Below are 287,164 nucleotides of genomic sequence, written 5' to 3'. Positions count from 1 at the left end.
GTCCTCAGAACTTTAGGAATTCACTGAGTTTCATATTCATGGCATCGTTTAGAACCTAACCCCACGAATTTTCGAGGGTCAACTGTAATATGTGTGTGAATTATAATACGTACCTGTATGTATTATATAATAATAATAATAATAATAATAATTAACGGTTTATTGAAAGAGCTTGGCAGCCAGAAGGCTGAAAATATACAGTTACATATTTGGGGAATGGGTTACGAATTACAAATAATATACAAGTAACATAAGTGACACAAATAAGACATATAATAACTTAGATGGGGAAAGCTCAAACTACAGTTCATTTCAACATAGTGACAGTGTAAGGAGCAGTGTTTACTGGGAGTGAATACACTGATTTATTACATGTTATTGATAATTTTTACAATGGTTGGGACTGGGCTGTTCTTATAGCGATCAGTTCGTGCACGTATGGGCTGGATGCGGTTGTGGTGTCGAACAGCAATTCTCGGACAAGGGATCTCAGGTGGTAGTAGGCGCCGGTGTCGGGGATGGTGTAGAAGCTTCTTACCAAATTTGCAGATGAGGTCGTGGTGATGGTCAGTGAGAGTCGAAAGGGTCAGTGTGTTGAGCGCTTCTTGATATGTGGAGTAGGAAGGGGAGAGAATAATCTTGCATGCCCTCTTTTGCACTTTTTCTAGGTGTTAACGTTGTGTGGCATTTAGGGAGGAAGACCAGGTGGGGGAGGCATAGGTGAGCTTGGGAAGTATGAATGTTGTGTAAACACTGAGGAGCTCGGGTGCAGGAACTCCGAGGGACTTGAGTCGGCGGAGCAGGTGGAGACGGAAACTGGAGGATTTGACAACTTCACTGGACGTGTGGTTTCCAATTTAGTTTGTTGTCTATGGTGACTTGAGGAGCCGTGGAATCTACAACCTGGAGTGTGTTCGGACCTAGGGTAATGGAAGGAGGTGGGACAATGTCGGAGGAGAGGTTGATGTGCATAACCATGGTCTTGGTATGGTTGATGGTGACATGGTTGTTGGTGGCCCAGTTTTGGAGACTGTTCAATAAATCCTGAAGGGCGGTGTAGTTGGGAGCAGAATTGTTGACGCTGATCCCAATGGTGGAGTCGTCGACATATTTCCAGCGAGCAGGGGTTTCTCTTAGGGCATCATGTAAATGTAGATGAATGCACGCGTACTATGCCCTACACATTTTTCATGATATTGGAAAATCCATCCAAAATGCACGAGACATGAATTATTGTACATCAACTGGCAATTACCATACAACCAATATCCCAGATTAGGGCTTTAACCCAGGACTACAAGAAGCAGCTGACTTTTGACTGGTTGGTTGCAGAATGTATCTCCTAAGGCTTGCATTTCACAGGGATGAGCTCAAATCCCAATAGGGGATAGTAGATCCAACAATATAAGTGAACAGTACATATTCTTTGCCAATTGCCATATAAATTTTTCATGCACAAAAGAAAATATTTGAGTGTATTAATATTAATACACTAGTCATATTCCTTCTTAAAAATGTATTTTACTAAAATGTTAACAAGTAACTCTTTAAGAATAAAGAATTTTTTTTAGAAATCAGGTCTTCTGTCATTCATGATGTAATTATTTAATGAATTTTTTGCCAATCATCAGTAATCTGTTAGTCACCAGATAATACATTAAGTAACAGAAGTCTTTTAATCACTGGATGATACTGAGTGTCACCAAATATTGAACAGAATTGTAAGTTTTGAGAGAACCTTAGGCATTAGTTAAATCATCGTGTACCACAACCAAACTGGAAATTGGATGAATAAAACTGTGATGTAATGGTAAATCAGTGTATAAATAAGGTCTACATTTTGTGTTTTATTGTAAATTTTACCAATCAAATTTTAACTTGGAAGATCTATGAACTGGAATAAAGAATTAATTCCTTATGCTTTCTTGACTTACACTAGTTTTCAGAGGAACAACTGATACAGGAAAAAAAAGAACTACATGCTATATAGTACATACATACAAATGTCGCAACAGCAGAATTGACATCACATGATTGGTTAGTTGGAGGCAAGTACAGGTCAGAAACAGACCAATCAACCAATAACCCAATCATCTGATCCAGTGTATTTGTATGATAACCTGCATTTTCTTTCTTGTTTATGTTATTCCTCTGAAGAAGACTAACCTAAGCCAGAACACGTAAAGAATAAATTCTCTATTTCAGCTCATTGTTTCCTTTGCCACCACCACCACCAATATTTGTTATGTGTCAAAGGGGTAAGGCTCGTAACAAACAAAAAGTGAAAGTAATTAAAGAGAATTACAATATATCGTTTACAATATGTATTGAGAAGAACTCCAACTACGGTGTAATGTACGGATTGAATGTAGCCCCTTTTATTAACTGAATACTTGATGATTGGAGTAAAGAAATTTAAATAAAATGTATAACTATATTTACAAATGCTTCCCACTAAGAACAATGAAATAAAGCTAATCACATGAACATACTAGGTTACTCTAAGGTTGCCAATATCACTGACAACCAAATCAATACACGATTCTAGAACATAAATACATAAAACTCCAACACAGCCAGCCAGCCTCAACAATGAATACCATGAGTACATCACCCGATCGAAGACAGAAATCAACTGACAACGCAGGATAGTGATTAAAATTTAAACAATCCTCCTAATCTGGGCATATACAGTACTGCTTTTCAAGTAGTATATTAATCAGTTTTACTTCATAATTTTGGCCTGAAATTGTATGAGTGAAGTTTGCCATTAGTCTACTGAATCGTATGGACATAATAAAACAGAGAATAAGACACGTTACAATCTCTTTCTGCTGCTTTGTATTTCTCTAATTGCCATTGCCTCCTCCTCCTGAACTCATTGGTTGCTTATCAGTGACCTGTTGCTCGAGGGGCCTTCCTTGTTGAGTGTCAGAAATTGAACAGTGAATGCATAAAAGCATCAAGATGATGTACATGTGTACTTCGATTTAGCAATTTTATTGTTATTCGAGATTGTATATCAGAATACTTGTTCTACTTGTCTGGAGATAGACTGTGTAGGTACTGGATTTCAGTTACAAGAGAGATGAGTGATAGATGAGGAACAGAAGTGAGTAATGAAGGAGATAATGATGGTGACTCCATGTGATAAGACCTCGTTATCACAGAGTCACGTATGCTCATCCTGGTGGAACTGTAGTGATATACAGTACTTGCATACACTGTGTTGAAAATGTTCAAAGGAGTGCCACCAGACTGGTGCCTGTGCTTCGGCACCTCAACTAACCTGAGAGATTGGAGCGCCTGAACTTGACTAGCTTATACTACAGACGGGAAAGGGGTGACCTAACTGAGGTGTATAAGCATCTCAAGGGGCACTAATCAGTTGAGTGTCCTTCCGATTTTGGAAGGATCCAGATAAGTGAGTCGTAAAGCTACTTCTGTTAATGTTGACTGTCCATTAGTTTCTGTTGAGCTGTTTCATTATTTAATGCAGTATTGGTGGTACAGCGGTAACGAACATAACTCTCACCAATATGTCAAGGGTTCGAGCTTCGGCCCAGACACACGTGAGAAGGGTGTTATCCAGTGTAACCAGTCTTTAACTTTCACTTTCATTCATGTACTTTCATTGTACAGTAAATGAAGAGCGTTCCATTGAATATGTATAGTACTATATGAGAATGCATGTTCTTGTAAATATGGTTATTCATGAATTTGTAACAATAAAATTTGTATAATATACATACAGTTGTGGGGAGGGAGGGTGATTATGTATGGAAGGGTAGGGGAAGGTGAAGACTTGCCACCGTCGCATAGTGGAGATTAAAAACTTGCGATCTTCTTATCACACCAATTTTTTTTTTTTAGTTTCATTATAAGGCAGACGCAGCTTATACTCTTCCTGTCGAGTTCTTTTTGTTCACAACTGTTTATCCATATATACACAACATATATTAATGTATATATGCCAACAAAACAATTTATTAGATGTAACAGTCAGATTTATTTTTTATAAATAAAGTAAAGATTCAAGAAAGTATAAAATCACATGACTTGTTTGGGTGGACCGGACAGGTTTGATTCCTGTACATTCTGTCGACATGTCTAGGCTCCAGGTTTCGCTTTTTCAAAATCAATTATCGTGGACAGTATTGATTTTACTTAAGAGTAAAGTTTGTCAGTACTGTATTAATAAATTTTATGTATACTGTACTCGTATATTCCTAATCCTAAAAGTAGTGTAATGGCTTAAATTTTTACTTTATAACAAGAAATGGCACCTACGCCAGTGCATACGTCATCAGTACATGCACACCTGCCAGCCGGGCTGGCGCTAGATGTTTCCCATTGGAGGGTCTTCGCTGAGTGCATGTAGCTGTGTTGTTTGACTACTCAACCGTATTGCACCTTTTAACCCAACATTTATAAGTAAGTAGTCATCGTCAGATGATTGATAAAAGTTACAAGAACCTCATAATTGTTAAAATATCTAATACTATATGGAGAGTAGAGACGCGTGAAAACGAGCTTAGTATGCCCTTAGCAAAGTTGTTTAACATATCCTTAAAAACGGGTGTAGTACTAGAATCCTGGAGGATAGCGAATGTAATACCGTCCAATCAGTCTAACATCAATTGTAGGCAAATTACTGGAAGCAATCATTTCAAACTCTATTCGAAATCACCTGGAGAAGCACAAGTTGAATAATGATTCCCAACATGGCTTCACAAGCGGGCGTTCATATCAAACTAATCTATTAACATTCTTTTCATCTGTTTTCGAATCAGTGGATATGAGGCACAATTATGACGTGGTATATCTCGACTTTAACAAAGCCTTTGACAGAGTCCCCCACAAAAGACTAATAAGAAAAGTGGAGGCTCATGGCATTAAAGGAGATATTCTAAAATGGATTAGGGCGTGGTTACAGGATAGGAAATAGCGAGTGAGCATTAACGGCACTAAATCCGACTGGAGCAACGTCACTAGTGGAGTTACCCAAGGCTCAGTACTTAGACCATTATTATTTATTATGTACATAAACGACAGATATCGGCATAGACAGCAACATAAGTAAATTTGCTGATGACACTAAAATAGGGCATGTATTTAAATCTGACAAGGACTCCACAAAACGACAGGAAGATCTAAACAAATTTTTTGAATGGTCTGAGAAATGGCAGATGAAATTCAATGTGGACAAATATAAAGTACTCAGTATAGGAGAATGACAAGACTAATCCCGGGCATTAGGAACCTTGAGTACAGAGACAGGTTAAAGCATCTTAATTTGCTCTCCCTCGAGAGACGTAAAGTGAGGGACGATATGAGAGAGGTGTATAAATGGAAGTCAGGGGTGAACAAAGGGGACATTACAAAGGTACTCAAACTATCCAACCAGAAGCAAACTCTTAACAATGGTTTTAAATTAGACCAATTTAGATTTAGGCGCAAAATAGGTAAACATTGGTTTGGAAATACAGTATAGTCGACGAGTGGAACAAGTTCTCAGCTAGCTAGCAGCAGGACAAGAGTCTTGAGTTACAGTTACCCTAGTTTCCTGTTGTGATACTTTGGTATAATTTTTAATGAATATTGTATCTGAAAATCCAAGCTTGTTAGTTCATCACTATTAAATTACTTGTTCAAAATCTACTCCCTTTTCTCCAGCACCACAACCACTGTCAACCATTCTACTGATAGTACTCATTTCTAACACAATCGTCCAAGTCTCCAGATTCCCCTTTATTATCATGTCCAGCAGTTCTTTTGTAACCTGTTAGTAAGTAGTAATGAAATATAGTTATTTAGTATCTTTGATTATATTTATTACATAAATACAGTAATCATACAATACAGAACTACAATAACTTGATATATTAAAACAATCAAACCAGATGCTTACTCCTTTCACTGAGTAGCTTTTGAACTTGTTGTCTGGCTTTGGTGACCACTTTTACTTGATCTTTCTCTTGGTCTCCATAAAAGTCGAGAACCTCACGAAGACGTTCCTTTAAGTGATTTATAGATGCTCTATTTTCTCGCGCTGAACATGGAATAATGTCATCAAATGTCACTAACTGTTCAGGGTGGAACTCTTCAGGGAAATTTGTGCAAACTTCTGAAAAAAAAAATTTAAAATAAATACTGTTGTAATAGTTCATAGAAGAATAAAAATAACAACCAATTATTTATGTGACAACAATGGATAAGATGAAAATTGTAACACTTGTACATCAACATGATCCTTTATTACTCAGGAATTTAGTCTCCAGCTGCATTCTGTATTAAACATGAAGTGTCGAGTAATGGAGCAAATTTGATCCAATTATTTGATTAACTGCATCATACATACATACGTTCAACATACAGCTTATAGTGAGTCAGTCTTCAAAAAGTGTTGCAAATTGGGATGACACATATTGAATTTAAGAAAGATACAGACCTCTGTAGTGAAGAATACCCATTTAAAAGTGACCATTCACTTGTGTGTAGAAATAGAATGTCACACAGTTCTCTCTTTTTTTTTAACTAGTTTTTGTGAACCAATCAAGTTTGAGCACTTCAAACATTCACTTTTGCAATGAGGGTTCATTGATTCATCAGTGAAAACACTTGCCTCTAAGTTGATTTAGATCCTTCAGCAGCTTTTCCAGTTTATTTTCGGCATTTGGACAATCCATTTTGTTTATCACCAGTAAGGCAGGTTTCTCAAGAAGATTTGAAGAGTATATCTCCAACTCCTGAAAAGAAAATACATAATGTTAATTTATCTCCATGAAATCAATATATCAGTAGAGTAATAATGTGTATCTAGCAACGAACATTTTATTGGAAAGGTCCTACAACATGAACAATGAAACCATGGGGGAATGACTTGTGTTTAGTGAACACAGAGGTTAAGGCCATAAGCCTAACAAGTTTTTCATTCCTCAATTTACTATATAAGTCATACCACAAGTGTCTCAGTCACAAAACAGGCTCACATCATCACACTCCCTCTGGTTAATGTATGGATTTTCAGGATCAAACTTTTATTTATAACCAAGTGCTTCTTCTAAATGATTTATGAATCAAATTCAAACTAAAGAATGGGAGGAGGTGGAAAGAAGCCCAAGCTGTTACAGGACACAGTGCAACAGGGGGTTTGCTCTATGCATAAAATGTTTGAATCACAGTAACTGGCCTTATAAACTCTGTAATACATTATTAAGAAAATTAATAATTAATACTGTAGTATTTGTTTTTAATTAATTTTTCCAAAGGCAGATCAGGAAGTAGGATATTTACCCCAAAACTGTATAGCCTGTGTCTGAAAATTCAGGCACAATACATATATTTTTTTGTTTGCTGATAGATGTGCACACTACTGGTGATACTTAAATGCTGGACCAGTATGAATAGGACACATGAATATATAAAAGGTCAGCCACCAAGTTTGGTCAGTGGCTATTTTGTGGTAACCGTCTCATAATGTCACCCCAAAATGTACAGTACTGTATTACCAATACGAGTGACATCTGCCAAAAGGAAATGTGTGAATTAGCACTACAATACAACGTCTCTGTCACGCATTGTTGGCAAGTACTAGTCATGTACTGGCTCTCTGTTATGTACTGTTGGCAGGTACTGGGCATGCACCAGCTCCTGAATCTGCTCCAGTGTTGGTGAAGTCTGGTCTTTAAAGAACTCACACTCTGTGCCGTCACAACACTTTCTGGCAGATTATTCCAAGAGTTCACAACTCTCACTCTGAAAAAGTTTGCCCTCACAGTTTTCTGAACTTGCGGCTTCTTCAATGTTGAGCGTGACCCCTTGTGGGGCGAGTGTCCGCTAGCTCCAAGTAAGGACACTCGACTGAGTAATGCCCCATGAGATGCTTATACACCTCAATTAGGTCGCCCCTTGCCCGTCTGTAATATAAGCTAGGCAAGTTCAGGAGCTCCAATCTGTCAGGGTAGTTGAGGTGCCAAAATGCAGGCACCAGTCTGGTGGCCCTCCTTTGAACATTTTCAACCAACTGACAGTCCCTAGCATATCTCAGGGACCAGACGGGGTGACAGTACTCCAGATGGGGAAGCACTTCACTCTTGAAGATGGTTAGGAGGGACGGACCATCTAGATATCTGAAGGACCTTCTTATAAGACCCAATAATTTATTTGGCTGATTTACCTTCTTCTCGCGATGGCCCGAGAACTTCAGCTCATTGTCAACATACACACCTAGGTCCTTCTCACATTCAGTCTCAAATAGTGCAGTTTCTCCATCCCGTTGGGACATATGATACGCCTCCTTACCGTTGGTACGCCCCAGGTGCATCCTCTTACACTTCGTGACATTGAATCTCTGCAGCCACTTCTTTGACCATTCTTGGAGCTCACAGAGATCCTTCTGCAGCTCTTCACAGTCCTCTTGGTTCTTGATTTCACGAAATAACTTGACACCATCGGCAAACATTTGTATGGAGGAGTGTACAACGTCAGGCATGTTTATGATGGTGGTGGTGTGTGGATAAGTGGATGTCATGTGTTTGACCTACCCTCATGTTTTGTAAGGTCACCCTGTGTACATAAGCCTCTCTCAGTATCAGTCCTTGGAATTCAGTTGCCTGTGAAGATGTCTTGAATAAAGACAAAAGCTAAGGGGCTCCATTGTTCCTGTGTGATTTTATCAAGATGTTATAGCACAGTACAGTATTTAATATTTTATATTTTCAATGATAAAACATACACCATCAAGTGCAGATGGCCTCAAAATGCCTATGATATTGGTCAGATAAAAAAAAAACACCGAACACCCTCAGCTGGGTGGGCTCGTTGTGTTTGCCATGTTCCCCCACCCACAACTTCTTGGACCCCCCCCCCCTTTTTTTTTTATTCCTGGATCCACCCCTGACCCAGTACAGTATATACTAGAAGAACTGCATGGTGAAGGATTAAACAGTAAATAAGTACAGTTGTTGACTTCCAGTGCATTATCTTACCTTATTCAGAAGTATAATGTTTTCTGTTGGAGTCCGATGAGGGTGTTGGGGTCCCAGTTGGAAACCATTTATGTCAACAACAAATAGAAGTAACTTTGTTCTCTCAACATGTCTGAGGAATTTGTGTCCCATGCCAACATTGGCCCATGCACCTTCTATTAGCCCAGGAAGGTCTGCAATGCTGATTTGACGCCCATCATGAAATTCTGCCATTCCAATGTTTGGTTGCAATGTTGTGACTAAAAAGAAAAAGAAGGAAATATGGAATTCCCTTTTATGAAAGAGAAGAGACAAGTGGCTTTTGAGATTACCCAAGTCTCTTTCAGCAGGAATGTTCACAGTGCATGAAGAAAGGTTAGCAGTACTGTACTTTAGAGCCCCTTGTAGCATGAGTGTTATTGGTTGATTTATCTTGTAGCAGAAACACACAGTACAGTACAGGACTGCCAACTGCAGATGTTTGCAGCAGCTTCGTCATTTCACAAGTTGTGTTTGTAATCTTTGAAGTCTTGTGGAAGGAATCTTACCTAAAGCATATGTTTTTTATTGCAATATATTATTTACAAATGTCCACATATTTGTCACATATGATAGACATATTTGTCAATATCTCCATATCATCCTTTTTACACCTCCTCTTTCAACACAGTAAAGCTAAAAGAAAAGTGGACAATAAAGTATCACTTACATGGATAACTGGCAATCTTTGGCTTGGCTCTGGAGATACTTCCTAAAAGCGTTGATTTTCCAGCATTTGGAAAACCTACAAGGCCAACGTCTGCTAACAATTTCAGCTCAAGTTGTATGTTATGTGCCTGTGGGGAAAATTGAATCCTTCATTTTAATATTATAAAATACTCACTGTACTTTATAACCACAAAGGTGAAGAAGTGGAGAAAAAAGGTGTATGAAAGTCCATGTATAGAATGCTATAAGAAAGCAGTATGAATAAGAACAAGTATTTTTTAATTTAAATACATAGCCCCCCAAAAAAAAAATCTGCTCCATCCAGAGTACATGTTTCACAGCCATAAATTAAGGTGGGAAGTACAGTATTGTAATATCTATGAGTTCAATCTCTACTTCCAAACTTGTATTTCTTCCCTTGGTGATACTTCATGGAGGTAGGAAAGGAAGGAGGAGGAGGGGGATCTTCAGGGTCATTAACACTCCTCCACAATGCTACACAACCATGGATAGTTCTTGAGTTTGCCCATATGTAATGCTATGTATAAAATCTATTTTCAATGGGCCTCAAATATCAAAATATTGCTCCAACATTTTATCATTATTGAAATTTAATCTGCCAAACATAAGCGCACAAATCTTCTGTAAGTAGTGTTCCATTTATGTGTGATGGTGTTCCAATTTTAGAAGAGCATGGAGATGCAGTAAATGGGGTACGTACAGTCCCTCAAAAAAGTATCAGTAGATTTTCCGTCACTACAATTTGAAATGCTAGACAAAATGCTTTAATTTGATACCTAGTGCATTACTGTAAGTTGGTATGCCTGCTCACCATATCAGCAACAGGGGGAGGGGTCATCCTTGTATGGCATACTAGTTACAGGCAGTTACCAACTTATGACAGGGATACATTCCTGGACCCTGTTCATAAATCAATCTGTTCGTAAGTCAGAACAGCGTTAATTCCATAATTTAGGTTATGTTAAAGCACAACCCTACCCATACAAAACAAAAATAATATCCCATATACAGTATAGCGATGGGCGTTTGAGGCAAGGAGTGAAAGCTAATCGGATTCAAAGCCTTCAAAATCAACTGCAGACACTTGTAAAGCGACTTCAGCTTCATCACCAATCTCCAAAGCAGCAGTGTCATCGTCACTGGTGATGAGAGCTTGGCGGTGGCGTTTAAACTCCTGGTAACGTTGCCTGTAGGGTTCCACCAAACTGTCTAACTGTGTTGCAGCCTGGACTCAGCACTCATTAAAGCATCCTTGAGTTCTTCAATGTTGCTGAGAACGTGCATCACCTGCCACGAAGTCATGCAACCCTCTGTCTGTTCTGGTACTGCCACACCACCGACACTGATTTAGCTTGTTGTTTTATTTTTAAGTCAAGCTATATACTGTACTCTGTATTGTATTTCGTTCTACTATTTAATACTGTATGTTATATTATTTACAATGAAAATACATCATAATAGACTTATCATATGTGAATATAATAATGAATAAATAAATACAAACTGGTGATTGAAGCAACAGCCAGTTCCACCCACCGCTCCAGCACATTAAGACATAATGCCAACAGGGACTGCCTGTACTGTACTTCAATATAACAAGAAATCCATTAAGCTATATTAATGTATGTATCATTCGAAAATGCACACACTAATTCATGCTCAAAGGTTGCAGATGTAGAGCTACCAACCATTCAGAAACAGGTCAAGCAACGTTGCTCGGAGAACCTTGAATCACATCAACCCCATGGCTAACCCTACTCTTTGGTGAGACTGTACTTAGTTGTAGACAATGTATGCAAACCAGCTATGAATCTGGATACAGGACCATCTGATGAAGATATATTCTAACACAGAAAATGGTACAAACCTGCCCCTTCTGTCCATTGTATTGGTTCATGGGAGAGCCACCTGTACCTCCTTTGGTCACAAGCACCTTGTCTCCAACACTGTTAACTTCACCTGAAATAAAAATATAGAGGACTTCATTATTTTATAGAATTGCATTGGGTGCCCATTACATCACCACTACTTAGTGCTGTGGAATAACAATCACTGATTCAACTGCTCTTAAAGCTCACACATATACTGCAAATCTTCACCATAGCAACCCAGCCCAGATGGAACTTCCTTCAGCAACACTCCCCTTCCTGCTGGCACACAAAGAAATGTTTCATCATTTTATGTTTTTTACCTAATGATGATGATTTTTTGGTTCACTCTGCATGTAGGATTGTGTGTGCATGTAACTGAATAAAAAAATATATGAAGAAAATTATAACTTTAATCTTCTCACCATTCTTCTTGGTGGTACGGAAAAAACATGACTGACAGAAGTGATGGATTGGCCTGGCTTTAGTCACTGAAGAATGTCTAATTTACTCTCTAGGGTAAATATGGTCCTAATCTTCTTTGCTGGAGTGTTCCTAAGCAGAGGGACACTTAGAGAACATTTAGGTAGAATCATGGTGACAAAAACAGGAAAAATAACTGTAGTTAAACCAAGCAAATTTTTTGGTTGTGGCCAAACCAAGCACTAGCTAAACTCTGAGCCCACGTGGTGTGTGGACTGCTGACCCGCTCCATGGACTGTAATGGACTCGCCTGCTGAACTGCTGGGGACACTACCTGTGAGCTGCGCAAAACGCTTTCTACACAACTGCATTTAGCAGAATTTTCCTGTATTAGCCCAGCTCAACCCGTTCGAGTGAATCCACGTTGAACAATCCCACATTAAGCAAGGGGTCAGTGTATGTGCATATATACAGAGTGTGGCAGTCAAGTGGATACAGTGCTCACATCCTGTTTTAGGGGTAGATGGTTCAATCCTCAGGCATTCCCAGTTCACCCTGATGTAAATGGGTACCTAAGTTAACAACTTGGGGAAGTGAATGCGGTGGAGTGCAGTACTGGCCATGCTGCCAAAGGATTATTATACATTGTGCTGTATCCACCCTGTTCCTAATGGGCAGTCAAACCTATGAGACCCACAGTCACTTTTTCACATACCCATACTGTATGTACACTCACTACAGAAAGTACCTGCAAGGTGGGGTCCGATGGATGGCAAAATGAACACTGCATCTCCTGTTGTCTTGGTAGGGTTGTCAAAATCTTTTATCCATTGTGTAATATTATCTAGCAAAAAATTTTGCTGATACTTTTTGTAGCAAGTGTACATTAAGATGTTAAAATACAGGATAGGATTAGTGTAGACTTATGTAACTTTGAACAATAATATCCATTCCCCCAGCCACAGTATTTGGATTATATTATGACCATCAGATCTCATGAGTTGGAAATCTAACTAAAATATGAATTTAAAATTCAGTTTATTATTTACGTACAGTAGACCCTTCCCATTTGTGGATTTGTGATTCGCAATTTCGACGATTCGCGGTAAGCAGATAGTGGTTATGGTGGCTAGCTTGCAAGCTTTTTCTAGCAGCACAATGAGTCACGCCACACAGCATCTCGTGTTGTACTCTCAAAACTTTAGTGTTTCTGTGTGAAATGGCCCCTAAGAGACTGCCTAGTGTCAGTGCTAGTGGAGTGAAATGTAAAAGGCAGAAGTCAGTGATGACCCTGACAAAGAAAGTTTTATTATTAGACAAGTTAAAAAAGGGGATGAGTGCTGCCGCGGCTGGTCGGTTGTTTGGTATAGGTATACAGTAGTGCACTAAGGTAGTATAAGTTGATATTCGAGGTTTTGCCTATTCGTGCCATTCCTTAGAATCTGTCCCTCATGAATAAAAAGGGTTTACTGTATATAATAAAAGCATCAAGTGTAAATAGTGTAAATTAAAATTAAAAATAGCTGGCAACAAGATTGTGCCTTGTTGAGAGTACAGGAAGGAAGATGAACAGTCTTTCACTTGATTTGCTCATTAAATTGAACATAAGTTAATGAATTAAATATTCAAGCCTTAAAACAGCTGATAAGCTGTACAGGATACAAGAAATATACTGACCTAGTATTTTGACTCCATCTAATCTGACTGTAGTACCAACTGGAACTGGTATACTGAGGCTCTCCGCTGGTTCCCCAATGATGCGAAACTTGTGACTGTTCCCTCCATCAGCTGCACTCCACCGCTTTCGTGGTTCAGCATTTAATGTCTTCTTTAAAGTAAAATCTGTCAAAGGGAGAAATCTTTTTAGTTAGGGTTCACTAAGAATTCTATAAAGTTTTATAAACACAATGTGGGTGTTGTACTTTCAGTTTCTAATTAGTAAATACAATTATGGATATCAGTTTTGTACTGTACAATGTAAGAGACTTTTCTCAAGCATCACTTAAAATTACCACTTTTTAATACTTGCAAAATAAAAAACTAAATATGGGTAACTTAGGAGGAAACTCTATTAGTAAAACAAACATTTCACAGATAGACGGGCAACAACAAAAACTGAAATCCTTCATGCAGTCCTTCCTTTCAAATTTCACTTTTATGCAAACAGGTGTTAAAGACAGACCTCAGATATTTACTCATTCACCACATCCAATTCTTAACAATTCAAACTCACATTACAGTTTGATTGCCTCACTCTTTCAAACACTAAAGTTTTGCTCAGATAAGCATTTACTCTTATATTCCTCTAGCAATTATTGTAAGGAGAACGCGCAGGTGTGCCGTGGGTGTCAACAAAGGCTGTAAGAGAGCTGGAGGATCCATCCTTCGCTCTCCCACTCCTCCCTCTCCAATATCCTCAACAGAATTTGGTACCTCCTCTGGAGCCCTGTCTATCCCCACCGACTCTTCATCTCACACCGGAGGCCGTTCTCTCCTCTTCTTACAATGGAACATCCAGGGACTTAAACCTCGCCCAGTTTGTGCTCTCCCATCAAGTAGATGTTGCTCTACTTCAGGAAACCATCACAGACGATGTTACTCCACTCCGCCTTTCTGGCTACACTGTTTACACCCTGCCTCGGTACCGTGGGCAGGCTAGTGGCCTCCTCACGCTTGTGCGTAACATCATTCCATCTGTTCGTCTCCCTTCACCTGAGTCACTTGGACCCCCGTCTGAATTACTTTCTGTCTCCCTTACTCTTGGTGACCGGACCCTTCGTGTAGTCAATATTCATTTCAAGAGTGATTCTCTGGACCCCCAGGTTCTTCACGACCTCCATGATGGGGTTCCCACTATTGTTCTTGGCGACTTTAATGCCAGCCATCCCACTCTTACTCCGGATCATCCCACGCCATGTACCCTTAACGGATCACATCTCTCACAGTTTCTTAATGGGGATGATGATGTTTGCTTTCTTTGTCCTGACGATCCTACTCGGCTCCCCCATAGTTTCCTTGATGTTGGCTTACTATTGAACGGTCATAGCTCCTTTCATCCTACCGTCTGCACCGAGCCTGCTCTGTATCGTGACCATCCTGCCGTTACTACCCAACTCAGGGTCCGACATCGGCTCCTTATCGATCTCCTCGCCTTCGTCTCACACAAGATGCTGTTCCTTCCTTTACCCAATACCTTTCTACCTGGGCGGATTCCTATGTTGTCCCCCAGTCACTTGACTCTTACAGTGCTGATTTTGTTGATGACTCTGTCAATCGCGCTGCCCCTCCACGCCCTCCCCGTCACCCCAGAAGTGCCGCCAACTACTGGTATCGTATCCCTGCCGTGAGACATCTCCGGCAGGTAACCCGTGATCTCCACTTTGCCATACGGAAGTCTCTCTCTCCAGAGGACTGGGAAAACTTCAAAAACTGGTGCTCCTTTGCAGCACTAGGATCCCGCTTTCTCTATCAAGGAATAAATATTGAAATTGAATTGAATTACCGTAACACCGAAACAACACAATACCATTTGCATGTTTCAATTTTGTACCACCATGATTTTACTAGACCCCATATTCATCTATTAACACTTAATGTTGCCCCACTCATAAATATCTAGGACTCCACGTATCAAGATATAAAAAAGAAAAGAAAATGTTCCTGTTGTCTTTTCTAAAATTTGCTTTATGTCAGTCTACAGCGATTATAATGAGAGCAATGACTTTATTGGCAATAAACTGTTTTTCAAACTGATGTCTGTAATGTTCACATAGAGTACAGGTACAGCAAACATCATTCTACGTGGTTATAAGAATGTGCAGTAGTCATAAAGCCTTCTGACTGACTGAGTAACTCAAGCTCTAGAAACATTATTTGTTGTACTACTTGTCAATAAAAACCATCTTTCTCAGAGTCCACAGCCAGGTCGCTCGCATTACAGGGAGACTTACTAGAGGGTCCTTGACATATTTGGCTACACCCATTGTGCTTCAAGGGTTGATTTGCTTACTACTTCCAAACAAATCACCATCCTTCACTCCCCTACACAGCCAGCCATACTTAATAGGGCATGTGTAGTGGATGACATAGAAGGAATAGGGGTGAGAAGACTGGAGACTGCCTAATTAATCAGTTACCAGCCAGCACAAACACACTAATAATAATTCTCTTCTCATTTCACTTTGATATACTGTACTCTACTGTAAAACCTTTTTTTATGATGGAATGGGGAGGGGCATACCTGAACAAATATACTGTACAGTCGTGAACAGAAGTCCTGTCGCCCCTTCTGCTGCTCCACGAACCCTGAGATTCAGACTCATGAATCTGAAGCATTTATGGGCAGAATAATGCACCAGTGTCTACTGCTTCGGGTTCATGAGTCTGAATCTCTTGGTTCGCGGAACAGCACAAGGGGCGACAGGACTTCTGTTCACGACTGTACATGACAAAATCCCTACAGGGATGCCACTTTTAATGTTTTATTTGGCTGACGCTAAAAAGATTATTTAGCAAAGAGGGGATCCCGTACACAAGGGGTTAGCATTTAAGATACAACCATACTGCTTATCATTATCTGCTTCCTGACTTAAATTTTCCCATCAATACATAGAACTGAAACAGTCCTAGAAACAGCCGAAAAATGTGTTGGCCCATAAGTATTACCTGGAGAACTTTATAATGCTGTATCCGATTACTTTACCTTCTTTGGCTTCCACATAAATATCTCCACCTTTGCCTCCAATACCCCCAAATCGGGGAAGTCCCATGCCCCCATGGCCACTTTTCACGTGAAGTCGAAGGGTATCTATGAATCTTCTATGGAGACGTTTCATATTCTCTTTATCCTCACATAATCTGTAAACATTAAATTTTTATCCTTCAAAGTATCCTAATCTTGCAGGTACAGTAATTAAACCAAGTTATATAAAAAATAATAATTTGCTAAAGGAAGAAAAACTAGAGAAGTTATATGTGACTCGCAAATTTCAAGTGAAAGGACTTTAGGAGGTCACTAAATATTTGTATAGTATAGTACAATACTGTACAGTACATCCATTAAGTGATTAAAAAAATTTAAAAGATAGTTATACATAATACTGCATACTACTTACAAATGTCTTTGGGAAAAAACTAGGTATCAAGGGAGATGTTAGAACTCTCAAAAAAATTTACTGGCAACAGGCTGCATGTTATCTCCAGCATTGTACAGTACAATTAGTTTTCAAAATTTTAAATGAGGTAAGAAGTAATAAATAAATACCGGTATTACTGCCACAAGATTCTCAGATCAATGGCATTTCTGGAGCAAATTATGTTTAAGCATGATGTTTAACATTTTATTATGTACGTTCATTTGTGGTGGTACACACCCAGAACATTGAACGACCGTGGAGCCCCCTGGTTAGGTTAGGTTAGGTTAGATTTAAAACTGGGTTAACGTGTAGATTAACGCTGCCAACGATTCTAGCAAGAATACACTGCTTTTCCCAATGATTTTTGTTGTTAATTGCTAGTGACAGTGTTCTCTTTTGGGAAGTGTTTCTTTTTTATTACTAATACTGTACTATAATACCTCATTTAGTCGTCGGCGAGCCATAGGAGGGGGAGTGTGTGGGTCTTCTGAATCTCATTACCATGCTATATAATACATGACCAAACTCTTGAGAAAACAACATTTCCCCAATAGAGGAATACATTACATTAGGTTAAATAAGGATGTGTTAAATACTGACAACATTATATAACCACTCAGGGAGGGTCGAGGGGGAGGGTATAAGTCAGCAAGCACAGAGTACTATTGGGAATTCAGAACACGCAATCGAGAGAACTATTAATGAGGGGAGGAATAAATCACAAACAAGTGATTTCGGACAAAAAGTGAAGGTCAGATTTGAACTAATCGCACCAAAACCCATCAGAAAACCACTTTTTTTCTTCAAATTCGATGGGTGCTGTAATATGCACAATGCACATTTACCCAAAAATACACTGAAAAATCATATTGGTCAACCCCCATGCATTGTTGTTTCCATTTTTTGGTATATTATCATATTAGTGTGTAGAAAAAAAATTCAACCAATTTGGACGGTCCGACTAATTACCCAAATATAGCCGCAATGAAGTCAAATAATGGTCCTACATGAATAAATCGGACTGCCAATCACTTCTCGATTATTATTTGGTGTCATAAAGTCACAAAAAATTGGTAAACTTAATTTAATCTGAGTTGTGTTGTGTTAGGTTAGGTTAGGTTCGTTACATGCACTCGATCTATTAACTCAGATTAAATTACATTTTCCATTTTTTTTTACTTTGTGACACCAAATACTAGTCGAGAAGTGATTAGTAACCCGATTTATTCATGTAGGACCATTATTTGACTTCATTGCGGCTATATTTGGGTAATTAGTGGGACCCCAATATGGACACTTCCTTCTGGTGGTAGCCGTTCCTTATATACTAATGTACCCAGATTTTGCCTCAGTAAGGAGTTCATGGCCCAAACAGTTCATAAACCTTTACCGGCGTGTTTAACTTTATATCCAAATATCTGGCAATAAAAATGTCGTCCCTACAATTTAGCTCTACGTATATAACACCCAAGAACACTGTCAGCCCACAACACGTGTTCACCTGTTCACATGTTCACCAAGACAGTCAAGGGTTGTTACGGTATTATCCTTCTTCACCACTGATCAGCTCACTAAGGGTTGTTATGGTATTATCCTTCTTCACCACTCATCAGCTCACTAATGGTTGTTACGGTATTATCCTTCTTCACCACTGATCAAGCTCACTAATGGTTGTTACGGTATTATCCTTCTTCACCACTCATCAGCTCACTAATGGTTGTTATGGTATTATCCTTCTTCACCACTCATCAGCTCACTAATGGTTGTTACGGTATTATCCTTCTTCACCACTCATCAGCTCACTAATGGTTGTTACGGTATTATCCTTCTTCACCACTCATCAGCTCACTAATGGTTGTTACGGTATTATCCTTCTTCACCACTCATCAGCTCACTAATGGTTGTTACGGTATTATCCTTCTTCACCACTCATCAGCTCACTAATGGTTGTTACGGTATTATCCTTCTTCACCACTCATCAGCTCACTAATGGTTGTTACGGTATTATCCTTCTTCACCACTCATCAGCTCACTAATGGTTGTTACGGTATTATCCTTCTTCACCACTCATCAGCTCACTAATGGTTGTTACGGTATTATCCTTCTTCACCACTCATCAGCTCACTAATGGTTGTTACGGTATTATCCTTCTTCACCACTGATCAGCTCACTAATGGTTGTTACGGTATTATCCTTCTTCACCACTGATCAGCTCGTTAGCCGCTTGTTGCTAATGGTAGTTACGTTTCACTAATAAAACAGTTGAATTAGTTTAAAGTAGATAAATAAATACTGTAAACCTAACTTCTTAACTTAACGAGTCTATAGCAGTTGTGTTTATATTGGTTTTCTACATTAAAATGATTATATTGTGAAGAGTAATAAGGTAAAATATTAAATTGGAACCCTACATTAGACAGTAGTGGAGAGGAGAGATCAAACTTTCCTTTATTTATTAACTCTATGACACCTTTTAAAGTTAGATTATTTTTTTGTCTTTAAATGTGTAAGTTTCGTTATATTCTTTAATGTAGAGCCTGAAGTGATAAACGAGCTATGTTGACCAAGAAGATTAAAGTAAAGAGTTAGTTGATTCATCTTCTTTTCTTCTCACAATAATCCCATAAATGATTTTAATGAGTAATTATTATTATTAGTAGTAGTTGTAGTAGTATTTTATTTTTTTATTTTTTTTATTATTATTATTCGCATCTTGTCAGCTTAATACTATGAATATGTTTTCATTATTTCCCATGTAATTATGACTCATTTTTACGTCCATCAGGCTTTAGGATAATAAACTATAAACCATGACGATGATGGCCAAGATGTACTGTTATGATGTAATGATGGCCAAGATGTACTGTTTGTTGTGATGTGGTCAACAGCTGGCAGGTGGCAGGTGGCTAATGTTAAAAATTAACACAAAAATAATTTTGTTTGTGAAAGCAGACCACTAAAATCTAATCTAATGTATCGTAATATGAATATTTTTTGATATGTGTTTTAGATGAAGGTAAATTTGGTTGGTTTGTATTACATGAAAAATAAATGGTTTCGAAGTCTTGTTAGTGGAGTGTTTTTAACATTGTGTGTGTTGCCTGGCGGGTGATGTGTTGTGAGTACTGTATATTACTTACCTTAATGTCTTTAAAAATTCTTATTATTTATTACTCTACGAAATGTATGAGTAAATATATGGAGGTTGTCGTCCACGGGAAATACTGTGGAAAATAGGTTTTAATAGTGTATTTCGTCGTGTTTCATACGAATTTGACCTTCATTACCGTCGAGAATGAGACATGACCCTCCCTCCCCCGCCCCCAGGACCAACACACTGGGCAGGGTTTTGAAATAGAGGGAAATTGTGGGGTAAACATGCAAAAAATTGACAAGACGATACTAACAACCAGAGAAACCAGGGTGAAGTTATTGTCGGACTATACGGGAATCTAGGAATTTATCTTAATCAATTGTTTAAACAATATGATGACACTTTTCTTAAGTATTGGTGGAGGAGACGGTTAGCACCAGGACTTTATGGAATTGCACCAAATTTTCAGATGTTGTTTGGATAATACTGAGTAAGAAAATCGAAATAATAATGCACAAAACCTATTAGAACATGACCTCATCTTACTTAACCTACCTAACTTTACCAAACCTACCTAACCTAACCTAACCTAACCTACCTAACCTTACCTTACCAAACCTACCTAACCTAACCTAACTTGTGCATTGTCATTTCTGTATTTACTGTAACTATCATCCAAGCAACATCTGTAGAAAATGAACGAATTCAATCCAATATAAATAGTAATAAACACGCCCAATGAGATCATCATTTATTTTTTTTTTACATGTAAACAAAGACCGCAGATGCTCCTGTATAACAGGCGATGTGAACCAAAACATAATTTGCCATGGGAGGTCTGACAGTGCCATAATGTGACAATAAATAATTTCTTTCTTCACCTACAAAGCACGTAGAGATGTGAAATTAGTAAAATTACTTATTATTATCCAAACAACATCTGAAAATTGGGTGCAATTCCATGAAGTCCTTCTGTTGCTAACCATCTCCTCCACCATTTCACTGAATGAATATTATTATTATTAATGCTGTTATTCAAACTTGGTATAATGGAGCCTGATATTTAAACTTTTTCTACTGTAGCATCCTAATCTTAAACCTCCACGTTATAATTTTCTATACTGTAATACATTGGTAGCTGTGTAGTTTTGAAGCTGTAGCACTGAACTTTAAAACAAGAAAAGGTTGGTCATCAATTAACTAGCAAGCACAATATAAGATGTAAAATAGTATACTGCCAACTCTGTTACCAACTTTTAAATACCATGATAGTCTTTATATCACGACTAAAATCGCATCCTGTTCCAAAAAACTATAAAATTAGTGGGTCAGAGGTGTATTGTTGAATTATTATTACCTGACTTTGGCCGGTCAGGCAAAACGGATAATCCGGCAAGGCCTTGGAACCAGGGTACTGGAAAATCTGTGGTGTACCTGTATTGGGAAATCTTGTGATCACTGAAAACTCCGCTTGCACAACAACATATCAAGTGTGATGTTTGTTGAACTTATGGTCCTTGAGGAAGAAAACTGTGGAAACACCAAAATACATAGACTACACTGCAGTATTAGGATGGACATGGTGTAACCCTGAGGTAAACAAGAACTTTCATTCAATACTGTACTTTTTTTTTTTTTTTTTTTACATGGGGATCAGCCCAACCGGGCACAGGTCACTGACTCACATCGGGGCCTGGGGGGCGAAAATGTAATAATAGCAATAAAAATAATAATAATAATAAAGAATATAAATAAAAATAATAAAATAATAACAATTGGACAGGTGAGCAGGTTTATTTATATCTCCAAAAGTTTGTAAGTAGAGGAGTACAGTACAGTACCTGTATATTGTACTATTTTAAAAATAGTGTAGGTGCAAACTTAATAAAACCTCAGGTGAGAAGGTCCACAGGTACAGTACAGGCAGTCCCCGGGTTACAAACGGGTTCCGTTCCTGAGGACATTCTTAAATCAGATTTGTATGTTAGTCGGAACACATGCTATGTGCATACTGTACTGACAGAAAATTTTTAAAATCCCACTATATCATAGCTTAAGTCCTTATTTACCTCTAAAATCACTTAATTTAAGACTAAAGAAGAAATAGAATGACAAAATACAGTAAATGAAAGTAAAAAATAAGTCATCGGGTAAATAAAATACTGTAAATTTAAAGTTTAACCCCGTTCGTATCGGTGGGCGTTCATAAGTCGGGGACCCCCATATGTTATATGTCATTAATAACTACATACTCTGCAACATGAACTGACCTAACCAAACAGAATGGTCTTTGCATATTCTTTGGTTAGGTTAGCTTAGATTTGTTTTGCAGTGTGAAGAACTGTATACTGTAATAGAATCTGCATAAAGGCCTTTTGGTCCAAGTGAAGTAGCTCATATTTTCACCCAAATGTCACCCATAAAATATTTCCATCCAATATATAAAACTTCTCAACCTAATTACATTAATGTTATTACAGTACTGTACTGTATTACATAACCTATTCCATCCATCTACAACTCTGTTTCATAATAAGTGCTTATTTTTTTCCTTATCTAATTTTTCTAATTTATATTCTTTTCAAGCATGAGCAGGATGCATTTGCAAATACAGTATGCTGAATAGTGGAGATGCTGGAGGTGAGGAACAGAGTACAGTACAAAATAGTAAGTCAGATAGTGGGTAGAAATAAGGACGTGCAATAGTGAGAAGTTCATGAGAAAGGCCTATACAGAAGTCAATTGGTTTTTGGTGATAAGAAAATTAAAGGTGCTTGGAGAAAATACTATTACTTTGTTTGTCTGCTGAATGAGGAATTTGAATGGGACAGGGGCAGCTTAGGAGCAGCAGTGCCAGAAAGAGATCATGACCAAGGATTTGAAGAAAATTAGTGGAGAAAGTGATGATTGACAAATTGAAGAATGGAAAGGCTTCTGGTAGCTCTAGATTGATTTCAGAAGCACTGAAAGCATCAAAAAAGGCAAATAGTATGGAATATATTGTTCCAGATGACTAGCTTAAGGAAGTGATTGTGCACACAGTTAACCCTTAATCTTGGCAGGGAGCATGTTCTTGAAAAACCTTGCAAACTTAGAAACCTTAGGTCACTGGAAAATAAGGGGTTAAGTTCCTGGTGTGACTGAACATAAGGGAAATAGTAAATGTTTCAGGACAATGACTATAATAAACACTGTACTACTAATAATAATCTCTTTCATTACAGTGATGGATCTGTAATGTGACATTTTAATGATAGGAAACCCTGTTCACAGCTAAGAGGGAGGTTGGGTATTGAGAGAGTTGGTGAGGTTTTGCATAGAAGGTGGGATGAGATGGTTTGAACATGGAGAGAATAGAGTAGACCACATGACCAACTCACATGACCCTATGTTGTGTACCTGAATGATGATGGTACTGTACACACCCCATCCCCAGCACAGGTGTTACACAAAATTTATTCCCACAGGTGTGCTTCACATTTGTGGCTTGCCACCTGGTTCTTTCACCCACAGGATGGTTAGTCGTAGTCTAGCAGAAGTGCACAGTAAATATTTTTATCAGTGCTGTGTTATAGTTCAGTCTTCTGTGCTTTAGATAATTTTATTATACACTACTGTTATCAGAGAAGTAATAAATGTTGCCAAATTAAAAATAAATCCTATATTAGGCATCAGATAGCTTAACCTAATGGGAAAATTTATGTTTTTGAAGTAACATAAGTTGTAATTGTGACGTGATAGATAAATTAAAGCAAGAATAGGTCGAGAAAAAACAATATTAATAGGTTTAATTTAAGAAAGGGGCTGCTGAAATGCAACTTATGGTTAGTATTATTTAATGGGCCAGAAATTTTGACATTTTCAGCAGACACCAGAAGGAGGCTAGAGACCTTTGAAATGTGGTGCTACAGGTAAATGTTTAGATAAATTATGTCAAAAGAAAAGCAAATAAAAAAATGCTAAAATTGGCCAGAACAAACCGACAAATATTTGAAATTTATAGAAAAAGAAAGTGTGATGCTTTGGCCATATGGGTGAACTGGGGTGGGGGTTACTGTGGACACATGAGCAACCCTTAGGGCAGGAGGCAAGCACCAATGAGCCCCATTAAATAAAGTAATGTGTTGTAAATATATTTTGTCTGCTATTGACAAGTGGTGTTAGGTAAAGATATGATACCTAGAGATATACAGTAAATTTATGATGTGACGTAATAGCCTCTGGAGCCCAGTTAAGGTATTGTATGGTGTCTAGTGATGCAATATTTAGTGAAGTTTTGATCTAGTGTACAGTCGTACAATATACATTACAGTATATATATATATTGTACTATACACTAATTATATATAAACAAAAGTAGTAGTAATAGAAATAGTTTCAGTTAATTTGGTTCATTCATCATATTTTACATAATGGGGCAGAGGGAGTGAATCATGAGAGTAATGCTGTACCTTATACATTTGTGCCTGCAGGCATGCCCCTGCCAATGTACTTGTCTTTGTTGATGTGGATGTTATAATACTTAACTGACCCTCTATGAGCTCGTTTAAAGCCGCTAGTATTATTTTTCCTGTCATTAACTTTTAAACATGTTATAAACGATGACTCCAATGATTTATACTTTCTGCATTTCATGAAAGAATTACAAATACATTTGCAATAACAGGTATGTCTGTGGGAGCCGGCGTGTTTGTCACTTCCTCAAATCCATCGCGGCCAACTTTGGCCACTCGAAGCCGATTACCAAGTATGACCAGTGTAAAAGTAAGCTCCATAGTTTTCTGTCTGTATGATCTCTAGTAGTAAATGTTATAAAGAAATTTTACTTTATAGTGTCAAAATTTTATTGTATAGTACAGTACTGTATTCTTACATTATCACTAGTACAGTACACTGTAGTATGTGAAGTAGTGGAATTAGCATTCATAGCTCTGTAGCTTGTGGAGGTCGAATAGACAAAAGTGGTCACTAGCCAAATTTTTTTATTGTTGGTTCCAATAATAACACTGACCACTTATAAGTTGCAAAAGAGCAGAAGTCTTTCAAAAGATTATTGTGCCCATAAATTGACTTGTTAGAAATTAAATCATTACAGTAACTAGATTAAACTGTGAAAATTATTACAGTTCAATAGGGTTATGTTCTATCAGATCCCATATGCAGTACAGTATACAGCTCCTCCTGGACTTATGACCTACTCGACTTACGACCTCCCGGACATACGACCGCCTCGGTCGTACCAAAATTTTGTCAAATTACATATTTTTGAGTCCCTAGCGTCAGTGATTGCGCTGTGTACGCTTGTACTGACAAAATTCTTGTTTGTAATTCACTTTAAAATGGCTGGCAAGCTTAAAAGTGAGAGTTCTGTGGTGCTGATAAGAAAAAGAGACACCCATTTTAGATTTTAAGCCCTAGAGCCGATTACTGTATTGGCGGACTAATATTCCAGCTGGTGAGCAAGCGAAAACATGTTGACATGATTTCGTAAAAATTTCGTTAACCGAATTGAAGATTCTTATGGAAGGTAATTCGTTAACCAAGGCGTTCGTTAACCGAGGGACCACTGTAGTGCTTTGTAAATTTTTGTGTTCTATTCATAAGTTAAAACAGGTTTAATCTTTCATGATACTGTATGTATTTCTTCCTTTACAGACCAGCTTCTCAGAAGATGATGAAGCACTCACATCCCAATATGGTGGATCATCATCCAAAGATCCCTTGGAAAGGAATAAAAAAATTAAGAACTTAGGGTTGCAGCATCCCCGAGCCATCTTCTTCCTTGTGCTGTGGTACATCTTTAGTGGTGTTACCCTCTTCCTCAACAAGTATATTCTCACATACCAAAATGCTGACCCTCATGTGCTTTGTACGTAGTTTTGTGTATTGTACAATACAGTCTTTTGACGTGCTTTAGTTGTTTTTATTTTTTGGTAACTTGCCCCAAAGTGCTGACCCTTATGTGATTTGTATGTACACTACTGTAGTTCTTTGTACAGTTTTTTAATCATTTTTGGGTCATCAAGTTTATTTGTTCAATAACTTACCAAAATACATTGACTCGTGTGTTGTGTAAGTAGTTCTCTGTTCATTCTCTGCATTGATGTAGAATAACTAAGTTTTTGTCCATAGTATTGTACCTCATACAGCAATTTTAACATAATTTTAGTGCAGTACAGGTACTGTAATTCACTGAACAGTTTTAGGATGATTAGGTTTGTATATTTTATAATGCACCTAAGGTCGCAGACTCTTGTGTGCATTTTATGTTTGCAGTTCTCTTCACTCATGTATGGTAGGGAGGCTCAGATTTTGGTTACAGTATTTTTCATCATCATCATCTTTTCCTGCTCAATCACTCATCTCATCACAGCAAATTCATCCTTAATTCTTCTTCTTGTGTGTATGTATACCTTATAATTTGTATGAATCTTTACAGCATCTTTCAGAACACTTGTGTCTAAGTAACTTAAAAATAATCCTGCAAGTGGTTTATGAGGTTGTACATGCTGCTAATAGGTGATGCTAGATTTTGTGAATCTACAGTGGTAAAACCATACAGATATTTATGGCCTTGTTGTGGAAGGGAAGTACCATAGCAGAACACATCTGTTACAGCAGTAAGATGAATGAATGACATCATTATGAAGGAAGAAAGGGAGACTGTGTGTGCTCATAACTCGGGCCACCCTGCATCATAGTGGTCAAACATGTTCCTGAGTTAAAGGTGGTAATTGGAACAGAAATTAAGATGTAAATGGCAAGAGCAGTAATCACAGTAATTAGAGGGTGGACTACAGTGATTCCCTCATAATCCATGAGGTTAGGACATGATTTGACAACCAAACAGGTGTGACTACAAAGTGACCAGGCATGGCAGCCTGTGGGCACCACACTCACTTCCAGCACGTGCTCCAACATTACACATTTTTGTCTAGCCATATAATACAGCATTAACTGTAATGTACTGTGTACTGTTATTTATTGATGAAAGATGAGGTCCCTCACCATGAGACCACCAAACAGTCAACCAACTTATGGGATGCACCATACACATACACCACAGGCTAATCAGTGACCAGATCACCTCTCCACCTACTTGGCTCCCATTATACTCATCATTTCTCAGTTGGCTGTACAGCAACTGGTATTCTGATGTCATGGCTGCCTTTCTACTACAGTTTTTGGCCTGGATATTGAGTTTATGTAGATAGATCCTTTAGGTAAAGGTTTATTTTTGTTTGTGGTGTTAATTAAAATCAGGTTGTGTCGTTTAATGGAGGTTTACTATTAAAATGGCTTCCAAGGGCCATATACAACCTTATAATGATGTCACACCTTGCAAGAAAAGCATAAAAGTTACACTCAGAAGCTAAGAAATTCACCCACATCACCACAGCCTACCGTTTCAGCCACTACTATTTACAAACTGAATTCACTTCTTGGTGTAAATTTGTGTATCTACTGTAAATCTAATATGAATTTAATATGAATGTTTACCAACCTTTAAAGATATACAGTATATTTTTATTGTGGGTAGGATTATACATGTTTTGTGGAGCCCCAACCTAACTTCCTTTGTTATTGTATGATTTTGCCCTTTAATTTTACAACTCTCTCATGATATTTTTCTAATGTTGTCTGTCTTATCTCTAGTGAATGTTTCATTATTTTTGTGTTTATTGATTCTAAAGTGTGAAGAAGGTTACTTACTGAAATGTTTTAGTAAGCTTGATAACTAGTCTTTATATGTGCAGTGAATTTATAAGTGTAGGTGCTAAAGATTCCTCTTATATATTTATTTACAACTTAAGGATATGAAGAATTGTGTGGGATGTTTCCATTTGCTATATCATCCCTTTGCTGCCAGATTGTACATTTTTCTTGCAATTGTTTTACTGACCGTTTCCTACCCTTTTGAGGTTTTTGTTTCCCTCGATCAGTTTCATGTAAAACACCAGACAGTACACATGGAAGTTAACTATTTTATATTGCAACAAATATTTCAGGTGGTATGCAGATGTTAATTACAATGTTGTGCGGATTTATCCAGTTGCGGTATCCCCTGGGTACCTACAGACCAATAAAGGGACAGCAGAAACCTGACAACTTTCAGAAACGCATGCTCACCCTCGGCCTGCTACAGTAAGTCATCTTTTTTCCTTGGGCAATAAACTTTTTCTGTTAGGTGTGGTCCTCAAGCAGCCACTATAAATTACCCTGCCATTATACAGTACAGTAGGTGGTTTTTATGATGCCACCGTGCCAGCTGTCTGGGATATTTTTTACTGCAACTCTCACGTTCATAAACAGATATAGTGTTCCTTTTTTTTTACATTCATGATAATTTCTTACTACAGTATATAATTCCACAAACTAGAATATATTTTTATTATCTTATTCTTTACCTCATAGAGTATCAAGTTTTTTATGTTAGCAGTTATAATGGAAGTACAATTAGAGACCCATTTGAGATACTGTAATTACTGTATTTAATTCAAACTTACGTACTGTACGGTACTCCAATTACAGTATAGTACTGTACTTGCTTAATGACATTATGAAATGCTTAGAATAGTACAGTACAGTGGTCCCTCGATTAACGAACACAATTGGTTCCACAGAGTCTTTCTTTAACCGAAAATTTCGTTAACTGAATCTATTATTTCAAAGGGATATTGGGTAATTGGTTCCAACTCACAGAAAAAGCATATACAAAGTACTGTATACCAGTAATAGAATTAACAAAACATTAAATATAAACTAAATACAGTACTGTACTGTACAGTATAATAATGAATAAAAACAATAAAATACTGTATTTTAACTTACTTTGAGGTGCATATGACGTATTCCCGACAGCTTTGTTTACATATCAAACAGCTGATTGTAGAGGTGATGACATGCCATATTCTTTACAGAGTGCATGGGTTCTAATGCCTTCTTCATGTTTCATAATAATTTCTGCACTGTATATTATGAATATGTGAACTAAATTTCAGAATGACCAATAATTTTAATGTAAAAATGAAAAAAATATTCAAGAGCACAACTTTCTTGATATATACTCCATTGGAAACGAATGTAAACATAGAACCAATAATTTTAGTGGCGGACTAGCCGATCAGCTGATGCTCACAACAAAGCGTGTTTCTCGTAAGGCTGTCGTTAATCAAGTTTTGTTCGTTAATGGAATTGAAAATTCTTATGGGAGCTAATTCGTTAACCGAAATTTCGTTAATTGGACCGTTCGTTAATCGTGGGACCAATGTATTATCATATGGTGTACAGTATATTACAAAATTGTAACTGTTGCTAAAAATAAACAGTAACATTTCTAAATAATCTCTAGATTGAAAGAAAGTTTTGCGAGAAATTATGAAGTGAAAAAGTTATATGAGTTACTTAAAAAAAATGTTTATTCCATCCCAAATTATGTGTCTCGTTTCTGCACTTTATAGTAATTTATAATTACCGGTAGTTATATGCTCCTCATCTTATTGTGCAAATATTTACGGTTAAATAGCTATAAACAGTTTGTATGTACAGGTTCTGAGGGGGGCACAGAACATTTTTTTAACCGTGGCTATGGGCCCCCTGCTACTGTATCCTGAAAGAGGAGGCAAGGTTGGATTTATATCTAGTTTCAGATATATTTTGTAATTTCCATTGTAAAGGAGAGATGAATGTGAGTCTAGAAGTGTCTTGGTTTGTTGAAAGATTCTACACAACTCCTATAAATATATCTTGTTAAATCATGAGTGACTAATAGTACAATGCTAAGTAGAATGCAGAGAGAGAGAGAGAGCACTAACAGGTAAACCGATTATTAATTATATAGGAAATGTTTTATGGTCTAATAGATGGAATAATTTGGCAGTGTAAATGTGAGGACACAATTGATTTGAAAGTATGACCAAAGGATCTTAATTTAGGGAAGTAAGTGGTACTGTAATTAGAAAAAAAGAAAACCAAATATAAGATGTTTAAAAAAGCCAATCATTGAATTAAATGCATTTAACTGAAAAGGCCAATCTCATCTTCTGCATGTTTATTGTAGTTGTAGTCCTGTCAGGTTCTTCTGTAACTGGCAAGCTTGTCTCCATTATTTTTCTATGAGGAATATCACAATTATTCTGTTTGCAGACACACGATTGTACCTAGACACGACTCGGGTTGTACCCTTAGATGGCTGTATGAAGCGTGGATGTACTTTTGAGTGTCGTAGTGCAGATTTTTTTTCCCATGGCTAGTTACTCTGTTGGAATTCTTCACTGTTAATTAAAAAAAATTTCTGAGTAGGAAGCTGACACTTTTATCAAATCATTCTTTGTAGGTTGTCCTCAATCAAAAGTCTACTTATTTCATTCCCTATGAGTTAGAAATCTTTTGTACATCATTTTGATGATTTCTGTAGCTTGATCCCTTTAAATTATGGTGTAGGAACATAATGATCTTATATCACAAAGCTTTAGACCTTATAATTATGTTTTATTCCAGACTGGGAACAATAATGTTTGGCTTGATTGCCATATATTATGTGGCTGTCAGCTTTGCTGAAACTGTGAAGAGTTCTGCACCATTGTTTACAGTTTTAATTGCATATTTTGTTTTAGGTGAGTACAGTAATATATTTTAGTCCAGTCTGCGAGTAAAGTGTAATGATTATTAAAATCTCTTAGTGATTTTAAGTGTTTACTTACCTTTTCTGAAAACTGTGAGCATCGATTTGTATTTGTTGATGCAAGTATTATTAAAATCAAGATCATTTCAGATAGGTTACTGTATAGTTCAAAAGCAATATATTACACTGAACTGAATATATTAGTGATAAGCTACTTGTTCAATACAGGGTACCCTTGTTATTCATATATGTATACTGTACTTCAATTGTACTTATAACAGGGGAGAAGGGATGCCCATTCATGCAGGTAGTCTGCTAAATTCGGATGTTTACTACGCTGTTTACACACAATATTATATAATGACTACCCGGTATATCAGATAGCACCTTACATATTGAGCACTGTTAAAGAGTACAGTAATCCCTGATTATTTGTGTATTTTGTGTTCATGTATTCAACAATTTGCAGAAAGCAATAAAGTATTAAATATCAATAAAGTGAAGTCTCAGTTATTTCCAGGTTACATACCATAAGACATCGCGAATTATTGTAGTGTAATTGATTTAAATGGAAATAATTGCCACAATTAGATTCCAGAGACCAAAATATACACATAAAATTCTATAACGTAATATAGAAATAATGAAAATAAACTATAAAATAAGAAAATTAAGATTGGGAAGTCAATTGTTTAGGGGGTGGGACGTAGAGAGGGTTGGTGTCTGGACAACTCCACCCTCAATCCCGTTAACACGACACTATGCAATTTCACCATACTTCTCATATAATTTTTGTTCATTTGGTGTCAGGTTAATAGAATAGTATCGTAAAATATAAAATTTTCCTATTGCGTGTTTACAAGGCAGACGAGCTGACCATTATCGGCGGCCTCCCTCCAAGTAGTGTTGCCATTGCTCTACTTCTCTCATGCATTTCTGCTGTCAGTGCTCAAGATGGATGGTTCTTACCTTAACATCTGGATTTAACACTTAGTAGTAAATAACATTCTACTGTAGTGTATTTATACATTGATCAGTTGTCTAAGTGTATATGTAGCCAAATCAAGCCATCATGTATCACTCTAAGGTAACAAATAATGTTATTATGAGTGTATTTCCATAAATACTATACAATACATTATGTTATATTAACCCCATTGTAAGCTGATTTGATGAGATTTCAAGGAGTATTATTGTACATGTTGGAATGCACATACAGGTACCCCTAATTACCATATTTTATGGCTTATAAGATACATGGGTATATAAGACGCACTCATATTTCAGCAGTGAATATCAAGGAAAATTTTTTTGAGTGTACAGTATTTTTTTCCTGTAGCCAAAGTTTTCTTAAAATGAGGGTAAAATCTAATTTGCATTGTTAGTACAGTACTGTACTCAATAGCTGTTACAGTATTGATATGATTGTTACTCATTGTATTGAGATGACCACACTAAACACTCCAAAAACATGAAATGGCAAATGAATACAAGTCTTTACCACATGCCATAGATGATGTTATCTGCTAGTGAGACACTACAAAAGTGCTGTGATGGCTATCGGTGTTGTTCACCATTATCATCATTATTTTAAGTTTATTTTGAAAGCTAAAAGATGTTTCTTAATAAAAATAATAAGTAAAATGTTGCAGGAATGACATTCACAGATAGCAATGCTTGTAAAAGTTCAGTAATGGTTACTGCTTAACTCTGAAGAGTTGAGTGCTGTACGGATGCAAATTGTCTCGGGATATTATCATCAGTAGTTATAAGTCTAGCTTTTATATTTACAATAATTCCTTTTAATTATTGAAAGGTACCCTGTAATAATACAGTACAGTAATGTGTTTAAGTAAAGAAGAACATGTTTTTAATTCTGAAGTTGAACAGGGTAGATTTTAGTCTACTGGAGACAGCAACAGGGGGATTCATAAGCCTATGGGAGACTGCAACTTCACATATAGGATGCAAAGTGATTTAGCTATTTTTCGAAAAAAGTGCATCTTATGTGTCACAAAATATGGCACATTAATTCTTAGGAGGAAGAATTTCTCATAAAACATTTCATTATGAGTCGCTTTTCTCTGGAGCACATCCACGACGTATATGACATACAGTACTGTATAATGAGTACCCCTAGACCAGCGGATGCCCACACACCACATGTCAGTGCATGCACAAACACTCCCAAATAAAAAATTACTCTACATATTTAATATGATTTTAATCTGTTTTATTTATTGCTGTACAGTATTTATATGAGTAATACGTACTTGTTTCTGTACTTTTTATTTCAAATTAACTAACAAATACCTGTACAACCTAACATGACTAGCTAGTAACTGAACCCCCTCTAATTATATTGATTTATGTGGGAAAATTTGCTCCATTATTCGTATAATTGTCGTACGTTTGGACTTTTTAGGAACGGAACCTATATGAATATCAAGGACCCACTGTATTTGCCATTAGATTTTGTCTTAGTGGTATGAATACCCTTTACCTGTATTTAATTTTTTATTTTTTTTTCTTCCAAGTTTTGATATTTTTTATTTTGTGGTTAAACAATATATAAAGAAATTACATTTTGCTTCTCTTCATGTACTTAATGCATAACTGTGAGCATAAGATATAGATAAATGGATAAACAGTTAAGTGAATTTTGATGTGTTTGTAATACACCTGCATTCATGAACTATTTTGATTTCTTATAAGTACACTAAATGTCTTACTGATTAAAGAATATTTTAATGATCAAAGGCTTATGTTTTCTTCAGGTGAGCGGACTGGTGCTTGCGTATTCTTCTCACTGATCCCCGTCATGCTTGGGTTAGCTCTCTGCTCAAGCAATGAGCTTTCGTTCAGCATGATTGGTTTCTTGTGTGCCTTGACAACTAACCTGTGTGAGTGTGTACAGAGTGTGGTGTCCAAGTCACTACTCTCCAACAAAGCCTATATATACAAGTAAGTTTGTCAGGCCGCCTCCATGCATGTAACCATACTGTATTGTTACAAACATTAAATATATGTATTCCGTTATTAATTCCTTCTCTGTATATTAGCCATTCAAATGTTCTCTCACTTCTTGGCCATTCACCTTTTGGATCACATTGTCAGCAGGTAATGGACCTTAACAGGCTTTACATGTGTCTGAACATGCACCAAGTTTAATGTAGCCTGGACAGAAGAGTTTTAATTTTTATCATCTTAACCCATTCATTGCATAAATTAATGTGTAAATTATTTCTCCAGCAAAAACTGAATTTACTATCATGACTGTTCTTTGTTATTTTGTTATGACCTACAATGTCCAGTGCTAGTACAAGAGGTAACTGGAGTACCCAGATGAAACCTGTGATGTTGGGTAGGGTCACACAGAATACCGTAACACTGTTCTCACATCTGTTCTGGGTCAGGGATTGAACCCAGGATACCCTGGTGAGAGATAAGAGTGTTGCTGCTGTTTTGAATATTGAAGATTACTCTTTAGTAAAACCTCACAATTTTAAACTAATTTGGGGAAAACAGTAAACACCCAATATACTCGTAACATGAACACTGTAAGCCCTCTGCATTTGTGAGAATTATGTTTCTGGAAAACCAAACCCTGTAAACCAATACGTAACACAAATTTAACTGAAAAGCCCAAAGCAAAACATTTGAAGAAATGATTTATGAATGCAGTCGACCCTCGTTAATTCGGACTAATAGGGGGGGAAGGGTGTCCGTTTTAGCCGATTGTCCGAATTAACCGATTTAGGGGTTAAAATTGCATAATATTGCATTATATTTCAAAGAAAATGCAGTGAGTTTGTCCTTAGCCTTGCATATGTCCGAAACTGTTTGCTTTTTAACACCATACTCGTCACAAACTCTAGACACCGAAGCACCAGCCTCTAACTTCCTTATAAATTCCAGTTTCTGGTTCACAGAAAGGGTCACATACTTCCTCTTCGGCGTATTAGAGGTACTCCCCCTTGAAGACATGATATAAAATACAAGGCTGAAAGATGCCTAATCACTGAAATATCAACGAAAATTGCAGGGCAACACAACACTGATACTCGAACATGGCGCTAAGTCAACAATGACTGGCGGTCTGGCGCGCGCACGCCATCTATCGGACAATCCCAGAACCAGAAATTTGATACGGACAGTCCCACGCTTAGTTCAGATTTTGTCCGAATTATCCGAAATCCGGGTTAAAGGGTTCCGAATTAACGAGGGTCGACTGTATATTCAATGTTGGCATGGAAGGCTACTGCAATTCTCTGTTCAATCACGAGGGTTATGTTCCAGGAGAATTGAACATGCATAGGAAGTAGTAAATGTTTACGAACAATAACTGTATTTATATATATATATATATATATATACGTATATATATATATATACTGTATATATATATATATATATATATGCTGATAACCACAAGGAAAGAAGAAAACACGAAGTTCCCAAGTGCTTTCGTGTAATTCACATCTTCAGCGATGAGTTACACGAAAGCGCTTGGGAACTTCGTGTCTTCTTCTTTCCTTGTGGTTATCAGCATATACCTAGATCACGTGCACCTACAGTGATTTACTTGTATATCTACAGTATATATATCAATAATTTTTCTTCAACATTTACTACATCCTACGCATGTTCAATTTTCCAGGAACATAACCCTCATAACCCTCGTGTGTGTGTGTGTGTGTGTGAAAATGCTCACTTTCATGATCGCAAGTCGAGAATATCATTGCTAACATTTATCAGTAATTATTATTTTGTGCAGAGGAAGTGTTATTTATTACTCTTTAATTATGATACACCATGTATGATGGCAAACTTTCTCTCTAATGTTTAAGAATCTTTAATTTTTTCCTAAAATTTTTTAAATAAACTTTGATTTTGCAGACCTAAAATCTACAAGCTTATTAAAGTTTACTGTCTATGAAGTACAGTATAAAGAATCACACCATCCTTTGCTGGCCCCCACCTCTCCCTCCTCATTCCAAAGGAGTTGCCAGATTGTCCACCTCACCACTTTCGTCTCTTGCCTGCATACATATAGCCATGAATATTGTAGAATACTGCATATATATATATATATATATATACATATACAGGTCACAGGGTTTCTAGGAATATAGACCTGTTTGTTAGGTGGTATTTATGTTACTTCTCCAGTGGCAGTAATTTAATGGGCATCTGATGCTTAGTATTGTTGCCTGATGCTTGAAGATTATTGTAGTTTGATTGTAGTGTATGTTTTACTGTTTGAGTCAGCTGCTGTTCACTTTGGCAGTAAACCTCAGGGAGATGTTTAGTGTGAGGGTATTACTGTATTCTATAATGTAATAATGAGCTCATGTATCTGTTGAAAGATACTTAGCTGAAGGTTCAACATGTTTTTTTTTTCTCAATTGATAGGCTTATTCAGGGCTAACATATTCACATTTATTGTTTTGGTTTTTGTACCTGGTTAATATGGGGAATGGGTGTTGTGATAGCATTACCATTGATATTAAATATTGTTAAAATGAAGATATAAACTACTGAATTGGAATGAATACAGTAAACCCTTGTTATTCGTGGGTTTACCATTCACTGTTTCAATTATTTGAGTCAAGGAGATGGTGGCTAGCTCACAAGCCTCTGCAGGAGCGCTGCAAGTCACCCCCACTCGCCCACAGAGTATCCCCTTCCTTGTTTGTGCTCAACCATTGTCCACCACAGCATATCTTGTGTTGATCTGAAAACTTCAGTGTTTTTTGTGTGAAATGGCCCCTAAAATATTTCCTAGTGCTAGCGATGCTAGTGCAGTGAAACATAAAAGGCAAAAGTCAGTGATGACTCTTACCGAGAAAGTTAAATTATTAGATAAGTTAAAGGAAGGAATGAGCGCCACCACGGTTGGGGTTGGCCGGTTGTTTGGTGTAAATAAATCCATGGTGTGGTACATTAAGGAAGAAGAGGCTGATGTGTGAATGCTGCAGTGAGTGCTCCTACAAGTGCTAAAGTGGCACAGACTGTTCGTGATAAGAACATAGTACAAACAGAAAAAGCATAGAACATTTGGATTGAGGACCAGCACTACAAAAATGTGCCAATCGATAATATAACGTCATCCATAAGAAGGATAAGAGTCTCTATGCCCATTTGTATGGATCACTAGGTGGTGAAGGGGCTAATGCAGCTACTGAACAACTTACAGTTCATTGTAGTGCCAATAAAAAGCAGCTCGAGGATTTTAATAATCACAAGGGTTTGCTGTATTTAAAGATAAAGGATAAGTAACAGATTAACAGAGAATTAAGAGATTTTTTATAACAGTAAGACACTGAATGCAAAGTATTTCAAATTCGATATTACCTCAGTTGGTTCATAAGATGAGGTTCACAATACCTGTAGTTTATTGCATAGGGCTTAATGTTTACCACTTTTTCCACAGTCCAGCAGAACTGCAGTTCTACCCAAACTTAGCAGCTGTCATCTTGCAGTTTCCCACATGGTACTTCCTAGTAGATTTTGGTAAACTCTACAGTCAAATGGATCACAGCCTACTATCTGCCATTATTCTTGATGGTATATCTTTCCATGGCCAGACAATCACAGCCTATGTGCTTATGTCCTACGTTAACCCAGTTACATACAGGTCAGTGGAAGTTAACACCTCTAGCTATCATTTTTTTGAGGCTCGACTATATTATACTATATGCATTATAGAGTAAAGTTAACAAGAGTACTGTACAGTACTGTAATTGTTTTAAAAATTAATTAATTCAATATTCAAACTTTTTGCAGTGTTGCCAATACAACCAAGAGAGCTTGCTTGATCTGGTTGTCAGTGTTACTGTTTGGTAACCCTGTCACCTTGTGGAGTGGTGTAGGAACAGCAGTGGTGATCGTTGGAGTCCTCTTGTACAGTAATGCTCGGGAAATTGACGCCCGCAGAAGAGAACAGTTCTCCATTACAGAGGAAAAGATGAATGCCATTAGATAATGGTGTAGTTTTAGTAAATACTATTTTTTAGTCTTATGCATTACTTTTGGATATCCATGGTGTATTGTACTTAATATTTATGAAACTGCAAATATTAATCGGAAATTCATCTTCATCATCTGAAGAAAAATTACTTACTGATATTTAATATAAGCATATTACACAAACTATCAGGTACAAAGTAGTTGTCGTATGCATGTTGTTATTTGCAAGACCTCCGAGTACACATTTAAAATAAATTAGTGTATGAGATAATGATTGAAGTATTCTATGTGCACATTGAAATCTTTGGAGATTGAACACCATAAGTATATAGTTCAAATATCATTAATAAAGCTTAATACTGAAAGTTTGGTTCAAGCACAATGAATTATTTCAGACATTATGGAATGGGTTTAGTTACACAGTACAGTACAGTAGTATATCCTTTCTCAGTAATGCCAGATTCTAACCCCTCCACCCTTTGCAATTTATAACTTTTTTTTCAGCAGGTATTGTAATCCTAAATTTATATTTAGTTTTTAAACACTACAGTATTGTAGATTCAGAGATAGATATTTTATATTTTATTTTTCAGTGTAAATGGTCATCACAAAGTTTTAGCTTAATTTACTGGAACATTTTAGTACTGCATGTGATTTGTTTTATTTCCAATACAGTACAGTTAGGATTTTTGCTCAAAATACTGTTTTAGTTCCCATTATGAAAGTGAAAAAGAATAATCACTTCTTCATATTTTAAGTAAAATATTCATTGGTACAGTATTTACTTTCGGTGTTTTGTAAATCTGCATCTGTATTGAAAAGGAAAGAATGAATAAAATTGTTTTTACATACAGTAAACTTCAAACTTTAATGTAGTTTTTTATTTCAATGTGGAAAATACCATTGTCTCATAAGCTCTATGGTCACCAAGCACTGTATTAATATATCTTCCTATTATCTGTACAGTACTCTCTCACTGTTGTGGTGAATCAAGAGTACAGAAAACAAATAAATAGAAAGAAAGAAGGAAAGTGATGCAAGACAGATGTAGAGAGTGAGAGTAAAGTGCTAGATTGGCAATAAAAAATATCCACACATAGTTGGTCATGCCTCCAGCTTGCATAGCACCTAGTAATAATCAGTGTATATCATGACATGATACATACCGATAGGTTATATATAAAAAGTAGAACTCGTTAATCCGTACAGTCATATTTTGGGTACTGTATTACCCTTAATCCAGGTGACTCTTAGAATACAGTGCAACTTATAAAGGGGTCCTTTTGTCCTTCAACAGAATCCCCCCACTGCCACCCAGGGTTAGTCTGTTAATCCATCTGGATATGCCAACCACTTTCCCTTTCCTTCATGTACTGCCAGCCTAAAAAGAGGGGAACTGGTACAACAGATACCCCCTTCCCTGTACCCACCTAATTCATGTTTACTCTCCAGTCAGCACTTGTGGTATATCAGATAAGCACGTTTTAGGACTTTTGAATGCTCAAGCAGATGCACTGTATAGGATAGGGATAAGGTGTAGCACGTTGAATGGATGCCAATTGACATGAACTGCACCACTCTTTGAATCTTTCTTCAAAGATTAAACTTTAGTTGGTGTGGTTGACTTTAGCAACAACACAAATACCAATCTGTATATATATTTTAAGAAGATGTACAGGGTATTTAAAAACTTGTGATGATCTGGTGGATGCACTCCTTGGCTGAAATAATGCATGCAAGCTTTTTTTTAAACAATGGCCTGCTATGTGTGGTACCCTGAAGTAGATCCAACTCCACGGACTTAAACAGTCATCTATTAATGCTCACCTTCTGTCTTAAGGGCAGCTCATTTGTACTTCAGACACTTTCAGTTGACCCAGCTGTGAATGGGTGTAGTATATCTTAAGAAGTGCTTAACTTCAGAGATGAGGGAGTATATGGCAGTTGAAATAGCCAATTTTTTTCTTATTTCTAGGTGGATAGATATTTGATTGTGTTCTATGCAGATTAATCAATCCTATGAGTAATGGCCTGCCAGACACATGGGATCTGATTTGGCCTAATATAGATTCCTTGTCAGATTGTACTGAAAGTTAGTAAAAGACAACTTTCTACCTTTCTCCTAAGTTTAATTTCATGATGGGATTTGATTGGATAACATTGTTTCTTTAGTCTTTCCAGTGTTTTAGGTTAATGTTTAGTTCAGTGATTGAGTCATTGGTGATTGGTAATTGGATTCTTCATAGGTTTCTTTCATCTTTATTTACCCATAGGAATTCCTACTTTTATATCTGCCTTATGCAGAATGCACACAATTCACTTGTCACTCACAATTTCAACACATCATCTCTGGCAGAATGTATATGTCCATATTAAAGGCTCTGGACCTTTGGAGGTTATCATTCCTGGGTGAGTCCAGGATAACACCTGATCTGTTTGGTAAGAATTTTAGTTTGCCAACCCAGAATATACAATGGTTCAACTCTTGGAGGTCCATTCCTCGAGCTTTTATAGCACTTCCTCATCCCTTTGGTTTCAGCTGGCATTGTATTATAAGAGGCACCTGGTTTTAGGGCAATAGCCAGTAATAGAGGATTGATCTTAAAATCCCTTTTTCTGGCAGAGCCTGAAGCCAAGCAGCTCAGAAACCCTCTCTCGTCCCTTGGGCCTGTAATCAGTCAGCTAAAACTGAGAGTACAGCCAGTTGACTTAATCTGGATTCATGCAGATTCATAGAGGGGAAGGCCATTACAGTACTTGAACATGTTAAAAGGTGACATGTTTCTATTTATTCATCATTTTAAAACTTTATGATTATTAAATCATTATTCAGGGTCTTCTTTGACTAGCCAGCTGCCACCACTTGTAAACAAACTTCATGATGCACCAATTGTCTTTTCTCTAGCTTTTGCAGACATCTCACTTGTTTCAGCAATTGAAAAACTTCTGGGTATAGCACAATCCTGCAAGGCCTCATCTAGATGCTTTGTTGTTTTTTTCGTTTCGTTGGGCAAACACACCAACAAAACATCCCATTGTGATGCAAAAGCCTTTTGTTTTGTTGGCTGGACCATGTTTGCCCAATATGTTGGGAGGAAAAGTGCCCAGTGTGCTGCCGGCTTTACCTGTTTTTTCAATCCTGTAGACTTATGGGGAAATTTGTGAATGGTCTGGTTCTGGCAACTAAAATTGAAATTCAGGATTAATTCCTTATTTATTCATTCTTTCTTGACTGGTTATGTGCACTTACTCACAATTTAAGTGGAAATATAGCTCAGTTAAAGTTGATATTGTTCAGGGTTCACTGCTGTTGCAGATAAATACAATTACTGTACAGTTTATTTGCAGTTTGTAGGAAAACAAATAGATTTGAATAACAAAAGATAATTCATGATTCATAATGACTTCTTTCATAAGTTCTGTTATACTTAGGAAACTTTCTCTTTGCTTAATTGTTGAAAAGAAAGTTTTGTTCAGAAAATGTGTGAATAAGCTAGTTGTAGAGTAGATTGTGTTTAATCTAATTAACAAGAGATGATTGTGTACCTCCAGTATTGACTCATATTTTACTTAGAGTTGACCTGTGCTCAAACTTTAGATAGAATACTGTTATGTCTTCCCGATGTTTTCTGATTCTAGGACCATTTATGATTATTAGGAAATACAGTATGTCCAACCTTTATATTGGTGAAGATGCCAATGACCAATTTGTACTGTAACTATATTGTAATAAGAAACATTCCAGCTTTACAGGAGCATTTTCTAATACACTTATAGTCTTTTAAATTACCATTACTGTATTAGTTCCTATCTGGCAAAACCAGAAGGGTTCTTTAGGATTACTCTCAGTCTGTCTGTCTGCTTGCCTGCCTGCCTGTCTCTGTCTGTCTGTTTTTCTTTGAATGTTAAAATGGGTCCCATAGACCTGATAGCCTGTTAGAGGCAGTCCAGATACAGTAAATTGTAGACTAAGGTAGCCCTCATTTATATGCAATAAAGTACACCCACTATAAAATTATTCGGCACCCGTGTATTATTGTATCACGCCGTATTTAAGGGTGCTGAATAATTTTTTATAGGGCATACAGTAATGTTTGGTGTACAACATTACTGTACATAATACTTCAACATTAATGTACACCCAATAAAAAATTATTCAGCACCCTTACGACATGTTACAATATGAAACTGTTGCCGAATAATTTTTTAGTGGGTGTACACTAGTGTGACAAGCACTGTACATGACCATTCATTTTCCCCAATTGTAAAGTTAGGGACCCATTCACAGTTGGATGACGTGGAGGATGCCCCAGGTGCAAGCCAGGACAGGAGGCAAATATAGTACAGTATTCACATATCCACCACACTCGTTAAAGAGAAATCAGTAACACAAGAAATTCATCAAACTTGGCTGTATTAGATCAAAATAAATAAGTAACTGGCAGATACCAGTACAGTGTATTTATTGTTGTGCAGTGGTTTGTTATTTTACATATCATCTAATTTTTAGCTCATGAATAATAATGAGATAATATACTGTACTGTATACAGTACAGTATAAAACTGTAGTCAACCCTCACTTTATGCGGTCCCACATTCCGCGTTTCCACATTTACACGGTGCCCTGCCAGAACCCAGGATGCTCACATTCCGCGGTGGGTGTACCCCTTTACGCGGGTGAAGTATAATTTTTTTATTTAGCTCATAAAATTCATACAAATTATCCGGCCAGAATATAATTTACATTGTTGGAATTCTTACAATTTGATGATCATTTTGAATATAAACATCATAGATTTTGCATTAGACATACAAATTTTAGATATAATGTTTACTCTGAGTAAATATGTTATCTTTTGTACAAAATATATGACATTTATATTCAAAATATTCCTGGTCTTACAAGGAATCCAGCAATGTCAATTATATTATCCTAACTTTAGTTTGAGGTATTATTTATTACTATACCTGGTTTTCCCCCCAAAATTTCTGAGAGGGAAGAGCCAGCGAGTGTAGTGTGAGAAGAGGGGGAGGGAGTTGAGTCCATTATTTGAATGGACATTAACTTGGCGACTATATTTCTCTATTTCTCTTAAGTATTAATTGTGTGCATGTACCATCATAAAATTAAGATGTTATTTTTACTAGAACATAGGTATTGTGTTGGAAAAAGTGGAGTTTGGGGGTCAGCTGGTCTCTATTTCATTTAATGCCATATGTTATGTTATTCACTTTACGCGTTTCTCACTTTCCGCGGTACCCTGTGGGTTACATTAACCGCGTAAAGTGAGGGTTGACTGTACTTTTTCTGAACTTGTAATGACTTTGTGAAGGCTAGTTGTATATTTTACTGGTGAATTTCCTTTTACAGGTAGAATAAGAATATTTTATGAACTGCCACAAATGGTATTGATGAAAGATATACAATACAGTCCTCAAATGTTACTAATGGCCCTCAAGGCAGTCACTGAGAAACATTTTAGAACTGAGATATTTATTAACAGTTGATAAATGAGGAATAAAGAATAACAACAATGTACAGTATGTCTGAATATCTCAATTCAGCTCAAATTTCAGGCTGCACTGCATGTTTTCTGCCCTTGTTTTGTGATGGAGATTGCACAATGCGGGAGCCGTATCCACATTACCGGACATCATTATCTGGTAGAGGAATGTCAGGGGCTATTGATTGACATAGAAAATGGAAAATTGAGAAACCTGGTGATACGCCCTTGCTATTGTAAATGCCTCAGATATTTGTTTTGTATTCTGTACCGATATAATTTTACTGCTTGTTTAATAATTGAGAGTTCCTATTTTCATAACACCAGGAACTGAGGTTTTACTGTATACTGTAGATGATTAACATTATTTATTATATAAATATTATTTAAAATGTAAATATTTCATCTTCTTTTACCTGCCTCATTAAATATCTAATTATATTACTAGATATAGCACAAGGGCAACATTGAGAGTTAAGCATTATTAATGCTTGACATCGATTGAAACTAACATGGGAAATTACTTATAGAAATACTGTAGTGTAGTGCAATTGACCCTTAGGAGTCTGTGAGGTAACGGACTGAACAAAACCACAAATGTGCAAAATTACTATTATAGGTAAGAATAAACAAATTAGTTAGTGCTTGTGAAGGAACCCCCCAAAACAGATGTGGTTCAGTGATTGGGTGTAATTATTAAGGCAGGAGGGGAGAGATGATACAGGTGAAGGATATGATGAGATCATATCAGCCAGTGGCAGTTGTGGTGGTGGTAGAGGAACACTGCCACCACCATTACTTTACCCACAACAGCTGTTACACTAATCTCTCTTTCCTGCCACAATAGAGTAATCTCTTCATATTTGTTGTTTGATGTAATTTTATTTATTATTTGTTAAGTATGGGGATGCTTAATCATTCAATCATTTCCTTGTGTTTTGGGGTTCCACCAATAGTTGATTTGCAGCCTTCTGCCTTAATAATGTGTTTATACATATTATCAATACCCATTTATTTGTTCTTTATCAAGAAGTCACCAGATGAATATCTTAAATTTTCTAATAACATTAGATCCACAATGGATAAAGTCACAAGTGTTGAGCTTTGTTCTAAGATTCTTTGAGCATCGCTCATAATTCAGACAGCAAGAAAACTAATTGCAGTGACCAAAGCATTACAGCACATACAGTGTACTGTTGCTCCTCCTCCCCGCACAGTCACCAATTTCTTTAGTCATCTCTTGAGATAGTTCTTTCTTTAACCTTGCAAATTTTTTAAATTATCATGGATTGACTGTTACAATTTAAGTACTGTATATATTTTGACTATCCTTAATCTTGATAACATAAAGAGATAAAGCAAATTGAAGGAAGTTGAAGTTGATCAATGGGATTCTTTTTTATGTTCCTTGGATGCATTCATTATGACACTTAATAGTTTTGTCTTTATATTTATTTTCAGAATTTAGTTATACTGTAATGATAAATATAAACCATATTTTGAATAACAGAGAAACAATTTTGTTTATCATTAGTTTTTGCAAAACTCTGCCAACATTTTTTTTTTTTTTTTTTTTTAATAATTGGTTTCAGTAGAAACGGTAGCAGTTATCCAGCCGCTTGGGTGATTGACCACGTCTCTGTTACGCACTGTTGGCAAGTACTGGGCATGTACTGGCTCCTCAATGTACCTGAACCTGCTCCAGTGTTGGTCAAGCCTGGTCTCAAAAGAGCTCACACTTGGTACCGTCACAACACTCTTTGGCAGATTGTTCCAAGAGTTCACAACTCTCACTCCGAAAAAGTTACCCCTCACAGTCTTCTGGGCCTGCTGCTTGTTCAACCTTGAGCTGTGACCCCTTGTGGGGCGAGCGTCCGCCAGCTCCAGGTAAGGACAAGATTGAGTAGTGCCCCTTGAGATGCTTATACACCTCAACTAGGTCACCTCTTGCCCGTCTGTAGTATAAGCTAGGCAAGTTTAGGCGCTCCAATCTCTCCGGGTAGCTGAGGTGCCGAAGTGTAGACACCAGTCTGTGGCCCTTAGTCAATAAAAGAGATGAATTATAATTTAAGTGCTATATCAACACATTGTAACAGCTACTAAAAATTAGTTATCCAAGCTCAAGGTTCAATGGCCCAGGCCCTAGCAATATGCATCCCTGAATGTAAAGAAGAGTTGTGTATGGACCTCTCAGAATCTTACAAATCTTGTTCTGCAGAAATATGGATGAACAAAACATACCTAATGATTAGAAATTTACATATATGAGATCTATAAAGTGCTGTAGTATTTTATGTATTCAAAAATAATTACAGGTTGGTAAGTTTGATCTGCATCGTGTGTAAAGTGCAGTACTATTATAGTGTGTTATACCCAGAGCCATGATTGAGCAACATTGTGAAGGAATGCCAGCACAGGTTTATGCCCGGAAAAATCTGACACAATGGAAAGATCCTGCACTGGCCAGTACTTGCCAACAGTGCGTAAGAGACGTGATCGATCACCCAAGCAGCTAACGAGCCGATCAATGGTGCATAGGATAAAAGTAAAAGTAAAAAAAGGCTTAGCTTGTAGTGGATACTCTCCCCTACAACTGCTTGCTGTCCGCTTACCAGCCAACCAGCGGCGAGTTCCACAAATCAGCCCTTGCTTCAAACTGCGCAGTGATTGGTCAGTTGCCGCCTTCATTTTAGCCATTCAGCAGCATTTCTCATCTTTGCATTTCGATTCTTGATCCGGTAGAATGATATAAATACCCCCCCTGTCTCGCCGTGAGAGCCAGAGAACACCAAGCTCTTAAGACCTCCTCTAAAGAAGCCCCTCCACAGCAACTTCCCAGCACCTGGCTGCTCTGTATATATATATATATATATATATATATATATATATATATATATATATATATATATATATATATATATATATATATATATATATATATATATATATATATATATATATATATATATATATATATATATATATACAGTACATACATACATACATATATATAAAGAAAATGCCATTGTGAACATAAGAACATAAGAAAATAAGGAGTCTGCAATAGGCCGGTTGGCCTGTGCATGGCAGCTCCTGTTGAGAGTTACTACCACTCTCTATCATCCATGAATCTATCCAGCCTCCCTTTGAAACTTTCCAGCGTTCCAGCACTTACTACAAAGTTGGTAAGCTTGTTCCACTCGTTCACCACCCTTTTTGTGAACCAGTTTCTTCCTATCTCCCTCCTAAACCTAAACTTATCCAACTTGAATCCGTTGCTCCGAGTCCTATCCTGCTCGGATATTATAAGAACTTTATCTATATCACCTTTATTGATTCCTTTCACCCACTTAAATACTTCTGTCATATCTCCCCGCACTCTTCGTCTTTCTAGGGAATGCAAGTTTAGTTTCTTTAACCTATCCTGATATGGAAGGTTTCTAAATCCCAGAATCATTTACGTCATTCTTCGCTGCACCGACTCTAGTGAATTGATATCCATTCTATAATAAGGGCACCAGAACTGAACCGCATAATCGAGGTGCGGCCTGACTAGCGCAAGATATAGTTGCAATAGACCTCTGCACTCTTATTACTTACACTTCTAGATATAAAACCCAATACTCTGTTAACGCACTGTTTTCTAGGCCGTAGGTCCGGGCTTACAAGTACCCCTAGGTCTCTTTCACAAGTCGACTTCTCTAGGTTGATGTTGTTAAGGCTGTATACATTGACAGTATTTGTTCTTCCAATATTAAGTATGCTGCACTTGCTGGTGTTGAATTTCATTTGCCATTTTTCAGACCACCCCTGCAGTTTATTTAGATCCTCCTGTAGTGCATTTGCATCCTGCCCTGAATTAATCTGCCGCTCTATTTTGGTGTCATCCGCAAACTTGCTTATGTTACTGCTGATCCTCCCTCTCAATCCCATCCCTCTCAATCCCTCCCTCTAACCACCTCCCTTATTTTCACCCTTCCTTCTCTCGTTAATCATCCCCTACTATACCTTCTTCCCTCCGTCGTTAATTAACTCCCTACCTCCCTCGTTCAATAACTCCCTACTATATCTTTCTTCCTCCCTCTCTCGTTAACCACCCCTACACCTTCCTCCCTCTCTCGTTAACCACCCCTACACCTTCCTCCCTCTCTCGTTAACCACCCCTACACCTTTCTCCCTCTCTCGTTAACCACCCCTACACCTTTCTCCCTCTCTCGTTAACCACCCCTACAACTACACCTTTCTCCCTCTCGTTAACCCTACACCTTTCTCCCTAACCTCTCTCGTTAACCACCCCTACACCTTCCTCCCTCTCTCGTTAACCACCCCTACACCTTCCTCCCTCTCTCGTTAACCACCCCTACACCTTTCTCCCTCTCTCGTTAACCACACACCTGCCCATGACCTAACCCAATACCTTACACCCTAACTCATTAACCAACACATTTGTATCCTGTCTCCGTCCCTTGTTAAAACTACCCCTCTCTCTCTCTCTCTCTCTCTGCCACGCCCTTATTTCCTCCCTTTCCTCTCCCACACCTCCCTAACTATCTTCCTCCTCTCCTCCCCTCCCCTCACACTCTCCCAACTAGCTTTCCTCCTTTCCTCCCCTCTCCCCATGCTCTCCATCCTTTCTCACCTCCATCCTTAGTACGAGGTCTCTTACATGTACGTATGTGTGTGAGCCTAACAAAGAGAAAATAGACAAACACAAAGAGAAATTAGACTACTGGCCACATACACTATGCTACAAGCTCCTTCCCTCGGCATGGCCACCTGTAGTTAGATCATGGATGGCCATTAGGTTGTGGGGTATGAGATTTTTGTGTTCACACTCAGGATGGGATGGAGAAAGGAAACTCACAATGTGCTCTCTGTATACATGTTGTATTGGATGTACAATGCAGCTTGGTGCTGGGAAGTGGCAGCATGGTTACAAGCGTGATGTAGAGAGAGCTGGTTGGTGAGGGTGCTCGGAGGAGGACAGCTTGTGGGTCGCCATGCTCGCCGGCGGGAGCGAGGACCGCCAGGCAGCGGAGGAGGAGGAGGTGGTGCTGGCTGGTTGGTGTAGGTAGAAAGAGAGAGATCACCACGAGGTCAGGTCTTAAATAGCGGGGGTTGGCGTGGTTTAGTAGTTGACCCGCTGGTTGACCTAGACCACGAGGCATACACTGGGGAATTCGTGGGGTCGGCTACGCAGCGACAAACAGCGTTTGTAGGAGAGAAATCCACCACTAGGTAAATTGGATATATTGGATAACACCCTTCTTACATCTGACCCAGTGATCGAAACCAGGACGCTTTAAATGCATTTATGTACAGTACAGTACATTAATTTAATGTACTTTACATTAAATGTATTAGGTAAACAATCGTATTTTACTAATATTTTTTAAGTTTTCCTCTTGGTATGCTGTTGCTGGAGATGTTGGTCAGACATATATTTATAGGTATTGTGCTTTGGAACCTACAATGAATATCAAACATTTTAAAGTACCGGTGTAAAGGTGCAGCTGTTATAATTATGATAACCTTAGGTGGTGACATGCTTTACAGATTAGATAACATCAAATTTGTTCTGAGTAAAATTAAATGCACCCCTATCATTAATAAGAGAAAAAAACAGGAATGTACATAAGTTTGAGAACCCTTCCCCTGGTCTGATAAAATTGCACCATTGTTTGTGACAGTACTAGAACAATACTTTATTGGAATGACTACAACTGGTGACCCCGAGGCAGTAATTTAAGGAATGTGATACAATGATGTCGCAATGTCAAACTTGTATTCTTTATATCGGTATTATTATCAATATTATTGTTTGAATAGAAAAAAAATCTGTGGAGTAGTATAGTAATAAATAAACCTGTACTAGAAAATTCCTTAGAGTGTTGCCCGAACTATTCATGTGTAGTTCCTGATTTTCGAGAAACGAGATAAATGGATGGTTTCTTCATGGTAGATGGGTTTAATTTAACATTTCATTATAGCTTAAATATAGCATTTTAATCAGTGTTAATGTTATTTGTAAACTCTTAACCGATGAAGCAGATTAACCCACAACATGCGATTGTTAGGACAAACTACGTGATAGTTAGTCATCATGACTTGCTGTTTGATATATCATTAACTTTTTCGTTAGCTAACTACTATTTGAACTCCCAAAAGTTATTATAGATGATTAAAGCGAGATAGTTGGAAATATCGTGTCGTCTGCGGGGTATTTGGCGCGCTTTCTCCAGCAGTGACGCAAGGCATTGTGGGTGAGGCCAGACCGTCAACATGTCCGACGTAGAATGGGGTGAGTCTCACATGCTGCCACCTAAACTTTCTCTTAAACTTCTTCTGTAATGATCCCACATGCTCTATATGTTGGATGTGAGTTATATTCATTGATTCTGAATTACAGACGCGGATGACTTCGTGCCGCCGACGGCCGCTGCGGCGAGACCCACTGACAAATGGGATGGTGAGGATGAGGACGATATCAAGGTGGGTGTTAAGGCTGTTGGCTCACATGTGTGGACTTGAATATATTTCTGTATCAACTATTGAGATCGCAGATGCCCAGTAATTTACACAGTTCAGATAACCATCTATTTTGGAATATTCATGAATGTAGGTGACCTGAGCAGGTTCACATCTATTGTGAAAGTTTGGTGAGTGTGACATGCTGACAGTGGAAGTAATTTGCATTGATAATTAATAGAGTAGATACACCCTGGAATCACTCAATCATAACCAGTTATCACGAAGTCTCCAGAAAACTTGGTGGTCTTGTACGGGAGCTGATGATATAACTCAAGTTGTTATTGATTGTTGACATTCTGTGATTTTTGTTGATTTTAATTATAGTAGATACTCCTCAATAATAGATTTTCTACCCTCAAAATTGTGTTCTTGTGGCAAAGTGGCCACTGTTTCTGAGGGCTTGTTCTCTATATGGCAAATTAGAAGATACCAACTGAAGTAATTTCTTATTTATTATTTCACCATTTATTAACTTACTGGCCATTCAGTGGTTGGACTGTTCTGTATAACTTAGTTTACGACCTTCATTATCCAATGTTAGTTCAGGAGGAAAGCAAATTACCCGAAGAACCCAGCAATGCTTGTTAGGGTCACACTGGAGAACACCCTACCCACATCTGACCCCAACCAGGAATTGAACACAGGACACTTGGTGAGAGGCATGCACATTACCGTTGATATTCGCAGAAATGAACCAAACTTTGATCACTTCTTGCTAAAGTCAATTAGCTCGGTGATGGTTTGTTTGAATTTTCTGGTGCTCACAAAATTTTTATTTTACAGTTCTCACTTGGATCCCAAAAATAGAAATACAGGGTATAATATATGGTAAAATTATCATTTCGGTCATCTAGTGAGTTTTAGGATTTTAAGTTTTGGTATCAGTAGTTTAGACCAGTGATTCTCAAATTGGGGACCGCAAAAGGTTTTGAGAAATAGTGCGTTTAACGTTTGAGAGATTTGGCGATTCCAATTGGCAGGATATTTTGGATTTGTGTTGAAATGAACAAATCCTTTGGACTATGATTTATTCTTTGATTATTGACAATATTTGTATTCATCATGGTATATGAGTGTTCCTTGGTTGAAAAAAGTTTGAGAACCCCTTGTTTAGACAATATAAAAAAAAAATTCTTCTATGGCATTTTTCCCGCTCGTGATTTCTTTCAGGGAAAATAGCCCCCCAAAAAGGGGGGGGAGGGGTTTGGGTGGGGAAAATTACAAAAAGGTATTAATTAAAATAGAAATAGAGGTCAAAATAATCCAAAACCTAACCTAACCCACTCTAACCATAAACCTTACCTTAATCAGACTTGGAAGACTCCGAGTTGGGGTCTTGAGATCAGCCTCCTTGTCATCCACAGGTCGCATTGCCTGACTGCTTTCTCCGAATGAGGGGTGGGGGGGGGTTGGCAGGGGGGCCTATACCTAGCTGTGATTGGTCGATCCAAAATTATACCCACCAATCAATGTCCAGAGAACAACTGTGCATGTGTCAGACTCCAGCACATGCGTAATGAGCATAGAAACCAATAAACGAACACACACGAGCTGTCTCAGATGGTGGTAACAATAACAAGGACTTAGAAAAAATACGAAGATTTTCCAATAATTTATTGCAATTTTCTCTGAAAGCAATAATGAGCTGGAAAAATGCCAAAGAAGAAAAGTGTCTTGAGAATTATCTAAACTACTGATACCAAAACTTAAAATCCTAAAAATTGCTGGATGACCTAAACGATAATATTACCCAATACTTAGTTTAAGGGTAATGTCTTAAGAACAGTACTACCACCAGAATGAGCTGTTCGATTTTGTAAATTTTTTCCACATGTTTTTATCAATACAGTATACTGAGTGTTTTTAAAGGGATGACATTTACTAGAATTTGACATACCAACCAAAGAACCAGAGAAACCTACCTATCCTTACCTAACTTCCTAGCAGGGGATCTCTGTCTCCTGACCCCCCCGCCCCCACCATATTAAACAGAAAATACTTACGTTGATATCTGGTACAAATGAGAGCAACTTTGTTGAAACATCATGGTGTAATTTTACATTTTTTTGTATGTTAGAGTGTGCTGACTCAGCAGATTTATTGGAGAAGTATATACAGTAAAAATATGAAGATATTGGCAGCATAATGTGTTGTCTAATGGTAGATCCTGCTGCCATGTGGCATCATGAAAATTGTGACCAAGTCCCAGGTTGCTGATCTGACTTTCTGCCTCATTTACACACAATTGGAGGGTTTCAATTGTTTCTCTTACTATTGACAACACAACATGCTGCATATCATTTCTGACTCATGATTTAATTTTTCGTTTGTGTATTTATTTGTGGTTATTATTTGTATTTATATTTTTTTTGGTTATAATTTTTATCTATTTATATTCATCATTATTAATTATTATTATAATTATAATTTTAATATTTTTGCCCCCTAGGCCATGATGTGGGTCAGTGACCTGTGCTTGGGTGGGCTAATCCCCGTAAAAAAAAAAAAAAATGAGTGAATCTTCATATTCTAAAATGGATCAGGGTGTGATTACAGGGCAGGAAACAGCGAGTGAGCATTAACGGCACTAAATCTGATTGGAGCAACCTCACTAGTGGAGTTCCCCAAGGCTCAGTACTTGGACCATTATTATTTATTATATACATAAACGACATAGATATCGGCGTATAGGGCGTGTAGTTAATTCTGATGAGGACTCCGCAAAACTACAGGAAGATCTAAACAATTTTTTCAAAAGGTCTGAAAAATGGCAGATGAAATTCAATGTTGACAAATGTAAGGTACTCAGTATAGGAGATGTAAACAGGAAAACGAGATACCAAATGAACAACGGTGTTATTGAGAAATCCGACTGCGAGAAAGATTTAGGCGTAATGATAAGTAGGAATCTTAAGCCAAGTAAACAATATGTATTTGCTCAAAACAAGGCTAATAAAGTACTTGGGTTTATACAAAGGAGTGTTAGTTACAAGACTAGCGAGGTCATCCTAAAACTATATCTTGCGCTTGTGAGACCTCACTTGGATTACGCAGTTCAATTCTGGACACAGTATTACAGAATGGATATAGAATCCTTGGAAAGAATTCAGAGAAGAATGACAAGACTAATTCTGGGCATTAGGAACCTTGAGTACAGAGACAGGTTAAAGCATCTTAATTTGCACTCCCTCGAGAGACGTAGAGTGAGGGACGATATGATAGAGATGTATAAGTGGAAGTCAGGGCTAAACAAAGGCGACATTACAAAGGTACTCAAACTATCTAACCAGGAGCGAACTCGTAACAATGGTTTTAAATTCGACAAATTTAGATTTAGGCGCGAAATAGGTAAACATTGGTTTGGAAATAGAGTAATGGACGAGTGGAACAAGTTACCAAATATCATCATTAACTCGAATACGATGGATAGCTTCAAACATAGGTTGGATGGATATGTGAGCAATAGGGGTTGGGTGTAAATGGGACTGCCCAGTATGGGCCAATACGCTGCTGCAGTTTCCTCCATTCACATGATCAGTTTTTCACGGATTCACCCTGCAATTTTGCTCATCCTTCATACCCTGCCTACTACAGGTAATTTATGATCTTACAAATAAAAATGGAAAAAAAAGTAGGATAAAAAGTTGTTGCCTCTTTTAGAAAAAAATACTTACTATAATGATAGAACGTACAGTGTGTGGGAAAAATGAATGAAATCGAACAACTCCTTCTGGTGGTACAGTAGTACTGTTCTCAGAAGTTACCTATTTAAGTACTATGTATAGGTTTTTCTGTACCAACAAAAGCCACGCATTTATTTTGTGGTTTTGCAGTGTTGATGTTATGGACTCGACCAAGATGAGTGTCATTTGCCCTGTTAGCATATCTGAGATGTATCTATTGTGTGTTGTCAGCTGGCTGTGATTGCTTAAGATTGATTTGTCTTAATTCTAAAGCTGCCAACCTAACCTACTTCAGAAACTTAAGTTTGGTTTGTTTTGTGTACTTTTTAAACATTGTCTTGCACCTAAGCTGTCAAAACATGACTGAAGGGTTCTCACTGGCCATACATGTAAATCTAGAAGACGTTGATGTGTTCCTTGACAATCATCCACGTACAAAGTTCCATCATACTGTATGTGTAGTAATGTATACGAGGTCTGAAAAATTAAGTTCGCGAACTTAATTGTCTGACTGTATGTATACAGTGTTATCCAAAACATCTTAAAATGCTGAAAAATATTGTAATGAAAATTTTTGGTGCAGACGATGATTAAAAACCAGTAATAAACATTTTATTTAGTTAACGTCTGATGATTTTATTCAGCTCGGAGGGGACTCCGTACATGGGGTTGACAGCTCTACACCTTTATTTTGTGTTATTAGCTTATCAAATTTAAATTTACATAATAATTTTAATTTATTTAATTTTCCATATATACTGTATGTGAATGAGGAGAAAGTGGACAATGAGACAAATGGCTGAGTGATAGATGCTAGTCTTTTTGTCTTCAGTGAGTTTGAGAAGTAAGTCAAATGGTGATTGTAGGAGAGTGATGACAAAATGAAACTTCTTTGCAGACTTGATAATGTTGTAGGTGTTACAGAATAATTATAATTAATTGTTAGTGAAATAAATCGGGAAACTGCTAGTAAAAAGATGCATTGATTTAGCGTACTGTACTGTCTTTTCATTTACAGGGGGGGGGGGGCGATTTAAAATAACAACAACAAAAAAGTAACCAGTCATTTTCGTATATAAAAAAAAAAGTTTTCAACTTACTTTATTTTATTTATTAAAAGAAGCTTCATAAATTGGGTACCTACAATAACTTTGTTTGGGAAATGAAGGGAGTTGAGCCCAGTGCTGGCCACACTGCTTAATTTTGTTGTATCCATACAGCCCCTAAGAGCTCATTAGATCTGCTTTTCCTTTAGATTTGAGTAGAAAGAAGAAATGTGAACTTCAGAAAATATTTCCTATGTGAAACATTGGTCTTATTTCAAACATTTCACATGTGGTGCCTTCGGTGCTAAATCATTGGTGATGGCAGATGACAATTAAATCAGCCTATTACTCATGGGTTGGGTATGGGTTGTATTTAATTGGTTTATGTCATCTGCCATTTTACAGTAATGATTTAGCATTGCAACCTCCTTGAGCACAAATTATCGACAAAGGTTTAACGACATATGGAGACTACCGTAGTATTTTAAGTTCACATATGCTTCCTTCCCTTGATTTGTATTCTATGCATTAACATGTGCAACATTAAGATATAAGAAAAATGAAAGTGGTGTCCATTTCCTTAACCTTTACCAGTATTTATTTTGGGTTGTATATTGCATGTTAAAATATGTCCTTTGTCAATTTCTGTTGTGGACTTTTGTAGATGATGGGCAATTTTTATATTCATGTCGGAGTAGAAAATTATGGTATTTTTAAATGACAATATTTCTTGTTTCTCCAGTGAGAACATTATATGTACTGTAGATAAATTTTGTAAATTTGCTAAGTATTGTGTCCTGGGCTTAATCCCCAGCTCAGGTCAAATGAGGGAAAGGTTTTATCCAGTGTGACCGTACCAAACATTGCAGGTTTTCTCCAGGTACTCTGTACTTACAGTGGACAATGAAGGTCTTAACAAAGAACGGACTAACCATCTGTCGTCTGTCAAAATGGCTAATTATGAATTAAAACTTTTAAAAAGGGAAAATAAATTACTCTCCATCAAGTAAAACATTTTTATCTCCATTACACACAAGCTGCTGCTGCCTTTTTATTATTATTATTATTATTATTATTATTATTATTATTATTGTAGTAGTCTTGAGTTGACTTACTAATGTTTACAGGACAACTGGGATGATGAGGAGGAGGATAAAGAAAAAACAGCGACTGACTCAACTGCAGCGCCTGTTAAAAAGAAAAAGAAAAAACTAACAGATATTATTGCTGAAAAAGAGGTCAGTTGTTTAGTACAACTTAATAACACTTTACTTTCAAGTTGCAGACATTATTTGGGATTGCAATTGCAACAACAATTTTGTAGTCTATGTCATTTGGGGTGGTGGTAGAGATTGTTGGATTATGATTATATAGTAAACATTTTGGTATATGACAGGAGACAAGTAAACATAATATGGTTTTTGGTGGAGACTAATAAACAGTATAGTTTTTGGTGTGGGTGGGACCACAATCTTTGTATTTTTTATTACAGTATCTTATTATGCTTATGTTTTTCATTATTTGCACCTCAGTTTTTCCAATTTGTTTGTTATTGATAAGAATTGTGTAAAAATTTTGGGAACCTGGGTGATTGCCTTGCTTAGGGTCTAGTCATGCATGTGTCAAATGTACCCAAAGGAACCTACAATATTTGACTAGCTCTTGATAGCCACATCATGATGCTTGTACAATATTTTTTCTTCAGCAGACTACTTAAGAGGTTTTGTGGATATTAGTCTCTAACTCACATACACAAAATTAATTTATACTGTTTTTCACTCATGGAAGCCTATTATTCCAACTGATGCTGGCCAGAATCAAGAGTATCACACTGTTTCTTCATTTGCTGTCATTCATTCTTTGTGGTGGTCATATCAAATGTATTCCCACAAATGGGAGTATTTGTCAGTGAGTGGAGGTAGTTTTTATTGCTCATTACTCCAACTACTGTACATGAACCAGTAGAAGGAAAGGGCCTGTGGAAGTAAGAAAAAACCATATACTGTATTGGTAAAATAATAATGGAATTAAGTTATATCCACCATACAAAACACTTGCTTTACCTGTGTGTTTCATCCTCTCCTTCTCCCACAGTCCAGCAAAGAAAATGTAGGAACATTTGTCAACAACATAGAAGTGAGTAGGCTAGTGACTAGCGAGGGTTTCTTTTCAGTACTTGTAGGCCAGTTAAATAAACTTAGGTCACTGTCAGATGTTAATGGTTCATTGAAGCTCAATGGTTGACTACCAGTGAAAAGTTCTTATTTTATGGCTTCTTCTCAATCTAGGTAGAATACTCCCACCCGTTGATTAAGTACAGTATAAGTTGAACTGGTAATGTGCTCTTTCTTATCTGGTGTATGGTCACTGTTAGTTGTGGAACAGGAATTGTCACTTTGCTGGTGTCACAATAGGGTGGTGCTATGTTTTGAGCCAATTACTTGGCAAAGAGAAATGCCATTTTTTGTAATATTAATTTTGTTACGGTTATACAACCTAAAGTTAGAACAAATGCAGACTGCATTTCAGGTGATTGATTTATTTTTTTGATAAATACTGTATTTGCCGGCATATTAGACGCATTTTTTATTTTATTTTAATGTATCACAAATTACCGTGTGTCTAATGCGCCCGTATTACGGATGGGAGGCCGAGTTCCGTAGGGGGAGGTGCCTCGCTAGGGAGTTTGGGATGAGCATTTTTTTTTTTACAGGATTAGCCCACCCGGACACAGGTCACTGACCCACACTGGGGCCTGGGGGGCGAAAATGTAATTGTAATAATGATAATAATAATAATAAAAAAGAAATACAAAAATGAGAAACAATATATGTATGTTGTGTTGTCAGTAGTAAGAGAAACAATTGAGACCCTGCAATTGTGTGTAATGGGGCAGAAAGTCAGATCAGCAACCTGGAACTTGGTCACAATTTTTGTGATGCCACATGGAAGTAGAGTATCATTAGACAACACATTATGCTTCCAATATCTTCCCAGGCGGTAGTACGTCCCTGTTTGATAGCTGCCTACTACCTACCGCACAAAAATTTTGTTTCTAATAATATTACTAATAATACAAAACTGAAAAGCAATCCAAATTATCACACTTATGCAAATTTGCCGAAGACGTAAATAATGGCTTACATTGGCTTAATGGCAGAGAGAAGCTCACATCTCCTCACTGTACCTCCTTCCCCAGCTTACGTAACCCACACCAGATACATGTCTTACATTATTTAACGACTGTATTACCTTTAAGAAACATTTGTTTATTATTTAAATGAAAAATTTCCCTAGAAAGATTAAAGAAATGTTAACAAAGTTCAGCTGCCAGTCTGCCATTTGCAATGAGTCAATGATGCCAAAACAATAGCGATGGTGCTTCACCCTGGTGGTAGATCGTGGCAATGCAAAACATCACGGCCAAAAATACGAGTTTCACATCCTGTCGGTAATTCTCTTGACCAAAATGTAAACAAGCCACACAGCTGCTCTTTTCAGAGGTAGAGTTGGATTAGTATAATGTTACTATATATGATTTCCTACTTGACTCCAGTATATATTGTATTTACATGCACAAAATCATATGTTTTCCCCTAAAAAAAAAAAACTTTAAAATCACTTTCAATAATTTTATAATGAAACGTACTAAAAAAATATTCCACAAAATATCCTTGTAAAATAGGGGTGCATCTTATGCGGCGGTGTGTCTTATGTGCCGGCGAATACGGCACATCTAAAGATAATTATATTTTAATGTTTGTAGAGTAAAGAATAAAATTTATATGTCTTCGGGGAGGATAGTACCAGTGTTTTTTTTTTTTTTTTTAATAAATAATCCCAAGACCTTAAGATGGAAAATATGCCAATAATTTTAAACTAAAAGTTAGTGTGCATGCTTGACAGGAAATAACGGGGATTTTGAAATGTGAAGCTTTTGGCGGCGGGGGGGGAATGGATATCTTGGTCTGTATTATGGAATGGGACTATCAAAACAGAATGTGTTCATTATATTACAAGAGTTAAAATGATTGAATGAGTGACTGTCAGTGAGAGTTTGTGCTGCTCTTGATTATGGCCAAACAGTGCCTTAAGCTGTGGTATTTTATTTATTAAATTGAAGAAAAATTGGAGATAATGAAATATAATGACCATCAAAAATGCAAAGTTTAATGACCATCGAAGGTACAAAGTATAATGACCATCAAAGGTACAAAGTATAATGACCATCAAAGGTACAAAGTATACAGTAATGACCATCAGAGGTACACTTACTACCAACATCATGATTTTCCACACTTGCTTGGGTTAACTGTAATTCCTCTCCAGGCTGCAGGGTCTCTTACAGCCTGGCTTGTCATTTCACTCAACCTCTCTCAATTTATCACATTACACATCCATCTCACCATTCCTATTTCAGCTCACTTAAGTCTGAGTATGTCATCTTCTGTAACTACCCATGTTTCCAGGATTTTTATATACTATATATATATATATATATATATATATATATATATATATATATATATATATATATATTTAATCATATTTTTTTTATTTAAATCAGGTATATTTAAAAAATTGTCCATATTCAATATACTGTACACTGAAACAAGTAGAAAACAATCCTTTCCATTACTTTAAGTTCCTGTAGCACTAATAGCATGAAATAATTTAAACAAACTATTGTATTAGCTATTTAAACAGACATCATCAAAATTGGATAAGAAATGTCTAGTACCTGTACTGTAAAACTGCAAATCCGGCTATGAAAACCTATATCATTGCTCTTGTGTGCTTCATTTATTGACTGTGTATTGATTGTTTCTCTTTATACTTACAAGAAAACATATTTTTAGGCATGTTTATTTATCCACATAAGTACAGTATATACATACAGTATACGTACCATATTTTGACAAATATTGGCAGCACCTTCCCCCCCCCCCCCTAAAGAAAATGGCAGAAGTGGGGGTGCAATTTATTATCAGATACTGTACAAAGTTTGCAAGAAAAGCTTGTTTGCTTGAGTGTGGTGCCTGTGGTAGGTCCCTTGCCCATTGTTGCCAAGGTTTGACTTTGGATGGTAGTCACTTGTAAGCCCTGGGCATCCACTAGTACAGTAAAAGGAATGTTGCACTACAGTAGTCTGTTATGGATATATTAAATTCCTAATGTATAACTGATCATACTTGACAGTTCTGGTAAATCATAATTTGGTATTATTACTGGTCCTGTACACTGTACAGTATTTGTATTGTGCCATTTAGAGTCCTGGCCACGCTAACATTTCATCATGATGGACACCATTGCTTACAGATAACTAACATGTACTAAATATAGCTATAGATACAAATTGATCCTTTTCTTCATTATAAAATTTTCCATGCAAGAAAGAAAACAAAATGATACTGCAAAAGTTTATCCAGAAGTTTACTCTCCAGTATTTATTTATTTTATCTTCCATTACAGTTATTCAATTTATGTATTATTTTAAGTGTTTTTTTAGATTTATTAATAACTGATGAAGTATATTAAGTGATTACCCATACAGTATTAGGTGACCACATAATATTTCCAAGAAACAAGAGCAGCTGAAACACAGGGAATTAGCTAGGGTTTTGACCATGTTATTTTTTTCATCACATTTTAACTGCATTTCCTTTCAACTGAGTACCAGTAAAAATTGTTGGAAAATAAAGCAAATTGGGATTGGATGAATGAAGAATCAGTACAGGTAATAAAAATATCTGTACACTATCTGAATCGATGAATTTTTATTAGTACTGTACAGTATACAGTATGTAAATCAAAGATGGAAGTGATACCATGAGTAGGTTATTTTTATTTCGGCATTTTGATTGTCGTTTTCTGTTCATTACCATTTTAAAGTATTGAATGGTGTTTGAATCTCTGACAGGGTTGACATGTTAATATGGAAGATGAAGGGAATGTAGGAATGGTTCAGGTTGTTTAGAAATGATAGGAAAGTCAAACAAATAATGGAGTTTATATGGCAGTAGATAAGGGAAGTGTCTCATTATGAATTATTTTCCAATTTATTCATATATTTATTTATTTGGGAAACATTGCAGTTACAGTAATTTCTGTAAGATAGCAAAATCCTGTATCTTAACATGTGCCTCAGTCTTTGATTTTGGCTGAGGTCTATTGCCAATTTGATAAAATGCCTTCACTTTATGTACTGGTGTGTTTTGCAACTTTATCCTCTTTTGCATCTTTACTGTAATTTGTTGATTTGTGGCTAGCTTTTTCTTCATTTGTTATTGTTGATATGTTACCCCTTAGTTTACTATGTTGCTCATTACTGATAATTTTCAGTATTCCTTAACAGGCAAGACAGTTAGAAGAGCTTGAAAAACGGAAGAAAGAAGCAGAGGAAAAGGCAAAATTACAGACTGCAGAAGGAAAATTGGCAGAAAAAATGAGACTTCAAAAGATACAGGAAGACTCTGACTTACAACTTGCCAATGAGCTCCTTGGAAGTACCAGTAGCATTACAGAAGAAGGTGCGGTAATGATATCTGACATAGTTTTTCTCGCACTTTTACTCAAAATTATTGCCATATCTATAAAATTTTATGTCTGTATGTGTAAAAGGGATATACTTATCCATTTGTCAGTGCATAGTAGAGAATATTATATACCAAAGTGGATAAATGAATTAAAATATGATTTTTTTCTAAACAGCTTAGGTTTAGTACACTACCAGGTACCTTTTTTACCTCATTAATTGAGAACTGTGAATGAAGTTGGCAGTTGATAGAAAATTGCTATAGACCTGAATTTGACTATCATATAATTTTGCTAGAGAGCCTAACTTGTGTACATAATGATTGGCCAACACACTCACAAAGCCAAATTGTTTATGGTGTGCATGCAATGTAAACTGCAGTTTGCAACATCCAGACCTGAATTAAGATTGTTAGGTTTGTTTAAGTTAGGTTTGGCTAGATTGTATCTTCTGGCTTAAAGGGTTCTTTTGTACTTGGGCAATTCAAACTAGACTCAAGCAAAAATTGAAACCAAGATCAATTGCAGCAGTCAAGTGAATCAGGGTGCTAGATAGAAATTTTGAGATTGGACCACAGTATTTCATCCATATAAAAAAGTTACCATGGTAGTGTTTTGCCTTGATTATATATACAGAAAGGATGTGGCAGAGAAGGCAGTCCTATGGAGTGCTGGCCACAATGCCTCCTTGCTTTACAAATGCTTTGTGTACTATTTGCTGTATGCACACCATTCCTAATAGACAGTCATGCCAATGTGACCCACTTTTGTTTTCACATATACAGTACATGGCACAATAATATTTTAATAATTTTACCTAGGTGAAATGCATAGCTCTTTTGGAAAAATATTTTAGTGATACTTTATTCTGTACAGTCTGTACTCACCCCTGAAGATGTGAATTACACGAAAGGGCTTGGGAACTTCGTGTTTTCTTCTTTCCTTGTGGTTATCAGCATATATCTGGATCACGTGCAATTACAGTGATTTACTTGCATATATATATATATATTACTGCGTGTTGATATACTGTACAATGCATTGTGAGGCTATTTTTTACTTTTTCTATTACAGATAATAAGATGTTGGACGACATAGATCTATCAACTAGCAGTGGCTTGGAGTCCTTTAGAAAAGCACTGACATCCAAGATAAGAATAAGTGAACGATTAGAAAAGCGGCCATTCTTTGTTACGTTTGTGGAAGATATTTGTAGGGACCTTTGTCAGAACCGTAAGTGTAGAGGATATTGTTCTCATTATTTTCTGAAGTATCAGCAATTATAATGCCCATCAGAGGAATTATAAGCTTTAAGTAGTAACAACATCAACTAATTAAAAAAAAAAAAAAAACATGAAAAGGGTGAATTTGTTGAAGCCCCCCCCCCCCTGGGGCATGATTAGGTTAGGTTTGGTTCGGACATAAGACTGCTTTTCTGGAATGTTTCAAGATAACCAGTTCTGGGTATAATGCTATAACCCTATTATAACGTCAATAACATAAAGGATGAATGATTCTTTATGTGCGAAAGATAGCACACTGAGTAGTGGAAAGGAATGTGGGAGCTGTGTTGCTAAGGGGTCAGCAGGGGCAGCTTCCTGGTGGTTGTGTTAATCTTTCATTTAGCTTTTCTTTAGTGGTTTTTAGGTGCATATTTTCACCTACATAGTATTTATTAATGTTTTAGGGGGTATAATATTTGGGTTTTCTTGTTGTTGGGGAATCATACCCTTATTTCTCCCATTTTTCTTATTATTCAAGATGAAAATTCACCTAACAAATGGTTTTCCAGGAGCCTAACCCATATGTTAAGCGAGGGATACTGTCAGTATTGTTTGCACCTTTTGTTTTTCTTTTTTCCAGTTGAGGTGGAAGAGGTGAAGAGAGTATCAACAGTCATTAACTCCATCTACAATGAGAAAGTTAAAGCAGGCAAACCCAAGAGTAAGAAGAAGGCAGGAGGAAAGGCCAAGCTCAACGTTGGGCAGGGCGCCATTGCTGTAAGTTACTTTCATTCATTAAAGCTTTTATGACTGCCTGTCCAGAGCAACATGAGTATTATTCCATCAAGTCTATGGGGTTAAAACCTAGGGCCCCCCCTCGACACATTAGTGGCTGGCTTGTTATTGCATATCTTTCTGATGAAACAAACATATAAAAAAGAAACTTGGAAATTGGAGTTACTGTACCACTGAAGGCAGAAAGCTAATGAGTCATTGTGTCACATCACCTGTGAGCACCTTGCTTGTCAGCACTTGTCATCCATAATTTTCTTTTTCACATTAACCATGACAACTAATGCTACTTCCCAAGTACACAAAATTTTCCACTCATGTAAGTTCCTTGTCATCATCATTGCTTTTGTTGTCATCTACAATTATTTTTAATTTAGGATTTATTTTAAAATATGACTATTACTTCTGACCTAATGCTAAAATTCTAAGCCTATATTCTCATCTTGTTCCCTACTAGTCAGTTTTTATAATGCCTCTACAGAATATGCAATGAGAGCAGTTATCTGCATACTAAATACGGATATAATTTACCTTTAACTTTTATTCCTTCATCACTATTTACAACTGCTCTCATGAAATTTTTGTTGATATACGATGTTGGTGACAGCGAGTAGCTTTATCCAGTTCTTTGTTTAATCTAAACCAACTACAGTACTTGGTTCTTGATCTAAAATAGAGCATTTTACTGCCTGTAAAGGATTTCCTAAAACTTTATTATTGATAATGCTTTTCAAAACCATCTTAAGTTTCTTGTGTTTTATCCTATAAGAGCTGTGTCAAAAAGATCGTTTTAATACCTTTGTAGCTTTCTAACTAATTGAGCAGGATATCATAAATGTAGCAGAAGAGAATGACAGCGTTGAATCAAACACACAGCTCTGGTTAGCCCGTTTCACAATTGATGAAACAGTGGCGTGATCTAAGAAAATAATATCTCGTGTAAGATTCGCATGATTATGAGTGATGGTACACACAATTCAACTGGTCTCTACTGTATATTGTATTTTGATTTACAGCTGCTGTAGCCAATATAAATGTAGATGTTTTAGTAGTAGTGTATACATGACACTTGGGTGAAATTTAATATTGATGTCTTTCTTTTTCTCTTTTCAGGACGATTTAGGCAACGATTTTGGTGGTTACAATGAATACGATGATTTCATATAGTGTATTATAATTTTAGACACCAATTACAATTATTTGGCTTCCTATGAGCTTTTACTTGTACATACACAGTCCCAGTGCTTTATGAATTGATAAAGTGAAAACCCTAAATGGGAAATTTGGAAAATCAGGAATACAAAATGATCCATATGACTTTCTATGTATTTTACACATTTTTATTAGTCCTTTAATGCTGTAAATGCAAGTGATAGTTGGTGATGCCAGTCTGCATCTTATGTCCAAAGACTTCACTTGGAATGGAGATTTATTCACCTCCTTTAAGTCCGCTGTTTACCAGATGCCCCAGTTAAAGTGTACCATTATATTAAAAAAATGGAAAACAAAATCATCATATGACAAAACAGTCCTTGGTGATGTTGCATTTCTTTGAAAATATCACAACTTGCTGACTTCTAAAATAAATTTTTATTTTGCCAATTTTTTTTTGCTGCCTGGGTGGTTATTGTATTGATCAGGATATCCTAGTACGAACCTTGTGATCACTGCTCTTGCTGAATAGACTGCCAAACTATTTGAAATCAAAATTTAGAGCTTTTATTATTTGCTGTTACAACTTGTGGCCTTAAATTTCTCCTGTGATTGGCTGTTGTTGACTATTATATTTAGCTCGGCTCTTCACGACTTAACCATTCCTCCTCACTTATATAAGCAGCTTCTAAATTGGCCCTCTTCAGGATTGTTCTCCTAGTTGTTCTCATTTGCTTTGAAAAGAATGGCAGGTTTCTGTTTAGAAAATTATTTACTACTAATAAAAATGTTTGTTATTCTGTTTTTTTAATTTTTTTTATCCTGATTCATGCTTCAGTATACTGTAGTATTTTTGATTGGAAAGGATTTCAAGAAGTGGTTTTGGGGATGGACCTGCTACTGATGTATGAGGTGGATGTGGTGCAATTACCAGCATGGATAAACCAATTGGATATCATGGTGCTTTGTTTTAGACCAGACACCACAGCAGAAGACTCCGGGTAAGGCAGCTACAGTACAGCCAATGAGTCATTGTTGCTGTTGATTGTAGCCACCTTGTACTATATAGTGAGAAAGGTTTTATAAGAGCAGAATATACAAGTACAGTATTTGTATGTTACAGGTAATCTGTAATGAGGGATTTCACATAATCCCTAAAATATAATCAGTGTGACTGTTATTTCATGAAATCCCTTAAATATTTACGGTAAATTGTACAGTACTAGAAATTTCTTCACTGTATATTAGTGAATGTTTGTATAGTATAATATTGGTCAAAGAGCATTATTAGTTTAGATTTGGAAATTGCTAAGGGTCACTAATTATTTGAAAATTTTAGGGGTAACTTGAAACCCCAGTTACGTATATGGATTCCCTGTAATAAACACACACACTCACTCGCTCACTCACACTGGAATTTCTCTGTTTCTCTATTTATAGAAAGGATACATTCACATAAAGTAGTCGGTTAATCACAATTTTTACACGAATTACATGTATACCTCACTAAACGTTCGACATGTGTTCTTGAAGTTGCAACATGGTGATACAATGTACTGTATACGTAGTCAATACAGTACAAGTTTCTCATAGAGCTAATAATAGTAATAGAGGTTATTTTCCTGGGGGACATTTCTAGTCAAAATATGAATTAAATAGTTTATATTGGAAGCATAATGTGTTGTCTAATGGTAGACCCTGCTGCCATATGGCATCACGAAAATTGTGACCGAGTCCCAGGTTGCTGATTTGACTTTCTGCCTCATTTACCGTATTTTACAGCGTAGAAGACACACTTTATTACAAAAATATACCTTGTAAATTACCATGCGTCTTCCACGACCCTAGTTGATGGGTTGTAGCAGAGGTTTTCTTAGGGTCAACAAAGACTGTTACCTCATTACTTTGCAATTACAAGTATTCTCTATACTATAAAACAATTGATTTAACTAATATTGTTGATATACTGCAAAAAATACGATTATTTACTCAGTAGGTAAAAAATTAAAAATAAACGGCTGCAGCTACACAACCCTTGCTGTGCGGTTTGTTTACTAATGGCAGTGGTGCGGCAGCGCCATCTATTGAGGAATTGCGTCAAGAGAAAAAATGTAAACACTACAGCCCACTAGACGCGGAGGTGACCAGGTGTATAAAATGAGTGCCGTATTAAAGATTTCACCTTATACAGATTTTTTATAAAAAATTAATGAAAATGACGACTGATAAGCAGTTCTAAGTGATGATATTCAAAGAGGTGCCAAAAGGGCTGTATACCAAGCAATGGTTTCACTGGTGTCGGTTAGTAAGTATAAGAAGAATTTCCTTGAATTACATTTCCAAAATCAGGGTGCGTCTTCCACGATGCAGCGTCTTCTACGCCGCAAAATACGGTACACACAATTGCAGGGTCTCAATTGTTTCTCTTACCATTGACAACACAGCATGCATATATTGTTTCTCACTTGACCTTTTTTCATTTTTTTATTTCTTTATGGTTCTTTATTATTATTATTATTATTATTATTATTATTATTTATTATTATTATTATTTATTATTAATTATTATTATTATTATTATTATTATTATTATTATTATTATTATTATTATTATTTTTATTATTCGCCCCCCAGGCCCCGATGTGGATCAGCGACCTGTGCCCGGGTGGGCTAATCCCTGTAAAAAAAAAAAAAAAACTAAAGTAGATTATTAAAAGTTAAGTAAATATTTAGGTGTAAGATATATGTCGATAAGATAATGTTAACCTGAGTTAGTTTAGGAAACTAACTTGGTACAGGCTGCGTGGGTTGGGGAGTGGTACGGTTATTGAGATGAAGCTCCAGGATTGCTTGTCCCTTTATCTAAGGACGAACATTTAAAATACTGTATAGTATTAGTCCAAAGACAGCTGGATAGCATTCTTGTTTATACAGAACCATGTACTGTGGTAGTTAATATCAATAGTTATTCACTTAACTGTAGAACTTTGTTCTGTATTTGGATCACACCTACTGAAGATGGTGGGGTAGGCCAAGCACTGGTGATGTCAACAGAGGTTAAACATGTAGTTTAACTACCACATATGTCGGCTTACAAGGCCACGGGGTGTATAAGACGACCCTCAAAATTTCCATTTCAAATGAAGGTTTTGAGCTATACTCGCTGTATAAGACTGCCGCAAATTTGACACTTGCCACTGGGAGCTTCCTGTCCCAGTAGTCCTTTACCAACCATCTCACTGACCAGTGGAGTGATGCTGTTAAGCACACTGCTAAGCAATACAGCCTTGGTTATTTAAAATAAGTCCAATTCACTTCAAGAAATGGCATCAAACGGACGTCACTTAGACGTCGTCTGGAACTAATGTCGGTGTCGAGTAAAATTTTACCATTTACTAGAAATGGAGTTACCGATTTATTTGTTTATTTATTTATTTCTAATTAACTGTAATATATTAGAAATGTAGGCATAAAATACACTGCAGGTATTTTCTTTAATTTATAAACTTGCTTCGCGAGATGATCGGTAGGACTGGCTGTTTGTTTACTTTGTGTGGCAGTTGCAAATGGCGGGTAGTGCGTGATGATACCTGCGCTTATTATGTTGGTATTTTACGGTATGTTTGACAGGTTTATAATATATTTTTATTATTTGAATATACCGGTAATCTTATTTTTACTGTAGCTTCCCAAACATAAATTTCATTAGAAAATAATTATTGGTAGGACCGTGGGATTAAGGCAAGTGTTTTACGATGTTCTCCATCACTACTGGTGACACACTAAACCACAGGATGTAGAGGTTCGGATTTTATACCCGGCATTTAAGACGACCCCTAATTTTGGGCTGATATTTTTTAAGGTTCAAATTCCGTCTTATATGCTGACATATACGGTAAACATGTAGTTTAACCTCTAGAGTGGTTCCCAACCTTTTCTGGCTGCAACCATAAATTTCCCAACAATATGGTGTTGTGATGCTCAATGCATTTTATATATTATATAGCTTGAATGTTAAGCAAAAATTTGTTTGACTATGATAAGTACTATATTTTTAAAATTGTCTGAGGGCCCCTCACAACCCTACTGAGGACACCCCACGACCCTGATTTGGGTTGCAACATGAGGTTGGGAACTGCTGCTCTAGATTAATACTTTTCATTACCGTAGTTTATTTTTACTAGACAAAGAAATATCACTCAGTGGGCACTTTCCATTAATTTTATAGGGTGTTGTTAAGGTTTTACTGACTGTAAACAGATAAGAATCAAGCATAAGTGGTAGCAATGTGTGCAAATTGATGCTGAGGAGAGGTTGCAGTGGATGAATTTAGTGATTCTAAAGCTCTACCCAAGCTTTCTAAAGTAATCCACAGCTGTTGCATTTCTTTTCTCAACATGATGTAGGGATCTTCTTTTGTAGTACTGTACTAATGGTAGAGGTAGGGAGCCATGTCTCAAAACTTCCGAATAATTTTGTCAAATTTTCGGGGATGAAGGCCATTGGTGCCTGAAGTATGTGCATGAAGGAATTAATGGTTTGTACTACTCTTGGGGTCTTGGCAAATTTGAAAACTTTTCTTTGGTATGTTTGCTATCTTGATGATATTCCAAGGTGGATCTGCTGTGGTAGTTATGGTCCTTGTTAAATAAGCTATAGCTGTTGGATTATGTGGTCTTTACAATTATTTAAGGATTGGGAAAAAGAGATTTATCAATTTTTTTTATTATAAATAGCTTGTTAGTCTTTACAAAATAAATAAATTAACAAATTATATACAGTACATCAAGACGGATACAACCATTTCGTAGTTTATCCTAATACTCCATGAAAGCATCAAGTTGGTCTTCTGAAGCATCAGGGGAGTTAAGGTAAGTGTTGATCCTTTCATAATCTTAGATAACATATGAATGTGATGGAAGGGAAGAAAACATGACGAAGAGTTTGAGCTTTATTCCTCATGTTTCGTCAAGACTTTTTCAAAGGAATGAACACACAATACGGGTTTACTGCTATTTATACATCAATTTAGACCACGGCGATGGGCGGAGCTATGTCACACAAGGAGAGCTGGATCTCAGGGTGAAACATAATGGGTACTAGTTCAACATGGCTCAGGTACGTTAGGAATAAAGCTCCTTCCCTGTCATTTTTCCTTTATTATTATCTGTCCACTATGAACAGTTTTCAAATGAATATGATTCATACACTGAAAATCTGGTTGGTAATTAGCACCTAAAGTTCTAAACTTAATGAAACTCTGATCTCATCATTTTCATGAGTCCCTTTTTTCTGAACAACAAACCTATCGGAGAAGAAATAAGAGGGGCTAGGCATTGTTTAAGTCCACCACACCATTGTTTGAATCACATATGCACACTGATACCAAATATAAGTATGACTTTGACTCTTTTATAATGAGTGATAGTTAAATAAGTATACTGCACTAGTCATACTAAAATTTCAACACATGAACAACAGTGGAAAGTATAGAACAGTGAGTTAAAAAACTGTATTTACTTAAGACGCTGAAACAAGGTAAACCTTGGAGCGAGCCAATAATGTAGACCTACTTCGTGGGTCAGCACCCCAATGACATGCACTGTACCTAATAAGATAACTTATCTCCGCCCACAGGGGAACCTTTTTACGTGACTAGTTGACCTAGCAACCACACCCGCCACGTAGTGTTACTGTACGGACTTTGTAGGTAGCCTTGGCCTCCAGAAGTCAAATAAATGTCATCCCCCACAAGCAGACGGAAGCAGTTTCATCTTCCAGTCTGGGGAAGCATAAGTTGTCTTGGAGTCCAGTCATAGACACAAGGGGAGGATGTCACACATCGCAGAACTATTGGTGGTTAACACTCGAGTAGATGATTGTTGTTAAGGTAAAAGTAGTCTAAGGTTCTGTAGTTGGCAGTGCCCCTGTTGATATTCTATACTCACGTATCACCTCTCATGTGCCCTAGTGGTAATATATGATCGTTGTGAATTTTCCCCAATTCAAATGTTAATTGTGATGAGTTCATTTATCGTAATACAGTACAGTACTGCAAATAACATGTAACTTGGTGTTTGTTAAATATCAAAGAAATCTTTTCTCTAACCATCACAGATACATGGTGATTACTTATTTGACAACCAGTCATGCTACTATTTCTTAGCTTTCAGTCCCTCCCAAGATACTCTCATACCTTCCCCATTACACTCTTGTATTTTTTAAATACTTTCCTCCACATACAAGACAAAATCTTATGCATCTGTGGGTAATCCATGAGTTTGACCAAGCAGGTGATTAACAGCAGATAGCAAATAGTTTTTGCACTCGGATAAAAATGTGCATTTAACCAGGCATGAAATATACTTAGATAAAACCTGCAGGTACTGGGCAATAAAATGAACGTTTCCTTTTGGGAAAGAAAACTGAAAAAAAAAAAAAGTTGTCCTATGTTTCGATTTACATAAAAAAAAATCGAAGTTACAAATTTGGTTTTCGCTTTCATAATTTCTTTACAGGAGCGGAAGGTTGCTGATGCAAACATTTCCAGGCTTTCCAAAGTGGACCTGGTCAGTTTTTAAAGACATTAATGTATACTAAAACAATATACAGAACTCTGCTGTATTAAGAGTGGTTAACTAAATTTAAAATAAAATATATGTAAAGTTTTAGATATGACTCACGGGATTGTTATGTGAAGGAGTGACTAGATGCTGACTCAAAATACTTCAGTTGTGGCAATGCTGATGTGTTTAGTGTCCCAGAGTTTGATATGATGTTGATTGAAAAAAATTTAAATGGATAAGTATAAAATTTCTTCAAACAAAACCTCATCAAAAATCAAATCCAGTGAAAGCAAAAATCTCAAAATGTATATAGGAACTGTATGCCAAATAAAATCTGTAACTCTTGGCTGGGCCTCACAGTCTTGCACTACATCACAACCAGTGGCAGAGTTTCTCAGTATCAGCACATTTCGCGCACAACAATCTGACATCACAGACGATGGATATTGCAAAATGCAATATATCACTTGCTGGCAACATTTCTTGTTTTATCCATAGTAAGTACAATATTGTTATTGTGTGCACATTCAGAAGAAAATAGATTAATCTTGCGAACAATGTGTAGCAAGGTTCACGTTGCTCTTATGGTATAATCATTGTGCACACCAAAATTTTTTTTTAAAAACACGTTTTGTAGCATTTTCAGATGATCGGGGGGATTTCCGTTGGAACACATCTTAGTTGATATACTGTACTGTAATGAGGGTCTGGGAAAATAGGATCCAATTTATAAAATATTTTTCAGGAATGGAACCCTTTCATAAATTGGGTCACCTTGAGAAAGGTTTATCTATCCATGAAGTAAAGAATCATTTGCCCATAAAGGGGAAATGATAAGATAGATTGAATCATCACAAGTCAAAAAAGTATATTAAAGGTGACATATCTTCTGCCAGGCTGATAAAGGTCACAGAAATGGATCATGATGGTGTGTGACTATGGTACTATGGTGCTGATAAAATACAATAAACACAAACAAGATTAGAGATTTGAAAATAGTCAAATGCTTAAATGGTAATTGGTACATGAAACGCCCATTTTATGTACATAAGATGATAATTCATTGCTGTATTGATGAAACTATACTGCACTGCAAATTCACATTTATATGGTGGCAACAGAAATTTTGAAAGGTTTTACGTGGGGTGAAAAGCAATGCAACATTTGTCATGCTTAGTGAATGGGTTGTCACAGCTGTTTGTACTGCCTGTAAGGCCTAGAGCAGCTTTGGCTTGTACTCACCAAGGTGGTGACAGCTAACAGGTGTTATGTGTTAGTTTGCCATGGGATTGGCTGCAAGGACTGGGGCACAATGCCTGGCAAAGCCACCTCAGCCGGCTCCTTGATAATTCTTTTATAAAAGAGAGCTTATGCTTTAATTTTTTCAAAATCATGCAATTTGTACATTAATGTGCCTAAACACTGCTTAAAATGTCCAATTAACTTTGCAAATATTTCTCCTTTTTTATGAATAGAAGTGAGTAGTTTAAAAGTTTAAATACCCAATCAGGTTACTTATCCTACTTGCCTAGAAATGTGCAGTACAGTACGTTCATCCATGAGTCACGACACTATTTTCTATAACTGAATATAAAAATTATATGCATAAATCTGTAATAACACTTACAGTATCAGTGATGCCTGTAATACACTAAAATTGTGAGTGTTTAGTGAATTTCCACCAACCATTAAATTAAAGGATTGAGAGTGGGTGAAGTGGGTGACTGGTGTGTTCAGTGGTTCCCCCACTCCCAAAGTTAGTGTATTATCATAATAGTACTGAAATCAAGATGGTTTTCACTCCTCACAATTATAGAATGCTTAATCTAAAGTTACATCCATTAACAAGGTTCTACTCAGTGTAATGGAAATAAGTATGAATGCCACTTTAGTTTTTGTAACTGTAACAGGAACATCATCTATTTCCCATTGACCAGTTATGTCATCATGTCACAATAATTTTTCTCATATATTCATGTCATGTCTCCTGAAAAATTAATCTGGGCACTTTAGCCACAAAGTCATTGAACACGTTACTACTTGCTGATCCTGGCTACCAATATTACTTAACACAATTAAGTCATAGGGGTATATGCAAATACAGTACTGGTATACAGTATAGTACATTATGGGTAAAATTTCAAGTTTACACATTTTTTTTTAAGTATAGTACTGTAATGTTTTACTGTATGATAAATGGACTTAATTTGGAGTCCAGTCCTGTATCTTGAGTTATCTTCCTTAAGTACTACAGGAATCCTCTTTTCTCTTTCTTAAACAAGAGTCATTTCTAGGCTATTTCATAACTTAAGCTTTTGTTACCTTTTTATTGATTTTGATATATTAAGAAATCTTTTTCCAGATGGAACGTCTGCCTCTGCCCATTTCTAATGGATAATCTTACTTTGCTTTTGCCTTCTCAAACTTCATACTTATAGTGTTCCATTCAAGTATTACATTCTCCTTACCTCCAAAATGGTGGTTCACTTGTTTCACAAATTTATCAATGAACTCTGAAAGTGTGGGGTGGATCCATTATTAGATCAGATTTGTGTGTTACATATACTGCATTTACATTGATCCGTGTCGTCTTTCAGTAGAAAACCTGGTCGTTGATAACTGAAACTGCATTGATGGTGATACTGTACTATTACATAAATGATTACTCAACAAAATTGTATAATGATAGTCATGTGTTTAATGAACAGTCCGGTAATATGTACACCAGTCCAGTTATATGTATGATGACATTTCAGTTACATTATGATCACAGTCCAGTTAAGTTACAGGTATTATGGCAGTCTTTTATATGTATGAAAATGATATGTATGTTGATGATATGTATGACCATAATTATACAGTACAGTATGTATGAGGACCAATTGTCTGTACAGTATTATGACAGTGCAGTTACATTTACTAGTATGGTTCAGCATAATGAATATTAGGTAATGATTCTCAATATAAAGACATTTAAAACAATTCCAAAGTCATAGATATCAAAATACATGAACCATTTAGGCAAGATTTTTCCCTTAGACCTACAATCACAGCTGTAACCCATTGTCCATACCTCCATAATGAAGCTACAGTATTTAGGTAAGATCAGACTTAGACCTATAGCCATACCTGTGCCCTAAAACAAGTAATAATTCCCCTTCAACCATACCTTTGACCTGTGCCCTAAAACAAGTAATAATTCCCCTTCAACCATACCTTTGACCTGTGCCCTAAAACAAGTAATAATTCCCATATACAGTTCATAGTGTGTATGAATCTGTCCCTTATACCCTACATGTACTTATAACATAGTCTTTGGACACACCCCCAATTTCCTGTCACCATATCTTGATCTTTAGTCTTCTCAACCAAATATAGGATCTGCTTTGTTGTAAGTGACATGTGTGATATTTGTTGTTTCAAAATAATCTTAGAATATTCATTTGGGTAAAACGAAATTCAAAGTTTGACTTATTGTGCAACTTCTCTGAACTTTTCATGTGTGTTTGGTGCTTTGATATATTCTTAATGTGATCAGAGAAACCATTTTCTATTAACAGACATTCTGTAATATCTTAATATTGTTCTTCCCACTCGGAAACAGATATTATGATAAGACAGATTATTATTATTATTTTGTACATCAATTTAACTCGTGTGAAATGTCACCGGCCGTCAGGCACAGAAGACTGCCTTGGATATTATTCATATTTCTGCAAGTAAGATCTTGGTTGTAATGGGCAGAGCAGTATTCCTTGAGTGAAAATGCTCACACACACACATATATATATATATATATATATATATATATATATATATATATATATATATATATATATATATATATATATATATATATATATATATATATATATATATATATATATATATATATATATATATATATATATATATATATATATATATATATATATATATATATATATATATATATATATACATACAGAGTATGTATGTGAAGCACAATAACCAGTTCAATCAGCAGCAGTAATTTGCAGTTAATTATGTCATTTTGTCTGTCATCATGTCCATAGAAATGCCATCATAATGCCATTTTCTAGTTTCAATCATAGTCACTGTCGTCACTTCAAATATACAGTATGTTACCTTATACACATATCAAGTTCTGTCACCTTCCTCATGTCTTTAAAGTTTCACAAAAACAGCATATGTATAAACAGTTACATATTAAATAAGCCTTTGGCAAGTTTTAGCCTTCATTAATACATAATTGTCCTATCACAGTTACTTGGATTGAGCGAATTTCAGATCTTAGGATACACAGTTGTCCTTCATTGTTCCTCCTGAAATCTAGTTTATTTGAGCTGATCATCAAAGCTAATTTTATTCACCTCAAAAAACTATCATCAGTTTTCATATTTGTACGGTTGTCTTAAATTTTTTTTTTTTTTGGTTCTTGACTTCAAAATCAATTGTCTGTTGTCAACCATAAACTGTGACTGCATGTATGTCATGCCCAAAGTTGTGATAGTATTTCCTAACATTTAATTAAGAGTCAAAATTAGTCACTAGTCTCTTGTTGTGAATCAGTCATGAGGCTCGGTCACAGATTGCTGTTTGATTTGCACTTGTTGATTCTATAATATTAAGAATTTATTTGATGCAGAAACTTGAAGCAGTATGGAAGTAAATCCTATGCTTGTAATTTCTGACACAATGTTATTTGGCTGTTTGTGGATCAAGTCATATCAAAATTGCTCCGGAGGAACTTTTAACAATTGATCGAAATGAGATTGACACCTCACTTTAGTAGCTTCATATGGAACCAAATTGTTCAAATTGATAATCAGCTAAGAGCAAGAGCATATGGCTGAATTGGTGTCAATTATGCAAGCACAGGTGCCTTGACCCAGTAGCTACGGACAATGCCTGGCGTCTGCACATTTAGCTTGGAGGAAAACTGTACCATCTGGTCATCTTGCACCTCACCCATTCTGTCACTGATTACACCTGTAACCACCTCTTCCTCCATATCCGTAGCTGGTGCCTTAATAATTATTTCAGGAATATTTTCCTTTACATATGACACTACAGGATTGAGGGCAGCACCTGGACCTTCTGCAGGTGTGGGTGGCACGCCAACTACTTTCCAACCACTATATGAGGCAGACTCGATAACTGGTGCCTTAAAGGTTTTACGGTCTCCATGTGTACTTGGAACACGTGCATAGTGTGTGCTATATTCGGTGATGAGTAAAGGAGTAATTGCCTCTGTGGCTGTGGGTAATGTGGTTGGCTGGGTTGTGGAAGGTGGACTTGGTCGGGTGGCACTCACAGGTAGTGGGGTAGTGATGGTGGTGGTTGTGTGCTTATATACAGGTCTTAACTCTGTAGGTTTTGGGTTTCTAGTAGAAAGCAGAAGTGAACGTTGTGTCGCAGGCAGACCTGAGGATGGTGCAGGGGCTGGAGGTAGAGCAGAGGATGGGGATGGAGTTGTCGCTGGTGTTTCAGGTGGGGTTGATGATAAATGTGGATGTGAGACATGGACTGGTTGTGGTCTGTTGGCTTCAGGTAGCCGAGTTAATCTGGGTGGTAGAGCATGTGGTGGAGGTGGTAGCAGGCTATTAAGAGGTCTGTCAACTCTAGTAGGGTTTGGCCAATGAGAATGATGCCTGATGGTCTTTGTAGGTGTATATTGAGCTCCTTGATTTGCCACTCGGACATGTCTATCAGCAGCTGCAGATGTAGGTTTGGATTCACCAAAGCCAAGGAAGGACCAAAAAGAGTTGGTGGCTGACTGAGGTGATGGTACACGTCGGGAGGCATAGTGTTGTTGGGGCAAGATTGGCACTGGAATGGGAATGATTCCAGGTGGAAAAAGTCCATTTGTATCTTGACCTGATCTCTCTACACCAGACATGGAAGGAAACCTAATCTTGCCTGCAATAATTGCTTCTTTGTGCTCATCACTGACCTCTTCCACAGTATTTGTGTTGTTGGTGATGGAGAAGTCCTTTGAAGACACAGTAGAAACATCCAAAGGCACTCTACTGGTTGTGCTACCTGTCATCTCTCCACTAACGTTAAATGATGAGCTGACATCAGTAAGAATTCTATGTGTCTGCGTGCCATAAACTATGGGATCTACAGGACGTCCATATACAACAACTGGTACTTTCTTCTTATCTTTCTTCGTATTACTGTCTACTGGTGAAGTTCGTAATGGTTTTGACGATTTCATTACTAGAGGCTGAGGAGTAGGAAGTGATGGAGGGGCAATGCGGTTAACTCCCTCTACTGAATATGTCCGTCTAGAGATTGAAGGTTGAGATTTTACTTCCACAAGAGGCATGGTGACAAGAGTCTTCTGGCTAGGGGGGGCTTCCTGAATTTTAAGTGGTGGGGGTGAAATTCTGCGACTTGGTATAGGTGGGGGAGGAGGAGGAGGCAGAAGGGATGGATCCTTAAAAGTGATAGGGGGTGGAAGGTCTCTGTCAGGCAAGTTAATGACTGGTGCACCAGGTGGTGGTTGTTTGAATGGTCCAATTACCATAACCTTCTGTGCATGTTTGGGGATGGGCCCATGTCTCAATTGGTACCGAACAGCACCATTATCTTCAGTCAATCTGTTGGGCAACTTGTTTCCGGCACTATTTGTCTCCAGCAAAGGACCTGTCTCACCACGCCGACGGTTTACGGGAGGGCGACCAAAAAAATTAAAATTTTCAAGGAAAGATGGACGTTTACTTAGCACTGGTCGTCTGTCAGGATGTAATGGCCTTGGCCGAGTCGTGAATACTCTTGCTGGATGGTCCTGGAAACCAAAGGTTTCCCGCTGGGGAGGTGCATTGGGGCGGAACTGAGGGAGTACATTTGGACCAGTATCATCCAGCTGGGGTCGGATTAGATTTTCATCTTGGGAAGGACGTCCTGGCAAATTCTCGGCTTCTGCTGGTAAAGTAAAGCCTGGCTCAGGCTGATCATCTAAGTCCTGAGGGTGGGGTGGGTGAGTGCCAGCAGCAGGGACTATCTGGAATGGTGGGTATAGCTGAGGGGCTTCTGGATTAATCTTGAAGCCATGATGAGGACGGGACTGTGGAGGACCGAAAGGCACCGAAGACAGGACAGAATGTTGAGCCCCAGGTCTTGAGAAAGGTGCAGGAGGCCTGAGAACAAACTGGGGTTTCTGAGGTCGTGAACTTTCCTGAGTAGGTCGTTGGCGGTGGGATGGCCCAGAAGATTGTTCTTGGAATCCAGGCAGGGGTGGCAGAAAGGGTGAAGAAGAAAGTGGCCTGGGTGGTGGTGGTGGCAAAGATGGGCGACCAGAGAGAATAGATGGAGGTGGTGGTCGACGAGGTTGAAATGGACGCTTGGGTGGCTGTGGAGGGGGTGGCAAAGAGGACAGCAATGGTGCAGGAGGGCGAGTTGCTTCAATATTGAGGGTGGGCACTGGTTGTGGCTGTCTAGTGGGAAGGTCATATGCATTTACAACTGGTGGCAAAGGTTGTGGAACACTTGGGGGGGAAACGTTCAGGTTGATCTTTATCAATCAAAGGATGGTAGCTGGTAGGCTTCTGTCTTGGTGGGAGGAAGGGATCAACCTTGGATGGACGGAAAGTTTGATCCTCTCTTTGTCTATCAACAAGAGAGGGTTTTGGAACAGTACTGGAAAGTGGATTTGGCTTCTCAATTGATGAAGGCACAGCCTGCTCAACTGGTTTTGGATGTAACTGAGGATTTCTTGAAGGAATTCGTGTTCCATAGGGATGGACAGGCTTTTTAGGGGTTGATCTTGGTGTTACTTCAACTGTCTCAAGCCAAAAGTCTGGCTGAGTTGTGGTTTGTTGTGTAACAGGAAGAGGTGTGGTGGTAGGCTGCAGTGTGGTAGGTCTATGTGTAGAAGAATGAGGTGAGGTAGACGGAGGAGAGTGAGGTGTAGTCCAGGGACCTGCAGTTGGTCGACGTGTATACCTCAGTGGTGGGATGTTAGAGGGAGGGGAAAGCCAAGTGTATGTTTCTGAGTGAATTGGCTGAGGATGAGCAGATGTGTAAGTAGGATCTGGTCGAGTAAGAGGATGCTGGGGCACACTGGTGGACGGAGGGCGGAAAGGTAAATGTGCTGGATGTGAGCGGTAAGGTGGGGATGTAGGTCGAATGTGAGCATCCTGTGTTGTGGGTTGTAGTCGGGTATTATATGGTGTAGGTCGAGGTCGAATACTCTGTGTTGTCGGTGGGGTAAGAGAAATATGAGTTATAGGTGGCTGAGTAGGAAGGGTCTGAGTAGTGGAAGGAGGCCGAGTAGTGGGAGGAGGCCGAGTAGTGGGAGGAGGCCGAGTAGTGGGAGGAGGTTGAGTCGTGGAAGGAGGTCGAGCAGTGGGTGGAGGTTGAGTCGTGGAAGGAGGCCAAGTAGTGGGTGGGTCAGTGGGGCGGTAGGGAGAATAAGATGATTTAGTAGTAATGGATGTGGTTGTGATCTGAGAATTATCTACAGGCTTCCTTGTAGCTTCAGTGAACTCATGCATTGGTTTGTAAACAACCTGTGGGGTGTCCTGGTTAACTCCTGTTCGCACCTTGTTGTTGCCCTGGATCTTGGTACTGGCATAGCCCTTGGAGATAAGTGGGCCAACTGGATGGTAGCGATGGTGAGGGCTGTAGGATGTTCCATTAGAGTAGGTATGCAGGGGGATCTCCAGCAGTTCATAGAACTGTGGTGGAAAAAGTGAGAAGGGATTAATCTCATTGTCTTCCGGAAGGACGAAGGTAGAGCCTGTCTCACTGGCAGAGTTGGACTGATTAGAACCAGGAGGTACCGTCGTCACCAGAGGATACCTGAAAATATACGTGTTGTTAATTCATGTAAGGTAATTAAGGGTCATATACAATCCATACTATTGACTTAATGTTAGTACAGGGTAGTTATTACTGTACCAGTAATTGGAATAAGAACAAATTCCCCAACTCCTGGGTGAACACTGTTATGTTCAACGTAACTCCTGGGTGGTAGACAACACAACTAAGTTTTAGAGATAATGCTTCAACATTTATGAAAACTACTGTATTCTTATTTCTATTGAAAGAGAGATTCTTTACAAGATAATAAAGCTCAGCCCATTCTCAGAGGAGGAAATATAGATTAAGTAATACTGGATGCACTTCTAGATCACCAATTTTAAGTTTACTGAACCACTCGAGTGAAATCCTTAATAAACAATGCAACGGCACTCAATTAGGTATAGCCACCTCCTAGTAATAAGGGACTTCACTTCTGATAATATCAACTGTAACAATGCAAGTACTACTGTACATTGCTTGACCTTAATAACTCTACAACTATTTTTGTAGACAATCTGAGAGGCAATTTCCTATTACGATATGGTAAAATCCAACTCCTTTGGGGTAAATAAACACCAAAACCACTGGACCTCAGCAAAACTAACAAGGAGGGTATGATGGCCAGATTTAAGCATTTATACAATACTGGTACTAGCCATCACAGGATGTTGTCTTTCAGATTTAATTTTTACTTGGTACGTGGCGAGAGCATGCCAAGGCTCAAATACTACAATGGTGATTACAACAGAATCAAGAAGCATTCACTGATCTGACTTTTTAAAACAATAAAGACATGGTCACATAGCATATTCTGTTGATCAAAATCGCTGAAACCATTTCATTGACAGGCAGTAAATTGGTGATTTTGTCAACCCAGTGATCACACACACACACACAAAAGATCTACCATACAGGCTGCCGACTTTCAGCAACCAAAACAAGCAATGGCATCTACGTACTGTAAGTGACTGCAGTGGCTATCATTGCCTTAATAACATACGCAGTTCAATTATAGAATGTTAAACACAAGAATAAAAAGTGTGGTTAAGTTCCTCATTGGCAAGAAGAGACCGCAAAAGTGTTTACTATAATTATCTATTACAAGAAGTTGGTTTGGATACCTCAAATAATTCTATGATTTTCATGGCATAAGCAAGGTCAAGTTTCAGGAATTATTACGCCTAATGATACCACTCGTAGCTAAGAAAACATATTTACTTGGAGAATGTAGAGTTGAAGATCAGATACCCGCGTCGCTGTTTCATTGTGTTAAATGATTTCTATTTTAGCAATACTTTCATAATTTTAGCTTTTATTTCATACACGTAATAATGAAAAGATGTTTCAAACTATGACAAATTTTAGCCACTACCACTTTTCCTAGCTATTGTCAAACCTTTTTATCACCTATCAAACTTGTAGCCAGGTGTTCCAAACACAGTACCTAATTACTGTACAAGTATCCTCTGACTATTTATCAACCTACCGTCCAGCCATTGCCAATCTTTTAACTACCTGTTAACATCAACCTTCAAGTCTCTGTCTACTTTCCAGCCATCTGCCAAGTTTCCAATCTGACCCACCTGAAGTTGGCCTGGTCTGCCTGCTTCATCACAGCGGAGAGGAGTGTCGGGTCAGCGTATGAGGGAGCCGAGAAGGAATCAGGCAGGTTGTAGCCCTGTGTGAAGGTATGACCATAAATTACACTACAAAGGTTACAAGGATAAGACTATAACTTGCAGGGATGACAAGGATACGACTGAATTACAGGGTTCACAAGGTTAAGACTATAAATTACTCCAAAGGATAAAATCATACTGTATATTTCTCCACAGGATAAAATCGTAAATTACTCTACAGGGACCTCAAAGATAAGACCATAAATCGCTCTACAAGGCAAAGACTGACGCAGGTTCAGATACATTCTGGAACCTGCCAGTGCATGCCCAGTACGTACTTGCCCCCAAAAATGTAACCAACTGCCCAAGCAGCTAACAGGCAGTTCAGTGGTGAAGAGGATAAAGTAAAACCATAAATAAATCTACAAGGATAAAATCGTAACTTAGTCTACAGGGGTCATTACAATAATATCTCGACTATTCCCTGAATTAACTTTCAAATTGATCATATTCATTATTCTAGGTTTCTCTGGACACTATGGTAGTCTCAAGAGTAAACCTATGATGTAAACACGTACTCAGGGTGATGTGACTGAGTAATCCGAAAACGTCAGCTGTCAGCAATCAGAGTAACATCAGAAATAAAACAATGTCAGCAGTGGGACTCACCGTAACAGCATCACCGGAGGGGGTGTCGTTAGCATCAGCATCGGAAACGTAGTTGGGTAGTTCGTCAGCTTCTCCAAGTGACAGGACACGACGGTTGTTGTGTGGTAGAGAGTCATACAGCGGGTGTCGTGGGAATAAATTGTGGACCTGATCCTCTCTGGAATAACTGTCTATGCTGTCGTCCGCAGCAGAGATCCTCACTGTAAGCAGGGCTAGGGTGAGTAGCCCCACTGTCAGCGTCTCCCTCATCTGTGACAGAAGAGAGGAAATTAGCACAAAACCTATCACAGATGTTGTGTTGTGTCCTTGCTGGTGTTGAGTAATCCTGATTTGTCTGTGTTTGTAACTACTGCAAATCTATAATATCGACCTCTCTCTCTCTCTCTCTCTCTCTCTCTCTCTCTCTCTCTCTCTCTCTCGTCTCGCCTTTTCATTTGCAACCGCTGTTGCACAAAATGCACTGTATGTTAAGGTATTATGGTGATCACATTCTATCACTACACGGGACTTAGTATATTTGTTCCGGCTATCTTAATTTCTACTCAGCCAGGTACTCAAATTTTCAGGAGGGTGGAGTGAGATCCCCCCTCCCCCCAACCCCCCCTCTTACTTCATTAGAACAATACTTTCACGAGAACTACCGCATCGAAAGTAAAATTGAGGTTAGGATCCTTACAGTGTGACAGATCCGTTGAGTAAGCTCCATTCTTTTCTTCACGAGTCCGCGTGTATGATGTTACTGTACTGAGTTTGTTTATTGCTACAGTATTTTATTTTAAAGGATCATCCTGAATGAAAAGAAAAAAAATATAATGATAGAGTTTTATGACAGGCGGTGAATCATTGTTAATACTATATGCTAATTCCGGGCCTTCGTTAATCCTTTATGAAAACAGGAGAGGAAATAAGCATCGGGACGTAGCATTTTACCCCAGGAACACGAAAAAAACAAAACGTAATTTTATGAGGTAAAGCACTACGGTTTATGAAGCTCCTGTCGTGTAATGGTTCTGTTGCCAGTTTGTGTATATTAATATCAATAATGGCCCCTTGAGAGGAAGTGACGTGGAACTGTGTTGGTGATTCTGTTATTGGTGATTATGCAAGGTACTGTTACTCTACTCTGCATATTTACGTCTCGATTCCTTCCTATAGTATGTTTTTTATTTTTATTTTTCGCTTTTAATATTACTGCATATCCTCTGCGTCTATGTAAGTTATGTTGCAATTATAGAAGTTATTTGTGTTCTGTCATTCCCTCTCCCCCCTGAACAGTGACCAGTGACCGGGCGGGAGTATAAGCGTCACCCAGGAGGATTGTGGGTCAGGGAGGGACTACAGACGCTACGCTACTTCTACTGTACTTCAGCACTCCCCGCTTCCCACATCCACCCCTACCACCCACAACGTATACTCCTTCAATAATAATATTAATAATAAGAATAGTAGTGGTGGTTTTAACAATCCCTCCTCAACTTCTACTATTACTACTACCGATCAGAGGGACGGGTGGGGGTGGAGGAAGTCCAGGGGCTGTGTGTAGGAGGGAGGGGGCGGGATATTTCCTGGGGGTGGTGGGGGGGGGGAGGCGAAAGTGGAGAGGGGGAGAAGAGGAGTCAGACACTTTATGGATGGATATGAGTTCCAAATACATCGACCCTGGCCCAAATACATCGACCAGGACCCAAATCCCACAGCCACACTCCTCCTCACAAGACCATGGTCATGTACCTGGATGACTCCAAGGTGATTCGGCTGCGCCCGGCTGAGAAAACCTGCCCGAAAAAACTCAACTTCCTAGTTTTTTAACTCTGAAGGGATCAAGGGGGTGACAAAAGTAGAACGCCTGAAGCTGTACGGAGACCTAAAGATCACTTTCGCCGACTACGGCCAACCCGCACAACTGTCCTCCCACGCCGAAATTGAACACCTGAACCGAGACGATATTGACAAACCACCCCTGGATCAGCTCTGGTCGGACACCACGAAACTCTGCCCCAGGAAGTCCAACTGGCCAGGGAAACCGTCCAGTCACTTCCTAGTGCCGACCCAAGTGTTGCTTCAAATGCCAGAATTCCGAACACACCGTCAACAAGTGCAAGGCGCAGGAGGATGTATGCTCCCTCTGTGGTATCTCCGGGCACCGCTACACCACCTGTCCCAACGCCGAGAAAAAGTGCGCTGCCTGCGGCGGCCCACGCTCCTCTGCCGAGTCTTACCGACCGGACCTGCCCCAAATGGGAGGAGGAATGCAGGATAGCCAAGGTTCGATTCAACAAGAAACTAAGTTACAAGGAGGCCCTCCTTGCAGTACACGCCCAAGACAAGAAAAAACAAGAAACCAAGAAACAAGAAGAAAAGAAGACCCAAGAAAAGACACGCGTTACCAAGAGACAAGAAGACCGCGAGACCCCAGGGGCAGGACACCTCATCACGATCACCTCCTCCGACTTCCTCCACGTCTACGAGCAACCAGGACACGAAGAAGAACAGGACCTAGACACTAGCGAATGGACGGACCAAGAGAGCAAAAAGAGGAGGAAAAGAAGATCGTCAACTTCAAGCTAACAAGGCCCCCATAACAAGCAAACAACACCAAGAAAACATCACACCCAATCAAACCGACCAAGAACCGAGAAACCATTGTCCAACCTGAAAGCGCACCTGACGTTCACCTGACTCATGGTCCTGCCCCCTCCCCGCCGCGTCCAGGCAAGTTGCCGCTGCCTCAAACCTACAACCCCACACCACGCAAGCTGTGTTAAGCCACGGCACCTGTCCCCTCCCACTAAAATTCCCTTCCATCCTCTCTCGAAGCTTCCACTGAACCTCCTTCCCCCCGTCGCTAGCCTTTATCCTATCCATCCTTTATCAATCGTGACAGTAGACTTAATGACGGGCTACTTACTGATGGTGACCGACCTAAGGTATTATACGTCTTGTCACACACTGTTACAGCTGTTGTGTTCAGTGTTACAGGGAATGTAATACCTGAAGCTATCATTTCTTAATAGCCTTTTGAAACGTAGCATGACCTGATCTGACCTGACTTATCTACAGAGACGATGTTCTTTAGACAGGAATTGTTATACTATAGACGTAATGTTCTCCTGTAGACACATAGATCTGCAGATGTACAGTACAGTGTTGTACAGATTGACCGTGTCCTACAGCAGACCGTGTCCTCCTACAGCAGACCGTGTCCTCCTACAGCAGACCGTGTCCTCCTACAGCAGAAGGCCGGCAGTCAATCGTTCTGCCCCAGTTAGTGTGTTGTTATTATAGAGTGGCGGCGGTCAACACTGCGTCCCGATCCCTGCTTCATGGCTTACACACACACACACCACTGATGTACTGTACTTACAATCTCCTTAACCACAGGATATTGTGCCTACTATTGCCTCTGATGACCTCCCTAATTACCCTTATTTCAGTGTGCTTACTTCCTCTCAAACCAAAAGAATGTGTACACTATATCGATAATTTTAATTACGAATGTTCCATTACTGTGATTGGACAAAACCGTTATGTATGTGGACAAAATATCAAAAGGCGAACATTTTTAAAACCCTGATGTCTTCTGTGTTATCCCGTGGTACATATTACTGACTGATTATGTTACTGTAATATAATTAATTGGACTGCGTCGTTATGCATATAGACAAAGTACAATCTCAATACTGTACTCGTCATGTGATGTAATCGTGTATCAAGAACCGGGAAGTGGGGGAAGAGTTGTCAAATAAGCGTCGTTAGTCAGCCGTGGAGGGCGGAAAGTCCACCAATCATAAATTATGGAATGAAGCACGACCATAATAAGCTTCTGTACACTGTAACCCGGAAACTAGTACGAGTGTTAATAGGTTGTGTTACTGTTTGTATTTATGAGTCATTTGTATTCAATAGGTGTCAGTGTGTCATCACAAAATCAACTCGTCCAAACAGTTTTCAGCGGAATTACACGTTGTCAGGTGTTTTGTGGAAAGGTGTGTGTGTGTGTGTGTGTATGTGTGTGTGTTGTCTCATAGTTCATCTTTACCTTACTTATAGGGCCATGTGCGTCACTGAACATCATTTGTTAAGTCGGTCTTTCGGTCTTACCAAAATGACCTTCAAACTAAGGGCCGGACCGAAGTCGCCAACCACACCTATACATTATGTTGATCATTATCTTACATATTGTACCACTTGTTAAAAGCCTCAGTGTGTGTGTGTGTGTGTGTGTGTGTGTGTGTGAAGATACAATCAGACCCGTTAGTCCAACACACCCAAGGTTCATTATTTACCTCGTGTGATACAGAGTGGGAACTGGGTCGTGGGCAGGGACACTGAATATTAATCGAGATGCGAACTTGTACTGTTTCTGGTCAACTCTATATGATAGTGAAGATAAGCTACGTGTAATATTGTTGCTATTATTGGTGTGGCATTCTTACCCAACCCATCCCAACGCAACCTAACCTACACACACACACACACACACACACACACACAAAATGGGTCGACGATCTTGTCCTGTAAACCCGTGAGGCAGAGCTCGGAGGGACTATGTAACAGTATGTACTCTTGTCATGAAACGAGGGGTTAACTTTCACCTGCCGACGCGAGACAACCTGGGTCATGTAATTCACGATAACTTTACCCCTCTGTGTCCTCCAGTCAACCATTCAACCATTTTTTTATCCAGTCTAAAAAAAAACTGTCATGTGCCAGAGTGCCATTACCCTCTAAATCTATGCCAGGTATATGGGGAACAAGCGGGAGGATGGTTTCTGTTTAATGACCTTTGATGGACAGATTTAAGGACAGACAAAATATTATCCAGACGGCAGAGAAATCCTAGAGTTCCGTGTTGTTGTTGTCGTTGTTATTGTTGTCGTTACTGTTGTTGTTGTTCTTGTTATTGGTGTTGTTCTTGTTATTGTTGTTGTTATTATTGTAGTTGTTGTTTTTACTTAGATACAAAAAATATACCACAAGGCTATACCGGTCCCCACACTTATCATACTTACTGTGTCTGTAACCTTGCAATCAGATCCCAACGTAGCCTAACCTAACCACGTGTACCCTGGGCTGGGCAGATATACTGTATGTTAATTGTCACCCTCTAATAATTACTTCCTCTAATGCTTTTTCTTTTGTGTTTCATACCCGTTTTCTGCGGAATATGACCGTGTGTCGTTCATTCGTTCTACCTGACCTCCCGTGGACCGTGACTGGCAACACTGCTAACTATCCTTGTCTGCTCTAATAAGTAGTATTAACACTGGTTGAAACGTTCGTTTCTAACGTAATGTATCACTAATTAATAAATTATTTAAATTAATAACAGTAATAATAATAATTAAGTTGTCGGTAAAATAAAATATATAATAATACTGATATTAATAGTAGCTGTTGATGATAATAGTAACTTGTGACAAGAACAGTAATAATAATAATAATAGTAATAATAATAATAATAATAATAATAATAATAAAGTAGATACTGGTTGTAGAGCGTAGTATGTACTGTAGTGTCCAGCAGTATTACCACATCCTGGGTCAGCACAACGTTATGTTCCCATACTTAGCCACAACGGCAGGGGACAGGAAGCCTCTTCTCTCCCACCTGACTCACTGTTCACCATAAGCAGTTATATTAATGCTAGTTGTAATTATTAATGTTGTAATTAGAATGTTAATTATGATATACTCGCAATACAAGGGGCTTAGTAAAGTTATTTTGAGATATAAATAGATGATAAGCGTTAAGTCCGTGTAGGATGTGAAAGAAAACGTGAATACCAGCTGCAGAGGGGCAGGCGGACCGTCATGTCGGAGTAAGGGAAGGTAAAGGCGACATATATGTAAAATATCTTGTACTGTACAGTATCTGTTTATTAAGAATAAAAATGATCAGATTTATAATTTTATATGAAACACGTTTTATTTATAATATAAAATATGAAAAAGTTCGTTACCAAATATATATTTTGGAAGAAAATGCTGTTACATAAATTATGCTCAAGATCCCTGTGTTAAGTTGGGTCAACACAGACATGAGGCTGGGAGACTTGGACGATTGTCACTTCAATGTTTAAATAACAAGCCTCTGGACGTCACTTACATCATGTAGGTAAGATTTTGATGTTTATTTCTTGTAAGACATAACCTGTTATAATTATAAGACATAGGCGCCACTCCATTTTTCAAAATTTTATCTTGCTCTACAGAGGAGACAGCAGTCATCAAAATTATTATAAATTACTATATTCTCAATTGGCTGAAGGTAATAAACATACCTAACCAAGGACCAGGGTCTTATGTTGGATGAGCCTCGTACACTGTAAGGTTGACTGCAGTTTCATTTTAATCTGATGGATCATTCAGAAAGCCCTGAAACTTTGGGAGCTCCAGTGAAGTCTTTGGCGTGACTAGGATTTTGTTTTATTTGGTGGGGAGCTTAAGGAACACTACAAAAGAGAGAAGTACTTAGTGACTACCCCAAAAAGCCCTGTTTACTGTATCAGTTGTGTTGATGAGTGTGTGTGTGAGTGAGTGAGTGAGTGTGTGTGTGTGTGTGTGTGTGTGTGGGTGTGTGGGGTGTGTGTGTGTGTGTGTGTGGTGTGTGTGTGTGTGTGTGTGTGTGTGTGTGTGTGTGTGAGTGTGTTTGTATGTTTTACGACCTATCCTTACTAAGATACATTTTAAGGGGCGTTTGTATGAACCGTTTTATTAAGTGGGTAAGTGGAAAGGGAGAAGGGTGGGTGTAGAAAGTTTTGTATGATAAAGCGAATACTCATTACTGGTGAAAACAACTTTCTCTAGTACCCACAGGAGAAGAGAGAGAGAGAGAGAACTGAGGTAACTTTTTCTGTGCTGCGGTACTCACCATATAAATCTTCTCTCATGCTTTTGCCCTGAGTGATATAGAGATAGACACACAGACAGACATATAGATAGATAGATAGATAGATAGATAGATAGATAAATAGATAGATAGATAGATAACCTGATCTAATTAAAACAAACCTAGCTGAAGCCCTAACCTAACCTAACCAACAGACACAATAACACGAAATAATGAAACTGAGTCAATTGTCTGTCTGTCTGTCTGTCTGTCTCTTGTCTTTAATAATAATCCTTGTATGCGTTTTTTTTAGGTATTTAAACTGTGTGATGTGTTTGTTTTTCAGGGCTGCATGATCAATGACCTCGTATGATCGTTTAGGGTGATCAGTGACCTTTCAGGGCTGATCATTGACCTCTTATGGCCTATTTCGGCTAATCAGTGACCTTATATGATGTTTTTAGGGCTCATCAATGACCATGGCTTCTCTGTGGGTGATCAGCGACCGTGAGCTTGTTCGTTGGTAAATTGGATAGTCAGATTTTGTTCTCTGGGAAATTGTTTGTGGGAATTGTAGTGCGTGGAGTGGTGCAGTGGGAAGCAGAACAGGTTGGTTGATCCACATAGCCAATGGCCGGGTTACATTCACAACAAACTGGCTGGCTGGACTTTAGGGGGTCGGGGGCATCTTGGTCTGGTTGTTGGAGACAGAGAGACAGGGGGAGAGAATGATATGTAGAAACAGATATCGCAAGAGGATGATAGAAGAGAGTGAGAGAGAGAGAGAGAGAGGGAAGAGATTGAGAGAGAACGGGATGATAGAGAGATATAAACAGAAAGGTTGAAAGATAGATTGAGAGAACCATTGAGAGAACCATTGAGAGAACCATTGAGAGAACCATTATGTTTTTAAAAGGTCTCGATTCGGATCTAAATCATTCATAACGAGGAGATGAAAGTCGTGATAATAAACAAGACTTTTTACTTTTTAACTTTTTATCCGTGACTGATGTATTGCCCATCCCTACAGCGCTCTTGCCACCCCGTAACTTTCCATTGGTGAACGAAGTCGTCTCTCTCTGTATAGTGTATAAAGCACAGAGGGTGACGTAAATATGGTGTGTGTGTGTGTGTTGATGAAGGCAGAAGGTAATTTATCGTCACTATCAATACACACCACTATCACCACCATCATCTACAGTTCTACAATCATCATCACCATTATAACCACACCATTCACACCATCATCACCACTAATAACCACACCATTCATATCATCTTCCAGTGACCAAGATCTCCCACACCTTACCTCCACCACCACCACCAACACGTTTTCGCCACCATCTCCAACACGTTTTCGCCACCATCTCCAACACGCCCATTCTTCAAGCCATCATTGATCCACTCCATGCAGCCAATCAGAACAGGTTTTCTTTGGCACAGGGTCAAGACTAACGGTGTGTTGGGTGTACACAAGATTGGCCAACAAGGGTAGGTCTCGTTCAAAGGGTGTCGTAGGTCTCGTTCAAAGGGTGTCGTAGGTCTCGTTCAAAGGGTGTCGTAGGTCTCGTTCAAAGGGTGTCGTAGGTCTCGTTCAAAGGGTGTCGTAGAAAGTTTTTGTGTGCGGATTTGACCAACATGAACACACTAACAGGTGACAGATGAGGAAGAGAGAGAAAGAGAAAGGTAAGAGAAATGCGACATAGAGATGGAGAGAGAAAGGGAGAGACAGTCAAAAGGAAAATAAAATTAAGGAAAAGAGAGAGAGAGAGAGAGAGAGAGAGAGAGAGAGAGAGAGAGAGAGAGAGAGAGAGAGAGGTGAACACACACACACACACACACAGGAGATGAACACCTCCCCCCTTGAGGTCCGAGTGTGCTTGATCTTGGTGATGTGTGATTTATACCAGTGATCTAGATGAGGTGGAGTATGATGGACAACTATTACACAAACACAAACTAAATATATCAACACACACACACACAGACACAGACACACACACACACACACACACACAGACACACACACACACACACATGTATATTTTCAGCCTTCTGGCTGCCAAGCTCTTTCAATAAACCGTTAATTATTATTATTATTATTACACACACACACACACACACAGGAGGCCAGGCTGGTCATAGTGCGGTACATGAATAAGACCTGAGTGTATCCTTAAGAAATACATGACGTCATAATAGGTGATGAACTGTTTACTGCAGCTGAGATAGATCAATTAAATACTGTTTAGGGATCACCTGAAGATTAGACACCCTAGCATATTTCACCCTAATTAATCATCTCTAATTGTTGCTTTTACCTAACGCTAACCTAACCTAACCTAATTCTAACCTAACCTAATTCTAACCTAACCTAACCTAATCCCAAGCTAGTATTAGGAGTGGTTAATGTTCTGGTGAAATGAAGCTGGGGTGAGTGGGCTATGTTGAGTGCCGGTGCCTGAGTCTGTGGCACTGTTACTGGCACCCCGGAGGCAAATACTCAGTAGCTAACACGACCGCACAACCTTTCGACCATGAGGTGGGGGGCGGGGGTGGGAGGGGAGAGGTGGTCACTGGCACACAAGGAGCAGCAGCATCTCATGTACCGTTATGCGCTCTCTCTCTCTCTCTCTCTCTCTCTCTCTCTCTCTCTCTCTCTCTCTCTCTCTGGTGAATGCTAGTTGTGATGGTGATGATTGTGATTGTGTTAACGATGACTTGATGGTGAAGGTAAAATTCATAATGACAGCAACGGAGATGATGATGATGATGATGATGATGATGATGAGGTCCCAGATTGTCTTTGGGACGTAAGTTATAATTTAACCTTCTAGCTAGAGGTGAAATAACGTCTGCATTTGGTACTTTTGAGCTACGACACAAGATGGCGTCAAAATTACTCAGAGACTATTATAACTATGCTCTCTTTTTTCTGTTTCTCTTTCGTTATTAATGTTTCTTTCCCCCAGATTAAACGAATCACCAATCCACGAGTAGCTTCTCCTTACGTGACGTCACCAAGATTTATCACCAATCCACATATAGTATCCTCATCCCCGGCGTTACGTCACCAACACGTATCAACTAATCACCTAACAGTTCTTTGTCCAGCTGATGTAAAGAAAGGTAAGCAACCCAAGAATGTCCCGAGACGGTGTGGGAGGTGACCTTGATGACATCACTAGGTGGATGACCCTTTGGAAGGTGGCCAAGTGTGTCAGGTGAGCCGAAATGGACACACCATTTGTATGCTGAGGGAGGGGAGCCTGGCCCTGGCCCTGGCCCCACCAACAAGTCATAAGATGGTCATAGCTGTTTCGTCTTGTAATATTTGACAGCGATATATAATTTGTTTAGCATCAAGGAGTCTATTTTCTATTATTAAAACAATATTAAAACTAAATAATACATATATTTTAGAGGAAGTAAACTTTATTCAGTAACATGACTGTAGATATTCGCTTTAATAGTGTTTACGATAACCTAGATGAGTTGTTGTTTTAATGTTAAGACGCCTTGACTCTCCTCGATGTCAACAAACAAATACCTCCGGCCGACACATGAACAAGGAACTGACCAACATTTAAGTTTGAATTATAAGTATTAATCTAGATGTTCATTTGTTTCTATGTATAATCGTCTTAATTAACCCCACTTTTACGTAAACAAAGGAGAGCATTTAATGGGTGAAAAGCAAAAGTTTACGTCACTGATGCAGAAATAACAAGTCATCGTTCCCCCTTCTTCTCTTCCTCCTCTTCTTCTCTTCCTCCTCTTCTCCTTCTTCCACCTCCTCTTCTCCTTCTTCCACCTCCTCTTCTCCTTCTTCCTCCTCCTCTATCTCCTCCTCCTCCACGAAAATAATACCTGACCTGATAAGTCATCCACCGTGACGTCACGAACTTGGCGCACTCTGATTGGATGATTTCGAGGGTCACTGACTATCTGGTCCACATAGACGGATAAGAAGAGAAGGAAGACGAAGAAGAGGAGGAAGACGGAGAAGAGGAGGAAGACGGAGAAGAGGAGGAAGACGGAGAAGAGGAGGAAGATGAAGAAGAGGAGGAAGATGAAGAAGAGGAGGAAGATGAAGAAGAGGAGGAAGACGAAGAAGATGAAGAAGAAGAAAAGGGGGAAGACTACAAAGCTAAGGCAAATGCGAAAAACAGAAAGAAGAATTGGAGGAAGAAAAAGGAGATGATGAAGAAGAGGAAGAATACACACACACACACACATACACACACACACACACACACACACACAAGATCTTTCCCAGGTAAGGTTATCACACTCCCGACAGTTATCTATAGTCGACGGCGGTGTTATCATGGTGGGAATCACGTGTGTTGAACCCTTAATTTCCCAGGATTATCTACTTAGGTACAGCTCGTTTATCCCTTCCGTCCTGGTAAAAAAAAAGAAGAGGTTTGTTGACTTTCGTTTGTGCGTTCGTGTCATTTTCATTTCTCCAGATAAGGTGAGAAAAAAAAGAATTTACGAACGTTTGAGAATCCATCTTTGTATATTATCGTAAAATAACCAATGAGATTCGTTCACAAATTCTGGTTAAGGTAAAAAAAAAATAATTACGAACGTTTGAGATGCCATTTTTTTTTATGGCGTAATTTGATTGAGCCGATTAGATACGTACTCACATCTCCGCTTGAGAGAGAGAGAGAGAGAGAGAGAGAGAGAGAGAGAGAGAGATATTGACCGTATAAGTCATTGAGAATCCGGTAACGTTGATACACTCTTAAGTTTACCGTAACCTGCCCGCAAACTGCATCGTAAAGCGTCACCTGACCGACCGCAAGGAGAGTCCGCAGTTGGGCCACCGCAAGGAGAGTCCGCAGTTGGGCCACCGCAAGGAAAGTCCGCAGGTGGGCCTATAGACGCGGGGATAAGGTGTGTGACGGCTGGTGACGGGCGTAACACTGGAAGGAAGAGTGTGACGGGGTAGTGAGTGTTGTGGGGTGTTACGTGTTTCTCTCTTTCTCTTTTTTTACATGTCTCCCCTTCTCTCCTTCCTCCTCCTTCACTCACCCCTCTGCCTCCTACACCTCCTCCTCCACTTCCTTCACCTTTCATTCTTTCCTCTTATTCTCTCTCTCCCTTTCCTCCTACTCCTACCCCCCTCACTTTTTTCCTCTTCCTCTCACCCTCCTCCTCCTACCCTCTCCCTCCACCTCCCCCTCTCCTCTTCCTCTCACCCTCCTACTCTGCACCCCCCTCCCTTCCTCCTCCTCCTCGGGTCATCACCACAGGTTAACGAGACTCACTACATTGTACCTGCAGACAGTGGTGAAGAAAGTGACACCTTGACGGATATTACTAATTATGGTCACGGAAGATACCTGATGATGATGGGAGGAGGAGGAGGAGGAGGAAGAAGAAGAGGAGGAGGAGCAGGAGGAGGAAGAAGAGGAAGAGTTACATGAAGGAGGAGGAGGAACCAAAGGAAAAGGAATTAAGATAGTCCAAAAATATTAACCCTACCAAGTCGTGTCTAAGTCTCAAGTTAAATGTGTCAGCTCTAATTAAAATCCCTCATCATAAAATTTAACAACAATACACTTTAAATTCCATCCGATGTTATTAATATAAATTTAACTTGACGGTACGTTTATTAATATAACTAGAGTGAAAAATTAGTTCTTATTGTCTTTATTGTGTGAGACGAGAGGTGTGTCATTAGTAAGGGTGAAATTGGCTGTTGGTGCTGTTACTAGTTGTGTTGATACCAGAGCGTCACACTGTAAGACCTTTGTTATTATTGTAATCACTGTTATTCTCTCCTCCCTCCCTCCCACTCCCTAGGGCATGACGTGATTGGGCTCTTGTATATATGCTTCTATATTCCTTCTCTCTCTTTCTTTCTCTCACACACACACGCATTCCTCCTTCACCTCCATCGTTCATAATAATAATAATAAATAGGACTTCTGTTTATCATTGGTCAAATCGCCTCACTGTTTACTAATGTTTATATAACCTGCACTCTATCGATCTATTTATCTGTGATGTCTTTCTGACCACCGGAAGTAGGTCATAGTGTTGGCAGTGGAGCGATATATGAGCCTTACACTTGCTGCTCTGGAGGCTTAGTGGAGATTGTGTAGTTGTGTGAAGGCTTAATGGAGACTCCTTGCAGATGTGTGGTCGTGGTGGGAGGCTCAGTGAGTCTGCCGCGTGGTGTGGTGGCCGGGTGTGGCTCTGGAGGCGGGTGAGAGCGGAGGCCGGGGCTGGGGGTACAAGAGGGAGCCAGGCTAGGACGAGACGAGACGCCAACATAACGGTATTGCTGACCATAGGCGCCCACCATCCTCCCCGCCTCCCTCACACACACACAGAATACCGCTTTTTTCCTTCTACTCTTCCTTCTCTTCTACGCTTCCTTCTCCTCTTCACTATTGGTTTTACTTCACCCATTTTCTTCGTTTTAAATATGTTTAAGTCTGCGCGTTCATCCATCAGTCTCTTCGATCATCCGAGATCGCTTTCAGACTTCGCGCCATAACACTAGAGAATTTTGGTATTTTCGAAAAACATATGTTATATAAATTATGTTCATAGAAAGACAAATTACTATTCCTTGCATGTCTTTTTTCCCAACAGCCAGCAGGAGACATACGGGTGTCGCTTGGCCTTCGTATTAAATAACTCATAATCGTTATTCTTTTCTTGTGTTCGTTTTCCCTATAAGCGATGGTGTTTTGTTTGATTTATTTACCTTATAAATGCTTCTATTTTGTTTTATATTCTATCAGGGGTTAAATCACCTGATCTTCCCACTCAAACCCCGTCATAAGGGATATTGATGAACGTCATCCATACCTAGCCTAATTTAGATAAAGTTATGTTAAGATAGACCTTTATAAGTTATAATGACAACAAAAATAATAAGAAGTGACTGGTAATATCAAGACCGTTCCATTAGCTTTAAAGCATACTCACACAATTATTCCTAACGTACATTACACACACACACACACACTGTCACAACAATGGAATCTCTCTTCTCTCACTTCTACGATCGTACCCCGTTACCTCCCCTACACCCCCACCCCTCCTCCACCACTACCCGCCTCTCACCCTCCTACAAATATCTAGGTCAATGGAACGAACCTTGTCCTGGTTTATCCTGGGTCCCGTTACACTCCTCCACCCGGATTCCCAAAAGCCTCAGACTTCACTTTTTTCCCCTAAGATTAGGATACAAGATGGCGTCCATGTTACTCCAAGACGGTATATCGTTAGTTAGGTAGATAGTGACGGGTGTAGGAGTCCTGAGAGGTGGGGGAGGGAGAGTCCTGGGAGAGTAAATGCTGTCATACATACATACATACATACATACATACATACATACATACATACATACATACATACAGACCACCACAGCCAGCTAACATTAACCTTAACATCTTAACACAGTAACACAGCGTAAAGTAGGGCTCTCGCCACCCCTTGTAAACACACCAGCAGACAGAGGAACAATGTGCACTGTAAACAAAAGAGATTTACACTTCACGTAACAGTAAAAGAGACTTCTTTTGTACACACTGGGGAGTAGGAGGGAGGGAGAGAAGGGGGTAATTTACACACCGGGGGAGGGAGGGGGGAGTGGGAGAAGTGTTTGAATAGGTGGTTGATGTTTGTGGGGATTGATGTGTGTGTGTGTGGTGTGTGTGTGTGTGGTGTGTGTGTGAGGTGTGTGTGTTTTGTGTATGTGTGGGTGTGTGTGTGTGTGGTGTGTGTGGTTATCAGTATACTACATATAACATTCTTTACGGTCCCCATACTCACTAATTTCATTTACTCGGTATTTTTCTCTGCACACTCACATTCCTCGCTGTGCAGATGACTGTCCGCCCGTCCATACGTAAGAGGCGAGGACCAGTAGTAGAACACACCGTTATGACAGGGGGTGGGGGATAGCCTCTCTGAGTGTGGGAGAGAGAGAGAGAGAGAGAGAGAGTCAAGGAAATACCCCGAAAAGGAAGGAGGGAGGGAGCGAGGAAAGTTTGGATCAGTACTTGTGTCGCATTGATGTCCCCGACCAAGACCGACAGACGGACAGATTAGACAGGCCAGTGAGAGAGAGAGAGTGTTAGCAGTATATAGATGAGTACTTGTGTGTGTGTGTGTGTGGTTAATGTCCCTGGGTGGCCGCGGGGTTGTTTCTGGTAAGTTAGTTGCAGCGGTCACGGTCACCACTACCACTACAACGACAATGCGCGGCCCTGCTCACCCTCACCCTTCTGTGGACGTCTCCCTCTCTCTCTCTCTCTCCCTCATCACTACCTGACGCTCTTGTTGACACAGCTGACAGTAGAGTGGTACAGTACGGGGGTCCTACTACGACTGACTCACGCATAAATGTAATCCACAGTGTTTTGTTTATTTACATTACTGACGTCACGCCAGGGAGACCGGGGTTATCAGTAATTTACGAATTTATAATATCTAATTAATATATTATCTCGTTACAACTCATACACCAACTCATGTATACTGGGGATGTATGAATTAAAATTAAATGTTATTAGTATGAATGTTTAAAGTTTTCAGTATAAGAAGTTCTATACGTTTAAATTATATCCAATAAGAAAAATTATCTGGTCATTTCGTATTGTAAATTTATTGGCCCATTAACCCAGGGTATCTAAGGGGCATTAACCCAGGGTATCTAAGGGGGCATTAACCCAGGGTATGTAAGGGGGCATTAACCCAGGGTATGTAAGGGGCCATTAACCCAGGGTATCTAAGGGGCATTAACCCAGGGTATCTAAGGGGGCATTAACCCAGGGTATGTAAGGGGGCATTAACCCAGGGTATGTAAGGGGCCATTAACCCAGGGTATCTAAGGGGCATTAACCCAGGGTATCTAAGGGGCATAAACCCAGGGTATCCAAGGGGCATTAACCCAGGGTATCCAAGGGGCATTAATCCAGGGTATCTATGGGGCATTAACCCAGGATATGAGAGTTTAAGGTCCTTAACTAGGGTCACCTGAAGATTAACCACCTTGACGCTATTTTGGGGGGATGAGGTTAGGTTAGGTCAATTAGATCAAGGTAGGTTGTTAGGTTAAAATAGGTCAAGTCAAGATAGATTAGATTACGTTAGGTTAAATTAGGTCAGATTAGGTTATGCTAGAATAGGTTAAGTCAGGTTAGTTTAAGTCAGATTAGGTTAGGTTAGCATCAGAGCGATTAATATTTAGGCGAAATAAACCGAGGGTGACGATTCTTCAGGTGATCCATTAACCCACACCGGTCTTTAACTACCCAGGCCAATTCAGATCATTAGAGTAAGGTGTGTCAGTCATTACTTACCTTGTATAATGTGCGTCAACAGGTGTCACAAATCGATCATTACAAGCACAGTAGTTGAGTTGTCTTAAGTTATCCGAGAGTCTTTAATATGTACACTTAAAGATATATTATTTCCGTGAGACAAACAAACAGACAAAGACAAACAAACAAACAAACGGGTCCTTTTTCTAAACACAATCTCCAAAAAAAAAAACAATTCTTCTCTAAAAATTTCAGTCAAAGAAAAACTATATAATGTTTTTTCTTCTTATATGAGGTGATGTGTGTGTGTCTTAGGAGCGTTATGGTGGGAGCTCTGTCTCGTGCGGCACCTGAGCAAGGAATGAGGACTGACTGATACCACCACCACCACCAGGAGGAGGAGGAGGAGGAGGAGGTGGTGTATTCTCCTCCCTCCCTCCCTCCCAGCCAATCAGTTGCGTTTCCTCTCCTCTCCCCCTCTCTACTCCTTACCCAATCATCACCTCTCTCTCTCTCTCTCTCTCTCTCTCTCTCTCTCTCACCGTTAACCAATATCCTGTTCACCTAGATGCTCGTTAGCGTGACGTCATAATTACCTGCAATTAAGCCAGACTATACATATCCACTAACTACCCTGACATGATAGCGAATACACAGAGAGAGAGAGAGAGAGAGAGAGAGAGAATGAAGTGGGAGGAGGGATAGATAGATAGCTAGGAGACAAAATGGAATCAAAATTATATTAAGATTACCTTCAATCAAAACGTTGGACCACCTGAAGATTAGACACCCTCCCCCAGCTTTTGTCACCTGAAGATTAACCCCTCTAATACTATCTTGGGGGATTAAGTTAAGTTAGGTTAGCTTAGGTTAACTTAAGGCAGTCTAGGTTAGGTCAAGTAAAATTATATTCAATTAAATTAGGGTGATTAATCTACAGGTAATCCAACACATCCAGGCAGCAGCAGCATCACTTAAGAGAAAAGACACAACGTCATGAAATCTTGTTATAAATCCGGATTCTTGTCTCGCTGCGTATAGAGGTCACTTACGTTCCTCCCTCCCTCGGGCCCTATCGTCTTACTCACTACCACCACCCACCTACGACCACCACCACTACCCCTACGACCACCACCACCATCCCCCCTACTACCACCACCACTACCCCTACTACCACCACCACCACCCCTACGACCACCACCACTACCCCTGACCACCACCCACCCACCCCCCTACGACCACCACCACCTGCCCCTCGACCCACCACCACTACCCCTACTACCACCACCACACCCCTACTACCACCACCACCACCCCACACCACCATCACCATCCTTACCACCTACCACCACCACAGTATTTCCGTAACACCAGGTGGAGTCTCTGAGGTATGCAGGCATTACTTCCTTGGCATCAGGTGGATTTAGTGACGCCAGACCCACTTTCTAGTTCCTGAGAGAGGAGGAGAGAGGAGGAAAGAAAGAGAGAAGAGAGACAACTGTTCATATCCCGCTGCGCATGTAGCTCTGGCAGTCCGTAGAAAGTGAGAAAGGGATGAAGGAGGGAACAGAAGAGAGAGGAAGGAAGAGTGGAGCTAAGGAATGAAGTGAGATATAATGGGACTGTATGTAATACACACACACACACACACACACACACACGTTTCCCCCCCCTGTGCTTTGATTTTCACCTTTGACCCATCTCCAGAGGTCAAGGTCAAGGCTCATCACATCGAACTGCCCCCCAACACTCATCATCATCATCGCTAATATTAAATCCCCGCCAATTTTCCTCCAGTCATAAGGTAGTCGCTAAATTTATGAACCGTTTGTGATAATACTTTCTCTCAAACTCCTCCCCTCCCTGACTCTCTCTTACTCTCTCTCTCCCCTACCCCCCCTCTCTCTCTCTCCATCACCACCTCCAGCTTGACTCATACCCCCACGGAAATACCCCCATCAACTCCATGACTCAACTGATTTACTTAAAACTTTCTTTAATGTAGAAATATTTATCTTTCTCCGAATTTTTCTTCATCTTTACTTTCTCTTGTGACTCCCCCTCCCCTCCTCCCTCCACCCCCTCCTCCCTCCTCCCCCTCCTTCATTTCTCCTCACCCCTCCGGATATCCTTCTAACCTTACTCAGCAATTCCTCCCCCAAACACCCTCAACCCCCCCATAAACCCTTAACCTCCCCCTACCCCCCCCACCAAGAAAGCTACAGGGTGAGGTAAAAAGAGAGTTGTTTTACCGAGAGGTAGTTAGGGGGGACTGGTCCAGGTAACTGTGGTACATGTTAGTACGAGTATTTTCCTCCGTGTTGATATCTTGAGCGTGGTGGTGGTGCTGGGGGAGTAAAGGGAGGGGGAGTAAAGGGAGGAGGAGTAAAGGGGAGAAGAGGGGGAGGTGAAGTAAGGAGGTATGTGGAAGTAAAAGAGGAGGTGAGGATAAGCAGTGATGTTTGGTATAAAATAAAGTAAAAGTGGGTCACATAGTCATGGCGGCCCGTTAGGATACAACATACAGTATACTGAGCCTCTGGTACACAGGGAGGCAGCCTGGCGGACGCTACACTCTACCGCCTTCACTTCCCCAAATTTGTAAAGTTAGGTCAGTACCCATACACAGCTGACCCCCAGAACAGGAGGCGAGCGCTGCACCCTCTTGGTCGCCTGGATAAGTGATTGAAACCGTAAACGCACTCATGTTACTAGAAGAAAAAGTCGGGTTCATTTTATGGAAATGTGCCACAAGGGCTTCTCAGTGGACGGCCGCTGCTCCCCGTCTCCTGAACTATATTTGGTGATGTTTAACGGGAATCGGTTCTAAAAATAAGCGGAATGATTCGGCCCTGTAAAACAAGAGCTGCATTGATATAAATTAATATTTCAGTCTTACATTTTACATATACTTTATAATTAAGGTAATTTCGTTGTGGGGTAATTGTGTTTGTTATCCCCCCCCTTCCCCCGCAAACTCCTCGAGGCCAATTTTGACGTGTTGTGGAGCGAATCGCTGATCACCATCATATATTCTAGTCTAGACACTGACCCAAACAAACTCAAACTCGGACAGACAGCCACACCGACTGGCCGACTGCTCGACTCAACCACAAAATAGTCAGTAACAAGCAATAAACCAGCCCTGATAAATCCCGATAACCCAGAAGAGTCAGTGGAGCCTAGCGAGCCACAGCACATTACTCGCCAATTCCGGACTGAGGCGGAGTGTGGAGGGTGTGGAGTAGCCCATGTGTTGATCAACCGAACCTTCCCATCTGAACCCTAAACCTTCCAAATAACGGCGTCGTATATTTAAATAAGACGCCTAACATGTATGATATTTTATTCACTTGTTGGAATTATTATGGAGTGATGGGTTCGGAGTGAGAGGTTCGGAGTGTAGGGGTTGGGAGTGAGAGGTTCGGAGTGTTGGGGTTGGGAGTGAGAGGTTCGGAGTGTTGGGGTTGGGAGTGAGAGGTTCGGAGTGTTGGGGTTGGGAGTGAGAGGTTCGGAGTGTAGGGGTTGGGAGTGAGAGGTTCGGAGTGTTGGGGTTGGGAGTGAGAGGTTCGGAGTGTTGGGGTTGGGAGTGAGAGGTTCGGAGTGTTGAGGTTCAGAGTGTAGGGATTCAGGGGTTCGGTAGTGAACGTTAGACTGGACCGCAGCCTAGCCAATCCACTCGTGTTCTGTGAGTGGCCGGGGAGTGCTGTTGCTCCTGTAACCTATATAATATAACACACTTGGTGGCGTACTGTAGCCTCGCGTCTCCCTGATTATAGGACAAGGTCTGGATCACGTGGAGATTAGATACCCCAGCTTATTTCACTTGATCATTAAACACCCTTTCGCTTCCAAGCAGGGTTAGGTTAGGTTAAGCTACATTAGGATAACCTGAACTAGAATATTCGTCTTCTCATTATTATTAGTAGTAGTAGTAGAAGTAGTAGTAGTAGTAGTAGTAGTAGTGCTAGTAGTAGTGGTAAAACGATCATTGACTAACCCCAGATATGAAAGCGATGAGAGAGAGAGAGAGAGAGAGGTTCATCTCGTTGTATATGCTCCGTTATGCGGAAGCACCACTGGCCGTGTCATCGTTGTATCGTGTATCAAATCATCGTAGTGAATCACGAACGCTTGCGTAGTTGACGTTCATTGTTGAGTAATTTACAAATTATTGACGGGTCCGGGATTTCTCAACCTGACAAAAATTACTAAATATAACTTAACCAATATTAACTCAATTAATGTAATCCAATTTAGTTAATGTAAATAAAGGTAACGTAAATTAACTTAACCAATTAACCTAACCTACCCATTATTAGTATTAGTAATAGAAGCAGTAGAAGTAGTAGTAGTGTTATTATTATCATTACATTTAATTGTAGTTTATTAATCTAATTGACATTACAAGGAGGCGGAGGCTTTCTATCTTGTAATGTCTTAACTAGTATGTACACACTTTTTCACTTGGATGAGGAGGAGAGGAAGAAGAAGAGGCGGAAGAAGAAGAGGAGGAGGTAGGAGGTGAAGAGTAATCAGAAGAGCCACAGTAGTTGAGTCACACCCTGGCTACCACACCATGAGTCACACCCTGGCTACCACACCACTGTACCACTCACAAGGTTCATTCATAAAATATCACCACCACTGCTTCTGTTGTGGGTCTTCTTACCATATCACCTCCTCCCTCTTTCTCCTCTTCTTCTCTCCATTCCTTCCCTATTCCTTTTTTCTCCCATCTCTCCCTCCCACCTCCCAGCTGTCTTCTCCTCTTCTCTCCAGTCCTCCTTCATTTTCTCCATTATTCCTTCTTCCCTCTATCCCTCCCGCCTTTTCTTCTTCCCTCTATCCCTACCTCCTCCTCGCCTTCCCTCTATCCCTACCTCCTTCTCGCCTTCCTCCCTTATTCCTTCCAACCTTACATTTTCTCTCCTTCCTTTCCCCCTCCCTTCCACCACACACACACAAGGCGTCTTCGCCATTCTCCTGCTAGGGCATTTGGACGTCACAACCTCTGGATCCACCTGTCCGTCAATCCGCTCAACCATCCGGGATAGTTTAGGACACTGGTAGAGTTATTCGACCGAACTGGGATAGTCTCTCGTGGGTTGGGATGGTTTTCGGTGCCATAGTGACTTACACATTGAGTCCACAATGTGTATGAATGTTAGTTTACAATTTGTTTATCATTTATATAGACGAGCGAGGATGCAGAGATAATTTATAACATATTACTCTGTATCGACGAACGTGATGTATATATATATAGGTTTACACTCACGAACTGTACATAGATAAATACATTACATAATACACATGTGAGAATGTGTATTTCACTGCCGGGATGTGTAATATATGTGATGTACGGGTGAGTGAGTGGGCGGCCCGTGTACAAGTCCGTCATGCGCTGGTTGTCTCCAAGCGGCCGCTATTACTAAGGAAGACTAACACTCATCATCAAGCATTCCACCGTAATCACCCCGTCCCTCCAGGCTACACCCCGCTGTACATAAGAAGGTGTACATGGGAGGTGTACACGGGAGGTAAGGCTAAAATTGACTAGTTAAGTTTTGGGCAATTTAGGTTAAGGTAAATTAGATTAAGGTAGATTAGGTTACTTTAAGCTAGATTAGATTAGGTTAGGGTATAATAGATTAGTTTAAGTCAAGGTTAGAGTATTTAATCATCAGGCGAGATAAACTGGGGTGTTTATTCTATCTATGGGCCGATTTTGCGACCCTGAAATACTGTGGCTCCCCAGACGACCTTGACCTATATATGTATACAGAAGTCCTGGGTATAGATAGGCCTAGTGGGATCCTCAGATAGACCTACTCTGACCAGTGTCCTGTTACTAAGGCCAACGGTAGGTTAATGACGGGTGGGTAGGCCTATACACACACACACTTGTCTTTGATGTAAGCAGGAAATAATGCTCATGCTTATCTAGTAGTATTGTCTAATTAGTCTTTATGGGAACAACTTAATTATCTCTTACTAGTACCACCTAATTAATTCTTGCTAGTACCACTTAATTACCTCTTACTAGTACCCCTAATTAGCCGTTACTAGTACCACCTAATTAGTCGTTACTAGTACCACCTAATTAGTCGTTACTAGTACCACCTAATTAGTCGTTACTAGTACCACCTAATTAGTCGTTACTAGTATCACCCTTGAATATGACGCATAGAAAATGTGATTTTGTAGTCCATAGAATAATGTTACAAGTAGACCACGACTAAACCCATTTAAGGCTGAAACCATTTATTACTGTTTATTAGCAGTTCGATCAGTTTATTTGTTATTTTTAACGTAACTTTATTGTCCAGTGTTAAAGCAGGAAGAAACCGGAGTAACCTGGAAGAAACTTAAAACTGGAGAGAGATGGTGTGTATATACTTTACATTTAGTCTACCTGTACAACTTGGCAGATTGTCAAACATACCAACATTGTAGTTGAAATATCTAAATGATATATTTAAAAAAAAATATCGTCAGAAAGTGATATATATAGTTTATGATAAAAATACTTATTATATAATTATTTTATAATATTATAGACACCAACAGATAGTAAAAGGCACGATATAATTTACATATTAGAGAGGCGATGTTGGCAGCCTTGACTCATGACAGCAGATGTAAACACACAATGTCTTCAAGGGGCTGGGCAGGCTTTACTGAAGAAGATATTAATAATGTTCAAAAAGGAAATGGCTTACGAACTGAACAAGGTATTTAGAGACATTGCAAGCATATTATACTTCACGTCACTGCCACAATCCACCATATTACTACGAAGAAACTTAAAAAATTGCAATTAGGAAACATTTGTGCATGAGAGTGGTGTCAAGGTTACTGCTTCATGCTTGTTGTGGGGTGACCTGAGACTGTTAGTTTTAGTTTAATAATATATAATAACAGTTCTGGTATTTAATATGATAATTTTATTGTTCTAAATAATGGGTGAAGATTACACAGTAGTTATTTGTCTGCTCGTCTAAAAACCCTTTATAAATATTGCTTCTGTTATCTGTCTGGCATTCGTTCTGATTGCTCGAAGCTGATGGCATTGATGACGTAGACTAATACATTTAGTCATTTGTAAATGTGGTTAGATTAGATTAGGCTGGTTAGATTAGATTAGGCTGGTTAGATTAGATTAGGCTGGTTAGATTAGGTTAGGCTGGTTAGATTAGATTAGGCTGGTTAGATTAGATTAGGCTGGTTAGATTAGGTTAGGCTGGGTAGATTAGGTTAGGCTGGGTAGATTAGGTTAGGCTGGGTAGATTAGGTTAGGCTGGTTAGATTAGATTAGGTTAGGCTGGGTAGATTAGGTTAGGATTCAGTAGTTAGGATCAATGTCATCAGCCTCGAGCAGTCAGGATGAATATAAGATAATTACCTTTGGTGAATGTATATAAATGTCCGTGACCAGATAAATAACAACTGCCATACATAATGGTTATTTATCCAGTCATGGCATCATCATCCTCAGCTAAAGAAGAATGAATGCCGGACAAATAGCAGAAATAGGTAAAGGTCCGTGACTGGACAAATAACCACTGCCTGAAGATTAAGACGAATCTCCTAACTCTATATCTTCATATTTATTAACAGGATCACCACTAATAAGGTTTATATCAATCTAAATAAGGCAAGTTTGGTGAAGAAAATAAAACAAAGGTAATACTTAAGGTAATTGTCAACAACTGGAGCAGTTTAGGTACAGCGGTAACGTGCACATCTCACCAATATGTCAAGGGTTTGTGCCTCAGTACTGACACAAGTGAGAAAGGTGTTATCCAGTGTGACTCTCACTACCAAACACCATAGGTTTTCTCGAGTTCGGTTTCCTCCTGTACTAACACTGGACAGACCAACCACCTGAATGGCTAGTAAGGTAATAAGTGGTGAAAATTAGTCAAAAAAAGATTGGAGGAATTGCAACTTTCCTACTTTTATTTTTCTCAATTTTTTTCTCATGCATGGATGCCATGTTTATGGTTCGACTGTTTACGAGCTTGCCAGCAAACAATTCTAACACAAATTAACCAAACCTGTCCCTGCCAACTGTCCATATCAGCTGTTAACAAAATAACACCCAAACAAATTTACCTAACCAAACCTAACCGAAAATTATAATCCATTTCCATCCTTGGTTAAGTTTGTTAGATTAGGTAAGGTTTGGTTGGTGTATCTTATTTATGATGAATAATTTAATCAGCTGCTGGTCTCTGGCAAACATTTGTGGGTGATGAGACACTTCAGGTGTGAATTGCCGACCAGGAGAAAATATCCAAATTAAATATATGAATATTGCTGTAAAACTTTGTTATTTGTTGATATATTATTAATTTGAGAAAGAAGCTATAATTGTTTTTACAAAACTGTTAAAAAGTTGCTGATAATTTTTCTCTTGTCTGGAACAGAAGTGTTAGCTAATGTATATGAAACGTTTGTCTTTTAGTGCTCGTGTAAACAGTCGATACTGGTGGCTGCACAGAGCCGGTGTATCAACATAGCTTTGTAGGAAAGTTGCAATTCCAACTTTTTTTTTGTTTTAGAGGTAAGACAAGTTTTGTTCTTTAGACATTTTTCCTTAGGTTGTTCCTTCCGACAGGTCCGTATTGTAAACTCTTGCCATATTTACCATTAGTTTTGCTCAAAGACCAACTATTTTCAAATAGTTAGGGATTGAAGACACTCCTTCACATCAAGAACACTGCAAAGTACTGTACAGTAGCTGCAATATTTGTACCTTTGCTTTTCCAGTTATTCTCACTGAGGTATAACTAATGGACATGTCTGCTACATCCATCCTCTGACAGTTTTGTTTGTTTAACTACAATCACTGCCACCAACCAAACACACACAGCTAATTTTACATGTGAATGATTCAATTGACTGCTACATTATATGATTTATTGACATGAGATAAATCAGCCTAGCCTACCAAAACTTACTTAACAATGGTGTAAAATATTTTAATTAGGATAGGTAAGTTAGGTTGGTTTATTTTATCTCATAAATTATATAATGTAGTAGTCATTGTAAGTGTTTGGAAGGAATGGTCACTGGAAGTGTGTTTATATTAGCAGATCAAGTGCAAATATGACGTTGGGTGGACATGGCAGATACACGTCCATTATCTACAGGAAAAACTATGGAAAAACCAAAATTAAAAAAATGTAAATCCTCAGCATAATTTATGGTGTACTTGAGGTAGTTGGGGAGAAGTTGTTCAGTAAAGTATTACTGTACAGTAGTTGAAAATAGGTTGTTTAGGTGCTAAAGACTTGGGGTATATGTTAAGACAAGGGTCTGGGTTGGCCAACTATTGTACTTAAGAAAAATATATACTGTTTAGAAGAAAACATTCAGATTTTTTTCATTTTCTTATAGTAAACAATTTTACCTTTGGTATTCAAGGACAGCTGAAACTAGACAGTCTAATTAGTAAAATTGTTATTATGTTTCCATTGTTTTACTGTATGAATGCTTGTACAGTACATTAGTTTTATTTTCCTTATAGTACAGACTCAGAAGTCAGACTTGCGTCAAGCCAGGCTTCAGTCTGCAGGAAAGATTCCCTATAGAGAGAAGCTGGGGATGACCAAGGCAGTCAAGACTTCTCACAATTACTCCCCCATCCCACCACAGGCCAGACTCTCCCAGTCCCAGGTAAGTGATAAACACTGAAACAGTAAGTCATTGCCTTCAATTGAGAATGTTGTGAGAGTCTCTTAATTTCTGGTATCGTGTTGATACCTTTTTATGGTGAATTTAATTTAATTGTCTTAGTAAATTAATTATGTGAATTGGAACTTGATTACTGTATATCAGTATTGTATACTATACTCTTATTATGTTACCGCCTACATTTTTTTCAATAACTTTTCATATTTTACTATGTGATGATTTTTTTATACAGTACTGTAGTAAAAATGTTTTTTTAATGGAATTTCAACAGCAGCTCTGAGACAATGAAAATTGATCTTGTGATTAATCCTCCGTGGAGAGAAAGAGAATTCAGTAATGGAGGAAACTCTTATTTCATAGTTGTTCATTGTTGTTTATTTAGTATGGAGGATGAGTTATAAGTATGAATCACCATTTAAGTTGTATACAGTACATATCTCAAGCTTAGATAACACTGATGTTAGATGATTTGGGGTTATATTTACACGGTACCTATACATTCAGTCTACTCTGTGTATAGTCTGTATGTCCGTAGTTAGCTCACTGTCCCCTATATTTAAACTGCTGTAGTACTGTACATAGACACTGTGTATACCTTCCTATTCTGAAATAAAACAATAAATCTTTTAGATATTATTTAGAGACTTTTAATGTGTAGTTTTGGCTTATGTTCAAGGGATATATCCACCTACTTACATAGATAGATAGAAGGATAGATACTGTATGGTGTAGAGACTGATTATGATGTGGAAAGATTTACACAATACTTTCTACCTATGGATTAGTTTGGATCTTCATCACTTTGTCATCATTACCTCACTAGATATGGAACTAGAGATTTGAATAACCAGTGTACAGTACAGTATAATTAGGGGCTTACCTGGTAACCCACAAATAGCAATACTACAGATCAAGACTTGAACACTTGCTTGATGTCTTTATCCAGAAGCATGTCAGTAACCAAAGTAGAGCTGTTGGTGGAATGGCTGATTCTTCTCCAGTTAAGACCAAAATTGATGGGTCATGTACTGTACAGTAATGTGTATAAAGAACTTATATATATGAAATTTGATTGTAATAAACAGGCAGATGGGTAGACAGCATTATATGTACTCCCTATCGAACTTTTTCAGTCAGGGGTAAAAATTTTTGTGTAGAAAAAATATGAGACTGACCATTGAATTGTCCATTGGCTGCACGAATCTAATGCACAGCCTGGGAGAACACCGTGTTAGTGCCGGGGGCGAGCAACACTGTGTGAGTGAGTGCCCGGTTATAGCCTGTGAGCCAAGAAATAAACATACTCCCGGCAGTGCCTCACGGGTCAGGTCAGGATGTGTTAACAGCGAAAAGTATAAAAGTTGTGGATGGAAATTTGATTCTCCATAGGTCAGTCAGGGAAGGTGGGCATAGGACTGACTATGCAGCCAAAAATCATTGTGTCATGTGTGAATTGACACGACTTAATTTTCTCGAGTTTTTAAAAAGGAATAAGAACGTTTTTCTTAATGGTCATATCTCTCCACATTCTCTAATATCAGTTTGATTAAGTTATTACGCCATTATGAATTGTAACTTAAGCTGTAATTCTTAGGATTCGGAGCCGACCAGTCCATCACGTTCCTCTGGTCACAGATCCCCAGAATCACTAGAAAGTTCCTCTTCACATTCTGAATCTCCAGTGCCCCCCTCACCATGCAAGTCTCCAACAGGTAAGCAATATGTAAGACTTTTCAGTTTTGTAACCTTATGTAAGGATCAAGCAACTCCTTGTAGTCAGTAAGTCCTGAGGTCAAAACCCTAGAGTCCTGACTTTTGTGATCAAGATTAAGAATAAAATAAATTTGAAATTGAAATATCTCTCCCCTTTGTACTGGGTTTTTGAAGGATAACCAAGTGCTAAGAAAGTATTCTAAAATGGGAGACAGCTTAAGACTTCTGCTGCCCAGCTAAACACGAATGCTCCAATCCTCTCCTTTGTTGACGTTGACTCTAGAACACTCATTGGGAACAAGCCTTCAGATCCAGTCACATCTCAGCAGTGTGGAACTGGTAAGAACCTACTATGATATCATGGACAAGCTAAGTTTTAGGTGTTAGTTTTATACATGTGATAAGTTTACTGTATATTGTTTTGCAACAGTGTTTAGTTTACTAGATGATTTCAGTGGCTGGTTAGCTTGTGCACTGCCCTTACTGGCTGTCAAGGCTATGAGGCTCACTTTCAGATTATCTTCCATTTTTTAAACTGAGATCCTCTTCTAATTCTTCCTCAGTCTCAGTAGAATAGTGGGAGAGGGGCAAGTTGGGTTGAGAGTGGTCATAGGTGTGGAATTTTTGGCAGGTGACACATTGACTCATTTTAATGGATTTTGGAATAGGATCTTTTGTCATTCAAAGCTCTGTAATATGTTAAGTTGGAGAAAATCTTTTGGCAACCCAGATCATAAATGGGAGGAACTTGGATGCCCTGTGGATTTAGGCAGTTTGAATTGTTAGGTTAACATGGTTCGGCTTTTGAGGCTGAGTAGTTTAGGGATTTTTTTTTTTTCTGAAAAATTTTAGGTCATGGAGTGATTCTGGACCTCATGTACTTAAATGTGGGAATCTCTGATGTTCTTAGGGGCTATCAACATTAAGCTGTTGAGATGAAACTTAATCTCATTCCCAGTACAGTACAAGGTAACTACATTTTCTAGGCAGTTGATGGCTCTGAGAATCTTATACAGTATAAGCTTTTAAGAATACTGTATAGTAGAGGTTCTTTGATATTACCTCAGGAGTTATGGGAAGTTACTGGGAGTGTTCATTCTAACGTTAAAACTCTTCTGTACAGTACTTGCCACACTTGTTGCTGGGAGCTTAGTGTTAGGGCAGTTGCCTCAAAGGGGAAGAGGGCAATGCCCTCCAAACAGGTGTTAAATCCAATCTTTGTCTCAAATGTTTCTCCTTTAAAATGGGGAAAATGGATTGGTATACATTGCTTGACAACCACCGTGTCCTAGGATTTACTTCACAGGAGGACTTAATTAAGTGGATGTATTTACTACACAGTAACTGGAGGACAGTCTGCTTTAAATCATACTGAAACAGAAACTGATCTGGGATGTCACTACTGTATTTGAATGTCAACAGTTTGCGAAATGAATCAGAAGCTAATTCAACTCTTCTCAAATGATTTTTCTTTTTACTGCTGACTTTGAGTCAGAGAGTGGGAGAAGACAATGACTTACACCATTTTCTCAATTTATTGAGTTATGTGGTCTTTTGGGGATCTTTCTCGCAATTCTAACTGCATGAAAAGCACCTTTGGGTTCTCTATTTCTGGGCCAGTGTTCAATCACAGAGAATAAATGGGGTGGAGAGGGGGTACTGCAGCAGCCGTGGTCATTGGTGGGATAATCATCAAACCATGTACTATAAGTTGGAGAGGCTGTGGGATTAGTGTTGTCGATACTTAGAGTTTCAGTATAGGTATTCTCTTGTTGGGGACGTTTCAACTTGGTCAGCTTGGTTGTACGCATTTAGTTTAGTGCAAACTTAATGACAGCCTTTGGTAGTTTATCCACCATAAAGGTCCTGATTAGCTGCTCCATTTGTGGGCAGTTAGTATCATGGATTCTTGGGACTGTTCTTTTATGTCTTACTCTCTGAGGCTTCAGGATGATCTGGTTGGATCGCACTCATTAGGGATACAAGCTGAGCATAACACTTGAAGACCTTTTGGTAGCTCTTACCTTCCTTCCTCAGCTGGCTTTAGTACATAGAGTTGCATGATCCCTGTGTGAGGTTATAAATGGAGAATTGATTTTGATCCCTAGCCTTGCTGGCTGTGTGGTGTTGCACAATCCTGGCTTGGGTATAAAACATGGTTTCAGGACCAATCCTTCATTTACAATCTTTTCAAACTTGTTTCTCTGTTGTGTTTGACTTAGTTGAGGATAGTAATATGATGTACTGTATCATAAAACATTAGTTATGCTGTTAACAGAATGGGTTTCACTATGATTCCTGGAACACACAAAATTGGTGGCTCTTGAAACTGTTCTCAAAAGAAGAGTGATGTTTTTTAGTTGTGTATAATACTATATTTATTTTTGTATTAATGATTGATTATTATTCTCAGTGAGTGCCATGTTTAAGACTTTATTAATTAACACAATTTTCACTATTATCCACAGGTAGTCATGCTAAGAATGTCAAAATTCGCCTGCGAGACAATAATTCCTATGAATTAATAACAACAAATGGGTCATTGTTGGAGAACCAGCCATTTGGTTCAAAACCTGAATTGGAGGATAACATTCAAAGTGAAGATTGTGAAAAAGATAAAGAAGATGAACCTTCACTTGAAAAGTTCCAGAAACGTCAGAAGATGATGGAAGAGCAGAATAAACGACGTAGAGAACTATTAGTTCAGGCCATTGCTGATAGGTATGTTATTGTCATATACTGTATGTGGAAAATTGACTAAAATAAAATGTTTTACATTCTTAAATTTCATATTGGAAATGCTCAGATCTTCTGTAGAATAGATTACAGTATCCTGTTAAGTTGATTTTCGGTTCACAGATACTTACGTACTTTATTGTACCGTACAGTACTTTGGTTTGTTTTTCACTTTTATCAGTGACATTTATATTACTTAGAGTTTGTTGTATATTTCAATGTTTTCACCCTTGAATTAATATTGAATGTGATATTGTGTCTTCTATACAAATGTACAGTGTGACAACTTTCAAATTCCTTTCTTTTACAGGAGTCGGCGTACACAGTCAGAAGCGCAGAAGTTGAAGCAGATTCAGTCAGAATTAGCTAAGTTGGATTCTCTTTTGTCTACTGATGTTTCCATCCTCCGGGACCAGATAGAAGTTGCCAGTCTGGAATTTAATGAGGCACAGTGAGTGAGATTAAATGTGATATATCTAATATTTTATTCATTGGATGCCATTCAGCTGTTCTGTTGGTAAGTCACTGATGATAGAGTCTTGTTATTTATTACCCAGTTCAGTCTTTTATCAATGTTTATCGACACTGGTATAAAGAATTGTTGGAGTTAATAGTACAGGTTGACAACCCTTTATCCGAAATTCCGAAAACCGAAAAGCTCTGAATACCGAAAGTTTTATTTTTTATTTTTATTTTTTTATTTTATTTATTTTTTTAAAATGTGTATTAGCCCACCCGGGTACAGGTCCGTGACCCACATCGGGGCCTGGGGGGCGAAAATGTAAAAGTAATAATAATGATAATAATAATAATAATAATAATAATAATAATAATAATAATAATAATTCATAGTAAATAAATTTTTTAATAAAAAATACACACGAGTCATCAGGAAAGGCACTGACATAGATGGTAATTAAATATATACAGTAGACATTTATCATATTATAACTGTCATTCTTACATTCAGCATCTGTCAGATTTGTGGTGTACACTTTGGGGCTCATCTTGGTATCATCATTGAATTGACTTCAGGACTTTAGCTCCACCCACTTTGGTATCCCTAGGAACTGTTACTATTTGTAGCCGATAACTAATTGTTGGTCACTCTCTTGTTAAGAGAGGTTAAGAACTCATTTTGTAAACTTTGTATTAGTGTTAAGGATGTGTGGAAGTATGTATGGAGTATTAGTACTTTCTGTTTCAACCCTTTACTGTCACTTTCTAGCATTACTTACCCCACTGTCCTCTTTTCTTCTCTTTCTTGAAATGTCTGTTAATTTAAGTCACCTTAGAATTTGGGAGTGGAGGAAGGGTAACAGATAGATGGATGTAAAAGAAAAAAGAGAAATAATTCATCCCTAAAATATTCCAATACAGTAATTGTTTGAAACATACTCTACTGTGCTTCTAAACCTTCAGATATGTTAATACTGTACTGTATTTAAATTTTTAACATTGAATGGGTAGGTAGTGCATTATTGTATAAAAGGTTTGTGGTAACTAATAAGAAGAAAGGTTGGAAAGAGACTAATAATATTATAACAGGGGAAGTAGATGTAACTGGTTCTCTGTTTTCACCACCAGTCCCCTGAATTTTACCAGGCTAGTAAATGTTCAGCTTTATGTGAGGAATATACTCGCTTCTAGTTAACAGTGTCCTTTGTGGCATTTTCTTACATTTTTACAAAGCCATGAAGTAACTTGAAATGGTTCCTTTGTCCACGAATAATTAGCCCTTTCACTACGGGAACACCGCTTTAATATTTTATTCAGCTCGGAGGGGAACCTGTACACAAGAGGTTAATACTATTATTGTATTTGACTGTTGGTGCAGTGGTGTTTTGTGATGCTGCCCGAGTGGTTCATAACCTGAATCACATACACATTAGTTATATGAAGGTGAATCAATGGGGACTCTTTCACCATCAGTTTAATATTGGTCCATACAACTCTAAAGGGAACCATAATACAATACAGAACGTATTTCTATCACTACCCTGTTCTCTGTGTCACTGAAACATCATCCTGCCCACAGATTGGTGATTACACAAACTCATTAGAACATTTATATCTTGTCTTTAAAAATTAGGAAGCGACTAGTACTGCTATCCTCAACATCCACCTCAGCATCTGTGTTTACGTCCACACTCGGGTAAAGATTTAGGTCCCTGTGTGTGGCGACGTCCATGTGCATGTGTATGATGGTTGCAGCAACAGCAGAGATGAGCTATATAATTGGTGATTATGTGTGCATGATTTTAAGTGTTCTTTTTAGATTGTGTTAATTATGACAATAGATTACTTGTCATAATATGCAAAGTGATATTTCAGTGAAGTTTATTGCCTTGTACTGTATGTTAAGCTTGACACATAATGCAAGAACTAGAAAATATAGAGAGGAACACCACCATAGTACAGTAATGTATTCATGAAAGTGGATCATAGTTCTGTACTTAAATAGTCAAAAGATAGAAAAGAAAGAATAGTGTATAAAAATCTTTTGCTTCTGTGGAGTGACTTTACCTTGATGAGTTTAGTCCATGACCTCAACATGACAGAGACTGGCTTGGTACACACTGCCACCTCCATCTGTGTCTGGCTAATGGTTCTGATCCACATAGATTATGATGTACAATTCTGAACAGTAGCTGTTACTGTTACAATTCACTATAATTAGACGTATTACTTTTTTATGAAGTGCTGTAATCGTTAATTACGGTGTCTGAAGGTTACCCGTCACCCATTTATATTTACAGAAGGCTGATGATTAATTCGGAAGATGTTAAGATTCATTACGTAATTGTGTCACATCTGTTATTCACGTGTATACAGATTATAAATTGCTAGTCATCACAGGAACTCCTGTTATTCAGCCAGTTATGTTTCGAGTTAATACCAAGATTAGATTAAATCTTAACAAGTGTCTAGGAGTAGGGATTAAATAAAGGATTAGCTGCATTCCTGCTCTAGCCAGAGACCTAAATAGGCATTAAGTACTTTTTGAAACTGAAAGTTTCCATTAGGTCAGTACCAAGTAAACAGTGGACATTTCTTTAGTCATGTGTTCATTTAAAAATGGTGGCCACAGCAACAATTCATGTTCTTCAGTGCCATAAATCCCCCCAACCATAACACAAGTGAGGGTTGGGTTTGATGACCCAGGGGCCCATACCCATCCTGTGTCCCATTCACTGCTAGGTGGAAACAGACCCTCACCTGCCAATATTATGATGATGAAATGTGAAATAAATCCAATCTGTGATGGTTTGATGGAGAAGGTTACCTCTTGGATCTCCTCTGGCAGAGGGGTTGCTAAACCCAGCATGGAGAGTATGAGTGAGTATGCACTCCCTGGTAAATATCTTGTGATTATTTCTCAGAATAAAACTATGGGTGATTCATGGAAACTATTAATAATTAGAAAAGAAAGGTATGCATACCACCCCTACAGCAATACAGTAATGATTCTTCATGAACAAAAAATTTTGCAATTTGGCTAGTGTAGCAGGAGATTTATGTCTGTGGTTTAGGGTGCATGTAATTGAAGAAGGATGTGTATGATGGACTGTTTTCATCATGTCTGTTTTATTTTATCAGAAAACGGTATGACAAGGCAGAAAAGGAGTTCATTGAAGCAAAGTTACAGCTGTTCAGTAAACTGGACAAGAAGGAGCTGCTTACGGAACACCTCTGCCGAATCATTGAAGCCAACGAGCGAAGGAAGGCCTGTAAACTCTCTCAACTTATGGCAAAATTAGAGGTGGCAGATGTTCCTTCTGAAGTTGCAGATACTGGAGCAGAAGAGGTAAAACTTTTGTGGTATTTTATACTCTTTCAAATCTTTTCTCACTTAATGGTTGGTAGTTGAAAACAAACATATACACTCACACATTCTCTGGTAATAATTGTCATGCATTCGGTGTAAATTAAATACTAAACATCCTGGCACTGACCTTTTCAAAATTCTTAAGGGGTTCTGTCTGGGGTGCAAAGTTGCCTTGATGCTGCTTTTGGAACCTTTGTTGTAAAAGATTTTATATTACGTACGTCTGTGGGTCTAAAACTGTGTGTCATGCCAACCTCTTAACTTAGACATTTACAAATATTCAGGTATTTTAGGGAAAGATGTATGTTCCCAACACATGTCACCTTGGTTCTCTAATATATTTTCAGGAATGGAGCACAGTATTGGTAATTATAGGAGTGACATTAAGAGTGATGGAGAGGTACAAGTTTGGGAATGTTATGGGGTGTAGATAAGAGACTGAGATGGCTGCTGTTTGTAAATGACAGTACTCTAGTGGGTATTTCAGAGGAACTTTATGAATTTTAGTAAATGAGTTTTGAAGAGTGCGTATTCGGAAAAAGTTGATAGTGCACGTGAAAAATAAGCGAAATAATTAAAATAAATAAAGAAGTGAGACAGGGAGAAGCAAATGTTAGCTTGAATGGAGATAACTGGGGCTGTGACACATGACCAGGTACAGTATGTACGTTAATATGTGCTGTACAGTATACCATTAAATTTTTTTCATCTACTTCCAACATCAGTTTTATTTATATTTTCATTCCAGGAACATTTGGTGCCTTTAGGGAATTTAGATAATATTGTTTTTGCAACCTGGGATACAGTATACGTATATACTGTGTCCAGAGCATGTCAAGTCCATTTAATTTTAGGGGCAGCAGGTCAGAGTAGTAAAATAACTTCAATCTGATTAAAAAGTAAAATGGTTTGCTATTTGGACTACTTATACTCTATGACTATAAGATCAGCTGACACTGGACTGGCCAATTCAATACTGGGCCTTTGAGTAGGTTATGATTTCATGTTAGCTTAAGCAAGTGAGTGTTTGTATGTGATTCGAGTGGTTCTTCTTGAGGCAGAATTACAGTAAATTCATATTATTGTTGCAGATTTTGCCACAACTGGCCAGCCTAGATGAAGTAACATATGCAGCTTGTACAACTATTAAGGATCCCAAGAAAACCACTTTAGCTTTACAAATGGGCCTTGCTAAAATAAATGGTGACATTCCTGTACAAATTGTAAAAGATATACTTGAAGATGAAAAAGAAAAACCCAGTGTAAATAATGAAGAGAATACACAAGAAAGTAGTGACAGTAGTAAAAAGGTTTCACAGATAGATGGCACAAAGGAAACAGAAGACAGTACAACTGTCAAATCAGAAAGTGTACGTCGAGGTGAGGAAGGAAATGTAGAGCTTGAAAAGATTACTTCCGGTTATGCTGAAACATGTAGGGCTAGCGTAGATAATCCAGACAAGGAAGGTGACCTGGAAAATGACCCAAAAATGAAAGAAAATAGAAATAAGGACGAGGAAGAAGAGACCTCGAAAGAATGTGGTCACTGAAGGCGGTCTAGTGAGCTAAAGATGGGTAGCTTTTGTGATGCTAATAAGAAGAGTGCCTCGTGTTCCTGCAGCAAACTTCTACATACTGTCCTGTAGTAGGTTAGTATTATAGTGTGTAGCCACGTAGTGTACCTGTGGCCAAGGTACTCTTACATTATTGTTTCTGATGGACAATTGGATATTTTGTGTCTTATTTTGTGTACTTGTAGGATGTAAAGTTCCTATGAAAAGAACGAAAGGGTATGGGTGTACCTAATTGTTTGTTGATATTTAGGTATATGCATGTCAGGGTTTTCCAACTTGGAGTTTTTGTAGTGTGTCAGTCCAATTTAGTATTCCTTGGAAGTACGTATTTCATTTTATTTTTTGAAGAATTCTTTTTTGTTCTTAGTTATGGCACTCTGAGTAGCAGGGGACTAATGTTTAAGGTTTCTGTCTCCCATGGCATTACCTTTTTTTTTCAATAAGGATTTGATAACCTGACTGATATTACAAGAATTTTGGCAAAAATCCAAGTGTATCTCAGCCAAAAAATTATAGTACAGTACATTAGGGCAGATCTTACTTTATCTACATGTATATAATCCATGTACAACATATACAAATAAGAACCCATATGCATATAAGTAAATAAATACAGTATTTGTATAGAAATTTATTTGCAAAAATGCAATATACAGAGAGTACACACATACACACACACAATGTATGGATACTTAAATAATTTTAAGTAAAGAAAAGTATGGTCACATACACATGCAGGAATCCATTCACTCATAACCGTCGTGGTATACCGGTAGTAAAAAACTTTCAAGGATAGTAGTCAAGTAGTGTGGGTACTGTACTGAATGTCAAGGTCAGAACCTGAACATTGAAACATAAATCTGTGTTGTATTATGACACTGGAACATGGCTCTGTGTCTTGTAATGAAAATGGAACTTAAATCTTTTTTTTTTATGACTGAAGAAAGTGGAATGAAAGCTAAAGGTGGAAAGTAGGTGTGTGTTTTGTGATGTGATTGGACTATACAGTAGTTCTATGTTTGTAAATGTCTTGCTATGAAATAGACCACAATCACCTACTTATTCTAAAGACCGTTTCTCTTGTATATACAGTTTGCATTTCCTATTGAAGTTAGATTTGAGAGAGTGCAGGATGCCTTTGTCTTCAGGGTTGTTTAGTGTTGACAGTCCAAGTTATGTGATGATAAGAGTTTGTGCTTAAGTGGGAAATTACCATAAAGATGAGTGCTTAATGGAAAGAACAATGGCACTAAGGCAACATACAGTACACATACCATTGCACCATCATATCAGTTTTCAAAGTACTGTACAGAGATCCATATTTTGTTTGGAAATTTTGGAAAACTTTGCAAGATCCACACTGGTACTGTTTTGAGGATGAGGATACTGTTATTGTATATCTGTTTGTGATTGTGAATACCATTTTCAGATCTTGTTATCACCAGTTTATTCATCTTTACCCAAAATTAATCACCAGAGAGCATTGATTGCCACCGATGAAGGGGTAGAGCAAGCCCTTGTTATGTTTTATTTGATCAAGCTGGTAAAATATAATTAATGAGAAACAATAAAACTATTAGCTAATTTACACTGTACATAGTGTACTTGGTCATGCTCCAAGGCTAAGAAAGTGCTCTTTCATATCATTTCTAACATCATTCTTCTGTAAATGTATCCATGATTTTATGATATACGGTACAGTAGGTCAAGGCTGGTACAGTAATATTAACTGCATGTTTTCTTACAGTTTGGTAAGCTTTAGTGGATGATTGTGTGTAGTGTTGATGAAATGGAAGATACAGCTATTCATAGTTGACATTTAGGTGTTGTCAAAATTACTGAAGGGTAAATTCAGACATTTCTGGGGTTTATTGGAATATGTGCCACAAGAAAAGAAACTGTGTTATTTTGTCTGACACTAATACTGTATTTTAATTTAAGGTCTCCATGACACAGTTGTTAATGTAGATTTTCAGCACATATGACACAGGTTCATTTCAATGTCAGGTAATGGTTGGTCAGACATTATTCTGCTATGGGAGGTGTGTGCACAATTGGCCACCAGCCATGTCAATGCCTTAGGCTTAGCAAACACTTCTTGTTTGGGGATTTCTACCCTACAAATAGTGAGGAAGAGATTAAAGTATTGTAGTTGTATTTTCGTTTGATGGATTTTCTTCCACTAGTGTTGTTTAATGTTGGACAAATTGCAGTTCATGGTAATAGAATATGCAATTTTAATACAAAAATATTTCCAGTGAACTCATTATGCAAGGTAACGGATAAGTTTGAACATTCTTACTATCTTATAGGTACTGTAAGTTGGTGCTGAGCACTGAACAGAATTTTTTTATATGTTATTTGTTGTTTACAGTACTGTACAGAGCTGTAGTCCTACAGTAGGTAACAAAATGTGCAATTTCATTATACAGTGGAGTTGCAATAATTTGCAGTTTAGGTACCAGAAAACATTATGAATGTATGTTATCAAATTGCAAATTATAGTACAGTTTACAGTAATTGATTTAAGTTAAAATAATTCATTTGTTTCATATGCCAAAAAATATGCATAAACTGTCCCAAAACTACTTCAAATAACACTAAATATTGTACAGTATGTAATACATAAAAATTTCAGTAACTTATAGATATTGTACAAAAAGTAGTTCTATGTTGTATTAATAGTACCCTCCCTTCCCATAACAATCCTCTGGGTCACACCAATATGCCAACATGGAAACAGGCAGGCATGCAGCTGGCTGCCTGTTCAGCTCTTTGCCTATGTAAACAGCACCAGGAATATAATGAGACATAAGAACTCACTTGAGGTTGATGGTGGGAATTTTTTGGAGAAAATTTATTAATTTACGATATTATTTTATTTACCTGGCACCAAATGAACCTAAATAATATGGGAATTAATGGTGAGATTGCATGCTGTCAAGAAGAGGTTGTGGGGTTATGAATTTCTGCTCAATCCAACTATCTTACCTCCTACTTCTATACAATTTATGTCCCTTTCTTCATTTTTCTTATTTTGGAGTTTAACATTATATTTTCTTTATTTGTAAGTCACACTAGAGCATTGAAATTATATTTCCTTGACTTCTGTGGCTTCTTATGTAAATAAAGCCTGCGGCAGCTGGCACTCGGCCTTGAATTATAAATATTTGACCACAATTAAAAAAAGTGTTGGTAATAGAGGTACCCACGAATTTAAGAATGCGAATATGTATTTAAAGAATTATTGCAACTCAACTGTACAAGCTAAAGGACAACATTATGATATGGTACTATTGTACAGATAATTTGAGGAAAACTTGTGAAGAGTTGTCTGCTAATGTTTGTGTAAAGTTACTGTTCTCAGTAACAGATTAGGTAATAATTAATGCAATCTTTCTTTTGTAATCATGTAAGGTTAAGGAGAGGTGTACAGGTATATACAGTTACTGTTGCAAGATATTAAGTGACAGGTCGAATTGTGCAAAGTATTTTTCCCATTGTTCATATGCAATCCTGGTTAACTGGTTCGGTAATTCATGACTTTACCCACATATTAGGCAAAAGACTAATGAACTACGTACAGTATTAACTAAAAGCTAAATACTGTACTAGTATGTGGCTGAGAAAGCTGCATACACCAATTGAGAACATACAAGATAAGAAGTTTGCAAATATTCTATCATAATAATTTTATTTAGATGTAATTTTCAGAATGAACTTCTTGTTCTTGGGTGTTACACTCTTAATTACTTATCATACGCATGTAAGTTAGAGATTGTATATCCATTAATCTGTCCATATTAAATTATCTTTTTGACAAATTAATTTAGGGGCCAATTCTAGTCTTTTTTTTTTTTAATAATTACTGTATATTCCTGAAAACATAGTACACATTGTTAATCAGAGTGCAATATAGTTTTTCAGCTGTTAGCCAAGTTTACTGTAATGTAATTTTCTTTACATTTCAGTAAATGTAACTAATTGTAACACAACTAATCCATGAGACAGAAGGAGCACCGAGACGACCTTGGTGATTTTATTATTTCCAAGGGTTCTGTTGGTCATGATACGTCTGGTCTCTTAACGCTGAAGAATTAGACAGGTGGCTAGTGATAAAGAGATTCTTAAAGATGAATGTGTATAGGCCATACTTTTTTACTAACAGGCAGCACCTGAGTTATGAACACCAGCACTTACGAACGGGATCCCAATATATTCATCACAAAATATGTAACTATAATCCCATTTTTTATATTACTTTCATTATTCTATATTGTTAAACACCACTTTATTTACAGTGTTTACATAATAGTGTTTGTTTTTTATGGGATATTATTGTTGTTTTCTATAGGTTGGGTTGTGCTTTAACCAAATTTAAACTGGAATTGATGCTGTTCCGACTTACAAACAGATCGGCTTACGAACAAGGTCTAGAAACGTAATCCGTTCATAACTCAGGGACTGTCTGTACTGTTCATTGCATTTGAGAAGTATATTTATTTCTTATATTAATACTTTAAAGATTTATATATACAGGTTTGGTATTGAGTCCCCGACTGCATATCATGGTGCTGGAAACAATATCATAGGACTTTAGGACATGCCTGTCCTGGGAGTTGTTGTTTGCTGATGACTTAGTACTGATAACAGATACTATTGAAGTGGCAGTGGAGAAATTGAAGGAATGGAAGGATGGAACACACTCAAAGGGCTTGAGAGTGAATGTGGCAAAAAAAAAAAAGCATTGATGAGTGGTGTTGGTGAGGAACCCATGATGGAAAGTGGAAAATAGCCATGTGCTGTCTGAAGGAAAGTTTTGACAACAACTCAGTAATGTGCAACAAGTGTGGAAGGTGGGTACACTATAGGTACATTGGAGTAAATGACAAACTGCAGGATGATGTTGACTTTAAGTGTTCTGTATGTTCAGATGACCATGTGCCCACAGCAAGGCTGGAGAAACTCATCATTGGGGATATATTGCTGGACTGTGTCAATGAGGTCTGTTACCTTGGTGACATGATCAGTGTTGGTGGGAGTACTGAAGTGTGCTCAGTTGCAAGAGTCAGAAGTGGCTGGAGGAAGTTTAGGGAGCTACTGCCTTTATTGATAGCAAGAGAACCTTCCCTCTGTTTGAAAAGAAGCATTTATGTGATTGGTGTGAGAAATGTGATATTGTATGGCAGTTAACATGGGTAGTTAAAGGGGATGACATAAGTAGGCTTAAGTTAGCTGAAATGAGAATGGTGAGGTGGATGTGTAATGTGATACTCAAAGACTGCAGGCCCTGTTCAGAGCTAAAGGGGCAGATAGGTTTTGAGAATATTGGTGGAGTTGTGCAAAGAGGCAAGCTGAAGTGGTTTGGGCATGTGGAGAGAATAGCTTAGATCAGTGGGTCAAGAGGTGCATGAGCCGAAATGTGGAAGGGAGGAGAGCCAGGAGTAGGCCAAGAATGACAAGTGGAGGAGGTTGTAGAGGTGATATTAAAGTTAATATAACTTAACAAGACAGACTGCAAGAGACAATGCACCATGGAGAGCTGCCAACAGGTAATTGTGGCTAATCTACGCAAGTGTGGAATTTTATGACATTGAGCTCATTTTCTCTATTAATATTCATGCTCTTCACTACTTAGAGTAAAATGCCTTAATAATATTTATATGTTAATATTCCCGATGGAAACATTCTTAAAGGCTGGCAGAATAAAATACAAGGTATGTGTTCATACATAAGCAAGTGTATGCCTATACTAACATGTATACTGTACAGTAGCTAAAACAATTATCTGTGTAGGTGGGGGTCGATATGCTCTGAAATTTTACGTGATTAGTGACAGTCCTCGTACACCAAAATTTGTCGTCCATGGTCTCATATTGTTTCCCACAAAGTATGCACAGATAGTTGTTTTAGCTACTGTACATACAGTACTGTATACATATATTGTATGTATTCACATACACTGTATACAAGGGTACACACACTTTCTGTTTCACTTACACTCTCCAGTTCCAGTTTTCTTCCAGTGAAGAAACTTGATATTTATTGGGCTGTTAATAGTAAAAAAAAAAATTCTTGTTTATGTACACTAGCCAGTCATCCCTCAGGAAGTCAGGATTGTTGTATGTAATTCCTTCCAAAACCAGAGAAAGGGTGATATAATACCAACTATGCTAATATCGGTCTTCCACAGTGACTGAGGCAGTGCCAAACTATGTGATCTCTAGATAAAATATTTGCTGTACTGTAAATTGTACATAAGTCTTTAACTCCTCCAATTCCAGGAAGAGTCATGAGTGATCTTATACTGAAGTGACGCCACTGATAGATCATGATTAAGTGTAGATTTTTAAAGGTCTTTCAAGTTTCAGTCTAAGAAAGTCAGGTTTCAAAGGAACATGAACATTATCTAAAATTGTGAAATGATCATGTTGTCAGGATCGATGTACTGTACAGTAGTTACGAGATATTGAGGATGCCATGAGTGAATTCTTATTTAGTAATATTCATTCTAACGGTTGGAGTAATATGGTTCTAGTAGGTCCTCCAAGTGTAACAGTGCCTCATGTGCTGGTTTTTAATACACAGGGAGGATCATTGTTCTAATTACAGTACAGTATTTTGGCTTAATTGAAAAAAATTCCCACAGAAAGTCAAGATCTCTTAGTGTCAAGTGTGGCCTTCTATGACAGTATGTGAGTGAGGCTGTGGGAGTACCCTAAGTTCATTGCATGACCCTCAGAATTATGTTCTCTTTAGAGGCAGCTAAGTTTCATAAACTGCATAGGCAGTGAGGCTTTAAAAATGATTGTTTGGGGAGTTCATAAATACTGCTGGAAAACTTGAGTATTGTTGTCATTTATTTGTTTCAAGCCAATAAATGACAACAATACTCTCTGTTCTCCCTAACCTCACTATTATAATTTTTACCAACGAAGCAATGTTAACCATGACCAGATATATTTTATTCATTGACATTACAGTACAGTGTACTGTATTCCATAGTCATTTAATTGTAAAATGATATTTACCTTTCGAATTGCAATATTGAAAATGTTACACATGCCCTAAGGAAAGTATATTTCATTAGGGTATATTGAGATTTTTTTATGGCTATTGTTAGTATTATTAGTCATCTTCCATGTGCAGCATGCCATATTCTTGAACAAGTAGGGATGGAGGGAAAAAGGCATCGCTTTTCAGGATTTTTTTGCTGCTCCATCAAATTGGTATGGAAAATTGTTCCCTGAAAGTCAGTGTGATTAAGAGTGTGGCCTATTTATCCTGGCTCTTAGGGCTCAAACCTTAGAATATGATTTCATATGTAAATTTTTTTTACAACTGAAGACTGCCAATGTGCTTCAGTGTTGTTAATGATAATATATAACCGTATTTGTACTGATATTAAACTACCTGACGACTAGATGTAAGACATCATATGAGGCGGCTTCAGGATATGTATTAGAATGATTAGTAGTGAAGGAGTTAAATTAAATGTTCTTAGGAATTAATTTTAAGTTAGGAGGAGGGAAAGAATAGATTTCTAAGTTGTAGTAGTACCTTTATACAATCCCTCAAAACCTCCATCACACTACAATACCATATTGTATGTGCACTCACCTTAAAAATACTTTGAAGAGGATCTTGGCCATAAAATGTCAAGCAATGTATTCAATCATTTTTAACAGTTCAAATGGAGTGACACCACTTGATGCAACCATGTTATAGTGCGGCACTTCATTGGTGATTTTTATAATACCCTGTAGTATCTCGTGGCCTGGAGCCAGTGAGTGCTGTTCTCTTGCATCAGTTAGATGGGTACCCCGCTTTGGATTTCAAGCCATCTAATGAACTTCCATACACAAGACATCATCAAGGTAAGTACACAGTAAATTAATTATTGACATAAAAGAGTTGAACATTTACCAGTACTGTATTAAATAGTATTTAATACAGTATTATATTATATACAGTACCTATATTATATTATATTATACTGTATTATATTATATTACGGTATATTTTATTTTATATTACAATTAATGTTCTTTTAACTCAAACTTTCATATTGCTTTATGATGGAATCTGGGAGATAAAAATATTTTTCTTAAAGATTTATGGCTTAGACTCTGAAATAAAACTAAATTCATTGTGATTGAAGGAAAGGTTTCAAAACCACAAGGAGTACATACAGTACCGGTAGGTACGTCCCCTGTATGTGATGCACCATCAGTTGGTGTGCAGTTTTTCAGGTGTGACTACGAGTCTTTCATTTGGTAATCAAAGTTGTGTACAGGTATTTGTTTCTGTTGTAGTTGTGAGAATGAGCTTAAAAGATAACATGGGTAGACAAGAATTGGTCTTAATTACATCATTGCTGGTTGGTTGGCATAGGTCTGGCAGCATGACCAGCCAAAGTTCTCTCAGGAGAGTGAGGGAATTAGTTCAAAGTCAGGAGTGATATTCATAGAGCTGACTGATGATGAAAGTATATGTGATCACCAGTTATGATATTCATGTTGTTGGACCTAAGTTTAAAAGACCTGAAATATTTTTATACCCATTCCAGATTCCTTCCTGTTTTAATCAAGATGTTTATACAGTACTTGTAAAGCTCTTTAAGCATATCTTGTATGAATGATCCATTTACTGCAGAATTATAATTAGAAATACTGTGTATGGTACTGTAATATGTTTTTATCATATTCACATATATTAAGTTTAAATTAATCTATACTTTACTAAATGTCAGTTTTCATATTTTCATGTGTATTCTTGTCTTAATGCCTGATTACTGTTCGGTTAGATAAGGAGAGTATTCAAATGTCCAGGATCGAAAACATTTTATGACAAACTGTTTGATTCCATTTTCAGTGCCATGTTGATTCATAAACAGGGGTAACAGCATTTAAAACTTGTTCAAATTACTCATCAGTATATTAATGTACAGTATTTGTACATATATTGTATATTTTTTTCCAATACTGTATTGCAAACCCTTTTGCTGTTTAGTGCAGGGTGGCTGGGATGAAAATTAACAGATTATTCATTATTCTGCCATTTTTCTAACTGAGTTAACATATATTTTGTTGTGATGTTCATCTATTTATCTGGTACAGTATACTCTTGATTTAACAGAATACGATATAACGAACTCTCTATTTAGCGGGAGGAATTTTTCTGTTATTTTTTACTCAATTTAGTGAACTAGTTCGCTAAATTGAGATTAATTCCGTTAATACGCTCACACCTACAGACACCTGATATGTACGTAGAAACATTATTCATGGCTTACCTTAAACTAGGGGGTTCGGTGTTTGTTTTTCCCTAACTTTTTCCAATTGATAGCCGCACTCTTTTGACTTTCTTCCCCACACCACTTCCTTTCTGAGAGACTTTTGGCATGATGTCTAAGCACAGTACAGTAGTTAGTTGAACGAGGTGCAGGCTGAGAGGTAGCAGTGAACAACACATGCGGTGGCGGCAGGACACAGACTGAGCGGATGTAAACAAACCCCACGTGCTAAGCGGCGCATTTGGCGCCTAATTTAATGGAATCGTGCTCGATTTAGCGGAAATTTTGATTTAACGGAAAGGGGTGGCTCAAATTAGTTCGTTAAATCGAGAATTTTTGTGGTAAGTACAAGTACATTCTAGTGTCATTGAAATTTACTTCTTTGGGTAGAATCAGTGTGAAAAGTTGCCATGAACATTATGTTATCAGTGTTTTGTTGTTAAGATCTATTTGATATATGTTTTGTACTAAATATATTAATATCCATTACAGTACATCATTGTTATGAAGCTTTGGCTCAGTAAGTTTGTCTTGCATTCTTTCAATCTTGTTAGCAAAAAAAATTTTGCTCTATGCAAATGAAGAACAACCCCAAGGTTTGTAATGTGTTTGTAAATGTTAAATTTAGCTGGATTTTGTGAATATTCATAAATTTTTAATAATATTGTAAATTCAGCTGGTAAATATTGTCAGATTAAATATTGTACAGATTGATCACCATAAAATGAGTCAACACTGTGTAGGTATAAGTGAAAGATGTTTTGAATATTCACAGGTTCTTATTTCTATATTGGTCTTTGATATTTTGTAAGCATTTCTTATCATGATTGTAGGAGAGAGGTTGTCAGTCAATTGGCTCAAGGCCTGACCTAATAGGTTCAAACTTAACCCAAATACTTGTACTATTGGCATTAGGACTAAAATTTCAATAGATTTAGGCTGTTTAACCAACCCTCTAACCGATTTACAGAGAGATTTTGATGAAGTTAACTTAAGGACACTTGAGTTCATGGTCAGTGTTAATCCTGACTTTTAAAACAATACTTGTATCAGGACCTTATCTTTCAGATTATCATCACCTCACCTTGATGTAGTCTACTTATTATAAGTTGAAATACACTAACACCTCTGACCGGTCTACCTTGAGTTTGTTTTCTATATTGTGTAACACTGCATTTTTGTACCATTTGTTTCAGAATAGTTTCATTAGAAGGTTATAAAAAACTTTGAGGAAATATTGTGATAGAATAGTGTTGCATGAATGTTGGCCATACCTGAAGTTTTTATGTAATACGTACTGGTATGTACATGTGATTTAGATGACAGTACAATAATTCAATGTTCTTCTAGTGTTGCACCACTGTTTTGTATGATCTATGTTCTCACTACCTGCAACAGCTAAAGGACGTCCAACATCTCAATCTTTCCGTAGGTAGTGAAACAGTTATGTATATAGTTAGGTGAATAAATCAATGAAATGTAGTTGTTGTAATAGCCATCAATATATAATTTTATGAGCACAGAAGAGGACAATAATTATCTTGATCTGGTTGTGTAGCATGAAATGTGCCTTAATTAGTGATTGCTTATCTTACATTCATTCATGGTGCTGTTGGTTACTGATTGAATGATTGAGTATTGATAGTTATGGTAGTAAGCAATGTTAAATAGAATTGATTTTTTTTATTGCACTGTTAATTTTTTTATATTGCACTAATTTGTCATGTTATTGCTTTTTTAATAAACCAAATAGGTAAGTCGGTCAAATTTAATACCCCTTTCCAACTTTACAGTACTGTAGCTTGTTTTAATATTGGAGTGGAATTTCAATTTGGTAAACTATCTGGTGATTTAAGTAGCTATAAGCAGAAATGAGAACAATAGGACACATTCAATTGTATATGACAATTTCTTTTCACCTACAGCAAAGGACACAGCATCTATGCATCATATATTGCCATACTAACAAGCCCAATAGACTTCTACATAATATTACAGCAAGCATACATCATACCTGTACTACATGCAAGATCCTCAGTGTTCAGCAGGAGCTCCGTTCTTTTAGTGGCTTTTGTTACCGTCATCACTTATAACAAGCAAAGGATGACCAGGCAATGTATTGTATAATCTGTATGTCTGTTTTCAGCACCCATATGTCTTCTGCAAGTGTAAAATCTTCTTCAACATGTGGTCTCTATCTCACGTGTACTGTATCGTGGCAGGGATATTGGATGAAGAAAAATACTTAAATCTTAGACACTTTCTGTTTTAACATTTTGATGAACATGAGAAACATTAGCTAAGATGTGGTATTTTTTTTAGTATTAGTTACTACAATTACATACAGGATAAAAATAAATGGTAAAAGTACCAATTATAGTTACTGTACAGTATATGCCATCCTGCTACAAATATTAGTGATGAAAATACACAAAGCTTATAAAGAGTTACAAGTAGCATTCACTGATTTCCTTGTTCCATATACAGTACAAGTATACAAGTGTCATGAAATACAACTTATCTTTTCAAACAATCTTATGACTCAATTTTTAGATACTAATCACTAATCAGTTAAGCATATTGTATTTCTTAATAAATAGGGTGGCTGGAATCAAGAACTAAAGAAGACTCTCCATCAATTACTAACATTCAGATAGAACCTTAAAAAAAAAATTACAACTACCCAAGAATGTATGTCTAAATAGGTTAAATTGTAATCTACGCACTGAAATATGGGCTGCAGCTCTGGCCTTGATTGCTGAGATGGATTTTGTCATAATATCATAATAATTACCACTTTGGGATTAGGTTTGGTGGCTACTGTGCAAATAAACCAGTAATTCTATACATTAACTGGAATATTAACCCTCTTGCTGTGACTAGTTAGTTACCCAAACAGTCCTACAAACATATAAGGCAAAATAAAATTATCACATTGCAGTTTTCAAGAGAAGACTCCGCAAAAGCAAAGCAAGCATGAATTTACTTAGGACTGTTTGAAACTCATTCACTACATAGATATTTTTACTAATTTCTTCTGCTCCGTTTTGCCCCTTGCATCTTTATTCTAAGGAAATCAACCACTGGAGTTAATAATATTGCTGACTTTTTTAAAGCTAAATTAATCTTCAATCAAGCCCAAATAAACTTATTTAAGATCTATTTCTTTCTACCAACATAAACTCAGCCATAAACACTAAGATAGAGATTATACAGCAAATAATTAGGATCAGAAAGATTCCCTGCATGTGGTCCAGGCCAAGAGGAATCACCCCCTCACTCCCAGCAGTGCTCATGTCTTCAGCTTTACTATCTCCAATTCCTTGAGCCTTCTTTTTTCTTTTTTCAATCTGCAATAGTAAAATGCAGGAGGCACAACAAACATCCTAGTTAATACAGTTTCCTAAAAACTTTCTGTTTACCGTACTCATTTTTCCTATTACCCAAGCTAGAATCCATCAACGTTAATCACATCAGTAAATTTGTGTTAAAAACTCTGGAAATTGCTAACTTTATTTTCTTTATACAGTATCTTGAGCTATACACACGGGGGTAATGGAATGTAGAGATATTGAATGAAAGTAAAACGAAAACAGCAAAAAACAATTTTACAGTATGTAAATTTCTATAAGACATTACTTTACTCAAAAGAGACCACCGCCAGACCATCATGCCACACATCTCAAACTCAGTCCGCATGGAGAAAGTTTTGTGAGACTTCTTGGCGCTTCAAGTGGTAGTACTTGAAGGATGCTTAGGCATCTTGAGGTGTTGATGGGAACTGGTGACTGTTGCACATGGTTAAAAATTACGGAGAAGCAGAGTGTGTCCACACACACTGTACTGTAATGGTTCAGTTCAGTGGATAACAATGAGGATGGTGGCTAGAGGCTCACCTTGTCACCTGTGACTGTGTGACCTGGGGGAAACTTGTGCTTATCATCAAGCTGATGAATGCAGTGGTCCGTTTGATTTTTTTCTGGGCTTTGAGGACTTACAATGTAAAAAAGAAAATTGGAAGTAATTTTGGGTACTGGTATCCTTCATTTAATGATGGGGTTGCGTTCTTGAAAACCTAACGTTAAGCAAAATCATCGGTACACGAGGGATAAACAGCAAAGCACTGAGGGCAAACAACAGGTTGAAATGGCAGGGTGGTAAACTCTGACTATAGTACTGTACTCCCTACTCCCTAGTAATAATAATTTAATAAACAAGTTTGTTATAAATGGTTTTGAAGATAAATAATTAATTTATTAACACCAAACTTTTATATAAACGATGTAGTTCGGAGTTAAATTTTTTTAGTGAACAAAAGGTAAACAAATGTAAAATTGCATACGTCAAAAATAATAATAAAAAATGTTATGATAAACAATAGAATTAATTCATATCATAAAATACAATAAAACATATTTTATCTACAAAATACAGCTCCTACACTCAAACCATACTCTGGATTCGACACAGTTTAGCTGGGCAGTCAACCAGTTGGCTATGAGACATGAGAGTGTGTGCGTATGCCGGGACACTGCATCAAGAGGAGGGAGCGTGGCTAGTTGGCGACCTCACTGCCTCCACACGTACGTTCATCCTTTTCTTATTTTATAGTTTTATATTAGATTTTCTTTATTTCTAAGTCACAATAGAGTATTGCAATGTTTTTCCAAAATTTTTAGTTTCATTACATGTAACATTGGGAACATGCCACCTCATCCCCATTTTTCCCCTTCCCAGTGAGTCAAACTATCACTAAACCTTTGGAAAATATCATGCAGATCACCTTTATTATTAATATAGTACTGTATTGTAACATCAAAATGTTAGCCTTTACTTGCTTACATTTTGTCTCTTATACTGATGCATATTTCATTGAATGTACTGTTATTCTGTTCCTTCCCAATCACTATACTAATACGGTACGTAATAAGCTTTTGGCTTATTTTATTGAAAGTGAAAGAGGCCCGTAAGTGTTTGGGGCAGAGTATATACAGAAATAATATATGGTAGTCTAAGTCTTCTCACTACAAAAAGAGGCAGAGTGGCCAACATTGCACTTTGACCACCTTCAGTGTCTGCTGTAAAGTTAGATATATGTATCAACTTGCAGCTGGGTGAAATGGGAATGCCCCAGGCAAAAACCGACAACCATCAGAGCAGGATTTGAGTGTGCTGTATTTACACAGCTGCTGCAGAACTTTACTTCAATGGTCAAGTCCAAATTAGTAAAGTAACAAGATCCTGCAATAACATGTGTGACTACTCACCTGTATGGAAAGATCAACTGATTCTAAAAACCATTGATCAATAAGGCCACCTTCCACCATCCAGCGGATGACTTTGTCAAACTTCCTCTTGAGTGGTGAGTGTCTCTGAAGACCCACGGTAATAGCGTGAGATGCAAAACATTCCTGCCAAAAATGCCAATTTAGTATTTGCGTAATCAAAGGACTGGTAGATAATACCAAGTAAGCTTATCGGAGGGAGGTACTGCCTCCAGTGCACCAGTTCATTGTACTTGTGTACATACAGTATATGTTAATACTAGGTGACATGGCACTTGTGATTTGTGGTCTCATTGACACAGTACTGTATTAACATTAGACACACATAAACAAGCTCAACAACAGTATTGCACCAGCTCTGAACCCCTTAAGATAGGTCAGTGGTAGTACTGTGGGTCTCACTGTCCAGTTCTCTGATGACTGACCCAATCTACCACCATGCCTGACGTAGATTACTTTAACTCAAAGGTCAATAATGTGAACAAGGTGATATACTTGCTGACACACATTCTGATGCTGGGTTTTAAAGATAAATAAATCAAAACAAACACTCAGTAGTGTAAGTCAAAATTTTAAAGATCACTGATAGTATAAGCTCTCACAGAGGTTTTGTGGGTGTGATCACGAGCACAATACATACACACGCTACTGACCAATTGTACATCAAGTTTCTAGGTTTATGTCTAAAGCTCTCATTGTCTACCTTAAAAATTCTTACCTTTAAGATCCTCATTCTGGCACGACCACTGGCTGATGTGTAGTCCTTTTTTATAACGTACTTCATATAGCTGTAACCCTGGATACCAACACCCTTACCATGCAAGATGTTTCTATCAATCGTGGAAACATCAAAGACTGCTACGTATTTATCAGCAAGACCCTGCAAAACACAAATTCAACTGACAAAGTTTTGCCTTTTTACCCCTATTCTAAGATATGATTTTCAATTTATATAAAAAACCCAGGTGATTTCTACTTTTCAAACCTCACTATACTGAACCAATGAAACATGTTAATTTATTCACTACAGGGATGCCACTTTTGATATTTTATGTGGCTAATGCCAGATGATTATATTCAACACAGAGAGGACCCCACACACAAGTGGTTTATCTGACAACAGCACATCAATCACCATTTATGTTTTATTTGATGAGATTTATTACCATTTTTTATCTCCTGTTGGCCTTGAAAGCCAAACTAAGGTTCTAGTCAGAACCTGCTCTACTGAACAATAACTTAAAAAACTTAAAGTAAATATCTTGCGTCATTCTTTTACATATTATCTACTACAGTATCACTAGTAGTAAGTTGGCCTGTTTAACAGGCCTTGTGTAATACATCAGGTAATGTTGGAGTATCATCACTTCTAAAATGATTTAAATTTTTCTGGAAGGAACTAAATCATAAACACAGACGTCAAGGGTGCTAACATATCCATAAAAACTGCTTCCAGTGTTAGTACAAGAGGAAACCGAGGTCCGGGAAACCTGTGGTGTTTGGTAGGGTTATACTGGATAACACCCTTCTCACATGTGTCAGGGCCAAGCAGGATTCAAACCCTTGGCATACTGATGAGAGATAAAGCTGCTTACGTTACTGCTGTACCACCAACACACCATTCATGTTTTGCATCCAATCACCATTGTTTCTCTCTTGCCTTTAATATCTATTAACCTCTTTCTTGAATCAAAATTGTCAAAAAATTCACCCAAAACTTGTAAATATAGTATACTGTACTTACCCTGACATGTTTATTCACTGACTGGAGCATTGAAAGCTTGAAATAATCCCCAAGACCAAACACAGGTAGTTTTGATTCGTGAAGCTCCTTGATTGTCTCAATTCTTGGTGGGTCTCTCGTCACCGTGAGGAAAGCTGTAAGATTGCAGCTGTAGCCTGTGGTGATAATGATGGCGTACAACCACAAAAATGCCAAAAAGATCTGTGTGTTAATACGAATGGGTAACTGTCCCTGTGGCTGGCGAAAGTGCATGCCAAAGACATAAAGGCTACTGTATGTCACTGACTGGAAGTTTGAAAGTTCTTCTTCTCCCCTGCAAACAATAAAAAATAACAATAACTTCCTCTCCATCACCTTGTTTACTTCTTTCATATTTCCAAAATCTAATCCACTTCTGTTTCTCTTTATATTTATTCACTCATTCCTCATTTTCTTTTACTTTCAATTATATACAAGTATCCCAAACACCTTTCCTTGCTATACCACACTTGTTTCTCACAATCAAAACTCCTTATTTTACTCTAATTCCGATTCTGAGAGAAAAAGATTTTAGGCCTTCATCTTATCGACTTTTTTTTTCAAATTTAGTATCTAACAACTTAACTGCATACAGAATAACACACAAACACCAAAACGTGACCTTGAAAAACCGTAAGTGGTGAGTCATTTGAGTAAGTAATAATCCAAATATCGAATAAAAATAATATATATATATATATATATATATATATATATATATATATATATATATATATATATATATATATATATATATATTGTGATTCCCCTTCTACATCACTTGCTCCAACTTGACACCAGAAGAAACTGCTTCACGAAGCTACTCGACCCCCAGTGAGCACCGATCAGAACCAGTTTTCTATCCGACGATGAAACCGAGGTATCGTGGCAAGTGTGTCTGCCTGGTAAGCTCAGTCTCTTCTATGCGGCGTACTGTGTACTTCTTCTCCCGGGGTGTGGGTGAAGATCTGTATTTAGGACTACTGCTCGTGATGGTTTGATGGGAGTGGACTACGGCTGTAATCCCTGGTTCCTTATGGTTGGCCATCGCATCCTAAACATGCTACCTGAGGTGCCATTTCTATCAGGTTTTTATATTGTATATAGTATGTGTATTTAATATTTAAAGTAAGAATAATAATCGGGTAATATTCTGGTGTGTTTTGATAATTGCATATTTATGTTTCGCTTGTGTAATGTTCCTAATTACCTACAGTATATTAATCAATATTTAATAATATGAATGTTATTAAATGACCCAGTTTATTTAATAATCTTCTCCCTTTCGTAACTTAAATTTATTTGTAACGATAACAGTGATTTTTGTGTGAGTGCTCGTTACTTGTTGCATCCACGTATTTCAACCCCTAGATTATTCACTCGTTATTTTAACTTATCAACTTTGTCTTTCCTCAATGTTGTAGGTAGCAAGGAGGGATATCACGAAATATATATATATATATATATATATATATATATATATATATATATATATATATATATATATATATATATATATATATATATATATATTAATAATAATAATAATTATTGATACAATAAATAGTATTTGCGAAAAATTAGACAAACATTCGGTAAATTAAACAAATTACATTTTTTGGTCACCACTTCCAGTAATGATTAGTTCTGCACGCACCCTGAGAACAGAACATTGTCGCTTACCTCATACTGGTGGTTTTGGCCAGAATATAGAGGAAAGGGGAACAGAGAAGTAGTTCCCCTAAAAGTGCCAGCCAGGTTTCAAGTTGGTAGGGAAGTGCCAGTGATTGCCATCGGGGTAGTGGTGGCTCCACCCATGACATGAAGCATGATGACTGAAGGAAAAAAAATCGCTATGCTGTAGAACAATATACTGTGTATTTATAAGTTACTCTAAAATTGTAAATGAATAATTGCAAAATATAAAGAAAACTTCTTAAAGAATAATCTTTTCCAGTTAAGTGGTTGATGCATGTATTTGTACAGTACATGTAGTTCAATGACAACAGTCCAAAATCACCGGAGTGTAAAGTACAGTACACTACAGTGCACATAATAATTGGTTATTAATAATGAACATTATATATATATATATATATATATATATATATATATATATATATATATATATATATATATATATATATATATTATACTGTAAATAAAACCAGGAAAAAAAATTAAGTGCGAAAAAGTACTGTTTTTTTTATGATTTGAGAGGTGAAAATCAGGTGAATTTTCCAGAAATTCCAAGAAAATTTTCCTGGTACCTGGAAAAATTCCAGAGATGGGGGATTTTTCATGGTTTGGGATGACATAATGCACCATTCTGGAAATTTGAGAGAAAATTCCGGGGATGGAGGATTTTTTCCGGGTCTGAGAGATGACATAGAGCGCAATTTCCAGAAAATTTCGAGAACTTCTTCCCAGTACCCAGAAAAATTTCCGGGATGAGGTTTTTTCTGGGTTTGAGAGTCGACTCGTTACCCAAAAATCTCTCATTCTCGGTAGTGTTCTGCACCAATTGTTCTGGCTAACGGAGAATTGCATTACAATATTATCATCATCAGCATCAGTGACAAAACAAAAACACTTAACAGAGACAACAGGGTTCACAACATAGGTACACTGATGCATATCATAAGGTCGGTGTGTATGGATGAGCATAAAATCTTTTCTAACATCAGTGAAGGTAGAGGTAGTATAGGTCATGTGGTTCAGGCGGCCCAGATGAGATGACATGTATAAGTTGCCAGAACCCATGTCAGCTTCATCTCTGCCGAGGAAGCCAATCATTCCATTATAGGAGCCATTGTCCAGCCTCTCACCCCACAGTTCATCTGCAAAACACCAACACATACAGATGATAATAGCCCATTTTTTTTAAGCATTCAGGGCAGTAAGTCCGAAGAGGAATCCCATACATCGTGTTAGTTTTATGTTATCCGACAAATGAATTCATCAAACTTGAATAGGAGCTTAGTAAAATATATTTGTTGGGTTACTTAAAAGTAACCCGATGTTCAGGATTATTCCACTTCGGACTTACAGCTCTGAATATTAAAAAAATGGCGAATTTAACATCATTTCTCAGAAACAATCAGAAACAGATTACAAAGTCTTACTCAATATCAGATTCATTATTTGATTGTTGAACTCTCTCTGCTGGACTAAGGTAAATACACGTTACAGTACAATATAGTACAGTAAATGATAAATGACCTATAATCAAGTTTAAGCTTACTGTACCTAGCACACGTACACTCGCTCCAAAAAGTATCTTAACGATTTTGTATGAGACAATATGACAATGGGTGAAGGACTTTAATAACACTACCGAGACATCAGTAATCACGGTGTTCATTTTGAAAATCCTCGGACCCTCCATAAAGATACTTTTTGGAGCAATAGTACACAACGTACCGTATAATTTAGATACTTAAGAATAGGTGGAACTACTGGGGTGCCTTACATTCAAAGAGTCATTCAATGTAGTACATGGATGTTAAGATGATTATGAGAGGGTAGCAAACTTTATATTAAAAAAAAAGTGACGCGAAAACAGATGATTTACAGGGTATGTTGGATCTAGCAATGAAGATGAAAATATTAGTATTAAAGGAAAAGTGAAGGAATGGTTTGTCTAACATGAAGAGGAGGTAAGGATGAGTTAAGGGGTTGATCAGTAATAAGATGAATAGCATTAGCTTGAGTATCATCCCACACATGACAGCAGCACACGAGGATAGATGTAAAGGGTAGAGAATTTGACTAAAAACAACTGAAACAAACCCAAAATAAGGACATATATTTTAGATGCATTTTTTATAATTTTAGGGAGTTGGGTGATTCCATGCGAGTTTTTTTTAATTACAGTAAGAATAAAGATTGATAGGTGGTATAATGGTGGTTACTGAATAAAAGTGGAGGCTAGAAATGATCTTGCTTGTGAGAAATGGTAAGAGTTTGTGTCTTGGTGTCAATGAATGTAATGTGGTTCTTTGTGACCCACTGAGCTATGGACTCAAAACGCACTTGTAATAGGTTGATGACCAATTGAGGCACCTGATTGGCCAAGGGCTTCAGAACTTTTGTGCAGTTTAGTGTCATCTGCAAAAGAATTTGTGTTCTGATGCCTTCGTCCAGAACATAAAAAAGCGATACAAGTAAGAATTAAACTTACCTGAAGGAACTGCTAGGATTTCTATTGTAAAGTTGAGGATGCTGGACAACACCTTGATAATATCCACGTCTCGACCATAATGATGCACTATAGAGTCATTACCTGTCCGTTCAATGAATACGGCTGGAATGTAATGGAAAAGTGCAACCTGTGGAGAAGTAATTAGTGTTTAAAGTGTGGAGAAATTGGTAGATTATGCTGGTACTCTTACATATGAAATTTTTGCATCAGTACATTTTTCACTATTTATAAGTTCATAAAACCAACCTTAGTCCATGAGAGAAAACCGGTACAATATCCAGTTATTTAGATTCCCACATTTGCTTTTTTGTTTACTATTTGTCAAAAAATGTGTATTCAAGTGCTATTACACTAAAATATGTACTGTAGTCGTCGTATACAGTAATTATTTGAAGGCTTCTCTCTCCCTAAACCAAAACCAAAACCTTCCTAGTATCGAAAGGAAACTACGTGCATGTCATTTACTTAAAAGGTAGCTAACACAATTACATACCTTTAAAACAGCACCATGGAGATTAGCTAGTTTGTCTGGGAAAAGGTCCCGTTTTCTGGTGAACCTATTTTGCTGCCAGGTGCCAACATTGATCACTTCTTCACCAGTGTATAGTTGGTTCCTATACACCTGCCATAAAGTTCCTAGAAGCCCAGACTGGAAAAAAAATGTTAGCCAGAAAATTTATATCTACTGGGTACATATTTGTATCAGGAGAGGCACTTTACAACAAATATTCAAAGATTTTTTTTTAATATCCAAAATATCGTAATCCGCCAAGAAATCTACCTGCCATTTGTTTCATATGCTTTTATTGAATCTACGTGAAATAATTAAAGTACCAGTATACGAGTATGAATCCTTCACGGAAGACTTTGACAGCATAATATACCAATTCTCACCCTAATTACTTCACACATCTTCATTGACCTATGAGCCATGAACCCACATGACGTTGCCTCCTTACCAGACTCTTGTCAGTGTAATTTACCCAATGAATCTTTTTTCAAGTCGTTTTTCTTTGCCGCTAACCCCCCTTGACCACTCCCACACTCAGCTTGACCACTCCCACACCCTCCTTGACCACTCCCACACTCACCTTGACCACTCCCACAATATGCTGCGTTTTTCTACCACTCTTGGTTAGTGTTAAGTCCTTCAGCTGCTCCTTGGTCAAACCCACCACCACCTGCCTGAAGTTTCCATAAACAGCAGGAATTATGAACAAGATTTAGAAATTAGTACAAGAAAAATGGTTTTAATTATTTGTTCCCATAAAAGGTGACTGATCAAACAAGCCTCAGTCTCCAGCCTTTGACATTAGGGTCGGGGACCACCCAGTCCTAATATGTCTTAAAGGGCCTCGTCCCCAATTGCTTAAATTATTGATATTGAAACAGTTTATTTAATCAGAAAAAAAGATAATGGATAATAATAACAATATTGACATGGCTCAGCCAATTGAAAGCCTGAGGTTAGGCCGAGGCTTAAGACTGACCCATTGACCCACAACATTGTAATAAATGTTTAGATCATGGAATGAAAATATCTGGTCTATATTTCACTGGGTCTTAATGTAAATTTCAAACTGTATATTCAGTAGTGTCTGATGAATTAACTTACCCAAATATAGCTGTTCTGTGTATGACCCAAGTGTCAACACTACATATTGACATCATTCACTTCCATGCTCAGTACAGTATTCCCACAAATGGCTTGATCGTTACAGAGTAATTTTTGCAAATCACACAAAACTGGGTTTTATGTTATCAAACTGCATATAAGCCAAAAAGACCTCACCTGCAAAATGCAGCATAAAATACAGTACTTGTATGATGTTTTACACTGGAATGTAACCTGCATCATATTAGTAAAAGATTTTCAGGTCAGTTTTAAAATTGCTTGCCAAGAATAGGAAGCTTTCATAAAGTGCATCACATACCCCAGTAGACCTCCTCACATTACTCAATGGGACTCAATTGCCTTAAGCCATTCTAGACACAAGGTCGTAGTTACTAGTGGCCGTCTTCCCCCCCCTCCCCCCCACACACAACTGTAGTCAAGGTTCCCTGTACAGTAATTAAAGCTGACAGGTTAACACCACTAAGATAAGTTTCAGGCCATGATAAATATTGTACCCACTAATAATGAAGACCTAAAACCCCCTTTGTGCCTCACCTGCCAGAATAATCCCAGGAAGATTCTCTCTTGTTGGCATAAGTGAGAAGAAGAGCTGGATCATCTACCAGGAAAACCCTTCCTTGACAACTTGATGACAGTATACCCACCCGTTCAAAGTCTTCAGAATCTGTGACGTGTACGACCTGTAAGATATTGCACGTACTGTACATTGTACCTCAACTCAACATTGCTTCTGACTTTACATTCTAACACCTTGTATAACTGCTCATAACATGCACCTGTATTCATTTTTATGGCATTGTAATTATTTATGCCCCAACCTATGCCTGTACTGAACAGAATAACTGAACAATTATATTTGACACTTCCATTTAATACATCTCTTTACTTTATTTTTAATTTATCATCTTCATCACTTGTTGATTTATAAGTCAGACGGTCCATTCTCTGTTATTCACTGTTGGCTAAAGCAAGACCTGCACAGGCTTACTCATGTTGTCACAAACTTGTATGAGAATACCTGTATTATGTAGCTATACATTACCCATTATTGGGATGAAATTTGACTGGGGGTTACAGGACACTGGGGAACTCTTTAGAGGTCCAGCCAGAGACAATTTACGGTCAAATATTTGCAAGAAAAAGAAAAAGAAATACACAAAAGACAATATACTGTACATGTACACCTGTACAGTACTCAAAAATGTAATGGAGAACTTGAAACAAACAAGAATAATAACCTGTCTGGGATTGGGGAGTTTGAGGAGTTGGTGGAGAGGTTCCTGCCACTGGAGGCTTCCATCAGCAACAAACACCAGGTCACAGTCCCTCAGATCCTCCCTGACCACTGTCGTCAGCAGCTGGCTCAAGGATGCTGCCTCATTTTGCTGGGGATAAAGCGTGCGGTCTACAAGATATTTGGTTAGGTTAGGTTGGTGCGGTCTTCTAACAACACTTAGGCCGCCTCTGTTTTTTATCAACTAAGGTTAGATTAGCTTTAATTTAGAAATAACCACTTTTTAACATATTTGTCTAAACTACAACAGTGGTCACTGCAAAACACAATGAAATTGCAGAGTTTTTAAATTCGTTTTCTATGAAAATTAACGACTGGTGTGACGTCAGTAATTACCAACTCTGAAATGGTTTTTACTTGGTTGTAATTATGTCGTCATTTTGCTTGAGATGAGAAAGAGAATGGATCAAAGATGATTGGGGGGTTCCAGAAAATATTACATGTGGCTACAGGATTCATTGGCCAAGAAAAGCAGGGACGGATCCAGGGGGATCCGGACCCCTCTTTTCATTAGAAAATTTTCAATACTTTTTCGTTAATGCAGTATTGTACTCAGACGTTTTCGTATAGTAAAAAGTAATTACCATTAACCTCAGAATATCTCCTAATGTCAAGCGTACATGGCTTTAAAATGGCCTCAAAATGCCCATGATATTGATCAGATTTAAAAAAAAATAAAATGGGGTTCGCTGTGCGGTATTACAGTATTTTACTTGTTGCTTCTAAACGAATTTCGGTAATTTTATAGATTCAATCAGTATTTTTTGTTAGTTCTAAGACCCCATTCTTCAATGTAATTTCTGGTTAGATTCTGAGATTGGGGAGGACTTATCTCAGAAACTATTGATTTGTAACCATGTATGATGATTTTACTGAATATATATTATTATTTTTATTATAATATGCTGAGGTTAATCTTCAGGTTATCCTAAGTTTCTTGTTTTGTGAAGTAAATATCTTTATTCTCTTCGTCACTGATCAGCTTGTTAGTCACTCGGGTGGCTACACAGTTGGCAAATACTGTATCTGTAAACTGTTAGTATAGACTCCAGTGAATTCCCGTACGAGTTGTCCAAAAAAGAAAGAAAAAAGAAAAAGAAATCCCAAACTGAAAAATTGGCACTTGGATCTAATTTTAAAATATAGCTCGAGAAAATGTTTTATTTTCGTTTTTCATACGTATCGGTATTAATTGATTATTACCAAGGACAGATTTTCCGATTCATCCCTTTGGTTGGAATGGTGGGCGAAAAAATTTAAATTAAATTATACTCCATAAAAATCAGACTGACCCTAATTGAGTAAGGCTGTATACATTATATCGTATGTCAATGAGCGGCAGATGATACTCACTTTAACGCAACAACTTAAGAATCCACGGATACGTACCTGTGGGCGGGGCAGGAGAGAGAGGGCAGTGGGTTGTGGGCGGGGTGTGGGCGGCAGGTTAGTGTCCCCAGAGGCGTAGTGACCAGTCATCATCACCAACAGCACCACCACTAGAGTCCTCATTCTGGCTGTTTAATAGGAGAGAAAATAATTAGACAATGAACACACACACACACACACACACACACACGGTGATCGGAGCAGAAAATAAACTTTACCTAACCGTCAATGTTCTTCATTCTAAAACTAACTCAAGTATGTTTTACGTGACTGAATAAACTTCTAGCAAAACACTTACCAGCTCATCAAGAATGTGGTCAGTTGCGCCTCCGTCAGGGTATTTATAACAATAACTGTGGGAGGAGCGAGGACTTGGTATGTTAACTGGTTCATGCGCAGGAGCAGGTTTTGGGCTAGGCTTGTTGTAAATGTAAATGTCACAATCTAATACGTCACCTAAACCAGAAAAATAATAGTTTCGCTAAGCTTATGTACAGAACAACACAGTGTATAAAATCACGTGTAAAATAAAAAAAATAAACAAAATTTATGCAAAAAAGAGGGAGATAATAGCAAACAACATCTACTCACAGTTCATGATGGAAAATGATACCTTGAATTATCCAAAGTCTCTTGTCTATGGTGAAGGGGCCTATACTTATTACACGGGAGTTTACATAAGCCTCCTACAAAACGTTGGTATGGCCACAGCTACGCGTTATCACCCCTCCACCACAATACATACACAACTTAACGTCAGAAACGAAAATGTCAATATTTTAATACTCAAATACATCTGGTTCTCCAACATCATCATAAAACGGATCTGGACAAACTAATCCTACGTGTTCATAGTTTGGTACAAATTTCTTCAAATGACATTCAGAAAAAAGTTTGCTTCATCATATATGCCTTCTGAACCATAATGTCACCTAAATGTCTCTTCGTAATTCAAAATGTTATAATTTTTTTATGACTTTAAAATTGTCAGGTGTTGTGGGCTCATGAGACTTAACGAGTTTAAACGTCCATATATTGAATTACATATTGTAATTATCAGAAAGCCACATTTTATTATCACAGAACTTTCATAAATATTACATATTAATGGTAACAATTGTTTTCAAAATATTCTCTATAATAATGCCGTATCAGCTGTGTTATGATCGTAATTTTATTGACTTTTCATTTTTTATTTTTCTACTAATTCATTATTTTCAATTTCTTTCCGTTCTTTTTTTTCGCCCCCCAGGCTCCGTTGTGGGTCGTTTGACCTGTGCCCGGATTGGCTAATTCCCGTAAAAAAAAAAAAAATTACATATGAAAAAGTTAAATTCATATTATACCAAAATTTGAATCTAGAATCAATGTCTTGTAATTTTGATATGACAATTTGCCATGTTTTTTTTTATTTTACAATATATATATATATATATATATATATATATATATATATATATATATATATATATATATATATATTACATATTAGTCAGATAAATATTTGGATGACTTTTCATTTAAAATACACTTGATCATCCATTTATTATGATATATCCTGCCTTTAATAAAGGCTATAGTCTCCTCAACATTATAATTTTTCTAATTTACCATATGTTTAATGTATGTTAATGAATACAATGCGGTGCTACCACTCAACATACTTGGTCACACTGAGCTTATCATACACGAGTTAGTAAAATAACCTTAAAACTTTTGATATAGACTATCCCATGCTATATGCTGTTATATTAAATTACTTACACATTACATTAGCTGAGTTACCCTGTTACCTTGACCGATTTTCCATGTTATCTTGACCGAGTTACCGTGTTATCTTGACCGATTGATAATGATTATGAAACATAATTGTAGAGTAAATTCCCCTAGCAACTATTTTTTAAAGTCATATAGACGCGTTGAACCCTGGAGAGAAATATGTAAATGACGAAGTATGCAACAATGCAGCTTATAAATAGTCAAGATAATTGTAAATGACTTTTCTAGGATTTTCAATGACTTTAGGCCACCCACTTCTCTTTAAAACTATGGAAACGCTTAAGAAACACACAATGTAATTCACATAGAGAAACTTCAGATACGATTTATTTCAGACGCTATATAAGATAAAAAAAATGTCTTTGGATACATTGATAACACATTATTATTGATATACCCGCCAATCTAAATTAATTCACTTATTACATGGAAATGAATGGTAAGCAGTGCATATCTAATTACAGTACACATATTACATACTGTACTGTATTATGTATGGGAACTATAACATATTTTTATTACTACTAAAATACATTAAATTATAGTAAACAAAATTAATATAAATTTTGGGGTAATGGTAAATGTATTATTCTTTGACTGAGTTACACTACAGGTGATATTTGATTTAAATATAAGTACTGTACATAAGCTATTTCCTAGTTGATTATTAGTATATGATGGAGAAACGATTATTAGTACTAATGATTTACACTCGTGTTACTTTTGATATACTGTAATGTGGTATATAACTGTTATGGAGAATATAATATTTTTTACTGATTTATATTACACTAGCTCTACGTGATAGTATATTGAAAAATATTTATATATACTGACACTGTTGACGATAAGCAATTTATCTCCTGAATTACATTACTGTTATATTACTTTTGTTACACCTGATTTTACAGAATAACGTAAATGTATATCAACTATATTAGTATTTTCTCTAATTATGTTACTTTTGGTTTATTTTAATATATGCGGAGTACTGTACATAATTACTCTTAATATCCCCTACTGAAGTACACTAACATTACATTACAGCGTTACATGTACACGTACAGTACCATACATACATCATAATTTTACCTCTCCACCGCTTCACTGCCCGTCAAGTAGTACCGGTATCTCTAAACTTCCTAATTTCATCTACACATCTGGTAATCTGTGTTTTTCTAAGTCTTTTAATCTCGTGGGAGGAGTTCAAGCCAGTAGCCACTCTAGCAGGAACACCAGGATAGATAGACTATATAACAGCACGAGGATGAAAAAGATTCCTTGCATGTGGTCAATACCAAGGGGGATACTTCTGGCTGTAGTCCCTCTGACCATCATGTCGTCATCATCATCTTCCTCTTCAGTGTTTCCATTGTTTCCTTTTGCCTTCTTATCTTGCCTCGCGTACTGTAATGGCACAAAGTATAAACTGTACTTAATGAGATATGTATAAAACAGTGTGTGTGTGTGTGTGTGTGTGTGTGTGTGTGTGTGTGTGTGTGTGTGATTGAAATCGAGAGTAGATGAAAATATATTCATCCACCGTTACTTCTCTACAAGGCCCCAAACCTGGCTTACTTCTATAGCATCACACAAGCCAGCATCAACACGTCCTTTCCCACAGAATGTTTCGACGTCATGATCTCCACTCATTCATACATACTGCTGCTTCCTGACCGTCCCCTCCCCCACATTTCTTTCAGTACGTTTTCCCTCCTTCCTTCTATTTACTTCTTGGTCTCCCCTCTTGCCTCCTATCAACTCATTTTCGTTAAGCTCGAATGTTCAACTGTGTACATGAGGGATCAGCCATCCATCTAGGAGAATGTAAACAAACATCACGTCCGTTTTGTAATGCTGTTGCGGCACCTCTTTATTCAGTTCCTAACCTCATGGTGAAGAGAGAGACATACTGACCTCAAGAGCGAGGTTGAGAGAATCCAGGAACCATCGCCTCACTAGCCCAGCCTCCACTATCCAGTTCAAAACCATATTGAACTTACGCTCCAAAACGGATTGTTTCTCCAAGCCCAGGGCGATGCTGTGGTCAGAGAAGCACTCCTGTTGAGAGAGGAGACACTCTGTCATTGTCTTAAGACGGCCCTGTGTGTTTCATTTGGGGAGAGAGAGAGAGAGAGAGAGAGAGAGAGAGAGTCCTCCCAATATAATTCTCGCTTCACCTAGCCCACCATGTTTCCCTAGCCTCTGAATGACTACCTTCTATCCTCTCTTACGCCCCCTACCCCTTGCTACCTACCAGAACCACTCACCTTCATGATCCTGATGGAGGGGCGGCCGTGGGTGGTGTAGCGGGTGGCAATGACATACTCCTGAAAGGCTAGTCCCTGGATGCTCACACCCTTCCCCTGCTGGACGGTGCTGTGGGTCTTGTCCATGTCATACTCCGCCCTGTAGTTTTTGGCCAGCTCCTGTAACATCAAGAGTAACATGTAACAATATGTCTACTACTTTGGGCGGTCAATTTGTCATATGGATAAACAGATTCTATAAACATTGCAACTAAGGATTATTACTCGTGAGAGCTTATGCTGATATCAGTAAACCTACACGTCAAGTTTGGTCTGGGTGTGACCATTAGTTGTTACGATGCCTTGCTGACGAGGCTCCCATCCTAGATAATAAGATCCACATTCAGTAAGGATGATAAATGTGACGAACGACGGAAGGTAAATAGAACTCAACGCTACAAACACGATTAGGTTATCTTGCAGGGACTGAAAAAGTTTGCTGCCTGATGCACAAAACTGTTAAGCTCAAACGTCTTGTGAAAGTGCTACAGAAATAAAAGCAAACGCTTCTCTCCCATCCTTCCCTTTTTCTTCTTCTCCATCCTCTTCCTCCTACACTCTTGTCCTTCTGCTAGTCTCTATATCTGGCGTCCAGATTCCCACGACACCTCAGCTTCACGCCCTGCTCACCTCAACACACAAGCAGATAAAAAATACCCGGAGACTCACCTGGACATAGAAATTCTTGGTATTCACCATGACACTCTTAAAAAAGTTGCCATTACTCAAGACAGGCAGCTTCGATATGTAGAGTTCCCTCAGGGTCTCCATCCCGGTGGGTTCTCGGGTCACAGTGAGGAATGCCGTCAGGTTGGAGCTGTAGCCTGTGGTGATGATGATCACGTACAGCCACAAGAACAGCACGAATACCTGAGTCGACGTCCGGACGGGGGTGTGGGACTGGGACACGCGGAAGTGCATACCCAACACGTAGAGTCCACTGTATGGCAGAGTCTTGAAGGTATCTAGTTCGCCAAGGTTTCTGTGTTGAAAGATCCAGTTCATAATGTAATTCCAAACACTTTATGAAATTGGACCACAGGTAATAGAGATGCAGTTTCCTAAACCTTTTGTAATGAGTGATTGAGTCATGTAGTCGTTAAATAGTGATAAGCACAAGTAACTGGGCCTGAGAGAATCTTTATTGCATGTCGGAGGTGTACAACCCGCTGTAATGTCTGGAGGTTTTCCAATTCCCAGTTAATTTTGTAGTGAGTACAGGTCATACTGATAGAGTAGACTGGAGGCTGGTTATCTCACACACACACACACCTGTCAAGAAGAACCCTGGTCAGAAGATAGAGGAAGAGAGAGGTGGTGAGGAGGCCACCAAGGAGAGCCATCCAGGTCACCATCTGGTAGGGCAGGGCCAGGGACAGCCACCTGGGTAGAGGCGGCTCCACCCGGGTAATGAAGCAACTCCTCTGGAAAATAAAATAAATCAGTTACAAAAATAAGTACACATTATCTGAATACATTACAGTGTTTAGTCAACCCAATGTCCAACCTTCCTGACCTGACTGATCGGGTGAGTAAAGGTGAAAGCCCCTTGATGAATAAAGAAAAAATTTCCTTAAATTAATAGAAGTAAAATCTCTTTGACTATAGGATTATCTCATAAAATTAAAAAAAAATAATGAACATCGAAATATTCCATATAAATTAGATACAAGAATTTCCCTTAAATACTGGAGAAACGTGACACTTGCCCAAACCCCTTACATCAGTATCAAAAGGAGCGCTGAAGTCCATAAAGTCCATACGGTCAATGGTGATGAAAACATTGGTGATGCCGATGTCTGCCAACCCGTTCATAAACAGACCCACCATACCATTCCAGCTGCCGTTGGGGAATCGAACACCCCACAACTCGTCTGAAACAAGTAACGACGTTAAAACAAGGAATCTTAGTAAATGTTTTGAGATTCACATAACCTCTAACATGCACGAGAATATATGGGGTATATATACACCATGGAAGCTAGTTACATCTGCAGCAGAATACCTGAGTGTTATACAGAGGCTTCCGTCACCTACCTGAAGGAGGTTCAACATGTTGCATGGTGAAGTTGAAAAAGATGGACAGCGCCCTCACCACCTCCACGTCCCAGCCGTACAAGTGGACGATGGAGCCGTCAGGACCCCGTCGATAACACACACTTGGAGGAAATTCAAACGCCACCATCTGAAGGGGACGCAGACGGTGTAATACTTCAATACTTCAACTACTTACGACTTAATGGTGCAGTCGGCAACATATCTATCTATTTACGATCTTGTGTACTGTTGAGTGACGCAGTGAAAAATACCCTTAATGGGGCGCCGCCAAAGTCGACTATTTTGTCCGGGAAGAGGTCAGTATCAGCTGTGAACCCGTATTGATGCCAAGTGTTGATGTACGCCACCTGCTCGCCCGAGAACAACTGATTTATAAACACATACCACACCCCCGTCCTGTCAGCCTGGGAGAGAAGTACAGTGCACGTTACAGCTGGTCATACACAACGGAAATACGGAAATATACAGTAGGTACTATACAAGTTAATTATTCCTTGTACCAGGTAGTTATGAAGAAATTAGATGATCAAATGAGTCCCTTATTATTACTGTATTATGATCATTATACTATTACTACAAGTATTATCATTATTAATATTGTATTATTATTATTATTATACGCATCAGAATTATCTCAATTATCTACTACTGTATGACCATCACCTTGACCAAGCCTACAATGTGCTCCATCTTCCTGCCTGCCTTAGTGAGAGTCAGTTCCTTGAGCTGGTCTTTCGTCACGCCCACCACAACCATCCTGGAAGTGACTCTTGAACTCAATAAAGTATAAATCTCCTAATAACAGCATCAACCCTGTAACAATAACAATAATAATAATAATGACAATGAATGAACGTAGTGTGTGTGTGTGTGTGTGTGTGTGTGTGTAACTATCACCCCATTATTGTTCACCTGTCATCATAGTCCCAGGTGGGCGGGGTTGCCTTGGCGAGGGTGATGAGGGGCTCTGGGTCCTGTAGAAGCAACAGGTAACCACGACACCTGGATGACCTCGTTACAAGCAGCAGGTCTGCTGGTCTTTTCACCTGCACCACCTGTTGGTAGAAGCTTTCAGGTAACCACGACACCTGGACATTACCGTCGCGTCCTAATAATAATAATAATAATAATAATAATTGAAAACTAAAAGAAATTGAGAAGTACTAAATAGATCTTCGTCACATTATTTCTCAAGAGATTTCATTTTTCTTTATCATCACTGAAAAAAGAAACTAGTGTGAAAATCAAACCAAATAACCAATCAACCAAATGTAACTAACCTAACCTAACCTAACAACTAACATAGAACTACCCATGATCGTTAGTTAAGGTCAGGATAGCGTAAGTTAGATTATGTTCGGTCAAGTGAGACCAAGACGAACAAAGGAAACTAAATATTGCTTCACCAACCTGTCGAGGGTTAGGAAGCTGCAGGAGGTGGTACATGGCGTCCTGCCAGGAGTGTGGGGCGCCACCATCAACGGCCACCACCAGGTCACACTCTAGCAGCTTCTCCTTCACCACCTTCGTCAGCAGCTGGCTCAAGGACGCCGTTTCAACCTGGAGGAGAGAGGGGGATGAGGGGGTGTTATCTGACTCATAAACACAACCACGACGGAGAAAATAGACGTACAGATAGTATTGTAACTTGAGGATATTGCTTCTGAAACTTCGTGGGTTTGTGCAGTTGTGGTCCTGTGTGTGTGTATTTATTACCCCTAGACACATTAAATCAGTGTAACATAGTATTACCATAGGCTGCGGCAGGAGGCTGGTCATGGTGTCAGTGGGTTGGACACCTGCTGGTGCTGGGAGGGCATTGGTAGTGTCACCAGTTGCACCATGAACCATCAATAGGAAAATTAACACCATTATGTTGAGTAACTTGAGGAACATGAGTGTGTCAGTCGCTGTAAAAAAAAAGACATTGTCGACATTAAAACTCTAACATATTCAATGATTGTTTATAATTTAGTTACTGAAATAAAATACTGCATGGGGAAACAAAATTGACAAAAATGAAAAATAATCTAAAACTCGTGACTTTAAATTTGCAGGTTAACTTAATTTTGATAATACAGTAGAGAACCGTCAGGATATACAGTATAATATCAAGACGATCATCCACACTCTAGTTACATATTTACAGTAAGACATGAAATTAGTTAAACTGTATCTATATTTGGCACAACTGGGGTAGGTCTACTATTTTGAGAAAGTTATTAAAGGTGGTACATTACTGTATACGCAAATATTAATACTTAACAGGCCATTTTAATCAGAGTATTTACGAAATTTGCATTAGTTTCTGTAAACATGAACGCAGTAATATCAGATCTTGTGAAATACCAAGAACTTAATGACGGAATTCTTACGTTTTAAAACACTTACCTATTGTGAAGAGAGTTCTATATTATATGCTTGATACACAGCCAACAATTAACACCAGGTGACTGTGGTAATGTTTGTCCTACAGGTGCATTTATAAACTCGTAGATGGGCGTATCCTGTGGGCGGGGACTGGAAGATGACGCGGAAAGAGCATTGGTTACCTATGACGTCACTTGAGCTATATATCAAGAGGATTTGTTTACGTACACAAGATATCGATCGTGTTTATCGGTTCAAAAATCAGACCATACCGACTATATCTACCTAAAGCAAGTCAAACTCAAGCAAATCAAACAATATAACCAAACCTAACCTAATGTAAACTAATCTGGCCAAGCCTAACTTAACCTACCTTAGCCTAAACTAACCTATTCCTACATAAACTAAATCAATTTATCCTAACCACCGAAGCTAACATAGCCTAGTCCAGCTAAGGTAACGTACATGATCTACAGTATAATATCCTAAGGTAAACCGATCTAGCGTAGTGGGCACCAGGGATAAAAAAAACTGGTTGGGGAGATATTTTACCTTATATGGTGGGATTGTGTTCAATAAGAATTTGCTTTGGTAAATGTTGTTCAGTGGGAGATTATCCTTCAGGGCAATGATGTGGTGGAATTTTTTTCGTTCTCAAACACTTCCTATAAACTATATTCCTTTTTATCAACTTAGGAAGACATTGATCGCATTTATACACACATATACACATCTGACATACACACCAGTCCATTGTGTATGCTATTTGACCAAGATGATCAGGGGAGGCACAGAGAGACTCTTACCCGAGGCGGTAGAGGTCGTGTTTACGATAACATTAGCACCCTGGGTAATGACGATTCACTAAGGGAATGTCTTAAAAGGCTAACTTAAAGGTCGTGTCATTTATTTTTCTGTGCAAATGAAGAAAAAGATTCCATTTCTCTCATACAGTGATCAGTGGTATGTGGACTTGCTTATGTTTATGGTATGGTATGGTCAAGTGACGCGCGTCCTCGAGTTGAACTGAAAGAGGACTATTTCCTTCTTTTTTCGCTTTCCTGATCTTCTTCTTCTCTTCTGTTTCATCAGCTACCGCAAAATTGAGGTACTTGTGTAGTCCTGGTACACACTGACCAGGTAGTACAGTCAATACCAGGAGTCTCTTTGAGGCGCTTCCGCTACACCATATTCTCTTTGTCCAGATGGGTCACCTGCAGCACTCCTGATGTCTGTTGAGCCTTAGATACTTACGTTTCATTCAATATTTTAAATCATGCAATGATATGCTGTTTCCTTCTCTCTCGTTAAAATGAGAATATTGTGTGTGTGTGTGTGTGTGTGTGAAAGGGAGAGGTTTTGAGATCATGTCCAAAGGAAAATTACCATCTTTTCCTGTTTAATATAAATTAGATTGACTAGTCTGGACCGATCAGCTGTCGATTTAACTTGAATTTAACTATATTCAAACTCTATCGAAGTTTACCTCATTATCCATGTGTTTAAATTAACTCGCTAATATTGGCTACGCTGTAACTTACTTGGTTGAACCTGCTGGGAGCCTATTGTGGATATTAAACGATTGGAAACATCGAACAAGCTCAACGAACTACTTTGTTTACCCTGAAGCTTCTAGTCGCAGGGTGGTTAAAGTTATGAGCACGTCCTCAAACTACTACTTATTTTTAAACGACCTGGACCTCATCTAGTCATTCTTAATCTGAGCTAGATTTCCCAAGATAAATATGGTTGGGCCAAACTGCGTTTAGTTCCTTCCTGTTACCAAGAAAATATGCGGGTTTTTTTAATCATGTTCGTTGAACGTTTTTAACCTTATGGTTTATGCTTGTTTTTAGAAATCTTTCGGGGCAGGTCGCGCAGGTGGTGGGGTGGTGCATTGGTGTTGAGGAGGGTGAGGGGAAATCCTTTGGTGATGTATTTTGTGATTGATTATTTCTTTGTAGACTTTTATTTAAAGATACAGATGTAATACTAGTACAGTAATACACTTTAACATGTACTTCCTTGCGTTACTGTGTCTATGCTAAGTCCTTGTTGGGTTATTTAGCTTTCCCAGTGATTGACATTACACGACCGCCGGCATTGTTTACCTCGACAAAAACGTCATTTCTGTACTGTGTTTAGCTTCTGGCCTTGTGTTGCCTACGCACTATTTGGACAATATAATTTATCTGTATGAATGCCATAGTGTGTCAGTAAAGAGTTTTTATCATATGCTCTGGGAGGGAGCCAGTCATATGTTAACCTTCTGAAGTATAAGCATTGGCCTGGATAAAGACGTATTTTGCTTTAATTTAATATTTATTGTTTCCTTCGGGATTTTCAATTAAATATTCCATGTAATACATAACAATGCAAATTTGGGATCAGTGCGCACTTTATCACCACTTTGTCAGAGCTCGGTCCTGTTTCATGCTTGGTTACTAAATAACTTAAAATTTGTAATGTGTAATAAGCTAAGAAAATATTGGACCCAACTGCTACAAGGATTCGGAACAACCTGAGTCCTTATAAAAAACTGTGCTATGAGTATGTTAAATTGGTCTATGATTTGTTTTTGTACACAAGTTTTATTTCAGGCATGCCAGGGAATTTTGTACCGAGTAATCCCATTGATATTTTATTCCATAACGATCAACAAAAATTAATGGAAATTATGAGAAAGCACAACGGAGTCATCCAGATTCACCCAGCATTGGGAAAAGATAGTGACGTTGATTAAATATCACTTGAGGTTGTAACGGTAATCTGCTCTGCTGTAAACACGGTGCTGTATCCCGTTCTTAGACTACACGTGATTAAATATTAAATTAAATACGAGACGCCAGAAATAAGGACGAATACTGTGATTATAAGTGAAGGCTCTATTTACTTCAGATTGTTACGTGCGACTCATTTTCAGGATATCCGGGACCTCCCTCTCTGCTGCTGGACTTCGGTTGTGACTTCCGATCAAGTACAAGCAATGGATGTGGCTAGGATATGGCAGCTATGGTCGTGGTGAGGCTATAGCTGCCGTGACTAGGCTGTGGCAGCTATGACTACTTCTAAAATGTTGTCATGACAATGTGAGAGGAAGTGGCTACGACTTTGCCTCGGGAGCTACGATCACCAGGTGAATAATTTAAAATATGTATCGCCGGAAAAAAAGTGATTATTGTAATAATTACTAGAATGATATACAGGTGTCTTAGACTCAAGTCGTGTTTCTTGATGTTGATTTAGTTTGTAGTTGCTTCATTTACAGCCACAAATAATTTTTCACTTAAAAGTTGAATTTAAGTACAGTAGGTCATTGACTGTCACTCTGCATTCATAAAACGTCTTTAAAAGTATGTCACTCGATCTTATCTTCTTACATACTCCTGCAGCGCTGTTTAAGACCAGGTTAGATTTTCAGCTAGTTAGACCAGGGTAGTTGACAAAATAAGAGCTAGGATCTTAAAAAAAAAATGCGGGGTATGGAAAAGTACCTGCCACTGTAGCTGCGTTTTATCAAACTAATCAATGAAGGGAAAGTGTGAGTGATGAGGAACCTATTCAGTTCATGCTTAACATCACATGCTGTATAGTAGAGGTAAATGAGAGCAGGTCTTAAGGTTGGGCAAGGTTTTAACAAGTCATACTTAATAAAGGAAAGTATTGTGTAAGAATAAATGTTAAGGTTCTATTGACTTCTCCATTAATAATAACCATACCAGTGTATCTTAGTTGGTTTGAATATCTGGTAACATTGCAGGTTTTCCCAAGGTATTTGGTGTGATTCATTAGTTTTTGAGTTATCATCCCAGCCAAAGAAGCCTAACCTAACCTAACCTAACCTCATTTTTTCTCTTGGTTTCTCTATCAAACAAAAGACCCAAAGTTCACGTCTTGTTTACATTCTCACGCTTGGCCGCCATGATCACGATGCTCTCTCCCTCAATTTCAATTTCAATTTCAATTGTTTATTCCTTGATAGAGGAAGCGGGATCCTAGCGCTGTCACTAGGTACCCCTGTACAATGACACCAGAAGCATCTGGCAAGTGTGACAAGTATATACAGTATAAATATTATAAAGGGGCTTACTAAAGCCTAAGGAAGGAAGGATATTCCTTTAACACATAATCAATATTATTTACAAAATATCTGGCCAGTATGGGGAGGATCATCGTGTCTCCGTCAGGAGGTCGTGGAGTGGTGGTCCAGCAGGCGTCACGGAAGCGTTGTGTGTGGGGACATCTTAGGAGGTAGTGGATAAGGGTGCTGCTGTCGGGTCTTCTGCATAATGCACAAGAGCGTTGCTCAGGGGCTGCGGGGATACCAATCTCCCAAGCAAAGTAATACCCAATGATGATATGGGCAGCAATCACTTCCCCTTTCCGCAACCCTTTCCCGTAGACGTACGAGAGGTCAGGAAGTTTACGGAGGACATCGTACTGGTGGGCGGGGAGTCCAGGGGGATGGCTGCTTCCCGAGCTTCTCTCTGTTTGCGGCGAATTTGGGTCCTAATCTGTAAGAGTGTTCGAGGAACAACGTAGTTGCAGCCAGTCTTGGCAAGGCCATCTGCTGCCTCATTCCCCAAGATATCGACATGACTGGGTATCCATAGGAATGTCACAGAACGGCCTGCATCCTGAAGTGTGGATGTTAACCCTCGTATTCGGAGGATGAGGTCCTTATTTTCCCCTGATCTAAATGCGATCCCGTCGAGAGCAGACCTGGAATCACAGTAGATAAGCAAGGGGCAGAAACCATCTGCTTCTTCCTCAGCGAGAAGGGCAGCAAGGAGGGCTATTAGTTCAGCCTGAGTGGAGGATGCCCCGTCAGAAACTCTGAGAGACAGTTTGATAGGCTCAGGGGCATCAGGACGGGAGATGTAGACACCAACCCCGGCCCTACCTGTAGCGGGGTCAACAGAACCATTAGTGTAGAGGACGACCCTACCTGGGGACCAGTGGGCGATCCTGGAGAGGTGGTATTTGCAGAGAATAACAGGGTTCACCTGGGATTTCGGGAGCGGTCCACCGAGGGCAATCACTTCAGGTTGAAAACTCTCTCCCTCTGTGTTACTTTTTGTTTACTGAAGCCCTCAACTTACTAGCTATCATACCTACTGGGATTGCCTTACCCAAAGAGGCCTTACCGTATCTATTGTATATCGCCAACATTGCTTGAGAAAAAGGTTAGTGTTCATACATGAATATTTATTTACTAGTACAACCCATTGGAGCCACACTATTTTTCTATAGGGTCAAGTAATCAAGTTCACTGTAATGAAGTCCTACTCCCTAGCATTAATTGGCATATCGCTCGAGTGCAACCTAGTTCCAGTTAACTTGATATATTAAAACTTAAGTACTGTACCGAGGAAGGCAACACCGCGAAGTCCAGAACAGTACTCAGACTAGCGTTTTAGTTAGGTGGAAGAGATGACTAGGATTGAGTGATAGGTGGGTAGGATTAAAATTGAACAAGATTGGTTTAGAATTTACACGGGTTGGATTCGATTTCAATCAGGCAGGATTAAATTTTTAGCTGAAGATTTGATTTTAGCTGGACAGGATTAGATTTTAAATACCCTACCTTGACAACCTAAGCTAACTCCCCCCCACCCCCCTCCCCCCCCCGGTATCGTTCGGGTATTTAATTATGAGGTGAAAATAAAGTTGGGTAGCGAATTAATGGTAGACAGACAGACAGACAGGCCGCATTATTGTACAGGTGTTATTGTTCTATATCATTATGGCGGCTTTGGTACCATGCACTTCTTTTACAACAGGCAAAAATAACCAACGAAACTAATTCTAACCTACCTAACCTTTCCTAACTTCCCTAATAGGCAATACGGGTTTATTCCTAGATTATTAGTTTAGGTTAGGTAGGTTTGATTACTTCTGGTTGGTTCATTTTGCCTGTGTAGTATTTTGATGACTGCTTGTACGGTTTTCACCAAAAATTGAATTCGCAAAATGCAAGGTTTAGGGCGGTTAAAAGATGGGACTCTCAGAGGAGAAAATTGTTACTATTAGGAATTGTAGAGAAAAAAAAGCTACAATAATTTCTTGGTATAAATGGAACGTATTAATGTGCCAGATAATCACCATCATCTCTTAGTGTACAACAGCCTTTTGTTTCGCCTTTTCTTGTATAGTATTAAATCGAAGTCAATTTTCTTAAGTATACCATATTAAGCCATTTTCTTAAGTTATATTCTAATAGAAAATGAACCAGATTATAAGGGTAACTATATTTTTTACCAATGTACTCTTCTGTTCATGTAGTCACTTTGTTCCCTAATGGCTACAGAATATAACAGCGTGTTAAGCGAGTATAGGAAGCCTGTATTTTAAATTCCTGGATACTGTATGAAATCCAACAGTGAATATTGTTCCTGATCACTTTGTCCTGTCACTGTTCCATTGTTTCATTAGGTACTTATGCACGTCAGACACAGTCCAGATATTTTTTTTTTATTTAGACAGAGAATCTGCTTTTGGCATTACTCAGTGCTAAATCGGGAGGGCCAGAGACTACATGCTTAGTACCTATCCGATCTTTTTATGTTGGTCAGCACATGAAAACGGCCACCCAGTCATATAAGCTGTTCCATACGTCTTGCTTAAGCTGTTTTATCTCGGCTTCATATGGTGATGTGTGTCATACAGTTTATAAGTAGGACTTTGGAATTGTTATGTTGTCTTACTGATGGACAAATTTGTTATATCCTTCCTATCATGGTGAATATCTGAGTTATGTCGCCACGTATCCTGCGGTACTCCGTTGAAAGGCTGAACTTGGGGAGGAGGAAGCAAATGTTCCTTGTTCTTGTAAGGAAAATGACAACTTTGCCTTATGTTATGGGAGAGTGTATCCTTATCTAATCAAACTTAACTTAACTTTGTATAATCTACCTGAACTTAATGTAACATATCATTATCTATATGAAGCTTAACTAACCAAACCAAACCCACCCATCTGCTGTAACCAAACCTAATTTATTCTACCTGAATTTACCACACCTAATCATAAATTAACCTAATCTAACCTAACATTATTTAACCGAACCAAACCTATAAACTCTAACCTTGGATCAGTAACGTTTGTTTTGGACTAATAAGAGGGCGTTTCAACCAGAGATGTGTAGTTCATGATCATTGGCTCAGATGTTTCATGTATGCTAATGGGGGTTGGAATAGGTATGTGTGTGTGTGTAATGTTATGGGAAAATGCCTTAGATTTATTTACGCCTTGTTTGTGTTAGTAATTAATATATTTCTTTGGAGGATTCACTATAATATGAATATCAAATTTGGAAGTTAACCGAATGAAAAACTGGAATTTTTGTTATAATAATAATGATAATAATGTAGAAGGATTCAAACTCGTGTTGATTTGAAAGTACAGTACAGTACTATTATTGTTACTGTTATATCATGTTATCTATTGTAATTGTAGCAAAAATTTAATATTGCAAGATAATATTACTCTTGTTATTTGAAATATTCTGTACTTCATTCTGTAGTCATTAGCTATTTGATACTACAAGCTGTGTGCCTGTAATCCTAAGTTTGTAAACCATCAATTCTGGCAATAATTTGTAACTAAATTTTACGTCACTTGGTACAGATGATGGGTGACGCTAGAGACAAGATGGTCCCTCTCTGAGAATTTTTTTTTGGGGGGCCCAATTGTGATTCTTTGTTGTGTTGGGTAATAATAACTTTAATAAGCCACAACCCGGGGATAATATCATCTGAACGTGTTTAGTGCTACTCTTATTGTATTGTTCTAGCTAAGGGTGGTATTATTATTATTATTATTATTATTATTATTATTATTATTATTATTATTATTATTATTGAGAAGATGGATGATAATGGGAGAGGAAGGGAGGGGGGGGGGATGAGGGTATGCAATCTATCCACAGTTTTGGTGAAGGGGGAAACTGGGAGGGAAAGGATGACTGATCAATTCCAAAAATTCCCCCCTTCCCTTCCCCTCCCTGTAACACCTATACCATATTACCTGTGAAAAATTATGCCCTATTATTTTAAGTCTCGAAATTAATTGGAAGTTTCCACTGATGAGTGTTTTTAATCAGATTATATTTTTCAATTATAGGTATTATCGGTCAATACTTGGCATGGAGAAGGAGTGTGGTAATTTATCGGTCTGGTCTACAAACTGGATTTACTGTCGTTGGGTACCTGGGCCTCGTGTGTACTTTATGTGCGTATCCGATGAAGGGCGTCAAACACGTACATGTATTCTAAGTGGTGAGATGCGTTTACGGTGGTCCACTTACTCGTTTATGTGCGTATGTGTGTGATGAAGTATATTATAACTTGTACCATTAATGAGGTGCGTAAGTGAGGTTTGGATTAATATAAATAGTTGCGGGAAAGATATTTAAGTCAGTCATTGTGATAAACCAAGGAATCGAGTGATAGTTGTGAATTGCTGATGTGAGGTTTAGATACACGTTAATAACAGCTACTGCCAACTAAAATATAACTATGGTAAGAAATATTGGAGCTTATGATAATTAGCAGTCCCTAATTTATTACACATTAAGATTAAACTGTCAAACGCTATAACCTATTTGGGGGGTTAGGTTAGGTTAGGTTAGATTAGGTTATTAAAGGTCATCGTGGGAGGGGGGGCTAAACTTCAGGTGGATCCTAATTGCATAGTGTTACAAAATATAATAAGAAAAATGTGTGCGTCAAATATTTATACTATCCTCTTCTCATATCCTCCGCTGAGAAAGGTTGTCAAAATCTCAGGCGTAACCATTTCCCTGGAGAGACATTGTACTTCACCCAAATTTACCTTAATTGAACCACCGGCCACCGCGACTGAGGCTCACTTTTGCTGACGACCGCCACTCCTGCCAGCGAGCACCACTCCATCCCCGCCATCGTACCTGTAACTCACACCCAGATCATCACCACGGGCTTACAATCCCTCCTCCCTCTCACCACCACCACCAAGCCTCTACGTAGATCTCCCCTTTTTCCTCACCAGCCATGAGCCTCTCTCACCAGCACCCCACTCAGCAAGGCCCTCTATCCCCACCCTGCCGCAACATCACGATCCCTCCTTACACCTTTTAACATCTATCCCTCAACATCGGCCTCTCCTTGCCCGCCCCCCGAGTGTGTGTGTGAGAGGGTGAGTCCTGGGCGCTGGCTGGGGTTAGTAGCTGCCTGGGCGAGTCAGTTGTCGCCCGCTCGTCGTTGAGGCAACATCTCGCTCGTGTCTCCGGGGGTGACGGCCACTGCCCCCTCACCAGTGACTTGTGTTGTACTAGAAAAAAAAAAAGAAAGGAAAACTTAATGAACTTGGATTATTATATATTTATTATCGTGTGACTGTGAACTGATACTTTACCGAGTGGATGGAATATTTCAACAAGGTAATAATAAGCTTTGTGATTGGTATATTCTATCATTTTCAAGTGTTTTAAAAGGTTTTGAGATTTTATGTGTTTAACAGTCTATTTTAACGATCGTGAGGTAAGTGCATAATTTATTTCCACGGAATTATGAGTTTCACTTGTAGTATTATGTTGGTCAAATATTTTACTTTGTATTTTGAGGTAAAGTTAATCTTGAAATTTAAAGTCGAGGGAAATATTAATATTATATATTTTCTTTTATTTTCGAGGATTGTCGCTTCAGTTCCACTTTCTCGTACTAAGATTGATCTTATAAACTTTGCGTATATTTTGCGTAACTTGAGCGGCTCTTTGGATGTTACGCGACACCCACACCTGGCATCACCCTCACCTGGTTTTGTCGTTGAAAGTTATTCTAAGTGATTAAAAGTTATCTACAAACATAACTGACGAGAAACGTTTACCATTTAACAAGAGTGTGACCTGGGCTGACCTTACTCCTCATACCTGTCAACACTGATGTATTAGCCGGAGTAGGGGGTTAAATATATTAGCCCCGTGGTCAAGTATGATTAATGTAGGGATACGAGCCCATAATTTTTTGGTCATGAATACGATCATTAGCAATATTTATCATCCTAAAATTTATTGCCTTGTAGTGTAGATTGTTTCTTTTAATTGTATCACACTTAATCTGCATGATATATACAGCTTAGTGAATTTAATGGGAGTAAATTTCCATAAACATAAGAGGTTTATACGTTTATTTCAATATCGAGTAATTTTTTTCGATAGTAATTTTTTCTCGTCATATTGCAGACTGGATGATAGCAAGAGAAACCCCGATTATTCAGTCATTCGTTGTCATTCTTTCATTCTTAGGTATTTGTGCTGCTAAATTATTACAGCTCATTCACTCATTCATTCTTATTGCTGCAACAGACATCCCTTCATCCGCTGTCATTCATTTATTCATTCTAGCCCTTGTAAAACATAATTGTTGCCACGGAATATAACCCAAATTGCACAGTGGAGAAAGGCTTCAAACTAGGACGAAACGTTAAACTGCATTTCATCTTGCGTTTCCTTGTAAGCTAAGTTTTTAAAGCGTTTCGTCATCTGCCAAAGTTTATGAAGCAACGGTCTCGTGTCGTAATTTCTCGAACGTAAAAGAAGAGAATAGTTGTAAAAAAAAAATTGCGAGCAGCTGAGCAGATCAACCCAACAAGAAGAAGAGGAGTCAGGCTGGTGAAGATGATGGTGGTGGCGGCGGTGAGGGAGGGAGTGGCTGGCTGGCTGGCTGGCTGTCTCGTTCAAGTCCCCACCACCTAGCGCCACCTCACGGCCTTGGTTAGCACCCGGCCTATTATCTTCTCTTGCCTTCCTTCCCTTCACTTACACTTTTACGGTAACACTGCGCCAACCTGAATGTATTTTTAAGTTCTCTGTTGCATGGGATTATGACTTGTGCTCGGTTTAACGAAGGAACTCACTCTTTTAAAACAATATTAACGAGCTCTCTCTCACTTCCCTCGTCCGCTTTCCCTCACTCGACGTCATAATTATTGCAACTTCTCCTCACCTCTTTGAGTAGTGTTTAGTTATTTATGTTAGTTTGTGTTGCAGTTGAGAATGAGGAAATACACCGGAAAATCTCTATACCATTAATTGTTTCGGGGAGGGGATTTAATTTATCTCCATCTCTCCCCGTCTTTCTTCCTTCCTTCCTTCCTTCCTTCCTACCCACATTAGCATAATTATATAGTGCCTCTCAATTTGGATTTAGTTGTGTTTTTTTATAGTTAATTTTTGCTACAGTCGAAAATTCGTGACTTCCCTGACAAACAACGATGGTTAGTTTGGTAAGGGATTCTGGTGGCGATGTCTGCTCTCTCTCTCTCTCTCTCTCTCTCTCTCCCCAATCTCGCTTCCCGTCTCCCCAATCTCGCTTCCCGTCTCCCCAATCTCCTTCCGTCTCCCCAATCTCCTTCCGTCTCCCAATCTCACTTCCCGTCTCCCCAATCTCGCTTCCCGTCTCCCCAATCTCGCTTCCCGTCTCCCCAATCTCGCTTCCCGTCTCCCCAATCTCGCTTCCCTCCAAACTCTAATTGATCACTTGGTCCTATACTTAACTTATCGGTTAGGAAGTGTTGATGCACCTATGTGTTATAAGTTTATTTTGTTTTGTTACCGAGTTAGGTCTCAAGGGGCGAGCAGTAGTGTGGCTATCGAGGAATATTTCTGGTGATTTTTATTTATTTATTTTATTGATTTATTTACCTCCTGAGGCTTTTTATTTGAGGTTATTTATTCCTCCTGTTAACTTGGGGTCTTCAGGAGGATGAGGTTGTTTGTGTTCATCATTTAGTTAACGTAGAGTCTCTTGAAGATTATATAATACTGATTTAGTTAATATATAGGATTTCCCTGAAGGTTGAAGATCTATCTAACAATATTTAGAAGAGGATTATTTTGTCTGGATGATTTAGTTAATTTATTATAGGGATTAAGTTGTAGTTTTAGATATTTATTTAACGTATTGTGAAGATTTAGTGGATATACATAGTCTTGATTAAGATAAGGTTGTCTTCATGACTTAGATAAATTATCATAGAGATTAGGTTGTCCTCTTTGTGGATTAGTTAACGTTAGAAGACATGAATTTAAATGTCGAAAGTGCAGCGTCAATTGCTATACTTGTGTTGCAAATTATTCCTCTCAATTTAACATGCTTGCTGGTGTCCTGAAGTTTCAAAGATAAAAAAAAAATCGTCATTCGAAATTTATTAAAAGAAAAATTCTTACTTGTTCTTCCCGTCATCTTTTTCCTCTTGATATTTCATTTTTTCTTCCTTCTTCCCATTCCCGTCTCTCCTCTTTCTTACTTCTTCCCATCCACTTTTCTCCTGCACTTTCTTCCTTCCCTTCTACCTTTTCCTTCCTTCCCTTCTACCTCTTCGTCCCTTACCTTCTACCTCTTCCTTCCTTCCTTCCCTTCTACCTCTTCCTTCCTTACCATCTACCTCTTCCTTCCTTCCTTCCCTTCTACCTCTTCCTTCCTTACCATCTACCTCTTCCTTCCTTCCTTCCTTCCCTTCTACCTCTTCCACCCTTCCCATCTACCTCTTCCACCCTTACCATCTACCTTCTTCCCCTACCCTTCCTCCCTTTCTACCTCTTCCTCCCTTCCCTTCTACCTCTTCCTCCCTTCCCTTCTACCTCTTCCACCCTTCCCATCTACCTCTTCCACCCTTACCATCTACCTCTTCCTCCCTTCCCTTCTTCTTGTGTATCTTAATCACCAACATTATCACGATCGTCTTACTTCACAATACTCCAGATATAAACTCCCTTTTAAACCTTTTCGTCTGTCACCTGATAAGTATGGGACACCGGGAAGTATACCAGGTCTTGCTCACTCAACACCGAGAAATATTACCAGACTTGAGTTTTATGGGATGGTGAAATATCTTTTTTTTTATTATACTGATCACCTGAAGAATCTCTCTCTCTCTCTCTCTCTCTCTCTCTCTCTCTCTCTCTCTCTCTCTCTCTCTCTCTCTCTCTTTGGGTCATCTACCACACGCAACACGCAGTAAAAATTCTGTCTTAAGCATATTTATAATGAGTTAACTTTTGAGGGGTATTTATCTTCACGACGTTAGCGCCACCTACTGTAGACTCTTGGCCTTCGTCGCCGTCAGGAGTAATTAACTTGTGATGGTTAGATGTCTGTAATTAGATTCCCCCGAACTCTGGATTTTCGTGCAGTCATAACCACAACGACCGCCGTAGTCTCTGTTGTTACCTTTGTTCTGGTGTGCGTGTGTGTGTGTGTGTGTGTAGGTACTTGACAGTGACTCGCCCTTTTAATAAGTCCACTAATAGCGCTCTCCTCAAGATGCATTCAGACAGTACGGAAATTTAAGCTTCAGACTAATTATAGTCCTGTGTGGTAACGTTATAACTGCGTCTCCTGAAATCGTGCTTGTTGCTGCTATGTATTTCTGCTTCAACAAAGGAAGTCTTTCAATATGTAAATTAAGTCACTTCTTACATTAAACAACGTATTTAAAAAGCTGAGTAGAGATAAATCGCTATATAAGCTTAATGAGTTGGTTGAGTCGTGACTTGAGCATGACTCCGGCGGATTTGGGGGCGAGTGTGTTGGTGGGGTCTTGTTGGCCGTTGTTGCTGCCGCCAGTGTGGCTGGTCACGGCGGCGGCGTCGCTAGACGGCAATTTGCGCCTCGCACAAGTTTCCGCTGAATTGTTTAGGTGGAGAGGATCTGGGGAGGCTAGGGATCAAGGGGGCCGTGGCTTACCTACTGTAAACAAACGGAACTTAAAAGCATCTCAGACGCCAGCTAATCGGTCACTCCAGTGGGTTGTCCGCAATGAAGCCTCACAGCGCCAAGACTTGGAAGTGGCTTATTTGTTTATACGATAATAATTATTTAAGAACAACCGACAGCTAATAGATCAGTCAAACGGTCCATCCTAAAGGGTTGAGTCACAAAAACGTCGATAGAAGGTAAAATAGGATTATTGACACAATGTGATGGTCACTCCGGCTGTCCGTAGTTCTCAGACATTATTTAATACTAAGTACAGTATACATCAGGTCAAAAATTGATTGATCGAAACGTAAATAGAAATTGTGTGTACGAAGGAAACAAGTTTGTCACGTGATTTAAAATTTGATTTGTATATTGTAGAAGCTAACACCTAATAAACTGCGATCAATAACCCCGACGGTAGAATGATCTAAATATTAAATTAACAACAATGTTTATGGTAGTTGTGATCGGTGTTTAAACATCTTTGTGAACTAATTAAGATTATTTCGAATACTTTTAAGGTAATACTGACTTTATAAAGACTTGGTGAGCAATGTTTTAACAACCCAGACACTTGAAACACCCAAAAACAAACACCGCAATAACTTGGCAGTTCAGGAGCAAACACCCAAGCAGTTAAACTATGTCTCTTGGTTGTAAAGGTGCAAATTACTCCTAAGAAAGTAAATCACTAAAATAGAAACAATAAATAGGTGATCATGAGAAATTGAACCAACTTAAATCCCAAACACTGACATCACGTTATTATATTATCGTCAATATTAGATGTGTGAGAGGTACTTTGCTGCGGGTGTTTGTGGTGATGTCTTCGTCAGCAGTTGAGGGGCGCCGCCACTCCCCCGGGCGTCACACGTAATAATTACCTCAGCTGGGGGAACTACAGCTTGTTAGACATCAATTAAACTGGGGAAACTGTTGCTGGGGAAATTAGAACATTGGACTTAATCCCATCAAACAATTTCCCAATGGACAAAATCTTAGTAGCTAATTCCCAACTGGACAAATTCCCACCACTGTAATCCTGACGAGGCGATTCCTTTTGGATAGAGTTGAGCCCCCCCCCCCTCCCCCCTAAAAAAATTCCAGTAGATTTTCATACAGAACAAATTCTCACTGTATAATATCCCGCTACGAAGTGTTATTGAATTAAGGTGAACAAAATACAGTACTGGTAGTTTGTGGTGTTGAGACTAAGAGGGAATTTGTAATACAGTCGAGGGAATTAAGATCATTATAGTAATTCAACATGTATCTCAAGTGTTGTATGTTCCTTGTAATCCAATATTAATTACTATAACACCTGGAAGTTAGTAAGTTTATTGGAGGTAGACAGACAGCAGAAACTCTACCAAATATTTAAGTGTTAATGAATATTCTTGGAGATGAAGTTCAACTGATGTATATTTAATGTTTGGTGATAATTTCTGACAAAATAGAGAATAAAAAGCAGAGTTTACAAACATAGTGCTGCTATGTTTGATATACTGGATGTGATGTTGGTGTTCACAGAGCCGCATCTTATATAGGCCTAATGTTATATAGGCCTAATGTTAAACACTTCTTCAAATTTGACAATAGTTATAGTTTTAAGAATTTTCTCGTTATTATGTAGAGTGAGTGATATCAAGAGTAAACATCTGCACGTTCTCCATTAGCTGTTTATCATCCATTCTTACTGCTGTAATACATGGGTAATGCATAAAATTCCAGCAGCCTTCACTAACCAACTTGTTTGGCTACACCGTCGCCTCCAGGCCAAAGTGGTATACAGTATCTACACATTGTTGGAAATTAGTTTATCACCCCCCAAAAAAATCTGGTTTCCTTATACTCAACAGAATATAATTAGATAAAAGATTTCGGCTGAGAATTCGTTCTAGATGTTAGTATATTGTTGAGTAACTACAGATGATAATAAGTCATTTACTGTCTTGACTGTCAACACCATAGTTAAGTAAGATGTAGAGTATATTTACCAAGAGAAACTGGACACTATATACAGTAGATTGTGTTTACATCCTTATTGAGTTATGGGGCTTCTCATAATACCCCGTTGTGTAGAGTTGTGGACTGTAGTGCCAAGAAGGTGGTGCTAATGACACAATTTGACACGACCTCTTGATGATTGTAGTAATAGCAATGATTATTAGATTTTGGTAAATATTACGAGTTTTATATAAGATTGTTATAGGAGAATAGTAAAAAAATAATACTAATAAATATTTACAAGAGTCACTTAAGAATGAAATATATATTATCCATTTACAAACACCATTCAATTGTATCCCAAAGCTGTTGCTAATTTTTGCCTCATTGCAGCTGAGGTCTTCGCTGTATTGATTTTGACACATACTGTACAGTCTTGTCATGGCTGCCTATGTACTGGTTTAGGCATAGTCAAATTTCAAAAACTTGGACGACAGTAATGTACCTGTAGTTCTATTTGATTCTTTTTTTTACAGTTTCCAGAACATGATTACAGTTATGCTTGCTAAATTTCAGGCTGTTGTTTTCCTATGGATTGAGAAATATGACCACCAGTATTATGATTTTAACTAACTTTTGCAAGGAAATTAACCGTAAAGATATTGTTCATTTTTACGTAAAGAATGACTCTATTCGTGGCTGGTCGAACCTTGTTGAGCTGAATATTGACAATCATAGGTCCTTATGCTATAATTTTTGACGATATTTTTATGCTGTAATTTCAGTGGGCCAGTTTGGTGCATTTTTACATCAACAGAATCTGGTAAATATTGAAAGTACAAACCTTTGAAAATCTGGGTTTTGAATCCATAGATAAATTGATCGATTATGGTGGTAAAGGATTTCCAGTGATAGTAGAAACGCTTATGGACCACTCAGGCATTGTCCACAAGACGTCGAGTTGCCTACGTAATGTTTATATTTGTTGATGGTAACTAATGTGTTAAGCTGTGTAATAATGAGACACTGTACCATAATGCTCCAGTGATTCAAGGTTAGGTTAGGTTAGGTTAGAGTTGGATCCTCGTACCACTGAATCGTGACAACATACAGTAAAACCGGAGCCGTGGAATTGTTTTTCTTTGAAGTTCGGTTTTTTTTTACAATATGTGAGAGTTCTAGAGGTGAAGCGATAAATCTGTTAGGATATGAAATTATAAAAGACATTTGAAAGAAAATAATAGTGAGTGTAGTGAATTTTATTGATTTCGGCGAATAAGGAATAAGTACTGAAGCTCCTCAAATCATGTTTTTTCTTTAATGGTCTCTGGTGTTTCATCCACCTTCCAGATTCTCAGTTTCAAAACAAAATTTTACCTCATAACAAGAGATCTAAAGAAAACACCCAACTAGCCCACTTAAGTGAAAAAACAACAACAACGGCCCACTTAGGTGAAAACAAAAACAGCTCCCCCCCCAAAACCCTTAGAATTGCCTTATCCAGATTCGTTCACATAATCCTAGTTAGGGGAGGAAAAATTAACATATAATCCCGATCCAGGGTTGATAGGTCTCGTTCACTCTTCATTATTATTTTACAGAAGGGTGAATTGGTGACGTAAACTACTCGTAAGATATAAAGTACAGTATAAGTAATTATTTGAACCCCTTATGGGTGCACGGTAAAGTAAGCATTGAGTTGTTCTTTTGGTCTTGTTGGGAATTTGAGCCACCGTCGCCTCTTGGATTGTTCTGATCTCCTTGGCTGTTAAGTTTGTAGATGTTGTACAGTAGTTCCAAAGTTGCTGTATATTTAGATTATTAAATATATTTCAAGGAAGGGAATTAGTAATTTATATATTTTTTAATTGGCGCTGTATGGTAGGTTGTTCACTGACCATGTATTATATATTCTGTATTTGTATTATGTTAGGTAATTGAAAATGTATATTATAACGTTACTATTAAGTTGTATAGTGTAGGTACTTAACATTTATATGGTATAGTTGTGTTGTGATTTGAAATTGTATACATTATTTCATAGATGTATAACACCTGTACTTAATTATATATATATATCTTGCCAGTTATATAAAGCAGATATTGTGCTTGATACACTATTCGCATTGTGTCAGTGCCATAGTTGTAAAAAAATATTTGATAACTCCTACACAGTACTGCAGGTGTAATATGCTTCTATCTGCTGATTTATATAAATATATTATAGTTTTGTAATGCTTAGTTGCATAACGCAGGTGCGCTTGATATCTGCTGAGTGGAGGGGTGTGGTGCTGAGGCCGGGTGACCCGTTTTCATGTCATCAGCTTGCAATATTAATGTTTGAATATACAGTACTGCTGAACTGAAGAATTCCCTTTCCCCAGTATAACACCTACGTAATTTTAAGCTGTCGATTCCTCTTCACGTAGATTTTTGTAGTACCATATTGTAGTTAGTTTCCCTGGGCGTGGATCCCGACCGTTCGTTGGCACATCACGCGCGGGAAGACCGACAATTTCCCTGCGTTTGAGTGTCGATTCTGATTATTCAATTAACGATTGTATTCATCCAATAAGATAATTTAGCTAAGTTAAGACGTAATTGTTGACTTGTTTATTGATTGTTGAATCTGTGTTGGCTATAACTGAAGACATTTAGTGCTGAGTAATTATTGATTTTTATGTAAAGTAATCGATAGCTGTACCAGTAACCGAAATACTATTCCTCGTTTAATGATTTTTCTTACTGTATTGATTTTGTTAAGTTACTGTATTTTGTTGTAAAGTTATTGAACACTGGCTAATACATGACTTATTTTTTTATTAGTTTATTGATTTATTTAATGACTTTATCGTTGTAATGTTATAAGAGAGAACTGAAGTGTTAAATAATTAATGATTGTTTTCGTGTTGTTATTCTTTTGAGCTGAAAACATTATACTGTTTTGTTAGTATTTTATGTCAAGTTGTCACATTGTTGGTGGAGATAATGATGATGATGGCGGTGGTGCTTAGGTGTTGATGGAGATAGTTTAGTGTTGGTGGAGATAGTTTTGTGTTGTTGTAGTTAGATTAATGTTGATAAGAGGTAATTTAAATTTGGCGTTGGTGGAAGAGGTACAATTTACGGTGGGTGAAGTAAGTGTTGTCAAAGGTGATCTTGTGTTGGTAGAGTAGTGGTGGTGGGAGGATGTTGGCAGTCTGGTGGCGGAAGAGGCGTACAGTTTAGTGGTTGTAAGTCGGAATTATTACAGTTTAGTCTCGTATACTTATTGATGAATTAGGTTAACGAGGTTGTTTACCGGATATTGTATTTGGTTACTAGCCGTTTGGTGGGAATTAAGAGGTTTACCAAGCTGTGTGGTGGTTATTGCTCAAGGTTAGGTCAGTGTTTAGGCGTTGGAATTGTTGTTAATTAATGTTGCATGTTGACACCAAACAGCTCAGTGTTGTTCCGAGCATCAAGCCAGACAATTAATGGCTGTAGAATGTATTATTTGTAACAGGCAGCTGACAAGCAATTTAAATGTTATGCTGTAGCAACCAATTTAGCGGCTGGGCGGTGTGTAGCTAACAGAGTTCATTATAAATCGTGACAGAAAAGCTTAGTATGTATTGTTTGGTTGATGTAACACTCAATCGTCGACTTGTTATATTTACCTTTTGATGAAGACAAACAATGTAGGTAATGGTTATTGTGAAGTGGTGATTATTACGTAAATGGTTGTGACAGGGCAGTTTGGTTACTCGTGTTGATGTAGTGTCTAAGCGTCGACCCCCGTGAGTGGTTGATATCTACAGTATACAGTGTAGTGTAAGTGTGTGTGTGTTGTTAGTGTGATGTGTCGTGAACCAGTTTAGTGTGTGTGTGTGTGTGTGTGTGTGTGTGTGTGTGTGTGTCATATTGTCACGTGTAACTTAATTATGAGTCCCCGAGAAAATAACTTATTTAAGAGATATATGAGTATAATTAAGGTGTAGACTTCTTAATGGTTGAATTGATGTAGGTTAGGTTAGGTTAAGTTAGGTTAGGTTAAGTTAGGTTATATGTATAATAAACAATAGAGTAATGATCGTAATTATATCGTGGCAGACAATAGACGTTTATTGGTTGATGATACGCGGTGTAACAAGCATTATAGTAGTTACACATTGCACCAACCAGTTTAGTGGCTATAACATGTAATTTAGTAATCGTAACAAGCATTGTGGTAGTTACACATTACACCAACCAGTTTATTGGCCATAACAAATAAATTAATAATTTCTATAATCACTGGAGACAATTTAGCGTTTGGTTGTGAGAATTGATAGCGTATAAGTGAACTTGATGGTAGTACTACACGTTCTAACAAGCAGTACAGTAGTTGGGTCATTACACCAAGTAGTTTAATGATTGTAACACACGGTAATTGTTATTATATGTCACGGGAGATTATTTAGCATTTATGTGTGAGAATTGATAGAGAATTTAGGCGTGGAGTTGTTGATGGATGGACTAGCAGTGTTGTGGTAATTGAATGGTAGTGTTTGTGTACTGGTTAAGCTCAATGATTACTTCATTATGAGTCTATTTACCCCTCGTAAATTACCTGGTTTACTGGCGGTTGTTGATCGGTTCATTATTTTCCTTTTATTGCTCCTAATTTTTAACTTACTGATTTTGTATTTATTTTTTATTTAAATTTTTATTCGTTTTTTATTACAGCAATTTTTTTTTTACATTTTTACTTATTTTTTTTTTTAATAATTTGTGTTTTTGTTTTTATTGGGATATTTTACCTTTATTGGATTTTTGGGGTTTTTTCTGTTTTATTTGTATTTTCCGTAGTTTGTATTATATATTTTCTAGTTAATTCTCTTTTAAGTTTTAGTTTGGTTTATTTTTCACTCGTTTTTAAATTCATTATTCATTGCTGTTTTATATTTTTACTTTTGGTTTAATCGTATTTTTTATTAATTTTTTTGGTTGTACGGTAATTATTTTTTTTCATACGTTTTCGTTAGTTATCGTTGTTTTCAGTTCTATATGTACAGACTAATTTTTTGGTTTTAATTTTGTATTTTCACCAAATTATTTATTTGTAGTTTGAGTATTTAGTAATTATTTTTTTTTAATTTATTTTTTCAATTAAATTTTTATTAGTTTTTACCTTCGTTATATCTATCTATCTATCTATCTATCTATCTATCTATCACAAAAAACAGTATGAACTCACGCGTTAGAGAAATTCACCGCGTGGTCACACTTTGTCAAATTATCATGTCGGGCTGTCTTCGTAAATCAGGTCTGACCATCACTAGCGCTCATTACAGCTGAAATACGCACTATGGGCCTCTCACTCACGCCGGTAAATGTTTGGTGGAGGGAAAAAAATTAAAAACAGCGGTGGTGGTGTGGTGGTGGTGATGGTGGTGTGGTGTTGGTGGTGTGGTGTGGTGGTGGTGGTGTGGTGTGGTGTGGTGTTGTGGTGTGGTGGTGGTGTTGTGGTGTTGGTGGTGTGTGGTGTGGTGGTGGTGGTGGTGTGGGTGTGGTGTTGTGGTGGTGGTGTGGGTGTGGTGTTGTGGTGTGTGGTGTGTGGTGGTGTGGTGTTGTGGTGGTGGGTGTGGTGGTGGTGTGGTGTGGTGTGGTGTTGTGGTGGTGGTGTGGTGTTGTGGTGGTGGTGGTGGTGGTTGTATAATAAACACTTTGGAAATATTGTCCCTTGTGTGTATTTTTTTCAAGCTTGACGTAGATAATAATAATAATAATAATAATAATAATAAATAGATTTGGTTTTGACACTAACGAAGCCATAATCATCTTCATTATTGAGATAGAAAAAAATAATGATTACTTCTAACTCGTCTGTGAAATATTACTGTAATATATCTACTGTATTTGGTGAGTTTGTTGAAATTACGTAGTTTTTCAGTGGTTTTCGTGGACATCTACTGTATAGTAGTAGTTACCATTTCACGTAGTTTTCTTTTATATACAGTTGTTGAAATATATTTAGAATAACTCGTAAATGACTAAGGTTAATCACACGTACTTGGAGTCATTATTGAGGAAGGTGATTGACTAAAGATTTAAGCGTATGTGATCTGGTCTATGCCACATACCTCGAGGGAACATATTTATAATTTTTGGACGAGTCATGCAAGCAAGCAATTGGAAGCACGACAGAGATGAGTTAAGAGTTCATTAGAATTTATACTGTGATGTAGGAGAGCTTACGGAGTGAGGGGTCATGCACAGGCTATAGTGGTGAAGAGATTATGGTGCAAGAATGTTGTTAAGATGTGTTAACTGAAAATACCTCGATACTAGTCATGCTGAACTTACAAATATAACCTTTATTGTGGTGTCATGCAAAGTTTTATGGAGTTGTTGTTTTGTGCAGTCTCATGGAGTTGTTGTTGTCATGCGCTTAGTCCCGTAGAACATCTTGTGGATCAGGGGTCATGCAAGATGTATCTATATGTAATACAGGAGTCTTTTGCAGGTTAATGGAGGGGAGATTATGGAGGTGATGTCTTATACAGGTTAATGGAGGGGAGATTATGGAGGTGATGGCTTATGCAGGTTAATGGAGGGGAGATTATGGAGGTGATGTCTTTTGCAGGTTAATGGAGGGGAGATTATGGAGGTGATGTCTTATGCAGGTTAATGGAGGGGAGAGTATGGAGGTGATGTCTTATACAGGTTAATGGAGGGGAGATTATGGAGGTGATGTCTTATGCAGGTTAATGGAGGGGAGATTATAGAGCTATGATGATTAACCTCTTAGCTGCTTTAAGGATTTGTGAATCAAGGTAACGAGAGGATTGCTTGTGGCCGACATAGGAATCGTCACCCTAATCTTAGCATGACGTCGTTGGTCGCTATGAAAGCTGCTTAGATAGGATTTATTTAAGCTGGCTGAGATAGGATTTAATTAAGCTGGCAAGCCATATACAGAGCTGTGAAAAACTACTCATGCTAATAAATTAACCATCCTCGAGGCTAAGTGTGTATATATATATTCATACACACACACATACATGTATACTGTCATACATATATATATTCCGTGTATGAAGTGTACTCTGTGTGTGTTATTAACCCCTACACGACCCCGTTAATTTTCCCCGATGTGACCGTAATATCGTGTTAACCGTTGTGTATGACCCATTCTCTTCTACCCGTCTTGAGGCAACGGTTACGGTACAGGGAAGAGGGGCTGTTTGTCCTCCCGTTTGTGTTTTGTTGTTTTAATTGTTTACACAAGTTTATTTATTTGTTTTGTGGGTATTTACGTTTTTTTCGATTGTGTATCTGTCCGTTTGTTCATCCTTCTGTCCATACCTTAGCTCTGGGGGAAGATGATAGAAGGGCACACACACACACACACACACACACACACACACACACACGTTTCATGTGTCGCCTCCCAGGTCCAGGGTCAAGACAAGTCAGACATCGATTATTATTATTATTATTATATTGTTATTTTATTATTATTATTATTATTATTATTATTTTATTATTATTATCATTATTTTATTATTATTATTATTATTATTATTATTATATAGATTTTTACTATTATTATTATTGTATAGATTTTTGTATTTATCTTCGTACTGGACTTTTTTTAATTTCCATGTTATTTCGATGTGATTTATGGTGATTTATGGTATTGCTTCTGACGTGATTTAGGATGAACTGTAGCATTCACCATATAACTATTGTCATTGTTTTTGTTGTTATTGACGTGAATGACAGTGAAAAGTAGCATTCACAATATTGTTTTTTGTTATTCATTTTCATTCTGCCATAATTGATAGTGAAAAAGCAGTGTTCAGTATTATAGTGAAAAAGAAAAAGGCTTGCATTCACGAGTTACTTACACAACCCTGATATATAAGCCAGGTATAGATTACAAAGTGGAGAGAGAGAGAGAGAGAGAGAGAGAGAGAGAGAGGGGGGGGACAGGTGTGTGTGTGTGTGTGTAATTGTTCTTGTGGTTCATAATTAGGGGTGTGGAGGATAATGGTGAAGAAATTAATGGCTGGGCTGGCGGGTATTGAGGAGAGCTAGGAGAGGGGGGGAGATTGACTAGATGCTGAGTGGAATTCAATAATGATCCCTTGAGTATGATGACTTAACCCTTTTGAGTATGATGACTTTAACCCTTTTGAGTATGATGACTTTAACCCTTTTGAGTATGATGATTTAACCCTTTTGAGTATGATGACTTAACCCTTTTGAGTATGATGACTTAACCCTTTTGAGTATGATGACTTTAACCCTTTTGAGTATGATGACTTTAACCCTTTTGAGTATGATGACTTAACCCCTTTTGAGTATGATGATTTAACCCTTTTGAGTATGATGACTTAACCCTTTTGAGTATAATGATTTAACCCTTTTGAGTATGATGACTTAACCCTTTTGAGTATGATGACTTAACCCTTTTGAGTATGATGACTAACCCCTTAAGGGATTAAAACATCATACCAAAGGAATCATCATAATCTAGGGATTAAAACATCATACTCAAAGGGTTAAAACATCATACTCTAAGGGGGTAAATCATCATACTCAAAGGGATAAATCATCATACTCTAGGTGCTAAATCATTATACTCAAAGGGTAAGATCATCATAATCTAGGGGTTAAATCATCATACTCAACGGGTTAAATCATCATACTCTAGGGGTTAAATCATCATACTCTAGGGGTTAAATCATCATACTCTTGGGGTTAAATCATCATAGGAAGAAGGTTAAAAGCTGTGGTCCCCAGAGAGAGAGAGAGAGAGAGAGAGAGAGAGAGAGAGAGAGAGAGGGAGAGGGGGGGTAGGGATGCAAAGACTAGGCTGATTTAGTAAACATATTATTTAACACAAGATATATTAGTTAAAGACCATAGGGGGGTTATTTAAGACTGGAGAGGGTCTTTAAGAAGGGCGTAGAGATCAGAGAGGGTTTATGGGAGGTCTTATTTGACGGTAAGGACGTATTAAAGGTTTTATTAAAGATTGTAAAGATGTATTTATGAGGTATTATTTAAGACTGTGTGATAGGGGTTACTTTTTAGACTGACGGGAATTACTGTTTAGACTGACGGGAATTACTTTTTAGACTGACGGGAATTACTTTTTAGACTGACGGGAATTACTTTTTAGACTGACGGGAATTACTTTTTAGACTGACGGGAATTACTATTAAAACTGTGATAGGAATTACTTTTAAAATTATTTGATAGCTTATGACTGTATGAAAAGTTATGACCGTATGATAAATTATGACTGTATGATCTATTATGACTGTATGATCTATTATGACTGTATGATGGATTGACCGTATGATAGGAATTACAATTCAGTCTGTATGCATGTTTCTACTTAACTATGTTAATTTAGCTGCAGTGTGATGTGTTTCAGATGGACGGTGGCGGAGGGTTCGTTCGAGCTGGGTTACTTGGCCTGACCCAGGGCGTCTCCCTTCACGACCCACTGCGCCTACACCACGCCCTACACACCCAGGTAACTCTCCACGCCCTTGTTGACCCCACCCCCACACACCCCACCCACGCGCCCTCTTGATACACCCACCCACCCCCTTGCAGCACCCACGCCCTACACCTCATCATATATATGGGTAAACAACACGAACAACCAAAATTAATGTGTGTATTTTTTTTTTACTCTTGGGCGAACTAACTTAACTACACGTAAGTGAGAGTAAATAGAGAGTGAACAACCCCTCACATCCCCTCCACCCACCCCATCACCTCCCACCCACCCCATCACCTCCACTCCACCCCATCACCCCTCCACCCCCCATCACCCTCCACCCCATCCCCCCCAAAATGAGATATGTAAAAAAAATGGTTTAGAACTGGTTTACGTCATGGCTTCCGTGTGTTTGTTGTCGTGTGTTTGTTGTCGTTGTTGTTGTGTTGTAAAAGTGGGTCTTGGAGTACGTGAAGTCTTTTGTTCGACTGAGTGACGTGTTTTTAGTCCCTTGAGTACGATGTCTTAACCTCATAATTACAGTAGTTTGATTTCCTTGAGTACCATGGCTTAGATTCCCTGAGTACAAATAGCCCATTGATTATGATATCTTGACCCCTTGAGTACGTTGATTTAACTTACCTGAGTACAGTGAATAAGCCAATTGGGTGCGATATTTGTGTGTGTGTGTGGAGGGGGGGGGGAGGTGTCAGTATAATAATGTAACCTTTTAACCATTGTGTTGTGTTTACCCTTGACAGGCGTCTGACAGCGTGAAGGACGGCACCTCCACCACCTCCCTCCTGCGTCCCCTCTCAGACTACCCTCACCTACCCCTCCTCCCCTTCACCGCCCCTCCTTTCCTCCACCCTCACCTTGACCCACGCCTTCCTTTCTCACCCTCCGCCTTCCATCCGCTCCATTCCCACGCCCACGAAGCCCACGCCCGCGCCCATGATGCCCACGCTAAGTTACCCCCACCACCCACGGGCAGTCTCTCCGGGTCGGCGTTCTCCCCTCTGCCAGCCAAGACGGCGAAGATGGAAGATGGAGGATGCTCCTCCTCAGTCATCCCCTGCTCCTCCTCAGGGCTCTTCTCCCCCGCCCTCCTTGCCTCCCTCGACCCCCGCACCGCCTTCCTCACGGGCGGCGGAGGCGGTGGCGGAGGCGGCGGAGGTGGGGGCCTGGGTTTGTTAGAGGACCGGCGCGATTCACCGTCCCCGCGTGGGTCTCACGGGTCCCGGGAGTCCCCAGGCCACGCCCGCGACACCGACACACCCAACTCTAACAGCGACGAACCCAAAGGTAAGTACCGACACCTGCCACCAGTACACACCGCCTTCAGACAACACTAGAGAGATCCCACTGTGTTTTTTGCTGTCTCTAGTCGACCCCGCGTCCACTTTCCTGATCTGACTGATGAATGTTTTCCTGGCGTGAGGGATTTTTTTTTCATCTTAGACTCTACAATACTAATGACCAATTCTTATTCACTCTTATTCACAAAAAAAAATTAAACCTCTCCATTCACTCATAAGCGTTCCTATAATTCACTATGTATTACTATACCTGGAAAATATGGTTCAAAATCTCAATGTTAATTCGGTTTTACTTTTTCCGTACAAATTTTATTCATTATTTCTATTTTCATTCAAGTTATACTGACATACAAGTTTTAAATAAACATCTAAGTATGCAGATAGCTTCGTCTTCTTTTCATTGATTCTTAAATATTCTCAAGATCCACACTCGTATCTTATACCAGACGCCTAATCACTATATGCTATGAATCACCACCACAGGCAAATTACTTTACCGTCAAGTTCTTTCTTATCCATAAACAACCTGAGCCGACCTGACCAATACCTAACCCAACTTAACCCCTTATTGTAAGAGTGGTTAGGTTAAGTTAGGTTGAAATTATGTTTTTCCGATGGTTTTTGGTGCGTTTTGAACAACTTCCAAATAGGTGGATAACTGAAACAATAATTTTACCCTGTACTCAATTGTCACTTCGATGCGTCGTAACAAGCCCCAGGGGTCGGCATCATTAACCTAACCTAACCTAAACTGTCATTACGATCCTAGTTAATAGTTAAGATTTGTTATTAATCCAATTTACTCGTTTTTCTTCAGTTTTGGGAGGACAAGTTCTCTGTGTATTGTAGATCATTCTGGTATTGTCGCTATGGTTAGGTTAGGTTTTTTGAGCCGAGTTTACTCCTCATTTCAGGGCCTCAATACAATAATGTACTGTGATATGTTGTCAGGTCACACAACCAACACGAGGGACTGTACAGTAGTTTAACTCGACCTGTGGTAAAAAGGAAGACGGCTAAACATAATACCAATTTGATATTTAGGCGTAAACCAGCACTCTCGTGAACACGGGTCAGACACGCCGGCTAGCAGTACAGATACGTTATTTAGCCGTGAATTTCTTTTTAAAACAAAACTGAACTAAACCTACCTAAACTAACTGAACTAAAATGTATCATAGAGTAAGATCGTTAGATTGGGTTTGCGTGATTTTTAAAAAGAAGATAAAATGGAAAAATTCGTGTGTGTATTGATAGCTGGTTGAGGGTAAAATATCCACTGGCTGAATAATATCGGCGGTGAGTGTATTGGCCGTGTGGTGGTGGACGGTGGAGGCCCGGCGTCGCCGTACAATGGGCCCCCTGACCGGCCGACCCGCCGCCCCGTGATACAATACCGTGTCCATTTCTGATCGGATCGGGGAGTCAGATTTAATCAAATCTCACTGTGGAATATTCGCCGTCCAGTATTGAATGTCGCCACCAGCAGACCTGTCAGTGCGGGGAAAGGGGGGGGGGGTGTCTTACTAAGTAGGTGACGGACAAGGTTGATGTGGCGCGAAATAACTTGATTCTCGCCGTGGGAGGAAGGTTCTGTGCCTCGACGTTTGTATTGTCATAACTCAAGACAAGTTTAGGCAACTTTTATAAACAGAAAATAAACCTCGAGGATCTTTTTTGCAATACATAAAAATGCCTCACGTGGGTGCTGATCAGTGACCGAAAACCCAGTTAGCAACAGCGGCAGAAAGCGGTGGTAAGGCTGTGTCGTAACCATTTGAATTACAAACGGCATCACAAGGGACGCCACTCAAGTAATGTAAAGTGCCGCAAACTTCACAGTAATTTGGCTACAAACTCAAAGCTGCTGGCCTCGTGCCCCGGCAGGAGGATGAAGCTGTGAAGGACAGTTGGGCCACAAATACACCAAAGAGCACGTCCAATAGGTAATATTCAGTACACTGCTGCAAATTCATGCGTAGTGGCCTTGTGTTCCGGCAGGAGGATGAAGCTGCGACACCACAAACACGTTCAAAAGGTCGTCTCATGGGTAATATTCTGTACATAGCGATAAATCCTTGCATGTGTACTGAAGGATGAAGGTGCGACACATACATTAGTGGAGTCGGGTGTGTATGTGGTGGTGAACTGTGGCGCAGGATGGCGGGAGGTGTGCAGGTAGATGCATTGCCTGTATTAAGTGATTATCTGCCAGTCTGGGAGAGGATGATATATACAGCTCGATGAGTTTGACAACTTAATCGAGCAACAATTCATAACTATTGATCCCGGGGGCCAGTGGTGGCCTTGGTGCCCCGTCCCTGCCGCCGCTCGCTGTCAAGGCTCTGTATGTTTTGTGCCGCAATATTGTAACGTGTTATTTCATTAAGATGGTGCAGTCAGAGGCGCCACCACCGGAGGGAGGTAGGGGCAGGAGGGAGGGGCACCGTTAGATGGGGAAGAGGAGGAGGAGTAGTAGTAAGGGGGGACGACGTCGGGACAAAAGTGTAAATCCAGGAATGGGGCTCAGGTGGCGGGCGCCTCCAGCCGTCCCGGGCGGATTATGCTACTGATGTATGGGCCGGGGAGAACGTGGGGTGGCAGCCACCAGCCCTTACCATGAGCATAAAGGCTGACCCTAAGGGGTGGAAGCTCCCACAGTGCCACACACGTCTGAAGGGGTGCCATGGCCTGTGGTGGCAGAATGTGGAGAATTCCTAGCCCCTTTTGGAGCCTCAGGCATGTAAGGGGATGAACAAGAAGGAAGGCATTGAAGGGGAGAAAGAGTTCCCTCCCGACAGCTGAAGGGGAGCTTGTGGATGTTGCGTGGGGAGTATGGCAGAAGAATTACCAGCCACTTATGAACAGCAGGGGGAAGGAGGAATGTTTAGATGAAACCATAAGAAAGGGTCACCTGAAGGGTTACCTGAAGGGGAGCTCGGTGGTAGTGGAGAGCCATATCTAGGAGAGGGGATGATCTGACGTATGATCACAGGACAAAAGAATCCCTCATCATAGGACAAGAGTGGGGGGCTGCTATCCTGAAGGTTGAACTGAGCAGAGATGAGTTAGAACCAAGACATCTGAGAGGGTTGTCATGGCGTGTGGTCACTGCAGGATGTGGCAAGAGACCCCCTGATGGTAAGACAGCAGAGGGAAAGAAGGAAAGAAAGATATTATGTAGGGGATGATGTCATAAAGGTTGATCCTGGAGGGCAGTAGAGGAGGGGGAAGGGAACTAGGCATCTGGAGCTGTACCTTGATGTGAGATGTGACGAGAGGATCCATAATGACGCTCTGAACATGAGACTCAAGGGAGGATGGCCGTAGGAGTCTTTGTCATGTGAGGGGAGGAAGAAGACTCTGAAGGGATGCCGAGTCTTGTTGTAGGATGCGGACTTGGGCCCTGAGGATACAAACAGCTCATAGGATTTTTAATTTTGTCCTCCAAGAAGGAGGGAATGTTGAGGACAGATTCTCAATGAGTACATGTGACAGTATTTGGCTGAGGTCTGTCAGTTAATTTCTTTTTGTTAGACTGTCAACATCAGGGTTAGACTGTCAACACTAGGATTACACTGTCAGCACTAGAATTACACTGTCAACACCAAGATTAGACTGTCAGCATACTAGGATTACACTGTCAACACTAGGATTACACTGTCTGCACCAAGATTAGACTGTCAACACCAAGATTAGACTGTCAACACTAGGATTACACTGTCAACACCAAGATTAGACTGTCAGCACTAGGATTAGACTGTCAACATCAAGATTAGACTGTCAGTGGAGGGTCCAAGAACTGTTAAGACTCCAGTTTCTCCCTTTTCTTTCTCTCGGCCAGTCATCCAGTCATCCACATGCCATTCAGTCACCTATTTGTCATTCGTACTGTGCATAGAAGCCACACACTCACCCAGTCATCCACTCCAGTCTCCAGTCATTCACACATCCAGTCCCTAATCATCAATACATCTAGTCCCCAATCCATACATTCAGTCCCCAATCCATACATCCAGTTCCCAGTCATCCAATCTTAACACATCCATCAGCTGTTAGTCTTGGTGATTGGATGGGATTAGGCTCGTTAGTTAGTCCCAATCAGTTAAGACTCTTCCCGTGATGGTGATTATCTCCCCACCAACCACCCATGATTCTCTCCCTTCCTCCCTTCTTCAAGCACCCCCCTATGATATCCTTCACCCCATACTCTTCTCCCACCCTCACACAACCATAAACTCCCCAATGATTTCTCCCCATCAAGACCCTGTGATTCACCCCAGTAGCAGCTCATCTTCTTAAGGTCTCTATATGTGAATGCCAGACGACAGGAAGGGGAGGTGAGGTGATGGGGAGAGGGGAGGAACTGGGTAATTTTAATATGGACGTATTTGAATGGCGAAACCAGCTCAAGGCTCTCTTTTGTGGCAGTGAGATGCTAATAATATTCTGCTGGAACGCTTGATCCTATTCTCGTGTGTGTGTGTGTGTGTGTGTGTGTGTCTCTCTCCTCTCTCTCGTCCAATTAATATTTCACTGAGAGAATTAAAAAAAAATGGGTTGATTTGTAAAATATATGAATATTTATCTACTTTACGATACGTGTTTGTGGTGTATCAGTTTACTTTAATGTTATCTAGATGTTTAAACTAAATATGTTGTTCACGTATAACTTCTCCAGTGAGTTATAGTCTCTAAAGGGTAAAGACATAACAGTATTATTAGTTACAATATATGTATTTGTAACTATTGGGTAAAATTCTGGGTTTCGACTTGGGGTTCAATGGTAGGCCGCCTCTTAGATCCTTTCAGCCATAGTCGTGCCCCTGAAGAAGTGGTCAACTGCTCCTGCTGCCGCCTTGGGTTCCTCCTGTGGTCATCGGTCAGACAATTACCCCGACACGGTACTTAATATTACATAGAGTTCCACCTCACGAGTGGTCTAGACCTCAGCCATTGTGGTCGCAGGTGAGGGAGTGACTGAGGACCTAAGTTCTTTGTGGTTAGTGGAGAGGGTGACGAAGGCCCTGACCGACTCGCCGCCGCTGTTTGGGGAGGAACGATGTCAGGCGTCGGTCGTACTCCAGATGTAGCCTACAGTCCCCTTCACTAGTGCGTTTACAGGGGCTCGTCATATAAAACATCCCACAAATCATTATCTTTCAAGAATTTGTTTTAATATTGTTTTAATTTAATTCCATAGTATGTTTATTAGTGCGAGTTTCCTTCTGTCAAATGTCAACAAACACAACGCTGCCACACTGCACAAAACCTGACGAGCCCCTGTAAACGCACTAGTGAAGGGGACTCTACCTTGACAACAAGAATGTAAATACTTAAATGTCTCCTTAGAAACTTAATTTGGGTTATTTAGAATCGTAAAATACCACAGGGAACACTTGACAGTCATAGGTATAGATCAAAACACAAGTCAAGGAAATCAAGAGTTAAGAGCCATTGGTATCTGAAGTAAGTAGGTGTTATAATCTCACACAAAATCGTCAAGATACTTTTTGGGGGAGCGAGTGGACAAGAAAGGATTATTAACTTGATTTATTATTTGTTTTTATTTTTGGCATGATTAAAAAAAACAAACATGGCTTTGATATCAGTTTCAAAAAAATAGTCACTGATTTTATACTTTAAATGACAACACCAGGAGTAATGTTACTGTTTATTGAAACGTAGAAACTCGCATTTTCTTCCACGGTGATCCAGGTGTCACATAGCTCAGACCAGACCAGGTGAGATACGATAGTTGTCTCTAACACCTGGCCTGTGAGGAGGATGACACGCCTTGGCTATTATTTACATACGTGACTAAGTTTTGTTTATATACGTGACTTTAAGTTTTGTTTACATACGTGACTTAAGTTTTGTTTACATACGTGACTTGAGTTTTGTTTACATACGTGATTTTAAGTTTTGTTTACATACGTGACTTGAGTTTTGTTTACATACGTGACTTGAGTTTTCCTCCGTCAACTAATATTTGGATTCTGCTCTTCCGTCTGTACGTCTGTCACACGTTGTTTATAGACCGAAGGTGTGTATGAATGTTTTGTTTCACGTTATAGCGAGGTACTGAGGTTTTTCCCGGGTATAGGTGTTGATCCAGGGGTGAGGTGGGGTGGGGAGGGGTGAGGTGGGGTTGGGGCAGGTTATATGAGGGTAGTAAAGACAGTATGGAGGTAAAGCCACAGAGATTACTTTACCTGGTAGTGTTGAGTCGCCCCGCTACTCTTTTAACCAATAAACTGATGGACTTCGTTAACAGCAATACATTTTTTACTGTATTAGCGAAAGATTTTGGTGGGTTCGTTAAGTTGAAGAATAGTTCGCTTTTAGGGCAAGAAAGTTTGTGGTTAAGGTTGAGATGTTTTGGCTTCTTAATTAGATAGTTTCGTTATTATTAGAATAGTGAAGTGTCAGGAAAGTTAGCAGAAAAGGTATCGGAAAGTTAGCAGAAAAAGTCAGCAAAGTTAGCAGAAAAAAGTACCAAAGTTAGCAGAAAAGTCAGTAAAGTTAGCAGAACAAGTCAGTAAAATTAGCAGAAAAAAGCAGCAAAGTTATCAAAATTAACGGAAGTAGATTGTATTACCCAAAAAAAAATCTAGCTGGTGAAAAAGTTGACTATATTGTACCTTTAGTTTTCTATACTGAAGGTGACTATTGTGGAGGAGCGTGGAACTAACTCAGACGAGAGTTGGTTCTTTGGAGGAAATTAGGAATACTAGTTCTTTTTGGCGGGGAAATTAGGAATACTAGTGTTCTTTTGGGCGGAAAATTAGGAATACTAGTGTTCTTTTGGCGGGAAAATTAGGAATACTAGTGTTCTTTTGGCGGGAAATTAGGAATACTAGTGTTCTTTGGCGGAAATTGGGAATACTGGCGTAGGCTGAACGCTGGCTACCGAAGACTGCTGGAGCCTTTTAATTAAAATATTTTAAAGATGAAAATTTCTACGCTAGTTTTTTAGATAAAGGACTAATTTCGGCGCGTTGACCCTCCTGGAATTTAATTACGAATCTTTACGGTGTTATAACAAAGCTGTAAAATGGTTGTCTCTTTTGATTTATTTATTTATATATATATATAGAGAGATTATTATAGAAAATGGGTAGTGTGATAAGCCTGGGGGTTACGTGGCCTGAAGATGATCCCTTTAACCCTTGACGACGATGATCTAACCCTTGACGATGATTAACTTTTGATTTAACTTGACGATGTTTTGACGACGAGTGATTTAACCTTTGACGACGATGATTTAACCCTTTGACGACGATGATTTAACCTTTTGACGACGATTTAACCCTTGACGACGCTGATTTAACCCTTTGATGACGATGATTTAACCCTGACGACGATGATTTAACCCTTTGACGACGATGATTTAACCCTTATGACAATGATCTAACCCTTGACGACGATGATTAACCCTTTGACAACGATGATTTAACCTTAACGACGATGATCTAACCCTTTGACAACGATGATTTAACCCTTTAACAACTATGATCTAACCCCTTTGACGGTGATTTAACCCTTTAACGACAATGATTTAACCCTTTAACGACAATGATTTAACCCTTTGACGACTATGATTTAACCCTTTGACGACGATGATTTAACCCTTTGACGACGATGATTTAACCCTTTGACGACAATGCTTTAACCCTTTGACGACTATGATTTAACCCTTTGACAACGATGATTTAACCCTTTGATGACGATGATTTAACCCTTCAGGACTCAGAATTAATGATACTCTTCGCTGTTGAGTTTGTTAAATATGTAATTATAATTAATGATTAAAGAAAGAAGTAAAGTAAAAATTGGACCTTAATATTTAATTGTATTTTTTGTTGATGAATAAATTGAACCTCATAGTTTATTTACTATTTATTTGAGCAGTAGTAGTAATAGTAGTAATAATAGTAGTAGTGGTAGTAGTAATAATAGTAGTGGTTGTTTAATAATGTATTGTAGTTGTTTTCGTTGTTTTCGTTGTTTTGATTGTTTAATATATTTGTTTACGTTGTTTATTTGTTTTTGTTTTCTTCCTAGTGTGTGTGTGTGTGTGTGTGTATGAGCCAACTACAGCACCGGCTAATTACTGTAAAATATTAAGTAGTCATAATGCTCTATGTAAAAGTTAGTTGAGTACGATGATAGTTGCTTGAGTACTATATGATACTTTTTAAGTGATTGTACTCAAGAGGGTGACGTTACTGTATTCTGCAGGTTATGTCGTCGTACTCAAGGGGTTAAGTCATTATTCTCTGAAGGTTAGGTTATTGTACTCAAGGGGTTGTTATCGTACTCATGGGGGTTAAGTTATCGTACTCGAGGGGTTAAGACTTACTCAAAGGGGTTACAGCCTCTAATTCAGTTAAGTCGTACTCAAGGGGTTAAATCATTATACTCAATGGGTTAAGTCGTACTCAAAGGGTTAACTCATATTCAGGGGGTTAAGTCGTACTCAAGGGTTAAATTCTAATCACGAGGTTAAATTACCATACAGTAGCAGTAACGAGATGAGGTCAACCAACAAAAGGATTCAATAGCTTTGTTGCCGTAACCCCCCCCCCCGCCCCCCTTAGCTTATACAGGAGGATCTGATTGTCCAGCGCCTATTCGATCGACTACACTTCCGGGCTGCCATTATAATTTGTTAGCCGTAAAAGATATAAGAATAGTCATCTTTAATAGTCTCTCTCAAACACACACACACACACACACACACACACACACACACACACACACACACACACACACGGCATCAGGCTGTCTGTGCATCTCATTAAGAAAACTGAGGGTCAAACCAACGGTGGAGACAAAATTTACGGCTGGTGGGTCGTGTTAGCTCCCCTCCTCCTCTCCCTCCCTCCTTCCTCCCTCCCCTTCCCTCCCACACAGGTAACATATTCATCATTAAGGTGAAAACATGGGACGACCCTCTCTCCCCACACACACTCCACACATCCTCCTCCCTCCTCCTTTCTTTGATTAAATCCTTCTGCATCAAAGGGCCCCACGGGCGGCGAGCTCTGCCTGGCTTACTGTGTCTCTGTCTTTTCTGTTCATTATCGTTACGAGTCTTAGCAGCGCTGCCCTCCTCCCTCTCCATCTTTCCTGTGATATTTGGGCGATCACCTCCTATACAGGAGGGAGGGGTAGGATAGGAAGGGGGGGTGGAGGAAAGGGAGGGAGAGGGAGAAGGAAGGAGAGAGAGGGTGGAGGGGAAGGAGAGACAGGGTGGAGGGAAGGAGAGACAGGGTGGAGGGAAGGAGAGGAGAGAGAGGGTGGAGGGGAAGGAGAGAGAGAGAGAGAGAGGGTGGAGGAAGGAGAGGGGGGGGGAAGGAAGAGACGGGGAGGGAAGATAGAGAGGGAGGTGAATTCAACTGTCCTCTGATAATTAACGACTTGTGACATTAAGACAAATGAAAGTCGACGCTACGAAAAATTCTCTCTTCTCTCTCTTCCATCATTATTCTTTGACTTATTGTTTATCTTTTTTAGCACCCTCCCCTGTCTCCTCCCCTGCTCCTGTCTCCCCCTCTGTCTCTCCCTGTCTGTCTGTCTGTGGCTCGTTGGTCCTTTCCGTTATATTTTGTGATCTTTAACCCTTGATTACGATGGTTTAACTTGATTCTCGTGGTTTAAACCGATAGGGAGGGTTTGCTTTTTACTCAAACCCCCACCTGCATCCTGATTATGGTGGTTAGCCCCGATTATGGTGGTTTAGTCCCTTGATTATGGTGGTTTAGCCCCCCTTGATTATGGTGGTTTAGCCTTGATTATGGTGGTGTTTAGCCCCTTGATTATGGTGGTTTAGTCCCTTGATTATGGTGGTTTACCTTGATTTTGATTATGGTGGTTTGCCCTGATTATGGTGGTTAGCTTGATTATGGTGGTTTAGCCCCTTGATTGGTGCTTTTGTTTTGTTATGGTGATTATGGTGGTTTTTGGATTGTGGTTAGCCCTTGATTATGGTGGTTTAGCCCCTGATTATGGTGGTTTAGCCCCTTGATTATGGTGGTCTAGTCCCTTGATTATGGTGGTTTAGCCCCTTGATTATGGTGGTTTAGCCCCTTGATTATGGTGGTTTAGCCCCCTTGATTATGGTGGTTTAGTTCCTTGATTATGGTGGCTTAGCTCCTTGATTATGGTGGTTTAGCCCTTATTATGGTGGTTTAGCCCCTTGATGGTGGTGGTTTAGCTCCTTGATTGGCGGTGGTTTAGCCCTTGATTATGGTGGTTTAGTCCCTTGATTATGGTGGTTTAGCCCCCCTTTGATTATGGTGGTTTAGTCTTTTGATTATGGTGGTTTAGCCCTTGATTATGGTGGTTTATCCCTTGATTATGGTGGTTTAGCCTCTTGGATTATAGGTGGTTAGCCTTGATTATGGTGGTTTGTTCCTTGATTATGGTGGTTTAGCCCCTGATTATGGTGGTTTAGCCCTGATTATGGTGGTTTAGCCCCTTGATTATGGTGGTTTAGCCCCTTGATTATGGTGGTTTAGCCCCTTGATTATGGTGGTTTAGTCCCTTGATTATGGTGGTTTAGTCCCTTGATTATGGTGGTTTAGTCCCTTGATTATGGTGGTTTAGTCCTTGATTATGGTGGTTTAGTCCCTTTGATTATGGTGGTTTAGTCCCTTGATTATGGTGGTTTAGCCCCTTGATTATGGTGGCTTAGCCTCTTGATTGTGGTGGTTTAGCCCCCTTGATTATGGTGGTTTAGCCCCTTGATTATGGTGGTTTAGCTCCTTGATTATGGTGGTTTAGCCCCTTGATTATGGTGGTTTAGCCCCCTTGATTATGGTGGTTTAGCTCCTTGATTATGGTGGTTTAGCCCCCTTGATTATGAGGACTTTTTACCTCTGGAGTACATTGTCTTAACTTTTTTGAGTACAATGACCCTATCATTTGAGTACGATGACTCCCCCCTTCCCTTAAGTACAATAACCCTTTCCCTTGAGTACAATAACCCCATTTTCTTGAGTACGATGATATTGTACTCAAGGGGGTTAACCTCTGGCCTATTTTTCACGTACTAATAGACTGTTTTTTGTATTATTGAGTACAGTTAATATTGAGTACAGTTAATATTGAGTACAGTTAATATTGATCTCTCCTCAAATTCTATTCTTATTAAGCATATGCTATCCCCCGGTCAGGATGGTGGGGTTGTCTGTCTGTCTGTCTCTGTCTCTGTCTGTCTGTCTGTCTGTAAGTAGGTGATGTCTGCCAAAAAATGGTTCCTTCGCTCCGATTGGGTTTTGGTGTGTGTGTGTGTGTGTGTTCTGTACTCTGAACCACAAACTCCCTCTCCAAACCCTCTCCCTTCCCACTCCTTCCCTCTCTCTTCATCTCACCTTTTCCTCTCCCTCACCACCTTCCCCTCCCCCCCTCCCCTCACTCTTTCCCCATCCATCTCCCTCTCACCCCTCTCCTCACTCCCTCTCACCCCTCTCCCCCCTCCCAGGCTAATGAGAGATGACGGGCCAATTCCCGGGAGGATTTGGCCGGATCCCGGGTAAATTGAGGCAACACGCGGGTTTTACAAATTTATACCGAGTTACCAGGGATTATGACGTGGTGTGATGCTCTCTCTCTCTCTCTCTCTCTCTCTCTCTCTCTTCTTATTTCAGACCTATGTTATTGCTATTTTATTACATTATATTTATTACTATTACTATTAGCATAGAAGGGTGAGAGAGAGAGAGAGAGAGAGAGAGAGAGAGAGAGAGAGAGCAGAGAGAGAGAGAGAGAGAGAGATACTGGGTGGGTGGTGGGGGGGGGTGATGCCGCCTACCAATTTTCCCTCGGCTGGTTGATTTATGAACGGGTCGACGTGATTTTGACCCGATACACAATGGAAGAACAACAAACCGGGTTCCATTATGTTGTGTTTTTTATTTTTATTTTCTTGTGTTTTTGTGTTCTGTGTTTTTCTGTTTTTGTTTGTATTTTTGGTGTTTTTGTTTGTATTTTACGTTCATAATCGATATATTGTTTATTATACTTGTTAAGGCGGGATTCAGGTTTTATGTCTTATTAATCATAATAAATCCGGGAACATCTGAAGAATCTTTGCCTTAGCTTATTTCACCTGAAGAATCCCCACCTTACAGCCCCGGAGAGCCCCGTGTGACCTCGGGGCGGGGCAATGGGTTAGGTGGGGCAGGGCAGTGGGTGGCATAGTGGATGAAGTGGGGTGAGGCAGGGTGGGGCAGTGGGTGGGTGGATGAGGTGGGGCAAGACAGTGGGTGAGGTGGGGCAGGGCGGTGTAGGCTGAGGCTGGGTAATAACAGGGGAGGTTGTGTATTCAGCTGCCGCCCCTCAGCATGTTACTCTAATGATTCTCTCCCTCCCTCCTCCCCACCCCCCTCTCCCTCTCCTTACTCCCTTCACCTAATCTACCTAACCTAACCTTTCCTAACCTAATCTAACATTTCAATCTAATCTAATCTAACCTACACTAACCTAACCTAACCCAACGAAACTTAACCTCCCCAAATTTAACCCTCTAACTTAACCTCAGATACAGGAATGAAACCCGTTAAAACAGATAATTGTGGTCTAAGACGTGAATGAGACCCGTTGAAACATATCCTTGACCTTAATTACGTTATATAACCATTAAAAGTGCCTACCTGTGTGTATAAAATAAATTAATGTTATAATTATCCTTATCAGACCTTAAGTAAAATGAATAAAAAGTATAATTAAATAACTTGTGTATATGAAAATAGAATCGTTATATTCTTATCAATAAAATGTAAATAATGAAATATTAAACAATCAATTATTAAAGATATAGAAATTACCTTTTGATTACGATAACATGAAAGTAAATAAATAAAAGGCTAATAATAATTGAACTTCAGTCTTATAGAAAATACGATTAATAATATGTATTTAAAAGTAACAAAAACTAGATAAATTACATAAAGTAGTATTAGTAAACAACAAACAATTGAAGTCTTATAAAAATGAAAAGTAATAATGTGTTTGTTTATAAGTTCACACAACGACCTCCTCCAATAGGCTGAGCTAATATTAAGGGAGAAAATCGATGTTTTGTTTAGGGATTCAGAGCGCGCTGGGTCAAGCTGTTGTCGTAATGATGTGAGCAGCGACACAGGCGGCGCCCCTGATTGGCTGTTAATGAGGGCGGTCACACCCCCTAATGGTTGTGAACACTTTACCCGGGAAAACTCGCTTGCACGAGCTGATTGTTTTGTTTACATGGTTTTGAGTTGTGGCATTGTTTACCCTTTGTCTATGAATTAAGCAAAAGACAATCGCTGGAAAACCTCTGGTCTGGAAAAATTCTGTCTGAGGATATTTTTTTTTAAGTTTAGACAAAAGATTAACGAAGGGAAACTCTTTATCTGAAGAAAAAAATCACCTGTACGGCTGTGTTGTGTGTACCTTGAGTTAATTGACGCGAGTTGACCACTAGACTGTATTGATTCTTGGCTTTGTTGAAGTAAAGGTTAACGTGAGATACACTTTACGCGGAAGAATCATTAGTACTGATCACGTGGGTTTGTTTACTTTATATTGGTTAAAAGACAAAAATAACGCGGGAAATCCTACATAGGAACCCTTAACACGGGAAGCATTTATTACAGGAAACATTTACCTCTTGAACTACTTAACACAGGAAGCGTTTAATGCAGGAAACCAGCTTTAGGTGAGACGATCATCTTGATGCGAGGAATATTGTGCACGGGAATGACTCTAAACAATATAACACCATAAACCAGTTGCCATTAATGTTTACTGTAGCTCTTCCCCCTCCTGCACTGCTTCTGGATATAACTGGTAACGTGATCCAGGATTCTACAGACCAAGTGGATAATTGTGTAGCATTGGGAGTCGTGTCTCTCATTACCGGGAGCCCTACAGCACAGCTTGGCCCTCAATGAGACTTAATAACCATTTAGTATTCCATGTAGCTTGTGGCGAAGGAAGGTTACTGTGGCGGTGTAGTCCTAACCCTCAGCTAACCCTCAGCTACCAAGAGCCTTAAGCTGAAGAACGCCAGGATGTTAGCTGATAAGATGAAGCTACAATGAGCCTATACTGTAGTTGTTGCACTTAGCTTGATGACCTAAGAGCCTTCGACAACAATAAAGACCTGGTAGCTGTAGAGAACCCTGAGTTACGAAGTCTTTATCTTGTAGCATTTAAGAGGGTGAACCTACAGCTCCAGGAACCTGTAGTTAGAAAAGCCTGTGTCCAAAGCCTTAGCACAGGCTGTGAGGACAACATCCCATCACGTAATAATTTTCGGGTTAGTTTAGGTAGCGGGATTTTATGTGGTGAGATATTGTCTCGTAAACGATCTAAGGAACCAGGATTTTTCGCTCAAATACCCCAGACAATTTCCTGATCAGAGTAGAATTTCCTAAGTTGAATTTTTGTCCCACAATCTCTTCCAGGGATTTGCGGATAAAATCTCTCCAGACAATTTCCTGATTAGGTTAGGTTAGAATACATTAGGTTCGTTAGGTCGTGTTAGGTTAGGTAGAATTTTCTGTGCTGGGATTTTCCCTGGAGCGAGCCCCAGGAGGCGGTGTCACCGTAAACAAGTTCCCTTCGCCCCGACGTCAGTCTCCAGCGCACTACATCAAGGGCGCCTTCAGGCTAGTCCGCCGGGGATTTGAACGCAATAAAAGTAAGCGTGTGGAGGAGTCCATCTATTTAATTTGTAGCGGGGGGCGCTCTTAAACACCCAATAGACATATTCCCCACGCGTGCCCTGCCTCACAACGGCTCACTGTGGCCTTGGCTCCCGGGAGGCCACCTCACCAGCCTCCTCGTCGACTTACCCACTTAGCAAGTAAGGTACTTACCACACACCTAATGCAGGTTTGGACATATCTGATCAAGGAAAACGTGCAGCCCATCCTCGCGGTCTGCTTACTGTTCCCGCTGAGCAAGTTAGGTGTGACTGCAGTTTTCGATGGACAGTAATTCCGTGAAGTCAAGTTGTAGATCTTACTCGTTGTTGACTTCCCCATTATGTCAGGGAAGTTTGGTGCGACACTTAAGGCACTTTGGGATGTATAGCAGAGGATAACTGGAGACACGAGGACCCACCTAACACGAGGAGGTCACTTAAGGCATTCATAGTTGACTTGATACTGTGTTGGAGCCTCTGTGTCCTCGCGTAGATGGTTGTGCAGGCTGTTGTATGGGGGCTGTATTGGGGAGGTGTTGGAGCTGTGTTGGGGAGGCGTTGGAGCTGTGTTGGGGAGGTGTCGGGGCTCTGCTGGAGGTTGTGACGGTGGGGATATGCAGAGGGTAGTTTGTGGCCGTGTTAAGCATATGTTGAGGATGTGTCTGCTGTGGTTTTGACTGCCCGAGACGGTTTAGAATACGTCAAGATATGCTAATGTCTGCTTGGAATGTCTGAGGCTGTGTTAAGAACGTGTCAGAGATGTGCTTTAGCTATTGTTTTGAATATCTGGAACTGCTTCAAGAGATGCGCTGCCTCTAAATTACCAAAAAAAAAACACATCTCCAATAAACAAATCTCAAACTTACTAAAAAAAAAAATCCTGTGAATGAAGAACTTTTAAAAGACAGTTTCACCCACAACGAAGGCAGGTAAAACACACTAACTCAGAAAATAGTTGCTCCTTCACCTGTAAAATTAATAGTAGCATAATCACGTATAATGTCTAGTTAAGAGGATCTCTCTCTCTCTCTCTCTCTCTCTCTCTCTCTCTCTCTCTCTCTCTCTCTTGATCAGTGTTAAGGGAAAGACACTTGAGTTAGGTTAGGTTAGGTTAGGTTAGGTTAGGTTAGGTTAGTCCTATTCTTTAGCTGTTGTTGTTCCCCTTGTAGGCTGCCAACACCACCCCTACGATCACCTCTCTTCTCACCGCCACAATAAAACTATAACGCTTTTTTGTAGGATTTGAACCATCTAGTGAGAGAAGTTTAGCCAATAAATGGGACTCTGAAGGGCTGTTTGGCGAGCCTCTTACTAGGCCATTAGACTTGAGAGCAGGCGGCGTGAACTGCCTACTAAGGAGAGGGGGGACCCGGCGGTGGTGGAAGGCGGCTACCAGCGTGTGATTAATATGAACGAACACTGGAGTTTGGTCGGTGTAGTAAACAGTGAGGATTGTGGACATAGTATAGTGAAAAGTAGTAGTAGTAGTATATTAATAGTAGTAGTAGTAGTAGTAGTATATTAATAGTAGTAGTTGTAGTAGTAATAATAATAGTTGTTGTAGTAATGATAGTAGCAGTAGTAGTTATAGTAGTAATGATAGTAGTAGGAATAGAAATAATAATAATAATAATAATAATAATAATAATAATAATAATAATAATAATAATAATAATAATATCTAATAACAATAATAATAACTAATAATAATAATAAAAATAAGAGTTCCTAGATAGCCAAATATAACCACAATATTATATCAGTTCACAAGAGCCACTGCGAGTTAAGGTGCAGCAAGCGGTAACCTCCCTGGCGTCACCCTAACCCTGGAGAGAAGACCTTAGGGTGAGGACTTCCCCCCCCCCTCCCCCACTTTACATGGGTCAGGGAGAGGAACTCGCTGGAGAGAGAGTAAACACGATGCCTTGACTGTACTCTAGGGAGGTGTTGGGTCACGCTTCGTATTGTCCTTGACCTTTGACCCCTCTTTAACCTTTGGGACACTATAAAGGCCACAGCAGCTTAGGTATGAAGGCTGTAGCTATCATTGCTCTATAATTACGGTGCTGATGTATAGTAATACCGCATACAGATCTCTTTTAACAAGCTACCTCACTTAAATACCAGAACGACCAGGTGTATAGGCCCTAAAAAGCTCAAGGTGTTATATAACAAATGAATTAATACAAGTAGGCCTATTAATATACAGCTAAATATATCGGGTACGTCTTTTAATTTATTTATTTATTTATTTTTTATTTATTTATTTATTTTATTTTACTTTTTTTTATAGCAGTTTGATGGTGTGGGTGTGTTGGTCTCTGGTGTGGGGACTAGAAGGTAATTCACTCTAAATACGATTAAATATAATTAACTGTACGTGAGTCCCTCTAGCACTAGCAGGATCATGTGCATCAACGAGAGAGAGAGAGAGAGAGTTTTATTATATAGGGATTAATAACTTCAATTACATCTACAGGATCACGTGTTTGAGGGCTGGTGGTAGTGACGGTGTGGTAGTTTAGTGACGTAATGAGGACTTTGCTTTCTCAGGGTCCGGATTATATCTTAAGAGTATGTTAATGGTGTCATCATAGTGGCATGAGGAGACGTTTAATAGGCACGTATACTTGGGGGGGGGATGGGGATAGGATGGTACAGGGGAGGAGGAGGATGATCAGCCCCTATCCTTGGTTCTCGGGGCTACGTGTTGTATGTTCCGAAGATGAAGGTATTATATTCGTGGCATCGTCCAGCTTTATATATTACAAAAAAATAATATATAATAATTTGAGTATAGTTACATGTGTATATATATATGTATTTTATGTATGAATTTGTTAGGTTATAATACTGTTACGAAGCTAAATATACCACTTATACAGCTATGAATCAACGATACTGTTTATATGTATGGGGTATTTATGTGTACAGGGGACGGTGTGTGTGTGTGTGTGTGTGTGTGTGTGTGTGTGTGTGTGTGTGTGTGTGTGTGTGGGGCGCTAACATCAAGAGCCAACCAATGACATGACACTCTAGACGTTTGGTCCCTGTATGACACTTACTAGGAGTTACATGACACAGCAGAGGGAAGTCGTTTACATCAGTATTGGGTGACATGAAACTGCATTTTATTAATCGGTAATAAAACAAATACAAAAAAAAACACAAGAGGAGGATTAGTTTATGGAGAGGTTTAGTGTCAGGTCACGTCACAACACACACACGTACGTTTATATTTATTCATGATGCCTTGGACGACGGGTTCACCACGCCCTGTACCAGCCAACCAGGTTTACTCTTCACGTCATACACAGACACACACTACCATACTACCATTCCTTGCTAGTATATACGATCAACCATTCCACCAACTGTCAACCTGACCACCATTCTTAGGGTAGTCCTCATTACCTTCACCACCCACACCACCTCATCCCACTTCTTCTCACTTCCTCCTCCTCCTCCTCCTCCACTCCACTACCACCACCACCACCTCATCCCACTTCTTCCTCCTCTTCCTCCTCCTCCTCCTCACCTACCACCACCACCTCATCCCACTTCTTCCTCCTCTTCCTCCTCCTCCTCCTCCTCTCCTCCACCCCACCACTGTCTCCCCACTACCACCACCACCACCTCCTCCCATCTGCCCTTCCAGTTATCCGAGCCATCAGCCAGAAATGGACAGGGAGATCCTAATCCTGCAGTTTACGGCGTGGTGGCGGTGACCGGGCCTCTAGGGGATCACCGCCACGATACCGGCGTCTGGCGAGCGGTTTGAGGAGGAGATCCTTACTGTTAGCTCAGATCCCCGGCAGTTGTCCACGGCTCACGGCCACACTTTGTCCCCTCTGAGGGCTTTACCGTGTCTGAGGGGAGGATCTGGCCCACTGAGGGGTCAGTTTGCCGTGTGGATTTCCAGCTTGTTGTGTGTGTGTGTGTGTGTGTGTGTGTGTGTGTGTGTGTGTGTGTGTGTGTGTGTGTGTGTGTGTGTGTGGTGGGGTGTGTGGTGAGGTTGTTGTCCCGGGTTTAGATCGTCTGAGAGAAGGATTTGGCAATCTGGTCAGTAGTCGTGGTGATGTCAACCACTCGTGTGTGTGGGGGGGTAGTTGTGCCGGGCTTATGATGACACTGTCCCCTCTGAGGGGTTTACACCGTCTGAGGGGAAGGTCTGGCCCTCCGAGGGATCAGTTTCCATAACAATTTGGCTCGAGTTTGTTGCGGGTGTGAGGGTGTCGGTGGGTGTGTCCTGGGCTCCGGCTGACACCTTGTCCCCTCTAAGGGCTGTCGTCTGAGTGAGGGGAGGATCTGGTCACTGATGGGTCAGTTTTGGTGGTAGTGTGGCTCCTGGGTGAGAGTAGTTGTCCCTCTCCTATGTTTACACACTGTCCACTCGGAAGGATTTAGGCCTGACGAGGGAGAGAGGTCACACCCTGTCAGGTGTCAGGGTGTGGGTGGGTGTGGATAGTTGTCCAAAGTTTGTGGTGACACTGTCCCTCCCAGGGCTTTAGACTGTCCGGGGGACCAGATGCTGGAGGCACGCCTTAGTAGTTTGACCTCTATGGGGGTTGGTGGGAGTGGGTTGGTGAGTGGGATGGTGAGGGTGGTGAGGGGTGGGAGTGGGGTGGTGAGGGGTGAGGGGTGTGGTGAGTGGGGTGGGGAGGTGTGGTGAGGTGGGGTGGTGAGGGATGGTGAGTGAAATAGTAATGCGAGTGTGTTGAGGAGGGTGTGGGGTGGAGGGTGTGCACATCGCCTACTACAGATACTTATGGAGGTTGTCTGCTGCGTGTTGTCCCCGCCACTCTCACATAAACCACAGGTCCTCTCACTCCCCACCCAGGATTTGTGTCAACGGCCGCCCCATGATGCACCGGGATCCCCCCCCCACCCCTTCCCTCCTTCCTCCTCCTCGGGTCCTCCCTCCTCCCGTCCAGACTTGTTCCATCTTTGCACTCTTATGACACGTCACCTGCACTCTGACTCGCCGCCCGCCGCCACCTGTACTCTGTGACTCGCCGCCCGCCCACCACCTGTACTCTGTGACTCGCCGCCCGCCCACCACCTGCACTCTGTGACTCGCCGCCCGCCACCACCTGCAGCACCTTCAGGAGTGATGCGGGTCGCACTTTGGACATATTCGATTTCAGACTTGGCCATTTTTATCATTTTTTTAACGATTCCTCCGACCTCTAGTGAACAGGTCCTCCTCCTGTCCGTTCACACCCACCATCCATCCACCCACCCATCCACCCATCCATCCACCCACCCATCCACCCACCCATCCACCCACCCATCCATCTTTACACCTGAAAACAAAAGACCGGAAAATAGCTGAGTGTCGATTCTCACTCCGGAGTATTAAGTCATGACGGAGGATGGCTAGTTGCTATTAGTTGCTATTTTCTCGTTAGGTAGAGTATATGTGAAGGGGTAATCAACATCCGTGAGAGAGAGAGACCCTAGCCTAACCTGACCTGACCTAAACCTAACCTAACCTAACCTAACGTCTGATACAGTTGAGTGGAAATCGACATACGACCCTTGAGACTGTGGGCCGTGAAGGGTGGCGGGGAAGATGTTGGCTCTGGCGTGTCTTGGGAGAGATGGAGGGGGGAGGGAATCGTAATGGGAATGTCGCTGTGGTGGCGTTCCCGCGGTTCCAGTGGGAATCCTACCAGCTTAACAGTAGTAGACGACCAAGATTCCACAGATTCCCATCTGATACAGGGGTACCAACCTCTCCTTCGAAGACAGCTTGAGTTAACACTGCTTCATTTGACTAGTATAGCTTCAGTATGGTTGGTGTCGTACATTTCGTAAAGTCAATGTATATTTGTGTTTTGGGGGTATTTCGTTAAGTTGTTTTCGTAGAGGATGGGAGGATGACGTGTGTGGAGACGTTGGCAGCCCTGAGGGTACGCCGACCAATCCCAGAACGATCTCGTCCGTGTTTTATTGTCGGCACTATCTGATGGCAGCACAGCCGCCCTGCTCTTCCCGCGCTTTTACTCATGTTTACAGCGCCTCGTATTTTCACACCTACTTTTCATTCTTCATAATATTTGCTCACGTCATTATTTATATTAACACTTTAAGGTGTATAATTAATCTCATGTCTAATCAAATTTCACCTTCTTGGTAATACTGTTATTTACTTATACATCGCTCGACTTTTATTATTCATATTTTTTCACATATTTTTTACATCACTTTGTACTATATTTTACACATATTTACTTTTTCACTTAACTATATAAGTAAATAAGTACGTATATTTGGCTCATTCACTGACGTCACGGCTGCCTTATTAAGAGTGACGTAATTCTCTTCATTCATCCATTGCGTAATCTTCCTCCTTATCATAGTAATTCACTTTCTAATTTTAAGTATTTATGTAATTATTCAAAGTTATAATTCCCTTGTTTAATAATTCGACTAGAATGACTTTAATAGTTTAAATTTTCTTAACACAGTAATTTAAATTTTACTTGTGAATTCTGTCTTTCGGTTTATCTTATTATATAGTTCGTTATAGCCAATATTTAGTATAAATTTATATATATAATTATACTCTATAACCAAATAATAAAACTAGGTGTAATTATAATCTTCCTCGTTACGGACTCAAAGGGCCTTGTTGACGAGTGTTTGGGTGACGTGTACAGATGACGTCACTGTCCCGCCAGTTTATCTTAATGACATCTTAAACGCCGCCTTAAGTGTCCCTATAAACAGATAATGAATACAGATAAGAGATGGATATATAGATTACTTATACATAGAAAGACAGACAGATAGACAGACAGGACGGAAGAGTATAACTTAAGACAGACCCGTCAATCCACTTAATGTCTTGGGATTATTTTTTTTATTTTTTTTTACATTTGTTTTCGTCTCCAGTAACGACAACATCCCGTTTTCTATACGATGACTGTGATTGGTCAGTGAAGATGTGTGGTTGACATGATGATACACACAAAACATTAATTATGATGATGATTCCTACACTAATACATACATACATACATACATACATACATACATACATACACACATACATACATACACACACACATACATACATACATAGGGGATATACTATGGTTGTATTTATACGTGTATGTGTGTCAAGTATGCGCCCTGGAGGAGAGGGGAAGGAGGAAATAGGGAGAGAAAAGAGGAGAAACAGGAAGAAGGGAGGGAAGGGAAGGAAAGGGAGGGAGGGATGGGAAGGGGGGATGGGAGGGAAGGGAAGGAAGGAGGGAAGGAAGGGAGGGAAGGAAGGGAAGGGGAAGGAGGGAGGGAGGAGGGAGGGAGAGAGATATGGCGAGTGTAATCTGACTGTTTAATATGAAGATGCTCGCGTCGAAAACATTCCAATCAAGCCAACCACTCATGTGTGAGAGAGGGAGGGAGAGGAGAGGGAGGAGAGGGGAGGGGGGAAGATTGAGAGAGAGAGAGAGAGGAAGGAACGGACAGAGGGAGGGAGAGGAAGGGGGGAGAGGAAGATAAGTCTGAGGAGGAGGAGAGAGGGGTAAATAATCGTACTAAGTCATCGTACTCAAGGTATGCATCGTGGGTTAAGTCATCGTACTTCCAAGGGTTGTCATCGTACTCAAATGGGTTAAATCATCTATCTTGGGCATCACTGTGTTGAGTATGTAAACAATGATGCTCTTGATCACTTTGGCGAGTACAAGTATGAACATAGGTGTGGTTGAGTACAAATTTGGCGAGTGGACAGAGAGAGAGAGAGAGAGAGAGAAGAGAGAGAGAGAGAGAGAGAGAGAGAGAAATGAGACCTAGAGAGAGAGAGAGAGAGAGAGAGAGAGTTTAATAAAAGCCGTGACGCTCCAGGTGTTGACAAATTACCTCCAATTAGGCGAGTTTAAATCCTATTTCGCCAAATTTGATCCGGATCCGTCGCCCCGCCACTGCCAATCTATGTATTAAATTAAAAAACTCAATTACATATTCATTTATCATCCCAATTACATTTTGACTCGCCCGACTCTACGCCAGTTATTGATGGGTCGCTAAAATCACAGCCCCTTGTAGAGTCGCCTTGTAGAATCGTCCTTAGAGTCGCCTTGTAGAATCGTCCCTTGTAGAGTCGCCTTGTAAAATCGTCCCTTGTAGAGTCGCCTTGTAGAATCGTCCCTTGTAGAGTCGCCTTGTAAAATCGTCCCTGCAGAGTCGCCTTGTAAACGTCCCAAAGTCGCCTTGTAGAATCGTCCCTTGTAGAGTCGCCTTGTAAATCGTCCCTTGCAGAGTCGCCTTGTAAAATCGTCCCTAGAGTCGCCTTGTAGAATCGTCCTCAGAATCGTCCCTTGTAGAGTCGCCTTGTAGAATCGTCCCTTGTAGAGAGTTGCCTTGTAGAATAGTCCCTTGTAGAGTCGCCTTGTAAAATCGTCCCTTGTAGAGTCGCCTTGTAGAATCGTCCCTTGTAGAGTCGCGAAATTATATACCTATAAATTATTATCATTGCAAAACCATACTCATGAACTATAGTTTATTCTCGAAATTATCACACGCCAAATTAAAATCATCCTCGCCAAATGAAAAAATTATCCTATACTCTTGTTATGATTTACCCACGTCAAGGTAATCTATTATACATTAACCTCCCACCCCTCCCCTACACATACCTATAATATGGGTCAATTTACCCACCCACGCCTACGACCCCTTTACCTTCCCTTTTACCCTTTTCCTTACCCCTTCTCCCTTTAGTACACGTTCTTACTTACCCCCCCTCACCCTTCCTTCTCCCCTTTACAAGAAAATTTTGCTACCTCTTTCCCTTTCTGCCCCTTTGTTCTTATCCCCTTCCTTACCTCCTTCCTCCTCCTTCCTTTCTCTCACCGCCCCATTAGACAAATCCTCTTGTCAGCTTAGACCAGATTGTCGACTAAGGGCTGTTTCCGCTGCGACTGGCGTTCAGGACAAACTTGGCTCGACTTCCTGGGCGCCCCTTCAGAGGCGGGGAGGCGTTGAGGCTGGGAGGTGGCGCGTTGAGGCGGGGAGGTGGCGCGTTGAGGGGGGGGAGGTGGCGTTGAGGCGTGTCTTAAGGGGAGGAGGGGAATCAGTTGAGTGGGCTGGTCTCGTAGCCTTTTGAGTGGGGGAGGGGAGAAACGTAAGAGAAATGACAGTATAACGAAGAAAATACAGGTGAAAATTCATAAAGTAGAAAAATAAACGAAAGGAAAAAATTTTAACCTAAAACATAAAAGAAAAAGAAAAACGGAAAAAGAAGTAAAAAACGTGAGAAAACAAAAAGGTTGACGACGGAGAAGATAAGGATGAAAGAATAAATAAATAAAACACGAAAAGGAAAACATAAAGTTTGATACACGAGAGAGAAGTTGTTGGGGAAAAAATAGAACTTAGGTGTTAAGTCAGATGAGAAAAAAAGGGAAGAGGGGAGGAGGGAGGGGAGGTAAGGGAGGGGAAGTAGGGAGGGGATGGGATAAATGGAAAGGGGGATAAAGAGAATAGGGAATTGGTAAAAGGAGAGGCGAAGGTGAAGAATGGAATGGGAGATGGAGGGATGGAGGTGAGTGGAAAGGGAAGTGTAGGAAAGGGATAGGGGAGGGGGGAGAGGGGAGGGGGGACAGAGAGGGGGACGATGAGAGGGGAGGCAGGAGGTGGGGGTGGACAGAGAGAGGGGGACGATGAGAGGGAGGCAGGAGGTGGACAGAGAGAGGGGGACGATGAGAGGGAGGCAGGAGGTGGGGGTGGACAGAGAGAGGGGGACGATGAGGGAGGCAGGAGGTTGGGGTGGACAGGGGGACTGAGAGGGAGGCAGGAGGTGGGGTGGGACAGAGAGAGGGGACGATGAGAGGGAGGCAGGAGGGGGGGATGGAGGGGCGAGGTGGGGGTGGACAGAGAGAGGGGACGATGAGAGGGAGGCAGGAGGGGGAAGAGGGGACGATGAGGAGGCAGGGGTGGGGGAAGAGGGGACGATGAGAGGGAGAGACTTGAGATGATTTAGCTGGCGTGGAGGAGGAGAGTAATTTACCTATTTCTTAACAGGAGTATGTGTTTGTTTGTTTGTTTGTGTTTGTTTGTTTGTTTTTGTTTGTTGAGTTGCTGGCGTGACGCTTGTTGTTTACTCTCGACAACACACAGTATGAACGTGTTTATTGATACATACATACATACATACATACATACATACATACATACATACATACATACATACACACACATACATACATACATACATACACACACACACGCACACACATACATACATACATACATACACAGCAGCAGCAGTAGCAATAAGCGTGTATCGTATCATCACCACTTGAAGACTGTTATCGCCCCACTCCAGTCAACCCTCTCTCTTAATAACTTACCTCCCCTCTCCCCCCTCTCACCTCCCCCCTCTTCCCTCTCATTACCTCACAACCGCCGCCGGGGGGGGGGGGTGACTGGTAAATGGTAAATACTGCTGAAGGCTTGAGGTGGGTTTTTTCCGGCTGTGTTCTCGTTCGCCTCGTGTCGTTTCCACCTGATTAATATTCTGTTGAGCGAGGTCACATTGGGTCATCATAGGTCAATTAGCTGGTGTATATATCCGCACGTGTCACCTGATGTTCACCTGTTGTCAAGACCTCGGGTGGGGGGAGGGGGGGGACATAGGATCCATTTAACATGTTGTCGTGGGGTGTGAGGGAGGGAGGGTGGTGTTGGGGGAGGGAGGGAAGGTGTTGTTGGGAGAGGGAGGGAAGGTGGTAGGGGGAGGAGGTGAGGGAGGGTGGTAGTGTGTTGGGGGAGGGAGGGAAGGTGTTGTTGGGAGGAAGGTAGGGGGAGGGAGGGAAGGATGTGTTGGGGGAGAGAGAATGTGCATGGGGGGAGGGAGGGAAGGTGGTATGGGGAGGGGAGGGGAAGGTGGTATGGGGGGAGAGAGGAAGGAGGATAGGTGATTGGTGTTGTGATGGATAGAGGAGGGAGGAGTGGTAGAGATAAGTGTCTTCTTTTCCCTCCCTTCCAACTGGCTCCCTCCCCCATCCACACCTCATACTCTGCTGTCATTCGAAATCGAATCTGACAATCAGGCGGACAGAATGATAGGAATCTTATTATGGTCTCACTTTCATTGGTGGGCTCTAAGGTGGCTGGAGAGGCAGTCGTCCACACACACACACACACGGGTATTTAATATGTACTTCACCTGCACCCACCTTTGTCCTACTCCTCACCTGTACACCTGCCCACATCAACATTACTCTCCCTCTCTCCCCCGCCCTCCCCACCCACACACCGCCACAAGGTATTATATTACTGTGTGTGTGGCCTCAAACTTCCGTCGTAAGTAGTTGTAAGTCACACGTATTTTTCACAACCCTTCTCACTACCTGCGTTTTTTAAGTGTACCTGTTGCTCCTCCCTCCCACCTCTCACCCTTTCTACTGTACCTTCGTCGGGATGTACTCGATGACTATCCAGCATCCATGTTCTAGTACTCACCTACACCCTGGTACTCTCCACATCTTTAGTACTACTGATGTTGCTAATGATATTGAAGCAGTTTGTTTAGCCAGTTAAAGTAAACATTGCCGTACGTGAGCCAAGCCACATCCTGAGGAACTATTATGTAACATGATAGTCTGGATTATAACATGTTAAGTTTATCTAAGATTTGCTTTATCCAGTATTTCCCAAGTGACCCCAATATTCTTCCACTCTCTTTTCTGTTTCATCTCCCATATACTCCCATCTTCCCACACTCTAACCTCCCCACACTCCCCACCTTCACACCCCTTCCCTCTCCCACACTCTCCCCACCTCTCTCGCACACTCCTTCCCTCCCTACCACTGGGTGACGTGGACCACATGTGACGTGGCGGGGTCGACAGAGTTCTCGCGGTGAGAGCTCCCCGGAGAACTTTTATTTCGTTTTTTATCACATTTATCTCTACTTTGGGGGCTTCTTGGGGGCGATATCTCTCTGGGGAGCCGCCGGTGTTGATATCACCCTCCTAGACACTCACATACGAGCTCTCTGATTGGTTGGAATCCCGTCTGTTCGAGGTCGTTTCAGGGTCTCTTCTGTTATTTTTTTTGTCTGACAGGTTGCGATTGGTTCTTTTCACTCGTGGCGGCGAGATGATTGGTCCGTGGGAGGAGGGGGGAGGGGGGGAGACTGTCATGGGAAGTTGTCGGCGACTGTCATGTGTTCTCAGGTGTTACTTTCACGTGGCCACATACCTGGTTGTTGACAGTTTCTTACCTCGTTTCACACGGGTTGTATTCTTGCGGCTTCTCGCCCTCCCTGTCTGCCTGCAGCCTCACTTTTATTTCACCGTCGCTCAGGTCTTATTTTAGGTCTGTATTTCAGCAGGTTTGTCAAGGCTTCTAGTGTGTGTGTGTGTGTGTGTGTGTGTGTGTGTGTGCGGACCTGGAGGGAGGTGTGTCGTAATATCTACAGTAGACCTGGGCTTGGATGACCTGCAGGAGGGAAGGTGTAGTATCGTAATATACCTCCACGACCTGGGGCTGGGGGACCTGGAGGGAGGTGTATCGCAAAACCTAGATGACCTGGGATGCTATGCGAACTAGAGGGCGTGGATAAAAGGGACTTGGAGGAGGTTGTAGGAGTAGCCACGTTAGCGCCTCCTGTGTGTGAGGATGGGGGGGAGTTACCTGGCAAGGGGGAGGGTGTTGTGTTACAGGTGTCAGCGTCTTGTGTTTCATGTTGCCAGCTGGAGTTGGTGTTTCCCGACGTGTTCCACCCTTGCAGGAGGTGTTGCCGCTTCACCTGCGTGCCAGTACCTGTGGGATGGTACCTTTGTGTTGCCAGTACCTGTGGGATGGTACCTTTGTGTTGTCAGTACCTGTGGGATGGTACCTTTGTGTTGCCAGTACCTGTGGGATGGTACCTTTGTGTTGTCAGTACCTGTGGGATGGTACCTTTGTTCTGTGAATGGGAGCTATGGAGTGGTACCTGTGTAATGTGGAGTGGTACCGTTGGAGTGGTACCTTTGCCCCTTTGACTATGAAATCTGTGAGAGATAAACAACTTGGAGAGAACTCGGCATACCATTGGAGTGTTCCTTTTGCCTATAGGATACCTTTCTAGTGGTACCTCTTCCTTGTGGCTCAAGTGGACCTTTGGAGTGTGACCCTTGACGTCTCTCTCTCTCTCTCTTCTCTCTCTGTCTCCGTGTGTGTGTATGTCGTGGTTAGTGATCCAAGGGTTGCTTCTGCTATCATTTATTGACCCTCTCTCAATCATCACCTTTATTCTCCTCTCCCCTCTCTCTTCCTGCCATTTTAATGATGTCTTCCTCTTCCCCCTTTCTCTTATTCAGCTTTTTCTCCGGATTCTGTTGGGCGGTTCGCTGCATACCTGACTTAAAGGTTCACTGTTCAAACTCCCAGGTGTTCACTACGACTACTACCGTAACTATTATTCTACTCTACTACTACTATCACCACCACTACTATTAATAACTACTACGACTATTATTTTACATTATTATTACTACTACGATTATTTCTACTGCTATCAATACTACGACTACGACTGCTATAACGTAACCCTTATTCTAATCTACTACTACTACTACCTACGACTGCTATAACGTAACCCTTATTCTAATCTACTACTACTACTACAACCACTGACATTACTACTACGACTATTATTTTACTTTACGACTATTACTACTACTACCACTACTACTATTACTACAATTATATTACTACAACAACTATGCTACTATTATACTACTACTACTACTACTACTACTACTACTCTCCAAACAGGTCATTGGGTACCGAAATGACTGGTTCATAATGTCGACTCAAGGGTTCATCAAGGGTTCATTGTCATCACATAAAAGGTTCAGTGGTCGTGTCATGGGTTCACTGCTTAACTCGAGGGTTCAGTACTTATCTCAGAGGGGTTCAAGGGGCTCACATCTCACCTCTAAGGGACTCTGTGATTGGTCCAAGAAGTTTGTTTACGAATTTACGAAAGATTGACTTAATTCGTGTAAATTAAGGTCTTAACCACGAAATTTCCCAACTGCTCTGTGCTACTCTGTGATTGGTCCTAGAAGTTTGTTTACATTGTCAAAATACCTCAACTAAGAGACGCAATTTGGAATACAATGATTGATATTTTTTTTTTCCCCAGAGTAGGATATTGAAAGGCCCGAGTCATGGTATTATTGTCGAGAGAGAGAGAGAGAGAGAGAGAGAGAGAGAGATTTATGGCGGGGGTAGGAATGCAGGGATAAGATGATAATTGGGAATAAGAGGGAAAAAACGACGATCATGGGAGATGGATGATGGATGGATGATTGATTTTGTGTGTGTGTGTCAGGGCAGCAGTTTTACCAGTACCTCATAGCAATGGCAGGTGCATAAGGGCGTCGACAACCACCTCTCTCCTCTCCTCTCCTCTTCCTCTCCTCTCCTCTTCCTCTCCTCTCCTCAGACCACACTCACACAAAAACTACAAGTCACCCCTCTCGTTATACATCAAGAGTATACTTCACACATACACCATAGTTATCATTCATTATACTTCTCGGTTTATTAATTCACATTGTGTTCTTGCTTCTTTCCTCGGATTTGTTTAACTTTGTTTTATTGATTTTCTCCAGTTTCTTGTTTATTTTTAATGATTTTCTTATTTTTCGTTTATTTTTATTGATTTTCTCCAGTTTCTTGTTTATTTTTAATGATTTTCTTATTTTTTTTTGTTTTTCGTTGATTTTCTCCAATATATATATATATATTTTACACTTGTTTGATCACATTGAGTAGCTTGTTATTAGTAGATGTTTGCCATGGTGTGATGCTGGTGGGGCTTCGTCAGTAGTAGTGGAGAGGAGGTGTTCCCTACCACAGTGCCCTCTCTCCCTTCCTCTCCTCGACACACCTAATCCCTGCATGCCTTATCTTGGGTGTGGGGAAGGTGTGGGTGTGTGTGTGTGGGGGGGAGATGGTGAGGTGTAGAGCAGGGAGGAGTGAGCATGGGGGTGCTTAGATGGGGGGGGCATATGGCTGTAGATGCATCACCTCCCCCTCTTTTTGTATGTGAGGGTGTGTATGGATGGCGGGTGGGTATACTTTTTGTGGGTATGTGTGTATGTTAGGGTGTGTAAGTAAGGTGGTGTGGTTCCTTTGTGTGGATGTGTGGGGAGTCTCTGGCGTGTGTGTTTGGTGTAGCCGCATCAGTAGTGGAGTGAAGGTGTTTCTCTACCACAGGTCTTGCCCCTCCTCCCGCCCCTCCTCCACCCTCCTCTCGCCCCTCCTCCCGCCTCCTCCTACCCCTCCTCACGCCTCCTCCCGCCCCACCTCCCTCCTGCCCTCCTCCTGCCCCTCCCCTCCTGCCCCTCCTCCCGCCCTCCTCCGCCCTCACCCCGCCCCCTCCTCCTGCCCCTCCTCCTGCCCCTCCTCCCGCCCCTCCTACACCTGATCCCTGCCTCACGCCGTCGCTGCTGGTGCCGCGGCTGCTACCCGCCTGCCTCCCTAAAGCTGCCCTCACTGTAGCGACTCAGCTCCTGTTCCTAGAGGATTTTGCCGGTGTCTAGGATGAGACGAATCCTACCAGGTATGGGATTCTTTGCTCTGTAAGATGAAGTAAACCGGCAGGATGTATAGGATGAATCGTGCTGGGTTTAGGATGAGCAGAGTCCTACCAGGTATAGGATTCTCCGACCTGTGGGATGAAGTGAACCGGCAGGGTGTAGGTTGAGTCGTGCTTGGTTTAGGATGAGCAAAGTCCTTCTAGATATAGGATTCTTTGCTCTGTAGAATGAGGTGAACCAACAGGATGAACTAGCTTGGGTATCGAGTGAGTTATGGTAGTAAGGTGATGAACTCTGTATAGGATTAGCGAGAGCCATAAGACAGCAGTAACTTGATGTAAGGTGAACGAGTCATATCTTTTCAACACAGTGTCGTATGGGCTTTGAACATGGAGTGGGGATGATGCAGTGAAGCTTAGGATGACGCAGTGAAGCTTAGGATGACGCAGTGAAGCTTAGGATGACGCAGTGAAGCTTAGGATGACGCAGTGACGCTTAGGATGACGCAGTGAAGCTTAGGATGACGCAGTGAAGCTTAGGATGACGCAGTGAAGATTAGGATGACGCAGTGAAGCTTAGGATGACGCAGTGAAGATTGGGATGACGCAGTGAAGCTTGGGATGACGCAGTGAAGCTTAGGATGACGCAGTGAAGCTTAGGATGACGCAGTGACGCTTAGGATGACGCAGTGAAGCTTAGGATGACGCAGTGAAGCTTAGGATGACGCAGTGAAGATTAGGATGACGCAGTGAAGCTTAGGATGACGCAGTGAAGATTAGGATGACGCAGTGAAGCTTAGGATGACGCAGTGAAGCTTAGGATGACGCAGTGAAGCTTAGAATGGCGGAGTGAAGCTCGGAATGACTTTGCGTTTAGTAGGATGAATGTAGGTATGTACTGTCATGTCGTGTCGTGTCGCGTCGCGTCGTGTCGTAGGATGAACTAGACTACGAGGGATAAACAACCTCCTAGACAACCCAAAATTTAGCTGTGGTTAATCTTAGCTCAACCAAATAACTGGAACGAGGCCTCAACCCACCTGGACATGCTATAGCAACCAAACACCACCCATTAGGCAACCAAACTCAACCACTCAGAGCATCATACTTTGTTTCAATTGCAACCAAACCAATTAACCAAACACCGCCCATGAGATAACCAAACTCAACCAACCAGAGCATCATACTTTGTTTCAATTGCAACCAAACCAATTAACCAAACACCGCCCACGAGACAACCAAACTCAACCAGCCAGAGCATCATACTTTGTTTCAATTGCAACCAAACCAAACTAGAAAAAAAAAAATCTAAACTGGCACAACCAATCTGTTCTGTTAACCCAAACAAATTTAATAAGATCAACCAGAGGCCAACCTAAAGATTTCCCCCATCAACCAAACACACTCGGCACCACCACCACCAGTCCTAGTATCTCTCAACCGCATTCCACCAAACCACCTTCGGTCACACGAGTAAGTGCGGCCACCACAAGCTTCAACCACAGAACCAGAAACACTCGTTCATTTGGTAGAGTCTTAATGAGCCGGACTCCGCAACCCTTTCGTTATTTAACCGCAAGACTCGCTTATTTGACCGCAGTCGAGTTGTACTTGACCGCAGTTCTCTGATGGGGAGGAGCATGAGTGGTGGGAGGGTTGGGGGGTAGGGCGGGGGATGGTTGATGGGCAGAATGTTGGTTGAAGGTAGTGGATGGTGGTTGTAGTGATGGTTGTTGTAGTGATGGTTGTTGGTGGTTGAAGGTAGTGGATGGTGGTTGTAGTGTTTCAGGTCGCACATGGTGGTGGTGGTGGTGGTTGCTTGGGGATTATGGTGATGTTATTGGTGGTAGCAATGGAGAAAGCGAGAGTGGTGGTAGTCGAGGATGGTGGTAGCTTCCTTGACAATGCGTCTCCCCTCACCTCCCCTCAGCTCCCCTCACAGGCCGTCTCCCCTCAGCTCCCCTCACAGGCCGTCTCCCCTCAGCTCCCCTCACAGGCCGTCTCCCCTCAGCTCCCTCACAGGCCGTCTCCCCTCCTTCCCCTCACCAGACCGTCTCCCCCTCAGCTCCCCTCACAGGCCGTCTCCCCCTCCAGCTCCACTCACAGGCCGTCTCCCCTCAACTCCCCCTCTGGAGCCGTCTCCCCTCGCTCCCCTCTAGGCCGTCTCCCCTCAACTCCCCTCACAGGCCGTCTCCCCTCCAACTCCACTCACAGGCCCGTCTCCCTCAAGCTCCCCTCACAGGCCGTCTCCCCTCAGCCTCCCACTCACAGGCCGTCTCCCCTCAGCTCCACTCACAGGCCAAAATACCTGGCTCCCCTCACAGGCCGTCTCCCCTCAGCTCCCCTCTGAGCCATCCCTCAGCTCCCCTCACAGGCCGTCTCCCCTCAGCTCCCCTCACAGGCCGTCTCCCCTCAGCTCCCCTCACAGGCCGTCTCCCCTCAGCTCCCCTCGGGCGGGTCAACATGAAAAACGAATTGTTGTGGAAACTGCAAATTATCGCGGTAGACAAGTGTTAACGTGGCCTAAGGGGGTGGAGGGGAGCAGGGGGTGAAGGAGGGGGGTGAGGAGAGGGGAACGAGATCTAGGAGAAGGCGAGGTTTTGAATGGGAGGAGGGGAGGGAGAGGTGGTGAGGGGGAGGAGGGGGGGAGAGAGAGGAGGGGGTGAGGGGAAGGAGAGGTAATGTAGCTTTCATAAGTGTTCACTTAGCACCTGTTGGGAGACCAGATTAAGGTAGAGAATGTGTTGGAGTAATGTGTTGGAGTGGTGTGTTGGTGTATTATGTTGGAGTAATGTGTTGGAGTAATGTGTTGGAGTGGTGTGTTGAAGTAATGTGTTGGAGAAATGTGTTGGAGAAATGTGTTGGAGTATTATGTTGGAGTAATGTGTTGGCGAATGTTGTGGTAGAGTCGTGATGTAGTTTTAGGGTGTGTGTTAAAGTTGATTCGTGTTTGACCTCAAGGTAGACTGTTAAGTGGATAGCTTGAATTTAACTTAAGTGGATAGCTTGAGTTTAACTTAAGTGGATAAGCCTTCCATCTTGAACTATGAGAAATATAATCAGACGAACCTTTGTGTGAATCTGATGCGTCCAGGAAAATAGAATAATATTTGATACGTTTTCTATTTCCAAGGGCGACTACTCTAGAGTTTGTGCATGATGAAAAAAAAACCCTATTTCGTGGACAATTAATTTATAATTCAATTTCACGTTCTAAATATTTATTCCAGGACATGTATGTATAAAATTACCCGTGTGATATATTGCTGTAACTGGGACAATTAATTTATAATTCAGTTTTAAATGTTTATTTCAGGGGATTTTTTAGAAATATTTTTTTTAGGGGGGTAAATGTGAATTTTTTTCCGCCCCGTATACTATTTTCAGGGGAGGGGGGCTACACTAGACGTTTTGTACACGATGGGGAAAAATATATATGATAATAATTTTCAGTATCATTATTATCCAATTCAATAAATATCACAATCAAAATATTTATTGAAGACAAATTTGACATAACATTAGCAGCGACCTGTGTTTTATGTAACATATGTCCGCCATACAGGGAAGAGAATGTTCCAAAACGAGGCCTCTACCTGTTCTGAATTAGCCCTGTTGCACCAGCCCTCCCTCCCTCCTCCAGGTAACAACCCCCCACCCCCCCCACCTCTCCTCCCTCTACCACACCAATACCCCCTCCTCCACCTCCCAACCACCCCTACACTCCATTTCCCTACTCCCCAGATAATTATGATTGTGAATTACGTGTGACCACATTGGGGAGGGAGGGAGAGAGGGGGGGGGGGTGGATCCAGCACTGTTCGTACAATTATACATCCGACTTTGGGAGAGAGAATCAGTCAGGTGTGAGTTTGGGATCCAGATTTTAATTACATGTTTGGTATGTCATATATTTTGTGGCGATATAGCTACAGCTCGCCAATCATCGCCAACTCGCCAATCCTCGCCAATATCCTCTATGTATGTATTATATTATTTGGGCGTTGGAATGGGTGGCGAGGTTGTCAGCCCCTCGCTCTGGCCTGATGTAATTTGGCGTAGGTGGTGATGGATGGCGATAGCTAAATTTAGGGGAGGTATAATAATGAAATGTGGAAACTATTTGGCGAAGGTAGGAATGTCACGCGAAAATTATTTGGTGGAGGTAGAAATGTCACGCGAAAATTATTTGGTGGAGGTAGAAATGTCACGCGAAAATTATTTGGTGGAGGTAGGAATGTCACGCGAAAATTATTTGGTGGAGGTAGAAATGTCACGCGAAAATTATTTGGTGGAGGTAGAAATGTCACGCGAAAATTATTTGGTGGAGGTAGAAATGTCACGCGAAAAACAATATGGCAAAAGTAGCGATTTTTTTAACCTACATGAAACGAAAACTTTGGCGTAAATGAGATAAATGACGTCAACAATATGGCGAAAATGATTCAGCGTAAGTATTCGCGTTATCAGGTTGTACAGAATTTCGCGAAAAAACACATTTGACGTGAGCAGTGACACGTGTATGTTACTGGAAGGATGCCGCGAAAAAAATTGGCGAAAGTAACGATACTTCCTAATAAACAACGCTCCAGGAAGTCATTTTGGCGTTAAGTATTGACATTTCGCTCAATTCAATATAACACAATTTGGCGCTAGGCATTGATATTCACGCTATACAAACCATAGACCGCGAAATTGAATTGGCGTAAAACATCTTGAGTAAATTATCGCGAAAATAGCCAAATCATATATTAGCGCCGCTCGCCAATTTTACAGCTGGTTTGCACAAGATGGGTACAAGTAGTTATGAATCATAAGGAGATAACTAACTACTGTACTGGATAGGTGACCTTAATTGCCATGACTAATTGACTTGGATGACTAATTGGTTAGTTTATCAGATGCAGTAAGTCAGTGTGTGAGATGATAATAATAATAATAATAATAATGAAGAAAATAATGATATAATAATGACGATGATAATGATAATAACAATAACTAATGATGATAATAATAGTAATACGGTTGAGACATCTTCACTATTCGGTTACCTCCTCTTTTATCATCTTATCCCACTTTTATCTTTATCGTCCCCCTCTTTCCTTGTCTGCTTTATTATGTCTTCTCTTTCATCCATTTCATACCTTCTTCCCGTCTTCTGTCTATCCTCATTCCGTTTTCTGTGGCTTATTTGTCCCCTCTCATCTATCCATCATCATCGTTCTTGGGCTTTTCTTTCTTTCTTTCTCTATTACCCCTTTCCTTCTCCCTCCCTTTCTCTCACCTACCCCTTCTCTCACTTATCCCTCCTTCCCCTTTACCTCATTCTACCCCACCCTCCTCCCTCCCTCTCCCTCACCCCTCCCTCACCCCCCTCTCCAAATTACAAACCTCGACGACATGTCATTGAGGAAGAAACGAGGGAGAGAATTGCGTGGCGAGGCTGCAGTACAACACTCTGGGCTCAGCGATGCGGTACGACAGTTTGGGCAGGTCGACGGCACCGTGCCTTGATGGACGCGGTGATAAAGTGCTGCCGGGCTGCCACTGTGTCGCCCTCAACTTGACGCCAGAGGAAAAAAAAAAAAAATCTATCATATTTCCTAACAGTTGCTACTCATGTGTTGAAAATTTTGAGTGATTATAATATTGAACAGGTGCTTGAGACGTAGTTATATAGCGGATAGAACACAAGTAAGCATACACACGGACGTAGTTTCATACCGGATAGAAGACCAATATCTGTTTCTTCCACCGCCCTCGTGTTTTAAGCGGTAATATCCATGTTTGGTGTATTAAGGCCAGCTGCCGCGTAATGGCGATCGATTTTTTTTAGGCTCTCCTGTGTTCTGATTTTTTTTATTTTTTTTTTTATTTATTTATTCATTTTTTTTTCCTGCAAATTTGTCTGGGAGGAGCCGGGGGAGGGAGGGGGGATGGATGGAGGAGGGAGGAGAATAGGGAAGGAGAGGGAGAAGAGAGAGGGAGGATGGAATGGAGTGGGAGGGTGTGTAATGTAGGTGTTGGCAGGACAGTAATTTCGGCGGAACAGTTAATAAATCACAAGGAAATTGGGATTATATTCTTGTTTACATTTTGTGAGGGTGACGTGTGTATGGGAGGGAGGGAGGGGGGGTTACATATAGGAATTAGTGTATAATAAAGTATAATGTATTGACTAAAGTGATAAATTACATCTATTAGGGAATTATATTATAAATTTAACATCGTAAATATTGTAGCTTTTAAATTAACCTAACCGAATTTAACCCACTCCCTACCCCACCCCACCCCCTCCACCCCACTCCCACCCCACCCCACCCCACCCTCCCCCCACCCTATACACCCCACCTCCCCCCACCCACTCCCACCCCACCTTACTCCCACCCCACTCCCACCCCACTCCCACTCCCATACCCCACCCCCCCACCCCACCTTACCCTACCCTACTCCATCCTACACTCCCACCCTCCCCCACCCCTACTCCACTCCTACCCCACCCCACCCCACTCCTAATTCCCACCCTATAATCTCTACCCTAATTCTATACCCTACCCTATAATTCTACCCCACCTCATCCTACCGACCCCACCCCACCCCCCACCCCACCCCACCCCACCCCACCTTACTCCCACCCTACCCACTCCCACTCCTACCCTACCCCATAATTCCCACCCCTCCCCACTCCCTACCTCACTCCCTACCCTCCCCTCTGACTCCCACCTCCCACTCCTACTCATACCTCTACCCTACCCCACCCCACTCCCACCCCACCTACCTTACCCTACCCTACCCTAGATTGTAATAATTTAGAAAAAAAATGAAATAATTTGTCACCGAAGATCAAAATATATTAAACCGTTGATTTGTTGAAAGAAAAAGTATTAATAATTTCTCGGAACTGATAAGGACGTAATTATTTGATTAATAAATGAAAAATACTTTTAATTGAGATCGTTTAAGAGTTCTAATGGTTTAATGGCGCAGTGTCTTAGTGGTGTGGTGGTATTAATGGGTTTTTAACTTAATGGTACAGTAAGTTAATGGGGCTTTAACTTAATACTCCAGGAAGTTGATGGCGTTCTAAGCTCGTGGTTTGAGTGAGTTGGTGGCGTCGGAAATCTTAATGGTGCAATGATTTGATGGCGTTTGAAGTAATGGTGCGATAACGTGGTATTTTAATGGCCCGGTATTATTAATGGTGCAACAGTTAATGATGCATTAATTTAATGACAGTGAGTTAACATGTCAGCAAGTTAATGGTACAATGGTTAAGGAGTTCAGTACACATGGTAAGGTTAGGTTAGGTTAAGTTAGATAAGGTTAGGTAAGGTTAGGTTAGATTAGATGAGGTTAAGGCTAGGTTAAGTTACAGTAGGTTAGGTAATGTATTAAGAGTCCTTTAGGTTAGGTTAGGGCCCCTCTGACCAGTGGACACACGGGGGCGGTCACCCAGCAGTCGAGGATTCTGGCCTCGGGAAGACGGGCGGCCACAGTATCCCACAACACAGAGGGTGATGGGCGGTGACACCAGGTGGAGCCGTCCTGATAACCTGATAACACTTTGTTTACACACTAGGGGCGGTGGCGGGGAGGTGAGGGGCGGTGGGGAGAAAATTGGTCCGGGACGTTGGTATGAAGGGAAAGTATCTGGGGAGGGGGGTGTATTTCAGATTTTTTAAGATTGGGAAGGTTTGGGGTGATTGGGGAGAAAGAGGGCTGTGAGGTGTTGGGGAGATGGTTGTGAGATTGGGGGTGGCTTTGGAGGTGGAGTTGGAGGGGATTGGGAGGTTGTGAGTGTCAGGCAGAAGGCAAGGGCAGATTGTGGATGATAGGATGCTAGTTAAGGGAGAGAAGGGGAGGAGGTGGGGGGTGAGATGGAGAGCGTTGGGGTGTAGGTCGGGGGAGAACGTTGGGTGCAGGCTTAGTGAAAATTGAGGTGCTAGGATCACAAACCTCCCTACTACACCCACAACACCACCACCACCACCCACGCAACAATTAACGCCTACAACACCACCACACCACCCACACCTACAAACTCCATATTCCCTAACCCAATCCACAACACACCGTGACTTGCATTACACCCCACCACCCTCCCTCCCCCTACCTCCCTCCCCTCCCCTACAAGTTTACAATCGTCTACCAAGATGGACTACCGGACACCACAAACTCACCAACACACACACAAACATGACCCTTATACTCACTACAAGTTTACAAGCCGCTGGTGTCTGGTTGAGCTAAGTGTCCCTCTCCCCCCCGTCTTGTTACATGGCCTTCATTATCTACTATCTACCCACCATCTAGTTCCTCTGTCCATCCGTCTGTCTGGTCTGTCTACTGGTCCCGTCACCTTCTCTTTATCTCTCAGAATATCATCTTAGGGACAGAGAGAAGGTCTTCGAGATGCCCTGTGACGACTAGACTCCTACACCCGTGAAGTAGTTTAGGTGAACGTTTTCGAGTGGATGTCTACTGAAACGTTCTGGATTAGACCCCAACTGAAACGTTTTGAATTAGACCCCAACTGAAACGTTTTGAATTAGACCCCAACTGAAACGTTTTGAATTAGACCCCAACTGAAACGTTTTGAATTAGACCCCAACTGAAACGTTTTGAATTAGACCCCAACTGAAACGTTTTGAATTTGACCCCAACTGAAACGTTTTGAATTAGACCCCAACTGAAACGTTTTAAAATAGACCTCCAATGAAACTTCCTCAATTAGATTATATAAACTGAAACATCTACAACTTATTCCCAGAAGCTACTTCACTTTAGAATATAGCATCGAGCTCTTTGTTGTGGAGGGGACACGTTCTTATAATACGAGGGACCAGGAATTTTAACCATAAGCTGCTTCAGTGAGGAGAGCTTGGTGGTGTTGTGCATCGAGGAGTCCGTACTGTGTGTTGGTCTTCCTCCTCCTCCTCTATCTTACTTCTTTCCTCCTCCATCCCATATTTAACCACCTTTTCTCTATTCCCTCCTTCTATATCTTACCATACTCTTCCAACCCCCTTCCCTTCCCTTGCTCATTTCTTCACATCACCTCCCTAAACCCCCCTACCTACCCCCCCACCCCAACACCCCCACCACCCCCCCCACCCCAACACAGCCTCTCCACGGGATAAGAGGCCGCCACTCACCTTCGTCATTCACTAACAATCAATTAATTCAGCGAGTCCTTAGAACGAGGGTCAGGGGGGGCAGGCTGGCTATTCATACGGTCAAGGGGAAGCCATGGATACTGGGGGGAGGTGGAGGGGGAAAGGTGGAGGGTATGGATATTGGGGAAGGGGGTAGGATATGGATGCCTTGGGGAAGGAGGAGAAGGTGCAAATCATTGAGATGGAAGTAAAGGGTAGTGGTTGGGAGATTTTGAGGGAGAGGAGGAGGGAGGAAGGGGGATGGGAGACTAGATATAGAGAGGCTGTATATATAAACAGGGGTGGGGAGAGGGAGTAATGAATTGGGAGAATGGAGATGACGGAGGAGAGGAGAAAGGTGGGGGAGGGGAGGAGGGGAAGAGAGGGTGAAAGAGAGTGAGAGTTAGTGTAGCAAATTGTATAAGAGAGAAAGGGAGAGAACTTGAATACGAGGGGGAAGGGGAGGAGAAGAAAGGGGAGGAGAAGGAAGAGAAGAGACGGAGGTAGGAGAAACTAGAGGAAGAATTAAGATGAGAATGGGAGGGTAGAAAGAAAGAAGAAAAAGAAGAAGAAGAGAGAAGAGGACAACGACGTGGGATAATTAAAGAAGGGGAGCAAAAAGGAGAGACATAGATAGAAGAGAAGAGGAGGAGGTTGGAGAAGAGAATAAACAGAGAGATGAGAAAGAGAGGAAGATTGTGTAGGTAGAGTAGTTTTCTCACCTCAGAGTACTTCCCTTCCTTCCTCTTCTCCTCCTCCTCCCCCTCCCTCACCTCTCCCCTCCTCCTCCTCCTCCCTCCTCCTCCTCTCCCCCTCCCCTCCTCCTCTCCCCCTCCTCCTCCTCTCCCCTCCCTCCTCCCCCTCCTGTCCTGCACTCTTCCCATCAGGAGAGTCCATAGATTAGAGGCCTGAGTGTGAAAGGGGGGAGGAAGGGGAGGGTAGAGGGACACTTCCAGACCATTAGTTAAGTGTGAGTGGTCTAGTTGGTTTATTATTTATGGTGTATAGTTGTAGCTGCCACCTACCCCCCCCCCTTCCTTCCTTCCTTCCTTCCTTCCTTCCTTTATGTGTGGCTTATACATAGTTCAGTATCGTATCTTCTATATAGCGTATATGTATATTTAGTTGTATACATAGATTAACTTAATAGTATAAACTGTGTACATGTATACTGATCACACGTAATGTAATATTGTTAGGTGTCAGTGTAAACGTGTCACCCCCCGCCCCCCTTCCGTCCTCTCTCACACCCAGCAATACCCCCTCACACTATCTCCCCTCCCCTCCCCCTCTTGTACTAACTACCGCCATGTAGGTAGTTGTGCAAGTATTAATGGATTGGCTGGTTTAATTAGGATATTAGGCAAAACAGTCAAAATGCGTTTTCGCGCCATCAGGTCGGGGATAAGTTGGCGGTAAATTTGTCGAGTCGCGCGCGGGAATGTGATCGTTGGGTCTGGTTGCTTGGTTCTAAATTCGGAATTTCGAACAATGTGATGCCAGATAATTAGCAATTAGCGTTAATTAATGGCGCTAATGGAACCCTCCCCTCACCACCTCCCCCTCCCTACAATCTAGATTTGCAAATGAGTGAGAATTCGTCATCGGAGCCAAGGTGGAAATTTGATGTTGCGCACGAAATAACTTTAATGTGGTACAAATTGGCGGGAAAACGGCTTCTGGGGCGCCCATCATAAGCGCGGGTTCTGCTGTAGAGTCGCCCGCCAGGAGGTCCAGATGGTCGACTCTACCACCGCCACACACACGACCTAACGACCTTATGGACCCCACCCCACCCCCCGCCCCCATACCCCGCCACGTATTATAATTCCCAGTAAATGCCGATTTTCTCCCAACTCTCGCCGCCACATTGCTGATTTTAATAAATATTTCTACGGTCAGATTGTCAAAGATTCTTACAGTGTGTATATTTCTTGTAACTGAAGGTAAGAGAATACAGTAACATACATACAGTAACAGTGACGAGCTATACTTTACGTTCACAAGAGAAAGTTCCAGAAACGTTAGATAAAAGGCTCCAGTTTAGGTAAAGTCTCAGTATAATTTTTTTTCTTCGCCATTAAGAAAAACAAATTAAGTTTGTCTGACCACCCATTCACCCACCTTGACCCTCCACCCACCTACCCATTCACCCACACAGGGGGAATATTAGCTACTCTTATTGGTGTATAAATGAGAAATGGTCTCTCTCTCTCTCTCTCTCTCTCTCTCTCTCTCTCTCTCTCTCTCTCTCTCTCTCTCTCTCTCTCTACAATTTCCAGGAATTGCAAAAGGTTCGTACGTGAAATACCCTTCCCTGCCTCCTCTCCCCTCCCCCCCTTAAATAGAGACGTGAGGACAAGGATAGGCTCTTTAACTTCACTCGCTTGACTCACTTAAAAGCCATGACTAAAAGGACGAGTGAGGGAAAATGGCGGCAGATTTGTACAGAGACTTGAGGGGGTAACTAAAGGGAATTGTTGAATGAAGGAATCTGGGTGAAATTGTTTTTGTCTCGTAATTGGATGAAATGGGTTAATTTGTAATAGTGATTAAGAAATGGGTAAAAATAATGGTGTTTTTTTTATCTCCAAATGGGGGAAATAAATTAGATATGGTTTATAAATAGGTTAAAATATCGATAGCGATTAGTTGTTTATAAATAGGGAAAATATGTGGCTAAATAGGTGTTTATTAATAGGCAAAAAAAATACTAATGTTAATAGGTTTTTCTTGGTGCGCCGAATAGCCAACTGAATTAATGGGTTTTTCTCAGTAAATGCGGGACAGTCAAGAGTATTTCTAAATAGGCGAGAGGCTGGATATTTAATGGGTGATTCTAAATGGGGTGACGTGAAAAGGTCAATGGCTAATGGGCGGATCTATAAATGGGAAGGAAACCAATTCTCTCACTAAATAGGAAAGAAAGCGAGAATGATGAATAAGGTTTGCGTTTATTCCCTCCCTCTTCCTTCCTCTTCTTTTTCCTCTTCTTCCTCCCTTTCCCTCCACTTCTTCCTTCCCCTTCCCTCCCCCTTTACACCGCCCCTTCGCTCCTCACTTCCCCCTACCTCTCCTCTTCTCCTCCACCTCTCCCCCTTCCTCCCACCTCTCCCCCTTCCCTCCACCTCTCCCTTTCCCTCCACCTCTCCCCTACCCCACTTCCCTCCACCTCTCCCCCCTTTCCCTCCATCTCTCCCCTTTCCCTCACCCTCTCCCTTTCCCCACCTCTCCCCCCCCTCTCCCCTCCACCTCCCCCCTTCCCTCCCTCTCCCCCCCCTTTCCTCCACCTTTCCCCTTTCCCCCACCTCTCCCGTCTCCTCCACCTCTCTCTCTTCCCTCACCTCTCCCCCCCTCTCCTCCCTCTCCCATTCCCACCCCACCTCTCCCCCCCCTCCTCCCACCTCCCCACGCCCTCCCTCTCCCATACCCCTCACCCTCCCCCCCTCCCTCCCCTCCTCCCTCCCACCCCTCTTCCCCTTCCCTCCCTGCTCCCCTTCCCTCCCACCTCTCCCCTCCCTCCTCTCACCTCCTCCATCCTTTATACTCCCTCCTCCTCCAGCTCCCACTTTCCATCAACTCATTACTTAAACCGGACCAGTAAGCTGTCATCACTGTCAACGGAGACCCCGGATGACATCGCCCCCACCGCCCTACCTCCATCAAGGGCCACTCGCGCACGCTGTCCCGCCCCGCTTATGAACCATAAGGACGGGGACGGCGGAGCACTGTCATCCCCCAAGGGGTTCATTTGTCGGGTGTTTCCGCGCGAGTGAATCCGTTTAGTGATCGTTGGTTAATTTCGGGTGGGGGAGGGGGGGGTGGTTAGGGGTCTAATTTTGGGCGAGTTGCCTTGTTTGGGTGTGACGGCTGTCTTGTCTGGGGGTGTTTCGGGGGGTGACGGCTGCTATGCTTCGGTGTGACGGCTCCGCTGCTCTGGTATTTCGGTGTGGTATCAGGCTGTCTTGTCTGGGGTGTTGGGCGTGAGGACAGGTACACCGTGGTGGTATTGTCGTGCTTGGCGTGGTTCAGTCGGTCAGTCAACCAGTCAGTTTCTCAGTCATTCAGTTGACACCTGGGCATCGGGGGGTGGTGACCCTGGGTGTTAGGTGACCCCCTCACCTATCAACACACCACCTTGGCTGCTCACCTGGAGATTAGGACCCATAACGCTGCCTAGAGGGGAGGGATTAGGTTAGGTGAGGTTAAGTTAAGTGAGGTTACGTTAGATTAGATAAGGCTAGGGTGTGTGTGTGTGTGTGTGTGTGTGTGTGTGTGTGTGAGGATCAGTTCACACCTACCCGCCTTGGATCAGCCCCGATTATACGTGTCGAAGCCTCTATCTTCCTGATCACGACTCCTCCCCACTCCCCCTCTCTCCCCACTCCCCCTCCGAGCTACGAAATTCCCGATAACTACCTAGATTTTCTCTCTCTCTCTCTCATACCATATTAGTAGTGATTGAGAGAGAGAGAGAGAGAGAGAGAGAGAGAGAGAGAGAGAGAGAGGCTTAAGGGGATAATAAAATTTTAGGAAGCTATTGTATTTACACTTAAAGTCACTACATTTTAGGTCGTCACTTAAGGGCACCCGTATAACAGAGGCCTCACCATCTGCCACCAGCTGGAGTCTATGCGTGTTAAAACAGCTGGTGAGATTAATGATATGTTTTAGTGGGGAGTTACAGCTGGTTCACTTACTCGCTAGCTGGTTCACTTACTGGCTAGCTGGTTCACGTACTCGCTAGCTGGTTCACTTACTCGCTAGCTGGTTCGCTTACTCGCTAGCTGGTTCACTCACTCACTCACTCGCTAGCTGGTTCACTCATTTGCTAGCTGGTTCACTCACTCGCTAGCTGGTTCACTTACTCGCTAGCTGGTTCACTTACTCGCTAGCTGGTTCACTCACTCACTCACTCGCTAGCTGGTTCACTTACTCGCTAGCTGGTTTACTCACTCGCTAGCTGACTGACTCACTCACTACCCAACTCACTCGCTCATTCACTTATTAATTTTCACACTCTTGCTCACTGGTTTCCTCACTCCCTCTCACACTCCTCCCTCTCACTCCTCTCTCACACTCCTCTCTCTCACTCCTCTCTCACACTCAATTCTCTCACTCATTCCCTCTCGCTTACACTCCCCTTCCTTTCTTTCTTTCACTTAGTAGACTCGTAAGGTATTAAAGGAAAGGTCCATGAAACAAGGCAATCAGGTGGTTGTGTTGTTTACGAGGCTTCACATAACGACCATGAAAAGTTTATGTAAGAAAAATTAACCTTATGTTTATTTGTTTTAAGTGTTTGTCTTAGTGTATTTGTGTGTTTGTTTTGTTTGTATTAATCTATCCATCCCATTCATCATATTTAATAGTTACTAGTATTGCTATTTAATTATCTATTGTTGTTTTTTAATCGTTTTTCTATTATGGATCATATGAAGAATCTCTCTCTCCTACCCCCCCTTCTGCCAGGACGCTGTAGAGGGGATATACTTCAGATGGGTGCTGCTGTTGGGGTGGATCTGCTTCAGTTGATCACCATGACCCAGCACTCAGGTATGCGGTCAGTGATAGGTCGTTGAGAGGATGTTTGGTGGCTACGGTTAGGTTTACGGTTAGGTTAGGTTAGGTTAGTTTAGTCTCTAACCTAACCTGACCTGACCTAACCCAACCCAACCTAATTTAATCTGACCTAAACCTAACCAGACCTAACCTAACCTGACCTGACCTGACCTAACCCAACCCAACCTAATTTAACCTGACCTAAACCTAACCAGACCTGACCTAACTTGACCTAACTTGACCTAACTTGACCCGACACCGACCTGACCCAATCTAACCACTTTAATTAAGGTGTTGTGTTTATGTTGTGTTATGAATTGCATAGTAAATATAAATTAGTTGGCTTAAGATTCTAGAACTAGTGAGGGTAGGAGGGGTGAGGGAGTGAGGGGGGGGTGAGGGAGTGAGGGGAGGGAGAGATTCTTCATATGATCCGTTTAATTATATCTGTATTTATTATATTATGTGTTTTTGTTTGTTTTCTTGTATTATTTTTTAATCTATATATGTATAAGTATTTATTTATTTGTTTATTAATTTATCAGCCATCTTCCTCTTATGATCGTAGTTGTAAATTCATCGTAAACACCAACCAAGTCTCAATGTTTTTGTACGACAACTTGGGACAACACTCGGGCATCTCCTAGCGTAGTGTTCCTCTCACACAAACCCCTATGGCGGGCGTAGGACTAAACATTTTATCCTCTCTTACTCCTTAAATACAATCTCCCTTTACCCCCTTAGAACCATACCAAAGGGCACATCACCCTATATGCTAAGTTTGACGATGAGGGAAGGCAAAGGTGTACGCTCAGTGGACGGACGGAGGGACAGGCAGACGGAGACAGATGCTTCACGATACTACGGTACAGCTTTGTCGTGTTCTGTCTAGCGCTCGGCCGTGTATGTGAGGTCCTAGGCAGAATGTGAGATATTTCATCGTTCGAATCTTTTGACTTTTGTGCGAGAGTTGAGTGTGTGTGAAAGGCGTGTGAGTTATGAATCGCATAAGTAACAGATGCTTGTGAGGAGGAGTGTGAAAAGAGTCTTGGTGAGGTGTGAGAGAGAGTCTGCCAGTGAGAGAAGAGGTGTGAAAGTCACCACCTACCTACCACCCTCCTCCCTCCCTACTTCCCTCAGGACCTAAACACCTTGGTTGGGTTCGTGGTGTCATTAGCGATGGGATTATCCCCTTGGTGTATGCCATTCCTCTCCTCCTCCCCTCCCCCTCCTCCCCCTCCTTCCCACCAACACAAATCCCAACCTTCCTTCTCTCCCCCTCTACCCCCCTACTTTTGTATTCTTCTTTATCTTTCTCTCTTCTCTTGTTCCACTATTGTCTCTCTCTGTCTCTCTCCTCCTGTTCGTCAGCTCATTACTGTACCAGGTTCTCTCTAGGGGTATTCAACATGGTCACTTAACGCTTGTATGACCATCTGTGACCATCTGAACACGACAGGCAAGCGGTCACAAAACTTCTCTGAGATTCCTTACTTATTTTTATTTATTTATCTATCCCCTATGGCTCAAGTGTTGGATGGGGTCGTGTGGATGGGGTCGTGTGGATGGGACCGTGTGGATGGATCGTGGATATCGTCAGATGGTTCCGCTCCAACGGTTTATTTATCGGCAGTTATGACCCTTTTGTCCACTAATGAGCCACAGGCCGGGAAACACGTCACCTTAACACGACTCTGATTCCCTAATTAGACAGAGAAAGGAATGGTATCTTAATAACTACTTGTATATATGTTATTCTTGAGTCATCTGTGTGTGTAATGGCTGGCTGGCTCCCTCACTCACTCGGTCACTCACTCACTCATAACAACAGGTACTCCAGGTGTTCAGAGAAGGTGTATGCAAAGGACATGTTCTAAAGAGATGTTATACAGTACCTGGCGAGTATTGACCACCAGCAGTTTAGTAGCGACACCGGGGCAGTACAGTACCCTCCATCCCTCCTTCAGTACCCTCCATCCCTCCTTCCCTCAGTATACAGTACCCTCCATCTCTCTCTCTCTCTCTCTCCTGTATTCCTACCCCCTCCCTCCTGCAGTACCCTCCATCCCTCCTTCCCTCAGTATACAGTACCCTCCATCCCTCCCTCTCTCTCCTGCATTCCTACCCTCCTGCCCTCCCCTCCTGCAGGACGTATGGTAGGATACAAGAGGCAGGTGTTGTGTGTAGGTGTCTCCTTCGGTAAGCCGGGGCTAATGAGCTTAAAGTCAGCGACCAAATGACTTAAGTGTGACTGTGTATAGTGAGCCAACCTCTCTCACTGACTCACCCGACTCTTGCACCTTCACTGACTCACCCGACTTACACCTCTCTACTGACTCACCGTTCCTGACTACCGACTTACACCTCTTCACTGACTACCCGACTTACACCTCTCTCACTGACTCACCTGACTCTTACACCTCTCTCACTGACTCACCTGGACTCTTACACCTCTCTCACTGACTCACCCGACTCTACATCTCTCTGAACCTCACCGACTCTCCTGACTCATCCATATAAATTGAGTTTCTCAAAAAAATGGGTTTGGGAAATTGTCATCATAAGTATCATTTGGAAAGTAAACAGCAGGGGGAGGGGGAAGGGAGGGAGGGGGGGGAGGGAGGGAGGGGGGAAGGGGAGGGAGGTGAACATGGGTTATTTGAAGGAAGGGATGATGTAATGTTCGGAGGAGGGAGGTAGCTGGGGAGAAGAGGGGCGTAGAGAGGGGAGATGAGGAGAAGCAGAAGGGAGTAGGTGGGGAGAGAAGCAGGGGGCAGGTTGAAGAACAGGGAGAAGAGGGGGGGAGAAATGGGAGGAAGAAAGAGAAGCGAGAAAGCCGAAAGAGGAGAGAAGCAGGATGGGGGAGGTTAGTGGGTTGGTATTGGGAGGAAAGATGATGTGTGAGGGAGGAAGGAGAGGTGAGGTAGAGGTGAGGGAGGGGGGAGAGGTGGAGGAGGGAGGGGAGGAGGGGAGAGGTGAGGTAGAGGGAGGGGAGGGGAGAGGTGAGGAGGAGGTAAATTGGGGAATATTTGTAAAGTGGAGAGATATGGGGAGGTGGGGGGTGGGGAGGAGGGGGGTGACGTGGGAGGGAAGGGGATGTAGAGAGAGAGAGTTGTTGAGGCAAGTATAGAGAAGGTGAGAGAAGGGGAGGAGGTTTGTTAGTTAGGGGAATGAGGGGTTGAAATAGAAGGATGGGGAGGTAGTGGTGGTGAGAGAGGGAAGTGGTGAAGTGGTCAGTGAGAGAGGGTCACCACCACTTCCGTCACCATTGTTGTCGTTGGGACCTTCTGTTGACCTGCTGTCCTCACCCACCAGGAGCTGTGGACCAATGCTGATTTATGTACTGTGTGTGTGTGGGGGGGGTGTAGGTGTGTGTAGGAGGAGGGGGTGGGGAGGGGTAGGTGTGTGTAGAGAGAAGGATGTGTGTGTGTGTGTGTGTGTGTGTGTGTGTGTGTGTGTGGGTGTGTGTGTGGTGCAGTCATACCTGTGAAAATATACACAATCCCACCACCATCCTCTTACTCCCCTCCCTCCCTCCGTCCCTCCCTCACGTCAAAAAGAAAAAAACAAACGACAACCAGCAGCTCGGTGTCCCAGCCATTCATCCATCACCATTCTGATTACCCCGCTACACAGGTTAATCAGGAGCACCGCCATCACCCAGCCAGCCTCTCGTGCAGGCCAATAACACGCCATAACACACTCTTGCGCCACGCTAAACACCGCCTACCCGGGATTAACCCATCTCGTAACTTAACTCGAATTTAAACCCCAATTTACCAGTATGGCCCGGCCAACTGGCAGTCCCGGCCGGAGTAATTAACGTCTCGTAAAATTAACATAATCCCCCCTTCTCTCCCCACCACACATTTAGACCAGGTATGATAAAGGTAATTTCAGGCAGCTACCAATTACCTTTCCTTTAGCTTGGCCAGAACGACACACTCAGCTAAAGGGCTAAATTTTCGACGGGTTTCATATACTGTATGTGTTTAATTCTCCCTCCCTCCCTCCTCCCTCCCCTTAATGAATGAAATGTGTGGAAGTATAAAGTTAGGGTACAGTCTCAGTGTAAATTCGACGCCATTTTGTACACCAGCGTGGTTTATCGTGTTAGGTTGTTAAAAGTCACACTCAGGGATAATAACTTCCTCGTAACTTAATATTTATGGGTAGAATTTAACTTAAAAAGCTTCTAGGATCCATAACTGGTATAATTAAACCTCTGGTGAAATTAACTTGAGCTACCTTGGTCGTGTTAGCTGTGGTATAGTTGTGATGCAGCAGTGGCAAAGCTATAAAGAACAGCTAACATTACACCCTTAGCTGGACTGAGTGAGTGAGGGACCCAGCTGTGTACTGTATAGCTGAACAACATCCTAAAACGAGGGAAGGAGGAGGGAGAGGGAGAGTAAGGGGAGTTAAGAGTGAGGGAGGGGAGGGTAGTTAAGGGGAGGAGGAAAGGGCGAATGAGAGGGGGGAGGTAAGGGTGAAGGAGGGAGGGAAGGGCTACGTGGAGGGTGAGTGGGGAAGGAGTGAATGAATGGAGGGGAAGGAGATAATAATAGCCTCAGGTAATTATTAACAGGTAATTATTGTATTTTTTTTAGTCCAGCTAATGACTCCAGGATTAACTGCCTCCTTCCTCAACAAACGTTCAGCTATAAGTATCGACGCCTCAGCTAACATTCCCTATAGACATTTTCCCTACCACAGCTAACGTCCGGCATAACCACTACACCAAAAGCTAATCATCATAACTAACACTATAGTTATAGCTGTCACCATCCATCACCTCAGCTAAAAAAAAAACCAACTTCATCTCAGCTAACCTCACACCTCACACTGTCGCAGCTGTCACACGTCATCACCTACCTCAGCTAACACCACACACACCTCCGCCTCAGCTAAACTGTCACTATCACAGTTCACCGACACACGCAGGGGAGGGACGGGGTGGGGGTGGGGGTGGTAGGAGGGGGAGAAAAATAGTTCTTAACTTGTAGGTAATCTGGCTATCCATCGAGCGAGCAAACACGGTCATTGAGCGGTGGGGCGTCGGTAAGGCGGGAGATCCCTTGAACACCCAACGGCACCCACGACCTTACCGACGCACCAAGTGTTCCCAACCTCGCAATGTTTACTCACGGATGTTGAGAGTCCAGTGCTGCCAACCTACCCGATTACTACCATCTTCTTTTTACAGCTATTTTTTTCTGAAGTTATTAATGTGTTTTTTTTATTGTTGGTATCTGTTGTTTTGTGAGGTTGGTGTTTGTTAGGAGTTACGGCTGTTGTTATACGGTTTTGATGTGGTTTAGGTTGGATTTGGCGGAGAGGCCGTGTTTGTTGGGGGTTGGTAACACTGGCTGGCCCATATGCTAGTCGAGGTGCGATTTGGAGAAGAGATTTTAAAGCCAATATTGTTAGTTTTGCTTCGCAGATAACAGCAGCAGCAGCGTCCCTCCCCGCTGTAACTCTCGCCATAATTCACGATACTTTGCTACACTGCCAAAAGCGCATCTGAATAATAAACAAACACGGGAGAACAGCACAGCGCGGCGGCCCGGGGAAAATTTTGACTTTGCCCTGACTAATTTTCGTGGAGGTGTTTTGACGTGGTGGGTGGTGGTGGTGATGGTTAGTGGTGGTGGTGGTGGTGTGGTGGTGATGGTTAGTGTGGTGGTGGTGTGGTGGTGATGTAGTGGTGGTGGTGTGTGGTGGTGATGGTTAGTGTGGTGGTGGTGTGTGGTGGTGATGGTTAGTGGTGTGGTGGTGTGGTGATGGTTAGTGGTGGTGGTGGTGGTGGTGGTGATGGTTAGGTGGTGTGGTGGTGGTGGTGGTGATGGTTAGTGGTGGTGGTGGTGTGGTGGTGATGGTTAGTGGTGGTGGTGGTGTGTGGTGGTGATGGTTAGTGGGTGGTGGTGTGGTGGTGGTGGTGGTGTGGTGTGATGGTTAGTGGTGGTGGTGGTGTGGTGGTGATGGTTAGTGGTGGTGGTGGTGGTGGTGGTGGTGGTGTGTGTGGATGGTTAGTGGTGGTGTGGTGGTGATGGTTAGTGGTGGTGTGTGTGTGATGGTTGGGTGGTGGTGGTGGTGGTGGTGGTGTGTGGTGGTGATGGTTAGTGGTGGTGGTGGTGTGGTGGGTGATGGTAGTGGTGGTGGTGGTGTGGTTGGTGGTGGGTGGTGATTTATATGGTGGTGGTGGTGATGGTTAGTGGTGATGGTTGGTGGTGGTGTGGTTATGGTGGTGGTGGTGTGGTGATGGTTAGTGGTGGTGGTGGTGTGGTGATGGTTATGGTGGTGGTGGTGTGTGACTGGTGGATGATGGTGGTGGAGGTGTCGACAACTGCCATCACCTACACTTTGTGCCAGCCTGCCCAACAACAACTACTACTACTACTACAAGCATTTCACAACAGCAGTACGTCAAGTGCTTTATCACCCGTAAATACAGACAGGGACTACAGCCAGACACGATATCTTACGAGCCTCACTGTAATGTTGATGTCATTTAGGGCGTCATCTGTGTCGCAGGAGGCGGCAGGTAGGGGTCCTGGGGCAGGTGGGCGGTCTGGGGGCAGGTGGGCGGTCCTGGGGCAGGTGGGCGGTCCTCGGGGGAGGGGTGACAGAGCACTTGAGGATGAAGGTCCCTGTACATTGTTACTGAGAGGGGGGTATAACAAGGTTGGAGGAGGTTGACTAACACTGTCACTCACCTCCTAGTGCCGTCCACCCACCTACTAGTGCCGTCCACCCACCTACTAGTGCCGTCCACCCACCTACTAGTGCCGCCCACCCACCTACTAGTGCCGTCCACCCACCTACTAGTGCTGCCCACCCACCACCTACTAGTGCCGTCCACCCACCTACTAGTGCCATCCACCCACCTACTAGTGCCACCCACCACTACTAGTGCCGTCCACCCACCTAGTGCGCCCACCCACCTTGTGCCCACCACCTACTAGTGCCATCCACCCACCTACTAGTGCCATCCACCCACCTACTAGTGCCGCCCACCCACCTACTAGTGCCGCCCACCACCTACTAGTGCCGCCCACCCACCTACTAGTGCCGCTCACCCACCCACCTAGTGCCGCCCACCTCTAGTGCGCCCACCTATGCCGTCCACCCACCCACCTACAGTGCCATCCACCCACCTACTAGTGCCGTCCACCCACCTACTAGTGCCGCCCACCCACCTACTAGTGCCGCCCACCCACCTACTAGTGCCACCCACCCACCTACTAGTGCCATCCACCCACCTACTAGTGCCACCCACCCACCTACTAGTGCCATCCACCCACCTACTAGTGCCGCCCACCCACCCACCTACTAGTGCCGCCCACCCACCTACTAGTGCCGTCCACCCACCTACTAGTGCCGCTCACCCACCCACCTACTAGTGCCGTCCACCCACCTACTAGTGCCGCCCACCTACCCACCTACTATGCTGCCCACCTACCCACCTACTAGTGCCATCCACCCACCTACAGTGCCGCCCACCCACCTACTAGTGCCGTCCACCCACCTACTAGTGCCGCCCACCCACCCACCTACTAGTGCCGTCCACCCACCTACCAGTTACCGCCCACCCACCTACTAGTGCCGCCCACCTACCCACCTACTAGTGCCCCACCCACCCACCTACTAGGTCACCCACCTACTCTATGCCGTCCACCCACCTACGTGCCATCCACCACCACCTACAGTGCCACCCACCCACCTACTATGCATCCACCCACCCACCACCTATTAGTGCTGCCACCCACCCACCTACTAGTGCCATCCACCAACCTACTAGTACCTCCATAGTTATGTAAGAATATATAGTCTGGGGTGGTACTGCTGGGGAGTGGGGGATGGTGGTAGTAGTAGTGGTGGTGGCCGGGGTGTGCTCCGGGTGGTGAGGATGATGCAGTTATTGATGCTGGTGGTGCCGCAGGTTTGTGGTGCTGATGGCGTTGATTGCGCTGTGCCGCCCGCCTCTGCCGCAGTTGTTGGGGGTGGTGGGGCTGGTGGTGAGTGTGGTGGTGAGGGTGGGAATGGTGGAGGGGTTGGTTGGTGGTGGTGAGAGGATGGTTGTGTTGTTACTATTGTGACTGGCGGTAAAGTTGTTGTTGTATTAATAGTTTCAGATAGTAGTAATAATAGTAGTAATAGTAGGAGTCATATCAGTAATAATAGTAATAGTAGTAGTAGTAGTAGTAGTAGTAAAGACCCACACCTCTAAAACTTTACTCCAATAATATCTATGAAAATCCACAAGACCATTGATACTAGTGTGATTATTTTTATTACAATTATTATTATTTTATTTAGTGTTTACTTATGACGGGCGGCGGCTGTCTCAAGCAACTGTGGAGTTAATGGTGCTAATGTTTACCCTTTATGATGGCGTTACTACTTCTCTTCTTCTTGTTCCTCCTCTTCCTCTTTCCTTCTGTATCTCTTCTTCCTCCTCTCCATCTCCTCCTTTCCTTTCCCCTTTCTCCTGCTCTTCTTCCTTATAGCTCCTCTTCCTCCCCCTCCTCCTTCCTCATTTCCTCCTTCTCCTCCCCCATCTCCTCTTCCTCTTCTTTATCAAGTGCTAATAACAAGAGACAGATAAGTAATACTCCCCCCCTCCCCCTCACCCCTCACCCTAGCTGGGGGGGAGGGGGGGGGTAGGGGGGTAGTAACACATGTTGGTGGAGGTTTTATCAGTATCGTAACAAGTTGAGCAAGTATTAGGGGTCGGAGGGGGTGAGGGAGGGGAAGGGGGCGGTGAGGGTGGGAGCGATGTGGCAGGATGGTGGTGGTGTTAGTGACATGATAACAGCTCTGTCACGACCTAAACTAGAGAGTGCCTGGTGATTACATCGTCATTAATTAACAAACAAATCACCAGCCTGATCACGTAACAAGGTATAGATATGATTGGTGATTAGAGTGAGGTGGGGAGATGATTGGTTTATGTGGAGGGGGGCGGTGGGGGTGGAGGGGTGTGTGAGGTAGGGGGTGAGGGTGGTGTTTAAGATGAGTTTTTGATTGGTATCTCTCTCTCTCTCTCTCTCTCTCTCTCTTTCTCTCTCTCACTCTCTCTCTCTCTCTCTGGGCATGGAATGTGTGTGTATGTATGTTAATCAGTATGAACGTGTGTGTGTTAGTTTGAACGTGTAACCTATGTGTGTGTGAGCTTTTGTACGTGAACTTATCTCTTAACATGTATGTGTGTATGTGTGAACGTATCGTCCCTCTGTCGGTGTGTGTGTGTGTGTGTGTGTTTTGTCACCCAACGAGACATAAGCCCCCCCCCCCTGGAGCCTTGTGCGAGGTGAAGTAGTGTTGTCGGCGTCCTCACAAGACCTCCTCCTCCTCACCCACAAATTGGATTATTACGGTAGAGATAAAAAGCAAAAAAAAAGAATAAAAACACACTAAGACCAGCAGCGTTACGATACACATTTTCTCATTTTTGGTTGAGCCTGGAGCAAGTGGCGGGATTGTTAGCCGAGCTGCATCCTGGCGGGAGAGTTTTGAAGTTACAAATGAAAATATAACACAAACTAATGACACATGTATAAGAGGAAATCCTTACGTTCCGCAAATCTAAAAATTTCCGCCTTGGAAGATGTTGTTGCTACTGGTGGTGGGAGGGCCATCTCGGGGCGGCCACCCTCCATCCACCAATCAGCTGCCGACGTATGACGCAGACTCCGCCCCTGCGCGTCTTGACCCAATAGCGAGCGGACACCCCGAGTGGAGATCTCCCGTGTGATTGGTGGATCATGATGTTGGTGGGCGTGGCCAGGGTGTAAAAAGCTAAAAAGGAAATTGAAGTCATCCCCTGAGGTGGTGGTGGCGGCGGTGCTGCTGCTGCCGACTGGTGAAAGTGACGGTGTAAGTCCTTTGTAATAATTTACAGCTGATTTACACTCTCTCGGGACGCCCTGGGCTCCTGAAAAGAATTGGATGGAGACGGTAGCCCGGGTGTAAATCAATAGCGTGAACCTCCACCCTCTCTCTCTCTGCCTCCACGCCCCGCCTCCACCTGCCACCCACTTTGTTATTGTTTTTATTAATATTATTTGAATATTTTAGCCGGCCGTGGTATAGAGGGCCGGCTGGAATTTATTGTTTTTAGCCGTCGTTGGTGGTGGTGGTGGTGGTTTGGCCGGCCAGGGAATCCGGCCCTACCAAGATGGGAAGGTACACATGGTGGCCGGATGTGATGATATTTGTTTCAAGTATACGACAGGATGGCCATACCACGGTGAGGGAGAACCATCCTACCCCCTCACCCTCCTACTACTCTCTCGCCACCCCACTCCCTCCCTCCCTCCCCTCCCTCACCACCACAACTAGGATCCTCTGCCCACTACCTGTGTACCCAGAGAGTCGGGTTGCCCTCTTTGAAACAGTAGCTGAACACGCCCCCCTTGCCCGCCCCCTGCCCCCCCACCCTGCCCCCGCCCCCCACACCACGACACACTGATCATCGCCACTCCCCTTGATGGTGTCAGGGAGATAAAGTGGTGGTGAGAGATAGTGGTAGGCACGTAAACTACCATTATTCCTAAAAATCTCTCTCACCACACCAGTAGTACCACCCATTCAAACCTATCAACCACCATTGTCAGAATCTATCAACCACAATTTTCAACCTGCTACCATCCACCACCATCACACACACCACCACCCCCACAAACCACACCATCCCAACAACTCCACCACCCATAACCCACCTCCTACAACCCACCTCACAACCTCCCACCACAACCCACTCATCACTCCCACAACCCACCCCTCATCCCTACCCACCCACCACAACCCACCCCCATCCCTACCCACCCACCACAACCCACCCCCATCCCTACCCACCCACCACAACCCACTCATCATTCCCACAACCCCACTCCCAGTACAACTCACCCCATCTCTGCCCACCCACCACAACCCACCCCCATCCCTACCCACCCACCACAACCCAATATCACTCCCACAACCCACCCCATCCCTACCCACCCACCACAGCCCACTATCATTCCCTAATAACCCCACAACCCAACCCCATCCCCTGCCCACCCACCACAACCCACCCCATCCCTACCCACCCACCACAACCCACTATCATTCCCACAACCCCCACTCCCACAACCCACCCCCATCCCTGCCCACCCACCACAACCCACCATCAAACTCCACCCGCACCCACCCCCACACTTTATAACTAGCATTCCTACCCCGGAGGATTAGCAGTTGTCGAAACATGCAAAGAAAAAAAATGAGTGAATGTTAGACGGGGATTTAGGGGAAGGATTTAAGACGTTCTGACACATATCTATTTTTGTGCTGATGTCATTGTGTGTGAGAGAGAGAGAGAGAGAGATCCCGTCGTCACTTCACCTCATCTCACCTTACCTTACCCCACTTCACCTCACTTCATCTCCCCTCCCCCCCTCACTTCACCATGTGCTGTCCAGATGGTCGGCTTAAGACACCCCTAAAGTCGAATCCAGACGTTGTTGTTATTGTGGAAATTTAGTCAAAGTTTTTTTTGTTTTTTATATTTTGGAGGTTTTCGGTGTTTAGTCTTAAGTTTTAATAATAATAATGGTAGTGAGTGTCCTTATGGTTGTGCCCTTATGATTGCCTTAAACGTAAATCACACAAATAACATCTAAAATGACATCAGATATACAAAGAGACTCGACTACTAACACGAAACACTTACTTAGTACCAGTTAACGTGACATCATTACGAACGTTTGTGTATTTGGGTTCTGGTATACATGAATATCCATACATGTACTAAGGTCAATTGTCTTATCTCTATCTATTGTTGGCGAAAATGTCATGGTGGAGAAGATGAGGGAAGGAGGGAGGGAGGGGGGGAGGGGCCATGGTGTCGCAACCCAGCAGTACACGTCCCCCTCTCCCTTCCCTCCCTTCATAGCGTGGATGACAGGATGGCGTCTTAGATGTCAAGAGGAGAGGGTCGTGGTGGACTCTGGATACCTCTGGTGATAAAATCTAGACGTGGGGGGAGAGTAGACCATGAAGGTGACTGATGTGGGTAAAGGCTAACGTCAGGGAAGATGCTGGGGACGGTCTCGTGGTGTTTTAGCCAGGCACATGTCTCCCCGCCTTCTCCCCTCCCCAAGCCCCTCCTTTCTCACCTCCCCCCCCTCCTCCTCCTCTCCTTCCTGAGTGTCTTGGGGAGCCCCGTCTTGAGTATCAGGAGAGGGTTGGGTAACTACAGAGGAAATACTCGTTGATGACATAGTTTTGACAAGGCTTAAGAGGTGTGGAAGAAAGGGATGTATCAAGGTGTCGCAGCTTGGCAGACTTACCCCCTCTTCTCCTCCTCCTTCATAGGGCCATTAACCCGGAGGACTTCTGCCTCATCTAGCACACTGTAGCACACGACTCTCCTTCACACCTTCCTTCCCGGCTGGTGTACGTCGCAGCAGCTTCCATTGATGGGCTAAACGTAACATTATTCCCCTTTACACACCAAAACATCTATATTTCTCTCTGTGAAAGTCTGGTTTGTTGTTGTGACGTTATGTTTGTGTAGTTGTCAAAGGCTCAGAAGACCCAGGTTCTTCTCGAGGGAGGCGTGACCGGAAGACTTGTATAGTAAGGTACTTGGATGGATCTGTCATCTTTTATTACCTCCGCCTTAATTGTCAGTATGTCTTGGGTCTGTGGTGTTAACGTGGTTCACTGTTGTCCATCACCAAACCAGTCTCTAGTCGTCCAGCCCTATATGGAACGTTTACTGCCCGGTGTTAGTACAGGTTGTATGTCAGTAGGGGCCGTAATCCTAATGGGCCCCCAGTCTTAATAGAAAATAACCTGGGCATTACATTTGGGATTGAGTTTCTAGTCCCAATACGCTTCAGTCGTAATCGAACATGACCTAACTCAGTATGATTGTGGCCCCATAGCACGAGGGCCCATTACGATCGGGGGACCTATATAGTTAACTTTATAACAATGCCATTTGACCTTGTAACTATACCAAAACTGTATAGACGTGTGGCAAAAAAATGATAAATAATTCGTAAATAAAATATAATAATAGTGTGTTTTAGGTGATGCATATTATAGAGATTTGTTCTTTGATCTGGTGTACTGAAAGGTGAATATCCACACCTAATTGTATGTGAAATTATACAGTCCGCTTCGGTGTGACGCGAATGAAAAATGACAACTACGTATTACAAACACAAAAAGAGTTCACACACACACACACACACACACACTATGCTTTGGTTCAGTTGATAACGAAGAGAGAATATATAATTACAATTTATCAACGCAGTAAAATCATTTAGAAATATCTCCTTCAACCCTCAGATGTAAAAGATCTATCGTTAAGTGTTCCAGCATATATGTTTCCTATATCTCATTATATAACTCCTAAATAAGGTATACTATCTGTCCGTTGGTGTGTTTTGAAGTTGTAAACACATAACTCAAATAAATCCTGATATATTTGAACCTAACTCTGTGTGTGTGTGTGTGTGTGTGTGTGTGTGTGTGTGTGTGTGTGTGTCTGTGTGTCTGTGTGTCTGTGTCTCACCCCAGAGGAGGATAATAAACAATATTTTGTGTTAATAGTGTATAGGGCCTCTTGGACGGTGATGTGTCGCGGTGGGAGGCTTAACCTAACCTAACCAACCTTATGTGTACTCCCTTCTTACCGAAACTATCAACACAAACTTGGTAGGATAATTACAGGTTATATGAGCCACAGTTCTTATAGGCCCCCAGTATGACCTAACTTGGGGCCCCAACCTTTAGTGACTCTGCTTATTTTGTGTTTATATTACATTTGATAATTTATTTATTTGATCAGGTTAAAAAATAATTCACTGGCGATTGTCTTGAGTTTTTCTCTGTCTGTTTACTGGTTCAACTCCTCTTCATATCATCCATCAGTCTGTCTGTCTGTCTGTCTGTCTGTGTCTGTATTCGTCCAGTTTAATCTTTATATCAGAGAGGTAACATAACCTATAGCCAGACTGGTGTTTCTACTATGGTAATTTGGGTTTGGTTTCGTGTCGCCGTGTGAGTTGATCTCTCTAATAATGTTTATCAGGGCATATTGGAAGCTGTGCTCTCTCTCTCTCTCTCTCTCTCTCTCTCTCTCTCTCTCTCATACAACAGGTGTCAGCATCAGGTAAACACAGGTACAATAATTACCATCAGCTGCTGAGGGAGGTGGAGGCTCCTGACGATGCACAGCGTCATTGTTGTTGTCTCACACAATCCTTAAGCCGATTTTGACACACCATCTTAACTCCTCCTTCCCTACATCTTCTTGCCTCCTTTCCCCCCCCTTCCCATTCCCTCCATCTTCCCTCCCTCCCTCCCTTCCTCCTCCTTTTAACCATCTTCCCTCCCTCCACCACCCTCAGCCTCCCTCCTACACCACCAAACATTGATACAACTGAACCAAACTTGTTCACGTGTTATAGATTTATCACAACAACAACTCAACAATCAGTCGTTGTTCTTGTAGAGTTATGGCGCCTTAAGAGTTGTGTTGTGACGCGGTTGGGGACATCACAACCTTGACTCACAACTAACAAACCACCTCCTGTGTTGTAGGTGATGGTTATATAATGTTGTAGAATATATTATTGTGATGTATTATAATAATCCAAAATCGGAATAAAAAATTAATGGTGTAACTTTTACTTAGAATAAAATTAAATAATAAAAAAAGCCTTAAAGTTTTATTGGGTAGTGGATCAGTAAGTCATAAGTCTGTTTTTACCTGTTGTGTTACCTGAGATATTCTTTGATTGGTAATTAATGAAGGAACAGAACTATAAGTCTTGTTTATTTTATGGGTCATGAAAGGCAATAAGAACAATAAACCAAGGAGGAGTTTTATTATGACGTGAATTAATGGGTTTAGCTACGTGTTTTAAGGGGGGTGGGGTGGGGGGTGACTGGCTCCAAGTGGGATAATCGGCACAGGTATGGAATTAGTAGATTAGGTGTAGGTGTGGGCGTGTGTGGGCGGGTCTGGTTGTGGATAAGAGGGCATTACATGACTTGAGGTTCTTGTTGTCACTACACACACACACATACACAGAAGGGTTTATGAGGGTGTATCTTGTTGTGGGGAGTGTGTGAATATACCTGTTACATGTTAAGGTGTATGGAGTGAGTGTGTGTGTGGAGAGGGGAGTGAGTGTGTGTGTGGAGGGGGGGGAGTGTGTGTGTGGAGGGGGGAGTGAGTGTGTGTGTGGAGGGGGGAGTGAGTGTGTGTGTGGAGGGGGGAGTGAGTGTGTGTGTGGAGGGGGGAGTGAGTGTGTGTGTGTGTGTGGAGGGTGAGTGTGTGTGTATGTGTAGAGGATGAATACGTATGTGTGTATGGAGGGTATGTGTGTGTGTATGTGATATGCTAGCGTTCTCCATGGAGGTCCTCAGGTAAGCGAGTATACCTGGTAGACAGTATACTCCCCCCCCCTACTGTTATACTCCAGGGTATATCTCACAGTCCAGGTGATTAAGTATGGTGTCAGCCAGTACTGTATGGTGTCACTGTAGGGAGGTTCATAGTGTTACTGAATGGTATAATGCGAGTCGTCAGTTATGTTTATCACACACACACACACACACACACACTTACCTCAAGGGTTTTCTCTAAATTGACTCATTTATCTGTATTATTATTATTATTATTATTATTATTATTTTATTATTATTATTATTGTATTATTATTATTTTATTATTATTTTATTATTATTATTATTATTGTATTATTATTATTGTATTATTATTATTGTATTATTATTATTATTATTATTATTATTATTATTATTAATATTACGAGTCGTCTTATAAGCCTGGGCTCCAACTCGGTGTGGTGTGGCGTGGCGTGGTGTGGTATGGTGAGGTGTAGTGTGGTATGGTGTGGTGTAGTGTGGTGTAGTGTGGTGTGGTGTGGTGTAGTGTGGCGTGGTGTGGTGTGGTGTAGTGTGGCGTGGTGTAGAGAATGAGGCTCCCAGCAGTCAGTGGTATAAGACCTGTACTCCACATAATACCATTAATAAGGCTGGACTGGGCGGCACCATTAATAACTATTATGCTCCCCCGGCCAGAGTGAGGAGAGACGAGGGGCTTTGTGGCGCTAAAGTTGTCCGGGGAGGTAATCCTATTGGCGCACACGAGGGCTCCCTAAGTCCTGTACCTCACCTGTTGTGTTGGGCCCCAGGTGCTAGCAGGGGGGTTGTAAGAAGGGGGAGGTTGTGAGGGGGAAGGGAAGGAGGGAGGTTATGAGGGAGGTTGTAGGGAAGGGAGGGAGGTTATGGGGGAGGTTGTGGGAAGGGAGGAGGAGGTTGTAGGGAAGGGAGGGAGGTTATGAGGAAGGTTGAGAGGGAGGGAGGTTGTGGGGGAAGGAGAGGTTGTAATGTTAGTGTGAGGAAAAAGATTGTTAGTGTTATGGGCAGGGGAGCTGTTAATGTTTAGGGAAACTTTGTTAATATCACGGAGGTAGTTGTTAACATTAGAGGCAGCTTGTTAACATCAGGTAGGTTTGTTAATATGCCAATCAGTCATGTTAATATCGAAGTCACTCTTGTTAACATCTAGGAGGAGTCTAATTTAACATTTCTTAACAAGTAGCGGAGGTTAGTATGGTATTTTGAAGACGCTCGTTAAAAAAAGGTGAGGTTTTTTAACAATTGGGGAAGACTCTTGTCTATCTGGGGGAGACTCTTGTCGACCTGGGGAAGACTTGTCGACCTGGGGTAGACTCCTGTCGACCTGGGGGGGGGGCACTCTTGTAGACAATTGGAAAATAATGTAGACGCCGGTCAGTTAATACCAAGTCATGTTATAGTGTAGTGGACCTGTAACTAGTGGTATAGTGACTCACAGGTACACGGAAACGGTACATAATAGGGTAAATAATACAGGTACAGGTGTGTGCTGGTAGTCTCGTCTGCAAACGTAAATGCCCTTCGAGAAAAGACCGGATAAACATTAGGCGGACCAAGATGTCATTTATGATAACATATGCCTGACTTTTACGTTGTAGAGCCTCTGTATAGGGTACTTCTTTGTGCTGTAAGTCGGCAGGTACAGAGAATATACAAGTTAGGGTACAAAAAACGGTACAGGGTGGGACACAAGTGGCTACAGGGGAGGGTAGGATGAGTAGCAGGTGGGGGGGAGGGGGTGGAGGGGAGGGGGTGGAGGGGAGAGGTAAGGTAAACAGGCACATGATTAATGACGCGTCTAGGGACATCACTGGTCCTTCAGGGCCCTCAGAGTCCCCTGGGCCCTCTCAAGTGCCTACGACCGTCAAGTGGGCCCCGTCACGTGCCCACTCACCCATCACCCATCCTCCCTCTCCTGCCCATTCGTCCCTCACTCCTCTCATTCCCACCTTACTGCACTGATGGTACAGGGGGAGGAGGTGAAGAGAGGTTGTGTAGATGGGTGTATGAGAGGTGTAGAGGGGTGTATGAGAGGTGTATGGGAGAATTAGGTGTAGAGGGGTGTATGAGGAGGTGTGGGTGGGTGTATGAGAGGTGTGGGTGGGTGTATGAGGAGGGTGTGGGTGGTGTGTAAGGGGAGGGTTATTATGGAGTTAGATTAGGTTAGGTTAGATGGTAATAGATGTATGGGTGATGATGACAACAAAATAGTCACCATTTGTGTGTGTATTATACCGACTCGCCATCTCCTGGCACCTCGAGAAGGGGCATGGCCCTCCGTCACTAACTAGGGGGGCATGGCACTCCTTCACTAACTAGGGGGCATGGCACTCCTTCACTAACTAGGGGGGCATGGCCCTCCGTCACTAACTAGGGGGGCATGGCCCTCCGTCACTAACTAGGGGGGCATGGCACTCCTTCACTAACTAGGGGGCATGGCACTCCTTCACTAACTAGGGGGGCATGGCACTCCTTCACTATCTAGGGGCATGGCTCCTTCACTATCTAGGGGGCATGGCACTCCTTCACTATCTAGGGGGCATGGCACTCCTTCACTATCTAGGGGGCATGGCACTCTTTCACTAACAGGGGGCATGGCACTCCTTCACCTGGGGGCATAACTCTTTCCTACTGGGGCATGGCACTCCTTCACTATCTAGGGGCATGGCACTCCTTCACTATCTAGGGGCATGGCACTCTTTCACTAACTAGGGGGGCATGACTCTTTCACTAACTAGGGGCATGGCACTCCGTCACTAACTGAGGCTGGCACTCCGTCCTGGGGGCATGGCACTCCGTCACTAACTAGGGGTGGGCATGGCACTCCGTCACTGGGGGCATGGCACTCCGTCACTAACTAGGGGGCATGGCACTCCTTCACTAACTAGGGGGTGGCACTGCGTCACTAACTAGGGGGCCACTCCGTCACTAACTAGGGGGTGGGCATGGCACTCCGTCACTAACTAGGGGCATGGCACCCGTCACTAACTAGGGGCATGGCACTCACTAACTAGGGGCATGGCACTCCTTCACTAACTAGGGGCATGGCACTCCGTCACTAACTAGGGGCATGGCACTCCTTCCACTAACTAGGGGGCATGGCACTCCGTCACTACTAGGGGGTGGGCATGGCACTCCGTCACTAACTAGGGGGCATGGCACTCCTTCACTAACTAGGGGGGGGGCATGGCACTCCGTCACTAACTAGGGGCATGGCACTCCGTCACTAACTAGGGGCATGACTCCGTCACTAACTAGGGGTGGGCATGGCACTCCGTCACTAACTAGGGGGTGGGCATGGCACTCCGTCACTAACAGGGGGCATGGCACTCCTTCACTAACTAGGGGCGCACTCCTTCACTAACTAGGTGCATGGCACTCCTTCACTAACTAGGGGGTGGGCATGGCACTCCGTCACTAACTAGGGGCATGGCACTCCGTCACTAACTAGGGGGGCATGGCACTCCGTCCACTAACTAGGGGCATGGCACTCCTTCACTAACAGGGGGCGCAGCACTCCTTCACTAACTAGGGGGCATGGCACTCCGTCACTAACTAGGGGGTGGGCATGGCACTGTCACTAACTAGGGGCATGGCACTCCTTCACTTACTAGGGGGCATGGCACTCCTTCACTAACTAGGGCATGGCACTCCTTCTAGGGGGGCATGGCACTCCTTCACTAGTGGGGCATGGCACTCCTTCACTAACTAGGGGCATGGCACTTTCACTGGGGCATTTCACTAGGGGCAGCACTCTTCACTTACTAGGTGGCACTCCTTCACTTACTAGGGGGCATGGCACTCCTTCACTAACTAGGGGGCATGGCACTCCGTCACTAGGGGGCATGGCACTCCGTCTAACTAGGGGGCATGGCACTCCGTCACTGGGGGGTGGGCATGGCACTCCGTCACTAACGGGGTGGGCATGGCCCTCCGTCACTAACTAGGGGGCATGGCACTCCTGCTAGGGGCATGACTCCTTCATTAACTAGGGGCATGGCACTCCTTCACCTAACTAGGGGCATGGCACTCCTTCACTAACTAGGGGGGGTGGGCATCCGTCTCACTAACTGGGGGCATGGCACTCCTTCACTAACTAGGGAGTTGGGCATGGCACTCCTTCACTAACTAGGGGGGCATGGCACTCCTTCACTAACTAGGGGGCATGCTCCTTCACTTACTAGGGGGGCATGGCACTCCTTCACTAACTAAGGGGCATGGCACTCCGTCACTAGCTAGGGGGCATGGCACTCCGTCCAACTAGGGGGTGGGCATGGCACTCCTTCACCTAGGGGGCATGGCTCCTTCACTAACAGGGGGTGGGCATGGCACTCTTCACTAACTAGGGGGCTGCTCCTTCACTAAGTGTGGCATGGCACTCCTTCACTAACTAGGGCATGGCACTCCTTCACTAACTAGGGGGCATGGCACTCCTTCACTAACTAGGGGGGGGGCATGGCACTCCTTCACCTACGGGGCATGGCACTCCTTCACTAACTAGGGGCGCGCTCCGTCACTAACAGGGGGGCATGGCACTCCTTCACTAGGGGCATAGCACTCCTTCACTAACTAGGGGGTGGGCATGGCACCACTAACTAGGGGCAGCCTTCACTAACGGTGGGCATGGCACTCCGTCATAACTGGGGGGCATGGCACCCGCCACTATGGGGGCATGGCACTCCTTCACTAACTAGGGGGGGCATGGCACTCCTTCACTAACTAGGGGGCATGGCACTCCTTATAACTAGGGGGTGGGCATGGCACTCCTTCACTAACTAGGGGGCATGGCACTCCTTCACTAACTAGGCAGCACTCTTCACTAACTAGGGGGGGCACTCCTTCACTAATAACTAGGGGGGGCATGGCACTCCTTCCACTAACTAGGGGGCATGGCACTCCTTCACTAACTAGGGGCATGGCACTCCTTCACTAACTAGGGGCATGGCACTCCTTCACTAACTAGGGGCATGGCACTCCTTCACTAACGGGGATAGCTAGGGGGCATGGCACTCCTTCACTAACTAGGGGGCACTCCTTCACTAACTAGGGGGCATGGCACTCCTTCCTAGGGCATACCTTCACTAACTAGGGGCATGGCACTCTTCACTAACTAGGGGGTGGGCATGGCACTCCTTCACTAACAGGGGCATGGCACTCCTTCACTAACGGGGTTTTAGGGGCATGGCACTTCACTAACTAGGGGGTGGGCATGCACTCCTTCCTAACTAGGGGCATGGCACTCCTTCACTAACTAGGGGGTGGGCATGGCACTCCTTCACTAACTAGGGGGCATGGCACTCCTTCACTAACTAGGGGGTGGGCATGGCACTCCGTCACTAACTGGGGGCATGGCACCCTTCACTAACTAGAGCACTCCTTCACTAACTAGGGGGGCATGGCACTCCTTCTAACTAGGGGGCATGGCACTCCTTCTAACTAGGGGGGCATGGCCTCCTTCACTAACTAGGGCATGGCACTCCTTCACTAACTAGGGGCATGGCACTCATCCTAGGGGGGCATGGCACTCATCTAACTAGGGGGCATGGCACTCCTTCACTAACTAGGGGGGGGCATGGCACTCCGTCACTAGGGGGTGGGCAGCTCCTGTCACTAACTAGGGGCATGGCACTCCTTCACTAACTAGGGGGCATGGCACTTGTCATAACCTAGGGGGCATGGCACTCCGTCACTAACTATACCTTCCCACCATCACAATACTTTAATAATTATATCAATTTTTATATAATAGTATCTTATGTTTCTATGTATTGTATTTTATTGTATTTATTGTATTTTTTTAATGTTGTATAGACTGGTGTTGTAATCCTTCACATTTCGTTATTACTCTCTCTGTGTGTGTGTGTGTGTGTGTGTGTGTGTGTGTGTGTTCATGGTCGTGTACCTGTGTGTGTGTTTGCTTCTGTGTACCTGTGTGTGGTGTGGGGTGAGTACAGGAGGAGGAGGAGGAGGGAGGGTAGAGACAGTAGGAGGAGGAGGAGGGGTGTGAGGGGAGGAGGAGGGAGGAGGGTAGGGGGAGGAGGAGTGAGAGACGGTGGGAGGAGGAGGAGGGTGTAGAGACGGTAGGAGGGGGAGGAGGAGGTGTAGAGACAGTAGGAGGAGGAGGAGGGTGTAGAGACGGTAGGAGGAGGAGGAGGGGGTAGAGAGACGGTAGGAGGAGGAGGAGGGGAGTGGGGCAGTAGGAGAGGGAGGGTGTAGAGACAGTGGGAGGAGGGAGGAGGGGGTAGAGACGGTGGGAGGAGGAGGTGAGGTAGGAGGAGGAGGAGGAGGAGGTGTAGAGACGGTAGGAGGAGGAGGTGAGACGGTAGGAGGAGGAGGAGGAGGGAGGTGGGAACGGTAGGAGGAGGAGGGGGTGTAGAGACGGCAGGAGGAGGAGGGAGTGAGACGGAGGAGGAGGAGGAGGGTGTAGAGACGGTAGGAGGGAGGAGGAGGGGGTAGAGACGGTGGGAAGGAGGAGGAGGGTAGAGACGGTAGGAGGAGGAGGAGGTGAGACGGTGGGAGGGGAGGAGGGTGTAGAGACGGTGGGGGAGGAGGGGTGTAGAGACGGTAGGAGGAGGAGGAGGTAGAGACGGTGGGAGGAGGAGGAGGAGGGTAGAGACGGTAGGAGGAGGAGGGTGAGAGACAGTGATGGGAGGAGGAGGAGGGTAGAGACAGTAGGAGGAGGAGGAGGAGGTAGAGACGGTAGGAGGAGGAGGGTGTAGAGACGGTAGGAGGAGGAGGAGGTGAGAGACGGTAGGAGGAGGAGGTAGAGACGGTAGGAGGAGGGAGGTGTAGAGACGGTGGGAGGAGGAGGGTGTGAGAGACGGTGGGGAGGGAGGGTAGAGACGGTGGAGGAGGAGGGGTGGGGAGACGGTGGGGGGAGGAGGTGTGTAGAGACAGTGGGAGGAGGAGGAGGTAGAGACGGTGGGGAGGAGGAGGGTGGGGAGACGGTGGGAGGAGGAGGGAGGTAGAGACGGTAGGAGGAGGAGGAGGGTGTAGAGACAGTGGGAGGAGGAGGAGGAGGTAGAGACGGTGGGAGGAGGGAGGAGGAGGGTGGGAGCAGGAGGAGGAGGAGGTAGAGACGGTGGGAGGAGGGAGGTGTAGAGACGGTGGGAGGAGGAGGTAGAGACGGTGGGAGGAGGAGGGAGGAGGGGCGTGGGAGGAGGAGGTGGGGCAGTGGGAGGAGGAGGGGGTGGGGAGAGACGGTGGGAGGAGGAGGTAGAGACGGTGGGAGGAGGAGGGTGTAGAGACGGTAGGAGGAGGAGGAGGAGGAGGTAGAGACGGTAGGAGGAGGAGGTGTGGAGACGGTAGGAGGAGGAGGAGGAGGAGTAGAGACGGTGGGAGGAGGAGGAGGGTGTAGAGACGGTGGGAGGAGGAGGTGTAGAGAGACAGTGGGAGGAGGAGGTGAGAGACGGTAGGAGGAGGAGGAGGTAGAGACGGTAGGAGGAGGAGGAGGGAGGTGAGAGACGGTGGGGAGGAGGAGATGGGAGGAGGGGGTGGGGACGGTGGGGAGGGTGAGAGACAGGGTGGGAGGAGGAGGGTGGGACGGTAGGAGGAGGAGGAGGGGGACAGTGGGAGGAGGTGAAACGGTGGGAGGAGGAGGTGGGAGGAGGTGGGGGGTAGAGACGGTGGGAGGAGGAGGGGTAGAGACGGTGGGAGGAGGTGTAGAGACGGTGGGGAGGGTAGAGACGGTGGGAGGAGGTAGAGACGGTGAGGGGGAGGAGGTGAGACGGTGGGAGGAGGAGGGTGGGGAGACGGTGGGAGGGTGAGACGGTGGGAGGAGGAGGAGGGTAGAGACGGTAGGAGGAGGAGGTGAAGACGGTGGGAGGAGAGGAGGGGTAGAAGACGGTAGGAGGAGGAGGAGGTGGGTAGAGACGGTGGGAGGAGGAGAGTTAAGACGGTGGGAGGAGGGTGAGACAGTGGGAGGAGGAGGAGGAGGGGGTAGAGACGGTAGGGAGGAGGAGGGGGTAGAGACAGTGGGAGGAGGAGGGTGGGGAGACGGTGGGAGGGGGAGGGGAGCGGTGGGAGGAGGGTGGGGAGACGGTGGGGAGGAGGGTGGGAGCGGTGGGGAGGGTGAGACGGTAGGGAGGGAGGAGGTGTAGAGTGGTGGGAGGAGGAGGAGGTGAGAGACGGTAGGAGGAGAGAGACTGTAGGAGGAGGAGGGTGAGACGGTGGGAGGAGGGTAGAGACGGTAGGAGGAGGAGGAGGGTAGGGGGAGGAGGAGGGTAGAGACGGTGAGGGAGGAGGAGGGCAGTGGGAGGAGGAGGGTGTAGAGACGGTGGGAGGAGGAGGGGTAGAAGTTGGAGGAGGAGGAGGAGGTAGAGACGGTAGGGGAGGAGGAGGGTGGGGAGACGGTAGGAGGAGGAGGAGGTAGAGACGGTAGGGGAGGAGGAGGTGGGTAGAGACGGTGGGAGGAGGGAGGAGGCGGGGTGGGGGTGGGAGGAGGAGGGAGTGAGAGACGGTAGGAGGAGGAGGGTGAGAGACGGTGGGAGGAGGAGGAGGAGGGTGTGGCGGTAGGAAGGGAGGGAGTAGAGACGGTGGGAGGAGGAGGAGGGTGTAGAGACAGTGGGAGGAGGAGGGCAGTGGTAGGGAGGAGGGGGTGGGAGACGGTGGGAGGAGGAGGAGAGACGGTGAGGAGGAGGGAGGAGGGTGGGGAGACGGTAGGAGGAGGAGGGGTGAGAGACGGTAGGAGGAGGAGGAGGGGTAGAGACGGGTGAGGAGGAGGAGGAGGTAGAGACGGTGGGAGGAGGGTAGAGACGGTGGGAGGAGGAGGAGGGTGAGAGACGGTGGGAAGGAGGGAGTAGAGACAGTGGGAGGAGGGAGGAGGAGGGTCAGAGAAGGTTGGAGGTGAGACGGTGAGTAGGAGGAGGGTGCAAGACGGTGGGAGGGAGGAGGGGCGTGGGAGGAGGTGTAGAGACGGTGGGGAGGAGGAGGGTAGAGACAGTAGGAGGAGGGTGTAGAGACGGTGGGAGGAGGGTAGAGACGGTGGGAGGAGGGGGTAGAGACGGTGGGAGGAGGAGGGGGTGAGACGGTGGGAGGAGGGGTAGAGACGGTGAGGAGGAGGAGGAGGTGGGAACAGTGGGAGGAGGAGGAGTGGGAAGACGGCAGGAGGAGGAGGGTGTGGGGAGACGGTAGGAGGAGGAGGGTAGAGACGGTAGGAGGAGGAGGAGGTGTAGAGACGGTAGGAGGAGGAGGAGGGTAGAGACGGTAGGAGGAGGAGGAGGGTGTAGAGACAGTAGGAGGAGGAGGGAGGAGGGTGTAGAGACGGTAGGAGGAAGGTGTGAGGTATCGTGATAGAAGATAAAAACTTGAAATTCACCATACTGCTTCCTGCTGCCCTCCCTCCTCTCTCCCTCCCTCCCTCTCTCCCTCCCTACGCCACCACAACCACTACTACCACAACCTAACATCATATTAATATCGCTTGACACCATCACCACCATTCACAAGCTTCCACCTCCAACCTGTACCAACCATTACCACACACACCACACACCACCTCGTGTAGAAAAAATGACCTAGCACGCCTCCCCACGATGCGTGTAGTGCAACAAGACACATTGACCATTGTTGCAGAGGCGTGCAGAATGGTGGGTGAGGTCGAGCGCTCACCACCCCCACGCCCGTCACCACAACGTAACATATCGTCCGCTAATGTTTTCACACACCATTTGGGGGACCACCAATGGGGTGTGGTGAATGGCGGACCCTCCTTCACCTACCCGAAGCTCTACTCGATAAACTTAATGATAGTAACTGTGGGTGTTTCAGCTGTAAGACCCGGCGCTGGCAACGAGAGGATCTTTTAGGGCACGGTTATTGCAGCTAGGATGTGGTTATTGCGACAGAAATCTCATGGGTTTGGTTACTGCATTAAAGGTTATTGCACCTGGAGTATGGTTGTGATGACTTCTGTACATACTTACGTTATTGCAACTTAGATCAGGTTATTGAATAGAAGTTTAGGGTCTTGAGTACTTAAACATGACCACGAGACCAGTTATTTGCTACTGAGACCCTCATATTATAACCAGGACCTGGGTACGTGGCTTTTATCATCGGTTCTGGGTCATTGCAAGAACCGTGGTTAAAACTGCATGGAAACTCACTTATATGCAACTAAGACCTGGGTATTCATGGATTTTAGAGATTATTGCAATTTACCACCGAGGACTTGGTCATTGCAAGGGGCATGGTTAGGATTGCATGGAAACTCACTTATATGCAACTAAGACCCGAGTATTCAATGGGTTTTAAGAGGTCATTGCAGCTTTGGGGGGTCTTGGGACGTGATCATTGTAGCGTGGACCTCTCCTTCGGACCGAGTATAAGAGGCTTCAGCAGCTCTTAACACCGTCTTCTTCACGCCTGCTTCGTAATGGCTAATTTCTTCTCGTCTTCCCCCATTTATCGTTTAGTAGACGAGGCGAGGAGGCTCCACAATACACAGTAGAATTTTTTCTTGCGCATGTTAAGGATAATGCGTTAATGAAGCGTCTCAGTGGAGGAATGTTGCTGGGGGTGATGTTTTTTTTATGTTGCCGCTAGAGGGGGGGCTTGTTGTGTTGCCTCCGTCCGTCCTCCGTCGTGAGAAGTTTGTGTACGTAACCAATCCAGTAGTTTTTGATCGGATTCCTGTCACACTTGTTAGATCGTATAAGTTATATCATATTTACCGATTATCAAACTTTCTCTAAGGTGTTAAGGTCGCTAAGGTCACAGCTAAAGGTCAAAGTATCGGTACAGATATATAGCTTTTCAAAAGGTTTATGTCACAAACCTAACTTAACCTAACCTTGTCTAAACAAACTCTCGTATATCAACATAAATATTTTGATGACATTTCACACAAATATTTGTCATCACTGGACAAAAATGCACAACACTATATCTGTGTTTCAGGGTTTTGCTCTTTTGACAAATTAGGTGTTGCGCGGGGGCGTCCTTGTCAACACACACACACACAGAGTACAAGTTTTTCAGTGTTGTTCCGCCGCGGGTAGTGGAGTTGTCTGTTGGGGTGGGTGGGTGGGTAGGTTCTCATGGCTACCTACTCCTGGTCTGGTCTGGTTACTGGTCAAATGGTCTCACTCCTAATAGGCTCTGGTCTTATTGGGTCTCACTCCTAATAGGCCCTGGTCTTATGTCTTATTCCACTCGATATCACATCTCTATACTATGCCTCTTGATCACCTCTCGTCTCATACATCTCACTGTCTCCTCTTTCCCTTTCTGTCTGTTCTCCTGTCCATATCCCTCCCTCTTCTGTCCGTTTTTCTATTCACTTATTCTCACTCTTCTTGTTCCTATTTCCTCTCCTTTACCCCCTTTCCTCCCTACCTCTCCCCTTTTCACTCCCTATCTCTCCTCCCCTTTCTCTACCTCTCTTATACTTCTTCTCTTCCCAGGTATTCTCCCCATCTTTCTCCCCAGCCCGTCGATCAACTCCCCCCCCTCATAATCCCTCCTTGTGAGTCAAACACCATCTTCACTATAGCCACTACTCGACCTCTGTGTCACCCATACATTGAAGGTTCCCGGTGGTGGACATTTTGACTCAGTGATGTACTTTAGGTGGTGGTTATGATTATGCCCCGTAATAACCCCGTGTTTTTCCTTAGGACGCCCCGTAATAACCCCGTGTTTTTCCTTAGGACGTCCCGTAATAACCCCGTGTTTTTCCTTAGGACGCCTGTAATAACCCCGTGTTCTCTCCTAGAATGCCATAGGGTGTACCGGTGCCCCGTGTTCTTTCCCTCCTGATGCCCCGGAGTACTTGTGCCCTCAACCTTAAGTTCTCTTCCCCCAGGACGGAAGCCCCGCCCCGGAGAGTCATGGTGCCCCGTGTGTGGGGTGACACTTCGCCCCGGAGAGTTGGAGACTCACCTCACCCACGAACTGGACAAGCTGGTGCGCCTCCCCCAGTCCCGCCCACTCTCCCAGCGTACGCCCACGCCCACTACCTCCACGCCCACAACCAGCACCACGCCCACGCCCTCGTCGTCGTCAGCAGTCACCAGCGTGGCCGCCTCAGTCACCTCGCCTCTAAGCCCACACCCTGTACACGCCCGCGCCCGTGACCCTGGATGGGATGTGAGTACCACGCCCTTACTGTATTGTTCTCCCACGCCCACACTGTCAGTTGCTCTACACATACAGTAATAATATTCCTCCTCCTCCTCCTCCTCCTCCTCCCCTCTCCTCATCCTCCTCCCTCTCCTCATCCTCCTCCCCCACTTTATGTAACCCTCTTTCATTTTCCTCCCCATCACTCTCTTCCTCTTCTCGCCTCGTTCACCCTCCCTCACCCCACCACAGTCCTCCTACTCATATTCCTCTTCTCCCCTACCATGCTCTTACCTTCCTCCTCCTCACCCCATCAATTCCTGCTCACCCTCCTCACCCCATCAATTCCTCCTCATCCTCCTCACCCCATCAATCCTCCTCATCCTCCTCACCCCATCAACTCTCCCCCAATCTTCCTCTTCCCCTCTACCATGTTCCTTCCTTCTTACCCCATTAACCACTCGTCCTCATCTCCCCAACTCACCTCACCCCTCTCCCCACCCCCCTTCCCCCCAACCCACCCCTCCCCCCAACCCACCCTCCTACCTCGCCAGCTTATTACGCCACACGGGCCCCGTAAAGCTGCTCAAGACGGGTTGTAAAGACGCACAAATTGGTTCTTCTCCACTTGTCTGCATGTAAATGTTGGCCGGGCGGTGTGTGGTGCGTGCGACCTCACCACCGCCTACCTATACACACCACTACCACCCTGCCTGCCACACCACCTACCACCACACTGCCACCCACCACCATCACCACACTGCCACCATCACCACACTGCCACCCATCACCACTACTCTCCCACTCATTGCCGCTAGTCCAATCACCCGTGGCTAGTATCTTTTCATCTCTGATCCCATCATTTCCACCACTTCATCACCTTGTTCCCACCTCCTCCCTAGTACCCACATATCACCACCCCTCCTCCTGCTCTCTCCTCCCCTCTTGCTCTCTCCTCCCTCTTGCTCTCCTCCCCCCTGCTCTCTCCCCTCCTCCTGCTCTCTCCTCCCCTCCTGCTCTCTCCTCCCTCCTGCTCTCTCCTCCCCTCTTGCTCTCTCCTCCCTCCTGCTCTCTCCTCCCCCTCCTGCTCTCTCCTCCCCTCTTGCTCTCTCCTCCCCTCTCTCTCTCCCTCCCCCCCTGTTCTCTCCTCCCCCTTCCATCATTAACCCATCTTCACTACTATTCCCTATCATCACCCTTCACCCCGGTCCCTACCACACCTACACCCCTACCCACACCCACCACACCCACACCACCCACCACCCACACCCACCCTACCCCACCCACTACCCACCACCCCACCCACTACCCACACCCCACCCACCACCCACACCCCACCCACTACCCACACCACACCCACTACCCACACCCCACCCACTACCCACACCCCACCCACTACCCACACCCCACCCACTACCCACACCCCACCCACTACACACCCACACCCCACCCACCACCCACACCCCACCCACCACCCACACCCCACCCACTACCCACACCCCACCCACCACCCACACCCCACCCACCACCCACACCCCACCCACTACCCACACCCCACCCACCACCCACACCCCACCCACCACCACACCCCACCCACACCCACACCCCACCCACACCCACACCCCACCACCACCACACCCCACCCACCACCCACACCCACCCACTACCCACACCCCACCCACTACCCACACCCCACCCACTACCCACACCTACACCCACTACCACACCCCACCCACTACCCACACCCCACCCACTACCCACACCCCACCCACTACCCACACCCCACACCTACACTATACACCTCACGTTACCACTTGTGAGTTCTTGAGCGTTTCACCCTGTGGTTTAGTGGTCGAGGAGCTCCATGTTAAGTGCCGGTGTTTTTATCTACTTAATTATATGTTAGAGTTGTTATTGTAGTGACTTTAAATACACTTAATGGTTTTATGCCCCACCAACAGAATGAGAGGGGGGGGTGTATTGGTGTGATCTCTGTCTGTGTCTGTCTGTCTGTCTGTCTGTCTGTAGTGAAACTAGCGAATCATGGGAGGGAGGGAGTGTTTTTATTTTGTGATTCCAGCCTCTGATTCATAATAGGTGTTAATTAGTATACTGTATTAGTTAAGTTGTTTACCTGAGTAGATCATGTGAAGATTAGACACCCTATTTTATCTCACCTGGTGATTAAACACCCTAGAGTGGGTTAGGTTAGGGTACTAATGGTTTCTAGTCCTAATGGGCCCCAGTACTAAGGGTTCCTAGTAGTATTGGGCCCCAATATTAAGGGTTCCTAGTCCTAAGGGCCCAATATTAAGGGTTCCTAGTCCTAAGGACCCCAGTACTAAGGGTTCCTAGTCCTAATGGGCCCCAGTACTAAGGGTTCCTAGTAGTAATGGGCCCCAGTACTAAGGGTTCCTAGTCCTAATGGGCCCCAGTACTAAGGGTTCCTAGTCCTAATGGGCCCCAGTACTAAGGGTTCCTAGTCCTAATGGACCCCAGTACTATGGGTCCTAGTCCCAATGGGCCCCAGTACTAAGGGTTCCTAGTAGTAATGGGCCCCAGTACTAAGGGTTCCTAGTCCTAATGGGCCCCAGTACTAGGGGTTCCTAGTAGTAATGGGCCCCAGTACTAAGGGTTCCTAGTCCCACGGGCCCCAATATTAAGGGTTCCTAGTCCACGGGCCCCAGTACTAAGGGTTCCAGTAATGGGCCCCAGTACTAAGAGTTCCTAGTCCAATGGGCCCCAGTACTAAGGGTTCCTAGGAGTAATGGGCCCCAGTACTAAGGGTTCCTATTATAATGGGCCCCAGTACTAAGGGTTCCTAGAGTAATGGGCCCCAGTACTAAGGGTTCCTAGTAGTAATGGGCCCCAGAACTAATGGTTCCTAGGAGTAATGGGGCCCCAGTACTAAGGGTTCTAGGAGTAATGGGCCCCAGTACTAAGGGTTCCTAGGAGTAATGGGCCCCAGTACTAAGGGTTCTTAGTCCCAATGGGCCCCAGTACTAAGGGTTCTAGGAGTAAGGGCCCCAGAACTAAGGTTCTAAGTCCCAATGGGCCCAGTACTAAGGGTTCCTAGTAGTAATGGCCCCAGTACAAGGGGTTCCTAGGAGTAATAGGCCCCAGTACTAAGGGTTCCTAGGAGTAATGGGCCCCAGTACAAAGGGTTCTTCTAGATAATAGGCCCCAGTACCAAGGGGTTCCTAGTAGTACGGGCCCCAGTACAAGGGTTCCTAGGAGTACTGGCCCCAGAACTAATGGTTCTTAGTCCCACGTGCCCCAGTACTAAGGGTTCCTAGGAGTAATGGGCCCCTGTACTAGGGTTCCTAGGGAGGGGCCCCAGTACTAAGGGTTCTAGGAGTACTGGGCCCCAGTACTAAGGGTTCCTAGTAGTATGGCCCCAGTACTAAGGGTTCCTAGTAGTAAGGCCCCAGTACTAAGGGTTCCTAGTAGTAAGGCCCCAGTACTAAGGGGTTCCTAGTAATGGGCCCCTGTACTCAAGGGTTCCTAGTAGTAATGGGCCCCAGTACTAAGGGTTCCTAGTAGTAATGGGCCCCTGTACTAAGGGTTCCTAGTAGTAAGGGCCCCAGTACTATGGTTCCTAGTAGTAATAGGCCCCAGTACTAAGGGTCCTAGTAGTAATGGGCCCAGTACTAAGGGTTCCTAGAGGCACCAGTACTAAGGGTTCCTAGTAGTAATGGGCCCCAGTATAAGGTTCCTAGGAGCACTGGGCCCTGTACACAGGGTTCCTAGGAGTAATGGGCCCCAGTACTAAGGGTTCCTAGTAGTAATAGGCCCCAGTACTAAGGGTTCCTATAGTAATGGGCCCAGCACTAAGGGTTCCTAGGAGCACAGGCCCCAGTACTAAGGGTTCCTAGTAGTAATGGGCCCCAGTACTAAGGGTTCCTAGGAGTAATAGGCCCCAGTACTAAGGGTTCCTAGGAGTACTGGCCCCAGTACTAAGGGTTCCTAGTAGTAATGGGCCCCAGTACTAAGTCCTTATAGTAGCCCCAGTACTAAGGGTTCCTAGGAGTAATGGGCCCCAGTACTAAGGGTTCCTAGTAGTACAGGGCCCCAGTACTAAGGGTTCCTAGTAGAATGGGCCCCAGTACTAAGGGTTCCTAGAGCAATGGGCCCCAGTACTAAGGGTTCCTAGGAGTAATTGGGTCTCCAGTACTAAGGGTCCTAGTAGTAAGCCCTACTAAGGGTTCCTAGTAGTAATGGGCCCCAGTACTAAGGGTTCCTAGTAGTAATGGGCCCCAGTACAAGGGTTCCTAGGAGCAATGGGCCCCAGATACTAAGGTTCCTAGTAGTAAGGCCCCAGTACTAAGGGTTCCTAGTAGTAATAGGCCCCAGTACTAAGGGTTCCTAGTAGTAATGGGCCCCAGTACTAAGGTCTTAGGAGTACTGGCCCCAGTACTATGGCCCAGGAGCACTGGCCCCAGTACTAAGGGTTCCTAGTAGTAATGGGCCCCAGTACTAAGGGTTCCTAGTAGTAATGGGCCCCAGTACTAAGGTCTTTGGAGTACTGGGCCCCAGTACTAAGGGTCTTAGTAATAGCCCCAGTACTAAGGGTTCCTAGGAGCAATAGGCCCCAGTACTAAGGGTTCCTAGTAGTAAGGGCCCCAGTACTTAGGTTCCTAGGTAGTGGGCCCCAGTACTATGGGTTCCTAGAGTAATTGGCCCCAGTACTATGGTTCCTAGGAGCACTGGCCCCAGTACTAGGGTTCCTAGTAGTAATGGGCCCCAGTACTAATGGGTTCCTAGTAGTAATGGGCCCCAGTACTAAGGGTTCTAGGAGTAATGGGCCCCAGTACTAAGGGTTCCTAGGAGTAATGGGCCCCAGTACTAAGGGTCCTAGGGAGTACTGGCCCCAGTACTAAGGGTTCCTAGTAGTAAGGGCCCCAGTACTAAGGGTTCCTAGGAGCACAGGCCCCAGTACTAAGGGTTCTAGTCCAAGGGCCCCAGAACTAAGGTTCTAGTCCCATGGGCCCCAGTACTAAGGGTTCAGTAGTAATGGGCCCCAGTACTAAGGGGTTCCTAGAGTAATGGGCCCCAGTACTAAGGGTTCCTATAGTAGGCCCCAGATACTAAGGGTTCCTAGTAGTAATGGGCCCCAGTACTAAGGGCCTAGTAGTAATGGGCCCCAGTACTATGGGTTCCTAGGAGTAATGGGCCCCAGTACAAGGTTCCTAGGAGTAACTGGCCCCAGTACTAAGGGTTCCTAGTAGTAATGGGCCCCAGTACTAAGGGTTCCTAGTAGTAAGGGCCCCAGTACTAAGGGTTCCTAGAGCAATGGGCCCCAGTACTAAGGGTTCCTAGTAGTAATGGGCCCCAGTACTAAGGGTTCTAGTAGTAATGGGCCCCAGTACTAAGGGTTCCTAGTAGTAATGGGCCCCAGTACTAAGGGTTCCTAGAGTAAGGGCCCCAGTACAAAGGGTTCCTAGGAGTAATGGCCCCAGTACTATGGGTTCCTAGTAGTAATAGGCCCCAGTACTAAGGGTTCTAGATAGGGCAGTACAAAGGGTTCCTAGGAGCACTGGCCCCAGTACTAAGGGTTCCTAGGAGTAAGGGCCCAGTACTAAGGGTTCCTAGAGCACTGGCCCCAGTACTAAGGGTTTCTAGTAGTACAGGCCCCAGTACTAAGGGTTCCTAGGAGCACAGGCCCCAGTACTAAGGTCCTAATGGCCCCAGAACTAATGGTTCTTAGTCCCATGGGCCCCAGTACAGGGTCTAGTGCACTGGGCCCCAGTACAGGGTTCCTAGGGATAATGGGCCCCAGTACTAAGGTTCCTAGGAGTAATAGGCCCCAGTACTAAGGGTCTTAGTAATGGGCCCCAGTACTAGGTTCCTAGTAGTAAGGGCCCCAGTACTAAGGGTTCCTAGGAGTAAGGGCCCCAGTACAAAGGGTTCCTAGGAGTACGGGCCCCAGTACTAAGGGCCTAGTAGTACGCCCCAGTACTAAGGGTTCCTAGTAGTAATGGGCCCCAGTACTAAGGGTTCCTAGGAGTAATGGGCCCCAGTACTAAGGGTTCCTAGTGTAATGGGCCCCAGTACTAAGGGTTCCTATAGTAAGGGCCCCAGCACTATGGGTTCCTAGTAGTAATGGGCCCAGTACTAAGGGTCCTAGGAGCATGGGCCCCAGTACAGAGGGTTCCTAGGAGTACTGGGCCCCAGTACTAAGGGTTCCTAGTACAGGCCCCAGTACTAAGGGTTCCTAGGAGTAAGGGCCCCAGTACAAAGGGTTCCTAGGAGTAATGGGCCCAGTACTAAGGGTTCTAGTAGTAATGGGCCCCAGTACTAAGGGTTCTTAGTAGTAATGGGCCCCAGTACTAAGGGTTCCTAGAGTAATGGGCCCCAGTACTAAGGGTTCCTAGTAGTAATGGGCCCCAGTACTAAGGGTTCCTAGGAGTAATGGGCCCCAGTACTAAGGTTCTAGTAGTAATGGGCCCCAGTACTAAGGGTTCCTAGAGTAATGGGCCCCAGTACTATGGTTCCTAGTGTAATGGCCTCAAGGGTTCCTAGGAGTAATGGGCCCCAGTACTAAGGGTTCCTAGTAGTAATAGGCCCCAGAACTAATGGTTCTTAGTCCTAATGGGCCCTAGTGTCTGATTACATTTGGGGCCCAGTAGGAATAGAGTCTTAAGACTAGATGAGCGTCAGATCACGTGTGTGTGTGTGTGTGTGTGTGTGTGTGTGTGTGTGTGTGTGTGTGTGAGAGTGCAGAGTGTGTGTGTGTGTAGGCGTGTAGGCAATCTTATGACTCGTATGTATAGTGCACACAACAAAGAAGTGATGGGGGGGTAACATGGTATCACTGCTTCAGGTCCCATTGTTTCTGTACTTGTCAACTAGGTGCGAGGAAGTCGGATGGTCGGGAGAGGGAGTCGGGTGATGGGGAAGAAAGGATTGGTAGGTGTTGGGTGATCGCGATCGGTCGGGTGAGGTAGGAAGAGTCGGGCGGTATAGGTCGGTGGATGAAGGCGAGAAGACTTCAGTCATCGAGTGATCGGATAGCACCGGTAGTCGGCAATAGATCGGTCGGTGGTGGCTTGGGATAGATCGGGTGGTCGGTGGCGGCGTGGGATAGATCGGGTGGGTTATCGAGGCAATAGGTTGGTCGGGTGGTATCGGTCGGCAGCGTGGGATAGATCGGGTGGGTTATCGAGGCAATAGGTTGGTCGGGTGGTATCGGTCGGCAGCGTGGGATAGATCGGGTGGGTTATCGAGGCAATAGGTTGGTCGGGGAGGCGGGAGGCGTCGTTCCAAATTGAAATATGGCGTTAAAGGTGAGCCATTTTTGCGCTGGAAGATCATATCGTTAAGTTTTATTGTTTTATTGACAAGTCCTCACAGGCACAAGCGGCGCTCCTCTCTCACACACCTTTGTTAAACCCTCACACTCCTCTTCTTTCCCTCCCTCCCTCCTCTCTCCCTCTCCCTCCCTCCTTTTTTAAACCCTCACACTCTCCTCTCCCTCTCCTCACCTTTTAAACCCTTCTCTCCCTCCCCGTAATAGTTCCTAGTCTGCTACACCCCTGCCCCGTAAACCTATAGCAACATCATCCTGCCCCCGTATAGTTACCTCCTGCCCTGTAGAAGCATCATCCTGCCCTGTATAGTTACCCAGCCTGTCGCCCCCCCACTCCAGCCCCCGTAGTCGCCCCCCACTCCACCCAGCCCCGTAGTAGCCCCATATTCCCAGCCACCACAACACCCATGTGCCAACTCCTCCTCCTCCTCTTTTTCTTTGTGTTATTGAGAGGTGGAGGGAGGTGTTGCTTAAGTCTTAATGATGATGGTGACCCTCGAGGTGTGTGTGTCTGTCTGTCCGTTTATTCTATACATTTGAGTACCTTAGTCTTTCTGCAGAGGGCGTGGGTCTCGGCTGATCGTGTGTGTATGTATTGGATATGTATGGATGTTGGCATTACACACACACATAGCCGCCCCCCCCCCTACATCCTCTCCTACGCAACTATCTATCGCCCCAGTAGCTGTAAAGCCTTAAAAACATTGTGCCTCGTCCGATAAGAATACTTTTTCCAACACTTTTTTTTCAGTGTTCTGGCAATAATACTTGAACAGGTCCTGGTTGTTGGCCTCTGTACTAGGAGGTGACCACGTCCTCCTCCACTAGAGCTGTTATGATGCTCAGTGTGGCTAGGTCACGTCAGGTCAGCTTCAACGGGTTATTCAGCTGTTAGTCGTATTTGCAGTGTTCATGGGTTTCATTTTAACCTAACCATTAAAGGACTCGGGAGCCAATCCTAATGGTACGGACTGGGGCCCTATTCGAAGGGTCACCTTGGCAACACCCAGTACAATATGTTACTACAGTTACTAAGAGTTTGGCATGATAAACATTAGGTGGCGTTGGAGAGCGTAATTGCCTTGAAACCTGGTTAGTGGTAGGGAGGGTGATGGATAGAGAGGGTAGGGTGATGGATGGAGAGGGTAGGGTGTTGAGGAATAGTGTGATGTAGATTGTGTGGGGAGGGAGGAAGAGGGTAGGTGATGGAGATTGTGGTAGATGAATAAGAGCCGTGGATAGTGGGAGCAGTTGACGGATAGAGAGCGTGAGAGAGAGTTTTAGGACTGGGTAAGATTGAGATCAGTAGAGCAAAACCTTGAGAGAGATTTATCAGAATAAATCTTTTAAGGAGTATCTTTTTCACCACACAATCGAGAGCCCGCCTGCCGTGGTCCACCACCTCCTGCCTGGTGGTGGGCCGCCACTTGTAGGGCTGCTGGGAGGAATGTGGAGGAGGTATCACGGTCACTGCTCACCATCCCCACACTCACCTGCGGTTATCTCCCCCCTCCCCCAAACAGACGTATCAGCGGGTGCGAGCCAATCGTCAGGTGCGGCTGAGGGCCAAGAAGCGACGGTCAGGCCGCAGCGATGAGTGCGGACCCGCCTGCCCCGTCTGCGGTGAGAGGGTGTCTGCTGCCACTCCTGAAGACCTGCACGCCCACGTTGAGTCCTGCCTCCGTCGGGTAAGTCCTCTCTTGTTCCTCTTTATTATCATACATAATAACAGAGACACCTCTTCGCCCCTGGTTCCCAGGCCTCCTTAACCCTTCTCCATCCTCCTCCCATCCGGCCTCTTGAGGTTGGCGTCTTCGTCAACGTGATCTTACCCAACCGTCAGTTCTTCCGACAAGTTCAATCCTTCCATTTCTCGTTCCTTCCCTCTGCTTTTATAACCCTTCTGGACTGTATCCTCACCTACCAGTCACTTCCCATCCCACTTCTACACTCTGATGATTTCTATTTTAAAGATTCCCTTCCTCCCCCTGATGTCCTTGTTGTATTTGCCGCTAGAACAGGTAAGCGGCCTGACCACAGTGGTTAAGTCTAACCTCTGGATTTTTCTCTCTTCCACAGTCTGGAGGAGTACTGTCTGGTCTCCTGCAGGGGGGTGGTGAGGACGAGGTGGTGGACGTGGAGGGGGACGGCCCCTACGAGGAATATGAGTGGTGTGGACAGAGACGCGTCAGGGCATCTTCACTTCTCAGGCCTCAGCCGCCGCTTCTTGGTGAGTTTCTGTTTGCTGCTTCAGAAAACGGGGGACAAGAAGTTACGTAGATCAGTTGTTATCATTTATAAAGTATTGTACAGTAGTATGGGAACATAACAGTTGTTTAAATGGTTAAATATTGGTATGACGTATAATTTGTCTTTTTTTTTCTGTGGGGTAGTAGCGTTGCGTGGAGCGCCCGACTGTCACAAAATAAACCTCTTCTTCACGACTCCGGCAGATCGTCACAGAGAAGGTGGCAGCGAGCGTAGCGGAGACTCTGAGATGACCAGTGGAGGAGGAGTGATGGAGGGCAGCGATGGAGGAAGCAGAGTGGAGCCCATGAGTGTGGAGTTGGAGGCCCTCAAGGAGAAAGTGCGAGTGTTGGAGCGGGACGGCGCCGCCCCCTCCAAGTTCCTTTGCCTCGTGTGTCAGGTGAGTACTTGTGCTGTGTCAGTGGGACTGGGAAAATATTTTCCTCAGAAGGAAGTTGTTTTGGGGTTGCTACATTGTTCTTGTCATCAACCTTTTGAGTTTACCGTTTGTACAAAATAGTTATTTGGTTAAAAATATGACCTAATGTGGTAATGATAATGATGATAATACTGTAATAACAATAATAATGTTTCTCCCTGCCTTCCTCCAGACGGAGTACGACCGGCCAGCGGTGTCTGTGGTGTGCTGGCACGTGCTGTGTGAGGCCTGCTGGGCACACACTCTGGTACGTAGGTCAGCACATACCTTGATACGTGCTTTACTTATCGTCATCCCTTGTTAATAACGCTTCTTTAGGTTATATGTTGTGTTTATTGGTTAATGCTCATGAGTGTTCATATGTTAATACAGTAATGTTATATTTAGTGATAAGTGGATGGCTATGAAAATAAAGTTTGTAAGTAATGTTTTGTGTTGACAGGGTGTGAAGAGCGAGTGCCCACAGTGTTCCCAGTCTGTTTCCCCCGAGGACCTGCGCCCCATCCATTTGTGACCACCAACACCAGCCTAGCAGTTCACCGGCAGCCCCGCCACCTCCACCCGCACACCCACACCCATGCTGACATCTACTACACCTACACCAACCATGTCTTCACCCACACACACATCAATATTCACACCAGTAACCTCGAAACCAGTGTCCACATCTGAAGCCACACCCATGATAACATCTGTTACACCAACACCTGCAGCCATAACTATATCGTCACCTGTACACATGACCATACTCGCACCTGAAATTAAGCCCACACCCAGAGCCACAACCACGCCTACAACCTCATCCGGGGCCACAGCCACGATTACGTCTGGGGCAACAACCATGCCCATACCTGGGGCCACAACTCCACCCATACCTGAGATCACAACCATGCCCAAACTGGTGTCTACAATCACGCCAGCACCTGGGGTCACAAGCATGCCCGAAACCACGGTCATGCCCCAACTTGGGCCCAAAATTACACTCGAGGCCACAGCACCACTCGCACCCAGAGCCACAACTACACTCACAACCAGTCATGTTCCCATGGCATCACCCACACCTGTTCGTGTAGCGCCACCCATAACCACACCCGAAATTACACCTACATCCACTCTCCTGTCCATCCCTGCAGCTGTACCCATACACATACAAGTTCCCCCTACCATCCACATACCCACAACTACCCTCATGCCCATATCACCAAGAATGTCTGCCATAACACTAATGCCCACAAACACGCCAGGGACTCCCCCTATCCTCACAGCCAAACGTAGGTTGGTTTCCTCCCCAACAACTTCACCACCAACACCTCCACTCCACCTGTCCGCCACCAAACCTTCACCTGTGTTTATGTTCACGCCCACACCTTTACTAACACCCATCCTGGCACCTGCTTCACCTGTTACCCCGCAGGTCCCACCCACACCTCAGTTAACTCACACCTATACTTCCCCCAACACCCCTTCACCACCACCCCCACCACTACACACCGCCAGGATACCCCAGCCAATCCTACCTCAGACTACCCTTTCCCTACCAAGCATACCTCTGCCCACCCTGCCTCAGTCTAACATTCCTCGACTCAATCTGACCCAATCTAACCCACCCAGCCTAGGTCTGCCCCAACCCGGCCCCTCAACTTCAGGGCATTAGACACCAAAGCCCACGAATACTGAAAACTTTACACCTATCATATTCGTGTTTTTGTCTTCTAGACAAGTATATCATACGCTTTTGTATCATTTTATATCGTTCAGTATCATCCACAATCATTAGTTTCTTGTAAGTCATTCACTTGACACTGGGTCAGGAATCCTATTCAGTGGATCGTGTTCATCCACATTACACCAGTGCCATCCTATACTAGCCACGTCGTCATCCACATCACTCAACACTACCAACGTCATCTCATATATACCAATCACATCACCCCATCTATCACCCTACACCATTCATATCACCCCACAAACTATCCACTTCATTACACACCATCTGTCACACCCGCAGCATCATTGAACATAATGCACGCTTCTCCCAGACAACCACTCACCATGCCCCTGCACGCTGGTCTAGGCACTAGCTCACTGTTAATAAATATGAAGGTAACATTCCTAATGCTAATGTATATATCCCTCGCCCGTCACTCATTGAATACACCTTCCTCATGGCCACCGCGACACTCACTTGCCGTTCTCCAGCACCCACCGACGCATCTCAAGCCCCCTTGCTGCACATACTCCCCCACACAACACCCAACCAGTAAAGATTCATCATATCCCAGTGCACATCTTCCTTGCTTCACCACAACTCGACAGTAGTTACTGCTTTTTCTCAGCACTATCACACAGCTTTCCTCCACACTACACCACAGTACCTCGCCATAGCTTTACACAGCTCCCCTGCTGCCAGGTGCCCGACACTTCATGAACTGCAGCCCACCACAAGGCCGGCGTCGCCACCTTGTCCTTGCCCAACCTACGCACTTGATATCTTCGAAAGCCCAAAATAATGAATTCCCAAAGATGACTCGCAGTACCACGAGGACGCCAGCTGTTTGACGCTGTGAAGTGGCAACCACAGACTAGTATAGCAAGATGATGACATCTGCAGCAGATGCTGACCTGAAGTAGTAAGTAATGAAGTGTTGGCTTCTGTAGCCCCTTGACACTTAGTCACCTAGGGGCATTGGCCGTGAAGTCACAAGTTTCTCAACATCTGCTCAAGCAATAAATTCTGAGTGAGAAAGAAGTCACAAGCTAAACGGTGCGCTACAAAAACTAATCTCTGATCTTGCTATGGTGAGAAATTTATATTAACAGAATGAGTTTTTGGTTTTATCTACTCCCTTACCCTATTTGAACCCATGGTAAAAGCTGAAAAAAATGTAAAATTTAAAATTAATGTTGGCAGATGATGTCGATCCCTCTCGTACTTCTCGTTGTGTGTGTGTATCGGTCGCGTTCAGTGCTAAGGGCTCCACATTCTCTCCACTTAGAGTGTAAAGTCTTGTAGGCAATCTGTAATTTAACCCACTAAAGAGCTTTATAATCCATTTATAATAGGCCATGTTTGAGTGTTGATCGAGCTCGAAGCTTTATATTATGTATATGTATTCTAGAGAGGTTACCTAACTTGTGTATGTATAAATCTTTTTAAACGACGATGGAGTCATGTCACCGATGTTTCGTAGCGCAGGGGGCCATGGCGAGTAGAGTGGATGGGGCTTCGAGGGGGCGCTCAGGGGGACGTGGACTATACCCTCCTCTCCCGTACTGGACACACACTGCTACGAGCTTTATACCATAAACATACACCAGCGTGTGTCCAGTCGGTCGTGTAAATAGCGAGCTATAAGTATTAATAAAAGACCACTCAAGGGATATAAATCATTGTTGGGGGAGGAGTTGTCTAAAAGTCTTAAACATGAGTCTTGATCTTCCCCGTCATTACCTCGCTCGCCATGCCGCCCTCTCCACCCACCCAATGTTGTGTATACCAGAGGAGGATACTCGAAGCGTCACGTGACCTGCCAGTGTGTCCTGTGGCCTCATCCCTTGGTGTTTCTTTCACCCACCCCACTCCCCTCCACCCTCAGCCTACATCACCACTCCTTCACTGCAGGTCACGTGACTGAGTAGGCCAGTGTTTATATGGTTTCAGAGTCGTGTCTCAATAAGAGGTAGGATAATAAAGGTTAAAAGTCATGTATGCAGTTTTTCATAATGTCCTATATGTAAATATGTCAGACGCACATGAACCAGTACACCAGCATAGACCATACAAATACTCCACACACTATACATACATACAATGTGTTATGTATGTCATTTCATATGAATCAATACACCAGAGTAAACCAAACTATACTCCATACATCACACTATGCATACAAACATACAATGTGTGTATATGTATATCAGTTCATACTGTATGACTCAAGACATCAAAGCAGACCATTCTATACTGGACGTCACACACTACATACATACATACACAATGTTTATGTATGTCGGTTCATCTGAATAAATACACCCGAGTAGACCATACTATACTCCACAGTATACAAACACACACATATATACATACATACATACATACATACATACATACATACATATACTGTACAGTATACGTGTATGTATGTCAGTTCATAAGCATTAATACACCAGAGTAGACCATACTATACATACATACATACACACACACATACATACACAATGTGTATGTATGTCAATTCATATGACTCAATACACCAGAGTTGACCACCCTATACACCATACTACACGAATACATATACATACTGTTACGCCGTCTCTTAATTTACTTAAATATCCAGGTTCTAGGCGTAACCAAACAAAAAGTGAAGTAAATTAAAAGAGAATAAAAATAAATAAAGTAAACCTTTAAGAATGTAATTGATTAAATATTAACACAATAAAGAGCCTCGTAGGCTGTCACAACAAATTGATTCACCATCGAAACTTTTAAGACACAAGTGATACAAAACATCGAAACATCAAAAGAATAAAAATAAAGCATTGGATTACGTTAACACTGCATAAACATGTAAAAACTATCACTGAAATTAACTAACGTGAAACAACACTGAATTACTTGAATACAACTAAGCAAATACTGATGGACACAAACAGAGACATAAATAGGTACTCACATAGATATACCACATTGGTGGCGACAGGAACAACACAAATAAATTAAGTTTAAGTAACAAGTGACACTCAAAGGATGTGTACTGTATGACAAGAGGACTGAACTAACTCAAGTCAGTTGGTGGGTCCTATATATAAGGTCGGCTCCCGCCACGCGACCCGCCGGTGGGTCGTTTAACGATGCAGATGGTCGTTAGAGAACAAAGAATGCTGGTTACAATACAAAATGAAGAAATAAGATGGGCTTGAACAAATAATGACAGTTAAAACCTTAACAGCACAGGGTAAGGTGACTAGAATATATAATAGTAAATTTAACACATCATTACAGGAATAATATGGAACATGGGAGCATGTTATATATAAAAAAAAATAGAAAAAATACGACACGGTCGTAACAATACATACATACATACAATGTGTATGTTAGTTTGTTTAAATCAATACACCAGAGTAGACTATATTAAACTCCACACAACAGCACAATATACTTTTCATGCCACACTACACACACACACACACTGTAGGCATCTGTCAATTCATATGAACAACACACCCGGGATTGATGAGCCACTCGTTTCTCTACAAGAGCACAGGTAGAAGACATCTTACCTGCACACATCTACAGCACAACAGAAAATAACTACTGTATAATACTGAACTTACCTTGTACAGTACTAGAGGAGAATCAATAATCACTATAAACTAACTGATGAACACCAAGAAGGTTTAGAACAGGGTAAAAAAAATATGTATATGTTGCATTTCCAACGATTTTATTTCGTGACCAAATTTAAATATACTGTACTCGTAATAAAAAATCCCACTGCTTTTAAAATGGAATATTTACAGAGACCAATACAGTACTTATTAACTAAGTTGAGCATCTTTGAATTCAACATTTTCAGCTGCCCTTAAAATTACTGTTTTGACATAAAATCTCCTCTCAACTAAGACTGGGAAAATCATAAATCCTGTACGATAATTACACTAACTAAAATACTCGTAAATTCAATAATGCTGCTGACTACAGGTATTAACTAAAAGTGAACTTACCAGAACGAAACGCCTGACAGGTAACGACTTATTAGCTATCCTGAGTAACAATGCCAAGAGGAAACTAACCAATGGCAGTGAATTGACAGCACCCTGTATAATCATTACTCTTGGAGTATCCACCACGGATGTCACTCATTGGTCCTGCCACCACAGTAAGTCACTCATTGGTCCTTCCACCACAACGCATCCTTGTTAAGTCCACCACTAGTTTTGAGGTCCATCGTTGGGAAAGTCTACCACCAACATTCGATGGTCTACCACTTGAGGGTACACTGACCATTTGTTCCAGCGTGTAGCTACATCATCAACCAAAAGATAGATTATCCCCTCCTGACGACAAGTGTTTTAGTTTAGTTATACAAGGATGTGGCCAGTGGGAGGATAAAGTTAGTTGGTGCCTTCTGCTGCGACTGCATCATCACCACCCACTGAAGGAGAAGGATTACATGCATCATACAAGTCTTTACCAGATCCAACTCATGTGCCACTGTAGACCATCTAAAACTTGTAAATTTTCTTTCAAAATTTCAAATTCTTCTGCTGTAACCTAATGATTTTCTGATATCTTCAAGTTCATCCTTTATCACCATGTTCTGTGATCATCTGTTTTCTTATTGTCTCAATCTTGTACATCACTTGACGTGGGACAACACTGTGGGCTCACCACAAGTTGACAGAGGGATGAGGGAGTGCTGCAGTTGAAGTCATTGTAGGTCAGATGAGAATTGGGGGTCATCACAGATAGACAAGAGGGCGGTAGGGTAACTAAGCAAAATGAAGAGGTAGAGTAGAGAAGCCGGAGGCGAGTTGGGGTCATCAGAAGTATACGCGGCGGAGATCACTGGACGACGTGATAGCGCTACACTGCGGACACAACTTTTTGGCTGACTGTAGGAGAAAGAGGAAGTCCTGACTGAGTACAGTACACTGGACATGCAAGAAATGGCAAAATTATCCAGTATTGTCTTAGTCGAGTATACCAAACATAACAGTAGTTGTACTGCTGTAGTCTGAAGTTTAGTTTACTGTATTGAACACTGTAACTGGCAAAACATAGCAGATTTGTCTTACTTGAATGTACAGTACTGAGCATAAAATAAATGGCAATATATACTGCTATTAGAAACAAGAAAACCGATTAGAAAATTATTAAATAATACTATACATAATACTAAGTGGTTCAAGTAAGCATAATGTTAATCGTAAAAAACTATCAAGCTAAAGGTAATTACAATAATTATATAAGTATTGTATATGAACATGAGCATTAGCTCTGTGGAATAAATTAAATGTAGAGTAAGAACTAATAAGAGTATATCAAGATGTATTTGCCAAGAATTAAACTACCAAAGGGGTAAATGGCAAGAATAAAAACTACCAAATGGGTAAATGACATGAAAAAGGATACCAAAGGAGTAAAAGGCACCAAAGGGAACAAATATACAAACAACGGTAGGTAACTCACCAAGGCACAGAGCCAGCACCTCTCACAATGCACGTGCCAGCACAACACAGACACCAGCGGTTTCATGTAGTCACTCTGTCATTGGCAAGTCACCAGGATGGGGCAACAGTTCACAGTTCACCAAGACGAGTCAACAGTTCACCAAGATGGGGTAGCAGTCGACATCACCAGCAATGCAAAGACATTCATCATATGAAAAGGGAATTACATAGATCAGTAGAAAATCAAGTTTCTGAATAACATTAATATCATCATCAATAAATAGCAAAATCATCTGTCAACGTCATGAATTACTCTTATAGAGGTCACAAAAGGTCACTAATTACAAGTGGTCCCGAGTTATGAATACCCACACTTACAAAGGGGATCCCAATACATTCAACGTAAATTTTTTTAATTAAAAATCCATTTTTTATATTACTTTCATTATTCTATATTGTTTAATATCACCTGATTTACATTATTTGTTATGTATGGGATATTACTTTTGTTTTTATGGTCATGTATTAGCCCCTGTCAAACAGCCAGTAATACTTGTATAGATGTGGGTTACATACATTAGGTTATGTAATTATATCACCCACGATAACTAGCCTATGAGCCGTGAGTAATCGTCAACTGAACACACGACGGTGTCTTTCACCGAGAGCCTTCAGCTTGACTGCTGGATCAGTAATAACTATCCGGCTTCTCACCAGTCTGACCCCAGTCTTTCAACCACGCAGGCAGTAAGGAGCCCTTTTGCGCAGGTACCCATTCTCTCAAGTTTCCAGTTTTATTCAACTGCTAGTTGCAGCCTAGTTTAGTCTAGATGTGTTAAAATTTGGCCCTGTCACCTCCTAGGTTCCCACCTAGGGTGATATTTTATGAGTTCTAATAGCAAGTGCACTAGCAAGCTCATCTCACTAAAACGGTCATACATATGGTCTCTAATTAGTCATGTGAGAGAACCTTCACCCCTTCCCCTACTGTCATGAGAGAACCTTCACCCCTTCCCCTACTCTCATGAGAGAACCTTCACTCCTTCCTCTACTGTCATGAGAGAACCTTTACCCCTTCCCCTACTGTCATGAGCGAACCTTTACCCCCTCCCCTACTGTCAAGAAAGAACCTTCACCCCTTCCCCTACTGTCATGAGTAACACCTCCCCCTTGCTCACTTAAAAAGAGACATCTCATCACCACCTGCCCACAGTAACAAACTAGAAGTACAGTGCAATTGCATTTTGAATTAAGACCTTAAGAATAACAAGCTAAAACTTTCAAGGTATGTTCAGATCTCCCTATTTAATATACTGGAAGTCCCAAAACATCCAGGTGCAGGGTTTCTCATAATCATGAAAAAATCAATCAATCAAAGATGGTGGCCAATTGCACTGTACTAGCTTGAGTGTAGAGGCAACACAGGTAAGGATAACTCACATGACAGACGCGGCAGGAGTAGCGTCCCCGGGGTGAGGTTTCATCCTGCTCCAGTTCCTGTAGTCTGGCCCTCAGCGCCTCCACCACGGCTGGGGTGTTGCTTATACTAGAGGCACTTGGTCCATCGGTCTGTGCTGTATATACATTATCAAGCTATGTAACGTCTTCCAAGATATATGAAAGCAGAATTACTCGATTACTGTACTATTTGTGAAGGTCTAGTCACGCAAACACCATTGGTAGCCAAGGTTCAGAAGAAAGGGTTCATCTAAAATGATGTAATAACAAACAAATAAGAATAAGGTACATATTATGATTTATCTTTACCTACACGTGTGTATTATTTTAAATATAATAAATACAAATAAGAACAATATAAATTACTACTAATTACAGATGCTCTTTAAAAGAAAACCTAAAGCTCTTGGGGCTTTTTTTTCAGAGAGATGCTGGGGTCCGTACTGAAGCTCACCCAATTGAGTAGCCAGGCTAAGACAATATATTCAGTGGTAGGGATTGGAATTGTGTGTTTGTTTGTATGTGCTCCTGTGTGTGTGTTTTCCAGTCTAAGTGAAAACGATTAGAGGGGTCCAGTGTGGGTGGGTGTGTGTTTTCTTTCAGCATGTTTATCCGTGCATGCCATTGTTTATGTCTGAGTGTTTGCATGTGTAAACACTTGTCCGTATCCATGTGTGTGTGCGTCCAACGGAGCCACAAGCACCATTACAACACCACCACCACCAATGTTTGTTTACTTACGTGGATTGATGGAGTCCGCTGACCAGAGGCTGGGGGTGTGGGTACTGCCTGATGACCCCCTCGACGTGCTGACGCTGCTGGTGTTGGAGCTGACGACAAAGGTAAACATTACCGTAACACCTCCCTCCTACAGCACTGGTACAGGTACTTTCACACCTGTCCCTTCCTTAATTATATACTGACAGACAGGTGACAAAATGTTTACCACCATTACTTCTGTCCTATACAGCTGTCCCGCTCACCTCTACCTACCTACTTAATTACCAACTTACAGGTGACAATAAACACCCAAAAAGAGGATAATACCTTATAATAATATTAATCTAAAAACCAATAAACTCCACTAGCACCACTCCTGACTCCTCTAGGGCGGGTACAGTACTTTCTCACTCAATAACCGATATACACATAACAAAATCTATGATACCTGGCCAATTATCCCTAAATCAATACATAGGACCCCTTCACTACTAATTAAGAGGGCACAGGTACTCTCCCGCCCGCCAGTACTTAATTACTGACACACAGGTACCATTTTAAATAATTCAATGAATATCTAATCTTTCTGTGACATAATTCATTAAATTTTCAACTGCAAGAATAAGTAACATAATTCACTAATACACAACAGTGCCTTAATTTAAGCCAATAAGGCAACTAACTCACTCACCTAAGGTTGAAGTCAATGGTAGTTCTCTCGGAGTTGTTACAGAGGGTGGTGGTCGTGTGGTTACTGACGGAGGAAGGGGAAGGCTCTTCGTCCATGTCCGAGTCCGGGTTGTAGGGGGGCAGGTCGGCGTCTGTGTACTGTGGAGGTCCGTAGACGCTGGTGGAATCGTCGTCTACCACATCCACCACCTCATCCTCACACCCCTGTTGTACTTTCGTGCCCAAGGCTGATGGGTAAGGGTTAGATTAGGTTTACGGGAAGGCTTGGGGGTGGTATTGACAATTTACACACCCAAGAAAGACAACTATCCTGTACAGTAACTCACAAACCATCATCTTCAACGCACCAGAAAGTATCATTACGATTTTATGCGATTCAGTATGACACAACAGACGAAGGATTTTGATAACCCTGCCGAGACAAACAGGAGTATTGGTGTTCATTTGGAAATTCATCGCATCCTTCTGTGAAGATACTTCTTTGGAGCGAGTGTACACAGCAGGAGGTAAGACTACTCACCGTGCAGCTGTCCCTCTGCTCGAAGCATCTGGGTAGCCCTCACTCTAGTCTGGCCACACCACTCATACTCCTCATACTGGCTGCCACCCTCATTCTCACCCTCCACATCCACCTCCTCGTCCTCAGCCTGTTAATGAAAGAGTGTGTTGAGTGTGGTGGGGCAGGAGTGTGGTGTACTGTTACTCTACATTACACATTGTTTGGGTTATATGCCAGTGTAAATAACGTCACACAACCTGTTCCTTTGAGATTGTATTTTGTTTCGTTCCGTTAGGTTAGGTTAAGTTAGGAGGAGGAAGATGAAGTAAAATAGGAATAGGAGGAAGAAGAAAGTCGGAGGAAGAGGAATAGGAGGAAGAAGAAAGTCGGAGGAAGAGGAATAGGAGAAGGAAGAGTATAGAAGAGAAGCAGAAGGAAGATGATGATGAGGAATAGATGAAAGGAAAAAGAACTTACCTGATTGAGACACTTGCTGATGTGGGTGTTGATGTCATCGGCAAGGACCTTCTTATCACACACGGGGCAGGTCCTACGTTGTACTACGTCGTCATCATCGTCGTCATCGTAGTATTCATCGTCCTGCTGGTGGTCGTTTGAGTCACCTGCCGTGTTGTTGCGTCGCCTCTTCACCCTCGTCCTCACCTGCCTGTTGCTCTTCACTCGTTGGTACATCTGCAGGAGGAAGAGGTTGAAAGGTCGGGAGGTTAGGAGGTCGGGAGGTTAGGAGGTCAGGTGGTTATTAGTTTGCGTCTGGAGCCTAGAGTCCAATATAACAACCCAACTTAACCCCATCTAAATGCAGCCTAACAATATAACCCGACCTATTTGAATCTACCCTAACTTGACTTGACATGACCTAATCTAACAAACTTGATCCAGTCTAAAATCCTAACCTACCTAACCATACACTTAAAACACATTACAACACAATTTAACAGCTACACCCACACGTGCCTGCCTAAACACCCTAAACTACACATAAACAAAAGCTCACATACACAACACTTGTATCTACATCACCAGCCACTACCCTCACCACCTCTTACAGTCACCGCCAACCTTACACCTCTCAAACCAGACTGCTTGACTGGTGTATGAAGGACTTGTATTAGGTGAATCACTATGTAGTACTGTGTGTGTGTGCGTGTGTGTGCGTATGTGTGTGTGTGTGTGTGTGTGTCAATTATAATAATGTCGTAGTATTATACACGTTTAAACACATACTCACTAATACCAACTGCTACAATATAATCAGACTAATTCTTCACAAGCCACCCGCTGTACCGTAAAGACCATGTACCGTAAACAAGACCATGTACCGTAAACAAGACCATGTACCGTAAACAAGACCATGTACCGTAAACAAGACCATGTACCGTAAACAAGACCATGTACCGTGCTGCTTCAGAGTACACTACGGGATACTGTAGTAGGTAAATGGTAAACAAAAGGGTGATCACAATTAGACTTTTTTTAACATTAGACAAAGTTGGCAGTACAGGGAGGATGGCTCAGGGGAGGGGGTTAAAATGTCACCCACCTCGCCCCAACAGCGTCCAGATTATTAACTTGGTTCAAATTATCCTACTGACAACTCACGGATACAGAGACAGCATGAATTCCTTACTCCCCCCTCCCCCCCCTAGGACGAGCAGGGGGGAGGGGAGGGGAGGGGGGAGGTGAGAGAGGAAAAACTCGACCCACATGAGTGACCACACAAGCAAGTCCTAAAACGTAACACAAATTTCTCCCCCTAAAAATATATCATATCATCATCCTCGTGTTGTTATCAAGTTGGGGGGAAGATAATGAAATGCAAACTGATCATCTTGTACTGTGAGTCATTAAGGAATTATGAACTTTATGCTGGCTGCTCTTCAGTACTTGACTCTTTAATATCCACAAGCAAGATACAAACTTGTTGCTGCCGCTGGACTGGGAGGGAGGAGGGGGGGAGAAGTGTGTCAAGCCTCACCAGTTATCTAGAGCTGAGAGCTTTTGTCTGTATGAGTTGTGTTCCAGTGTTTTGGGGAGGAAACTGGACGACTTATTAATAGTTTCAACAACAAAAACCTACCGAGAAGTTGTTGAAAGACTGGTCATGTAAGGAGATAACGAAGATGAGAGAGGAGGCGAGGAAGATAAACGAGAAGGCAAGAAGAGGAGGAGGAGGAGAAAGAATAGAAGACACGGATTATACCTTCGAGCTGTCAGCCTCAGTGGTCGACCGTGAACCTAGCAGCAGAACAGCGTCGAATACAATTTGGTTTATTAATGATGTAAAAACTTCGTTCACATAAGATAACGTCCAAGTGCAGCAGGTCCGTCAACACCACCAGTCCGACCTACCAGTGGCTGCTGTTCTCGATACATTTATTAAACCAGAAGAACCAGATATTGCTCGCCAGGAATTCGGATTTTAATCTAATTGACGTAAAATTAGTCTATGATCGACCTACATCAGCCGCCGACTCCTTCAACAGGGTGAAGTTCAACCAGTTCCACTCCCTTATTAACAGTCACACACACACACACACACACACACTGGTAGACGGGTCGTGGGTCAAGAAGCACCAGCACCTTCCTGACGCTGTGTTGAGTCATGCACCATAAATACCTGCCAGACACACCTTCATCCCCAAGACCTTCCTGGCGCTGCACTGATGCTGTCCACACAAACTAGACACCCACACACGAGACCCCGTAGCTCAAGACACACCTGGAACACCTGTGATGTCCACTACCACTACTAGAGACCACCAGGCGACTGTGGGCGAGGCCAAGGGGGGTGTTGGTACTCGCAATATAGAAGGCAGGACTTAAGAGTACTCACGCCCCCGTGGGAAGTAGCATGCACATACACACACACACACACACACACACACACACACACTCACTCACGCCATCCCCCTCCCCCCCCGAGGAGGAAGGACACACACTCACACACGTTCCCCGGGGCACCTGCATATCGCTGGCGCCACTTACCGTAATGAAACCCCCTACCAAGATGGACGACTCCCTCCCCCATCGACCCACTATTTTCTCTACCCACCAGATTTATGCCGCTAGAAACTACCAATTTTAACATTTTACCGACAATTTAACACAACTGTAAAGGTTATTAGTACATCAGCCACACCTGCAACACAACACAGCATTCCTTAACTTAATCAAGCACCTCTATTACTGAGAGGACGTCTCGAAGCGCCTGACTGTTCCCTGGATCCTACACGTGGTTATCTAGTCTCAATAAATCACACCTGGGAAATACCTGAAGGTCTGGTCCACCATACAGTATACACACCAATAGTCATTAACTGCAGATAGGTGTACAGTCTGTGAAGCTGAGAGGTGCCATAAGTATGCGGTGCCATAAGTACACTCAGAGAAGTGCCACTAACACCTGACGCCCTTTGCTTTTATAATGGCGCCATATATAAAGTGGAAGGAAGGAAGGGAGGAAGGATTCAACGAAGGATACACCAAGAAGCAGAACTCCCACAGGACCTAACACTCACCTCCCATTGCTTGCTGGATGTTCGTCCTGAACGTGTCCTGACAGTCCTGGGCGTGGCACCGTTGCCCTCTGACGACGTGGAGGGACTGGGCGTGGGCGGGCGCTGGGAGGGTCGGCGGGACTGGGGGAGGCGCACTAGCTTATCAACCTCTTGGGTGAAGTGAGTCTCCAGCTCCCCGGGGCGAAGTGTTAGGCCACACACGGGGCACCAAGACTCTCCGAGGCGGGGCTTGCGTCCTGGGGAGAGAATACGGGGTTATGATGGGCACCAAGACTCCCCGGGGCAGAGTTTGCGTCCTGATGGATAAAAACAAAGATCATAAATTTTCATCCCATGATGGACATTACCTTTACAACCAATCAGAGGCCAAGGAATACATAACACATCACCGACCTGTGACCAATCAGAACTCGAGGAGACTACTAGGACGAGCCTGCAATTTCAACATGACAATCAGACAACCAGTTAACAGAATATAAAGAACAGAAAACCTCTCTTACAATCTGTAGTGACTCACCCTTACCACCACTACATATAAAGTGACAACATTAACACCTCACTTACAACACGCACTGACTCGACTCTCGTCTTACTTCAAACACCTACTTCAAAGGATCAACACTTCAGTACCTGACAACGTTAACGCCACCACTTTACAACCTGTAGTGACTCACATACACACACACTGGCTACACACCACCACCGCCGGCTGGGTGTAGAGGGTGTAAAGTGAGAACGTTTCGGGGTGTGGGTGTTTGGGATAGCCTTGCCCTCGGGTCTTCATTAATCAACGTGGATTATAGTTAACGCTCTCAGGAGGTGCTCGTGGCCCCCGCCTCTCCTATACACCCACGGGACCTCTGCTTCAGGGAGGTGATGCCAGGGAGACAACATCCACTGTGCTGGGGACAAGACTCATTGTGCTAGGAATAGATTCGGTACTTGGGACATAGCTGATAACACAAGAATAAAACAGACATATTGGTACTTAGACACGCCTATAACAGCGCTAAGGCAGATATATTGGTGCTACAACTTCTCCAACAGCGCTAGGTAAAGTCAGATATACTTCTACTAGGACAAAGCTAGCTAACACCACTAGGATATCCCAGATGCTGTCAAGACCAGACCAAGATATAAACACGGGCTTATAAACACCTGGAAACGTCACTGTACACCTTTAACCAACCCGGTGTTAAGAGCCGACACTATCACTGCCACCACTATACAGTCCTTTACAAATGTCACACTAATACTGTCCAGCTGATGGTGTATAAATGCACTAACAGTCAACACAAACGTAACACTACACATTACAGCTTCATGCAGGCAATTCGCAGAGCTTCACGTGTACCACAACAAGCAGGAACATCTCAAGCAAGCAGATACAACCCAAGCATACAGGCACAAAGGCAAAGTTCCTGTGCTGTGTTCATGCATGCAAGAGTATAGAGGTGGAAGTTACTCATCCATACAAGCACATCATCTGCATGTTTGTGGGCGGAACTACCAGCAGTTATTCATACAAGCAACATCATCTTGAAAATACATAATAAAAGTTATCCATACGCGTTTATGTATCAATGTGTATACAACTTCCACATATACACAAAATACACATTGGGATGGGTGTTATGATGGCAAGCACAGTATTAGCAACGGCACTGAGGTTAAATTGGTAAGGTTGGTACGGTTAAGTTGGTAAGGTTAAATTGGTACGGTTAAATTGGTAAGAGTAAATTGGTACGGTTAAATTGGTACGGTTAAATTGGTACGGTTAAATTGTAAGAGTAAATTGGTACGGTTAAATTGGTACGGTTAAATTGGTACGGTTAAATTGGAAAGGTTAAACTGGAAAGGTTAAATTGGTAAGGTTAAATTGGTAAGGTTAAATTAGCAAGGTTAAACTGGTAAGGTTAAATTGGTAAGGTTAAATTAGCAAGGTTAAACTGGTAAGGTTATGTTTAGTCAATGTTTCCCGTTACAAATTTATTAGGTCTACCTCATGGACTCCTGGGAAGCGACTATGTAATACAAGACGAATTACAGTGTTCTAGTACAGCGACGCGATACAGAAGTTCTTTTAACACACACTGACTTCCCATAAAAATACTCAGTACATGATTATTTTGGCTCCAATTTCTTCACGTACAGCAAGACGCACAGATCTGATAACAAAACACCCACTATTACCTCGTTACAGCGATACTTACAGCACACAAACGTTAGTGGCGGGTTGAGTGGGAGTTTTTCACTGATTTCCACGGCGGGGTTTAAAATATATCGCTACTCAAAACACTAATTAAAATCGTATACTTACAGCAGTTGGAAGTAGTCTCACGTACACCTTCTCAATAGACAGCAGTTGAATAGGGATGGAGGGCAATTGATGGAGATTCTTGCTATTTAAACAACAATAATAATCACTCTTGCAATCAAACGTCTCGGCGCCTCCCAGGGTGACCGGCTACTGGACAGTGACAACAGTGGTCGGGGCCTCATACCACTAACTAGGTCGTTGGATAACTTTGAACAATCGTTATCCTCAATTGACACATCCTATTGGCTTAGTATCACTCGGGGGGGGTTGTAAACGAACGAATGTCAAATACAAACTTTGATTACAGAAAAGAAGTACAGTCTAACACTTAATATTACTGTAGTATTAATGGAACCTGCCGTTTAACTCCGACTATTGACCACACACACTCAGAAAACAACAATATCTCGTTCCTTAGAGACGGGAAAAGATATTGACACAACTTCACAACACACAATGATCAACACACTACCTTGTTCTCTCTCCTCCTCCTTCACGGCAGGTGTGGGATGAGTAGGCGCCTCCCTCATGACGGAAGATATGCCCCCTTGACTCGTGCCGCCTCCACCTGCGTCACACCACCCCACGGCGGCTGTATCTCCCATATTTTTCTCTTCTCCCGCTACGTCAGGCGACTCATTGGTTGTATATTCGTCAGGAAGGCCCCCGGGTTCCACAGCTTGTGAGAACGGCTCCATGTTAACTGGATACTTGCAATTTTCATTCTCGGCTTCTAACATCTGGAACAACGATTCTATGACGCCGTGAACTGTTTTGTGAGTGTTTTCCTTCTTCTCCGGGGCGTCACAAGACTCCATAGCGACCTGATCACCTTCACTGGACATCTCAACATCTGTGGATGAACCAAACGGCACCACGACGTCCTGATGTTTTCCCTCTATGGTCTTGTTCAGTACACCCTCATGAGACGACTGTGTGGTGACCGACTCATTATTCGTGTTGTCGTCGTCTGCTACAGGTTGGCCCGACGACTCCATAACGTCTATGTCTTTCTTGTGATTATTTTCTCCATCAGCAGCTACGGTTTTGTTTTGCATGTTGACGTCTTCCCCAGACAAGATAGATAACTCCATAACATCTGAACCCTTCTCACTCGCTGCGTCAGTACCGTCAAGAGGTCTGACTAAGGACTCCATGATGCCAGTACGTGTTTGTGTATGCCACGAGTGACTTCTTATGACGACTTCAGCAACGCGAGGGTGAGGTGGACGACCAGCAAGGAGGCCGGCCTGGTGGTAGTGGCGATCTCTGCCTGACTGGAGGGGGTCACCTGGATGTGGGATTCGAACTGTCTCACCTCAGTGGTTCATTTACAGTAGTTTGGAAGAGCTCGGATCGTACAACAGTCTCGGATCCCTGCAGCAACGATACCAAAAAAGTCAGAATAAATTGTCTAATGAAACTACAGACGTAAACAAAGAGGCGTCAACAGTGGTAAATGAAACACGTTACTAACATCTATACGTGTTGGTGCTGGAGAGTCATTACTGGAGGCCCTCTCAGTCTACTTGTGGGGGTAGGGGGCAAGGCTGAGGGTTCATCTAGGGTGTTTAATGCCCTCGTACCGGCCCCGGGTCTGTGGTAGTGTGGAGTTTTACAGATGGTTATGGTGGTTCCAGTAGGTCGTCGCCTCGATACTGTCTCACTTTTGGTGTTAGAGCGATCAAGTATTCCGGTCCTTGAAGGTTCGTATCTCAAGATCCTTCTCGTCTCCCCACAACAACAAAAAATCGAATCCCTTCAGCTATGGCATAAACACGAAGCTTAAAATAGCGTCAGTAATTACACTAAGACTAACATAACTAACTACAAGTATCCTATTCAAATACTAACCTAAACCAATATTAAAACCCAGACCTTGTGTTTTGGTTTGATGATGTTCGAACCCCAAGACCCGAGACACTAACACAGACTGAGTAAGCAAGACTGATTTATTTATTAAGTCATACATTTATTTATCTACTGACGTGGGTAGTGCAGTAGTGACCTCACCGCCCAGCTGACCCGGCCACCAGGGAGCGTGACACTGGTAGCTCATAAACACTTAAGAGTTGTTACTAAGATGAGGCGAGAGGAGTCGAGTATGTGTGAGGCTGTACCCAGGATGATATGAGACGGGGGTGGTGGTGAAGGTTGTGGTGCTGGTAGTGATGATGGTGATAATGGTGATGGTAGGAGTGGTAATGATGGTGGTGATGATGATAGTGATGGCAGGTGTGGTGATGGTGTGTGTTCGTCATAACCCCGGCCATCCTACGCCTTTATAATGATGTATATAATGATATTTTTCACTCATTATTATAAAGTGTCTTGTAAAGTGGACACCCGGGAGGAGGGGGGGGGTGGTGGAGGAGGAGGGGGGGTGGTGGGGAGGAGAGGGTGATGGTGAGGGAGGAGGTGATGGTGAGTGGGAGGAGAGAGATGGTGAGAGGGGAGGAGGTGATGGTGAGTGGGGAGGAGAGGATGAGTGAGGGGAGGAGAGGGTGATGGTGTGGGGAGGGTGGTAGGGTAGGGTAGGGTGTTGGGGTAATGGTGTGGGGAGGGGAGGGGGGAGGGGGGTGATGGTGTTTGGGAGATGAGGGTGAGGGTGCCACTTGGGGGTGCTGGGTGGTAGTGCCTCATTAATCATTCAGGCTTTATTTGTTCACGCCGGCACGTCCAACTGACCTCACGCCCACGCAAAGCCGTGGGGGGAATAGTGCCAGAAGGCACAGTGCCAGGAAGTTCTCAGTGGGAGTCGATACCATGGGATAGAGTGTCATGGGGAGTGCAAAGGGATGGGGCAGTGCCTATGGGTACAGTGCCAAGGAGAATTTGTACCAGAGGAGAAAGAAAATAGGTGACGTGAGGCCTAGTGTGTGTGTGTGTGTGTGTGTGTGTGTGTGTGTGTGTGTGTGTGTGTGTGTGTGTGTGTGTGTGTGTGTGTGTGTGTGTGTGTGTGTGTGTGTATGTGTGTATGTGAAACAAGGAAGAGAAGTAATATAAAGATCAGAAGAGTGGGAAGGAGAATAAGGAGAAACAAGGGAGGAGGATGAGGATGAGGAGAAGGAGGAGGTGAGTAGAGGAATGTGAGGCAGGCTACAGAAGGCAGGATTACCCTCATGACCCCCCAGACCTTCACCTTCACCCACCCCCCCTGACCTGTCACCATGACAACGCTACCAAAACATCCGGTCTAAACTCTTAACCTTTTAACATAGAAAATGGATGACGTTTTTACTCACCAATAAAAAATAAAAACAAAAAATAAAACAAAAACAAATAAACTTGTATTTTCACGAAGAGACAATAAAAAAAATAAAAACAATGAAATATATGAAAAAGGAGAGAGAGAGAGAGAGAGTAGGGCAATTACAGCTGGATATTTGCTTAAGTTTTTATTTGCAAGAGCTTACAGAGGAGGAGGTGTGCCTGGGGGTGCCTAGGGGAGGAGGGGGCCTGGGGGTGGGGGAGAAGTGTCTGGAGGAGGGAGGGGGTGGATATAGGGAGGGGGAGTGAAAGAGACTAGAGAGAACTGAGAGAAGAGAGAGAGAGAGAGAGAGAGAGAGAGAGAGAGAGAGAGAGAGAGAGAGAGAGAGAGAGAGAGAGAGAGAGAGAGAACACACACACACACACGTGTAACGACCAACCTAACAACAGATTATTTACAAACTTCAGAGGAAAAAACTGTAGCCAGAAGGTCTATACCAAGCGTCAGGGAGAGTCTAGTGAAGGGGAAGGGGAGGAGGGGTTGAGGTGTGCAGGGTGTGGGTAGAGAGGGAGGGTGTGGGCAGGGTGTGGGTAGAGAGGGAGGGTGTGGGCAGGGTGTGGGTAGAGATGGGGAGGGGTGGTGGTGTGGAAGATAGAGGAGGAGAGGAAGAGAAGGAAGAGTAAGGAGGACGAGGGAAAGGTTGGTGTCTCTCTCTCTCTCTCTCTCTCTCTCTCTCTCTCAACCACCTGCTTCATAACCAACAACTAATGTCCTAAGTCCATCATTCAGATCTACTGTACTACCTCAACACACACCTGACCTAATTAACTCACACCTGTATTAATTAACTCACACCTAATTCTCTTAACTTAACACCTACAACATTGATTCACCTGTAAGTCCATTTTTTTTCTTTAAGCAACAATATTAAAAAAAAAATAAGTCACACACACACACACACACACACACACACACACACACACACACACACACACACACACACACACACACACACACACACACTTCATACGGGCCATATCAATCAATTATCCGCATCATCATTAACAATAACGATAAATTAAACCTTATTATACAGGTAAGGCAAAGGAGGGAAGCCATCAATACCGGGCACAGGTTGACTCAGGTGAGGAGGGGAGGGGGGGTAATACTCTAATATATCAACACAAGTGACAAAAGTGGCCGCCAGCCCTCACTTAATGCCGTCAATGAGCAGGAGAATGAGCTCAGGTAAACACGGGAACGGGGACAGATGCTGATGGTCAATATGGCAGTGTGTTGGGGTGTGTGTGTGTGTGTGTGAGGAGGAGTGTACATGAAGGTGTTGGGGTGATGTAGGTGTGTGAGTGTATGAGGAGGAGGAGGAGGGGTGTACTTGATGTATGTAAGTGTGGGTTGACCGTGAAGGATAGACGCAGATAAGGAAGATGATTTAAGTTATTATTATTATTATGATTTCTAATACTGCTATCAAGGGTCTTCTCTCTCTCTCTCTCTCTCTCTCTCTCTCTCTCTCTCTCTCTCTCTCTCTCTCTCTCTATCTATCTAATATACACACGTTGAATGGAGAGAGAGAGAGAGTACAGGTAGGTCACTCAGCAGGAAATACCTTGGTCACAGTGGCCAGGTACTGAGTGCAGGAATCCGTGAACACCTGTGACCCAACACCCTCACTCCCACCCACACACCCCTCCTACACCCCACACACACACCACCACTACACCAACACACAAGGATTTATAACAGGTGTACCGTAATAACACCAGAACGTCCGTCATTCACAACACCTCTTTCGTCAGGTCAGCAAGGGCGGGTACTCATGGCATTGCCCAATAATTGAGGGGGATAATTTATTCTGGGTTTTGTGAACATGTAAATATATTTTCAGAAATAAAAGACAGTAAATGAAGCTTTTTTTTTTACACTGTTAATAGTAATCCTGGTTGATGTGTGTGTGTGTGTGTGTGTGTGTGTGTGTGTGTGTGTGTGTGTGTGTGTGTGTGTGTATGTGTGTGTGTGATGTGTGTGTGTGTGTGTGTGTTGTAGCAAAAACATAAAACTCAGAGAATATTATTTAATCATTAACAAACAAACAAGAAAACAACTTCAAACACATCCCAATTTCACAAATAGGTCCGGTAGACGTCAACAATTACCACCACACCTTAACGATCAATCACGTAATTGGTAATAAAATAGGGAACATTTTATCGGGGGGCCTTGCCAATTACATAACTACGACCAATTTTGTAATATATCGGGACTATAATATCAAATTGGGACATATTGTAATAGCTCTGCCAATTAAACATTCCCGAGAAAGAAATGTGAAATTGGGATACATGTGTGCCTTTAAAATTGCCAATTACATAATCACAACTGATATACAATCCTAGTAACTTAACAACCCATTACAAACTACTTATAAATAGGGTTTAAGTTATATAGGTACAGGAAACGACTCAATTACATTTAAAATATCCCAATTAAGTAAACAAAAACAACAACAAATAAATACCTAAGACAAACAAACAAACAAAAACAAACAAAATCCTAAAACAGGTAATCCCACTAATCCCCAGAGAGAGATTACCTTTAGTGTGGATTACAGGTGATTACTTGTACCCCCAGGTGAAGCCCTGATATGGCAACCCCTTAAGTAATCCCCCAGGTGTAGGAAGCCTCACCTGAGAGACGTCAATTAAGGTTCGGAATTCTTATAGAGGACTCATAGGTAAACACGCCCTTAAGTTGAGTGTGGACTTAAGCCCTTGTTGTCTTAGGTCATTGATTGTCATTACTATAAGGTCTTCAGGTTGTCTTTATTAATAACGAAAGGGGCTTGTTAGTCTTCAAGCTCAAATTGGGTAGTTAAGGTCGTTAGTGATAGATTAATTTAATACAGTATGCTTGTTTAGGTGTACTGCAGTATGTTGAAATTGGGTAGTTAGGTTGCTAGTGATTGCTACTGTGCATTCGAACAAGGTAGTTGGATCGTTAGTAAGTGATTAAGAAATAATTTCCTAAATTGGTGATGTTGGCTGTTTCCTCCTGACTGGTATTGTACATTAACTGTTGACTGGTAAAGCACTAAATTTGCACTAAGACTCTACCTTAACTAGACATATTCTTTGACCTCTAATTAAGGTCATATAAATCACCGTAAAATAGAGGGGGGGGGGGTAATCTTCAGGTGACCCCCTCAACCTGTACACCTGTCACAACACATCCCAATTAACACCTGAAGTCTGAATTATTTACCTGAAGACTGAGTGTGTGGACATGGTGGCTTGGGGTTTAGATTCCCAGGTGAGATAAGGTCGAGGGTAGCAGGTAGATACAGGTGGAGGGTCGACCTTGTGGCACCTCGATCCCAGGCGATCAGGTGACGACCCCGTGACGTCACCAGGCGATCAGCTGACTCAGGGGCGAGGGTGATACGGGGGGGAGGTGAGACTTGATCCCTTGTATGGTTAAGTGTGGATACTAGGGGGGAGGGGAGGGGAGGGGAGGGAGGGGGAAAAGGCACAGTATAAGTGACTTGTTGGTAAGTTGCTAAGGGAAAAAGGTGGTGGTTGATGCAGTATGGCAGGGAGAGGGGAAAGAGGGGAGGGGGAGAGGGGAATCAGGGGAGAGAGAGGGGATGGGGAAACAAGTAGGGGGAGGGGTATGAGGGGAGGGAGGGTGGGGGGTGATGAGGAACCAGGAAGAGTGGGGAGGGGGTGACTGGGGAAGACGGATGGGGTGATGTTTGTAGGGTAATGGAGAGGGTGAGGGGATGAGAGGGGAGAGGGTGAGGGGAGTAGGGGAGCCGTCATCATAATTGGGGAAGCTCCATCAACATACACCATTAAAAACTGTTCTTGTAAATTGGCCCTTAATTCACAATTCTACTAGTACAGAGTTGGAGTTAATTGACACACATACACACACACACACACACACACACACACACACAGACACACACACACACACACGGGCGAGACTGGCGAGATCGAGCGAGACCAAGCGAGATTAAAGCGAGACAGAACGAGAACAGGCGAGAATTCTTTGAGTTAATCCAATTCGTTAAGGGGCAGGTTACTGGCAGTCTAAGAACCCCCCTTTCCCCCTCCCTCTTCACCCCTCCTTCTTCACATCACTCTCTCCTCCACCACCTATCTCCTTCCCTCTCCTCAATTCTAATTTATATGGCGTCACAAAAATATCATGATAAATAAACAAATAGACTATATATGTATGTATGTATGTATGTATGTATGTATGTATGTATGTATGTATGTATGTATGTATGTATGTATGTATGTATGTATGAGGGGGTGGGTGAAGTGGGGGTCCTGGAGACTACACGCTGACCCAACAAGCTGTGTGTTGAACGACGATGAAACCTACACTGGGTGAGAGATGGTGAGGGGAGAGGGGTGGGGTGGGGGTAGGGGTGGGGTGAGGGATGGGGGGGGGGTGGAGGGGATGGGGTGGGGTGAGGGGATGGGTGGGGTGAGGGGTGGGTGGGTGAGGGGGTGGGGTGGGGTGGGGGTGGGGTGGGAGGGGTGGGGTGGGGTGAGGGGGTGGGGTGGGGTGAGGGGGTGGGGTGGGTGGGGAGGGGGTGGGGTGGGTGGGGTGAGGGGATGGGTGGTGAGGGGTGGGGGTGGGTGAGGGGGTGGGGTGGGTGAGAGGGTGGGGGGTGGGGTGGGTGAGGGGTGAGGGGGGGAGGGGTGGGGGGTGGGGTGGGTGAGGGGTGGGGGTGAGGGGTGGGGTGGGTGAGGGGTGGGGTGGGGTGAGGGGTGGGTGGGTGAGGGGTGGGGTGGGGTGGGTGAGGGGTGGTGGGGTGGAGGGGGGGTGGGTGAGGGAGAGGAGAAGAAAATGAAGAGAACTAGGAGGAAAAAGAGAAAATGAGCATAGGAGAGAGAGAGAGAGAGAGAGAGAGAGAGACTACTCACAACACCACAGCACAATTCTGACTATAATACGAACAGCTAAATCAGGTCTTGGCACTATGGCACTGTGGGTAGTGGCACCCATCACCACCAGGCAGGCAGGGACAAGGGTTCGTATACCAGAGGAGACGGGGTCTCCATGAGGTACAGGTAGAGTGAACTAATGGATACATACACGCATACATACATACATACATACATACATACATACAGACAGAGTAAGTCGTGTGTGTGAAGGTGTAGGGGTGTAGTACAGGTGTGTGTGAAGGTGTAGGGGTATAGTACAGGTGTGTGTAGGGGTGTAGTACAGGTGTGTGTGTTGTGAAGGTGTAGGGGTGTAGTACGTGTGTGTGTGAAGGTGTAGGGTGTAGTACAGGTGTGTGTGTTTGTGTGAAGGTGTAGGGGTGTAGTACAGGTGTGTGTGAAGGTGTAGGGGTATAGCACAGGTGTGTGAAGGTGTAGGGGTATAGTACAAGTGTGTGTGTGTGAAGGTGTAGGGTGTAGCAGGTGTGTGTGTGAAGTTGTAGGGGTGTAGTACAGGTGTGTGTGTGAAGGTGGGGTATAGTACAGGTGTGTGTGTGTGAAGGTGTAGGGGTATGGTACAGGTGTGTGTGTGTGTGTGTGTGTGTGTGTGTGTGAGGTGTAGGGGTGTAGTACAGGTGTGTGTGTGTGTGTGGAAGGTGTAGGGGTATAGTACAGGTGTCAGTGAAGGTGTAGGGGTATAGTACAGGTGTGTGTGTGAAGGTGTAGGGGTGTAGTACAGGTGTCAGTGTGAAGGTGTAGGGGTAGAGTACAGGTGTGTGTGTGAAGGTGTAGGGGTGATAGTACAGGTGTGTGTGGAAGGTGTAGGGGTGTAGTACAGGTGAGGAGTGGGGCCGCAGGACGTCACGGGTGTCGTCTTGCACCTTCAGGTTCACATGAGGCTCAGCAACACCCCACCAGAGCTGAGGAGGACCCGGGGAACACTTACCATGCACCTTTCTCACACTGGGTCCCTGAGGAGGAGGGGGAAGAAGTAGTGGTGAAGGAGGAGAAGGAGGGGGTGAAGGAAGAGGAGGAGGAATGAGGTAAATTAAAATAATCATATTCAAATCTCATCTAAATTAAGCTCTGCCATTTGAAGAAGAAGACGAAGAAGAAGAAGAAGATAGAAGAGGGGAGAGGGAAGGGAGGAGGGGAGAGGAGGAGGAGGAAGGGGGAAGGAATGCTCAATAATAATCCCCAGTTAATCCTCCCCTCCCCTACAGCGGACTATGTTACCTGTCGTCACCCTCACCACCAAGTGACTCCTACCCTCCCGCTACCCGGGACCTGGCCAACTACAGGTACTCCCACAGGTAACACACAGGTACTCCCACAGGTAACCCACAGGTACTCCCACAGGTAACACACAGGTACTCCCACAGGTAACACACAGGTACTCCCACACACACAGGCACAGGTAACACACAGGTACTCCCACAGGGTAACACAGGTACTCCCACAGGTAACACACAGGTACTCCCCACAGGTAACACACAGGTACTTCCACAGGTAACACACAGGTACTCCCACAGGTAACACACAGGTACTCCCACAGGTAACACACAGGTACTCCCACAGGTAACACACAGGTACTCCCACAGGTAACACACAGGTACTCCACAGGTAACACACAGGTACTGGTTGAGGCCTTTCCAGGGAGAGAAAGTGACTCTCATTCACTTTCACCAGCCAAGTGATGACAGTGACCACAGGTAAGGTGAGACAGACACACACACACAGACAAACAAACACACACACACACACACACACACACACACACACACACACACACACAGGACACTACTTAATACACACACACACATACACACACACACACACATAACCCAACACACACACACACACACACACACACACACACCACACACACACACACACACACACACACACACACACACACACACACACACACACACACACACACACACACACACTACACCATTCTACCAACACTTTACCACACTGTTTACCACACCTTGTCCAACCCTGGCCATAAATCCCACGCCTACCACATCCCCCTCCCCCACCCCACCCTGATACATCACCATCCCTCCACACACCACTACCACACCACACCACACTACACTACCAGACCAGGACACTATACCACACCACACTACCACACCACTACAGACCACTAGTACCACACCACACTACACTACCACACCAGACCACTAGTACCACACCACACACTACCAGACCAGACCACTAGTACCACACCACACTACACTACCAGACCAGACCACTAGTACCACACCACACTACACTACCAGACCAGACCACTAGTACCACACCACACTACACTACCAACCAGACCACTAGTACCACACCACACTACACTACCAGACCAGACCACTAGTACCACACCACACTACCAGACCACTAGTACCACACCACACTACACTACCATACCAGACCACTAGTACCACACCACACTACCAGACCACTAGTACCACACCACACTACACTACCACACCAGACCACTAGTACCACACCACACTACACTACCAGACAGACCACTAGTACCACACCACACTACACTACCAGACCAGACCACTAGTACCACACC

General features: G+C 41.9%; 10 protein-coding genes and 1 long non-coding RNA gene across 28 annotated transcripts; 5 read left to right on the top strand and 6 right to left on the bottom strand.

Moving 5' to 3' along the window:
* Positions 1-5,812: 5,812 nt before the first annotated feature.
* Positions 5,813-21,663, bottom strand: LOC121860693 (GTP-binding protein 10 homolog). Of its 7 annotated transcripts, none has more exons than XM_042357982.1 (8): positions 21,576-21,663; positions 16,692-16,846; positions 13,667-13,831; positions 11,566-11,657; positions 9,679-9,805; positions 8,991-9,229; positions 6,626-6,749; positions 5,813-6,127 (listed from the first exon to the last, which is right to left on the bottom strand). In XM_042357982.1, exons 2-8 carry the CDS (start codon positions 16,822-16,824, stop codon positions 5,895-5,897), a joined length of 1,113 nt encoding a protein of 370 aa, XP_042213916.1. In that variant the 5' UTR covers positions 16,825-16,846; positions 21,576-21,663; the 3' UTR covers positions 5,813-5,894. The 7 variants fall into 7 exon arrangements, with proteins under 7 accessions (XP_042213916.1, XP_042213920.1, XP_042213921.1 ...); XM_042357986.1 differs by lacking the exon at positions 21,576-21,663 and adding an exon at positions 19,536-19,652; XM_042357987.1 differs by lacking the exon at positions 21,576-21,663 and adding an exon at positions 18,626-19,433 and having other exon boundaries at positions 5,813-6,124.
* Positions 20,190-41,564, top strand: LOC121860692 (solute carrier family 35 member E2A-like). Of its 7 annotated transcripts, none has more exons than XM_042357976.1 (9): positions 20,190-20,242; positions 22,805-22,858; positions 24,885-24,982; positions 25,874-26,087; positions 28,228-28,363; positions 30,719-30,834; positions 33,620-33,806; positions 37,279-37,482; positions 37,632-41,564. In XM_042357976.1, exons 2-9 carry the CDS (start codon positions 22,834-22,836, stop codon positions 37,828-37,830), a joined length of 1,179 nt encoding a protein of 392 aa, XP_042213910.1. In that variant the 5' UTR covers positions 20,190-20,242; positions 22,805-22,833; the 3' UTR covers positions 37,831-41,564. The 7 variants fall into 7 exon arrangements, with proteins under 7 accessions (XP_042213910.1, XP_042213912.1, XP_042213908.1 ...); XM_042357974.1 differs by having other exon boundaries at positions 20,195-20,242; positions 22,805-22,885; XM_042357977.1 differs by lacking the exon at positions 20,190-20,242 and adding an exon at positions 21,699-21,813.
* A 7,959-nt stretch (positions 41,565-49,523) lies between these two features.
* On the top strand, positions 49,524-65,083 carry LOC121860691 (eukaryotic translation initiation factor 3 subunit J-like). 4 transcript variants are annotated; one of them, XM_042357968.1, is made up of 9 exons: positions 49,524-49,619; positions 49,728-49,810; positions 50,391-50,501; positions 55,706-55,816; positions 56,673-56,714; positions 60,934-61,108; positions 62,187-62,345; positions 62,976-63,112; positions 64,241-65,083. In XM_042357968.1, exons 1-9 carry the CDS (start codon positions 49,601-49,603, stop codon positions 64,292-64,294), a joined length of 891 nt encoding a protein of 296 aa, XP_042213902.1. In that variant the 5' UTR covers positions 49,524-49,600; the 3' UTR covers positions 64,295-65,083. The 4 variants fall into 4 exon arrangements, with proteins under 4 accessions (XP_042213902.1, XP_042213905.1, XP_042213903.1 ...); XM_042357971.1 differs by lacking the exon at positions 50,391-50,501 and having other exon boundaries at positions 49,525-49,619; XM_042357969.1 differs by lacking the exon at positions 56,673-56,714 and having other exon boundaries at positions 49,525-49,619.
* A 4,134-nt stretch (positions 65,084-69,217) lies between these two features.
* LOC121860690 lies at positions 69,218-74,631 on the bottom strand. Its single transcript, XR_006087911.1, has 2 exons — positions 74,022-74,631; positions 69,218-73,974 (listed from the first exon to the last, which is right to left on the bottom strand). It is a non-coding gene; the product is annotated as an uncharacterized LOC121860690 (long non-coding RNA).
* A 3,671-nt stretch (positions 74,632-78,302) lies between these two features.
* LOC121860689 (proline-rich extensin-like protein EPR1) lies at positions 78,303-98,423 on the bottom strand. Its single transcript, XM_042357967.1, has 4 exons — positions 98,118-98,423; positions 81,948-82,196; positions 81,243-81,337; positions 78,303-79,656 (listed from the first exon to the last, which is right to left on the bottom strand). The coding sequence occupies exons 2-4, from the start codon at positions 82,194-82,196 to the stop codon at positions 78,303-78,305; spliced, it is 1,698 nt and encodes a 565-aa protein (XP_042213901.1). The 5' UTR covers positions 98,118-98,423.
* A 6,299-nt stretch (positions 98,424-104,722) lies between these two features.
* On the top strand, positions 104,723-128,685 carry LOC121860688 (RAB6-interacting golgin-like). Of its 2 annotated transcripts, XM_042357966.1 has the most exons (8): positions 104,723-104,815; positions 106,552-106,650; positions 107,617-107,765; positions 109,378-109,495; positions 111,965-112,217; positions 112,543-112,683; positions 115,833-116,040; positions 117,153-128,685. In XM_042357966.1, exons 3-8 carry the CDS (start codon positions 107,694-107,696, stop codon positions 117,609-117,611), a joined length of 1,251 nt encoding a protein of 416 aa, XP_042213900.1. In that variant the 5' UTR covers positions 104,723-104,815; positions 106,552-106,650; positions 107,617-107,693; the 3' UTR covers positions 117,612-128,685. The 2 variants fall into 2 exon arrangements, with proteins under 2 accessions (XP_042213900.1, XP_042213899.1); XM_042357965.1 differs by lacking the exon at positions 106,552-106,650 and having other exon boundaries at positions 104,729-104,815.
* Positions 128,686-129,180: 495 nt separating this feature from the next.
* LOC121860687 (glutamate receptor ionotropic, delta-2-like) lies at positions 129,181-142,622 on the bottom strand. Of its 2 annotated transcripts, none has more exons than XM_042357963.1 (12): positions 142,501-142,622; positions 141,056-141,202; positions 140,352-140,497; positions 139,273-139,366; positions 138,675-138,830; positions 138,161-138,308; positions 136,576-136,817; positions 135,661-135,812; positions 133,960-134,272; positions 132,934-133,095; positions 132,198-132,341; positions 129,181-130,280 (listed from the first exon to the last, which is right to left on the bottom strand). In XM_042357963.1, exons 1-12 carry the CDS (start codon positions 142,591-142,593, stop codon positions 130,083-130,085), a joined length of 1,995 nt encoding a protein of 664 aa, XP_042213897.1. In that variant the 5' UTR covers positions 142,594-142,622; the 3' UTR covers positions 129,181-130,082. The 2 variants fall into 2 exon arrangements, with proteins under 2 accessions (XP_042213897.1, XP_042213898.1); XM_042357964.1 differs by having other exon boundaries at positions 136,660-136,817.
* A 1,953-nt stretch (positions 142,623-144,575) lies between these two features.
* Positions 144,576-150,545, bottom strand: LOC121860700 (ionotropic receptor 93a-like). Its single transcript, XM_042358000.1, has 12 exons — positions 150,399-150,545; positions 150,057-150,206; positions 149,559-149,701; positions 149,310-149,403; positions 148,898-149,050; positions 148,626-148,773; positions 148,311-148,462; positions 147,861-148,012; positions 147,258-147,570; positions 146,550-146,708; positions 146,197-146,340; positions 144,576-145,686 (listed from the first exon to the last, which is right to left on the bottom strand). Exons 1-12 carry the CDS (start codon positions 150,540-150,542, stop codon positions 145,486-145,488), a joined length of 1,953 nt encoding a protein of 650 aa, XP_042213934.1. The 5' UTR covers positions 150,543-150,545; the 3' UTR covers positions 144,576-145,485.
* A 9,718-nt stretch (positions 150,546-160,263) lies between these two features.
* LOC121860685 (E3 ubiquitin-protein ligase Rnf220-like) lies at positions 160,264-260,567 on the top strand. The gene is made up of 9 exons (XM_042357960.1): positions 160,264-160,438; positions 176,119-176,220; positions 176,952-177,495; positions 249,734-250,017; positions 258,823-258,987; positions 259,379-259,529; positions 259,693-259,946; positions 260,158-260,232; positions 260,428-260,567. Exons 1-9 carry the CDS (start codon positions 160,421-160,423, stop codon positions 260,497-260,499), a joined length of 1,665 nt encoding a protein of 554 aa, XP_042213894.1. The 5' UTR covers positions 160,264-160,420; the 3' UTR covers positions 260,500-260,567.
* On the top strand, positions 260,499-262,383 carry LOC121860686 (mucin-2-like). Its single transcript, XM_042357961.1, has one exon. The coding sequence runs from the start codon at positions 260,563-260,565 to the stop codon at positions 261,637-261,639; it is 1,077 nt and encodes a 358-aa protein (XP_042213895.1). The 5' UTR covers positions 260,499-260,562; the 3' UTR covers positions 261,640-262,383.
* A 3,032-nt stretch (positions 262,384-265,415) lies between these two features.
* On the bottom strand, positions 265,416-277,544 carry LOC121860699 (E3 ubiquitin-protein ligase RNF220-like). The gene is made up of 9 exons (XM_042357999.1): positions 276,860-277,544; positions 274,068-274,303; positions 271,006-271,221; positions 270,550-270,676; positions 270,031-270,256; positions 269,361-269,449; positions 268,602-268,735; positions 267,181-267,255; positions 265,416-266,603 (listed from the first exon to the last, which is right to left on the bottom strand). Exons 1-9 carry the CDS (start codon positions 277,542-277,544, stop codon positions 266,532-266,534), a joined length of 1,860 nt encoding a protein of 619 aa, XP_042213933.1. The 3' UTR covers positions 265,416-266,531.
* Positions 277,545-287,164: the final 9,620 nt, after the last annotated feature.

This window comes from Homarus americanus, unplaced genomic scaffold (assembly GCF_018991925.1).
Source record: "Homarus americanus isolate GMGI-L3 unplaced genomic scaffold, GMGI_Hamer_2.0 scaffold48393, whole genome shotgun sequence".
NCBI lineage: Eukaryota > Metazoa > Arthropoda > Malacostraca > Decapoda > Nephropidae > Homarus > Homarus americanus.
The sequence above is the reverse complement of the archived record's forward strand: the minus strand, read 5'-3'. Positions and strand labels throughout refer to the sequence as shown.

Excerpts from the sequence above, each read along its gene's own strand:
- LOC121860692 (XM_042357973.1), top strand. The coding sequence starts at position 23,622 with ATGATGATGGTACTGTACACACCCCATCCCCAGCACAGGTGTTACACA. Across the intron at positions 28,364-30,718 it reads CTCACCCTCGGCCTGCTACA|ACTGGGAACAATAATGTTTG; the intron begins GTAAGTCATCTT and ends GTTTTATTCCAG. Across the intron at positions 33,807-37,278 it reads AACAAAGCCTATATATACAA|TCCAGCAGAACTGCAGTTCT; the intron begins GTAAGTTTGTCA and ends CTTTTTCCACAG.
- LOC121860687 (XM_042357963.1), bottom strand. The coding sequence starts at position 142,593 with ATGATGACTGGTCACTACGCCTCTGGGGACACTAACCTGCCGCCCACA. Across the intron at positions 141,203-142,500 it reads CTCTCCTGCCCCGCCCACAG|CAAAATGAGGCAGCATCCTT; the intron begins GTACGTATCCGT and ends CTTTATCCCCAG. Across the intron at positions 132,342-132,933 it reads CCAGAATGAGGATCTTAAAG|GAATGTTTTGCATCTCACGC; the intron begins GTAAGAATTTTT and ends CATTTTTGGCAG.
- LOC121860693 (XM_042357982.1), bottom strand. The coding sequence starts at position 16,824 with ATGAAACGTCTCCATAGAAGATTCATAGATACCCTTCGACTTCACGTG. Across the intron at positions 13,832-16,691 it reads TTATGTGGAAGCCAAAGAAG|ATTTTACTTTAAAGAAGACA; the intron begins GTAAAGTAATCG and ends TCCCTTTGACAG. Across the intron at positions 9,230-9,678 it reads AAAGATTGCCAGTTATCCAT|TCACAACATTGCAACCAAAC; the intron begins GTAAGTGATACT and ends TTTTCTTTTTAG.
- LOC121860686 (XM_042357961.1), top strand. The coding sequence starts at position 260,563 with ATGCTGACATCTACTACACCTACACCAACCATGTCTTCACCCACACAC.
- LOC121860691 (XM_042357968.1), top strand. Across the intron at positions 55,817-56,672 it reads ATATTATTGCTGAAAAAGAG|TCCAGCAAAGAAAATGTAGG; the intron begins GTCAGTTGTTTA and ends CTTCTCCCACAG. Across the intron at positions 62,346-62,975 it reads TAGGGACCTTTGTCAGAACC|TTGAGGTGGAAGAGGTGAAG; the intron begins GTAAGTGTAGAG and ends TCTTTTTTCCAG.
- LOC121860685 (XM_042357960.1), top strand. Across the intron at positions 259,530-259,692 it reads GCCTCAGCCGCCGCTTCTTG|TAGCGTTGCGTGGAGCGCCC; the intron begins GTGAGTTTCTGT and ends TCTGTGGGGTAG. Across the intron at positions 260,233-260,427 it reads CCTGCTGGGCACACACTCTG|GGTGTGAAGAGCGAGTGCCC; the intron begins GTACGTAGGTCA and ends TTGTGTTGACAG.
- LOC121860689 (XM_042357967.1), bottom strand. The coding sequence starts at position 82,196 with ATGAGGGAGACGCTGACAGTGGGGCTACTCACCCTAGCCCTGCTTACA. Across the intron at positions 81,338-81,947 it reads CCTCCGGTGATGCTGTTACG|GGCTACAACCTGCCTGATTC; the intron begins GTGAGTCCCACT and ends ACCTTCACACAG. Across the intron at positions 79,657-81,242 it reads GCAGACCAGGCCAACTTCAG|GTATCCTCTGGTGACGACGG; the intron begins GTGGGTCAGATT and ends GTATATTTTCAG.
- LOC121860699 (XM_042357999.1), bottom strand. The coding sequence starts at position 277,544 with ATGGAGTCCTTAGTCAGACCTCTTGACGGTACTGACGCAGCGAGTGAG. Across the intron at positions 270,257-270,549 it reads AGCAGAGGGACAGCTGCACG|CCTTGGGCACGAAAGTACAA; the intron begins GTGAGTAGTCTT and ends CTTACCCATCAG. Across the intron at positions 268,736-269,360 it reads AGCGGACTCCATCAATCCAC|CACAGACCGATGGACCAAGT; the intron begins GTAAGTAAACAA and ends ATGTATATACAG.
- LOC121860700 (XM_042358000.1), bottom strand. The coding sequence starts at position 150,542 with ATGTTCCTCAAGTTACTCAACATAATGGTGTTAATTTTCCTATTGATG. Across the intron at positions 148,774-148,897 it reads TTGGCGGCGCCCCATTAAGG|ATGGTGGCGTTTGAATTTCC; the intron begins GTATTTTTCACT and ends CGTCCCCTTCAG. Across the intron at positions 145,687-146,196 it reads CTCTCAACCTCGCTCTTGAG|TACGCGAGGCAAGATAAGAA; the intron begins GTCAGTATGTCT and ends GTGCCATTACAG.
- LOC121860688 (XM_042357965.1), top strand. The coding sequence starts at position 104,734 with ATGTCTTCAAGGGGCTGGGCAGGCTTTACTGAAGAAGATATTAATAAT. Across the intron at positions 107,766-109,377 it reads CCAGACTCTCCCAGTCCCAG|GATTCGGAGCCGACCAGTCC; the intron begins GTAAGTGATAAA and ends TGTAATTCTTAG. Across the intron at positions 112,684-115,832 it reads CTGGAATTTAATGAGGCACA|AAAACGGTATGACAAGGCAG; the intron begins GTGAGTGAGATT and ends TTATTTTATCAG.